This window comes from Carassius gibelio, chromosome B12, assembly GCF_023724105.1.
Source record: "Carassius gibelio isolate Cgi1373 ecotype wild population from Czech Republic chromosome B12, carGib1.2-hapl.c, whole genome shotgun sequence".
Classification (NCBI taxonomy): domain Eukaryota; kingdom Metazoa; phylum Chordata; class Actinopteri; order Cypriniformes; family Cyprinidae; genus Carassius; species Carassius gibelio.
Window position 1 is genome coordinate 23,672,072 of NC_068407.1, and position 215,936 is coordinate 23,888,007.

Sequence of the window (215,936 nt, forward strand, 5' to 3'; positions counted from 1 at the left end):
GGCACTTATACTCTCAGTTCGTATAGAGTTAAATTTATCTTATTTCAGATATATCAGCTTTTGCTGTAGTTAGGGGGACACAGCGATATCGACCTTCTGAATCTCGGTGCCAGTTTCACTGGACACAAACACAAAAGTTTTCCTTCGCTGTTGGTACACAATTAAAATTTACTTGATCAAGCTTTTAAAACACTCCCATTCAAATTACTCTCGGACACATGCAGTGTTACACGAGATTGCATTCACTTTGTGAACAGACACAGACAGGCAAACATTATTTTCTAATGTTTAACTTAGGGGAGTCAAATATCAAATTTGATTCGGCAGTGGAACACGCACTGGCAATAAGACTATATGAAATATGAATACGGGGGCTTTGATAAATTGATTGAGGAACACGCTCAAAACTATTCTTTATTTTTGAAACACTAACAGTTTAGCTCCGTTCAGCAAACAGTGACTGAGATAGCGTTTGAAAGGCACTGGAACACACAGTGAAATCAAATCAGCTATAAAACAAGGCATTACACAAATGAGGAACACGCTCAATTTCTACCTTATTGTACGATCTCATATGTTTACTTTTAAGTTCACTTACTGCTGTTAACAACGGAGATACAGACTCGAGTTCTAGCTGCTTTCATTCATTTGTGGGGGGCGCGCGCTGCTTACGTCAATCGTCACACAAACACACACACGTCTCGCTAGCTATCATCTTTCATTCCTTTAGCAAAATCAAAGATTAAATAACTTGGTTTATGCTCACAATTTAGATTAAACTGCCCGCATTCTCCACCATAATAATGTAAGGGAAACAGGTCAATTTAGCTCAAAGGAAATCATTTAATAATTTAAAGGGAATTTGAACAGAAACACTGTTTCACGGCTGATCACTGCGATTCACTGAACGAGCCGTTTAACATCAAATCTGCGCTTGATACTAATATCCAAACTATAGTGAAAACACTATCAATTAGCACAGTAACAAGATCAGCAGTTTAAGACATTAACTTGTAAGCACAAAACACAAGATACTTCTCTTTTCAATATGAATAAGGCTTTATTAGATAAATCTAAGACATATAAACTAATCTAACATATAAACGCACGCGCACACACACATTCACACAAGTTGCAGGAAGATCGAAAGTTAGGGAAAGATGAATTTAAGAGAATGTAAATATGGAATCCCAGGTTTACAGCAATATGTTAAATTGCATAGACATGAACAACCATCAATCACGTAATTAGCCCTTGCATTGAGTTCCTCAATGTGACTAAAATTATATTAGATACACCAGCACAACAAATATCTGGGGATACGTTGCCTTTGTTTCCTGTGAAAGGGACTCCCGTTGAAAGGGGTATCCCGGTGTCGCTGATTGGCTGGAAGTTCAGTAGTGAAGTGACGTCTTGGGAAGCCCGTGGTTGTTGGGCGTTGGCTGAAAGTGCAGAGTCGTGTGCGCTGGTCGAAGTTGAATGGGCACCCGAGGTCAGGCGTCGGAGACTCGACGTTACAAAACTTAACTCAGAACACGAAACTCTCAAACGGAAAGAAAAGAAATAAAGTTTGACGAGACTAGGTTGTGTTCCTTCTCATCGTGGCATAGTAGGAGCAGGCAGGCACGCTGGAACCGCGCTCAAAGAACAGTGATGACTACACAGCATGGCTAGAAGCTACAAGCTAGCAGAAGCATAGCTAGAGACTAGAAACAGACATGGCTAATAGCAGCAGCATAGCTGGAGACTAAAAACAGACTAAAAGCAAAGATTTTACGATGTCCTAGGTATTTAAAGTGGCCTGTTGGCCACACCTCAAATGTTTTCTTGACCAATCAGATATTGTCTTGGCTCGGGGGTATCATAAATCATTTGTTTATCTTACCAAGCATGTGGTCGAGAATTTTCCTGCCTCGCAGGGTCTAATTTTGGACATGATTCCTATAACACGAATACGATACATGGGACAAATAAATTATTGTCAGAACTAATTCAAGCAAGCAGATTGGATCACAGACATACCAAACACAATTACGAATCGTTAAGCTATGCCATAGTTATAAAAAAAAAAAACATACACAATAAGTGATTATAACATGATAGTCAAATGTGTGGGTTACACATAAATGAATATGGAGTGAAGCGATGGACTGATTCATTTATAAGTCTTTTTGAGTTCATTCTGGTCCATATATCTGTACAAAAGAATTTTCTTTGCCATTCTCTGACAAAAGGATGTTCTGTGAAGACAGAGGTTTAAAGCCCTTCCCCCCTTAGGAATTTCAGTCTGATTCTGCTGGGTGGGGGAAGTCAATGGAAGTATTTAACTTGATCTCCTGGGTTTACATGTGATGTCCAGCGTTACATTTCCATTACGAACAACACATTTGACACCAAATTTCTCTTCTTCGAATTAAAATTGTAAATAATTGTTCTAGTGGTGTTAGTGTTGAAAGCTGTTGTGTGAACAAGTTGGTTGGTCATCTTGCTTGGTTCTTGTGGCACTAGAACTGATTTATGACTTCCTGAGGAATTCAGCTCGTGTTTCAATGCACACAGCTCTGATAGACTCTTTAATTTGTCTGGTTCGACTCATTTCTGCTACAAGGTAATTTTTATTTATTTATACAGTTGATAACTAGGTGGAACCATTAACCCTTTAGATAGGCCTGTGCAAAAAAAGGCTTAGTTTCTGGCTTGTATATGGAGTTATATGGAGTATAACAGCAAATTATAGTGTTTGTGTGCGTGAGAGATTTTTGATTGTTGGTGGTTTTCCCTGTTGGGAAGAGGTAACATTTGTTATTTTTACAGTTGATCACTAGGTGGGACCATTAACCCTTTAGATAGGCCTGTGCAAAAAAAAAGCTTAGTATCTGACTTGTATATGAAGCTATATGGAGTATAACAGCATATTATATTGTGTGTGTATGTATGTGTGTGTGTGTGTGTGTGAGAAAGAGAGAGAGAGGGAGAGAGAGAGAGAGAGAGAGAGTGTGAGAGACCTTTGTGCACTTAACTTGATGTATTTCAGAAATTCACAATGTACACCTCAGCTCTCAGAACTACATGGAGTAAACAATAGTGTATTTATGCACCTGCTGCCTTTTAATGGTGGTGAAAGTATTTGGTTGTTAAGTGATGACGTAAGAAGCGCTGTTTCAGGGTCCAGGCTTCAACTCGCTTCACTTGAGAATTAGTGTTGTCAAAAGACCCGGTACTTCGGTACCAAGTCGGTACTAAAAAACATTTAATGTGACGGTACCAGGTTTCTTTAAGTACCTGTAGTACAGAGGTCCCGGTTCATAAATTTGATGCAAAGTAGATTTTTTTTTACAGGATTTTAAGGTTTTAAACTGGCTTTACCATCAAGAAAAGACGAGCATTTCACATATAGGCCATCTGTACTTTTCACCATCAAAAGACAGCAGGTGCATAAACACACTTCTTTTTTTATTGTTTACTCCGTGTAGTTCTGAGAGCATGAGGTGCATATTTGGATTTTTTCAGATACTGTACATTAAGGTAAGTGCACAAAGGTCTCTCTCACACCCTCTCTCTCTCTCTCACACACACACACACACACACACACACACACACACACACACACATTATAATATGCTATTATACTCCATGTAACTCCATATACAAGCCAGAAACTAAGCCTTTTTTTTTGCACAGGCCTGTCTAAAGGGTTAATGGTCCCACCTAGTGATAATCTAATTGGTAACTGGTTCACTTAACTTTGAAGGTCAAAATTTCCTATTAGACAATTGAAGAGCTATTGCCAATGTAATGCTTAGGGTATTGGTGATTACGATTAGATTTAACTCTAGTTCTGAGTCAATATTCCTTCAAAGGGGAGAGGGAGGTGAAAAATAGTACAACCAGGGATGTAGTGGAGGCTAAACACACGTAAACGCCATTTACGCACCTCCCAAAATTCAGAAATAGCGTTTACCCACCTCCAAAGTGCTGTTATCCATGTGGCGGCTCGTAAAAGAGGAGGAAGCAAATGCAGGCAATTAGAAATGGTTTATTGAAGATGGTAGTAAAACACAGCAATGAGTACGATGAAGCCTGAGTCCAGAATGTAGGCAATGGTGATAGAAGGTCTACGGTGGCGTGAGAAGTGCTGGATGGTGAAGTCGGTGGTGAATGTGAAGACGGTCAATGGATGAACCCAGAAACAGACCGGAACACTCACACGAAGACGACAACACGAACACAATCCAGAACACGAACACGGGAGACGGTAATCCAACTTGTGAGGCTGTAACATGAATGAGGATCTGACAACAGACAGAGAGATGAGTGAGTATAAGTAGCTGAGTGGAGATGAGGATCAGCTGGAGCGAGACAATCAACACCCAGGTGACAACAATCAACCAAACGAGCACATGGAGACTACGTGAGTACAAATACAAACACAAAACATGACACGGAGGAAACAATGGATTTCCTACCGTGACAGTACCCCCTCCCCTAGGACGTCACCTGACGTTCCCAGCCTGCTTTACCTGTAGATTGTAATCATCTATAAGGTGGTGATCCACTATGTCCCGAGCAGGAACCCACCTTCTCTCCTCCGGACCGTAACCTTCCCAATCCACCAAGTACTGAAATCCCCGTCCCCTCCGTCTAGAGTCCAGAATACGATTAACCGAATACGTGGTTTCCCCATTAACGATACGAGGCGGGGGGGGGGAACCGGGGCAGGCGGGTTAAGACGGGAAAAAATCACCGGTTTAATTTTGGACACATGGAACACGGGATGAACCCTCCTGTACGCCGGAGGAAGGCTAAGACGGATTCCGTACTGACAAAATTAGGTGGTTGGTACCCTAAACTACACTTAAATGGAGACATGCCCGTAGATGACACTGGCAAAGAAGCACTCGTCGTACGTGTTGGAAGTGTTCCTGGAGAGACGAAGAAAAAATCTATATGTCATCCAGGTAAACATATGTGAACAGATCGACCATGTCTCGCAACACGTCATTAACGAGTGCTTGGAAGACTGCCAGCGAGTTTGTTAGCCCGAAAGGCATGACGCAGTACTCAAAATGGCCTCTAGGGGTGTTAAAGGCAATCTTCCACTCATCCCCCTCCCTGATGCGGACCAAATGATAAGCATTACGTAAGTCCAATTTAGTGAAAACGGACGCTCCCTGCAACCTCTCAAAAGCTGAAGACATAAGCGGCAAAGGATAGGTATTCTTTACCGTTATGTTGTTCAACCCTCGGTAGTCAATGCAAGGTTGCAAGGATCCGTCCTTCTTTCCCACAAAAAAGAACCCCGCCCCCGCTGGAGAAGAAGAAAGGGCGGATGAACCCCGTTGCTAGAGAACTGGATATATATTTCTCCACGGCCGCCGTCTCTGGAATAGACAAAGAATATAACTTGCCCTTAGGCGGAGAAGTACCTGGCAATAACTCTATCGCACAGTCATAGGGACGATGAGGAGGAAGAGAATCAGCCCGAGACTTACTGAACACCTCCTTCAGGTCGTGGTACTCCGCGGGCACGTTAGCCAAATCCACTGCTTCCCCCTGAAACACAGACTCCGAAACATTAACACCAGCAGACAAAAGACAAGACAAATGACACTCCTCGCTCCAGCTAACCACAGATCCGAGACGCCAATCGATCCTGGGGTTGTGTTTATGGAGCCAGGTGTGACCGAGAACAATGGGAGATAGAGGTGAGTCCGTGATGAAAAATGAAATCTCCTCCGTATGGTTACCAGATGTGATGAGAGAAACAGGTAGAGTGGTCTGTGTGATGACTGGCAGTCTGTGTCCGTTGAGTGCAAAAGGTGCGATGGGGTGTTTGAGGGAGGTGAGAGGAATGTTGAGCTTACTAGCAAACTTGAAGTCCATGAAACTACCCTCGGCCCCAGAATCCAACAAAGCGTGATGATCGAGTGCGTGGGTGGACCACCGTAGACTCACCGAAAGGAGTGTTGATGTAGATGAGGTCTTCCTAGCAGAGATCCCACCCGATAGTAGCCTCAGTTTTACTATCGGGCTTGGTCTTTTACCGGACAGCGCTGGATGTGATGTTCTTGGCTGCCACAGTATAAACACAGTCCCAGGGATCTCCGCCTGATCCTCTCCTCCCGGGAGAGCCGAGCTCACCCCACCTGCATGGGTTCAAGATCTCCAGGTGGGCTGACCGCAACCTCTGAGCGCTGACGCTGAGCCTCCGGTCTGGTCGCGAGAACTGCTCTCCCCCTCCGTCTGTCGGCTTGGTCGAGTCAGTTGTCTACTCTGATGGCGAGGTCAATCAGACCATTGAGAGAAGTGGGGAGTTCAACGGCGCGGATCTCCTGTTGGATGCGGTCAGCCAACCCATGCAGGAAGTGATCCCACTGCTCCTCTTCGTTCCACTTACACTCCGCCGCCAGGGTGCGGAACTCGATAGAATAGTCAGATACGGACCTGTCTTCCTGACGTAGGTCCGTGAGAAGTCTAGCCGCCTCCCTCCCGGCGACGGAGCGGTCGAAGACCCGTCTCATCTCCTCCGAAAGGGCGTGGAACGAGGCACAGCAGCTGTCTTGGTTCTCCGACACTGCCGTCCCCCAGAGGGCAGCCCTCCCCGTCAGTAGTGCAAGACGAATGCCACCTTCATCTCCTCGGTGGTAAACGTGCGGGGCTGCAGGGCGAAGTGCAGAGAACAATGTGACAGAAATGATCGACAAAACTTTGGCTCACCCGCATATTTCTCTGGAATGGGGAGGCGTGGTTCGGACTGGGAAACCCCCCCGGAGACGATCGGCGGTGTGGGTGGCGTGGGAGGCGCAGCGGGTGGCGGTTGTTGTTGTTGTTGAGCCTGGAGAGCGAGCTCGGACACCTTCGTCACCATTGCTTGGAAAGCTCGACCCATCTCATCTATCGCCTTGTCTTGGCGATCCATACGACCAACGGCTCTCTGCAGATATTCCTCCAGATGAGATGGGGAGCGATCGCCTGCTGCTTCCATGATGGTCAGATCCTACTGTGGCGGCTCGTAAAAGAGGAGGAAGCAAATGCAGGCAATCAGAAATGGTTTATTGAAGATGGTAGTAAAACACAGCAATGAGTACGATGAAGCCTGAGTCCAGAATGTAGGCAATGGTGATATAAGGTCTACGGTGGCGTGAGAAGTGCTGGATGGTGAAGTCGGTGGTGAATGTGAAGACGGTCAATGGATGAACCCAGAAACAGACCGGAACACTCACACGAAGACGACAACACGAACACAATCCAGAACACGAACACGGGAGACGGTAATCCAACTTGTGAGGCTGTAACATGAATGAGGATCTGACAACAGACAGAGAGATGAGTGAGTATAAGTAGCTGAGTGGAGATGAGGATCAGCTGGAGCGAGACAACACCCAGGTGACAACAATCAACCAAACGAGCACATGGAGACTACGTGAGTACAAATACAAACACAAAACATGACACGGAGGAAACAATGGATTTCCTACCGTGACAATCCACCTCTAAATTGAGTTTATCCACCTCTAAATAGCCTACAGTTCCTATGACATTTTAAATTAAGCTTATGTCATTGTAGTTTCATATTGTTCATTATTAGTTTCATAGGTTGTTTGTTGTTAAAGATGAAGTCTTTCATAATGCGCTGCAACTTGTCAGTGTTGACCAATTGCTTGCGGTGTTGGCAGTAGTAGTGGGAAGTCCGGATAATTTTACTGACTCTGATCTTTGTCTCGTTCAGCAAAATTAACTAATCTTTTCTCTTCCCATCTCTATGGGACTGACATGAAGAATAAAAGACTCTGACCTCACCTGTCAATTCAGAACCCATTATGTTGTGTAATCCGCATGTGCAGTCTACACAAAATGAACTAATCATTCTCTGAGACAACTCTGTAGTCCTGAGTCATATTAAAGATTCGTTCAAATGAACGACACGTAACAGACTGCATCAAAATTCAAAAATGGATATCAGGCAATTAATAATAATAATAATAATAATAATAATAATAATAACGTTCATTATTTTGAATAGAAATCATCACTAATACAGCAGCCATTCATCTCATATCCGGTTTATTTGTGTTCGTATACATACAATATCCACGATCCGCCAGGGCTATAGTCCAATGGAGATAATAATTTTATGACATGTTTGTAAAATATTTCATCATACAGAATAACATTTCTATTCATTTTACACTGATTTATACGATCTGAAGAACTAAAACAGCTAACAGAGCTATTGATTACTATCCTCTTATTGATTCGCGTGAGCTATGACATCAGTGCAATATCATTAGTTTGTAAAGCTGTCAATCATCTCACGTGAACCACGTGACCAAAAGGATGTCCTTCTGCAATGAAGCTGTCTGTGTCATTGCAGTCTGTGTCATTTATAAAATATATGAAAGACAAAAGTAAAAAAAAATTATTCCAGCTTGTTAATTGTGAATATGTTTACATTTTACATTTACATTAAATCATTTAGCAGACGCTTTTATCCAAAGCGACTTACGAATGAGAACAACAGAAGCAGTCAGGTCAACAAGATAACAACAACAGTTTACCAAAGTGCCATGACAAGTCTCAGTTAGTCTAGTATAGAACGCATAGCCAGTTGTTTTTTTTGTTTTTTTTTTATTTTTTATATAAGTGAAAAGACAAGAAAATGAAAAGTGCTAGTGTTAGTTGGTTAAGTGCAGGCGAAAGAGATGAGTCTTTAGATGTTTCTTGAAAATGAGTAAAGACTCAGCTGTATGAATTGAGATTGGGAGGTCATTCCACCAGCTGGGCACAGTCCAGGAAAAGGTCAGTGAGAGTGATTTTGAACTTCTTTGGGATGGTACCAAAAGGCGTCGTTCACTTGCAGAGCGCAAACTTCTGGAGGGCACATAAGATTTAAACAGTGAGTTTAGGTAAGTTGGTGCCGTGCCAGTGGTCGTCTTGTAGGCTAGCATCAGTACCTTGAATTTGATGCGAGCAGCCACTGGTAGCCAGTGTAACCTGATGAGGAGAGGAGTAACGTGAGCATTTTTTGGCTCATTGAAGACAACCCTCGCTGCTGCATTCTGGATCAATTGGAGAGGCTTTACAGTACATGCAGGAAGGCCCGCCAGGAGAGCATTACAATAGTCCAGTCTGGAGAGAACAAGAGCTTGGACAAGAAGTTGGGTTGCTTGCTCTGACAGGAAGGGTCTAATCTTCCTAATGTTGTATAAGGCAAACCTGCAGGACCGGGTAGTTGTAGCAATGTGGTCTGTGAAGCTTAACTGATGATCCATCACAACTCCTAGGTTTCTGGCTATCCTCGAAGGAGTAATGTTTGATGAGCCCAGCTGTATAGAGAAGTTGTGATGAAGCAATGGGTTAGCTGGAATCACCAGGAGTTCTGTCTTCGTAAGGTTAAGCTGAAGGTGATGGTCATTCATCCAGCTAGAGATGTCACTCAGACAGGCTGAAATGCGAGCAGCTAGCGTCAGGTCATCTGGTTGGAATGAGAAGTAGAGTTGGGTTTCATCAGCGTAGCAGTGATAAGAAGAGCCATGCTTCTGAATGACAGATCCAAATGATGTCATGTAGATGGAGAAGAGAAGTGGTTCAAGTAGTGAGCCTTTAGGAACCCCAGTAGAAAGGTGGTGTGACTTTGAAACATCACCCCTCCAAGACACACTGAAAGATCTCTCAGAGTGGTAGGACTTAACCCACAGGAGTGCACTTCCAGAGATGCCCATCTTTCTGAGGGTGGACAGGATAATCTGGTGATTAACATTGTCAAAAGCAGCAGAAAGGTCCAGTAAGATGAGTACCGAGGATTTTGAAGCTGCTCTTGCTAGTCGCAGCGCTTCAGTAACCGAGAGCAGAGCAGTCTCAGTTGAGTGGCCACTTTTGAAGCCAGATTGGTTGCTGTCCAGGAGGTTGTTCTTTACAAGGAACATAGAAAGCTGGTTGAACACAGCTCGCTCAAGTGTCTCTGCAAAGAATGGAAGAAGGGATACCAGTCTGTAGTTTTCAAGAAGCGCTGGATTTAGAGATGGTTTCTTGAGCAGTGGGCTTACCCGAGCCTGCTTGAATGCTCCAGAAATGTTCCAGAGTGAAGAGAGGAGTTGATAACGTGAGTAAGGGAAGGTATGACTGAAGAAGAGATCGCTTGAAGGACGTTATTGGGGATCAGATCAAGTGGACAAGTAGTAGGATGATTGGACAGGAGAAGTTTGGAGACGTCCATCTCTGAGAGTGGCAAGGAGGAGGAGAAAGAGTGTGCGTAGGTCATTGTGAAGTTGTCCTCAGGTGTGGAGATTTGGTCACTGATGGATCTTGTCTTATTTGTGAAGAAAACTGCAAAGTCATCTGCTGTAAGAGTCGATGGAGGAGGTGGTGGCGGTGGATTAAGAAGAGAAGAAAAAGTCTTGAAGAGTGTCCTAGCATCACAACAGCTGTTAATTTTGTTGTGGTAGTAGGATGTTTTAGCCGTGAAGACATTTGCAGAGAAGGAAGAGAGGAGAGACTGATACACACTGAGGTCGGTAGAGTTTCTTGATTTCTGCCATTTCCTCTCTGCAGCCCTGAGTTTAGAGCTATGTTCACGGAGTACCTCGGAGAGCCAGGGGGCAGATGGGCCGGTGTGTGCTGGTCTAGACAACAATGTTCTAGTGTCTTCTCTCCTCAATGACAGTCAACTGAATATCTTTGAGTTGTGGACAAAATGAGACATTTGAGGACCATTCCTGGGCATTTGGGGAAACACTGATCCACATTTTTCTGACATATTATAGATCAAACAACTAACCAATTAATTGATAAAATGATAAACATATTAATCAACTATGAAAATACTCCAAAATCCCTAATCATTACGTACAAGTGCATTGCATTATAACCCCTGGATATAAGCCTCCCTCTCTATTCCTCTTTTAAAAAAATTGTGCTCTCTGTTTTGTCATTTAGTAGACTTTATAGATTTCAACCTTATTTTTCCTTCTTGAGTCTCTTTAACAAGAACTTAGATTAATGTATGGATTGAATAGTGATTGTGTGACCTATATGAGGGAACAACCAGTGATACCCTTGGTAGTAATATCAAAGGATAGCCTATAGCGATGTCATCAGGATAAACATACACCGGTAGGCAGTGGCCCAGCTTACCGTGACCACGATGTGGTGAGACAGAATTTACATTTCAACACTGCTACAAAACACACTGCATCCAGGTTCAGCGAGCCACACCGATGCTTGCGCTAATGGCTAATGGCTTTAGCATAGACTTCCGTGAACACCTGAGTTGTTTACAACAGTGCGCGCATGCGCACTTTAGGAAAATCTTTTCAGACTTTCGTGTCACAGCTGTTACTATGGTGACGCACAGCAATGCAGTTCAAGAAGCACGTGGGTATGTCTCCGTGCAAAGTTCAAAACATTACATGAAATGGCGGCGCATTTCAGTTTTACAAAAACAATGGGCACTTATTCTTTACGATATACCGCTCAATAAATCTCAGCTCTTTGTGAGAGAGATAAAATATTTTGTGCACTGCAGATGCACTACAGTTTAAACAAAAATGTTATTGTGAACTCTGCAGATTTCCATTCATTCACACAACGCCTTGTTATGCGCTCTTAACGTTACACATCAACAATAAAATACTTGTTTTCATATGTCTCTAATCTATCTTTCCGGACCAACAGATTAGATAAAATCACAAATTACTTGTTTTGTGCTTACAAATTAGTTTAAACTGCCCAAAATTTTCTCCACCATAAAATGTGAGATAAATAAGGGAATTAAGATCAATATAAATCAAAGGGGATTGAATTACAGAGAACAAGAACCGAATTAGTCTGCAAATTATTCAGAATAATAATATATAAGAAGAAGAAGAAGAAGAAATTTTATTTGTAATGCACTTTACGTTTGAAACAAATCTCAAAGTGCTACAATCAAGATCAATTAGAAAGTATAAAATACTAAAAGGTTTAATCAGTTAATAGTCATAAGTTCTCCTAAAAAAAAAATGTTTTTAGTCCTTTTTTAAAAGTCTCAATAGTTTGAGGTGCCCTCAGATGGTTGGGAAGGTCATTCTAAATCTGAGGAGCGCCAGAGCAGAAAGCCCGGTCACCCATGGTGCTGAGCTTTGTCTTGGGGAGAAGGAGGCGGTTTAAATTTGTTAAGTGGAGTGATCGAGAAGTAGTCGAAGGTGTGAGTAGTTCTTTCAGATGTGGGGGGGGGGGCATTTCCATAGATACACTGGTAGGTTAGAAAGGAGATCTTATATTCAATCCTAATGGAAACACGAAGCCAGTGAAGTGAATGGAGAATGGGTGTGATGTGATCATATTTTCGAACTCTCATCAGGATCCTAGCAGCACTATTCTGAACATACTGCAGTCTCTGCAAGCTTTTGTTAGGGATCCCGATGAGAAGTGTGTTACAGTAATCCAGTCTGGAGGAGACAAATGCATGGAGCCGTTTTTCAGCATCTGCTAAGGTTAACATTGGACAGAGTTTTGCAATATTTCTGAGATGGTAGAAAGATGTCTTAAAGAGGTTTTTTATATGGGCTTCGAAGCTGAGTTGTGGATCAAATCTTACACCAAGATTGGTGACAGTTGTGGAGAGGGCAATGACATGATCAGATATAGTTATACCAGTAATAGAGGAAGACTGGGTTTGACGTGGTGTGCCAACAAGAATTGCCTCAGTTTTAGAGCTGTTTAGCTGGAGGAACTTGTGCTTCATCCACACCCTTATCTCCTCCAGACAGGCACTGAGTGTTGAAGATGAAGATGATGTTGGTGATGTTTTCATGTACAGTTGTGTGTCATCAGCATAGCAGTAAAATGAGACTCCATAGTGGCTAATGACATGGCCAAAAGGGATCATGTAAATGATGAAGAGAATGGGGCCAAGGAATGACCGCTGAGGGACCCCACAGGTTGCCTGGACCTTGCACTTCCAAGTGAAATGTACTCTGTTCTGATAGTGAGATATGATTTAACCTGTTAGCCAGCACCCCCCATTATGGGACTCACAGCTGAAAGTGCTCTACCAAACATATAATTGTAAAAGTTTCCTACTTCAGTGTGTTACAAATATAATTTTGGTGTCTTTAGAAAGAAGACCTTTTGGGCTTTACTTTTTATCAACCAGATTTGATAATGCTCAAAAATAGTAAAAGTTATAGACACGGAAGTGCCTTGAATTTTTTTTTACCACACTTAATTTTTTTTTTTTTTAATATGCAAATACAAGAAATGAGTCCTGGAGCAATCTAGAAAAGTAATGGGTTGAAAGCCACATGAGTTTCTATTTTAAATCTGAATAAAATATCATGAAAAATGAGACTCCTGCTAATATTTTTCTGAGACTATGTCTACACCCCACACCCCCCAAATATATGAAAATATATTTCCCAATAGTATTATAGGCTTCTACAAACTAGTGAGTAAACATACCACTGCATAGTTTTTTTCAATTATAAAACACTAGACAGAAACTTAGACATCATATAAGTGATTTATTTGAGCACTAGAAAAATACAATAAGAAACATTTGAGTAAGAAAAATAAGAATATAAGTCAAGTCAAGTCACCTTTATTTATATAGCTGTTTAAACAAAATACATTGAGTCAAAGCAACTGAACAACATTCATTAGGAAAACAGTGGGTCAATAATGCAAAATGATAGTTAAAGGAAGTTCATCATTGAATTCAGTGATGTCATCTCTGTTCAGTTAAATAGTGCCTGTGCATTTATTTGCAATCAAGTCAACGATATGGCTGTAGATGAAGTGACCCCAACTAAGCAAGCCAGAGGCGACAGCGGCAAGGAACCAAAACTCCATTGGTGAAAGAATTGAGAAAAAAACCTTGGGAGAAACCAGGCTCAGTTGGGGGGCCAGTTCTCCTCTGACCAGACGAAACCAGTAGTTCAATTCCAGGCTGCAGCAAAGTCAGATTGTGCAGAAGAATCATCTGTTTCCTGTGGTCTTGTCCTGGTGGTCCTCTGAGACAAGGTCTTTACAGGGGATCTGTATCTGGGGCTCTAGTTGTCCTGGTCTCTGCTGTCTTTCAGGGCTGTAGAGGTCCTTTCTAGGTGCTGATCCACCATCTGGTCTGGATACATACTGGATCCGGGCGACTGCAGTGACTCTCTGATCTGGATACAGACTGGATCTGGTGGCTACGATGACCTCAGAATAAGAGAGAAACAGAAAAATATTAGCGTAGATGCCATTCTTCTAATGATGTAGCAAGTACATAGGGTGTTATGGGAAGTGTTTCCGGTTCCGGTTTACCTAATTAATGCAGCCTAAAAATCCTTTAACGGATTTGGATATTAAAAGCATATTAGTATGTTATGTGTAAGCCAGGTTAAAGAGATGGGTCTTTAATCTAGATTTAAACTGCAAGAGTGTGTCTGCCTCCCGAACAATGTTAGGTAGGTTATTCCAGAGTTTAGGCGCCAAATAGGAAAAGGATCCGCGCCCGCAGTTGATTTTGATATTCTAGGTATTATCAAATTGCCTGAGTTTTGCTTTGATTACTGCTTTGCACGCTCTTGGCATTCTCTTGATGAGCTTCAAGAGGTAGTCACCTGAAATGGTTTTCACTTCATAGGTGTGCCCTGTCAGATTTAATAAGTGTGATTTCTTGCATTATAAATGGGGTTGGGACCATCAGTTGTGTTGTGCAGAAGTCAGATGGATACACAGCTGATAGTCCTACTGAATAGACTGTTAGAATTTGTATTATGGCAAGAAAAAGCAGCTAAGTACAGGAAAATGAGTGGCCATCATTACTTTAAGAAATGAAGGTCAGTCAGTCCGAAAAATTGGGAAAACTTTGAATGTGTCCCCAAGTGCAGTCACAAAAACCATCAAGCGCTACAAAGAAACTGGCTCACATGTGGACTGCCCCAGGAAAGGAAGACCAAGAGTCACTTCTGCTGCGGAGGATAAGTTCATCCGAGTCAGCAGCCTCAGAAATTGCAGGTTAACAGCAGCTCAGATTAGAGACCAGGTCAATGGCACACACAGTTCTAGCAGCAGACACATCTCTAGAACAACTGTTAAAAGGAGACTGTGTGAATCAGGCCTTCATGGTAGAATATCTGCTAGGAAACCACTGCTAAAAAAGGCAACAAGCAGAAGAGACTTGTCTGGGCTAAAGAATACAAGGAATGGACATTAGACCAGTGGAAATCTGTGCTTTGGTCTGATGTAATAATAATAATAATAATAATAATAATAACGTTCATTATTTTGAATAGAAATCATCACTAATACAGCAGCCATTCATCTCATATCCGGTTTATTTGTGTTCGTATACATACAATATCCACGATCCGCCAGGGCTATAGTCCAATGGAGATAATAATTTTATGACATGTTTGTAAAATATTTCATCATACAGAATAACATTTCTATTCATTTTACACTGATTTATACGATCTGAAGAACTAAAACAGCTAACAGAGCTATTGATTACTATCCTCTTATTGATTCGCGTGAGCTATGACATCAGTGCAATATCATTAGTTTGTAAAGCTGTCAATCATCTCACGTGAACCACGTGACCAAAAGGATGTCCTTCTGCAATGAAGCTGTCTGTGTCATTGCAGTCTGTGTCATTTATAAAATATATGAAAGACAAAAGTAAAAAAAAATTATTCCAGCTTGTTAATTGTGAATATGTTTACATTTTACATTTACATTAAATCATTTAGCAGACGCTTTTATCCAAAGCGACTTACGAATGAGAACAACAGAAGCAGTCAGGTCAACAAGATAACAACAACAGTTTACCAAAGTGCCATGACAAGTCTCAGTTAGTCTAGTATAGAACGCATAGCCAGTTGTTTTTTTTGTTTTTTTTTTATTTTTTATATAAGTGAAAAGACAAGAAAATGAAAAGTGCTAGTGTTAGTTGGTTAAGTGCAGGCGAAAGAGATGAGTCTTTAGATGTTTCTTGAAAATGAGTAAAGACTCAGCTGTATGAATTGAGATTGGGAGGTCATTCCACCAGCTGGGCACAGTCCAGGAAAAGGTCAGTGAGAGTGATTTTGAACTTCTTTGGGATGGTACCAAAAGGCGTCGTTCACTTGCAGAGCGCAAACTTCTGGAGGGCACATAAGATTTAAACAGTGAGTTTAGGTAAGTTGGTGCCGTGCCAGTGGTCGTCTTGTAGGCTAGCATCAGTACCTTGAATTTGATGCGAGCAGCCACTGGTAGCCAGTGTAACCTGATGAGGAGAGGAGTAACGTGAGCATTTTTTGGCTCATTGAAGACAACCCTCGCTGCTGCATTCTGGATCAATTGGAGAGGCTTTACAGTACATGCAGGAAGGCCCGCCAGGAGAGCATTACAATAGTCCAGTCTGGAGAGAACAAGAGCTTGGACAAGAAGTTGGGTTGCTTGCTCTGACAGGAAGGGTCTAATCTTCCTAATGTTGTATAAGGCAAACCTGCAGGACCGGGTAGTTGTAGCAATGTGGTCTGTGAAGCTTAACTGATGATCCATCACAACTCCTAGGTTTCTGGCTATCCTCGAAGGAGTAATGTTTGATGAGCCCAGCTGTATAGAGAAGTTGTGATGAAGCAATGGGTTAGCTGGAATCACCAGGAGTTCTGTCTTCGTAAGGTTAAGCTGAAGGTGATGGTCATTCATCCAGCTAGAGATGTCACTCAGACAGGCTGAAATGCGAGCAGCTAGCGTCAGGTCATCTGGTTGGAATGAGAAGTAGAGTTGGGTTTCATCAGCGTAGCAGTGATAAGAAGAGCCATGCTTCTGAATGACAGATCCAAATGATGTCATGTAGATGGAGAAGAGAAGTGGTTCAAGTAGTGAGCCTTTAGGAACCCCAGTAGAAAGGTGGTGTGACTTTGAAACATCACCCCTCCAAGACACACTGAAAGATCTCTCAGAGTGGTAGGACTTAACCCACAGGAGTGCACTTCCAGAGATGCCCATCTTTCTGAGGGTGGACAGGATAATCTGGTGATTAACATTGTCAAAAGCAGCAGAAAGGTCCAGTAAGATGAGTACCGAGGATTTTGAAGCTGCTCTTGCTAGTCGCAGCGCTTCAGTAACCGAGAGCAGAGCAGTCTCAGTTGAGTGGCCACTTTTGAAGCCAGATTGGTTGCTGTCCAGGAGGTTGTTCTTTACAAGGAACATAGAAAGCTGGTTGAACACAGCTCGCTCAAGTGTCTCTGCAAAGAATGGAAGAAGGGATACCAGTCTGTAGTTTTCAAGAAGCGCTGGATTTAGAGATGGTTTCTTGAGCAGTGGGCTTACCCGAGCCTGCTTGAATGCTCCAGAAATGTTCCAGAGTGAAGAGAGGAGTTGATAACGTGAGTAAGGGAAGGTATGACTGAAGAAGAGATCGCTTGAAGGACGTTATTGGGGATCAGATCAAGTGGACAAGTAGTAGGATGATTGGACAGGAGAAGTTTGGAGACGTCCATCTCTGAGAGTGGCAAGGAGGAGGAGAAAGAGTGTGCGTAGGTCATTGTGAAGTTGTCCTCAGGTGTGGAGATTTGGTCACTGATGGATCTTGTCTTATTTGTGAAGAAAACTGCAAAGTCATCTGCTGTAAGAGTCGATGGAGGAGGTGGTGGCGGTGGATTAAGAAGAGAAGAAAAAGTCTTGAAGAGTGTCCTAGCATCACAACAGCTGTTAATTTTGTTGTGGTAGTAGGATGTTTTAGCCGTGAAGACATTTGCAGAGAAGGAAGAGAGGAGAGACTGATACACACTGAGGTCGGTAGAGTTTCTTGATTTCTGCCATTTCCTCTCTGCAGCCCTGAGTTTAGAGCTATGTTCACGGAGTACCTCGGAGAGCCAGGGGGCAGATGGGCCGGTGTGTGCTGGTCTAGACAACAATGTTCTAGTGTCTTCTCTCCTCAATGACAGTCAACTGAATATCTTTGAGTTGTGGACAAAATGAGACATTTGAGGACCATTCCTGGGCATTTGGGGAAACACTGATCCACATTTTTCTGACATATTATAGATCAAACAACTAACCAATTAATTGATAAAATGATAAACATATTAATCAACTATGAAAATACTCCAAAATCCCTAATCATTACGTACAAGTGCATTGCATTATAACCCCTGGATATAAGCCTCCCTCTCTATTCCTCTTTTAAAAAAATTGTGCTCTCTGTTTTGTCATTTAGTAGACTTTATAGATTTCAACCTTATTTTTCCTTCTTGAGTCTCTTTAACAAGAACTTAGATTAATGTATGGATTGAATAGTGATTGTGTGACCTATATGAGGGAACAACCAGTGATACCCTTGGTAGTAATATCAAAGGATAGCCTATAGCGATGTCATCAGGATAAACATACACCGGTAGGCAGTGGCCCAGCTTACCGTGACCACGATGTGGTGAGACAGAATTTACATTTCAACACTGCTACAAAACACACTGCATCCAGGTTCAGCGAGCCACACCGATGCTTGCGCTAATGGCTAATGGCTTTAGCATAGACTTCCGTGAACACCTGAGTTGTTTACAACAGTGCGCGCATGCGCACTTTAGGAAAATCTTTTCAGACTTTCGTGTCACAGCTGTTACTATGGTGACGCACAGCAATGCAGTTCAAGAAGCACGTGGGTATGTCTCCGTGCAAAGTTCAAAACATTACATGAAATGGCGGCGCATTTCAGTTTTACAAAAACAATGGGCACTTATTCTTTACGATATACCGCTCAATAAATCTCAGCTCTTTGTGAGAGAGATAAAATATTTTGTGCACTGCAGATGCACTACAGTTTAAACAAAAATGTAATTGTGAACTCTGCAGATTTCCATTCATTCACACAACGCCTTGTTATGCGCTCTTAACGTTACACATCAACAATAAAATACTTGTTTTCATATGTCTCTAATCTATCTTTCCGGACCAACAGATTAGATAAAATCACAAATTACTTGTTTTGTGCTTACAAATTAGTTTAAACTGCCCAAAATTTTCTCCACCATAAAATGTGAGATAAATAAGGGAATTAAGATCAATATAAATCAAAGGGGATTGAATTACAGAGAACAAGAACCGAATTAGTCTGCAAATTATTCAGAATAATAATATATAAGAAGAAGAAGAAGAAGAAATTTTATTTGTAATGCACTTTACGTTTGAAACAAATCTCAAAGTGCTACAATCAAGATCAATTAGAAAGTATAAAATACTAAAAGGTTTAATCAGTTAATAGTCATAAGTTCTCCTAAAAAAAAATGTTTTTAGTCCTTTTTTAAAAGTCTCAATAGTTTGAGGTGCCCTCAGATGGTTGGGAAGGTCATTCTAAATCTGAGGAGCGCCAGAGCAGAAAGCCCGGTCACCCATGGTGCTGAGCTTTGTCTTGGGGAGAAGGAGGCGGTTTAAATTTGTTAAGTGGAGTGATCGAGAAGTAGTCGAAGGTGTGAGTAGTTCTTTCAGATGTGGGGGGGGGGGGCATTTCCATAGATACACTGGTAGGTTAGAAAGGAGATCTTATATTCAATCCTAATGGAAACACGAAGCCAGTGAAGTGAATGGAGAATGGGTGTGATGTGATCATATTTTCGAACTCTCATCAGGATCCTAGCAGCACTATTCTGAACATACTGCAGTCTCTGCAAGCTTTTGTTAGGGATCCCGATGAGAAGTGTGTTACAGTAATCCAGTCTGGAGGAGACAAATGCATGGAGCCGTTTTTCAGCATCTGCTAAGGTTAACATTGGACAGAGTTTTGCAATATTTCTGAGATGGTAGAAAGATGTCTTAAAGAGGTTTTTTATATGGGCTTCGAAGCTGAGTTGTGGATCAAATCTTACACCAAGATTGGTGACAGTTGTGGAGAGGGCAATGACATGATCAGATATAGTTATACCAGTAATAGAGGAAGACTGGGTTTGACGTGGTGTGCCAACAAGAATTGCCTCAGTTTTAGAGCTGTTTAGCTGGAGGAACTTGTGCTTCATCCACACCCTTATCTCCTCCAGACAGGCACTGAGTGTTGAAGATGAAGATGATGTTGGTGATGTTTTCATGTACAGTTGTGTGTCATCAGCATAGCAGTAAAATGAGACTCCATAGTGGCTAATGACATGGCCAAAAGGGATCATGTAAATGATGAAGAGAATGGGGCCAAGGAATGACCGCTGAGGGACCCCACAGGTTGCCTGGACCTTGCACTTCCAAGTGAAATGTACTCTGTTCTGATAGTGAGATATGATTTAACCTGTTAGCCAGCACCCCCCATTATGGGACTCACAGCTGAAAGTGCTCTACCAAACATATAATTGTAAAAGTTTCCTACTTCAGTGTGTTACAAATATAATTTTGGTGTCTTTAGAAAGAAGACCTTTTGGGCTTTACTTTTTATCAACCAGATTTGATAATGCTCAAAAATAGTAAAAGTTATAGACACGGAAGTGCCTTGAATTTTTTTTTACCACACTTAAATTTTTTTTTTTTTAATATGCAAATACAAGAAATGAGTCCTGGAGCAATCTAGAAAAGTAATGGGTTGAAAGCCACATGAGTTTCTATTTTAAATCTGAATAAAATATCATGAAAAATGAGACTCCTGCTAATATTTTTCTGAGACTATGTCTACACCCCACACCCCCCAAATATATGAAAATATATTTCCCAATAGTATTATAGGCTTCTACAAACTAGTGAGTAAACATACCACTGCATAGTTTTTTTCAATTATAAAACACTAGACAGAAACTTAGACATCATATAAGTGATTTATTTGAGCACTAGAAAAATACAATAAGAAACATTTGAGTAAGAAAAATAAGAATATAAGTCAAGTCAAGTCACCTTTATTTATATAGCTGTTTAAACAAAATACATTGAGTCAAAGCAACTGAACAACATTCATTAGGAAAACAGTGGGTCAATAATGCAAAATGATAGTTAAAGGAAGTTCATCATTGAATTCAGTGATGTCATCTCTGTTCAGTTAAATAGTGCCTGTGCATTTATTTGCAATCAAGTCAACGATATGGCTGTAGATGAAGTGACCCCAACTAAGCAAGCCAGAGGCGACAGCGGCAAGGAACCAAAACTCCATTGGTGAAAGAATTGAGAAAAAAACCTTGGGAGAAACCAGGCTCAGTTGGGGGGCCAGTTCTCCTCTGACCAGACGAAACCAGTAGTTCAATTCCAGGCTGCAGCAAAGTCAGATTGTGCAGAAGAATCATCTGTTTCCTGTGGTCTTGTCCTGGTGGTCCTCTGAGACAAGGTCTTTACAGGGGATCTGTATCTGGGGCTCTAGTTGTCCTGGTCTCTGCTGTCTTTCAGGGCTGTAGAGGTCCTTTCTAGGTGCTGATCCACCATCTGGTCTGGATACATACTGGATCCGGGCGACTGCAGTGACTCTCTGATCTGGATACAGACTGGATCTGGTGGCTACGATGACCTCAGAATAAGAGAGAAACAGAAAAATATTAGCGTAGATGCCATTCTTCTAATGATGTAGCAAGTACATAGGGTGTTATGGGAAGTGTTTCCGGTTCCGGTTTACCTAATTAATGCAGCCTAAAAATCCTTTAACGGATTTGGATATTAAAAGCATATTAGTATGTTATGTGTAAGCCAGGTTAAAGAGATGGGTCTTTAATCTAGATTTAAACTGCAAGAGTGTGTCTGCCTCCCGAACAATGTTAGGTAGGTTATTCCAGAGTTTAGGCGCCAAATAGGAAAAGGATCCGCGCCCGCAGTTGATTTTGATATTCTAGGTATTATCAAATTGCCTGAGTTTTGCTTTGATTACTGCTTTGCACGCTCTTGGCATTCTCTTGATGAGCTTCAAGAGGTAGTCACCTGAAATGGTTTTCACTTCATAGGTGTGCCCTGTCAGATTTAATAAGTGTGATTTCTTGCATTATAAATGGGGTTGGGACCATCAGTTGTGTTGTGCAGAAGTCAGATGGATACACAGCTGATAGTCCTACTGAATAGACTGTTAGAATTTGTATTATGGCAAGAAAAAGCAGCTAAGTACAGGAAAATGAGTGGCCATCATTACTTTAAGAAATGAAGGTCAGTCAGTCCGAAAAATTGGGAAAACTTTGAATGTGTCCCCAAGTGCAGTCACAAAAACCATCAAGCGCTACAAAGAAACTGGCTCACATGTGGACTGCCCCAGGAAAGGAAGACCAAGAGTCACTTCTGCTGCGGAGGATAAGTTCATCCGAGTCAGCAGCCTCAGAAATTGCAGGTTAACAGCAGCTCAGATTAGAGACCAGGTCAATGGCACACACAGTTCTAGCAGCAGACACATCTCTAGAACAACTGTTAAAAGGAGACTGTGTGAATCAGGCCTTCATGGTAGAATATCTGCTAGGAAACCACTGCTAAAAAAGGCAACAAGCAGAAGAGACTTGTCTGGGCTAAAGAATACAAGGAATGGACATTAGACCAGTGGAAATCTGTGCTTTGGTCTGATGTAATAATAATAATAATAATAATAATAACGTTCATTATTTTGAATAGAAATCATCACTAATACAGCAGCCATTCATCTCATATCCGGTTTATTTGTGTTCGTATACATACAATATCCACGATCCGCCAGGGCTATAGTCCAATGGAGATAATAATTTTATGACATGTTTGTAAAATATTTCATCATACAGAATAACATTTCTATTCATTTTACACTGATTTATACGATCTGAAGAACTAAAACAGCTAACAGAGCTATTGATTACTATCCTCTTATTGATTCGCGTGAGCTATGACATCAGTGCAATATCATTAGTTTGTAAAGCTGTCAATCATCTCACGTGAACCACGTGACCAAAAGGATGTCCTTCTGCAATGAAGCTGTCTGTGTCATTGCAGTCTGTGTCATTTATAAAATATATGAAAGACAAAAGTAAAAAAAAATTATTCCAGCTTGTTAATTGTGAATATGTTTACATTTTACATTTACATTAAATCATTTAGCAGACGCTTTTATCCAAAGCGACTTACGAATGAGAACAACAGAAGCAGTCAGGTCAACAAGATAACAACAACAGTTTACCAAAGTGCCATGACAAGTCTCAGTTAGTCTAGTATAGAACGCATAGCCAGTTGTTTTTTTTGTTTTTTTTTTATTTTTTATATAAGTGAAAAGACAAGAAAATGAAAAGTGCTAGTGTTAGTTGGTTAAGTGCAGGCGAAAGAGATGAGTCTTTAGATGTTTCTTGAAAATGAGTAAAGACTCAGCTGTATGAATTGAGATTGGGAGGTCATTCCACCAGCTGGGCACAGTCCAGGAAAAGGTCAGTGAGAGTGATTTTGAACTTCTTTGGGATGGTACCAAAAGGCGTCGTTCACTTGCAGAGCGCAAACTTCTGGAGGGCACATAAGATTTAAACAGTGAGTTTAGGTAAGTTGGTGCCGTGCCAGTGGTCGTCTTGTAGGCTAGCATCAGTACCTTGAATTTGATGCGAGCAGCCACTGGTAGCCAGTGTAACCTGATGAGGAGAGGAGTAACGTGAGCATTTTTTGGCTCATTGAAGACAACCCTCGCTGCTGCATTCTGGATCAATTGGAGAGGCTTTACAGTACATGCAGGAAGGCCCGCCAGGAGAGCATTACAATAGTCCAGTCTGGAGAGAACAAGAGCTTGGACAAGAAGTTGGGTTGCTTGCTCTGACAGGAAGGGTCTAATCTTCCTAATGTTGTATAAGGCAAACCTGCAGGACCGGGTAGTTGTAGCAATGTGGTCTGTGAAGCTTAACTGATGATCCATCACAACTCCTAGGTTTCTGGCTATCCTCGAAGGAGTAATGTTTGATGAGCCCAGCTGTATAGAGAAGTTGTGATGAAGCAATGGGTTAGCTGGAATCACCAGGAGTTCTGTCTTCGTAAGGTTAAGCTGAAGGTGATGGTCATTCATCCAGCTAGAGATGTCACTCAGACAGGCTGAAATGCGAGCAGCTAGCGTCAGGTCATCTGGTTGGAATGAGAAGTAGAGTTGGGTTTCATCAGCGTAGCAGTGATAAGAAGAGCCATGCTTCTGAATGACAGATCCAAATGATGTCATGTAGATGGAGAAGAGAAGTGGTTCAAGTAGTGAGCCTTTAGGAACCCCAGTAGAAAGGTGGTGTGACTTTGAAACATCACCCCTCCAAGACACACTGAAAGATCTCTCAGAGTGGTAGGACTTAACCCACAGGAGTGCACTTCCAGAGATGCCCATCTTTCTGAGGGTGGACAGGATAATCTGGTGATTAACATTGTCAAAAGCAGCAGAAAGGTCCAGTAAGATGAGTACCGAGGATTTTGAAGCTGCTCTTGCTAGTCGCAGCGCTTCAGTAACCGAGAGCAGAGCAGTCTCAGTTGAGTGGCCACTTTTGAAGCCAGATTGGTTGCTGTCCAGGAGGTTGTTCTTTACAAGGAACATAGAAAGCTGGTTGAACACAGCTCGCTCAAGTGTCTCTGCAAAGAATGGAAGAAGGGATACCAGTCTGTAGTTTTCAAGAAGCGCTGGATTTAGAGATGGTTTCTTGAGCAGTGGGCTTACCCGAGCCTGCTTGAATGCTCCAGAAATGTTCCAGAGTGAAGAGAGGAGTTGATAACGTGAGTAAGGGAAGGTATGACTGAAGAAGAGATCGCTTGAAGGACGTTATTGGGGATCAGATCAAGTGGACAAGTAGTAGGATGATTGGACAGGAGAAGTTTGGAGACGTCCATCTCTGAGAGTGGCAAGGAGGAGGAGAAAGAGTGTGCGTAGGTCATTGTGAAGTTGTCCTCAGGTGTGGAGATTTGGTCACTGATGGATCTTGTCTTATTTGTGAAGAAAACTGCAAAGTCATCTGCTGTAAGAGTCGATGGAGGAGGTGGTGGCGGTGGATTAAGAAGAGAAGAAAAAGTCTTGAAGAGTGTCCTAGCATCACAACAGCTGTTAATTTTGTTGTGGTAGTAGGATGTTTTAGCCGTGAAGACATTTGCAGAGAAGGAAGAGAGGAGAGACTGATACACACTGAGGTCGGTAGAGTTTCTTGATTTCTGCCATTTCCTCTCTGCAGCCCTGAGTTTAGAGCTATGTTCACGGAGTACCTCGGAGAGCCAGGGGGCAGATGGGCCGGTGTGTGCTGGTCTAGACAACAATGTTCTAGTGTCTTCTCTCCTCAATGACAGTCAACTGAATATCTTTGAGTTGTGGACAAAATGAGACATTTGAGGACCATTCCTGGGCATTTGGGGAAACACTGATCCACATTTTTCTGACATATTATAGATCAAACAACTAACCAATTAATTGATAAAATGATAAACATATTAATCAACTATGAAAATACTCCAAAATCCCTAATCATTACGTACAAGTGCATTGCATTATAACCCCTGGATATAAGCCTCCCTCTCTATTCCTCTTTTAAAAAAATTGTGCTCTCTGTTTTGTCATTTAGTAGACTTTATAGATTTCAACCTTATTTTTCCTTCTTGAGTCTCTTTAACAAGAACTTAGATTAATGTATGGATTGAATAGTGATTGTGTGACCTATATGAGGGAACAACCAGTGATACCCTTGGTAGTAATATCAAAGGATAGCCTATAGCGATGTCATCAGGATAAACATACACCGGTAGGCAGTGGCCCAGCTTACCGTGACCACGATGTGGTGAGACAGAATTTACATTTCAACACTGCTACAAAACACACTGCATCCAGGTTCAGCGAGCCACACCGATGCTTGCGCTAATGGCTAATGGCTTTAGCATAGACTTCCGTGAACACCTGAGTTGTTTACAACAGTGCGCGCATGCGCACTTTAGGAAAATCTTTTCAGACTTTCGTGTCACAGCTGTTACTATGGTGACGCACAGCAATGCAGTTCAAGAAGCACGTGGGTATGTCTCCGTGCAAAGTTCAAAACATTACATGAAATGGCGGCGCATTTCAGTTTTACAAAAACAATGGGCACTTATTCTTTACGATATACCGCTCAATAAATCTCAGCTCTTTGTGAGAGAGATAAAATATTTTGTGCACTGCAGATGCACTACAGTTTAAACAAAAATGTAATTGTGAACTCTGCAGATTTCCATTCATTCACACAACGCCTTGTTATGCGCTCTTAACGTTACACATCAACAATAAAATACTTGTTTTCATATGTCTCTAATCTATCTTTCCGGACCAACAGATTAGATAAAATCACAAATTACTTGTTTTGTGCTTACAAATTAGTTTAAACTGCCCAAAATTTTCTCCACCATAAAATGTGAGATAAATAAGGGAATTAAGATCAATATAAATCAAAGGGGATTGAATTACAGAGAACAAGAACCGAATTAGTCTGCAAATTATTCAGAATAATAATATATAAGAAGAAGAAGAAGAAGAAATTTTATTTGTAATGCACTTTACGTTTGAAACAAATCTCAAAGTGCTACAATCAAGATCAATTAGAAAGTATAAAATACTAAAAGGTTTAATCAGTTAATAGTCATAAGTTCTCCTAAAAAAAAATGTTTTTAGTCCTTTTTTAAAAGTCTCAATAGTTTGAGGTGCCCTCAGATGGTTGGGAAGGTCATTCTAAATCTGAGGAGCGCCAGAGCAGAAAGCCCGGTCACCCATGGTGCTGAGCTTTGTCTTGGGGAGAAGGAGGCGGTTTAAATTTGTTAAGTGGAGTGATCGAGAAGTAGTCGAAGGTGTGAGTAGTTCTTTCAGATGTGGGGGGGGGGGGCATTTCCATAGATACACTGGTAGGTTAGAAAGGAGATCTTATATTCAATCCTAATGGAAACACGAAGCCAGTGAAGTGAATGGAGAATGGGTGTGATGTGATCATATTTTCGAACTCTCATCAGGATCCTAGCAGCACTATTCTGAACATACTGCAGTCTCTGCAAGCTTTTGTTAGGGATCCCGATGAGAAGTGTGTTACAGTAATCCAGTCTGGAGGAGACAAATGCATGGAGCCGTTTTTCAGCATCTGCTAAGGTTAACATTGGACAGAGTTTTGCAATATTTCTGAGATGGTAGAAAGATGTCTTAAAGAGGTTTTTTATATGGGCTTCGAAGCTGAGTTGTGGATCAAATCTTACACCAAGATTGGTGACAGTTGTGGAGAGGGCAATGACATGATCAGATATAGTTATACCAGTAATAGAGGAAGACTGGGTTTGACGTGGTGTGCCAACAAGAATTGCCTCAGTTTTAGAGCTGTTTAGCTGGAGGAACTTGTGCTTCATCCACACCCTTATCTCCTCCAGACAGGCACTGAGTGTTGAAGATGAAGATGATGTTGGTGATGTTTTCATGTACAGTTGTGTGTCATCAGCATAGCAGTAAAATGAGACTCCATAGTGGCTAATGACATGGCCAAAAGGGATCATGTAAATGATGAAGAGAATGGGGCCAAGGAATGACCGCTGAGGGACCCCACAGGTTGCCTGGACCTTGCACTTCCAAGTGAAATGTACTCTGTTCTGATAGTGAGATATGATTTAACCTGTTAGCCAGCACCCCCCATTATGGGACTCACAGCTGAAAGTGCTCTACCAAACATATAATTGTAAAAGTTTCCTACTTCAGTGTGTTACAAATATAATTTTGGTGTCTTTAGAAAGAAGACCTTTTGGGCTTTACTTTTTATCAACCAGATTTGATAATGCTCAAAAATAGTAAAAGTTATAGACACGGAAGTGCCTTGAATTTTTTTTTACCACACTTAAATTTTTTTTTTTTTAATATGCAAATACAAGAAATGAGTCCTGGAGCAATCTAGAAAAGTAATGGGTTGAAAGCCACATGAGTTTCTATTTTAAATCTGAATAAAATATCATGAAAAATGAGACTCCTGCTAATATTTTTCTGAGACTATGTCTACACCCCACACCCCCCAAATATATGAAAATATATTTCCCAATAGTATTATAGGCTTCTACAAACTAGTGAGTAAACATACCACTGCATAGTTTTTTTCAATTATAAAACACTAGACAGAAACTTAGACATCATATAAGTGATTTATTTGAGCACTAGAAAAATACAATAAGAAACATTTGAGTAAGAAAAATAAGAATATAAGTCAAGTCAAGTCACCTTTATTTATATAGCTGTTTAAACAAAATACATTGAGTCAAAGCAACTGAACAACATTCATTAGGAAAACAGTGGGTCAATAATGCAAAATGATAGTTAAAGGAAGTTCATCATTGAATTCAGTGATGTCATCTCTGTTCAGTTAAATAGTGCCTGTGCATTTATTTGCAATCAAGTCAACGATATGGCTGTAGATGAAGTGACCCCAACTAAGCAAGCCAGAGGCGACAGCGGCAAGGAACCAAAACTCCATTGGTGAAAGAATTGAGAAAAAAACCTTGGGAGAAACCAGGCTCAGTTGGGGGGCCAGTTCTCCTCTGACCAGACGAAACCAGTAGTTCAATTCCAGGCTGCAGCAAAGTCAGATTGTGCAGAAGAATCATCTGTTTCCTGTGGTCTTGTCCTGGTGGTCCTCTGAGACAAGGTCTTTACAGGGGATCTGTATCTGGGGCTCTAGTTGTCCTGGTCTCTGCTGTCTTTCAGGGCTGTAGAGGTCCTTTCTAGGTGCTGATCCACCATCTGGTCTGGATACATACTGGATCCGGGCGACTGCAGTGACTCTCTGATCTGGATACAGACTGGATCTGGTGGCTACGATGACCTCAGAATAAGAGAGAAACAGAAAAATATTAGCGTAGATGCCATTCTTCTAATGATGTAGCAAGTACATAGGGTGTTATGGGAAGTGTTTCCGGTTCCGGTTTACCTAATTAATGCAGCCTAAAAATCCTTTAACGGATTTGGATATTAAAAGCATATTAGTATGTTATGTGTAAGCCAGGTTAAAGAGATGGGTCTTTAATCTAGATTTAAACTGCAAGAGTGTGTCTGCCTCCCGAACAATGTTAGGTAGGTTATTCCAGAGTTTAGGCGCCAAATAGGAAAAGGATCCGCGCCCGCAGTTGATTTTGATATTCTAGGTATTATCAAATTGCCTGAGTTTTGCTTTGATTACTGCTTTGCACGCTCTTGGCATTCTCTTGATGAGCTTCAAGAGGTAGTCACCTGAAATGGTTTTCACTTCATAGGTGTGCCCTGTCAGATTTAATAAGTGTGATTTCTTGCATTATAAATGGGGTTGGGACCATCAGTTGTGTTGTGCAGAAGTCAGATGGATACACAGCTGATAGTCCTACTGAATAGACTGTTAGAATTTGTATTATGGCAAGAAAAAGCAGCTAAGTACAGGAAAATGAGTGGCCATCATTACTTTAAGAAATGAAGGTCAGTCAGTCCGAAAAATTGGGAAAACTTTGAATGTGTCCCCAAGTGCAGTCACAAAAACCATCAAGCGCTACAAAGAAACTGGCTCACATGTGGACTGCCCCAGGAAAGGAAGACCAAGAGTCACTTCTGCTGCGGAGGATAAGTTCATCCGAGTCAGCAGCCTCAGAAATTGCAGGTTAACAGCAGCTCAGATTAGAGACCAGGTCAATGGCACACACAGTTCTAGCAGCAGACACATCTCTAGAACAACTGTTAAAAGGAGACTGTGTGAATCAGGCCTTCATGGTAGAATATCTGCTAGGAAACCACTGCTAAAAAAGGCAACAAGCAGAAGAGACTTGTCTGGGCTAAAGAATACAAGGAATGGACATTAGACCAGTGGAAATCTGTGCTTTGGTCTGATGAGTCCAAATTTGAGATCTTTGGTTCCAACCAACGTGTCTTTGTGCGACGCAGAAAAGGACTCTACATGCCTGGTTCCCACCGTGAAGCATGGAGGAGGAGGTGTGATGGTGTGGGGGTGCTTTGCTGGTTACACTGTTGGGGATTTATTCAAAATTGAAGGCATACTGAACCAGCATGGCTACCACAGCATCTTGCAGCGGCATGCTATTCCATTTGGTTTGCGTTTAGTTGAACCATCATTTATTTTTCAACAGGACAATGACCCCAAACACACCTCTAGGCTGTGTAAGGGCTATTTGACCAAGAAGGAGAGTGATGGGGTGCTGCGCCAGATGACCTGGCCTCCACAGTCACCCGACCTGAACCCAATCGAGATGGTTTGGGGTTAGCTGGACTGCAGAGTGAAGGCAAAAGGGCCAACAAGTGCTAAGCATCTCTGGGAACTCCTTCAAGACTGCTGGAAGACCACTTCAGGTGAATACCTCTTGAAGCTCATCAAGAGAATGCGAAGAGTGTGCAAAGCAGTAATCAAAGCAAAAGGTGGCTACTTTGTAGAACCTAGAATATGACATTTTCAGTTGTTTCACACATTTTTATGTATATAATTCCACATGTTAATTCATAGCTTTGATGCCTTCAGTGTGAATCTACAATTTTCATAGTCATGAAAATAAAGAAAACTCTTTGAATGTGAAGGTGTGTCCAAACTTTTGGTCTGTACTGTGTATATATAAGTTTCACAAATAGGGGTCACAATAAATGAAAGAAGACTCAAATCTTTAGATGAACAGTAGGTGTCATGATTCCTATGTTAAGCTACCTGTCTACATGTTCTGTGTATATAAGATCATGCATTGTTTATATAAGCCCATGTCTTATTTTTATCTGGCCTTGTCGTTACGCCTATTTTGTTGAGGTTCTCAAATCAACTCCCTGATTTTGTTGTGTTAATTTTGGTTGGCTTTGTCTGTTATTGTTATTATGTAAATAAAGTACTCCTGCACACTTATCTATTATATCACACTACATTACAATAGGGAACATTAATAAAATACACAAAATAAGGCTGCATAATAAAAAAAAATATATTCTCTGTGTCCCTGTTTATTAATCACATTAAAAAAAAGTGACAAATGACTTTTGCTCAAATAAAAAAAAAATGTTCCCTTTGTCCAAATGGTATGAAACCTTCTACGGCTCTCAACACTTTCTAGATCTACAAAAAAAAAAAAAAAATTTAATTGGAATGATATCTGTTTTTATGATAGCGTGACAAAAATTGTGACACTCGCAATCAAAATAAGACTAAATTCATCATCAAACTCAGAAACAACGCAGAACACATCGACAGAAACAGAAATGGCACAAATAAAGTGGCACACTTCCACCAATGCAAAAAACATCCACAATGCTAAATTATATTTCTCACAACACGCGTATAAACACACACATATAGAGGAATAAAATTTTGAGACTATAAAAACTGTTCTCTTATCATTTGTAAAATAAAATCATCCAAAATGCAGAACCAACACAAATATAAAGTGGTGACACTGACACGACAATGTGCGCGCACACACACACACACACACACACACTTGTGAGGTTATAAAACAACTGCTCTCTTATAATTATTTAAAAAAAAATATGCAAAATGCAGAATCACCAAAGAGGGAGAGAGAGGGAGATGGCAGGATAAGACAAAACAATTTAGCACGCACACACACAAACCTGCTCCAACACAGTCTACAGTAGTCATGCGGTTTACCATTCTTACTGCTTGCAATGCATTGTAATGTTCCATTATTGAAAAACTGGGGGGGGGGGGTTTCAGTAAAAAAAAAAACTAAACTTTGACAAAAAATATTTTATTTTTGTTATAATTGTGATTTTATAATGTTTAGATATGAATCCAACTTAATCCAACTTGTGAAAAGATATCTTTCAGGTAGTCAAATAGCAAATACCATATAGTGGAGCTCTATAGCCATCTAGTGGTTACAGTGATTTTTTTTTTTTTTAACTGCATTTTCCAAAAAAAAAATAAAAATGGGTATAAATGTTACATTAAGTCATTTAAAATGATCCATGTTATCCCCATGAATGAAAGTTAGAAATCTGGGTCTTTTATAAAGTGAATTTTACATCAAATGGAGTTTTTTTGTAAAAAGCCTATTTAAATAAATATTTATTTATTTATAGAAACTTAAAAGATATCATAAATCCTCCAAAAACTGCACAAATGTTGAGTAAAAACATTAACAAACAGAGTAAAATTACATTTGTAAAAAAAAAATAAAAAAAAACCTATTATCTTGTTACAAAATTAAATGCTATTGTCTGGGGTCTCTGGAGACCCCAAAAAACACGAGTGTATACAGGAAACAAAGACCATCAGAGGGTAAATCAGAATCAGAATCAGAAAGAGCTTTATTGCCAAGTATGCTTGCACATACAAGGAATTTGTTTTAGTGACATAAGCTTCCAGTACACAGAGACAACAACACAGACAAAAAAAAAAAAAAACCCTGCGAGAGGAGATTTACAAATTGGCAAATAAATAAGTGTATAAACAATTGTGCTAAAAATGATAATAGAAACAGGATTGAGATGCAGGAATGTTCTAGGATGGAAGGGTTTACCAATGAATATAAGGATATTGCACGTTTATAAGCATAAGTAGGGAACATTTAACTGTTCATGAGGTAGATTGCCTGGGGGAAGAAACTGTTCTTGTGCCTTGCTGTTCTGGTATTTGTGGCTCTGAGGCGCCGACCAGATGGCAAAAGTTCAAAGATGGGGTGACTTGGATGTGTGGTATCCAGAGTGATTTTCTGAGCCCTTTTCCTCACTCTGGATGTATACAGTTCTTGAAGGGTGTCAGAGGAGTACCAATAATCCTTTCAGCAGTCCGAACAGTTCTCTGTAGCCTTCTGATGTCTGATTTTGTTGCTGAACCAAACCAGACAGTTATTGAAGTACACAGTACAAACTCAATGACGGCTGAGTAGAACTGTTTCAGCAGCTCCTGTGGCAGGTTAAACTTCCTCAGCTGGCAAAGGAAGTACCTTTGCTGGGCCTTTTTACACAATGGAATCAATGTGATTGTCCCACTTCAGGTCCTGAGAGATGGTGGTTCCCAGGAATCTGAATGACTCCACTGCAGCCACAGTGCTGTTCATGATGGTGAGTGGGGAAAGTGCAGGGGGGTTTCTCCTAAAGTCCACGATCATCTCCACTGTTTTGAGCGTGTTAAGCTCCAGGTTGTTAAGACTGCACCAGACAGCCAGATGCTCAACCTCTTCTCTGTAAGCAGACTCATCACCGTCCTGGATGAGGCCGATGACTGTAGTGTCGTCTGCAAACTTCAGGAGCTTGAAAGAGGGGTCTTTAGAGGTGCAGTCGTTGGTGTACAGGGAGAAGAGCAGAGGGGAAAGAACACATCCCTGAGGGGCACCAGTATTGGTGGAGCAGCTGTTTGACATGAATTTCCCCAGTCTCACTAACTGTTGCCTATCTGTCAGAATGCTGGTGATCCACTGACAGATAGAGCTAGGGACAGAGAGCTGGGTCAGTTTGGTCTGGAGGGTTGTTGGGATGATGGTGTTGAAAGCCGAACTAAAGTCCACAAATAGGACCCTCACATAAGTCCCTGTTTTGTCCAGATGTTGCAGGATGAAGTGCAATCCCATGTTGATTGCATCATCCACGGACCTGTTTGCTCAGTAAGCAAACTGGAGGGGGTCCAGTAAGGGTCCAGTGATGTCCTTCAGATAAGCCAGAACCAGTTTTTCAAACGACTTCATGAGACTTCATGACTTCATAAACCCTGTTTACATATTGAAACTGAAATTACAAAAAATATGGCTGTCTGAAGATTAATTGGAATTAATCAAACTTGCTTGTAGTTAATATCCATTAATTATTTTTAATTGACTGAAAGTCCTAATTAATACTAATTTTAAAGAGGCACATTTCAGTAGATTGCTCTTATTTAATGAAATCACATACTGTTATAATTGCTGTATTGGATATAGATTTAATATTAGGCAGAGGTGTCAAGTAACGAAGTACAAATACTTCGTTACTGTACTTAAGTAGAAATTTGTGGTATCTATACTTTACTTGAGTGATTATTTTTCAGCTGACTTTTTACTTCTACTCCTTACATTTTCAGGCAAGTATCTGTACTTTCTACTCCTTACATTTTAAAAATAGCTTCGTTACTGCTATTTCATTTCGGCTTGTTTTCACTCCGGCTTGTCATCATTCAAAAAAAAAAAAAAAAAAACTAATTTGATTGTGGTTGGATGAGAAGTATAAACATATACCATTCCGACACCCTATTGGTCTGCACGCGATCCATCGCACCTGCACGTGACACAAATCACATCACAGTCCAGCCAGGACATAGACAGTTTTGGGTTCGTTTATCAAAAAATATATTTCTTAAAAGTAGGGTTGGGTATGGAACCGGTATCCCGATCGCCTCAGAGTCAGTCTGCTTAAATTTCACATGAAACCAGCGTCAGTCCGGTCTCCTCTCCGTCTTTCAGCGCGCTCTTCAATCTGCAGAGGCGCAGACCGCGAACGGAGCAGCGAATGCGCACTTAAACAAACAGAGGACACAAGGTATGTGTTTATCGATAGATTGTTAGAATATCCATATCTGTGCAGTTCTTTGTCATAAATACAGTTTACAAAAGGTCACGAGGTAGCAGTCGGTTTCTCATCTGTAAAGTTTTCGCTCATCACGCCACAGCCGTTTCCTCCAGCGAAAATCTAGCCCTTAACACATATGAACGAACACATACTTTAATTACACTTACTTAAATATACTTAATTTAATCATACGTACTTTATACATACACTACTGTGCAAAAGTCTTAGACACGTTAGTATTTTCACTTAAAAGAATGGTGTTCGGACAGTTATTTATATATTTTGCTGTAGTGTGTCAATATAAAATATCAGTTTACATTTCCAAACATTCATTTTGCTGTTGTCAGACTGCTTGTGCATTCAAAATCACACTAGATTATTATTAAAATTAATGGCAAACTGATATTTCCTACTGACACACTACAGCAAAATATATAAATAACTGGTTTAAAACCCTTTTTGGGGAGAAAATACTAATTTTTCCATAAGACTTTAGCACAGTACTGTATTTTAAAAACGACATTGTTGCTACTTTATAAAGAATGACCATACAGTAATTCACAGAACTGATTTAAAACAGTGACAGACAGCACTCATGTTAACTTTTATATCAGAGTGAGTGACAGAGATACAGCAGAAACATTATGTGTGGTTTTGTATTAAATAATGACCCAGATTGTGAAATACATTTATTAGCCTTAGATTAAGGGAAGCACAACTTGCACAACAAGCTATGGATTTATTTTAAATATTTGTAATGTTCTTTAAAGTTATCCATAGTTTTTTTGTGATTCTTTTTTTTAAAGTATCGGTTCAGGCACCGTTTAGGAGCTGGTACCATTTTAAAAGTATTGAAAAGGCACTGGACCCTACTTAAAAGTTATTATTTATAAGTAAATTTCTGTGGCATGGCAAACGACCTCGTATTAAGCTCACCACCATGCAGCGAGAAAGGCAGGCCGGTGGCCTGTCTCTCCCAAATTTTAAGTTCTATGAGTGGGCCTTCACACTTAGACCTCTCCTATCCTGGTTTCACCCTGATGCTCAAGTCTCTTGGCGAACTTTAGAGGAACGGATGATAGCTCCATATTCTTTTACTAATATTTTGTATGCAAAAATCTCACCCCATCAATGCCGTTTGAAATTTGGTCCTATGATTTCATATTTACTTTTGGTATGGAGGAGGGTGGAAAAATTGGCTGGTTGTTTTTCTATCTGGGACCCACACTTTCCAATATTTAACAATGAGAGATTGCTGATTGGCAGTTGTCATATTCGATTTCCTGATTGGGAAAAAAAAAAACATTTGTACACTTGGGGATATTTATGGGGAGGCGGGGTTACTTACTTTTCAAAATATTTGCATCAAGCATGGTATACCACGTACCTCCTTTTTCTTTTATTTGCAGTTGAGATCAACTCTAAAAAGCAACAGTGCCCCCTTACAAGCTCCGCTCACATCACATCCAATTCGAAAACTGTTTTACTCTGTCGGGAGCACAAGGGGTTTTGTATCAAGACTCTACTGGCTCTTGCTGCGATATGCTTATAGACCTCTGCCGTTGGACACAGTGTGGAGGAGAGATGTTCCAGATTTGTCACCCACATTTGATTGGGATAAAGTGTGGATCAATATAGGTTTATCATCCAGAAACTCTGATCACCAGCAAATTCATTATAATTTTGTACATAGGGTTTATTTTACCCCTAGAAAGCTTCATTTAATGAAGGTTATTGACGATCCTTCATGTACTTTCTGTTCTGCTAAAGTGATTGGCAGTTACTTTCACATGTTCTGGGAATGTTCCCCAGTGGCTGAATTTTGGAAGATGGTTGCCTTTAACCTCTCTAAGTTGTTTAAGATTAGACTGCCTTGTACGCCTGCTACACTTATTTTGAATGATTTGTCAAAGTTGGGATTGACACTGGACAAGAGAAGGGCATTGTTGGCTGGAATTACAGCTTCTAAAAAACTACTTGCCACACGCTGGAAACCTCCACACTCACTCTGCTTTCGAGCTTGGCTTTTAATGTATTTGGATATTGTTTACTTGGAGTTGTCAATAGCTAGAGTCCACGGTGCCAAAGAGTCAGCAATAGAGGCTTGGCACTCTTTGCTGACCACTCTCCGTGGGCTTTAGATTTAATCTGCGAGTGAGATATGGGGATCGGGATCCAAGGGGCGGGTGGGTTCCACATGGGATTTTATTTATTTTTCTTTTTTTTTTTTCTTTTTTTTTTTTTATGTTAATTATGCTTCATTATATATGCTTATGTATAGACATGTATGTAAATGGATGTATATATACATTTATATTCTATTTCTGTGAAGCATGTCTGTATGTTTTTCCCTAAAGGAAAAAATAAATAAAAATTTGATAAAAAAAAAAAAAAAAAAGTTATTATTTCTCACTGGCTCATTTACCAAATGAGTGCTTTTTCTTTGTCCTCCACAAATTAAGCTACTGTAGGTAGTTCGGTAGCGAGACGTTTGAATAAATTAGCGTTTTCGATTGACGATGCGATTGACAATGTTGTGATAAGAAGGCTATACCAACTTTGTAACTCGTTACCCCCCGAACACTGGACATAGCAGACGTATGTACTGAATACAAGAAGCTATCAATCAAGAAAGTATCAGGATTATGATTTCTTTTTCAGTTTTAGTTTTTGATTAATCACTTGGATTAATCGTTCATTTTGACAGCACTATAATGTTTACTGTAAACAGACCACCATACAAGTGTAATTGTTACTAAGCCTGCACCAATGTTCTTGTCCATTGCCCTCGCAGATTCCTGCAGCTAAGCTTGGATGTACATTTACATTCCATTAAAGGTTATTGATGACATGCCTCTGAAGTTTGACTTTTTGCACCATAACAATACTTATTGGCAACTAGTCATCATATCTCTAGTCCTTTAATGTATTTGCATTGTACTAAAGTGCGTTCATTTTAAATGGGCATATATGCGGCTGATGAAGACCTGAAGGTCGAAACGTTGCTTGATTAAATTCCTCTGGAGCAGTAGCTTTCAGTGTTCAGACTTCACTTCTTTATTTGTCTATAACATTTAGTTGTCTTGCACCTGCGTCCTAATTGGATGTTTGGGATGTGCACACCATTTTTGTATTTTCATATATGCGGCTGAAACAGGAAGCCTAGTGCATCCCAAATTTTTCAACATGAACATTTTAATATAACATTATAGTCATTATGGCCTATGGCCTTTAGAAAAATGTTTTTTTGAGGAGGTGGGGTAGAGCACAATAGGCCCCTGTGGTGCGGCCTAAGCTTTTGTTCTTAATGGCATTTTTTTACCCTTACATTACTTTTACTTTTATACTTTAAGTAGTTTTTTAAACCAGTACTTTTACACTTTTACTTGAGTAAAAAGCTTGAGCTGATACTTCAACTTCTACAAAAGTCTTTTTAAACCCTAGTATCTATACTTCTACTTGAGTAATGAATGCCAGTACTTTTGACACCACTGATATTAGGGTATGTTCCCTAAGATGCTTCTGCTAAATAATGAGTAGCTAATAATTTTAATTTACAAAGTAAATGATACTAAGTTTAGAGAGACATCTTACATTTCTCAAGCCTTGTCTAGCCATTTGTTCTCTTGTGCAATGTAAAATTGCACCCATTTCGTAGTGATTAATTTGGTATGGACGGCCAGCAGTATCCCTGGAAGTGAGGATGGCTCCAATGTATGATTCTATCACCTTCATGAACTTGCCTCGCCTATGAGGAGTTCATCAGGCTTCAAACTCAGAAACTCTCTGTGCCGAAGAGTGAAGTGCACCTTCTGTTCACGCCTTACAACAGCAACTACAATTTCCGTAGGTTGGCATGCCCAAAGGGCATCAACCTACAAGGATATACAGAGAGCAAAATGCAATTGCTTCACACAGTATTTGAAACATCCATATAACTGAAATTGCTATGTAACCCTCTTCTTTAACTTTTTTGGATCTTTACATTGTATCCACTTATTTTTCCCATTAGAACGGGTGCAGGCATTTGTAAATTACATGTGTCTGGCTTCTGGTCTCATCCGTTTCCAGCTATTTTTAGCTATGCAAAATTGCTCATTTTGTTGCTTGACATTGCAAACCAGAGTGTCTTACAAAAATATTTTAATGTATAATGTTAATTCTGAACACACTTATTTATAGTGGAAACCGTTTTACCATTACTTTACTTCGTAGTTCTTCTCGTTATTTCCCTATAGTATCTAATGAAACAGAAAACTTGCATATCGACAGAAAACGGCTTACTTCTCTATAAAATGATAAGGTGGATAGAACAAGTCTTTCTGTCTGTCTTTAATCTGACAATATCTATCTATCTGTCACAGTCCGTTGGAGGGAGACGAGGAGTTGACTTACACAAACTTGACTTTAATTAAAGAAAATAAAGGAGAGGAACACAACATAGGGAGCGCAGGAGTAACAACACGGGATGATGTTTAACAGAAGACAGCAAACAAGAGGCAGAACACACTTTAAATAAACAAATGGGACACACCTGGGAATCTATCTATCTGTCTACCTGTAAAATGCTTAGAGAATACATTTGGGGAATGTATGCGTGGGGAAGTCGTGGCCTAATGGTTAGATAGTCGGACTCGCAATTGAAAGGTTGTGAGTTCGAGTCTTGGCCAGGCAGGAATTGTGGGTGGGGGGAGTGCATGTACAGTGCTCTCTCCACCCTCAATACCATGACTTAGGTGCCCTTGAGCAAGGCATCGAACCCCCAACTGCTCCCGGGTGCCACAGCATAAATGGCTGCCCACTGCTCTGGGTGTTCACAGTGTGCGTGTTCACTGCTCTGTGTGTGTGCACTTTGGATGGGTTAAATGCAGAGCATGAATTCTGAGTATGGGTCACCATACTTGGCTGAATGTCACTTCACTTCACATCACATTTTACAAACCCGATTCGAAAAAAGTTGGGACACTGTACAAATTGTGAGTAAAAAAGGAATGGAATAATTTACAAATCTCATAAACTTATATTTTATTCACAATAGAATATAGATAACATATCAAATGTTGAAAGTTAGACATTATGAAATGTCATGCCAAATATTGGCTCATTTTGGATTTCATGAGAGCTACACATTCCAAAAAAGTTGGGACACGTAGCAATAAGAGGCCAGAAAAGTTAAATATACATATAAGGAACAGCTGGAGGACCAATTTGAAACTTATTAGGTCAATTGGCAACATGATTGGGTATAAAAATAGCCTCTAAGTGTGGCAGTGTCTCTCAGAAGACACACACACTGAAAATAAATGATTATTAAACTAGTATATTAATACTCAATAAGCATGCTTACACACACGTACATGCGCACACTTTTTGTTGCAGATATAGATAATTGAAATAAGTGACACAATACTTAATGCAGATTATCTCTTTTTAGGATTTTATGTCATTTTCAGGTTTCATTGCAATCATCATCAGGCATAATTGTAAAAACAAACACGTCTATAACAACAATATGGTAAACTATGACTAAATGTTTCAATATTTTAACAGTGATTTTATAATCTGTAAGCATGAATCCATCAAACTAGAGGCCTTCACAGTGCACCCGAGACCTGTCGACCTGTACGGGTTCGGGTCTATATTTTAAATGATCAGCCGGGCCCGGGTTGGGTCCATATCTATTACCTCGGGTCCCATGTCTATTTAACATTGTGTTTAATACCAGTGCGATCGGAGTCATCGGACTCGGAGATAGGGCTGCATGATGTGTCGTAGGGCTGGACGATTAATTGAAAAATAATCAAAACCGAAATTCATAACCTCTAACCGAAGTCATTTTCCCATGTTGGTTATTTCGGTTTTTTTAATACTGTTAACACTTCCCCCTTAAAAGCATACTAGCGCCTGTGGCATTGTCAGTGGCATTGATAAAAGTAAAACATAGAGGTGAATGCCGGTTCAACAAATACTGATGGCACGTGAGCGGTGAGCCTTGCGTCTTCACTAAACTTTGTAAATTCAAGCGATTAGATGAACGGAAGTGTATTCTTATATCGAGCTACCATGTTCACGCAGCTGCATTGTGGCATGAACACTAGCTATGAAGATCGCGCGCACAGAGGAACACAGAAACCAGTTGTCAGCGCAAACTAGTCATGTTTGTGTGCAGCACACATGAAGCACAAGCGCGTGTGCATAGAGAGCAGCGGTCGCCGGTTGCACTGCGGGTTCCCAGTTTTTGTCCGTTCTTGGACTGTTATGTGTATTTTAACTGTAGAAAAGGTTGTTCCGAGTCGAAACTACGATACAGAAAACTACATCAGTATATCATCATAAACACAGCCGTTTTTGTCTTACGTGAACGTAAACAGATGAGAAAGAAAACACATGTACAGTATTTTTGCTTAAAGAGACAACAGCCTAATAAACGTGCTGCCTGTCATTAATGTTAATCAAAGAACAAAAGAAAATCATTCAATGATCTTGACTGTGTAAGATACTTGAATAATATGAGGAGACGTTCGTAGTCTTGTGAACTTTTACTGAACAAGGCAACATCGACATACATCTAGCTCGGCCAACTCCAGCTAACACACTGGCCAAAAAACACACATTCCCCAGAACAGCCCCGCCCTCCCCAGCTCTTAGCCTCTTAAAGGAACCTCACTACTGCAATAGTCAGTCAATACATTACACCCCTTTTCCCCAGTCCACAAAGTCTGCAAATCTTCTGAGAGGCTGATGCTCTCTTACAGGATACCTCAGAGAGTGAGGGCAATCAGACATGCATTCAACTCCAGCTTCGGTAAGGTCAACATCAGGGTTTCCCACATCTAATGCAGGCGGCTGTAACTCAAGCATTTCAGTCCCTGGGGACTCAGGCAGATGGACAGTGTAGCCGTCTGGCTCAGACCTTGATTGGTCGGACAAGGGTGCCGTCCTGTCCATCAGTTGATCAACATGTCGTCTGTGCATTTGTCCATCACCCGCTTTGACCTTGTATGACAGGGGACCTGTGATGTCTACAATGATTCCAGGCATCCACTTAGAAACTCTGGTGTAGCTTCTCATGTACACCAAGTCCTTAGGTCTAAACTCTCTGACTGTGCCAGGGCATTTTTCAGCATTCAGCTCCTGTCTGCGAAGCATATCACCATTATGATCAGGATGCAGACGATCCAGGGCAGTGGTGAGTTGCCGATTCATGAGCAACTCGGCAGGACTTTTCCCAGTTGATGAATTTGGTGTGACATGCCGTGACAACAGGAAGCGAGCAAGCCTGGTCTGCCACTCGCCCTTGGTGATGCGAGACAGGGCCTCCTTGGTTGTCTGCACCATGCGTTCAGCTTGACCATTTGAGCTTGGGTGATAAGGTGCTGTAGTCACATGGCGAATGCTGTTGCGCTCGGCAAACGCTTTGAATTCTGCAGAGGTGAACGAAGGACCATTATCTGACACTATGACGTCGGGCAAACCATAGCAAACAGTTCGCAGTTCGTGATTCGCTCAGCATGAATGGGTGCTTCTGGCACCATTTCAAGTAGCAACACTTCCAATGGTGGTGGTGTCACAGCATCAGACGCCGGCAAAGGTAAACGACTCAGGGCATCAGCATTGCCCATTTGTTTGCCTGGTCTGTAGCACAGTTCATAGTCGTAGGCACCAACAATCAAACTCCAACGTAGCATTCGTGGTGAAAAGATGGCATGCATGGGCTTGGCATGGTGCAGGAGTCCCAGCAGGGGTTTGTGGTCTGTAAAAATCATGAAATGGCGGCCTGCGAGATAGATACTTGTAATCAATTCCGTGAGGTAAATACTTGTAATCAATTCCGATTATTGGAAGCAATTTTGAGACCGTTGCTTGTATTCAACCACAAGTGGATTAGATTTCAGTCTGTTGTTTTTGGGAGACAAAGTCTATGGTTTAAGGGTTTTGGTGATCCTGGGCCAAAGGAATGCCTTAGCATCCTTCCTGATTCCTGATAAGGCTGGGGATTTATGCATTAGGGTCACCAAAGGGTTCCTGGTCATTTGGTCTTAAGTTTGGGGAACAAAGAGAAATCTTTTCCTGCTGTCCTGATGTCACTGGTATGAGATTAGACAGACACAAGAAGGAAAAGGGGGGTGACATCTCCTTTAGCCATCTTGGCACCATGAATGTGTTTTATAACACACTAATGGCTCGATGGGGAATTGTTCAGAACTGTGGAATGCGGTGTTGGGTTCCTTTACTGAAATGGACTGTTCAAGGATAATCCTACAATGAATGTCACTTCACTCACTCACTCACTGTGCAAAAACGTGGATTGCAGAGTCCCATGAGCTATGGCAGAGTCCCATGGCACTCTCGCAACTGTTCAAATTACTATAACCATGTAGTTGTCATAGATCCTCCATACCAATGATTTAGCTTTCGATTACCTATCAGGCGACGAATCTCAAACGGAACACGAAAATCTAACATTCTTTTGCATAGACTTGAACACTTTGTTGGCATCAGTGGAAGTGCATTAGCATGGTTTAAATCGTACTTATATGACCGCCATCAGTTCGTAGCAGTGAATGAAGATGTATCATATCGATCACAAGTGCAGTATGGAGTACCTCAAGGCTCAGTACTAGGGCCGCTACTCTTCACGCTTTATATGTTACTCTTGGGAGATATCATCAGGAAACATGGTGTTAGCTTTCACTGTTATGCTGATGATACTCAGCTCTATATTTCCTCGCAGCCCGGTGAAACACACCTATTTGAAAAACTAATGGAATGCATAGTCGATATAAAAAATTGGATGACGAGGAATTTCTTACTGCTAAATTCAGAAAAAACAGAGGTGTTAATCATAGGGCCTAAAAACTCTGCTTGTAATAACCTAGAACACTGTCTAAGACTTGATGGTTGCTCTGTCAATTCTTCGTCATCAGTTAGGAACCTAGGTGTGCTACTTGATCGCAATCTTTCCTTAGAAAGCCACGTTTCTAGCATTTGTAAAACTGCATTTTTCCATCTCAAAAATATATCTAAATTACGGCCTATGCTCTCAATGTCAAATGCAGAAATGTTAATCCATGCATTTATGACTTCAAGGTTAGACTATTGTAATGCTTTATTGGGTGGTTGTTCTGCACGCTTGGTAAACAAACTACAGCTAGTCCAAAATGCAGCAGCAAGAGTTCTTACTAGAACCAGGAAGTATGACCATATTAGCCCGGTCCTGTCCACACTGCACTGGCTCCCTATCAAACATCGTATAGATTTTAAAATATTGCTTATTACTTATAAAGCCCTGAATGGTTTAGCACCTCAGTATTTGAATGAGCTCCTTTTACATTATACTCCTCTACGTCCGCTACGTTCTCAAAACTCATTAGGTATTATCAAAAAAGGCAATTTGATAATACCTAGAATATCAAAATCAACTGCGGGCGGCAGATCCTTTTCCTATTTGGCGCCTAAACTCTGGAATAACCTACCTAACATTGTTCGGGAGGCAGACACACTCTTGCAGTTTAAATCTAGATTAAAGACCCATCTCTTTAACCTGGCATACACATAACATACTAATATGCTTTTAATATCCAAATCCGTTAAAGGATTTTTAGGCTGCATTAATTAGGTAAACTGGAACCGGAAACACTTCACATAACACCGTACTTTCTACATCATTAGAAGAATGGCATCTACGCTAATATTTGTCTGTTTCTGTCTTATTCCGAGGTCACCGTAGCCACCAGATCCAGTCCGTATCCAGATCAGAGGGTCACTGCAGTCGCCTGGATCCAGTACGTATCCAGAACAGATGGTGGATTAGCACGTAGAAAGGACCTCTACTGCCCTGAAAGACAGCAGAGACCAGGACAACTAGAGCCCCAGATACAAATCCCCTGTAAAGACCTTGTCTCAGAGGAGCACCAGGACAAGACCACAGGAAACAGATGATTCTTCTGCACAATCTGACTTTGCTGCAGCCTGGAATTGAACTACTGGTTTCGTCTGGTCAGAGGAGAACTGGCCCCCCAACTGAGCCTGGTTTCTCCCAAGGTTTTTTTCTCCATTCTGTCACCGATGGAGTTTCGGTTCCTTGCCGCTGTCGCCTCTGGCTTGTTTAGTTGGGGTCACTTCATCTACAGCGATATCGTTGACTTGATTGCAAATAAATGCACAGACACTATTTAAACTGAACAGAGATGACATAGCTGAATTCAATGATGAACTGCCTTTAACTATCATTTTGCATTATTGAGACACTGTTTTCCAAATGAATGTTGTTCAGTGCTTTGACGCAATGTATTTTGTTTAAAGCACTATATAAATAAAGGTGATTGATTGATTGAAAATATATAAAACAACACTCCATTACCTTTGATCATGAGTCTAAACAAAGGATCAAGGAGGATGGAACTAGACCAGTGTAATTGAGATTACGCCTTTACCCGTGCATTGCACCACCAAAACCAGGGTAATCAAGAAAGCCACCATCATCATCATAATTGTTAACCTGCCGTGCCATAGGCCCACAATATCCTCAAAAGCAAAATCTTGCACCAGAACCGATCGAAAGGGGGAATATGTAAGATTATCCGTGAACAGTCAATTTCAGTAAAGAAACCAACACCGTCAAACCATCAGTGTGTCATAAAACACAGTCATGGTGCCAAGATGGCTAAAGGAGATGTCACCCCCTCATTGATGACCTAGTAAAGTTAATATAAAGATATAAAGAATATAATTTTAAGGCACACTGATTGAAATTTCTAATAAATGGTTTACTCAACTGGCCTGCCTGTAGATAAATAACAGAATTGACTTAGAATCACTTGTTAGTAATGGTTATACTGCTATAGTTGTTAATATATATAAATATATATATGGGGCTTTATTGGACCTAATAAATGATTCTTAAAGTTCATGAATTTCTTGAGCATTCTTCACAATCAATTAACTGAACTTACCAATTTTCCAAATTAACACACACAAAATTATGTATAATTAAGTAATTATAAAGTAAAGCCAAGTATTTTAGGCCAAGTAGTCAAAGGTTATGTCAGAATTACAAAACATTAACATGACAAATATTTAGCTTATAACAAAAAACAACAACCTTTTAAAACATAAGAGTAAGCCAATTTGCAGTTGTGATTTAAGAATCCAATAATACAGATGTCCATGTGTGTAGATGCAAAGAAAAACAACTTTTTTTGTTCAGTTAAATATTACATCCCATCCAAATTTCTCTATTTCAGCATTCAGCATTGGGGCAGCTGTGGGCTAATGGTTAGAGAGTTGGACTTGTAACCCGATGTTTGCAGGTTTGAGTCTCGGTGCTGGTATGAGTTGTAGGTGGGAGGGGCACTCTCTTCCACCCTCAATACCCATGGCTGAAGTGCCCTTGAGCAAGGCACTGAACCCCCAGTTACTCCCGGGGCACTGGATATATAGCTGCCAACTGCTCCAGGTGTGTTCACAGCTGTGAGTGCACTTGGATGGGTTAAGGCTACATGGATTACCTGTATTGCATTGAAAATACTTTACTTCTAGTTTAAAAGGTTATTGTTTGAAAGAGCTAAACAATGAATATGTAGTTTTATGTTACATTTTCTTATTTAGTCTATACTACTATGATAATGAGAGCTGAATAAGAAAGCCATTAAAGTGAATCCCACTAAATCTTGCTGTTAACTAAACCTTTCACTTAAGCACACAAGTAACTTAAGTCTGCTATGTAATGAAAAGCTAACATGTAATAAAACTGAGTACTCAAATTTTGACTAGAGTTCAAGTCAAAATATCAGTCAAGTCTGGTTTACTGGAAATTTAAATTGTCCTGTTGCTAAGTCACTGACTAAATTTATTTGAAGTTCAACCCATTCTTTACAGATGGCAAATAAAAAGCAAGTATATACAGCCATTCTCCATGGTATGTTTTGACTGATATACATGGACTACCTGGTTCCAAGCTGACTCAAACTCTGAAACTAAAGTTTTTTTTTTTTTTTTTTTTTTTTTTGCAACAATATAATGTCAAGAGAACTTTATAAAAGACTTAACAATTTTGAAGCCACCTGGTGGTACATTACAGATAATGATTTAGTTAAAAGACAAATAGGTATCCATTTTTGCAATTTAATGTTGATTTCCTTGCTAAATTAAATTCAGTAAACGAATAAGAGTATGTTAAGTATTTAATTAAAATTGTAGTACAAACTTTTGTTAGTTCTAAAACTATAGTAAATGGCAAAACAACTAAATTTTATACTAAAATGTTATGCACACTTTAATCAATTTAATTGTGCAAAATATTTATACAAATATTTTTAAAGTGTACTCTTCATAGCACTTTTTGCCACAATCATTTCTAATTGGCCATCAGTTCAGTCCTAATTTCTTGCTTTTGAGATGTCAAATTTGTCAATTTGTCCACGACTGATTTACAAGAAAAAAGCTACCTTTTACACAATGTAATGAAAGCTATTTTTAAATACTATTTTCTTTTACACACCACCCTTTCGGTAACATACCCATATATAAATCTATTTAAAAATACATTCTTATACACGTTCCAGGGAAATTGCATTTTTTTCACATACTGTCACAACCTCACCATCATTACTGAGAGTTGAGTAAACAGAGCGGGGGGTGGGGGGGGGTATATTATTTATATATTATATATTAATATCACCCCAAACCTGATCTGGACAAGTGTTAAAATAGGTTTGTTTTATAACAAAAGTTTTTTTATTGACCTACCTAATCATTTATAAAGTCATTTGACATGTACAGTCCTATGACAAAAATCTGACTGAAGTCGGGACAATATATGCTACAAACATTTGGTGCAATAGTGATCAGAGGAAAACCATATATATAAAAAAACAACAACAACTTCATATCATTCATCAGAAACAAAACGAAAACAAAAACATTTTTAGTGTTTTTGTACATTATTGTAAACAAAGTCTCTCTAGAAATCATATCAAAACACATGGCAAGTAAAAAAAACAAGGGGGAAAAATAGACAAATCATGAAAGTCTAAGTATTATTCTACAATGAAACACTGCTTGGCATCACTGCTTAACAGAAAAAAAAAATAATAAAAAAATTACATCCCGTATTCCAACAAATCAGCTTTATCTGTAAACATGGTTGGCATTATACGATTACACAATAAGCTGACACATACTACAGTATTTCTACTACATGAAACATGTCCCTGGATTTCTCATTTTTACAATGATATGAGGTATATTATGGTCAATTCAATTCTTTACGCCACTCTTTTTTCCTTTTTTTCATTCTATAAAAGTATGGAACGAGTTTGGAGTGCAGCATTCAGACTTTGTTCTTGAAACCATCACAGTAATAGCATTTTTCTGGGACAGGTTTCCATAAAAGGCAAGTGGCAAAAACAGGGCAAGATCACAGAAAGGCCTCACAGCAGACATAGTGTTTCTGCATGGGCCAAAAAACAGGAAGACAAAGCAGCCTACCACTCTTTCCAAGGGCATCAAAAATTGCACTGGGAAGAACACCTCGTCTCAACATTCACTGCTCATTCAATAAAAACACCACAGGATTAGGTCCATTCATTGGGCTCTTCTTCCTACAAAAATGTAAAAGGGAAGCTTGCAATTTTGTCAGGCATTAAATTCAAAGCTACACAATAAGAAGTAAAAGTCCAATTTTTGCTGCAAAAAAGAAAAAAAAAAGAAAAGTGGCATTCATGTTCATTAACAGTGTTTTTATTAATAAAAGGAACAAAATATCACCTATACCCCCAATGTATATTCAAAATGCCCTTTTGTTATGGCAGATTTGCAGTTCCCTCCTCCACTTTTAAAAATCACAGCTTTCATCGTCAAAAATAATAGTTTTATGTGTCCTGAATCTAAATTCTCGCTTTCAGTAGTTTATAAAAGTGCTTATTTGATTCCTTGAGAGATCAAAGTGATGTCAGCTGACAAAGAGTAAGTTTAAAGAAGGGGATAAGAATTACTGCTCACCCTGAGACAATAGTTATGTAGTTCCATGTAGCTACAGATAAATATATACATACACTTGTTTCTATCTGACTACTTAACTACAGTGAGTTTTGTGTGTTTTAAACATGGCCCTTAGGGATGAAAGTGTTTTCACACTGATATTAGAAGCACCATAAACTTTACAAAATGCACAAGAAGTGAAAAAGTCTCCAGTGTCATACAACTGAACACAAACCAACTTGGTTTGTCTATTTCTCAAAGGAATTTCAAAAAACAAGAATCTTCACTGTCATTTCAAAAGTACACAAGTAAAAAAAGAAAAAAAGGTTGCTAGAGCACCTTATTAAAAAAAAAAAAAAAAGTTACTGCTTTTTCCTGAGTAATGCTTTAGATCATTGTAACAGACAATACATATTTTTGCCACTGAATACTGGGCCACTCCCTGACATCTCTTATTATTGTAAATCATCTTTCATTTTTAACGTAAATTTACAATTGGACTATGAATGCTTAGACATACACAATAAAAAAATAATAATAATAATAATAAAAAATAATAATTATAAATCCTCTAACTTGGACATTCTAACACTGGACATTTCATTTAAATCTAGTTTTGTCGCCACTACGCTAATAATAATAAATAAAATAAAAAAGACTAAAATACATTAAAAAGAAGAATGTGAAAAATTGCATTTGAGGTCTTTAAGACCTTGTTAACAACATCTATAATGGCAGTGTATTAAAGTTTTAATTAGCAAGGAGAGGGAATCATCGGAGAAAGTCCTCAACCCACATAACAGGGTCAGGTGTGCTTCCTTAACCTTTACCTATAACTTTGGCTTGTGGGGGTTTTGGATCCTGAGCTAGCTGGCTCGTTAACATCTGCTAACAGATTAGTATACCCTGAGAATTCAGACACGGGAGTCCGCTGTATCCCGTGGTCGACTTCCACGACACCCACTTGTGACCCACCACCACAACCAAGTGGGGTTCGGCAACCAGACTTGAATTGAGACCCGAAGGCTTGGGCGAAAGTCTCTATCTGGTAGGTGGAACGCATGTCCACTTCCTTAGATGGCTCCAGGGCAGTGAGCTCAGAGTAGACAGAACCATTACACGAGCTGCCACCTGTGCCATTCCTGTTGTTTCTGTTGTTGACCGAAGAGCCAATGTTCTTGGACTGCTGGTCTTTCTGGCCACCATTGGTCAGCTCCTGAGTTGAAAGAGGGTATGGCGGTGGGTGCTGCTTCTCCAGCTGTTCGGTGAGCTCTTGAGACGGGGTAAGCTGCTGGTGAGGAGCAGGCTCAAGACTGCTGAGATGAAAGGCCTGTTGAGAGGATGGTGAGACATGGGAAGGCGATGGAGAACCTACCAGCATCCCAAAATGGGACTTGCTTAAGGATGTCGAAGAGGAAGGTGCAAGAAGGGAGGAAACAGGCTTTCCAAATCCACACTCCAGTGGTGAGGTGGTGTAGATGTTTTTGTCTGGGAAGTGTGTGCTAGCAGGGCTGCTGCTAGATGGCAACAAGCTTGGGTAGGGTCCAGATGGGCACAAAATAAAGTTGCTGCTATGGCTGGTTCTCTTCAGGGTCTGAAGCAAGAACTTAGAGTACTCGTTCATCACCCCATTCTTTTCCCCAGAGCCGGGAGATCCCTCATCCTGACCCAGTTCAGAGGTGCCGGAGGCTGGATGCAATTCCACGTGGTGTGAATCTTGCAGATCGAATGTCACATCATGGTGAGAGCCATCAGATTTGTGGCTATAGTGGTCTAGCAGGCTTTGTAGCACCTCATCTGGGATCCCCGATTTGTCATGCTTGTCAATGCTTACCAAAGGCAAGGTGTCAAGCAAAGCCAATGTAGGTTCTCCAATGGCACCCTGGATTACTGTCGGCTGAGAAAAGTGGACAGAGCTGAAGTCTGCTGCGCTGTTGGCAGCATGCAGATACCGTCTCTTTTTCAAAAACTGCATGGCATCATCATAATTGCTGCTATTACCTCCTTGTTTGGGTCCACTGGAGGTTTGGAGGAGGCCAAGATCGTCCATATTTCCAGCTCCAGACATGCTCATAGAGCTTGGCTTCTGCACATTGTTGGCCTCATCCATAGAAACCACATCCTTGTCATTTCCCTTGGGGCCGCCTTTTTTATAGACCAGCTTGGGTGTTCGTCCATGCTGGTTATCCATGCTTGTTTCATCAAGAGACCCTGAAGAAGATGCCCCAGATCCAATGGGGAAGTTCAAGGCATAGTCTTGAGGGCAGAGTCCTTGTGCCACCTCCACTCCTCCTCCCGCAGCCGCTCCTTTCTTTCTTCGTCGCTCTCCTCCATCATTGCTACTTTTGGACTTGCCCCTCTTGTGTGATGGGGCACTAGTGTTTCCCTGAGTGAGTAGGTAGCTGCCTTGACCCATGTCCCCATCATCTCTGAGGTCCAGCATCCCTGGGTCCAGACCTTTCTTTATGGCTTCTCCACAGGTTCTTTTGTGCTTCAGTAATCGATCAGTCCGTGAAAAATTCTATGGGGCAAATAAATAGTGTTACTGATGCTCATTTTGTCCACATTAATAAACTTGTTAAAGAATACATTGGGTGGTTCTCATTACAAAAATTGACGCTTCTTCATTTCCCCACTCTTCCGTCCTCCAGACACTGACTAAAATATATACAAAAGTATACAATTGTACACATTATTTTTAATGTAAGAGTGGGCACAGCCACTTTAACTTGCATGTGCAAGGATCCCTAGTGTCATCCACTTCCAGTCATTTTAGATACACAAATTTTAGATACACACATTTTCACCCGATCGGAAGCAAACCACTGCAGAAATATTCAAAATTATCTGGACACTGAACATCAATAATAATCCAAATTAAAGCTGCAAGCAGCATTTATCGGGGTTCAAGCTCATTAAGGCCTCTGAGGTGGTCTTGGCCAACCTGGATGTATGGATGACAGTTAAACACATCCAAAATGGAGAACAGGCTAACAGATAGACACACACACACACACTGAAAGTAAATTATTAGACTAATATATTAATACTCTAAGCATATGCACACACACACACACACACAAAGACACACATATACATGCACACACATTTTGTTGCAGATATAAATATTTGAAATAAGTGATAGGTGACAAACTTATTGCAAGTCTTCTCTTTTTAAGAGTTTAGATGTCATTTTCAGGTAATCATAATGTGGCAAAATTGTAATAACTGATATAGCTGTATGAACAAAATGGAAAACATTGACTCAATGAGATTTAAAATGTTATAATTCATGAAACCTTTCAACAGTACTGTTTAACTTTGCTGAATGAGCCCATTAGTGGTCTTCCGCTGCCATCTAGTGGTTATAAATTGCATTTACTCAAACAACACTGTTTTTAAACATAACTGTTATAGTGTTATTTTCTTTTTTGCCCAATCTCTCTTAAATTTTGCATGCTTGTTTAGAATGAAATTATGCATTATTTTACATAGTTTTGATAATTTGTGGGCTTTCTGTTTGTATTAATAGGCTTTTGTGTACACAATGAAAAGAACATATTATAAAATTACTGATTTATAGTTGTCCAAATGCAATTGTTCAACATGTTTTTGATAATTATTGACCTTCAGAGTCTAGAGAATGGTACTTCAGTGGTTTTATTGATTTTCAGCTTAAAGCCTTGGACAAGTTTGCCAAAGTAACTTTTTAAAATAATCTTGAATATTTAATTAACAGCTTTATTGACAACATTGGTCCCACAGGCAAAGTTGTTCAGAATGAGGTGATCTATCATATGATGAGAAGATCTAGTGTTTGTGTGACTAAATGAGCATTTTCAAACAATTTGAGGCCATTTACCAAAAGTAGAAAAAGTAGGTTTCGGATATAGCTCGATTTTGCGAGAAAACGGTGCGTCGTAGACCCCAAAAAGGCGCCGTACACTTTTGTTTGGGCTAACCCAAGGATTGCAACGATGCCATGTTTTTGAGTCTATGGCTAACGGTTTACGATTTACGGCCCAAAATGTCAAAAAAATTTGTTTTTTGCGCTGTAGCGCCCCCGTTAGGCCGATTGGCCTGAGACTTTGATAAGTTCTCCCCAAATTGAGCTCTACAATCTGTCCAAATTTCAGCTCTCTAGGCCTTATGGTTTGGGCTGCACGTTCAGTTTTAGGGCAGAATAATAATAATAATAATAAAAATCCTAACAATTACAATAGGGTTTCAGCACTGCGTGCTTGAACCCCTAATAATAATAATAATAATAATAATAATAAAAATCCTAACAAAAACAATAGGGTTTCAGCACTGCGTGCTTGAACCCCTAATAATAATAATAATAATTAATAATAATAAAAATCCTAACAAAAACAATAGGGTTTCAGCACTGCGTGCTTGAACCCCTAATAATAGTAATAATAATAATAATAAAAATCCTAACAAAAACAATAGGGTTTCAGCACTGCGTGCTTGAACCCTTAATAATAATAATAATAAAAATCCTAACAAATATAATAGGGTTTCAGCACTGCGTGCTTGAACCTCTAATAATAATAATAAAAATCCTAACAAAAACAATAGGGTTTCAGCACTGCGTGCTTGAACCCCTAATAATAATAATAATAATAATAATAATAAAAATCCTAACAAAAACAATAGGGTTTCAGCACTGTGTGCTTGAACCCCTAATAATAATAATAATAATAATAATAATAAAAATCCTAACAAATATAATAGGGTTTCAGCACTGCGTGCTTGAACCTCTAATAATAATAATAATAATAAAAATCCTAACAATTACAATAGGGTTTCAGCACTGCGTGCTTAAACCCCTAAATATAGCTGCAAGCAGCAATAACGGGGCCAAGCACTACAGAAGCAAGCTTCAGACGAACGGCAGGAATGGGTAATTAAGACAGTTTTAAGATTATTTTAGGCAAAATGGCTTGAAAACAAAAAACACAACAACTAGTAATAGGATTTATTGGCTTATCACGTGTAACCAATAGGTGGCGCTGTTACCAAATTAGTTTGGAATGGTCAGTGTGAGGTGACGATGACGCATGCAAAGTTTGGTGCAAATATGTCAAAGCTTTGCAGAGATACAGCCTCAAATGCATTTTGGCACCCTTCCAGCAGCTTCGTTGATGCGCTAAATGAGAACCGTTTCGTATATCGACACGAAATCCATAACATTTTGCCAGCATTGTCTGAAGATGATCCATGTCAAATTTGGTTAACCCCTTTACATGCAAACATCGCAGACGCCCCCAGTTTATTATTGTTTCACTTTCACAGCACATTAAACATCACTGTCTTACTTCATCTGGACAAACTGTGCATCAATTGAAAGTTTAAAGACTCTAGCTTCGATTTTTGACCAATATTTTGATAAAACATTGTTGCAGTGACAGATATTTAGTGATTTATGTCAGGAGTGCAAAATAATAAATCTGTATTATGCCACATTTTGAATAGAAATTCACCACTCACTCATATTCGGTCACGTCAGCAGCGGTTTATTTGTGTTCACATAGACTCACTAAACAGCATCAATAAGGATTTATAGACCAAAGATGCATATCTGCGGAGATATATGGATATATTTACTGATGTTTACTTCATATTTCTTCAGACAGAATCGTCATTTCTATTCATTTTCCACGGATTTACGCGATCTGATGATAAACAGCCTCTCCCAGCGATCTGTGTGTGTGTTTGCTGTGCTGTCAGCTCGTGCTGTGTGTCACTCAGACTCCGATTGGGCCTTCCCAATGTCAATCTTACAGTGTCATAACCGGACACTGCCACATCATGTCACATGCTTCCTGCACACTTCCTGGTAGTTATCTGGCCAAAACAACACTGAAACACCTCTGTACACACGAAATATCCGAATAATAAACCTGCGATTACGATAGTAAAGCTTGATATGAGATTTTCTTTAGATCTGGGGCGTTTTTATAAAAAAAATCGAAAATGTACATCGGAAATGCTAACTTGTGCAGCTATGAAAATGGCTACAAATAACATATTTTTACAACAGTAAACGACCAAATTCCACCCCTGATCGCTAAAGGAAGTTATTATAAACACTCGATCGGGGTTTAAAGTGAGTTTTGAGTAAAAGTGTACTAATAATTTCATAAATTGTCTGATGTAGCTTGATGCTAACGTTAGCTCCAATGCTACTAATAGCAGGTGCTTTTCTTCATAATGCATTTTTGTCTCAATAATTCATGTAAGGTCGTAAGAAAATGATTTGTTGTATTTTTATAATAAGACTTTTGATAAATAAGTGCTAAATGCAAAGAGAGACCGAAGTGAGATCGCTGCTTTGTTGCTTTGTAAAGCCTGAAAAACCACAATAAAGGCTAATAAAGGTGGAATAAAAACAAAAGAATAATGATAAAAGAATAATGCGGATAATGTGTCATACCTGGCGGAGGTGTGAAAGACTCGTTTGGTGAGAACAATACAACAATGAATCGGGGAGTTTTGCAAAGCCAACACACATACAAAATACACAGGAGAGTTTACATGTGAGATCTTACAGGGATGACAAGTGCCATAAATCAATCTCATTAGCCTTCTCTAAAAAAACACATGACATGGCCTTAGAAAATATTTCATAAAACAGTTTTACAGTTTTACAGATTCGATTATGAAATTTTTTATGAAGATTTGGAAGACTTGTGGCCTTAGCTACACTGTGTTTTCAAACTCATTTCCTACATCAACAATTTTTAAAATACATTTAAAACATATGTTTTTCATTTTTATTTTTGTTTTTAAGTTTGAGCTTATATATCTATATTATCATAACAGTCTGAGTGATTCTGATTCCTGAACAGTAAACTTTAAAGTGTCAGCTTTGTGAACAAAGGTTGATTATGTATCTAGTCAGAAAGAATCATGAGCAGAAACCTTTTTATTCTGAGTATGTAATTTCGGTCTACATGCCAAAAAAGGGGGGTTACTAGTAATGGGTTAAAATCTGACAAACGGTCTAGGAGGAGTTCGAAAAAGTAGGTTTTCAACATTAATCAAAATGGCGGACAGGAAGTTCAGCCAAATAAGGAAAACTTTGTATCTATGTCATCGGCTTGACCCAAGGAATCTATTAAGACCAGCCTCATGTCAATAGCCAGATTTATTCAAAAGTTACTAGCCTTTATGTAAATTGAGTTATAACTGAATAACTGTAGGGCCAAGCACTACAGAAGCAAGCTTCAGACATACGGCAGGAATGAGCAATTAAGACAGTTTTAAGATTATTTTAGGCAAAATGGCTTGAAAACTAACACAACAACTAGTAATAGGATTTATTGGCTTATCACGTCTAACCAATAGGTGGCGCTGTTACCAAATTAGTTTGGAATGGTCAGTGTGAGGTGACGATGACAATGACAAAGTTTGGTGCAAATATGTCAAAGCTTTGCAGAGATACAGCCTCAAATGAATGTTGGCATCATTCCAGCAAATTTGTTGATGCGTTAAATGAGAACCGTTTCGTATATCGACATGAAATCCATAACATTTTGCCAGCATGGTCTGAAGATGATCCACGTCAAATTTGGTGAAAATCTGACTAACGGTCTAAAAATATTTTGAGTACCTTCAGGGGACGGTGTTGTTGGCACATTCTGAGTTTCGGAATATAACACCAATGCATTTGTTTAGTATAGCCTTTTATTTCACATAAGTTTATTTAAGTCAATGGGAATTTCATGTTTTGTTCTATTATAGCGCCGCCAAGAGGCTCAGTCCCACCATTTTTATGTGTCATCAGAGTGAGCCCATACATATGCGTGTCAATTTTGGTGAAAATATCTCAATTCACTTCAGAGTTATAGACATTTACATGAAAAAACACATAAAAATTGACTGACTCTTGACTTTGATTGAATATTACTACCCCTTACTATCAATATTTTTGCATTTGGGCATTGGTGTATAGCTATCGACCTATGTTTCCGAACATCTGACGGTGGTTTCGTCTCAATCAGACAAGCGGTTTCGAAGATATAGCCAAATGTTTTTTAAGCACTAAATCACAACGCTACACAAACTGTAAGGCTAAACCTAGCATGTTTGGTATCGTAGGACTCGGTAAGGTTTCAGGAGTCTAATTTGATGAGTCTCGTGAAAACACCCAAAGTTATAAGCATTTAAACAAAGATGATCACCACTAGGTGGCGCTGTTTCGAAACTTCTCACACTCCTTCAGGACATTGTGCTTATGACCCATACCAAGTTTCGTAACAATCCTTTGATGCGTTCTTAAAATACAGCATTTTAGCACAAAATTCAAAATGGCCGACAGTCAAAATGGCCGAAATGGTCAAATTGGATATTAGTCGACTCGGCATGTTGCCCTGAATCTAACAAGACCAATGTTATGATTTTTGGACAAACTGTTCAGAAGTTATAAGCAAAAATAGCAGTTTTTCATATCTCCAGACCAGTAGGTGGAGCTGCGCCCAAACACAGCATGTTGCCTCAGGTCATGCTTGTTATGACATGTACCAGGTTTGGTCTGAATACGATAAATCGTTGCAGAGATACAGCCTTACGACTGTTTTTGTAAGCGTTTTGTAAAATTTGTTTGAGCGTTTATCGAAAATGGTTTGACGAATCAACTTGATTTGCATAACTTTTGGTCAGCACTGCCTGAAGATGATCTGGTTCAATTTTCGTGTGAATCGGACAAACCGTCTAGGACGAGTTCGAAAAAGTAGGTTTTTCAAAAAATTCAAAATGGCGGCCATATTTATATGATGGAAAATGACGTCATAGGATGCAATCGAATTGGCATGAGCTCAGAAATCAGAGGAAAAAAGAATTTTGTTGATTGGCCTTACGGTTAAAAATTTATTAACAAAATTAAAGTGAAATTTTGGACAGTTGGTGGCGATAGAGGGAATGTCTTAGACATACCAAAATTGGTGTATTTAATGTTGGCACTGACCTCTATCAGAATGTCAAACCAAAACAACTTTCCCGCATTCGGTTCTATGGGCTGCCATAGACTCCCAGTCGGAAGAATAATAATAATAAATATAGCTGCAAGCAGCAATCACGGGGCCAAGCATTCCAGCGGCAACATCAGGAGCTAAGCATATGTAGCATCAGACCAAATGCAACAATGAATAATGAAATTAATAATTGCATGATTGTAATTGAAATGGCTGAAAATCGTTAATAAAAGTTCCACAGCGAGGAGCTAAGCATGGCATGGAGCATCAGACCAAATGCAACGAGTAAGAAAAGCAATTATTGGAAGAGTGTAATTGAAACAGCCAGTAAAACTCCAGTAAAATGATGCATTATCATTTTTGGAAAATAGGTGGCGCTGTAATCAAATCGCTTTGTTGTGTTCTGTGGGAGGTGACAGTGTTGTGGGCAATTTCTTTCAAAATACTTACAGACCTTTAGGGCAATGAGTCGAACATGCCCACCGAGTTTCGTTCCGATCGACTTCCATTAACCTTGTCAAATAGGTGCTTAAAGTTGTTTGGCCAATGGCGGCCATGTTTTTTAAGATAAGTGAAATTCCTCATAGAGCACTTGTGCCACATTGGGCCATATCAATTTTCAAGTTGATTGGATCAACGGTTGCTTAGTTATAGCCATTAGATTTTTTTTCATCCTGTAGCGCCACCAAGTGGCAGATATGGAAAAAAAATAATAATTTGACTAAAGTTTTTGTTCATGCATATGAGTTCTGAGTTTGGTGAAGATATCTCATTTTGTTCCCGAGTTATAGCCTTTTTCGTAAAATTGGTCCACGAATTTGAATGTTTTGGGTCACCTGGTTTTTTGTTCAGTCTTGATCAAACCACTGCAATAATATTCTCTGGACTCTCTAGATCAATAATTTTCAAAAATATGTTGCATTTTGTCCTTTGGTAAGCTATAAGAGGTCATTTAGGAAAGGGCCGTGGCCACATGTAACCTAAAGCCTATAAAACTGAAACAAAAACTCAAAACTTTATGAAACTTGGTTATAACATGTGAAAGATGACCCACCAAGCATGCAAAGTTTCATTAAGATCAGAAAATAGCTGGTGCTATAACAGTTAAAATGGCCTAAAAAACAAAAGATTTCTGTTGTGAATGGCATTAAACTGCAAAAAAAAAAAAAGGGGTAATATAATCACACATGCATTAGATCTGTATTTTTTCTAAACAATCATGCAAAATTTAACAGAGATTAGGTAAAAAAGAACACTGTAATATTTATAAAGCTTCAAAACCCAGTGTTGAATAAAAAATTGCAATTATAACCACTAGATGTCACCGGAAGACCACTAATGAGCTCACTAAAGACTAAAACATTACAGTTTATGGGCTTGTTGAGGGATTCATCTAGAAAAAATGTATATTACTATTATTTAATATTACTGTTCAAGCATTTCAGATCACATTGAGTCAAAGTTTACCAATTTATTCATACAGATATATCTAATGTTTATAATTATGCCAGATTATGATTGCAATGAAACCTGAAAAATGACATAGAAGCCCATAAAAACAGAAGACTTGCAATAGGTTTTATCACCCATCATTTATTTTAATTATCTATATATATAACAAAATGTGTGCATCTGTGTGTGGGTTTAAGCATGCTTATTGAGTATTAATATACTAGTTTAAACATTTCATGTTTGTGTGTGTCTGTAATTCTGTTCTATTCTTTTACTGTCAGCCATATCTAGGTTATTTAAAATCAGTGCAGTACTATTATCTAGACTGTGAAATTATACATAAATTGCGTATGCTTCTTTGGAATGAAATTAAGACAACATATAACAGTTATAAAGGTTAAAGAGACAGTGTTGTATGATAAATTGCATTTACGACCACTAGATGTCACTGGAAGACCACTAATGGGCTTTGCAGAGATATAGCCTCAGACTCATTTTGTGAAGATGCCTGACATCTGAAGCAGCGCTGTACAAAAACGGTTTCGTCTATTGACACGAAATCCATAACTTTTTGTCAGCACGGTCTGAAGATGATCTGATTCAATTTTGGTGAAAATCAGACAAACGGTTGAGGATGAGTTTAAAAAAAAAGGTTTTCAACATGAATCAAAATGGCGGACAGGAAGTTTTGCTTAATATGACATAATTGGTATGTATGTTGTCGGCATGTCCCAAGGAACATTTTGAGACATGTTTCATGATAATAGGCTAATGCAATCAAAAGTTATTAGCATTATTGGAAATGTAATAATTAGCGGTTATTGATTGGTTTATTACTCTTGACCAATAGGTGGCGCTGTGACCAAAATGATGTGGCGTGGTCAATGTTATGTGACAATGTCACATATTAAGTTTTGTGTAAATATCTCCAACCTTTGCAGAGATACAGCCTCAGATGCAGTTTGGCATCATTCCAGCAAATTCGTTGGTACGCTAATTGAAAACGGTTACGTGTATCGACACAAATTCCATAACTTTTTGCCAGCATGGTCTGAAGATGATCCAAATCAAATTTGGTGAAAATCTGAGCAACGGTCTAGGAGGAGTTCGAAAAAGTAGGTTTTCAACATGAATCAAAATGGCGGACAGGAAATTTTGCCAAAATTGACAAATGGGGTATCGGTGTTCTCGGCATGACCCAAGGAATCTATCAACATCAGCTTTGTTACAATAGGCTAATGTATGCAAAAGTTATTAGCATTTTTCGAAAAAATCGTTATAACTATTGACCACAAGGTGGCGCTGCCCCCAATTTTTTTGTGTACATTCAGGGCATGGAGCCGGACATTTTTGTAATTATTTGCGAAACGATACGGAACTTCATTCTTAAGATACAGCAATTTACAACTAAATCCAAAATGGCCGACGCCCAAAATGGCCGAATTGGGAAAATTCGGTATCATTCGACTCGGAATGATGCACTGAATCTAAAGACACCACTTTTGTGATTTTTGGCAAAACCGTTCAGAAGTTGTGAGCAAAAACATGCATTTTTCATATCTCCTGACCACTAGGGGGCACAGCGCCGAAACACTGCAGGTAGTCCCAGGGAATGGTTGTTATAAGACCCACCAAGATTGGTCTCAATAGGCCAAACCGTTGCGGAGATATAGCCTCACGTTCACGTTTGCGTGCTTTTCGAAGAATTCGTTCATGAGCTATTCGGAAACGGTTTGAGAAATCAACTTGAATTCCATAACTTTTTGCCAGCATGGTCTCAAGATTATCTGATTCAATTTTCGTGACAATCGGTGCAACGGCCTAGGACGAGTTCGAAAAAGTAGGTTTTACGAACAATTGACGATAGCGAAAAAACTAAGCCTTGCGATTTTTGAATTTCGGTGTCCATTCGACTCGGCATGAGCCAAGGAATCACAGGAAAAAAGAATTTTCATTTTGTGGCTTACGGTTCAAGAGTTATTAGCATCAAGTTTTTGAAAGTTTAGACAATTGGTGGCGCTAGAGAGTTTGAGTTAGAGACTTCAAATTTGCTACGGTTAATGTTCAGACAGTCCTCTATTAGTGTGCCAAATTATACAACTTTCCCGCAATCGGTTCTATGGGCTACCATAGACTTGGGGTGGAAGAAGAAGAATAATAAATATAGCTGCAAGCAGCAATCACGGGGCCAAGCATTCCAGCGGCAACATCAGGAGCTAAGCATATGTAGCATCAGACCAAATGCAACGATGAATAATGAAATTAATAATTGCATGATTGTAATTGAAATGGCTGAAAATCGTTAATAAAAGTTCCACAGCGAGGAGCTAAGCATGGCATGGAGCGTCAGACCAAATGCAACGAGTAAGAAAAGCAATTATTGGAAGAGTGTAATTGAAACAGCCAGTAAAACTCCAGTAAAATGATGCATTATCATTTTTGGAAAATAGGTGGCGCTGTAATCAAATCGCTTTGTTGTGTTCTGTGGGAGGTGACAATGTTGTGGGCAATTTCTTTCAAAATACTTACAGACCTTTAGGGCAACGAGTCGTACATGCCCACCGAGTTTCGTTCCGATCGACTTCCATTAACCTTGTCAAATAGGTGCTTAAAGTTGTTTGGCCCATGGCGGCCATGTTTTTTAAGATAAGTGAAATTCCTCATAGAGCACTTGTGCCACATTGGGCCATATCAATTTTCAAGTTGATTGGATCAACGGTTGCTTAGTTATAGCCATTTGATTTTTTTTCATCCTGTAGCGCCACCAAGTGGCAGATATGGAAAAAAAATAATAATTTGACTAAAGTTTTTGTTCATGCATATGAGTTCTGAGTTTGGTGAAGATATCTCATTTTGTTCCCGAGTTATAGCCTTTTTCGTAAAATTGGTCCACGAATTTGAATGTTTTGGGTCACCTGGTTTTTTGTTCAGTCTTGATCAAACCACTGCAATAATATTCTCTGGACTCTCTAGATCAATAATTTTCAAAAATATGTTGCATTTTGTCCTTTGGTTAGCTATAAGAGGTCATTTAGGAAAGGGCCGTGGCCACATGTAACCTAAAGCCTATAAAACTGAAACAAAAACTCAAAACTTTATGAAACTTGGTTATAACATGTGAAAGATGACCCACCAAGCATGCAAAGTTTCATTGAGATCAGAAAATAGCTGGTGCTATAACAGTTAAAATGGCCTAAAAAACAAAAGATTTCTGTTGTGAATGGCATTAAACTGCAAAAAAAAAGGGGTAATATAATCACACATGCATTAGATCTGTTTTTTTTCTAAACAATCATGCAAAATTTAACAGAGATTAGGTAAAAAAGAACACTGTAATATTTATAAAGCTTCAAAACCCAGTGTTGAATAAAAAATTGCAATTATAACCACTAGATGTCACCGGAAGACCACTAATGAGCTCACTAAAGACTAAAACATTACAGTTTATGGGCTTGTTGAGGGATTCATCTAGAAAAAATGTATATTACTATTATTTAATATTACTGTTCAAGCATTTCAGATCACATTGAGTCAAAGTTTACCAATTTATTCATACAGATATATCTAATGTTTATAATTATGCCAGATTATGATTGCAATGAAACCTGAAAAATGACATGGAAGCCCATAAAAACAGAAGACTTGCAATAGGTTTTATCACCCATCATTTATTTTAATTATCTATATATATAACAAAATGTGTGCATCTGTGTGTGGGTTTAAGCATGCTTATTGAGTATTAATATAGTAGTTTAAACATTTCATGTTTGTGTGTGTCTGTAATTCTGTTCTATTCTTTTACTGTCAGCCATATCTAGGTTATTTAAAATCAGTGCAGTACTATTATCTAGACTGTGAAATTATACATAAATTGCGTATGCTTCTTTGGAATGAAATTAAGACAACATATAACAGTTATAAAGGTTAAAGAGACAGTGTTGTATGATAAATTGCATTTACGACCACTAGATGTCACTGGAAGACCACTAATGGGCTTTGCAGAGATATAGCCTCAGACTCATTTTGTGAAGATGCCTGACATCTGAAGCAGCGCTGTACAAAAACGGTTTCGTCTATTGACACGAAATCCATAACTTTTTGTCAGCACGGTCTGAAGATGATCTGATTCAATTTTGGTGAAAATCAGACAAACGGTTGAGGATGAGTTTAAAAAAAAAGGTTTTCAACATGAATCAAAATGGCGGACAGGAAGTTTTGCTTAATATGACATAATTGGTATGTATGTTGTCGGCATGTCCCAAGGAACATTTTGAGACATGTTTCATGATAATAGGCTAATGCAATCAAAAGTTATTAGCATTATTGGAAATGTAATAATTAGCGGTTATTGATTGGTTTATTACTCTTGACCAATAGGTGGCGCTGTGACCAAAATGATGTGGCGTGGTCAATGTGATGTGACAATGTCACATATTAAGTTTTGTGTAAATATCTCCAACCTTTGCAGAGATACAGCCTCAGATGCAGTTTGGCATCTTTCCAGCAAATTCGTTGGTACGCTAATTGAAAACGGTTACGTGTATCGACACAAATTCCATAACTTTTTGCCAGCATGGTCTGAAGATGATCCAAATCAAATTTGGTGAAAATCTGAGCAACGGTCTAGGAGGAGTTCGAAAAAGTAGGTTTTCAACATGAATCAAAATGGCGGACAGGAAATTTTGCCAAAATTGAAAAATGGGGTATCGGTGTTCTCGGCATGACCCAAGGAATCTATCAACATCAGCTTTGTTACAATAGGCTAATGTATGCAAAAGTTATTAGCATTTTTCGAAAAAATCGTTATAACTATTGACCACAAGGTGGCGCTGCCCCCAATTTTTTTGTGTACATTCAGGGCATGGAGCCGGACATTTTTGTAATTATTTGCGAAACGATACGGAACTTCATTCTTAAGATACAGCAATTTACAACTAAATCCAAAATGGCCGACGCCCAAAATGGCCGAATTGGGAAAATTCGGTATCATTCGACTCGGAATGGTGCACTGAATCTAACGACACCACTTTTGTGATTTTTGGCAAAACCTTTCAGAAGTTATGAGCAAAAACATGCATTTTTCATATCTCCTGACCACTAGGGGGCACAGCGCCGAAACACTGCAGGTAGTCCCAGGGAATGGTTGTTATAAGACCCACCAAGATTGGTCTCAATAGGCCAAACCGTTGCGGAGATATAGCCTCACGTTCACGTTTGCGTGCTTTTCGAAGAATTCGTTCATGAGCTATTCGGAAACGGTTTGAGAAATCAACTTGAATTCCATAACTTTTTGCCAGCATGGTCTGAAGATTATCTGATTCAATTTTCGTGACAATCGGTGCAACGGCCTAGGACGAGTTCGAAAAAGTAGGTTTTACGAACAATTGACGATAGCGAAAAAACTAAGCCTTGCGATTTTTGAATTTCGGTGTCCATTCGACTCGGCATGAGCCAAGGAATCACAGGAAAAAATAATTTTCATTTTGTGGCTTACGGTTCAAGAGTTATTAGCATCAAGTTTTTGAAAGTTTAGACAATTGGTGGCGCTAGAGATTTTGAGTTAGAGACTTCAAATTTGCTACGGTTAATGTTCAGACAGTCCTCTATTAGTGTGCCAAATTATACAACTTTCCCGCAATCGGTTCTATGGGCTACCATAGACTTGGGGTGGAAGAAGAAGAGGAAGAATAATAATAACGCCAACAAACACAATAGGTGCCTTCGCACCTTCGGTGCTTGGCCCCTAAATATAGCTGCAAGCAGCAATCACGGGGCCAAGCATTCCAGCGGCAACATCAGGAGCTAAGCATATGTAGCATCAGACCAAATGCAACGAGTAAGAAAAGCAATTATTGGAAGAGTGTAATTGAAACAGCCAGTAAAACTCCAGTAAAATGATGCATTATCATTTTTGGAAAATAGTTGGCGCTGTAATCAAATTGCTTTGTTGTGTTCTGTGGGAGGTGACAATGTTGTGGGCAATTTCTTTCAAAATACTTACAGACCTTTAGGGCAATGAGTCGAACATGCCCGCCGAGTTTCGATCCGATCGACTTCCATTAACCTTGTCAAATAGGTGCTTAAAGTTGTTTGGCCAATGGCGGCCATGTTTTTTAAGATAAGTGAAATTCCTCATAGAGCACTTATGCCACATTGGGCCATACCAATTTTCAAGTTGATTGGATCAGCGGTTGCTTAGTTATAGCCATTTTAGTTTTTTTTTTCATCCTGTAGCGCCACCAAGTGGCAGATATGGAAAAAAATAATAATTTGACTAAAGTTTTTGTTCATGCATATGAGTTCTGAGTTTGGTGAAGATATCTCATTTTGTTCCCGAGTTATAGCCTTTTTCATAAAATTGGTCCACGAATTTGAATGTTTTGGGTCACCTGGTTTTTTGTTCAGTCTTGATCAAACCACTTCAGTAATATTCTCAGGACTCTCTAGATCAATAACTTTGAAAAAATATGTTGTATTTTGTCCTTTGGTTAGATAACATTTAAACAGGCCTAAAACACAAAAGATTTCTGTTGTGAATGGCATTAAACTGCAAAAAAAAAGGGGTAATATAATCACACATGCATTAGATCTGTATTTTTTCTAAACAATCGTGCAAAATTTAACAGAGATTAGGTAAAAAAGAACACTGTAATATTTATAAAGCTTCAAAACCCAGTGTTGAATAAAAAATTGCAATTATAACCACTAGATGTCACCGGAAGACCACTAATGAGCTCACTAAAGACTAAAACATTACAGTTTATGGGCTTGTTGAGGGATTCATCTAGAAAAAATGTATATTACTATTATTTAATATTACTGTTCAAGCATTTCAGATCACATTGAGTCAAAGTTTACCAATTTATTCATACAGATATATCTAATGTTTATAATTATGCCAGATTATGATTGCAATGAAACCTGAAAAATGACATAGAAGCCCATAAAAACAGAAGACTTGCAATAGGTTTTATCACCCATCATTTATTTTAATTATCTATATATATAACAAAATGTGTGCATCTGAGTGTGGGTTTAAGCATGCTTATTGAGTATTAATATAGTAGTTTAAACATTTCATGTTTGTGTGTGTCTGTAATTCTGTTCTATTCTTTTACTGTCAGCCATATCTAGGTTATTTAAAATCAGTGCAGTACTATTATCTAGACTGTGAAATTATACATAAATTGCGTATGCTTCTTTGGAATGAAATTAAGACAACATATAACAGTTATAAAGGTTAAAGAGACAGTGTTGTATGATAAATTGCATTTACGACCACTAGATGTCACTGGAAGACCACTAATGGGCTTTGCAGAGATATAGCCTCAGACTCATTTTGTGAAGATGCCTGACATCTGAAGCAGCGCTGTACAAAAACGGTTTCGTCTATTGACACGAAATCCATAACTTTTTGTCAGCACGGTCTGAAGATGATCTGATTCAATTTTGGTGAAAATCAGACAAACGGTTGAGGATGAGTTTAAAAAAAAAGGTTTTCAACATGAATCAAAATGGCGGACAGGAAGTTTTGCTTAATATGACATAATTGGTATGTATGTTGTCGGCATGTCCCAAGGAACATTTTGAGACATGTTTCATGATAATAGGCTAATGCAATCAAAAGTTATTAGCATTATTGGAAATGTAATAATTAGCGGTTATTGATTGGTTTATTACTCTTGACCAATAGGTGGCGCTGTGACCAAAATGATGTGGCGTGGTCAATGTGATGTGACAATGTCACATATTAAGTTTTGTGTAAATATCTCCAACCTTTGCAGAGATACAGCCTCAGATGCAGTTTGGCATCTTTCCAGCAAATTCGTTGGTACGCTAATTGAAAACGGTTACGTGTATCGACACAAATTCCATAACTTTTTGCCAGCATGGTCTGAAGATGATCCAAATCAAATTTGGTGAAAATCTGAGCAACGGTCTAGGAGGAGTTCGAAAAAGTAGGTTTTCAACATGAATCAAAATGGCGGACAGGAAATTTTGCCAAAATTGACAAATGGGGTATCGGTGTTCTCGGCATGACCCAAGGAATCTATCAACATCAGCTTTGTTACAATAGGCTAATGTATGCAAAAGTTATTAGCATTTTTCGAAAAAATCGTTATAACTATTGACCACAAGGTGGCGCTGCCCCCAATTTTTTTGTGTACATTCAGGGCATGGAGCCGGACATTTTTGTAATTATTTGCGAAACGATACGGAACTTCATTCTTAAGATACAGCAATTTACAACTAAATCCAAAATGGCCGACGCCCAAAATGGCCGAATTGGGAAAATTCGGTATCATTCGACTCGGAATGATGCACTGAATCTAAAGACACCACTTTTGTGATTTTTGGCAAAACCGTTCAGAAGTTATGAGCAAAAACATGCATTTTTCATATCTCCTGACCACTAGGGGGCACAGCGCCGAAACACTGCAGGTAGTCCCAGGGAATGGTTGTTATAAGACCCACCAAGATTGGTCTCAATAGGCCAAACCGTTGCGGAGATATAGCCTCACGTTCACGTTTGCGTGCTTTTCGAAGAATTCGTTCATGAGCTATTCGGAAACGGTTTGAGAAATCAACTTGAATTCCATAACTTTTTGCCAGCATGGTCTCAAGATTATCTGATTCAATTTTCGTGACAATCGGTGCAACGGCCTAGGACGAGTTCGAAAAAGTAGGTTTTACGAACAATTGACGATAGCGAAAAAACTAAGCCTTGCGATTTTTGAATTTCGGTGTCCATTCGACTCGGCATGAGCCAAGGAATCACAGGAAAAAAGAATTTTCATTTTGTGGCTTACGGTTCAAGAGTTATTAGCATCAAGTTTTTGAAAGTTTAGACAATTGGTGGCGCTAGAGAGTTTGAGTTAGAGACTTCAAATTTGCTACGGTTAATGTTCAGACAGTCCTCTATTAGTGTGCCAAATTATACAACTTTCCCGCAATCGGTTCTATGGGCTACCATAGACTTGGGGTGGAAGAAGAAGAGGAAGAATAATAAATATAGCTGCAAGCAGCAATTACGGGGCCAAGCACTCCAACGGCAAATGTAGGAGCTAAGCATCGCATGAAGCATCACACCAAATTCATTAATGAGCAATAACAGCAATTTTGGAATTATTGTAATTGAAATGGCAAAAAAAAAAACATAATACCACCTCTAGTAGCATGATTACTTGGCTTATCAAGCTTGACCAATAGGTGGCACTGTTATAAAATCAATTTGGTGTACTCTGTGTGACTTTTCAATGACACACACAAAGTTTGGTGTCAATATGCCAAAGCATTCCAGGGATACAGCCTCAAGTGTCATTTTCTCATTGTGCCTCAAATTCGTCGATGTGGTATGCGAAAACGGTTTTGTCTATCGACTCAAAAGCCATAACTTTGAGTCAGCATAGTCTGAAGATCATTTGATTCGAATTTGGTGAAAATCGGACCTACGGTTGATGAGGAGTTCGACAAAGTAGGTTTTCAACATAAATCAAAATGGCGGACCGGAAGTTCAGCTTACTATGGTATATTTGGTATCTATGTTATCGGCATAAACCAGGGAATATTTTGAGCCCAGTTCCATTCGAATGGGCTAATGCAATAAAAAGTTATTAGCATTTTTACAAGCGTAATTATTCATGGTTAATGAATGGTTTATTACTCTTGACCAATAGGTGGCGCTGTCACCAAATTTCTGTGGCATGGTCAGTGTGAGGTGGCGATGACACATACAAAATTTGGTGCAAATATGTCAAAGCGTTGCAGAGATACAGCCTCAAATGCATTTTGGCACCCTTCCAGCAAATTCGTTGATGCGCTAAATGAGAACTGTTTCGTATATCGACACGAAATCCATAACTTTTTGCCAACATGGTCTGAAGATGATTCACATCAAATTTGGTGAAAATTGGACTAACGGTCTAGGAGGAGTTCGAAAAAGTAGGTTTTCAACATTAAGCAAAATGGCGGACAGGAAGTATGGCCAATTTTCACATAATTGGTATCAATGCTCTCGGCATGACCCACAGAATATAGCGAGACCATTTTAATTTTAATAGACTAATTTATTCAAAAGTTATTAGCATTTATGTGATATTTCATTATAACTATTGGCCACAAGGTGGCGCTGCCACCAAACTTTTTGAGTACCTTCAGGGCATGGAGCCGAATATTTTTGTAATTATTTGCGAAACGATACGATGCTGCGTTCAAAAAATACAGCATTTTAAATCATAATTCAAAATGGCCGACGCCTAAAATGGCCGACACAGGAAAATTGGATATCATTTGACTCGACATGACTCACTGAATCTAAAGAGACCAGTTGTGTGATTTTTGGCCAAACCATTCAGTAGTTATAAGCCAAAATATGCATTTTTCATATCTCCTGACCACTAGGTGGCGCTGTGTCGAAACACTGCAGGTAGTCTCAGTTCATGCTTGTTATAACACACGCCAAGTTTGGTCTCAATATGACAAACCGTTGCCGGGATATAGCCTCACGTGCATGTTTGCGTGCTTTTCGTCAAATTTGTTTACATGTCATTCGACAACAGTTGGACGAATCAACTTGAATTCCATAACTTTTTGCCAGCATGGTCTGAAGATGATCTGAGCCAATTTTCGTGGCAATCGGACTAACCGTCTAGGACGAGTTCGAAAAAGTAGGTTTTTCGAATAATTGAAAATAGCGAAAAAACTAAACCTTGCGATTTTTGAATTTTGGGGTTCATTCGACTTGGCATGAGCCAAGGATTCAGAGGAAAAAAGAATTTCCATTTTCTGGCTCACGGTTCAAAAGTTATTAGCATACAAACATTAAAAGTTTGGACAAGTGGTGGCGCTAGAGAGTAGGAGATAGAGACTTCAAATTTGCTATAGTTAATGTTGGGACTGTCCTCTATCAGTGTGCCAAATTATACAACTTTCCCGCAATCGGTTCTATGGGCTGCCATAGACTTGCGGCGGAAGAAGAAGAATAATAATAACGCCAACAAACACAATAGGTGCCTTCGCACCTTCGGTGCTTGGCCCCTAAATATAGCTGCAAGCAGCAATCACGGGGCCAAGCATTCCAGCGGCAACATCAGGAGCTAAGCATATGTAGCATCAGACCAAATGCAACAATGAATAATGAAATTAATAATTGCATGATTGTAATTGAAATGGCTGAAAATCGTTAATAAAAGTTCCACAGTGAGGAGCTAAGCATGGCATGGAGCATCAGACCAAATGCAACGAGTAAGAAAAGCAATTATTGGAAGAGTGTAATTGAAACAGCCAGTAAAACTCCAGTAAAATGATGCATTATCATTTTTGGAAAATAGGTGGCGCTGTAATCAAATCGCTTTGTTGTGTTCTGTGGGAGGTGACAATGTTGTGGGCAATTTCTTTCAAAATACTTACAGACCTTTAGGGCAATGAGTCGAACATGCCCACCGAGTTTCGTTCCGATCGACTTCCATTAACCTTGTCAAATAGGTGCTTAAAGTTGTTTGGCCAATGGCGGCCATGTTTTTTAAGATAAGTGAAATTCCTCATAGAGCACTTGTGCCACATTGGGCCATATCAATTTTCAAGTTGATTGGATCAACGGTTGCTTAGTTATAGCCATTTGATTTTTTTTCATCCTGTAGCGCCACCAAGTGGCAGATATGGAAAAAAAATAATAATTTGACTAAAGTTTTTGTTCATGCATATGAGTTCTGAGTTTGGTGAAGATATCTCATTTTGTTCCCGAGTTATAGCCTTTTTCGTAAAATTGGTCCACGAATTTGAATGTTTTGGGTCACCTGGTTTTTTGTTCAGTCTTGATCAAACCACTGCAATAATATTCTCTGGACTCTCTAGATCAATAATTTTCAAAAATATGTTGCATTTTGTCCTTTGGTTAGCTATAAGAGGTCATTTAGGAAAGGGCCGTGGCCACATGTAACCTAAAGCCTATAAAACTGAAACAAAAACTCAAAACTTTATGAAACTTGGTTATAACATGTGAAAGATGACCCACCAAGCATGCAAAGTTTCATTAAGATCAGAAAATAGCTGGTGCTATAAAAGTTAAAATGGCCTAAAAAACAAAAGATTTCTGTTGTGAATGGCATTAAACTGCAAAAAAAAGGGGGTAATATAATCACACATGCATTAGATCTGTATTTTTTCTAAACAATCATGCAAAATTTAACCGAGATTAGGTAAAAAAGAACACTGTAATATTTATAAAGCTTCAAAACCCAGTGTTGAATAAAAAATTGCAATTATAACCACTAGATGTCACCGGAAGACCACTAATGAGCTCACTAAAGACTAAAACGTTACAGTTTATGGGCTTGTTGAGGGATTCATCTAGAAAAAATGTATATTACTATTATTTAATATTACTGTTCAAGCATTTCAGATCACATTGAGTCAAAGTTTACCAATTTATTCATACAGATATATCTAATGTTTATAATTATGCCAGATTATGATTGCAATGAAACCTGAAAAATGACATAGAAGCCCATAAAAACAGAAGACTTGCAATAGGTTTTATCACCCATCATTTATTTTAATTATCTATATATATAACAAAATGTGTGCATCTGTGTGTGGGTTTAAGCATGCTTATTGAGTATTAATATACTAGTTTAAACATTTCATGTTTGTGTGTGTCTGTAATTCTGTTCTATTCTTTTACTGTCAGCCATATCTAGGTTATTTAAAATCAGTGCAGTACTATTATCTAGACTGTGAAATTATACATAAATTGCGTATGCTTCTTTGGAATGAAATTAAGACAACATATAACAGTTATAAAGGTTAAAGAGACAGTGTTGTATGATAAATTGCATTTACGACCACTAGATGTCACTGGAAGACCACTAATGGGCTCACTAAAGACTAAAACATTACAGTTCATTGTCTCGATGATTGATTCATCTAGAAAAATATATATTACTATTATTTAATATTACTGTTCAAGCATTTAAGATCACATTGAGTGAAAGTTCAACAATTTATTCATACATGTATATCAAATGTTTACTATTATGTCAGAATATGAATGCAATGAAACCTGACATAGAAATGTAAGAAAAGAAGTCTTTCTGTGAGTTGTGTGTCACCTATAATTTATTTCAAATATCTACATACAACAAAATGTGTGGGCATGTACTTCTCTCTGTGTGTGTGTGTGTGTGTGTAATCATGCTTATTGATTATTCATATAATAGTTGAACCATTTCATTTCTGTGTGTGAGTGTCTGTGAGCCTATTCTCCATGTTAGACAATGGCACACACAAGTTTGGCTTAATTACAACAAAGCTTTGCAGAGATATAGCCTCAGACTCATTTTGTGAAGATGCCTGACATCTGAAGCAGCGCTGTACAAAAACGGTTTCGTCTATTGACACGAAATCCATAACTGTTTGTCAGCACGGTCTGAAGATGATCTGATTCAATTTTGGTGAAAATCAGACAAACGGTTGAGGATGAGTTTAAAAAAAAAGGTTTTCAACATGAAACAAAATGGCGGACAGGAAGTTTTGCTTAATATGACATAATTGGTATGTATGTTGTCGGCATGTCCCAAGGAACATTTTGAGACATGTTTCATGATAATAGGCTAATGCAATCAAAAGTTATTAGCATTATTGGAAATGTAATAATTAGCGGTTATTGATTGGTTTATTACTCTTGACCAATAGGTGGCGCTGTGACCAAAATGATGTGGCGTGGTCAATGTGATGTGACAATGTCACATATTAAGTTTTGTGTAAATATCTCCAACCTTTGCAGAGATACAGCCTCAGATGCAGTTTGGCATCTTTCCAGCAAATTCGTTGGTACGCTAATTGAAAACGGTTACGTGTATCGACACAAATTCCATAACTTTTTGCCAGCATGGTCTGAAGATGATCCAAATCAAATTTGGTGAAAATCTGAGCAACGGTCTAGGAGGAGTTCGAAAAAGTAGGTTTTCAACATGAATCAAAATGGCGGACAGGAAATTTTGCCAAAATTGACAAATGGGGTATCGGTGTTCTCGGCATGACCCAAGGAATCTATCAACATCAGTTTTGTTACAATAGGCTAATGTATGCAAAAGTTATTAGCATTTTTCGAAAAATCGTTATAACTATTGACCACAAGGTGGCGCTGCCCCCAATTTTTTTGTGTACATTCAGGGCATGGAGCCGGACATTTTTGTAATTATTTGCGAAACGATACGGAACTTCATTCTTAAGATACAGCAATTTACAACTAAATTCAAAATGGCCGACGCCCAAAATGGCCGAATTGGGAAAATTCGGTATCATTCGACTCGGAATGATGCACTGAATCTAAAGACACCACTTTTGTGATTTTTGGCAAAACCGTTCAGAAGTTATGAGCAAAAACATGCATTTTTCATATCTCCTGACCACTAGGGGGCACAGCGCCGAAACACTGCAGGTAGTTCCAGGGAATGGTTGTTATAAGACCCACCAAGATTGGTCTCAATAGGCCAAACCGTTGCGGAGATATAGCCTCACGTTCACGTTTGCGTGCTTTTCGAAGAATTCGTTCATGAGCTATTCGGAATCGGTTTGAGAAATCACCTTGAATTCCATAACTTTTTGCCAGCATGGTCTGAAGATTATCTGATTCAATTTTCGTGACAATCGGTGCAACGGCCTAGGACGAGTTCGAAAAAGTAGGTTTTACGAACAATTGACGATAGCGAAAAAACTAAGCCTTGCGATTTTTGAATTTCGGTGTCCATTCGACTCGGCATGAGCCAAGGAATCACAGGAAAAAAGAATTTTCATTTTGTGGCTTACGGTTCAAGAGTTATTAGCATCAAGTTTTTGAAAGTTTAGACAATTGGTGGCGCTAGAGAGTTTGAGTTAGAGACTTCAAATTTGCTACGGTTAATGTTCAGACAGTCCTCTATTAGTGTGCCAAATTATACAACTTTCCCGCAATCGGTTCTATGGGCTACCATAGACTTGGGGTGGAAGAAGAGGAAGAATAATAATAATAACGCCAACAAACACAATAGGTGCCTTCGCACCTTCGGTGCTTGGCCCCTAATAAATATAGCTGCAAGCAGCAATTACGGGGCCAAGCACTCCAACGGCAAATGTAGTAGCTAAGCATCGCATAAAGCATCACACCAAATACATTAATGAGCAATAACAGCAATTTTGGAATTATTGTATTTGAAATGGCAAAAAAAAAACACCAATACCACCTCTAGTAGCATGATTACTTGGTTTATCAAGCTTGACCAATAGGTGACACTGTTATAAAATCAATTTGGTGTACTCTGTGTGTCTTTTCAATGACACACACAAAGTTTGGTGTCAATATGCCAAAGCATTCCAGGGATACAGCCTCAAGTGTCATTTTCTCATTGTGCCTCAAATTCGTCGATGTGGTATGCGAAAACGGTTTTGTCTATCGACTCAAAATCCATAACTTTGAATCAGTATAGCCTGAAGATCATTTGATTCGAATTTGGTGAAAATCGGACATACGGTTGATCAGGAGTTCGAAAAAGTATGTTTTCAACATAAATCAAAATGGCGGACCGGAAGTTCAGCTTACCGTGGTATATTTGGTATCTATGTTATCGGCATAAGCCAGGGAATATTTTGAGCCCAGTTTCCTTCAAATAGGCTAATGCATTAAAAAGTTATTAGCATTTTAAAAAGTGTAATTACTCATGGTTAATGAATGGTTTATTACTCTTGACCAATAGGTGGCGCTGTTACCAAATTTATGTGGCATGGTCAGTGTGAGGTGGCGATGACACATACAAAGTTTGGTGCAAATATGTCAAAGTGTTGCAGAGATACAGCCTCAAATGCATTTTGGCACCCTTCCAGCAAATTCGTTGATGCGCTAAATGAGAACCGTTACGTATATCGACACAAAATCCATAACTTTTTGCCAGCATGGTCTGAAGATGATGCACGTCAAATTTGGTGAAAATTGGGCTAACGGTCTAGGAGGAGTTCGAAAAAGTAGGTTTTCAACATTAAGCAAAATGGCGGACAGGAAGTAAGGCCAATTTTCACATTATTGGTATCAATACTCTCGGCATGACCCACAGAATATAGCGAGACCATTTTAATTTTAATAGACTAATTTATTCAAAAGTTATTAGCATTTATGTGATATTTCATTATAACTATTGGCCACAAGGTGGCGCTGCCACCAAACTTTTTGAGTACCTTCAGGGCATGGAGCCGAATATTTTTGTAATTATTTGCGAAACGATACGATGCTGCATTCAAAAAATACAGCATTTTAAATCATAATTCAAAATGGCCGACGCCTAAAATGGCCGACACAGGAAAATTGGATATCATTTGACTCGACATGACTCACTGAATCTAAAGAGACCAGTTGTGTGATTTTTGGCCAAACCATTCAGTAGTTATAAGCCAAAATATGCATTTTTCATATCTCCTGACCACTAGGTGGCGCTGTGTCGAAACACTGCAGGTAGTCTCAGTTCATGCTTGTTATAACACACGCCAAGTTTGGTCTCAATATGACAAACCGTTGCCGGGATATAGCCTCACGTGCATGTTTGCGTGCTTTTCGTCAAATTTGTTTACGTGTCATTCGACAACAGTTGGACGAATCAACTTGAATTCCATAACTTTTTGCCAGCATGGTCTGAAGATGATCTGAGACAATTTTCGTGGCAATCGGACTAACCGTCTAGGACGAGTTCGAAAAAGTAGGTTTTTCGAATAATTGAAAATAGCGAAAAAACTAAACCTTGCGATTTTTGAATTTTGGTGTCCATTCGACTCGGCATGAGCCAAGGATTCAGAGGAAAAAAGAATTTCCATTTTCTGGCTTACGGTTCAAAAGTTATTAGCATACAAACATTGAAAGTTTGGACAAGTGGTGGCGCTAGAGAGTAGGAGATAGAGACTTCAAATTTGCTATAGTTAATGTTGGGACTGTCCTCTATCAGTGTGCCAAATTATACAACTTTCCCGAAATCGGTTCTATGGGCTGCCATAGACTTGCGGCGGAAGAAGAAGAAGAAGAAGAATAAATATAGCTGCAAGCAGCAATAACGGGGCCAAGCACTACAGAAGCAAGCTTCAGACGAACGGCAGGAATGAGTAATTAAGACAGTTTTAAGATTATTTTAGGTAAAATGGCTTGAAAACAATAAACACAACAACTAGTAATAGGATTTATTGGCTTATCACGTGTAACCAATAGGTGGCGCTGTTACCAAATTAGTTTGGAATGGTCAGTGTGAGGTGTCGATTACACATACAAAGTTTGGTGCAAATATGTTAAAGCTTTGCAGAGATACAGCCTCAAATGAATTTTGGCACCCTTCCAGCAGATTTGTTGATGCGCTAAATGAGAACCGTTTCTTTAATTTTTAATCGTTAATTTTTGCTAACATGGTCATAAGATGATCCACGTCAAATTTGGTGAAAATCTGACTAACGGTCTAGGAGGAGTTCGAAAAAGTAGGTTTTCAACATTAATCAAAATGGCGGACAGGAAGTTCAGCCAAATAAGGAAAACTTTGTATCTATGTTCTCGGCTTGACCCAAGGAACCTAAAAAGACCACCGTAATGTCAATAGCCAGATTTATTCAAAAGTTATTAGCCTTTATGTAAATTGAGTTATTACTTTTGACCACTAGGTGGCGCTGTTTCAAAATAATTTGAGTACCTTCAGGGGATGGTGTTGTTGGCACATTCTGAGTTTCGGAATATAACACCAATGCATTTGATTAGCATAGCCTTTTATTTCACATAAGTGTATTGAAGTCAATGGGAATTTCATGTTTTGTTCTATTATAGCGCCACCAAGAGGCTCAGTCCCACCATTTTTTTTATGTGTCATCAGAGTGCGCCCATACATATGCGTGTCAATTTTGGTGAAAATATCTCAATTCACTTCAGAGTTATAGACATTTACATGAAAAAACACATAAAAATTGACTGACTCTTGACTTTGATTGAATATTACTACCCCTTACTATCAATATTTTTGCATTAGGGCATTGGTGTATAGCTATCGACCTATGTTTCCTTCTTCTGACGGTGGTTTCGTCTCGATCAGACAAGCGGTTTCGAAGATATAGCCAAATGTTTTTTAAGCACTAAATCACAACGCTACACAAACCGTAAGGTGAATCCTAGCATGTTTGGTATCGTAGGACTCGGTAAGGTTTCAAGAGTCTAATTTGATGAGTCTCGTGAAAATAAGTTGACCACACCCAGAGTTATAAGCGTTTAAACAAAGAAGATCACCACTAGGTGGCGCTGTTTCGAAACTTCTCACACTCCTTCAGGACATTGTGCTGATGACCCATACCAAGATTCGTAACAATCCGTTGCTGCGTTCTTAAAATACAGCATTTTAGCACAAAATTCAAAATGGCCGACAGTCAAAATGGCCGAGATGGTAAAATTGGATATCAGTCGACTCGGCATGTTGCCCTGAATCTAACAAGACCAATTTTATGATTTTTGGACAAACTGTTTAGAAGTTATGAGCAAAAATAGCAATTTTTCATATCTCCGGACCAGTAGGTGGCACTGGGCCGAAACGCAGCAAGTAGCCTCAGGTCATGTTTGTTATGACATGTACCAGGTTTGGTCTGAATACGATAAATCGTTGCAGAGATACAGCCTTGCGACTGTTTTTGTAAGCGTTATGTAAAATTTGTTTGAGCGTTTATCGAAAACAGTTTGACGAATCAATTTGATTTGCATAACTTTTGGTCAGCACTGCCTGAAGATAATCTGGTTCAATTTTCGTGTGAATCGGACAAACCGTCTAGGACGAGTTCGAAAAAGTAGGTTTTTTAAAAAATTCAAAATGGCGGCCATATTTCTATGACAGAAAATGACGTCATAGGATGCAATCGAATCGGCATGAGCTCAGGAATCAGAGGAAAAAAGATTTTTGTTGATTGGCCTTAGGGTTAAAAAGTTATTAACAAAATAAAAGTGAAACTTTGGACAGTTGGTGGCGCTAGAGGCAATGTCTTAGACCCACCAAAATTGGTGTACTTAATGTTGGCACTGTCCTCTATCAGAATGTCAAACCATTACAACTTTCCCGCATTTGGTTCTATGGGCTGCCATAGACTCCCAGTCGGAAGAATAATAATAATAAATATAGCTGCAAGCAGCAATAACGGGGCCAAGCACTACGGAAGCAAGCTTCAGACGAACGGCAGGAATGAGTAATTAAGACAGTTTTAAGATTATTTAAGGCAAAATGGCTTGAAAACAACATACACAACAACTAGTAATAGGATTTATTGGCTTATCACGTGTAACCAATAGTAGGCGCTGTTACCAAATTAGTGTGGAATGGTCAGTGTGAGGTGTCGATGAGACATACAAAGTTTGGTGCAAATATGTCAAAGCTTTGCAGAGATACAGCCTCAAATGCATTTTGGCAAACTTCCAGCAAATTTGTTGATGCGCTTAATGAGAACCGTTTCTTATATCGACACAAAATCCATAACATTTTGCCAGCATGGTCTGAAGATGATCCACATCAAATTTGGTGAAAATCTGACTAACGGTCTAGGAGGAGTTTGAAAAAGTAGGTTTTCAACATTAATCAAAATGGCGGACAGGAAGTTCAGCCAAATAAGGAAAACTTGATATCTATGTTCTCGACTTGACCCAAGGAATCTAAAAAGACCAGTGTCATGTAAACAGCCAGATGTATTCAAAAGTTATTAGCCTTTATGTAAAATGAGTTATAACTTTAAACCACTTGGTGGCGCTGTTTCAAAATATTTTGAGTACCTTCAGGGGATGGTGTTGTTGGCACATTCTGAGTTTCATAATATTACACCAATGCGTTCGTTTAGTATAGCATTTTATTTCACAAAACTGTATTGAAGTCAATGAGAATTTCATGTTTCGTTCTATTATAGCGCCACCAAGAGGCTCAGTCCCACCATTTTTTTTAATGTTTGCTCAGAGTGAGCCCATAAATATGTGTGTCAATTTTGGTGAAAATATCTCAATTCACTTCAGAGTTATGGGCATTTATATGAAAAAGCATGTAAAAATTGACTGACTCTTGACTTTGATTGATTATTACTACCCCTTACTATCAATATTTTGGCATTTGGGCATTGGCGTATAGCTATCGACCTATGTTTCCGAACTTCTGACGGTGGTTTCGTCTCGATCAGACAAGCGGTTTCAAAGATATAGCCAGATGTTTTTTAAGCGCTAAATCACAACGCTACACAAACCGTAAGGCGAAACCTAGAATGTTTGGTATCGTTGGACTCGGTAAGGTTTCAGGAGTCCAATTTGGTGAGTCTCGAGAAAATAAGTCGACCACACCCAAGGTTATAAGCATTTAAATAAGGATGATCACCACTAGGTGGCGCTGTTTCGAAACTTCTCACGCTCCTTCAGGACATTGTACTGATGACCCATACCATGTTTCGTAACAATCCGTTGATGCGTTCTGAAAATACAGCATTTTAGCACAAAATTCAAAATGGCCGACAGTCAAAATGGCCGAGATGGTAAAATTGGATATCAGTCGACTCGGCATGTTGCCCTGAATCTAACAAGACCAATGTTATGATTTTTGGACAAACTGTTTAGAAGTTATAAGCAAAAATAGCAATTTTCCATATCTCCAGGCCAGTAGGTGGCGCTGCGCCGAAACGCAGCAAGTAGCCTCAAGTCATGCTTGTTATGACATGTACCAGGTTTGGTCTGAATACGATAAATCGTTGCAGAGATACAGCCTTACGACTCTTTTTGTAAGCGTTACGTAAAATTTGTTCGAGCGTTTATCGAAAACGGTTTGACGAATCAATTTGATTTGCATAACTTTTGGTCAGCACTGCCTGAAGATGATCTGGTTCAATTTTCGTGTGAATCGGACAAACCGTCTAGGACGAGTTCGAAAAAGTAGGTTTTTAAAAAAATTCTAAATGGCGGCCATATTTCTATGACGGAAAGTGACGGTATAGGGTGCAATCGAATTGGCTTGAGCTCAGAAATCAGAGGAAAAAAGAATTTTGTTGATTGGCCTTACGGTTAAAAAGTTATTAACAAAATTAAAGTGAAATTTCGGACAGTTGGTGGCGCTAGAGGGAATGTCTTAGACACACCAAAATTGGTGTAATTAATGTTGGCACTGTCCTCTATCAGAATGTCAAACCAAAACAACTTTCCCGCATTCGGTTCTATGGGCTGCCATAGACTCCCAGTCGGAAGAATAATAATAATAATAATAATAATAATAAATATAGCTGCAAGCAGCAATAACGGGGCCAAGCACTACAGAAGCAAGCTTCAGACGAACGGCAGGAATGAGTAATTAAGAAAGTTTTAAGATTATTTTAGGCAAAATGGCTTGAAAACAATAAACACAACAACTAGTAATACGATTTATTTGCTTATCACGTGTAACCAATAGGTGGCGTTGTTACCAAATTAGTTTGGAATGGTCAGTGTGAGGTGACGATGACACATACAAAGTTTGGTGCAAATATGTCAAAGCTTTGCTGAGATACATCCTCAAATGCATTTTGGAACCCTTCCAGCAGCTTCGTTGATGCGCTAAATGAGAACAGTTTCGTATATCGAAAAGAAATCCATAACATTTTGCCAGCATGGTCTGAAGATGATCCACGTTCAATTTTTTGAAAATCTGACTAACGGTCTAGGAGGAGTTCGAAAAAGTAAGTTTTCAACATTAATCAAAATGGCGGACAGGAAGTTCAGCCAAATAAGGAAAACTTTGTATCTATGTTCTCGACTTGACCCAAGGAATCTAAAAAGACCAGCGTCATGTCAATAGCCAGATTTATTCAAAAGTTATTAGCCTTTATTTAAATTGAGTTATAACTGTTGACCACTAGGTGGCGGTGTTTCAAAATATTTTGAGTACCTTCAGGGGATGGTGTTGTTTGCACATTCTGAGTTTCGTAATATTACATCAATGCATTTGTTTAGTATTGCATTTTATTTCACAAAACTGTATTGAAGTCAATGATAATTTCATATTTTGTTCTATTATAGCGCCACCAAGAGGCTCAGTCCCACCATTTCTTTTTATGTGTGCTCAGAGTGAGCCCATACATATGTGTGTCAATTTTGGTGAAAATATCTCAATTCACTTCAGAGTTATAGACATTTATATGAAAAAGCACGTAAAAAATGACTGACTCTTGACTTTGATTGAATATTACTACACCTTACCATCAATATTTTGGCATTTGGGCATTGGCGTATAGCTATCGACCTATGTTTCCGAACTTCTGACGGTGGTTTCGTCTCGATCAGACAAGTGGTTTTGAAGATATAGCCAGATGTTTTTTAAGCGCTAAATCACAACGCTACACAAACCGTAAGGCGAAACCTAGCATGTTTGGTATCGTAGGACTCTGTAAGGTTTCAGGAGTCTAATTTGGTGAGTCTCGAGAAAATAAGTCGACCACACCCAAGGTTATAAGCATTTAAAAAAGGATGATCACCACTAGGTGGCGCTGTTTCGAAACTTCTCACACTCCTTCAGGACATTGTGCTGATGACCCATACCATGTTTCGTAACAATCCGTTGATGCGTTCTGAAAATACAGCATTTTAGCACAAAATTCAAAATGGCCGACAGACAAAATGGCCGAAATGGTAAAATTTGATATCAGTCGACTCGGCATGTTGCCCTGAATCTAACAAGACCAATGTTATGATTTTTGGACAAACTGTTTAGAAGTTATAAGCAAAAATAGCAATTTTTCATATCTCCGGACCAGTAGGTGGCGCTGCGCCGAAACGCAGCAAGTAGCCTTAGGTCATGCTTGTTATGACATGTACCAGGGTTGGTCTGAATACGATAAATCGTTGCAGAGATACAGCCTTACGACTGTTTTTCTAAGCGTTTCGTAAAATTTGTTTGAGCGTTTTTCGAAAACGGTTTGACGAATCAATTTGATTTGCATAACTTTTGGTCAGCACTGCCTGAAGATGATCTGGTTCAATTTTCGTGTGAATCAGACAAACCGTCTAGGACGAGTTCGAAAAAGTAGGTTTTTCAAAGAATTCAAAATGGCGGCCATATTTCTATGACGGAAAATGACGGCATAGGGTGTAATCGAATCGGCATGAGCTCAGAAATCAGAGGAAAAAAGAATTTTGTTGATTGGACTTACGGTTAAAAAGTTATTAACAAAATTAAAGTGAAATTTCGGACAGTTGGTGGCGCTAGAGGGAATGTCTTAGACACACCAAAATTGGTGTACTAAATGTTGGCACTGTCCTCTATCAGAATGTCAAACCAAAACAACTTTCCCGCATTCGGTTCTATGGGCTGCCATAGACTCCCAGTCGGAAGAATAATAATAATAATAATAATAATAATAAGAACCGGAACAAAAACAATAGGTGCCTCGCACCTTCGGTGCTTGGCCCCTAATAATAATAAGAACGCCAACAAAAACAATAGGTGCCTCGCACCTTCGGTGCTTGGCCCCTAATAATAATAAATATAGCTGCAAGCAGCAATTACGGGGCCAAGCACTCCAACGGCAAATGTAGGAGATAAGCATGGCATGAAACATCACACCAAATACATTAATAAGCAATAACAGCAATTATAGGATTATTGTAATTGAAATGGCAAAAAAAAAAATCATAATACCACCTCTAGTGGCATGATTACTTGGCTTATCAAGTTTGACCAATAGGTGGCACTGTTATAAAATCAATTTAGTGTATTTTGTGTGACTTTTCAATGAGACACACAAAGTTTGGTGTTAATATGCCAAAGCATTCCAGAGATACAGCCTCGTGTCATTTTGTCATTGTGCCTCAAATTCGTCGCTGTGGTATGCAAAAACGGTTTTGTCTTTCGACACGAAATCCATAACTTTGTGTCAGCATAGTCTGAAGATCATTTGATTCGAATTTGGTGAAAATCGGACCTACGGTTGATGAGGAGTTCGAAAAAGTAGGTTTTCAACATAAATCAAAATGGCGGACCGGAAGTTCAGCTTACTATGGCATATTTGGTATCTATGTTATCGGCATAAACCAGGGAATATTTTGAGCCCAGTTTCATTCGAATGGGCTAATGCAATAAAAAGTTATTAGCATTTTTACAAGTGTAATTATTCATGGTTAATGAATGGTTTATTACTCTTGACCAATAGGTGGCGCTGTTACCAAATTTCTGTGGCATGGTCAGTGTGAGGTTTTGTTGACACATACAAAGTTTGGTGCAAATATGTCAAAGTGTTGCAGAGATACAGCCTCAAATGCATTTTGGCACCCTTCCAGCAAATTCGTTGATGCGCTAAATGAGAACCGTTTTGTATATCGACACGAAATCCATAACTTTTTGCCAGCATGGTCTGAAGATGATTCACGTCAAATTTGGTGAAAATCGGACTAACGGTCTAGGAGGAGTTCGAAAAAGTAGGTTTTCAACATTAATCAAAATGGCGGACAGGAAGTATGGCCAATTTTCGCATAATTGGTATCAATGCTCTCGGCATGATCCAAAGTATATAGTGAGATTATTTTAATTTTAATAGTGTAATTTATTCAAAAGTTATTAGCATTTATGTGATATTTCATTATAACTCTTGGCCACAAGGTGGCGCTGCCACCAAACTTTTTGAGTACCTTCAGGGCATGGAGCCGAATATTTTTGTAATTATTTGCGAAACGATACAATGCTGCGTTGAAAAAATACAGCATTTTAAAACATAATTCAAAATGGCCGACGCCTAAAATGGCCGACACGGGAAAATTGGATATCATTCGACTCGACATGACTCACTGAATCTAAAGAGACCAGTTGTGTGATTTTTGACCAAACCATTCAGAAGTTATAAGCCAAAATATGCATTTTTCATATCTCCTGACCACTAGGTGGCGCTGTGTCGAAACACTGCAGGTAGTCTCAGGTCATGGTTATTATAACACACACCAAGTTTGGTCTCAATATGCCAAACCGTTGCGGAGATATAGCCTCAAGTGCATTTTTGCGTGCTTTTCGTCAAATTTGTTTACGTGTCATTCGACAACGGTTGGACGAATCAACTTGAATTCCATAACTTTTTGCCAGCATGGTCTGAAGATGATCTGAGCCAATTTTCGTGGCAATCGGACAAACCGTCTAGGACGAGTTCGAAAAAGTAGGATTTTCGAAAAATTGAAAATAGCGAAAAAACTAAACCTTGCGATTTTTGAATTTTGGGGTTCATTCGACTTGGCATGAGCAAAGGATTCAGAGGAAAAAAGAATTTCCATTTTCTGGCTTACGGTTCAAAAGTTATTAGCATACAAACATTGAAAGTTTGGACAAGTGGTGGCGCTAGAGAGTAGGAGGTAGAGACTTCAAATTAGCTATAGTTAATGTTGGGACTGTCCTCTATCAGTGTGCCAAATTATACAACTTTCCCGCAATCGGTTCTATGGGCTGCCATAGACTTGCGGCGGAAGAAGAAGAATAATAATAACGCCAACGAAAACAATAGGTGCCTACGCACCTTCGGTGCTTGGCCCCTAATAACGCCAACGAAAACAATAGGTGCCTACGCACCTTCGGTGCTTGGCCCCTAATAACGCCAACGATTACAATAGGTGCCTACGCACCTTCGGTGCTTGGCCCCTAATAATAAGAACCGGAACAAACACAATAGGTGCCTTCGCACCTTCGGTGCTTGGCCCCTAAATATAGCTGCAAGCAGCAATCACGGGACCAAGCATTCCAGCGGCAACATCAGGAGCTAAGCATATGTAGCATCAGACCAAATGCAACAATGAATAATGAAATTAATAATTGCATGATTGTAATTGAAATGGCTGAAAATCGTTAATAAAAGTTCCACAGCGAGGAGCTAAGCATGGCATGGAGCATCAGACCAAATGCAACGAGTAAGAAAAGCAATTATTGGAAGAGTGTAATTGAAACAGCCAGTAAAACTCCAGTAAAATGATGCATTATCATTTTTGGAAAATAGGTGGCGCTGTAATCAAATCGCTTTGTTGTGTTCTGTGGGAGGTGACAATGTTGTGGGCAATTTCTTTCAAAATACTTACAGACCTTTAGGGCAATGAGTCGAACATGCCCACCGAGTTTCGTTCCGATCGACTTCCATTAACCTTGTCAAATAGGTGCTTAAAGTTGTTTGGCCAATGGCGGCCATGTTTTTTAAGATAAGTGAAATTCCTCATAGAGCACTTGTGCCACATTGGGCCATATCAATTTTCAAGTTGATTGGATCAACGGTTGCTTAGTTATAGCCATTTGATTTTTTTTCATCCAGTAGCGCCACCAAGTGGCAGATATGGAAAAAAAAATAATAATTTGACTAAAGTTTTTGTTCATGCATATGAGTTCTGAGTTTGGTGAAGATATCTCATTTTGTTCCCGAGTTATAGCCTTTTTCATTTTATAGCCAACTGAGCCTGGTTTCTCCCAAGGTTTTTTTCTCCATTCTATCACCGATGGAGTTTCGGTTCCTTGCTGCTGTCGCCTCTGGCTTGCTTAGTTGTGGTCACTTCATCTACAGCGATATCATTGACTTGATTGCAAATTAAAACAGACACTATTTCAACTGAACAGAGATGACATAACTAAATTCAATGATGAACTGCCTTTAACTATCATTTTGCATTATTGAGACACTGTTTTCCAAATGAATGTTGTTCAGTGCTTTGGCGCAATGTATTTTGTTTAAAGCACTATATAAATAAAGGTGATTGATTGATTGATTGATTGATTTTTCGTAAAATTGGTCCACGAATTTGAATGTTTTGGGTCACCTGGTTTTTTGTTCAGTCTTGATCAAACCACTGCAATAATATTCTCTGGACTCTCTAGATCAATAATTTTCAAAAATATGTTGCATTTTGTCCTTTGGTTAGCTATAAGAGGTCATTTAGGAAAGGGCCGTGGCCACATGTAACCTAAAGCCTATAAAACTGAAACAAAAACTCAAAACTTTATGAAACTTGGTTATAACATGTGAAAGATGACCCACCAAGCATGCAAAGTTTCATTAAGATCAGAAAATAGCTGGTGCTATAACAGTTAAAATGGCCTAAAAAACAAAAGATTTCTGTTGTGAATGGCATTAAACTGCCAAAAAAAAAGGGGTAATATAATCACACATGCATTAGATCTGTATTTTCTCTAAACAATCATGCAAAATTTAACAGAGATTAGGTAAAAAAGAACACTGTAATATTTATAAAGCTTCAAAACCCAGTGTTGAATAAAAAATTGCAATTATAACCACTAGATGTCACCGGAAGACCACTAATGAGCTCACTAAAGACTAAAACATTACAGTTTATGGGCTTGTTGAGGGATTCATCTAGAAAAAATGTATATTACTATTATTTAATATTACTGTTCAAGCATTTCAGATCACATTGAGTCAAAGTTTACCAATTTATTCAAACAGATATATCTAATGTTTATAATTATGCCAGATTATGATTGCAATGAAACCTGAAAAATGACATAGAAGCCCATAAAAACAGAAGACTTGCAATAGGTTTTATCACCCATCATTTATTTTAATTATCTATATATATAACAAAATGTGTGCATCTGTGTGTGGGTTTAAGCATGCTTATTGAGTATTAATATAGTAGTTTAAACATTTCATGTTTGTGTGTGTCTGTAATTCTGTTCTATTCTTTTACTGTCAGCCATATCTAGGTTATTTAAAATCAGTGCAGTACTATTATCTAGACTGTGAAATTATACATAAATTGCGTATGCTTCTTTGGAATGAAATTAAGACAACATATAACAGTTATAAAGGTTAAAGAGACAGTGTTGTATGATAAATTGCATTTACGACCACTAGATGTCACTGGAAGACCACTAATGGGCTCACTAAAGACTAAAACATTACAGTTCATTGTCTCGATGATTGATTCATCTAGAAAAATATATATTACTATTATTTAATATTACTGTTAAAGCATTTAAAAACACATTGAGTGAAAGTTCAACCATTTATTCATACATGTATATAAAATGTTTACTATTATGTCAGAATATGAATGCAATGAAACCTGACATAGAAATGTAAGAAAATAAGTCTTTCTGTGAGTTGTGTGTCACCTATAATTTATTTCAAATATCTACATACAACAAAATGTGTGGGCATGTACTTCTCTGTTTGTGTGTGTGTGTGTGTGTGTGTGTGTGTGTGTGTGTGTGTGTGTAATCATGCTTATTGATTATTCATATAATAGTTGAACCATTTCATTTCTGTGTGTGAGTGTCTGTGAGCCTATTCTCCATGTTAGACAATGGCACACACAAGTTTGGCTTAATTACAACAAAGCTTTGCAGAGATATAGCCTCAGACTCATTTTGTGAAGATGCCTGACATCTGAAGCAGCGCTGTACAAAAACGGTTTCGTCTATTGACACGAAATCCATAACTTTTTGTCAGCACGGTCTGAAGATGATCTGATTCAATTTTGGTGAAAATCAGACAAACGGTTGAGGATGAGTTTAAAAAAAAAAGGTTTTCAACATGAATCAAAATGGCGGACAGGAAGTTTTGCTTAATATGACATAATTGGTATGTATGTTGTCGGCATGTCCCAAGGAACATTTTGAGACATGTTTCATGATAATAGGCTAATGCAATCAAAAGTTATTAGCATTATTGGAAATGTAATAATTAGCGGTTATTGATTGGTTTATTACTCTTGACCAATAGGTGGCGCTGTGACCAAAATGATGTGGCGTGGTCAATGTGATGTGACAATGTCACATATTAAGTTTTGTGTAAATATCTCCAACCTTTGCAGAGATACAGCCTCAGATGCAGTTTGGCATCTTTCCAGCAAATTCGTTGGTACGCTAATTGAAAACGGTTACGTGTATCGACACAAATTCCATAACTTTTTGCCAGCATGGTCTGAAGATGATCCAAATCAAATTTGGTGAAAATCTGAGCAACGGTCTAGGAGGAGTTCGAAAAAGTAGGTTTTCAACATGAATCAAAATGGCGGACAGGAAATTTTGCCAAAATTGACAAATGGGGTATCGGTGTTCTCGGCATGACCCAAGGAATCTATCAACATCAGTTTTGTTACAATAGGCTAATGTATGCAAAAGTTATTAGCATTTTTCGAAAAATCGTTATAACTATTGACCACAAGGTGGCGCTGCCCCCAATTTTTTTGTGTACATTCAGGGCATGGAGCCGGACATTTTTGTAATTATTTGCGAAACGATACGGAACTTCATTCTTAAGATACAGCAATTTACAACTAAATTCAAAATGGCCGACGCCCAAAATGGCCGAATTGGGAAAATTCGGTATCATTAGACTCGGAATGATGCACTGAATCTAAAGACACCACTTTTTTTTTGGCAAAACCGTTCAGAAGTTATGAGCAAAAACATGCATTTTTCATATCTCCTGACCACTAGGGGGCACAACGCCGAAACACTGCAGGTAGTCCCAGGGAATGGTTGTTATAAGACCCACCAAGATTGGTCTCAATAGGCCAAACCGTTGCGGAGATATAGCCTCACGTTCACGTTTGCGTGCTTTTCGAAGAATTCGTTCATGAGCTATTCGGAAACGGTTTGAGAAATCAACTTGAATTCCATAACTTTTTGCCAGCATGGTCTGAAGATTATCTGATTCAATTTTCGTGACAATCGGTGCAACGGCCTAGGACGAGTTCAAAAAAGTAGGTTTTACGAACAATTGACGATAGCGAAAAAACTAAGCCTTGCGATTTTTGAATTTCGGTATCCATTCGACTCGGCATGAGCCAAGGAATCACAGGAAAAAAGAATTTTCATTTTGTGGCTTACGGTTCAAGGGTTATTAGCATCAAGTTTTTGAAAGTTTAGACAATTGGTGGCGCTAGAGAGTTTGAGTTAGAGACTTCAAATTTGCTACGGTTAATGTTCAGACAGTCCTCTATTAGTGTGCCAAATTATACAACTTTCCCGCAATCGGTTCTATGGGCTACCATAGACTTGGGGTGGAAGAAGAATAATAATAAATATAGCTGCAAGCAGCAATCACGGGGCCAAGCATTCCAGCGGCAACATCAGGAGCTAAGCATATATAGCATCAGACCAAATGCAACAATGAATAATGAAATTAATAATTGCATGATTGTAATTGAAATGGCTGAAAATCGTTAATAAAAGTTCCACAGCGAGGAGCTAAGCATGGCATGGAGCATCAGACCAAATGCAACGAGTAAGAAAAGCAATTATTGGAAGAGTGTAATTGAAACAGCCAGTAAAACTCCAGTAAAATGATGCATTATCATTTTTGGAAAATAGTTGGCGCTGTAATCAAATCGCTTTGTTGTGTTCTGTGGGAGGTGACAATGTTGTGGGCAATTTCTTTCAAAATACTTACAGACCTTTAGGGCAATGAGTCGAACATGCCCACCGAGTTTCGTTCCGATCGACTTCCATTAACCTTGTCAAATAGGTGCTTAAAGTTGTTTGGCCAATGGCGGCCATGTTTTTTAAGATAAGTGAAATTCCTCATAGAGCACTTGTGCCACATTGGGCCATATCAATTTTCAAGTTGATTGGATCAACGGTTGCTTAGTTATAGCCATTTGATTTTTTTTCATCCTGTAGCGCCACCAAGTGGCAGATATGGAAAAAAAATAATAATTTGACTAAAGTTTTTGCTCATGCATACGAGTTCTGAGTTTGGTGAAGATATCTCATTTTGTTCCCGAGTTATAGCCTTTTTCGTAAAATTGGTCCACGAATTTGAATGTTTTGGGTCACCTGGTTTTTTGTTCAGTCTTGATCAAACCACTGCAATAATATTCTCTGGACTCTCTAGATCAATAATTTTCAAAAATATGTTGCATTTTGTCCTTTGGTTAGCTATAAGAGGTCATTTAGGAAAGGGCCGTGGCCACATGTAACCTAAAGCCTATAAAACTGAAACAAAAACTCAAAACTTTATGAAACTTGGTTATAACATGTGAAAGATGACCCACCAAGCATGCAAAGTTTCATTAAGATCAGAAAATAGCTGGTGCTATAACAGTTAAAATGGCCTAAAAAACAAAAGATTTCTGTTGTGAATGGCATTAAACTGCAAAAAAAGGGGTTATATAATCACACATGCATTAGATCTGTATTTTTTCTAAACAATCATGCAAAATTTAACAGAGATTAGGTAAAAAAGAACACTGTAATATTTATAAAGCTTCAAAACCCAGTGTTGAATAAAAAATTGCAATTATAACCACTAGATGTCACCGGAAGACCACTAATGAGCTCACTAAAGACTAAAACATTACAGTTTATGGGCTTGTTGAGGGATTCATCTAGAAAAAATGTATATTACTATTATTTAATATTACTGTTCAAGCATTTCAGATCACATTGAGTCAAAGTTTACCAATTTATTCATACAGATATATCTAATGTTTATAATTATGCCAGATTATGATTGCAATGAAACCTGAAAAATGACATAGAAGCCCATAAAAACAGAAGACTTGCAATAGGTTTTATCACCCATCATTTATTTTAATTATCTATATATATAACAAAATGTGTGCATCTGTGTGTGGGTTTAAGCATGCTTATTGAGTATTAATATACTAGTTTAAACATTTCATGTTTGTGTGTGTCTGTAATTCTGTTCTATTCTTTTACTGTCAGCCATATCTATGTTATTTAAAATCAGTACAGTACTATTATCTAGACTGTGAAATTATACATAAATTGCGTATGCTTCTTTGGAATGAAATTAAGACAACATATAACAGTTATAAAGGTTAAAGAGACAGTGTTGTATGATAAATTGCATTTAAGACCACTAGATGTCACTGGAAGACCACTAATGGGCTCACTAAAGACTAAAACATTACAGTTCATTGTCTCGATGATTGATTCATCTAGAAAAATATATATTACTATTATTTAATATTACTGTCCAAGCATTTAAGATCACATTGAGTGAAAGTTCAACAATTTATTCATACATGTATATCAAATGTTTACTATTATGTCAGAATATGAATGCAATGAAACCTGACATAGAAATGTAAGAAAAGAAGTCTTTCTGTGAGTTGTGTGTCACCTATAATTTATTTCAAATATCTACATACAACAAAATGTGTGGGCATGTACTTCTCTCTGTGTGTGTGTGTGTGTGTGTGTGTGTGTAATCATGCTTATTGATTATTCATATAATAGTTGAACCATTTCATTTCTGTGTGTGAGTGTCTGTGAGCCTATTCTCCATGTTAGACAATGGCACACACAAGTTTGGCTTAATTACAACAAAGCTTTGCAGAGATATAGCCTCAGACTCATTTTGTGAAGATGCCTGACATCTGAAGCAGCGCTGTACAAAAACGGTTTCGTCTATTGACACGAAATCCATAACTTTTTGTCAGCACGGTCTGAAGATGATCTGATTCAATTTTGGTGAAAATCGGACAAACGGTTGAGGATGAGTTTAAAAAAAAAGGTTTTCAACATGAATCAAAATGGCGGACAGGAAGTTTTGCTTAATATGACATAATTGGTATGCATGTTGTCGGCATGTCCCAAGGAACATTTTGAGACATGTTTCATGATAATAGGCTAATGCAATCAAAAGTTATTAGCATTATTGGAAATGTAATAATTAGCGGTTATTGATTGGTTTATTACTCTTGACCAATAGGTGGCGCTGTGACCAAAATGATGTGGCGTGGTCAATGTGATGTGACAATGTCACATATTAAGTTTTGTGTAAATATCTCCAACCTTTGCAGAGATACAGCCTCAGATGCAGTTTGGCATCTTTCCAGCAAATTCGTTGGTACGCTAATTGAAAACGGTTACGTGTATCGACACAAATTCCATAACTTTTTGCCAGCATGGTCTGAAGATGATCCAAATCAAATTTGGTGAAAATCTGAGCAACGGTCTAGGAGGAGTTCGAAAAAGTAGGTTTTCAACATGAATCAAAATGGCGGACAGGAAATTTTGCCAAAATTGACAAATGGGGTATCGGTGTTCTCGGCATGACCCAAGGAATCTATCAACATCAGCTTTGTTACAATAGGCTAATGTATGCAAAAGTTATTAGCATTTTTCGAAAAAATCGTTATAACTATTGACCACAAGGTGGCGCTGCCCCCAATTTTTTTGTGTACATTCAGGGCATGGAGCCGGACATTTTTGTAATTATTTGCGAAATGATACGGAACTCCATTCTTAAGATACAGCAATTTACAACTAAATCCAAAATGGCCGACGCCCAAAATGGCCGAATTGGGAAAATTTGGTATCATTCGACTCGGAATGATACACTGAATCTAAAGACACCACTTTTGTGATTTTTGGCAAAACCGTTCAGAAGTTATGAGCAAAAACATGCATTTTTCATATCTCCTGACCACTAGGGGGCACAGCGCCGAAACACTGCAGGTAGTCCCAGGGAATGGTTGTTATAAGACCCACCAAGATTGGTCTCAATAGGCCAAACCGTTGCGGAGATATAGCCTCACGTTCACGTTTGCGTGCTTTTCGAAGAATTCGTTCATGAGCTATTCGGAAACGGTTTGAGAAATCAACTTGAATTCCATAACTTTTTGCCAGCATTGTCTGAAGATTATCTGATTCAATTTTCGTGACAATCGGTGCAACGGCCTAGGACGAGTTCGAAAAAGTAGGTTTTACGAACAATTGACGATAGCGAAAAAACTAAGCCTTGCGATTTTTGAATTTCGGTGTCCATTCGACTCGGCATGAGCCAAGGAATCACAGGAAAAAAGAATTTTCATTTTGTGGCTTACGGTTCAAGAGTTATTAGCATCAAGTTTTTGAAAGTTTAGACAATTGGTGGCGCTAGAGAGTTTGAGTTAGAGACTTCAAATTTGCTACGGTTAATGTTCAGACAGTCCTCTATTAGTGTGCCAAATTATACAACTTTCCCGCAATCGGTTCTATGGGCTACCATAGACTTGGGGTGGAAGAAGAAGAATAATAATAATAACGCCAACAAACACAATAGGTGCCTTCGCACCTTCGGTGCTTGGCCCCTAATAAATATAGCTGCAAGCAGCAATTACGGGGCCAAGCACTCCAACGGCAAATGTAGGAGCTAAGCATGGCATGAAGCATCACACCAAATACATTAATGAGCAATAACAGTAATTTTGGAATTATTGTAATTGAAATGGCAAAAAAAAAATCATAATACCACCTCTAGTAGCATGATTACTTGGCTTATAAAGTTTGACCAATAGGTGGAACTGTTATGAAATCAATTTGGTGTACTCTGTTTGACTTTTCAATGACACACACAAAGTTTGGTGTTAATATGCCACAGCATTCCAGAGATGCAGCCTCAAGTGTCATTTTGTCATTGTGTTTCAAATTCGTCGCTTTGGTATGCGAAAACGGTTTTGTCTATCGACACAAAATCCATAACTTTGTGTCAACATATTCTGAAGATCATCTGATTCGAATTTGGTGAAAATTGGACATACGGTTCATGAGGAGTTCGAAAAAGTAGGTTTTCCACATAAATCAAAATGGTGGACCGGAACTTCAGTAAACACTGGCATATTTGGTATCTATGTTATCGGCATAAGCCAGGGAATATTTTGAGCCCAGTTTCGTTGCAATAGGCTAATGGACTAAAAAGTTATTAGCATTTAAAAAAGTGTATTTACTCATGGTTAATGACTGGTTTATTACTCTTGACCAATAGGTGGCGCTGTTACCAAATTTATGTGGCATGGTCAGTGTGAGGTGGCGATGACACATACAAAGTTTGGTGCAAATATGTCAAAGTGTTGCAGAGATACAGCCTCAAATGCATTTTGGCACCCTTCCAGCAAATTCGTTGGTGCGCTAAATGAGAACCGTTACGTATATCGACACAAAATCCATAACTTTTTGCCAGCATGGTCTGAAGATGATTCACGTCAAATTTGGTGAAAATTGGGCTAACGGTCTAGGAGGAGTTCGAAAAAGTAGGTTTTCAACATTAAGCACAATGGCGGACAGGAAGTAAGGCTAATTTTCACATTATTGGTATCAATACTCTCGGCATGACCCACAGAATATAGCGAGACCATTTTAATTTTAATAGACTAATTTATTCAAAAGTTATTAGCATTTGTGTGATATTTCATTATAACTATTGGCCACAAGGTGGCGCTGCCACCAAACTTTTTGAGTACCTTCAGGGCATGGAGCCGAATATTTTTGTAATTATTTGCGAAACGATACGATGCTGCGTTCAAAAAATACAGCATTTTGAAACATAATTCAAAATGGCCGACGCCTAAAATGGCCGACACAGGAAAATTGGATATCATTCGACTCGCCATGACTCACTGAATCTAAAGAGACCAGTTGTGTGATTTTTGGCCAAACCATTCAGGAGTTATAAGCCAAAATATGCATTTTTCATATCTCCTGACCACTAGGTGGCGCTGTGTCGAAACACAGCAGGTAGTCTCAGTTCATGCTTGTTATAACACACGCCAAGTTTGGTCTCAATATGACAAACCGTTGCCGGGATATAGCCTCACGTGCATGTTTGCGTGCTTTTCGTCAAATTTGTTTACGTGTCATTCGACAACAGTTGGACGAATCAACTTGAATTCCATAACTTTTTGCCAGCATGCTCTGAAGATGATCTGAGCCAATTTTCGTGGCAATCGGACTAACCGTCTAGGACGAGTTCGAAAAAGTAGGTTTTTCGAATAATTGAAAATAGCGAAAAAACTAAACCTTGCGATTTTTGAATTTTGGGGTTCGTTCGACTTGGCATGAGCCAAGCATTCAGAGGAAAAAAGAATTTCCATTTTCTGGCTTAGGGTTCAAAAGTTATTAGCATACAAACATTGAAAGTTTGGACAAGTGGTGGCGCTAGAGAGTAGGAGATAGAGACTTCAAATTTGCTAGAGTTAATGTTGGGACTGTCCTCTATCAGTGTGCCAAATTATACAACTTTCCCGCAATCGGTTCTATGGGCTGCCATAGACTTGCGGCGGAAGAAGAAGAAGAAGAAGAAGAAGAAGAAGAAGAAGAAGAAGAAGAAGAAGAAGAAGAAGAAGAAGAAGAAGAAGAAGAATAACGCCAACGATTACAATAGGTGCCTACGCACCTTCGGTGCTTGGCCCCTAATAACGCCAACAAACACAATAGGTGCCTTCGCACCTTCGGTGCTTGGCCCCTAATAACGCCAACAAACACAATAGGTGCCTTCGCACCTTCGGTGCTTGGCCCCTAATAATAATAACGCCAACAAACACAATAGGTGCCTTCGAACCTTCGGTGCTTGGCCCCTAATAACGCCAACAAACACAATAGGTGCCTTCGCACCTTTGGTGCTTGGCCCCTAATAATAATAACGCCAACAAACACAATAGGTGCCTTCGCACCTTCGGTGCTTGGCCCCTAATAACGCCAACAAACACAATAGGTGCCTTCGCACCTTCGGTGCTTGGCCCCTAATAATAATAACGCCAACGGAAACAATAGGTGCCTCGCACCTTCGGTGCTTGGCCCCTAATAATAATAACGCCAACGATTACAATAGGTGCCTACGCACCTTCGGTGCTTGGCCGCTAATAACGGCAACAAAAACAATAGGTGCCTACGCACCTTCGGTGCTTGGCTCCTAATAACGCCAACGGAAACAATCGGTGCCTCGCACCTTCGGTGCTTGGCCCCTAATAATAAGAACGCCAAGAAAAACAATAGGTGCCTTAGCATACAAACATTGAAAGTTTGGACAAGTGGTGGCGCTAGAGAGTAGGAGATAGAGACTTCAAATTTGCTATAGTTAATGTTGGGACTGTCCTCTATCAGTGTGCCAAATTATACAACTTTCCCGCAATCGGTTCTATGGGCTGCCATAGACTTGCGGCGGAAGAAGAAGAAGAAGAAGAAGAAGAAGAAGAAGAAGAAGAAGAATAACGCCAACGATTACAATAGGTGCCTACGCACCTTCGGTGCTTGGCCCCTAATAACGCCAACAAACACAATAGGTGCCTTCGCACCTTCGGTGCTTGGCCCCTAATAACGCCAACAAACACAATAGGTGCCTTCGCACCTTCGGTGCTTGGCCCCTAATAATAATAACGCCAACAAACACAATAGGTGCCTTCGCACCTTCGGTGCTTGGCCCCTAATAACGCCAACAAACACAATAGGTGCCTTCGCACCTTTGGTGCTTGGCCCCTAATAATAATAACGCCAACAAACACAATAGGTGCCTTCGCACCTTCGGTGCTTGGCCCCTAATAACGCCAACAAACACAATAGGTGCCTTCGCACCTTCGGTGCTTGGCCCCTAATAATAATAACGCCAACGGAAACAATAGGTGCCTCGCACCTTCGGTGCTTGGCCCCTAATAATAATAACGCCAACGATTACAATAGGTGCCTACGCACCTTCGGTGCTTGGCCGCTAATAACGGCAACAAAAACAATAGGTGCCTACGCACCTTCGGTGCTTGGCTCCTAATAACGCCAACGGAAACAATCGGTGCCTCACACCTTCGGTGCTTGGCCCCTAATAATAAGAACGCCAAGAAAAACAATAGGTGCCTCGCACCTTCGGTGCTTGGCCCCTAAATAACGCCAATGGAAACACCCTTCGTTAAACCGTTCTCGAACCCCTAAAAAAAAATAAAGTGTTGAAATTTCAAATATTGCATGAAACAGTACACCAAAAAAATGTCTATGCTAATGTTAACCAAATGTCATTTTAGCTATAACTCTTGAACGGAATGAGATATCTTCACCAAACTTACTACATGTGTATGAGTTCAAACTTTGGTCGAATAAAAAATAAAAAACAAATTGTGCACCTCTGCCACATGGGGGAGCTATAAGACAGAAAAAAAGTAAATGTCTATAACTAGACAATTGTTGGTCCGATTCACTTGAAAATTGTTATGTAATGTCTTTGTCTGAAGGGGCACAACTATCAGTTGTGTACTAGTCCTAGGTTTTTCACTCAATCTTGATCAAACCACTGCAGCGCAATTCTCTAGACTCTCTAGATCAATAATTATCAAAAATAAAAAGTTTAATTGTGTTCTTTGGTTACATTTAAAGGGACACTGAGCAGGAATTACTCCCATCTAGTGGTGAAATTGTATTTTGCATTCAAACTAATTTTGCTCTCCAGCGCCTCGCTTTTTCAAATGCGCATTGCATCTACGGTAGGCGATATGTACCAAAAAGCTTTGACAGGATGTATTCTAATAGCACTTCGTCGAGTTTTCCTTCAGGTTAACAGGTGTGTTATTTCAAACAAACTGCAACATGACAACTAACAAACGAATGTTACAGTATGAATTACTGACTGTGGAAAACATGAAATATTGTAATTAGTAGTTATGTCTAATTTATTCGTTATATTTTCTGAATTATATGCATTGTTAGATATAAAAAAATATTATAATATAGACTGTAACACTGACTTACCTGTCGAGAAGAAAACTGGCCACTTCAGCGTCTCTTTTGAAATCTTTATCAAGCATTAGCTCTTTCCACCTAGAAAAAGCTTCCCCGACATTAACTCTTGTTTTCTGTAATCTACGGTCACGTTTCCTTTTATGTTCTATTTTTGACTGTTTTGGCGACGATGTTTTCTTCTCCTGTGGCGCGGCATATGTATGGTCCATAATAAGAATGCAATCCAGACTTTTAAACTTGCCCGTGCAGTTTCAAGCGCCTCTCACTGCTCTGCACCTGCGTTTCTGGCTCTGACCGAAAACGCGCTGTGGAAACGCGTTGGCTTAGTACTTTTTGTCCCTCTCTGCTATTATAGTTTTGCAAGATGGCGGAACTACATGGAAGCCTCCGTCAACCTACCCGTCCCATGTATATAAAGATAATAAATTCTTCATTTACAAGGATTAGTTTAAACATTGGCATAGGTATTTGTACACCATTGAGGGCATATTTATGAATAAAAATATTGATTTTAGATAATAAAATACCTAAAAAGTTACTTATTGTCCCTTTAACGGTGTCATTTATAGAAGGGGCATGGCCAAATATACCCAAATGCCTTAAACTTAAAACTTTACAAAACTCTGTGAAAACATGTCCGATGCGTCTTAACAAGCATGCAAAGTTTCAAGAATATCGGACCATAGGTGGCCTCAAATCACAAAAAAATAAAACAAAACAAAAAATTAATATATACACAAACACTATATCTGCATATCTTATGATCTGTCTCCTCCAGGGTATATGCAGGAATCATAGAGATGAATTTACTACCTTTTACTACTACCTCCACAATATTTTTGACTACCAACACGACATCAAGCAGCAGCCCTTTTTTGGGGGGAGGCGCGGGTTGGGATTGCAAAGCACCACTTACTACTTTCTATAAAGGTATAAGTGTAACACCATCACACCCATCATACATATTAGGTACACTAATGTTTAACTGTGATCATTAAGTATCGTCATTGTAAATGATGTTTTTTTTTGCTAACGCTTGTTAAATGGTTCTAAAATATTACAAGGATGACAAAAATTTAAGAGTTAAACTGTCAGAACAAATTCGTCTTGATAATGTCAGATAACTTAATAGAAATGTATGTAATTGATTATAATCAACCAAAACTACAGACAACTGTTATTGACAATATTTACACAACTATCAATACTTTGTTGACCAATGCTTCATTTTGTTCAGACTGTGGTGTGAAAAGGTTGCATTAGCAATTCAGAAAAAAATATAATACATGGTGCTTTATAAGGTTGTAACGACGAGTTGTACAGAATAATTATATAGGGAATTTGAATAATTAATCAGGAATATGATTAATATATATATCTCATATGACAGTTACAATAAATTTTATTGATTATGAAAAATAACAATTATTGTGATATTTCTTACTGTAAATTACTGCAAATCAAACAGTGGTTTGTCCAGCAAACGGCCGTAAGATTGACCTATCAATTTTCAATAAAGTTATCACTTCTTATAATTCGAGGAAAAATATTCTCTGGCCATGAAAACATTATCCTATCATTAAGATAAATTTAGTTTCTAAATTTTAAAGCTTGTAGCTAAAGATCAGACATCTCAGTGACTCGTAATGTGAGTGGGTGGTGGAGACAAGAATCATGAATATATGGGTTTTTAATAATTGACTAATAATACATCGAAACTACAAATCACACAGAGTAAATATGCGTACGACAATACAGACAGTAAACTTTGTACAAGACATAACGGGATCCAAATAAGGGAGAGAGAGAGAGAGAGAGAGAGAGAAAATGAATGAGATCACAGAATGAGCTCAGGTATGGAAATCACAGTCAGTAACTTTTAGAAGCCAACAACGACTCAAATCATAGCAACACTTTAAAGCAGCATTTAAATCTCCATAGAAAAGTGATACTTGCATGGCCCAGCGTGCGTGAGCGTGGTCTTTTTGTGACGCTTTGTGCGCTGGTCCTTTTGAAAACAGCGTGCGTGTTGGAAACCGGCGCGCGCTGGAGCAGCGCTGGATCTTGGCGTGAGCGTGGTGTTTGAAAGGTTCAACAAACAATGTTCCAGAATTCGTCTTCCTTGTGTGGAGAGGTGAATAGTTGAATAAACTTAGTAAAGAAAAGAAAAGAAAACAACGAAAATGAAAGCTTCCGAATCAGGGTATCTTCCGTCCATTCCAAATCCGTTTTAAATTAAAAAAACAGAAAACGAAAGACTCAAGAGGATTCAAGTGAGAGAACATGAATTAAATAACGAGAAATGGAAAAATGGCTCGTTTATTCGTTATTCCATCTAAGTTAACAAATGGAAAATGAGTTTTTGATTTGATTTCTCATTTTGTCGTTTTGGGTTTAAAAAACGGTTTATGGCTTCAATATTTCATTCGCACTTGTGGGCGGAGCTGAAACGCTCCTTTCATCTGATTGGTCGAATCGCTCCGCCTTCAACTCGATCTTACATTCTTTCAGAATAAGAGTCTTATAAGAGTAGTGTCTGAAACCACCGCTCACTGTTAATTAACATAATATTTGAGTCAGATGTTGCTGCGCACATAATTCGTGCTGCTGTGACTTGCAAGTCACCCTTTTAATTTATTTCTAGGTTATAGTATTGTATGAATATTGTCCCACTGTAAATACAGTGCAAATAGTTCTGTCTCCTTGGATAAAAGTGAAGTGGAAATAAAAATCAATAATAGACTGAACAGTTCCATGATAATATGTCTGTAACATTTACCACTCTCATCTTTTAAGTCAAAAGACACTAGGTAGGTGTGTGTGTGACATTAATAATTAATTGGGAAAATTAATATAGTTAAATTTATGAAATAAATTAGTAATATTCGTTTTATTACATACTAAATTGAATGGTTTTTCTTTTAGTCTTCTTTGTTGGCCTTGAGAAAGCCGACATATATTTGAACATTATTATCATTTATTATGAGAGTAATTGACAACGACTAAAATTTTAATGTTTCACCAAATTTCCTTCTCAAAGAATCCTAGTGACTTTCATTATCTGAGCAATGAAGGTCGTACACTTAATGTCCACTAGAGGGGGAGATAGGATTTCTATTTACGTAAAATGGCAAATAAATACATTTAATTTCATGTGTACTACCATGAATATGCCATATCTGTGTACAAGAATAAACTTCACACTTCAAGCTGTACTTTAAAACTTCCCATTCTGGCTTTTTCAACCATACCTCCAAATTAATTTTAAGATATTTTTTATTCACACTGGTTTATGCATTTAACGTTTGTCCATCTGGAACTTTTATTTTTCATGAGCTGTACATTTTAAGATGTACTTAGTGTTGATAAATCACATGCACTGAATGTAAGTGCTAATGTCAGGACTCTCTGTCCTCCTCTTGGACGGCCAGTGTCCTGCAAAGTTTAGCTACCCCAAATAAACACACCTAAGCTAAGCAAGGTCTTCAGGATCAGTAGCAATGTCCAAGCAAGTGTGTTGGAACTGAACTCTGCAGAACATGGTTCTCCCGGTTCAGGACTGGGTTTTAAATCTATAAATGAATTTGTACAGTTGGGTGTCTGTATGCAGAGGTGTACTTCAGTAAGTACAATGTAAACTGTAATCTATAAAGACAAATCTTCAGATAAGCATTAAGGCCACTGCCTTGAGGTCTCCATCCATTGGTCAAAACAGACCTCGCACCCCACCACACTCCTGCTAGCTGTCATCATTAATTGCGGCTGGTGCCAAATAAAAATTATTATGAATCCCTTGTGCATTGTTCAAATTCACTACCCTTCCGTTATGTTCGGGATGAAAACATTCACTCAATTAAACTGCTATAAGCATTAGATAAAAAAATTTTCCCCTAATTTATTGTTGGTGGATGTTTTTTTTTCACTGACTTCCATTATAATTACATTTTTGATTGCAAAGCCATGAAACATAATCATGCATTCTTGATTGTTTGTGGTTTTCCCTGTTGGGAAGAGGTAAAATTTGTTTTTGTTTTTTACAGTTGATCACTAGGTGGGACCATCAACCCTTTAGATAGGCCTGTGCAAAAAAAAGCTTAGTTTCTGACTTGTATATAGAGTTATGTGGAGTATAACAGCAAATTATATTGTGTGTATGTGTGTAGGAGAGAGAGAGAGAGACTTTTGCGCACTTACCTTGATGTATTTGAGAAAATCTAAATGTACACCTCAGCTCTCAGAACTACATGGAGTAAACAAAAGTGTATTTATGCACCTTCTGCCTTTTAATGGTGGTGATAAGTATAGACTAAACAAAAACAGTACATGGATTTAAACACTTGCATGCCATCCTTCTGGTCATTTGATGGTGAGAAGAGCAGCAAGCAATACGAGAAAGGGCTTGACTTGAACCAGAGTTTTAGAAATGATTATGCAGCTTGACCCCTCCAGCGAGTTGCTGCTTATTTGAAGTTGGTATTGCATTTTGGTCCATAATCAATTATGTTCAAAGTAGTTTTTTTTATAAGATTTAAAGGTTTTAAACTGGCTTCACCATCAAGAAAAGACAAGTATTTCACATATAGGCCCTCCGTTCTTTTCACCATCAAAAGTCAGCAGGTGCATAAACACACTTCTTTTTTTTTTATTGTTTAGTCCATGTAGTTCTGAGAGCATGAGGTGCATATTTGGATTTTTTCAGATACATCAAGGTAAGTAAACAAAGGTCTCTCCCACACTCTCTCTCTCTCTCAAACACACACACACACACACACACACTATAATTTGCTGTTAAACTCCATATAACTCTATATACAGGCCAGAAACTAAGCCTTTTTTTGTACAGGCCTAAAGGGTTAATGGTCCCACCTAGTGATCAACTGTAAAAATAACAAATGTTACCTCTTCCCAACAGGGAAAACCACCAACAATCAAGAGTGCATGATTATATGGTGTCATGGCTTTGCAATCAAAAAATGTCGTTATAATGGAAGTCAATGGGACAAAAACAGCCACCAACAATAAATGAGGGAGAAAAAATTAAAATCTAATGCTGCACAAAACTAACAATACATCAAAGCTAATCTACAGTTATTAATCTTTGACATGCCCAAGACTGTCATAAAAGGTAAAAAAAATATCCAGTCCACAATTACTTTTTATATTGAAAATATGTCATTTTGTGTGTGTTTTTTCTTCCCAAATCAGTGACATAATTTATGAACTTGGTAATTAAAGAGTTAAAATCTTTGATTTTTTTTTTAACATTTGGTAGTTTGATCAGGACTGAGGGTGATTAATAGATTTATGCAAAAAAAAAAAAAAAAAAAACTTTATCTGAGACATTTTTACAGCATTTTAATTTAGTGGGTGTTTTCATCCCGAACATAACAAAAGGGTAGTGAATTTACCCACAGTATACTGTTGAGTTTTTGAAATATTTCAAGCATTTTCCCAAAATAAGTGTCAAAATAAGATTTGTCACCAATCATTCCATTAGCTGCAACACAGAGAAAGTTGTGGCCAAAATAAGACTCAACTTTACACCCTTAGATGACGAAAACGTCCCCAACAACGCATATGGGGTATTATGTAACAGCAAGTCATTTGTGCAAGTACATTTGACTTGCAGTTTTTCCAAAACTTAATCATTTTTATTTGGTACCAGCTGCAGTAGTTAATGTTGTTTTATATTATACAGCTATCATTGAGCTAAGGTATACCCCCCTACCACCCCATCTATCATTGAAGAACCTGTGTTACACAGATATGGCATATTCATGGTAGTACACATGAAATTAATGTATTTATCTGTCATTTAAACTTACATAAACAGAAATCCTGTCTCCCCCTCTAGTGGACCTTAAGTGTAAGACCTTCATCGCTCAGATAATGAAAGTCACTAGGATTTTTTGAGAAGGAAAAAGTCTGACCAGTTACAGCAACGAGTCAAACGAGTCTGAAGATCTGAGCTGAATTTGGTGAAACAATAAAATTTTAGTCGTTGTCAAGGCCAACAAAGAAGACTAAAAGAGAAACATCATTCAATTTTGTCTGTAATAAAACTAATAATTCTAATTTATTTAATAAATTTAACTATATTAATTTCCACAATTAATTATTAATGTCACACACACCTACCTAGTGCCATTAGACTTAAAAGATGAGAGTGGTAAATGTTACAGACATATTATCATGGAAATGTTCAGTCTATTATTGATTTTTATTTCCACTTCACTTTTATCCCAGGAGACAGAACTATTTGCACTGTATTTACAGTGGGACAATATTCATACAATACTATAACCTAGAAATAATTTAAAGGGGTGACTTGTAAGTCGCAACAACGCGAATTATGTGTCTACATCTGGTTTCAGATATTACTCTTGTAAGACTCTTATTCTGAAAGACTGAGGAGCCCAAGTAGAAGGCGGAGCGATCCGACCAATCAGATGAAAGAAGCATTTCAGCTCCGCCCACAAGTGCGAATGAAATATTGAAGCCATAAGCCGTTTTTTAAACCCAAAACGACAAAATGAGAAAACAAGTTAAAAACTCATTTTCCGTTTGTTAACCTAGATGGAATAACGAATAAACGAGCCATTTTTCCATTTCTCATTATTTAATTCATGTTCTCTCACTTGAATCCTCGAGTCTTTCGTTTTCTGTTTTTTTAATTTGAAACGGATTTGGAATGGACGGAAGATACCCTGATTCTTCCGGAGGACCCATGAAACTGGCTCCTCTCAGTCCCTGTGCTGAGGGGGACGGCGATATGAGCGCGGCCCAAGGCCGCGCATGGGCACGAGCGGGAGCGACGTTGGTCACACAGGAGAGCAGCGTGTCAGAGAACGAAGAGCGAAGAAGAGAGAGAGGCGGACCTTGTTCGGTCGGTTCTTATGGCTTGGGATGGTTCACGCCTCTTTTCGCGTGAACAACCAATGAACGTCCGTGATCTGAGGCGGGGAAAAGTTCCTTTGTCTCTGTAGAAACACCCACCCTAATGATTTAGGGCTTGTCAGATTTCATCAGGGATATTCTAGCAAGTTCGTAATTCCAGATTAATACATTTTTCATTACTTTGCTTTAGATAAATGGGTCTGTCAAAGCATGACGATTACAAAACACCAAACAGTACATCTATAGCTGATAGAATCACGAAGTTACATTCAAATGCAGAATTACACACATTTAAAGATTAACACACAATAAAATTGTGGATACTCCAATTTTTGATTATGGCAAACATCTAATGTACCAAAAAGAAATGCTTAATACATTTAGAAAACATAAAAACAAAAGGTAATAGTTAAGAATGCATTGAGAAAAAGATGCCAGTGTTTCTTTTTTCCTGTCCGTTGCCCAGTGGGGTCATAAAGCTTTACGACCTGGTCAGGAGTGGGGGTTGCAGACACATGGTTCTTTGAGAAAGTTAAGATGAGGAGAAACATTCCCAATTTATAAGCTAGTAACATTATAATCCTCACATAACAAGGATTAACCATTGTACCCACAAACATATTAAAAATACATATTATTAAGGACTTACATAAAGAGCATACAGAAACAGTTTGTTTGTGTGTGTGTGTTTATGTGTGTGTGTGTGTGTGTGTGTGTGTGTGTGTGTGTGTGTGTGTGTGTGTGTGTGTGTGTGTGTTTGTGTGTGAAATGGGTTTCGTTTCTCCTTTGAGGCTCGCACGGGTCTCTGGACAGTCTCAAATAGGTGTAATAACTGTCACTCAAGGCAGGATGTAACCGACTTCACGGCACCCCAAATGGTGAATTATGTTGTAAAATGAAGGTCCTTGTTTATTCACGTTCTGGTCTTTGAGTGCATAATGTGTTAGAGTCAGGATTCATTAATATGGAACAGATGGCTGAAATACCATCAGCTCATTAGTGTTACAAGGTGCTGAAAATTCTTAGAAATTACTTATTTTCAATATAAAAAGTAATTGTGGCTGGATTTTTTTAAAATCTTTTATCACAGTCTTGGGCAGGTCAAAGATTAGTAACAACATTGGCTTTGATGCATTGTTAGTTTTTTGTGCAGCATTAGATTTTAACTTCTCCCTCATTTATTGTTCGTGGCTGTTTTTGCCTTCCATTATAATGAGATTTTTTGATTGCAAAGCCATGACGCCATATAATCATGCATTCGTGATGGTTGGTGGTTTTCCCTGTTAAGAAGAGGTAAAATTTTTATGGTTGATCACTAGCTGGGGCCATTAACCCTTTAGATAGGCCTGTGCAAAAAAGCTCAGTTTCTTGCTTGTGTATGGAACTATAGGGAGCATATTATATTATATTGTGTGTGTGTGTGTGTGTGTGTGTGTGTGAGAGAGAGAGAGTGTGTGAGAGAGAGAGAGAGAGAGAGAGAGAGAGAATTTTGAATTTTAAATACATCTTTATTATTACAACTTTCTCTTAAAATACACAATTATTCACACTTAATTCAAAAATGCACATTAATTTCATTCTTTTTCACATATATGTTTAAAAAGTCAACACCATTTAATTGTTCTCACATAGAGTACACAATACCCCATTTCTATCAACTTTGGTATACGGTCCACCAATTTTAATAAGCAAACTCTACTTTTAATCTAGCTGCCACAAACCCTAAAAACATAGAAAAACACTTAAAGCATCCTGCCGTAGGAGTTTATTTTTTCTTGTTTTCCAAATTACTAATTTTGCAGTGCCAGATAAAAAAAAAATTAAAACCAAAGTCCTTTTCCTGTGAAATGAATACCTGGGTCCATAAATAAATAATTTGCAAGAAAATACCTCACCCAAAGATGAAAACCAATTACAGTATTTTTCGGACTATAAGTCGCATCAGTCCAAAAATACGTCATGATGAGGAAAAAAAACATAAGTCGCACTGGACTATAAGTCGCATTTATTTAGAAGAGAAAACATTACCGTCTACAGCCGCAAGAGGACGCTCTATGTCTTAAGTGTAGACTACAGGAGCACTGAGGAGCATAGAGCTCCCTCTCGCTGCTGTAGACGGTAATGTTTTCTATTGGTTCACTTCTCACGGTTCATGTCAAATTAATCTCAGATTTAATTTTTTTTAATTCGATTTCCGATTTTTTTCAGATTTTCCCCCCTACTTAAGGAAAGCAATAAGTACAAACAGTTTCGTGTGTGCTATGATGTTGTTGTCACTTGCCATACTGCCATGTGAAACTAACGCTACGGAAGCTCCGGGGAGCCAAAAATGCGCAATTACACAAAAACTTGATTTACTTATTTTTTTAAATCGCCTGTAACAAAAAATTCGAATTCATTAAATCGATTTTTCGCCCAGGTCTACTTAAAAGAGAAAACAGATCCCCTAAATGAGAACACTGCACAAATAAATGAAGCAAAGATTCTACCACCGAACAAAAAGGACAACCCACCCCAACACTAGGATTAAGATGCACCACATGTCTGTTCGTAGCTACTGCTCCATGTACAATTCTCCACTGCAAGTCACCTGTCCGCTTATTGATTGGGTATTTGTACAGAGTGCGCCAGCAGCTTTTAGGGGAAGATTCAAGTCCAAAAAAAGTATCCATTTTGTTGAAAAAACACCAGTCAACAACCTGGCATTTGATACTTTAACACAAATAAAGTACAAGGCCTTCTTCCCAGCTGACTCAAAACATTCCAAAACTGGGGTTTTAAATGTCAACAAACAATGATCATCTTCTTCCCAATTCTCCACAGAAGCTCTAACAATGAGTGAAGGAAAAACATAATCAAACCCCTCTTTCCACTTATGAATCATTTCTGTATTGTCCACAAGATCTCAGTGTTCCTTTCTTAACGTCCCGTGTACTTCTGCAACCAGCTGCTGTATCATTCTTGCAGATTTCACCTTAGTTCTTTGGGTTATAACTTCCACGCTGCTGTTCAGTACATGACCCAACTTTGTATACCCAGCAGCCAGCAGCCGTGAGCGTAAACACGCAGATGATAAAAGTCTTGAAGGAAAGAGAGGGTTAAAAAACAAAGGTTCTTCCAACAGCCAAGTCCCAGCTGATAAATCGGGTGATCTTGACACAGTGAAAACCTTCCAAGCCTCAAGCATAGATTTATAATAGGGAGTAAGATCTACCAAATCAGACTCTTGTAAATACATAAGAAATAGATGTTTATCAAATCCCATTCCCCCTGCCTTCCGCAAAAGGACTGTTGCTGTGTTCATCCAAGCAAAATTAAGCTGTCTGTAGACGAAAAGTCATTATTCTTGCCTTTATATCCACCAGGCCTTGTCCCCCTTCTTGTATAGGAAGATACAGTATGGCAGATCCAACCCAATGGTATCCAGACCAAAAAAAAGTCACCAAGTGCCTTTGAATTACTTGAATTGAACCTGCTGGTGGTTGCAAAACGTTGAATTTATGCCACAGGGTGGATGACACCAAATTGTTGGCCACCAGAACTCTTCCCCTGTAGAACAATTGGGGTAGCAACCATTTCCATCTAGACAATCGGGTGCATACTTTATCCTCTACGCCCTAGAGGAATTAAATTAAATTTAATTTCCGAAAATCAATTGTACCAAAATAAATACCTAGTATCTTAAAACCTTCAAAGCTCCATTTAATGTTCCCAGGCAATTGTGGAGGATTCTCTGAGAAATCTTGACCTGCCCAGAGAACTTCACTTTTATCCCAATTTACCTTGGCAGATGAAGCCTTCTCATACACATCTAGTACATCAGTCAAAAGATTAACATCTTGTGTATTAATAACAAATACTGTGATATCATCTGCATAAGCACTTAAAACTGTTAATGAGTTCTCAATAATACCAGAAGTAATAAAACCAGAGATTGTTTTCACATAATTTACAAAGTAAAGGTTCTATCGCTATACTATATAGTTGCCCTGATAAAAGACACCCCTGTCTTATACCCCTTGTTACAGGGATAGGACGGCTTAAACCACCTCCCACCTTGACAATACAAGAGGCATCTGCATACAACAATTTCACCAATTTTAAAAAACCTTGCACTAAACCAAAAGCTTCCAACACATTGAAAAGATATTTGTGATCTACACGATCAAGCGCCTTTTCTTGATCTAAGGAGATGAGGCCAATTTTTTATTTTAAAAACTTTGCAAATATCTAAAACATCCCGTATAAAAATAAATTATCTGATATCGTTCTTTCTGGAACACAATATGTTTGATCCCGGTGTACTATTAAATGGAGGTAATTTTTTTACCTGTTAGCAAGGCATTTTAATTTTGATTTTTATAATAAGTCGTCAACAATGCAACTGGTCTTCAGTTTTTTTTTTAGGCAACAAAGACAGAACAGCTTGTTTTTCAGGAAACAGGCAGCATACCATCTTTGCTACATTTACAAAAAAACCTCACAAAGATCCTTTCCAATACAGTGCCAAAAATGTTTGTAGAATTCAGGTTGCAAACCATCAATGCCTGGAGACTTTCCTGATTTCAGTTGACCCAATGCAGCAGTTAGTTCTTGGTAGGATATATCTATATCCAAAGCAGTCTTTGAGTCCAAGTCTATTTTTTGGTAAATCATGAAAAAGTTGTGCAGAACAATTTTCATCACAATGCCCAGCAGTATAAAGATTTGAATAAAAATCCACTGCATGACTACGCATTTCTCTGATAATACGTCAACTTAATCTTCCCATCAGGAAGGCCTAAGCAGACCATCCGTTTCTGTTTTGACACCTTACGCTCCAAATTTAAAAAATATGCAGTTGGAGCATCCATGCAACAGAAATAAAGCAGGACCTTACCAAGGCCCCTTTTACTCTCTCATTTAAATAAGATCTCAACTCCACTTTTTTTCTCTGTAGCTTACTACTCAACATAGGATCATATTTACTAATTAAGTCTGCTTCTATAGATGATATCTCATTCTCAACAACCTCAATTGTTTCTGTTAACACTTCAGTAGATTTGGCAGTATACTGCAGGCAAAAAAAAAATTATATTAACTTTTCCTATATCCCACCACTGTCTTAAATTCTCAAAACTACTTTTTTTCATTTTCCACTGTTGCCAAAAAAAACTCTTTATCTTGAAGCAACCTAACCTAATGTTAAAATGCCCAAAATAGGACTTGTTATGTTGGCTTGGCAACAAGCCAACATACTGTTATGCTATTTAAACAACTTCTTTTTCTTATTATTATTTTTCTGACAGAAATTCTGAACGCTACTCCTCCTAGGGCTTTAAAGCCACAAGCCCCAAACTTGGCAGAAACCTGCGGGATAGAGCGGTGGTGTGTGCTATATCTTTTCAGACTGATCAGACTTAAAGTTTTTTTTTTTATTAATTTTTAAATGTCAAAATACATTACCCATAGACTTACATTATCTGAGAAAAATTGCGCCCCTAGTTGCAATACCCGAGATTAAAGGGAGGAGTCGGGTTTCGTTTCACTTTTAAACCGGTTAAAAATACCAAGTAAATAATACAATTTCCCTCAAACTGACAAGCTAAACCAACATATCTTATTATTACAGGGGTCAGGGCTCATTCATAATTGATTTCTCTGCAGAGAGCAGTCAGAAAGATGAGAGAAGAATCACTGCTGCTCAGCTCAGGCTGTCTCCACGGAGCTCACAACGAGCGAATTCATTCTTATTTAAGATCTTTTAAAACGGCGATTGCACGCAATCCACACGTTAGAACACACCAAGAGCTAAATTCAGATGTTTCTGAACTGTTTAAAGTAATAAAATGATATATTTGCGGCAGCGCAACTGCCCGCGAGCTCGAGATGTATTTCTCTGAACACTTGAAGAGAATTTACAGCCTGTCACATTAAAACACTGCAGCGAAACGGCACAAAACAATTAGAAGAATATATTATACACATGAAAATTAGTGTTTATATGTGCTTGTGAGATTTTATCTGTCAGGCTGAACCTCACATCAATTGCTATCCATCGTCACAACATGGTAAAGTCATTTATATATATTTTTTAAGAGCTTCTTAAAATAAATATTCCTGCGAATGCACACAATCCACCCATTAGAACACACTAAGAGAAAAATCCAGGGGTTTTTGAGCCGTGTATGTGTGCAAAATGCAATATTTGACATCGCGAAGGGAAAAAAAAGTCACATGACAGCCGCGTTTGGGGCGAGATCAGACAAATAAATAGGCTACACATTTCATTCACTCTGACAAGCTAAATCAACATATGTTATTATTACCGGGTCAGATATCTCATTAACAAATTATGTCTCTGACCAAAGAACAGAGAGAAAGACGAGAGAGAAATGAGCACTTCATCAGCATTTTTTAAGAGATTCCAAAAATAATATCACCGCACTAATCCACCCATTAGAACACAACAAGAGCAGAATTCAGGGTGTTTTTGAGATGTTTATGTGTGCAAAATGACATAATTTGACAGCGTGATACAGCTTATGAATACTGGAAGGAAAAAAGTCACGACAGCCTTTTAACTCTGGAGTCGATTAACGCATACGCATTTTGAGTCATTTTCTGCTGATAACCCTGACAATTACTTAAATTACATTTTCAGTTTTAATCGTACAGATAAGAGCAAGACATCAATCGAATCTGTAAAGGGTCTACTTTTTTTTTGGATACAAACATAATAACAACAAAACTTTGTGCACTTATAAAATAAAGATAACAAACAAGGTGTGCTGTCTTCAACCTTGTCTGCACTGATCTTCATTTACAAACACATCATTAAAATGAACTGTAACTGAACTGAGTACTCAACGAAGAGACATGAGAGATATATCTATAGAAAGCTTGACATGTCTACTTTTAAACTAAACAAGTGCTGCCGAACAAATATTCTGTGATAAAATACGCGATGTCCTTTTTTCACGTCTCCCTTCATTTTATCTAATGTGTATGGAAGGCCAAGAGGGTCAAATACACGTGAATTTTAATGCGTCAACAACACGTTAAATACGTGTATTTCACGCGTAGACAACACGTATTTAAAGCGTTAAATACATGTTGTTTACTCCTGAAAAATCAGCGTGTATTTAACGTGTATTTCACGTTTTAAATACACGTTAAATACACGTGAAATACACATGAAGTATGCCTTAAAAATCAGTTTGAAGAGATCAATGTGATTGGCTGCTGAGGACTTGGGTCAAACCACTTCTGTGTGCTTAGAGGGGTGTACCATACATAGACAGGCAACCACCATTTAACATGCTATAGATCAGCTATTTCAGCCTTATTATTTAGTCTTTTTCTTTTCTGTTTTGTATAGCCTATAGAAATAATATATTTAAGTTTCAGTTTTATGAAATATAATTTTTTTTAATAAATATTAATTAACATTTTGTGGTGATAGTATAACGTTTATAAAAGTTACAGTATTTTGTAATGAAACAGGACTTTTTGTTTAGCTCTTGACTCACCGAAGTATACTATATATAGTGTGCCTTCTTTAATTTTTCAGTAGTGTGATAACTTAAAATATGTTGTCAGTACTATTAAAATAACATTAAATTGAATGGTATTTAGGAGATTATGGTTTTTGCATGACTTATTTCGCATTCAGATAGACAACCCTGTCGTAGCTGTTATCATAGCCTAGGCTTTTTATTAAAAAAGAAAACCGCAAGGGACCATGGAAAAAGACTGTTGCAGGTGTATTTTTTATGGTATTATTATTTTTTGCAGCGGGGCAACTCAAGAATGTTGGGCACACAAGTACTGTGGCTCTTTTGCCCCATGGCCAAGATGGCAAGCCAACATCAAAGTTAGTTCACTAACTTTTAATTCTAGTTTGAACTGTTAGACTTACTTATTACAACCGACACCAGATTGTGGTCTGTAAAACCCATTGGATTAATAGAGCAATCAATAATTTGACTACTCATCTGTTTAGACACATAAATTCTATCCAGATGAGCAGCAGTAACCCTATTATTGTTAACCTTCACCCATGAATATTGCCTCACATCAGGGCGTTTAATCCTCCATATGTCCAAAAGACCAGTTGCCCTTATTAACTTGGATAAACATGATGACTGAATATGCGGTTCTTCTGTATTTCGATCAACTGTGAAATTTTCTGTACAGTTCCGATCCCCCCCACTATAACATTCCCATCATTAAAACGTTTTTTTTAAACACACTACTTAAAGCTGCAGTAGGCAACTTTTGTAAAAATATATTTTTTACATATTTGTTAAACCTGTCATTATGTCCTGACAGCAGAATATGAGACAGATAATCTGTGGAAAAAAAAATCAAGCTCCTCTGGCTCCTCCCAGTGGTCGTATTGCCATTTGCAGAAATGGACCGAAGCTCTGATTGGTTGTTTCTTACCGGGAGCGGATTACGCTCCCGGTAAGAAACAACCAATCAGAGCTGCAGTCCGTAACTTTGTTTTCAAAATGTAGAAAAATTTATATAATAAGCAAGTACACCATGAATCCATTTTCCAAACCATGTTTTTAGCTTGTCCTGAATCACTAGGGTGCACCTATAATAAGTGTTTATATTCGGACTATTTTAGATTGCTTCGGGGGTACCGCGGCGGAGTAACCCACGAAATATTTTCGTGGCCTACCGCCTCTCCTGTCGCAACAAGCACATCCTCAACCATTACCCCATCAGCAGGTACACACCTGAATCCATTGCGTAAGGATAACGCCTCAACCTGAGACGCCATCCCTCCACGTAAACACTCACTTTGACAACAATAAATAAAAAGACTTACCAAAACATGCAGAAACAAAATGCAAAAACATGAGAAGGAAAAAAAAAAAAACACTGCTCAGTCTTCTCCCCACCACCACTCTCGCACGTGCAAATTCCCAAAATGCCCAGAGAGAGAGAGAGAGAGAGAGAGAGAGAGAGAGAGTGAGAGTAAACTATGTGGAGTAAACAAAAGTAAGTGTATTTATGCATTTATGCCTTTTAATGCTGGTGACAAGTACAGACTAAACAAAAACAAGGTACAACAATTTAAACACTTGCATGCCATCCTGCTGGTCATTTGATGGGGAGAAGAGCAGCAAGCAACACGAGAAAGGGCTTGACTTGTATCGAAGTTTTAGAAATAATGCATCTTGGCCCCTCCAGTAAGCTGCAGTTTATTTGAAGTTGGTGTTGCATTTTGGTTCATAAATTATGTTCATAAATCTGATGCAAAGTTGATTTTTTTACAGAAAAATAAACAAGTGTATCATTGAAGGATTTTAATGTTTTAAACTGGCTTCACCATCAAGAAAAGACACTTCATTTCAAAGCATTTCACACATAGGCGGTCCGTACTTCTCACCATCAAAAGGCAGCAGGTGCATAAATGCACTTACCTTGCTTTTGTTTACTCCATGTAGTTCTGAGAGCTGAGGTGCATATCTGGATTTTTTCAGATACATCAAGATAATTGCGCAAAGGTCTCTCTCACACTCTCTCTTTCTCTCTCTCTCTCTAACACACACACACACACACACACACACAAACACTATAATTTGCTGTTACACTCCAAATAACTCCATATACAAGCCAGAAACTAAGTTTTATTTATTTTATTTTTTTTTGCACAGGCCTATCTAAAGGGTTAATGGACCCACCTAGTGATCAACATAAAAATAAAATTTTTTACCTCTTCCCAACAGGGAAAACCACCAACCATCAAGAATGCATGATTATATGCTGTCATGGCTTTGCAATCAAAAAATTTAATTATAATGGAGGCCAATGGGGCAAAAACAGCCACGGACAATAAGTGAGGGAGAAAAAAGTAAAATCTTATGCTGCACAAAAACTAGCAATGCATCAAAGCCAATGTTGCTACTAATATTTGACATGCCCAAGACTGTGAAGTTAAAGAATGTAAAAAAAAAATAATTCAGTCTACAATCACTTTTTATATGAAAAGAAGTCATTTTGCGCAAATCAGTGACATCATTTATGAACTTCGTAATTAAAGAGATAAAATCTTGGATTTTTGAGAAAAAAAAAATGTTATGCAAAAATGTTAAATCACTTGAATAAGGCCATAAAACACATACATAACATTGGTTCCCGGGATTGTTGAGAACTGGAGCTTGTAGCCTAGAATTTTTATTTCTAAATTATGTGAAAATCATCTTCTTTACTCATTCACAGAAAACAATATATTGATTTAAATTTTCTAAGACACTTTTTGTTGGTAAAAGTTATATGCGAGTAGGTGTCAACTATCATGAATATCATTGTGATTTACACCTGAGAAGACAAAGCCCTGCATAATGAGCTGCATAATGAGTCTCTCATTCAGCTCTTCCACTGAGTGAGGCGTTACAAGAAAGAATGTGAGAACAAAACAAATCTATATAATTTTATCTTTGTAGTTTATTAAGAATATATTTAATTATCCCACAACATAATTTAATATCCACTTGGGGGAGCAGTTAAACAGTTTATTAGGAACAATCAAAAGCCCTATTCGGACGGGACTAGTTTTACAGGGGGTCGTTAGAGAAATCTGCGTTTCACAGACATACTTGGTGATTTTAATCCCGTCCGAATCTGCCACGTCTGTGTTTTTCTCACACAACCTCTGTGATAATTCCAGAGCAAATTACCTACTGTTTTTCAGCAAACTCAGTCTCCTTGTGTATTTTGGCCAACGTGAATTACCGTAGATGCTCTTACCGCGCGCATGTTACTTAATGTTTGAATTACATATGTACCTTTATGAAAATTAAACATACGGAAGGTTTAGCCTAGGCCTACTACACACACAAAAAAAGGAAAACAAGTTAAACTAAAGGAACCACACATTAACATGGTTTTGTTATACTAGCCATTTAGTATTTATTGTGTAATAATACTAAGGCAATCATTCTGAATGAATGCAATGCACGCATACAGAGCGCGTGATCTCTGTGACGCCCAGATGCACAAATCAGACCCTCCCACCTCTGTAATAAACACGGAGATACTAGTCCCGTCCGAATTGGTACATGAAAATCACAGACGTCAGGTGGTAAGAATCGAAACTCAAACGTAGTTTAGAAAACTAGTCCCGTCCGAATAGACAACTTTTTAGTCATCTTTACTCCAGTCACACAATCCTTCAGAAATCCTTTTAACAATCTTATTTTCTACCAAAAAAAAAAAAAAAAACATTTATCATCATCATCATTATTATTATTATTATTAATGTTGAAAAGAGCTGAGAATATTTTTCAGTTTTTTTTAGGGGGAATAAATTGAAAGAACTGCATTGTTTTTACATTTGTTAGAGTTATCTCTATTTGTCACATTTATATTATTTACATCAAGCTTTTGAATGGTATAGTATTGTATATTGGTATTGAAACTTCATAATGTTTCACTTGATTATACATTTAGTCAGGAATTATAGTTTGGAAAAAGTATTTGGAGAAAGTCTAACTAGTTAAATGTTTACACTTTATGTGAAAACTAGTACAAATAAATAAAAAGAGACTTACTCAGGTTTATGATCTTTGCTGAATAAAGTGCTTCATTCTTTTTTCTGAGGAAATCCATTTCTCAAATCCTCAACCACATCACGTCTTTTTGGAGTGATTTATGTCTTATCCCTCTCATCGGGAAGCAAACAGTAAAATAAAATAAAAACTTGAACAGTCTGGCTGCTTTTTCTTCTGTGTGGGCGTATTCAAGCCGTGCGCTTCAGTTTGAATCTGAATAGCACGTTAAGCGCGGGGGCGTGGTCACATTAGATATAATGAAGGGAGACATGCAAAATAGACATCGCGTTGTTTTCATATGGATTACTTTATCTCAGAATATTTGTTTTCGGCAGCACTTGTTTAGTTTAAAATTAGACATTTCAGGCTTTCTATAGATATCTCTCTCATGTCTCTTCTTTGAGTATTCACAGAGTTACAGTTCATTTTAATGACGTGTTTGTAAATGAAAATCAGCGCACACAAAGGCTGCAGACGGCGCACCTTGTTTGTTATCTTTATTTTATAAGTGCACAAAGGTGTTTTGTTATGTCTGTATCCAAAAAAAAGTAGACCCTTTACAGATTCGATTGATGTATTGCTCTTATCTGTACGATTAAAACTGAGAGTGTAATTTGAGTTCTTTTCGGGGTTATCAGGAGAAAATGACTCAAAACGCATACATGTGTTAATCGACTTCAAAGGGTTAATAGATTTATGCAAAAAAAAAAAATCTGATACATTTTTACAGCAGTTTAATTTCATGGATGTTTTCATCCACAAACATAACGAAAGGGTAGTGAATTTGCCCACAGTGTATTGTTATGTTTTAGAAAATGTTCAAAGTATTTTCCCAAAATATGTGTCAAAATAAGATTTGTCACAAAAAATCATTCAATTTGTTGAAACAGAGAAAGTTGTTGCCAAAATAAGACTCAACTTCACCCCTAGTGGAGAAAAACAGCATCACTGACTGGGTCTTCAACCAGTGCCTTCGGGCACATAATTGCAAACCTCATTTTGATGCAGGCTACATAGACCACAAACAAATGAAAATCTTTGTCAAAAACATGTTTATTGCATGAATTTCAGGTGAGAAGAAAAAAAATGAGGTACTGTTATACTGTTTTACTTGCATCCAACGCTAGGTATTATTGTTGTCACGGTACCAAAATTTCAGTATTCGGTACCGATTCCAGTGAAAATCCACGGTTCTCTGTACCAATTTCGGTACCAAAGCAAAACAAAAAAAATATGCTAATTAAAAAAATATATTTTTTATAGTAATATAATAATAATTTTTAGAACTAAAAATAAAACCAATGCCATTCTTCATACTTATTTACAATTGTGTTAAAAGTTTTTCTACAAATTATATAATTATGAAAAATAGTAAACAAGTTTCAGCCAAATTTAACTTGTCTTTTAATTTATGAAATTTAAATATTTTATTTTTGGTAAATAAAGGGGATTTGCTATTAAAATTAAAACATGAAAGAAATATTGTGATTTATTTCTTCAAGAAATAAAGTTGTATAAATTTTTTCAACAGTAGTAGCAGTATCACATACATTTAACTAAATAATAGTAATATTTCTAGCACAATGCCTTTTTGTAAAAATGAACTTTTAGGCCGCATATTTGTCATTTTAACTGAATTTAAGACCGTCCTCATTTTCTGCTTCGCGGAAATCATAGCGATGAACCGGATTTGAACGGGACCTCGGTACTACCGGTACTTAAAGAAACGTAAGCGCTTCTTACGTCATCACTTAACAACCGAATACTTTCACCACCATTAAAAGGCAGCAGGTGCATAAATCCACTTTTGTTTACTCCATGTAGTTCTGAGAGCTGAGGTGTACATTGTGATTTTCTGAAATACATCAAGTTAAGTGCACAAAGGTCTCTCTCACACACTCTCTCTCTTTCTTTCTCTCACACACACACACACACAATATAACATGCTGTTATACTTCATATAGCTTCATATACAAGTAAGATACGAAGATTTTTTTGCACAGGCCTATCTAAAGGGTTAATGGTCGCACCTAGAGATCAACTTAGGCCTGGGCGAAAAATCGATTGAATTCGAATTTTTTGTTACAGGCGATTTAAAAAATAAGTCAATCAAATTTTTGTGTAATGGCGCATTTTTGGCTCCCCGGAGCTTCCGTAGCGTTAGACAACAACAACATCATAGCACACACGAAACAGCAAGCGACAACATGGCTACCAGTGAGAGTTGGAAGTTTGTTCCCAAGAAAGGAATAAAATCATCTGTTGTTTGGAACTGGTATGGGTTTGCTGCGACAGACGTGGAGCAAGAGACCCCAACGCTGCCTAAAGCCCATCGCAGTCAAAAGCAGCAGCACCAGCCGAATATGAAAATGGGGGCTACATTTGTCTTGCTTTTGATTAGGGCTGCTCCGATCACGATCGGCAGATCGTTATGCGCATCTCGTCAGTAAAGCCAGTTTTCTAATCAGCGGTAAATTCCCTCAGGTGCGTGATTTCACATCGAGCAGCTGTTACTACAAGGAGCCATTGTTAACTGAGAAGATGCGCAAATCCACTTCATTTTCAGCGTTTATTTGCGCATTTTCTCAATTTACAAATGGCTCTATGTGAACGGTAACAGCTGCTCTATGTGAAATCACGCACCTGAGGGAATTTACCGCAGATTAGAAAACCGGCTTTTACTGACGAGATGCGCATAACGATCAGCCGATCGTGATCGAAGCAGCCCTACTTTTGATTAAATAAAAGCAAAATTTGCTTTAAGTTGTCTGCTGTTTGTACTTGTTGCTTTCCTTAAGTAGGGGGGAAAAATAGGGAAAAAATCGGAAATCGAATTAAAAAAAATAAAATTTCAAGATCAACTGTAAAAATAACAAATGTTACCTCTTCCCAACAGGGAAAACCACCAACAATCAAGAATCTCACACACACAAACACTATAATTTGCTGTTATACTCCATTTAACTCCATATACAAGCCAGAACTACGACTAGCATTGCTAAGAAAGCGAGACAGTGACTCTCCTTTTTACGTAGGCTTCGAGAGTTTACTCGAAATACTAAGATTCTTTTGAATTTTTACTACTGTGTAATTGAGAGTGTTCTAACTAGTTGTATTACTGTGTGGTTTGGTAATCTCACCTTGAAAGAGAAGGCGGCTTTGAACAAAGTGGTTCGCTCAGCCAGCAGGATCATTGGCTGCACTTTGCCGCTCCTGGAGGTTACATATAAAGCTAGACTCTTGAATCGAGCTTTAAAACTTGTTAACGATGCCTCAGGCCATCCTGCAGGGACCTTCTTTGAGATGCTTCCCTCATGAAAAATTTTAAATCTAATGCTGCACAAAAACTAAAAATGCATCAAATCCAATGTTGCTACTAATCTTTGACATGCCCAAGACTGTTATAAAAAGTAAAAAAAAAAAAAAAAGAAAATCCAGCCACAATTACATTTATATTGAAAATAAGTCATTTTGTGTTTTTTTTTTCCCCCAAATCAGTGACATCATTTATGAACTTGGCAATTAAAGAGTTACGATCTTGGATTTTTAAAAAACTTTTGGTAGTTTTGATCAGGACTGAAGTTGATTAACAGATTTATGCAAAACAAATAGAAAAAAAATATGAATCTGATACATTTTTACAGCAGTTTAATTGAGTGGATGTTTTCATCCCGAACATACCGATAGGGTAGTGAATTTGAACAATCCACAAGGTTTAAGCAACTTAATTAACAATAATTGTTCATAAAATTATTTTAAATATGTTGTTTTTTCACAGTCATGTATTTCCAATGCTTTGAATAAACGTGCAGTAATAATTTGCTCGATTGCGATATCTTGAGGCCTCAGTAGAGAAGCAAAAAGCTTTCGAGACTGCACATATGCGTGCTAGCTGTATCAACCTAAAATATGCTTTAACGCAATTTGAGCATCATAGAAAACATTCATGTTCACTTCAAGGTCACTTCAGATTATGTTGTTGATTTGAAATCACTGAGTCTGTGCGCTCTGCTTCTAAAGGCAGAGAGAGAGAGAGAGAGAGAGAGAGAGAGAGAGATAGAGATAGCTTTTTTTGGCTCACTCTTTTCTTTTCCAAATTTGACAAGTTGCAAGTAACAGAAAAACATAAGCAATGTTTGATCACGGCCGGGTGTTCTCCAAGTAGGGCTGCACGATAAAGGGAAAAAATTACATTGCGATATTTAATTTTCCTGCCATATATATTGCGATATGAAATCGAATCCAATTTTTTCTTACAAACATAAATGGGGTGAGCACACTTACATTCTCATTTTAAATGATTTAAACATCAGAGTATTATTTAAATTAGAGTAAATTATTAGTTTGTTACTTTAGGATATGGTTTGAATTTTTAACATTAACTAACTTGATCTTACCACGAGCAATACTTTTGTTACTATATTTATTAGTCTTTGTTTATCTTAGTTTATAAAAATGCAGCTGTTCATTGTTTGGTAATGTTACTTAAATACTGTACAACTTTTGATTTCAACAATGAAGGCTATAGCCTAAATATTAAAATTAACAATGTTGTAGAAGTGTAGTTTAGGGAATAGTAAGTGTTAAATAATGTAGTTAAATAGTTTAATAAATATAACATTATTGTAAAGTGTTACAGATTTTTTTTATACACTGATTCAGACGTCTCGTGAGTTCAGTGTTGGACTCTGAGTCAGTTGTTTAAACCATTCATTAGATTGAATCGGTTCAAAGGAATCATTAGTTCGCGAATCAGACGTGTATGGCACGCATTGTGTAATTATCTCTGCAGTTAAGGATATCGCACAAGATTTGACAACACAGAAAAACATTTCATCACTGGATAGTTTTTTTGGTGTTGTTGTTCAACACCATCATGTCAAATGATTTTGATTAATTTGCGTGAGGGAGAGAGAGCAAGACCGCTCTTGTGTTGTTTGAAGTCGGTGAAGGTGAGCGTGCGGCCGGGACTCTCTCGGGTGCGCACGCTCTCTTTCTCTCTCCTGTTTAACTGACAGGACTTAAAAACACATGCAAATGATAAACTTTCACTTATGATGGTTAAGCTGTGCAATTAATCCGCGAATCACATTCATCAAGGGCCGGGGAGAAGCTGGCCCCTACGGTTAATGAATAATGGATCAACTACGACAGCCTACATCACACATCCAGCGATGTGACTAACGTGGATTTGTACATCGCGATATTGATGCTTAAACGACACATTAGGGCTGGACGATTATGGCCTAAAATCAAAACCCTGATTAATTGAACATTTTACCTTGATTATGATTAATGAACGACTGATTGACTATCAGCAGTTATTTTATCTATGTTCGTAACATTTCTTACTAGGGTAAGGTATCGTTTGAATTTTATCGATTCCGATTCTTATCAATTCCTAGTTTCGATTCCAATAAGCTAAAAAATCCAATATAAAAAAAAATTAAGTAAAAAATTTAGATGTCAAACATTTTTACAAAGCATTCTGTTGCAGCTGAATAACATGAACAAAAATAAGCAGCCTACAAAACACTGCAAGAGGAATTTTGCCTGTGATTTAAAAAAAAATACTATAGCAAAAACAACTAGATTAATATAAATTTCAAATATTAAAGTGTTAAAGACAAGTAATAAGAAAGGAACAAAAATAAATCAATTAGCAATATCATAAATACAACTAAACTAAATTTCAGGTACAGAAACTGTAATAAGTTTAAAAACACTGCATAGTTTTTATATAAATATTGATCAATCAAGTATAGTTATTAAATATATTCAGTCAAGATCAGTGAATGATTTTCTTTTGTTCTTTGATTAACATTAATGACAGGCAGCACGTTTATTAGGCTGTTGTCTCTTTAAGCAAAAATACAGTACATGTGTTTTCGTTCACGTAACACAAAAACGGCTGTGTTTATGATGATATACTGATGTAGTTTTCTGTATCGTAGTTTCGACTCGGAACAACCTTTTCTACAGTTAAAATACACAGAACAGTCCGAGAACGGCCACAAACCGGGAACCCGCAGCGCAACCGCCGACCGCTGCTCTCTTTGCACGCGCTTGTGCTTCATGTGCGCTGCACACAAACATGACTAGTTTGCTTTGACAACTAGTTTCTGTGTTCCTCTGTGCGCGCGATCTTCATAGCTACTATTTATATGAGTGTTCATGCCACAATGCAGCTGCGCGAACATGGTAGCTCGATATAAGAATACACATCCATTCATCTAAACGCTTGAATGTCCAAAGCATAAAAGAAATACAATTTACAAAGTTTAGTGAAGACTCAAGGCTCACCGCTCACGCGCCATCAGTATGTGTTGAACCGGCATTCACCTCCATGTTTTGCTTTTATGCCACTGACTGGAGAGTCATGTGGCTACACGGGCGCTAGTATGCTTTTAAGGGGGAAGTGTTAACAGGATTAAAAAAACGAAATAACCAACATGGGAAAATGACGTCGCTTAGAGGTTATGAATTTTGGTTTTGATTATTTTTCGATTAATTGTCAAGCCCTACGACACATCATGCAGCCCTATCTCCGAGTCCGATGACTCAGATCACACTGGTATTACACACAATGTTAAACAGACATGGGACCCAAGGTAACAGATTCGGACCCGACCCGGGCCCGGCTGATCATTTAAAATATAGACTCGAACCCGTACAGGTCGACAGGTCTCGGGCATCTAGTTTGATGGATTCATGCTTACAGATTATAAAATCACTGTTAAAATATTTAAAATCACATTTAGTCATAGTTTACCATATTGTTGTTATAGACGTGTTTGTTTTTACAATTATGCCTGATTATGATTGCAATGAAACCTGAAAATTACATAAAATCCTAAAAAGAGATAATCTGCATTAAGTATTGTGTCACTTATTTCAATTATCTATATCTGCAACAAAATGTGTGAGCACATACGTGTGTGTGTGTGTATGTGTGTCTGTCTGTGTGTGTAAGCATGCTTATTGAGTATTAATATACTAGTTTAATAATCATTTATTTTCAGTGTGTGTGTCTGTAAGCATATTCTCCATACATCCAGGTTGGCCTAGACCACCTTAAATGCCTTAATGTGCTTGAACCACGGTAATCGCTGCTTGCAGCTATATTTATATTTAAATTTACTGTTATAAACACCGTCCACTGCACTTATTGTTATTCTTCAAAACTATGTATCTCTAGCAGCTAATGCAATAAGAAGAAATGCTGATTTCTATGTTTTTTCCATTTTTTTACTGTGGGCACTCTTATTTGTCACTGCCCCAGATTTTGTATATTTCAACCAAAATCCATTTTGATTACTACTACTTTCATACTAGATAATAATTATCTGTAAGGACTCACCTGTAGACAGGTGTCACATTTATATGGCTTTTCTCCACTGTGTGTCCTTTTGTGTCTCTCCATATGGTACTTCTGTATAAAGCGCATGTTGCACTCGTCACAGCTAAACGGTTTCTCCCCTGTTAAAAAATAAATAGATAAAAACAAACAAATAATTAAATAAACCTATCAGCACCACCTGTTTATGTCTTGTTAGTCAGGGAGAGAGGTAAGATGACTGTCTTTATTTTTTTCTTTTCTTTTGTTAGGTAATTTATCTGGGTTTAAACTTTAGAAAGCCCCTGTTTTGTTTGTTATTTTGGCCTGGCCCTCTCCTGACGATTTGATTATTTAAACTTGTTTTGTTTGTTTGTTGATCATTTGTTTGCTTTATAAATATTTGGATACTTTTTATCTAAATAAAAGAAACATTAAGTAAGCGTACTTCTGCAGTTTTCTTGTGTTACAAGGTGTAAAGAAAAAGGTGTTGTGTAGCCTTCTGGATCTAACTTGATGAGAGGTATTTAGAGCTGGGATAGACGGAAAGGAGTTTTCTCACATTTATTTATTTATGTTACAACACTTGTTACTCCCCCTTGAAACCCCCTAGACCAAAAAAAGAGGGGAACGTAACAATTGGGGGCTCGTCCATTGCATTGTATTATCTGTCTTTTTTTTTTTTAAGTGCTACTAATTTTTTCCCGTGACAATTGGCTCGCCCTTACTAATATTGTGGATTTGTTACTTGTTTGCAAGCAATTCTACTTTTGTGAGTACTACTTTTCTTGATTGCTGGCTGTTTTCTTCTTTGGGTTAAAGAGGAAAGTGTGTTAGGGGATTATAAAATGGAATTTGATCTGGTCTCGTTTACTCTTGCGCCGTCTATTGAAGTCTTTAATCGCTGTAGAAAGAAAGATCTTATTCAGATAGCAGAATTTTTTAACATCGTCATTATCAAAGAATCTACCAAACAAGTCATTAAAGAAGAGTTGTATGACAAATTGGTAAGCGATGGAATTTTGCCGAGACCTAGTGATAATAGTGAGGTGGTAGAACAACGCGAAGCCACAGCAATTAAAGAGGTGGGTAGTTTAGGTCAACCTGAAACTGAGGCTATTGCTTCTCAAGACCCTAGGTTAACACTGAGGTTAAAGGAGTTAGAGCTGGAAATAAAGAAGCAAGAGTGTGAAGCTCGGATGATTAAATTGAGAACCGTTGAAGCAGAGACTGAAAGGGATATTAAGTTGCAAAAATTGGCTTTAGAAGCTCAGCGTGCTGCTCTACAACCAACCCCTTTTCTGCGTACCAGCACTTCAATTTCCTCTCCTACATTGACAGCAACTAGTCCTTTGTCTCAGGGGGTGAGCCATGTGTCTACTACAGTATCTTTTGACCCCAGTAGATATATTAAACTAGTACCACCGTTCAGAGAAGCGGAAGTAGATTCCTATTTTGTCACATTTGAGCGAGTCGCAGGAAAGTTAGGCTGGCCAAAAGAGATGTGGGCCCTATTATTGCAATGTAGCCTCAGTGGAAAAGCACAGGAAGTTTGTTCTGCTCTTCCAAACGAATTTTCTCTCGACTATGATCTAATTAAGGCAGCGGTTTTACGTGCATATGAACTTGTCCCTGAAGCATACCGGCAAAAGTTTCGGAGACATGGGAAAACAGCCAGGCAGTCTTACGTAGAGTTTGCAAGGGAGAAAAAAAATCCTCTTTGATAAGTGGTGTCTTTCTAGCAAGGTAACAACTCTGTCTTGGCTTGACGAGTTTGTATTAACGCATCGTACTGTTTTTGCTGCAGCACGGCAGCCAAAATGTGCCATGCCATATGCAGTCGATACGCTGAATGCAATGCCTCATGTAACCCGCCCTGCTAGAACTGAAAATTTCATGAAAGGTGCTCGTAAATTTAAACCTGCAAATAGTGAGAGACGAGAATGTTTTTACTGTCTAAGCCCTGAACATTTGATTGCAGACTGTCACCAGTGGAAGCAGAAGGGTTTTAAAACTAAAAGTGTAGCACTTGCTCAGTCCTTACCAAAATTAAGCCCAGCTGACGTAGAAAGTTACCAGCCATTTCTTCTAGAGGGCATGGTTTCTATATTCCCTGATGCTGAGTTTAAGCCAGTGGTTATGATTAGAGATACTGGAGCTTCGCAATCCTTCATTCTCGAGCATAGTTTACCATTTTCTGCTGACACGTACACAGGATGTGATGTGTTGGTGCGAGGTATTGAGATGTGTTGTGCTAATGTACCTTTGCATACGGTTCACTTAAAGTCAGGTCTTGTCAGTGCAGCTGTTAGGCTGGGTGTCCGCAAACAGTTACCGGTAGAAGGTATTGACTTAATCATTGGGAATGAATCCCTTCAATTAGCAGGTGGCGAAGTTTTTCCCTCTCCAATTGTGTCATATACCCCAAGTGTCAAGGAGCAGTCTAATCTTGTTACCTTGTATCCTTCAGCATTCCCTTCATGCGCAGTGACCCGTGCACAAGCACAAAAATTCAAAGAGGTGGTGGATCTTGCTGATTCCTTTCTTGTCCCTGACATTACCCCATGTGAGTATACGCTGACTACAGAGTCTGAGATTACACCTGATCCCAGTTCGGAGTTAAAAATTCCCTTAAAAGTGAGTCGAGAACATTTGATAACAGCACAGAGAGAAGACCCAACGCTGGCTAAGTGTGTTAAAGCTACAGATCTTAGGCGAATGCCTAATTCTGGGGTAATGTATTTCTGGGATCATGAACTACTGATGCGTAGATGGAAACCAGACGAAGATGATGAGAACTGTCAGTTGGTGCAGCAAATAGTTTTGCCTTCTGGCTATCGAACACATGTATTGAAGCTGGCTCATGAACATGTAATGTCCGGTCATCTAGGCGTAACGAAGACCTATTATAGAGTTTCCAGATACTTTTACTGGCCTGGTATAAAGTCTGCTGTATCTACCTTTTGTAAAGCTTGCAAAGTTTGCCAACTTGCAGGAAAACCAAACCAACAAGTTCCTGTTGCTCCTCTTACGCCAATCCCTGTGATGTGTGAGCCATTTGAATGACTGATCATCGATTGTGTGGGCCCATTGCCCAAGTCCAAGGCAGGACATCAATACATGTTGACTATTATGTGTGCTGCAACACGCTTTCCTGAAGCAGTTCCATTACGCAACCTGAAAGCCAAAGCAGTTGTGAAAGAGCTGATCAAGTTCTGTTCCACTTTCGGTCTGCCAAAAGTAATCCAGACAGACCGTGGTACAAATTGTACATCAAGAATGTTTGAACAGATTCTGAAGGAGCTTGACATAAATCATCAATTATCTAGTGCTTACCACCCAGAGTCACAAGGTGCGATTGAGAGGTTTCATCAAACTCTTAAAACAATGCTGCGCAGCTACTGTGTTGAGACGGGAAAAGATTGGGATGAGGGTCTCCCATTTCTTCTGTTCGCCGTGAGAGAGACGGTACAAGAGTCTCTAGGATATAGTCCAGCTGAACTTGTCTTCGGTCATGTGGTGCGTGGACCGTTAAAATTGTTGAACGAGCAGCTGTTGACTGAACACCCAATACCAGTAGCTATCCCTGACTATGTCCAGACTTCAGAGTGTTCGTGAAGTGGCAGTTAAACACCTTGAAACAGCACAAGGCAAGATGAAAGCACGTTTTGACCAGAAGTGTGTTAAAAGATCTTTCCAGCCTGGTGATTCGGTTCTAGCTTTGCTACCCACTCCTGGTTCTGTGTTTCAGGCGAAGTTTAGTGGTCCCTACATTGTCAAGAAGAAAGTGAGTGACACAAATTATGTCATTGATACACCTGACCGTAGATGTAAAAGCCGTTTGTGCCACATCAACATGCTGAAAAGGTATGTGACTGCACAATATGAAAGTGAAATAAAATGTAATAAACCTACAGATGAAATGAACTGTGAGACGGCAAAAGTGTCAACAACCGCTGCCGCTTTGGTTACCAACTATACCATGGAAGAAGACGGATTGTGTAGCAGAGAAGTGCAAATTTCTTCCACACGTAGGGGTGTGCCGGTTTCAGAATTGGTGATGACTGTTATGACGTGAGTCAAATGTGACGGTTTATAACATAACCGTCGGGGGGTGGATGGGGGTTGTTCTTGGAGATAGCGGGTTAACTCTGTGTCAGCGTGCGCTCTGATCGGTAAAGAGGCAGAGATTTCAGACCTCCGTTTATTAAGGAGATCTGTCACAAAACTTCACAAAACACAAATCATCCTCGCCAACGTTTTTTGAGCAAATTTCAAAGCTGCACCCGCCCGCCATCCGATGCAATGCTTTGCTGATGCGAGCTGCAAAAAAAGCCATTGCCATTTGCGCATTAGCTCCGCCCACTACCGGAGAAACTGGTATGTCTTCTGCTTGTTCGAAAATGAATATGAATAATTCTAAATGAACTCCATTATTTTGACAGTAGAAGACAACAAAGAATAGTTTACATATAGCGTGTTGTTTAAGCGTGGTAAGACTCTCGCTCTCTCTCTCTTTGCATGTGTGAGAAACAGCGCTATCAGTAAAGTGACGGTGAGTCGTGCGCCTTCACAAAGAGTTAACAGAGCATCAAATACAGGTGCGCTGTGCGTCCATTGAGATGAACTGAAAAAGTTCAGATCGCTTGAAGGAGAGAGAACTCTGAAGCTCAGATGCTGAAATTAATGCAAGCGTCATGCGCTTCAGTCTATGTAGTAAACAAACCTGCACGTCTCTGCCATTCATTAATTCACACAGAGACGCGCAGAACACGGATTTATATTTTAAACAACTTTTGCGGCTTAACATTTACAAATACTGGTCCATATGGAGATTTGATTTGATTATTTTATGCTAACTTTGGCAAATTCCATGACTGTCCAGATTAAAATGCAACTTTCATTTTCATGACTGGATTTCGAGATTCCGTCCTCGTTTTCTGCTTCGCGGAAATCATAGAGCAAATTTCAAAGCCTCACCCGCCCGCCATCCGCTGCTTGTTTTGCGGTCTATGCCGATGCAATGCTTTGCTGATGCGAGCCGCAAAAAAAAGCCATTGTCTGTTCTAGAAAGGATGCAGCAAATATATTTAACGCTAATGAGGCATAGGCCTACGCTGAGTTTCATTTACGATGAGATGTGCTCTAGTTCACAGTGCAGTGCAAGTGAACGCGGCGCGCTGGTGCTTCCATGTCACGGTTATCATTGTCTGCTATATTAGCTTTTTATTTATTAAAATACATGCAATTGGTTGATGAAACATTTATTAAAATTAAGATAAGATTTGTACAAAACGAAATTCGTTTTTAAGAAAAGTTTTCTACAAAGCAAAATTTTATGAAGTGGTAAATATCATGTCTGACGATTTACAAAACTTCATTAAGTGGAAAAAACCATGTCTCCCAATATATTGCGCATCTTATGATCCTATCTAAAAAATGAAAATAATTTTTGCTAAAAAATGTTTGTAAAAAAATATTTTAATGACACGGTTTTGGCGGTTATAGAGTTCTAATGACGGTGTTCAACTATAACCGCCGGTCTCACGGTTATATACTAACCGTCACACCCCTATCCACACGGTTACAGAACTCTGCCATTCTACATAACCTCAAGAGTTACCATGCTCATCTTGGTGAAAGTCAAGCTAAGGAACTGACTGATTTACTGCATAAATACCCTAGTCTGTTCTCAGATGTACCTGGTAAAACTGCAATGTGTTCCCATGACATTGATGTTGGAAATGCATCCCCGATCAAACAGCATCCTTATCGAGTCAATCCCCAAAAGCGTAACATAATGAAGGCTGAAGTGGAGTATATGCTGCAGAATGGATTCGCTGTGCCCAGTCAAAGTCCCTGGAGTTCGCCCTGCCTCCTTGTGCCAAAACCGGACTCCACCTATCGCTTCTGCACTGACTTCCGTAAAGTCAATACCATAACTAAAGCTGATTCCTTCCCGCTTCCTAGAATGGAAGATTGTGTAGACCGGGTGGGTAATGCAACGTTTGTAACGAAGCTAGACCTCCTGAAAGGATACTGGCAGGTACCTTTAACTCCACGTGCATCAGAAATCTCAGCTTTTGTCACTCCAGACAATTTTCTACAGTATTCAGTCTTAGCTTTTGGGATGCGAAATGCTCCCGCCACATTCCAACGTTTAATGAATAATGTGTTGGCAGGTGTGAAAAATTGTGAAGTGTATTTGGATGACGTGGTTATCCATTCACATACCTGGACGGAACATCTTTCTACCCTTGAGAATGTTTTTCAGCGTTTTGCCGATGCCACATTGACCTTGAACCTTGCCAAATGAGAGTTTGCAAAAGCAATGATTAACTACTTGGGGAAGCAAGTGGGGCAGGGAATGGTGAAGCCTGTTGAGGCTAAAGTTGCAGCTATCCTAGAGTACAAGATTCCCTCTAACAAATGTGAATTGCGCAGGTTCCTTGGGATGTGTGGGTATTATCGTGTTTTTTGCCCAAACTTTTCCTCCATTGTCTCACCACTAACTGATCTGCTAAGTACTACAAAGAGGTTCATCTGGACACCCAGTTGTGAGTATGCTTTTAATGGAGCAAAAGACTTACTCTGTAGTGCTCCGATACTCAAAGCCCCTAAATTTGATGCCCCGTTTATGCTAGAAGTTGATGTCTCTGCTACAGGAGCTGGTGCGGTCCTGTTGCAGGAAGACAGTTTCGGTATAGAGCATCCGGTTTCGTTCTTTTCTAAGAAGTTCTCAAAGTGTCAGCAGAACTATAGTGTTATTGAGAAGGAGGCGCTAGCAATGTTGATGGCACTACAGCACTTTGAAGTGTACCTAGGTGGTAGTGTTGAGCCAATAGTAGTGTACACTGACCATAACCCGTTAATTTTTCTTGAGCGCATGTCCAATGCAAGTCAACAGCTTATGCGATGGTCTCTCACAGTACAAGAGTTTAATCTTGATATCCGTTACAAAAAAGGCTCCGAAAATGTTGTTGCGGATGCGTTGTCTAGGTCATAAATGGTTTAATTTGATTACTTTTTTTTTTTTCTCTCCAGTAATGTGAGTGAATTGGTGTCTTGTTAATTATAAATGACCATTGTTATTTATAATCTTAACGGTGGGGGTGTTACGTCCTGTGACGTAGACTTGCGGTTGTATTGTGCTGGTGAATGTGTTCACTTTTTTTTCTTTTATCTCTTTCTCTCTCTTTCGTGCAGCACTCCAAATCATCCGCAGCTGATCTTAATCAGTAGGAGCGTGGCTTTTCTGCTGACAACCTTTATAAAGCAGCAAAGAGACTGTGATCGACAGGAATCCCTCTCCAGCTATCCCAGACAGAGTTGTGTGAGCTGTTGTTGAAAATAGAACTTATATTATGTGGTGAAACCTGTTGTCTGAGTACAACCATTTAGACTGTGTGAGTTTAAATGTTTAAACCGTGTAGGGAGACGGGTGCCAATTTATGTGGATTATAAATCCCTAAACTTTTCTCCTGTTTATGTCTTGTTAGTCAGGGAGAGAGGTAAGATGACTGTCTTTATTTTTTTCTTTTCTTTTGTTAGGTAATTTATCTGGGTTTAAACTTTAGAAAGCCCCTGTTTTGTTTGTTATTTTGGCCTGGCCCTCTCCTGACGATTTGGTTATTATTTAAACTTGTTTTGTTTGTTTGTTGATCATTTGTTTGCTTTATAAATATTTGGATACTTTTTCTCTAAATAAAAGAAACATTAAGTAAGCGTACTTCTGCAGTTTTCTTGTGTTACAAGGTGTAAAGAAAAAGGTGTTGTGTAGCCTTCTGGATCTAACTTGATGAGAGGTATTTAGAGCTGGGATAGACGGAAAGGAGTTTTCTCACATTTATTTATTTATGTTACAACACTTGTTACTCCCCCTTGAAAACCCCTAGACCAAAAAAAGAGGGGAACGTAACAGACAAAAGTAAACACTCACCGCTGTGGATTTTCTCATGCCGTTGCAGCAGATACTTCTGTATGAAGCTCATATTACACTGACTGCACCTGAAAGGCCTCTCACCTGCACAATAAGAAGTAAATCCATACCAGAAATACTGTTTGAGCCTGAATGTCTCTGCTCTAGTGAAGTTAACAGTAAAAGCTGCTCACCTGTGTGAATGAGCACATGTCTCCGTAGATGATACGAACTGCGGAAGGCTGCATTGCAGTGTTCGCAAATATGTGGTTTAGAGTTGGGAGAGAGGGGCCCAGCATCACCATCCAGCATGAGTGACTAAAACAACAAGTAGAAAAAAAATACATTAAAACACTGGCATCTATTAACTACCAAAATGAATAACTCACTTTTTTTAGCCCATACATACATGTGTGTATATTATTATGTCTCAGGTTAATGTTGAAATAAAAGTTGGTAAATAAATGAACACTTCTGTAGACAATTACATTTCTGCTTTTGACATATGCTGTCATACAAGAGAGTCTAAAAATAATGTGTATGATCCATTTGTAACAGTTACATTACAATGTTTGCATTTCAAAAGTCTACAAACTAGGGCTGTCACTTTTTATTCGATATTCGAATATGCATTCTGAAACAACTCATTGATTTAATCTATTAAAATATATTATTAAAATAGTTGTCAACTAATTTAGTCATCAATTAGTTTCTAAACAACTTTTATTTGCCGTAAGCAGCTCATTTTGTGCATATTTTAAATCTGCGATGACCAAAGTGTGGCAGTAATGAGCCACCGCAGGTTTTATTCAGCCAGTACAGCAGGAGAAGTATTGAATAGCCAATAGCTGGCCTCGTTTTATGTCACGTGCTTCCTGAACTGCGTCTGCAGCAGGCGGTAAGGAAGTCGACCGGAAGTTGAAGTCGGCCGCGTGCCGCCATCTTGTAACAGAACTTCACTTTAGAGTTGTGACGTTCGCGAACGAACCGATTCTTTTGAACGGCTCATAAACATGAACGATGGGAGCCGAGTCGCGGCTGGAGAGGAGCCGTTCTTTCTATCGTTCTTTTTTCCTATGCGTGTTTCACACAGATTCATACAAATGAGCTCCTCCAGGAGACAGAACAGTTATAGGGGGAGGGGCGCACCCAGCGCAGGCCAACCCTTTATAGCGTAATGATATTAGTTATTAGTTGTGCATGGATTTACATTGCATTTTGTGTTCATTTAAAACTTATTTTAAAATCATTAAAAATGTTATTTTGTGATACTCTACTTGTATAGAAATTTTTCACTAAAAGCTGTTTTCCACAGACATTCATTGCAGCCCACTTTGTTATTGTTCATTGACTTGAAGGGGCTGATGTCCTATTTGCAAAGTTTACAGTAGTAATAGTATGTAGTATGTAGACATTTCCATTTTATTTATTCTAATTTTATCTACTTTAAAAAAAAAATAGTTTTCTATCAAAATGTTCTTGTGTGATAACAATGTTCTTGTGTGGAAGTGTTTGTAGTAAAAGCTGTTTTGCACAGAAATTCATTGCAGCCGGCTTTGTTTTTTATGTTTATTTGTGAGTAGGTATTGTATGAATAACATAAGTCAACGTAGTTTTACACACACACACACACACACACACACACACTTTGTACTAAAGGTAAATCAAAATAATGATGTCACTGTCTAAGCAGAGGGATTTGTGCAACCCTATGGAATATAGTCGACACATGAGAAATGAGGTAATAATCAATATTTCAGAATAATTCAAACTCAGATATTGGTGTGTGATATCTGAGCTTTAATTATTTGACTACAAATCTCACCTCATAATACCTCCCAGTGATTATTTCCAGGATAAACTGAGATGCTCCCAAGCTGGCTTCTTAAAACTGACTAAATATTTAAAAAGAGCCAAAAGAGCCGTTCTTTTGAACAGCTCTTTGAAAGGAACGGATCGCGAAGATCCGGATCCCCTCAAAGAGCCATAAATCCCATCACTACTTCACTTGCGTTAGCATCCCATTGACTCCCATTCATTTTGGCGTCACTTTGACAGCGAATAACTTAACATGAGGCGTTTAAAGACTCCATTTGTCCATTAATTATTTCTAAAGAATAACTTTTATAATGTATTAAAGGCTCCATTACCTTGTATCTTACTTTATGTAAGATACAAGGTAATGTATCTTATTTAAAAAAAAAATAGGCTAACGATTGCTTAATAACCAGCGACTCTCTGTCGCACAGTAGAGAAATTACCCTATGGACAGGAGGAGAAGCTCGCAGGCAATCTTTTACTGTCTATGAGGCTATCGGGGGCGACGTGGAGGTATAAAAAAGTCAAAGGAGATAATTAATCAGAATACTGTTTGTATTCTGTTCGCGCCAGAAACGGAAGTGCTAAAAATAGCTAAAAATGGGCTTCACTTGTCTCAATTGAGTTCCAATGGGGTCGCTGTGTCAATTTCTTTTACTGAATATGGTCCGCAGCAGCGAGATGGTGGGGACAGATGGCAGTGGAGTAAGCATGAGAAAGAAAAAGAAAAAAGCGGAAGATAAAACTATTTGAATGAAGTCATCCAAAGTTTGGGAGAACTTTACTTTGAGCCTTCAAAAAAGAAGGGTAACCTGTAAACTCTGTACTACTGAACTAACTGTTTAAGACTTTTATTTGTGCAGATTCTCCAGTACAATGTTGTTTGCAAATGTTTAGTCATTTAAAGCTGATAACATTGCTTTTTAAAGGGGTGGTAAAACACGGTTTTTCGAAGGCTTGATTGTGTTTGTGGGGTGCACTGTAACATATGTTCATGCTTCGTTTTTTAAAAAAATGCATTATTTTTCATATATTTTACCTTTACTCTACACTGCTCTGTCCCTCCTTGTAAAACGGTCTGATGGTTTCCGGGTTCTATGAAGCCAGTCCCACAAAAATAGCAATGGGCTCAGATTGGTTAGCTGCCCCAGTGTGTTGTGATTCGCTAACCGACTAGCGAATCACAACACACTGGGTGTGTTTTTCGGTAACGTCATGCCCCTTACCTTTACCAGTAGTCTGTGCTTTGGGGGTATTCGAAACAATGGCGTCAATAAAACCATACCAATTTGAGCCCGAATCGGACCCAGAAAATTTTGATGAAGATGATCGAGCATTTCCTGTTCAAGAACGGCTGTTAAATGACGTTTCAGAATGTTATGTTTTTTATTGTTGTGATCTAATACTTTTTTAGATACGCTGTTATTTAATTGTACTAATTATAATAGTTGATATTGAATTTATAACAATAATAAGTGTTTGTCTATTAACAAAAGTATTCAAGAACCTTTTTTATTTTAAAAAATATATATATTTTATTAGGTGTACATGTAATAACTGTGCAAAAATGCCAAATGAAGAGGAAAACATCTGCTGCAAAGAAATACAGAAGGTAGTGTAATAAGCTAGTACCAAAATTATGCATAACGTGTTAATAGTTCTGTATAATCCTTTTTTCATATTTAAAAGATGAACATAGGTTAATTGTACAGTATGTTCTCATTGTCTTACATTACTGTTTAGGTTGTAAAACGAATGATGGAGGTTCCAGACCCTCCTAAATATATGGTTGAGCATCCAGGTTTTGAACCAAACTGCTTAAATCCGTATACTTTGCAAAATATCAATAATATTTAGAGCCGACTATGGACCAGTGAGACGCAGAAATGAGGAGGAGTAAGTATTTATTAAATTTAATGAAATTATGTTGTGTAAAATAATATAAATAAAAAACAAATATATATAAATATATATTTACACAAGACATGTTATTCAAAGACAAAAATTAAATCAAAATATCAATTTTTATCAAACATATTTTCACATCACATATACAGGTTTCCAATATACCACTGGTTTTATACACAATATTGAGGTTTTCTGTTCCTGCCATAGGCGCTTCCGTTATCTGGCCTATCGCAGCTTTGTCAGCTGGTGCTGGGGCTACCTAGGACGTAGTGTGAGGGTTGTCATCCCCTCATGTGTTGTTAACCGGATCCGCCTACAGTTTCCTGATCCAGCGGGACAGTATGTTGGGTTCCGGCCACCCCTCGACTGAATCGTGACACATGCTGGGCAATCACCTCTTCTTTGGAAGGTTTTTCATACTGTGATGACAGAGGAGGTGGAATGGGGATTGCATGCAGCTCTTCCGCATATGGCTTGGGGTCCACAAAGACTTTATGTAACAGAAGGCTCATAAGGTCATCGACATAGTCTGTAAAGAACAGAATACTGAGTCCCTCTATGGGTTTATATAATTACTGATAAATAATCTACCTTTGTTTTATAATTAACATTTGTGTAATATTTATAAATATTTTTTGTAAGCTTATATTTATTTCATTATAGCTTTTGTTATATTATTGTTAATAAAACATTTTACAACTTACTGTATGTTGGTTCTATTTTCACTGGCTTTGCTGTGCATTCCCCTTTTTTGGACTTTGGAAAAACGAACTTATACACAGCCTGTCCTTCAGTTGTTGTTGCCTGCTCACGGTTAGCATTTTCATTATAGTGCATTGCTGCAAGATACAGCCTGTAATCAGTGGACAATCCATAACATATGAAAAGATTAGTAAACTGTGTTGTGACAAATAAACAAACAATTCAGAATAAGAGACAAATGTTCAATCAATGATTATAATGGTTTCTTTCTTGCAAGAAAGGCTCACAGTCGCACAGTCAGTCAAGAGAATGTGAGAGTGCTCGCCAAGATGGGAGGCTCTCGATCTCTTTATATCTCTGCTACTCATAACATAGATAACATAGGGCCACAGGCAAGGCTCCTAACCTATTTTACCTGTTTCTTCCTTATTAGGAAAGAACATTATTTATTATAGGGAAAGATTATTAATATTAATAAAATAATGAATAAAAAAAACATTTCCATAAAAATTGTTAGGAACAATGTTTATAAATATTTCTGAACATGTCAAAGATTATTACCTGCACAACATTCCTATGAAAGGGAAAATCACGTTCTTTGGGGCAAAACGCAAAATCAGACTGTGGAAAGCCTCCATTGATGACGTCTGAAAGTTGTGGCTGAGCTTTTCTATATCCTTGAGAACCCTCTTGTTGTATAATAGCTTTTCCACTTTATGGAGCGCTATTGATCCTGTAGCCAAACAGATCAAATATGAAGAAAATCTCAAAATTTTACTATTTTACTGTCATTCTATTGTCATTTGTCTCTCTATACAGTCATACCTGGTTGGAACCATTTTTTTGGATCCCTGGAAACTTTGTCAGGGTGTTCACACTTGGGGAAGAGGTGGTTCTCATGAACATGTACATTTTGTATGTGGTTCTGCAGTGAATTCCACTTCGCCACCTTTTCTGGCCCAGACTCAGAGGAAATCGCACTCCAGTAAACATGGTTTTTGATGCTGTGCAACCACTTTTTCAGCACCTCGCAGTCCTTCATTTTTGAAAGTTTGTCAAGTTTCTTAGATAAACCTGTACAAAGTAAAAGCTTGGTTGTACAATCATTATTTCAAGAAAATCTAATTACCCCAAAAATATAAATGTACAAGTTAGGTTTAACAATTAACTGAATAAGTATCAATTAATAATACAAAGATAAATAATTACCTTTCTCAAAGTGCCACACGTCATAGAACTGAGTGATATTGCGGTCCCTCAGGTATTTCTGAATCTGCGGATGGCGATCGGTGACGATGTAGTCAACAGCTAAACCATGAGACTCCAGCTTATCGAGACAACGCTTCAATCCCTCCTTTTCCATATGATAACTTCCACCAACCTCATTGCTCTGTTGTTGGGTACACAACATTTCAAATGTATAAACAGAGTAAAGTATAAACAATAACAGATAAAAGAAAATGTAACCTTTTTTTAAATGCTTAATTACTAACCTGAACTAGTTGAAGATCCAGAATTTTGTTGGTTTCCATGTGCATAATGGTGTAGCTGCCAAATTTTGCTGAGTGTCCTATTGTAAACATCATAATCAGATATAGAACATTACTGAGAACATCAGTATCATAATATTTTAGGAGAACTCAAAGACTATAAAATAAACGGTGTGATTTTTTAAAATATACTCTAAATGTACCTGGCGTGTCAGCACGCATATCTCCAGCCACAGCAACATTTCCTCCCTCTTGCAGCTGTCTTATAAGATTCAGTTGATCTTGGTTCCACTTGTGTATTATGGTAGGCTCAATGAAATTCCTGGCATGAATCCTAAAAGTTACGAAATGCATCATCTGGAGCTTCATGGCTTTGAAAATCTATTAACATAGAAATCATACAGTACATACATACAGAAACAACACAGTATTTTTTTGTGAATTTTATTGTAAATTGTAATACCTTCTCTAGTTGTTTAAAAGATCCACCGGTAAAATACGTTGCAGCAGACAATAGCAGGTTTCCAAGTGGGGTACTCCCAACAATGGGCTGGCTCTGCCACTGTCTGTAGTAGTTACACTTTTCACAAAGCTGGGTGAATGCAACAAAAGTCCCCCTTCGTCTGCTCTGGACAACACACTTTGTCTTACAAATTGGACAGGACACAAACAGCTCTCGAAGACAGCTTTCAAAAACAATGTATTTGTTATCGCTGTGGTCGGGCTGTGGATCTATCCTAAGGCAATATAAAAAGAATAAATATTAGGAAGTTGCTTTCATGTTTTATATATATTTTTAAACACAAATGTATTAGTAAAAAAGTGCGTAAATATGTATTTATATCTTACGCCAATTCTGATTCTTCAGTGACAACAGAATCTGGGTTATATGTGGAATCAGTGGGTTCAACATTTAATTCTGATTCTTCTTCCTCATCTAACACCAGACGAGGTCTCTTACTGGGCCTGAAGACTGAGCCCCTTACTGGTGTTGAAGACAGCTGCACATCAGGAAACATGTCAGTTGTTTGGGTGCCCACATCATGACCATAATATGTTGCCTGAATGCCTACAAGTACAAAAAACAAAGTAAAAATACAATTACTCATAACCATCGGTCATGCTATTACAATTTTTTTTACAGTGATAAACATAAGCCACTTTCTAATACACATACGTTTCAGTAGCCGGTATGACAATTATAATAAAAAAAAGACAATATGTACTAGAACTGCATATGATAAAGTAACACAAACACATTTAATGTCTGTATTTCATACCTTTGCTCCTTAAGTGGAAACTGCTCAATGTACCCATTGAAAGTTGTGTGCCCACTGATCGCATCTTCGGCTTTATCTCTGTGGCTACAGTTTCGGTCTCTATAGGGTCTGACTGACATCCAACTTCATGAAGTGTAGATGTAGTGGGGAGCTCTTGGGAACTCGCACCCTGCTGAGATGTTGTCTGTAAGAAATAATGACAATATGTAATCAATGATCAAATTACAGCTTAAAACATACATTTGACATGTAAAAATAGTAAGAAAAAATTACTGGATAATAATCATTGGACCACAAAAAATAAGCTTCATAAGCAAGATTTTCATATAATTGTTCTGACAAATTGTATTAGTCCTCAAAGGGATTTTTTTGATTAAAGAGTGAAGATCTATAGTAATCGGTACTGAATGGAATCGTTACTTTTGTATTTTTAGAACGCTTATAACCAAATATCTGTCGCTATAACTATTAACCAAAAACATTGGCTTTAATATAGTAGCCAAATCAAACACAGAACCATGTTTAGCATGCCTGCAGATAAACAAACATGTAGATAAACAATACATAAACGCTCTAATCAAAGAATAATATACACTAATTCCAAGTTCGTTGTTGAGATTAAGAAAAAAAGTTCGTAACGTTAGGGTGTTTGTCGCATTAAGTATGAATAAGCATTTAACTAACTGGTTTGCAGAGCCAAACAGCGTTGTTATTTGTTCACTTCCTTGATACAACGCACAATTAGCAATACAGCCAATAGCAATACAAACCAATACAGTAAAACACATCGACGAAAAATAAGTCATACTTACAGCTTGTGGCCCGTAAACAGCTTCTGTTTTTAAAGTTGGAACTGCTCCATCTTTCAGGACAAGCCTTTGGGCGAATCCTGCATTGTACTCGCGAAGATTGTGGAAGCTTTCCTCCGTAAAATGTGCAGCACAGAGAGCGAGATTTGGGTAATAATTTTGAGGGACCGAGTTAAAAATAAATTTTAACCATTGATCCCTAACTTCCCCGTCCCTAGGAAGGCTGAACAAAGTGGACCTGCAATCCGGATGAAAATAACAGCGTTTCGTCGGCATCGCGGCAAAAATACTCCAGCATACAACAACTCTTCTCAATCTCCACAGCAATATAAAATGGCCTCGCCCCCCACCTAATCTATTATTCTCGGAGGAGGGGTTTATGTAAATATTGGGCTTAGTGACGTCAGCAACCCTGAAGGAATGTCGTGTAGTCCCTACCGGCCGTTTGCTGTAGTCCTTAGAAATGGATTTCTTTAAAAGCAAATATCTCCCTTTGCTTAAAACTTTGAACGTTGTAACTTTGCAGATGTTGTTTATGCTCAAACAGGAAAATTACACACTAGCTAAAGTTAGAAAAGTGAAATCATGTTTTATCACCCCTTTAACAGTTAACATTTAAAGATTTACAAACATGTTCTGTGATCAGTTTACCAGTTCATAATTCAGTCTTGCAGCCTAATTATGACTGAATGAGAGAGGTATTTCACACAGCAGATTTTTTGTGTGTCAATTTTTTATTTTTTATTTTTTCTGGATGACCTTCTGATGGATTTTACTTTAAAATGTGAGTTCCATTCAGGTTTCATGCCACTGGCACTTTATTCGAAGGATTATTTACAATTTCACAGCATAAGCTATAAAGCTGTTTCCAAGGTATAAGTTGTGTGTTTACAGGAAAAAAATAATAAAATGCAATGTACTGCAAATTTATTGTGTTTTATTCTTATTCTTCGCGAAAATATTTTCTGAAAGATTCCTTAATAAGCTTTGTTCGGGATGTTAAACTACTCTAGGAGCCCTAAAGACTGCCATGGTGAAAACATTATTTGAAATCTCCTTGTGAAATTTCCTAGAGTATGGGTCAGTGTTTGCCAAAGGATTACTAACACAAAATAAAACAAAACTCCAGGTATATTTTTGATGAGGATATGACAATGCAAAATGGTTTAAATCTCTAAAAGTCTATGTTGAATGATAAAGACCCTTTGTTAATAATTTAATTGGAAAAAAATGGGCAAAACTAAAATATCTCTAAAATACAGTCGTGGCCAAAAGTTTTGAGAATTACATAAATATTGGAAATTGGAAAAGTTGCTGCTTAAGCTTTTATAATAGCAATTTGCATATACTCCAGAATGTTATGAAGAGTGAACAGATGAATTGCATAGTCCTTCTTTGCCATGAAAATTAACTTAATCCCAAAAAAAACTTTCCATTGCATTTCATTGCTGTCATTTCAGTAATCGTCTTGTTAACTCAGGTGAGAATGTTGACGAGCACAAGGCTGGAGATCATTATGTCAGGCTTATTGGGTTATAATGGCAGACTTGACATGTTAAAAAGAGGGTGATGCTTGAAATCATTGTTCTTCCACTGTTAACCATGGTGACCTGCAAAGAAACGTGTGCAGCCATCATTGCGTTGCATAAAAATGGCTTCACCGGCAAGGATATTGTGGCTACTAAGATTGCACCTAAATCAACAATTTATAGGATCATCAAGAACTTCAAGGAAAGAGGTTAAATTCTTGTAAAGAAGGCTTCAGGGCATTCAAGAAAGTCCAGCAAGCGCCAGGATCGTCTCCTAAAGAGGATTCAGCTGCGGGATCGGAGTGCGACAGTGCAGAGCTTGCTCAGGAATGGCAGCAGGCAGGTGTAACAGCATCTGCACGCACAGTGAGGCGAAGACTTTTGGAAGATGGCCTGGTGTCAAGAAGGGCAGCAAAGAAGCCATTCTCTCCAAAAAAAACATCAGGGACAGATTGATCTTCTGCAGAAAGTATAGTGAATGGACTGCTGAGGACTGGGGCAAAGTCATATTCTCAGATGAAGCCCCTTTCCGATTGTTTGGGGCTTCTGGAAAAAGGCTTGTCCGGAGAAGAAAAGGTGAGCGCTACCATCAGTCCTGTGTCATACCAACAGTAAAGCATCCTGACACCATCCATGTGTGGGGTTGCTTTTCATCCAAGGGAGTGGGCTCACTCACAATTCTGCCCAAAAACACAGCCATGAATAAAGAATGGTACCAAAACAACCTCCAACAGCAACTTCTTCCAACAATCCAACAACAGTTTGGTGAAGAACAATGCATTTTCCAGCACGATGGAGAACCGTGCAATAAGGCAAAAGTGATAACTAAATGGCTCAGGGACCAGAATGTTGAAATTTTGGGTCCATGGCCTGGAAACTCCCCAGATCTTAATCCCATTGAGAACTTGTGGTCAATCCTCAAGAAGCAGGTGGACAAAGAAAAACCCACTAATTCTGACAAACTCCAAGAAGTGATTATGAAAGAATGGGTTGCTATCAGTCAGGATTTGGCCCAGAAGTTGATTGAGAGCATGCCCAGTCGAATTGCAGAGGTCCTGAAAAAGAAGGGTCAACACTGCAAATACTGACTCTTTGCATAAATGTCATGTAATTGTCGATAAAAGCCTTTGAAACGTATGAAGTGCTTGTAATTATATATCAGTACATCACAGAAACAACTGAAACAAAGATATAAAAGCAGTTTAGCAGCAAACTTTTTTGAAAACTAATATTTATGTAATTCTCAAAACTTTTGGCCACGACTGTACATAAAAATTAATCGATAAATCGAAAAAATAATCAACAGATTACTCGATTATCAAAATAATCGTTTGTTGCAGCCCTAAATCGAACACAATGTGAAATATCCGTAATCGAACTATAAATAAAATATCTGGTTTTTAAAATTCCATGTGTAGCGCATTTTTTACAGTCTATGATTAGACCATTTGTTTTTTATTTTATTCTTTGCCATCTTATCCAGTAAAGGGCACTCCAGATGTATTGTAGCGTAGGCCCATGACCAAATCAAGCGAATAATAGCTAGTAGCCAGGCACGTCTGTGCGCTCCGAACACGTGTTCTCCACCACGGGGAACATTGTAAATAAAAAGAGAGCCACAGTGTGCCATTGAGACAATTTCTAGAATCACGCATGACTTACAGCGCTCTTCTCCAGATGCGCTGGTTATTGTGAACGGGGATTTTAATCACTGCACTCTCTCCACCACCTTACCATCTTTTAAACAAATGGTGACGTGTCCTACGAGGGGTGATAATATTATTGACTTGTTCTATACAAATGCTGAGGATGGATATGTTGCTAAATTGCTTCCTCCGCTGGGTAAAACAGACCATAATTTGATAAATTTGACTTTAAAATATTCAACTGTGATACGCAAACAGCCGATTACGTCAAAGACTGTGCGCATCTGGTCAGATGATGCTTGTGAAACACTAAAGGGGTGTTTTGAATGCACCGACTGGTCTGTGTTTTTTGATGGAGACAGTGATTTGGACAGTATCTCTGACAAAGTGACTCGTTATATTAATTATTGTGTCGATGCTGTAATTCCGTGTAAACAAATCAAAATCTTTCCCAATAATAAACCATGGGTCACCAGAGAAGTTAAAGCTGCTATTAATAATAAGAAAGCAGCCTTTTATAGTGGTGATAAAGAAAGGATTAAAGTTGCCCAAAGAGAGTTGAAAGTCATCATCAGACAGGGCAAACAAAAATATAAGGACAGTGTTGAAGGTAAAATGTCCATTAGCAACACACAAGGTCTATGGAATGGTATGAAGTGTATTACTGGATATGGGACTAGTAATCCCAGTTTATGTAAATTGGGTATACAGGCTAATGATGCCAATACTTTTTTTGCCAGGTTTGATGAATGTGATTTCTCTTCTGTACATGAGAATGTCCTCTCTGATCTTATGCAGAGCAGTTCTGAGGACTGTAGTTCAGCTATTAATCTTAGTATGGAAGAGGTTCGTCAGCAGTTAAGGCGTTTTAAACCAAACAAGGCAGAAGGCCCCGATGGTGTACATCCACGTACTTTAACCCTTTCGAGTCGATTAACGCATATATGCGTTTTGAGTCATTTTCTCCTGATAACCCCGAAAAGAACTTAAATTACACTCTCAGTTTTAATCGTACAGATAAGAGCAATACATCAATCGAATCTGTAAAGGGTCTAGTTTTTTTTGGATACAGACATAATAACAAAAAACCTTTGTGCACTAATAAAATAAAGATAACAAACAAGGTGCGCTGTTTACAGTCTTTGTTTCCGCTGATTGTCATGTACAAACATTTCATTAAAATGAACTGTAACTCCGTGAATACTCAACGAAGAGACATGAGAGAGATATCTATAGAAAGCCTGGAATGTCTACTTTTAAACTAAACAAGTGCTGCCGAAAACTATTATAATATTCTATAAAACTATATAAAATATTCTGAGATAAAGTAATCCATATGAAAACAACGCAATGTCTGTTTTTCATATCTCCCTTCATTATATTTAATGTGACCACGCCCCCGTGCTGAACGCGCTGTTCAGATTCAAACTGAAGCGCGCGGCTTGAATACGCCCACACAGAAGAAGAGGCAGCGAGACTGTTCTACAAGTTTTTATTTTATTTTACTGTTTGCTTCACGATGAGAGGACTAAGACATAATGGTGGTTGAGGATTTGAGAAATAGATTTCCTCAGAAAAAAGAATTAAGCACTTTATTCAGCAGAGATCATAAACATGAGTAAGTCTCTTTTTATTTATTTGTACTAGTTTTCACATAATGTGTAAACATTTTACTAGTTAGACTTTTTCCAAATACTTTTTCCAAATTATAATTCCTGACTAAATATATAATCAAGTGAAACATTATGAAGTTTCAATAACAATATACAATACTATACCATTCAAAAGCTTGATGTAAATAATATAAATGTGACAAATAGAGATAACTCTAACAAATGTAAAAACAATGCAGTTCTTTCGATTTATTCCCCCTAAAAAAAACCTGACAAATACTATCAGCTCTTTTCCACATTAATAATAATAATGATGATGATGATGATAATAAATGGGGTTTATTTGGTAAAAAATAAAATTGTTAAAAGGATTTCTGAAGGATTGTGTGACTGAAGGATGCCAAAAAATGTGTTTGAAAGTCAGCTTTGATTGTTCCTAATAAACTGTTTAACTGCTCCCCCAAGTGGATATTAAATTATGTTGTGGGATAATTAAATATATTCTTAATAAACTACAAACATAAAGTTATATACTTTTATTTTGTTCTCACATTCTTTCTTGTAAGTCCTCCCTCAGTGGCACAGTTGAATGAGAAGCTCATTATGCAGCTCATTATGCAGGCCTTTGTCTTCTCAGGTGTAAATCACAATGATATTCATGGTAGTTGACGCCTACTCGCATATGACTTTTACCAACAAAAAGTGTTTTAGAAAATTTAAATCAATATATTATTTTCTGTGAGTGAGTAAACAAGATGATTTTCACATCATTCAGAAAGAAAAATTCTAGGCTACAAGCTCCAGTTCTCAACTTTTCCGGCAACCAATTTTATGTATGTGTTTTATTGCCTTATTCAAGTGATTTAACATTTTTAGTTTTTCACTAAACCATGCATAACATTTTTTTTCTCAAAAATACAATCATGTACATGCATGCATTTTACATATTATTATAGCCCAGTTTGTGCTGATTACAGTGATATTAGACTTTACCCATTTAGATATTTATAAGAAACTGAAAAAAGCACAAATGTCAGGGCATGACAAAACTTCTCAAGGCCCCAAAAATACCCTTAGACTAAAGAGGGTTAAAAGTGTGTGATGATCAGCTATGCTCTGTCCTTTCACTGTTTTCTTTGTCTCTGTCCTCTGCTAAAATACCGGTTATGTGGAAAACATCTTGCCTTATTCCTATTCCTAAAAAAGCAAAGGTGTCAAATAGTCTTGCTAATCTGAGGCCTATAGCTCTGACATCACACATTATGAAATGTTTTGAGAGGGCTGTACTTGATTATCTGACTAGGCAGGTGTCTGCTTTTCAGGATCCCTTGCAATTTGCATATAGGAAGGATGTGGGGGTAGATGATGCACTAATATTTATGTTACATAATATTTAGTCATCTCGAAACTACTGGTAGTTCTGTTAGAATCATGTTTTTTGATTTTTCGAGTGCTTTTAATACTATACAGCCACATATTTTAGCTAACAAATTAATTAATTTTAAATTGCATAATACAGCTATTGCCTGGATTTTAGATTATCTGTTATTACGACCACAGTTTGTTAGGTTTTGTAACAAACAGTCTGACATTATTTTAACTCAGTGGTTTTCAACCTGTGGTCCGCGGCCAGGTGGGCCGCCAATTATTTTCTGTTCATTTCCAGTCCATTCTAGGGCTGTGCGATTAAAGAAAACGTCCTAAAATCAGACTGGGCATTTGCCTAACTCCTGGTTCACACACTGTCTGTGATGCGCCTTTTTTCTGAGCCAATGTTGACGGATCAGAGCGTTCTCACTGCGGTAAAAGGCTAGAAATAAAAACGTGCGAAAATAATTCATGTCTAACACATGAGCATAGAGTGAATTTGTTAGTGAACAGGATGCAGTTTAAGTGAGAGGAGACACGTTTTAAGTGTGCACACTCTCTCCTCGCAAAGCAGCGTGTACCTGAGCAAGCACGACTGGTTTTGTGACAGAGCAAAGGAAATCTGCTGCGAACAGAGAGATTCGCACTTGTGCATTATTTTAATGTGCTTTCGCGTTATATTTATGCGCTCTCACTGCTGACCGCATACACATACTGTATACACACTGCAAACACCTGAGGCACCGCTACAATTAATGAGCTCAATGAACAATGCATGGCAAAAAAAAAAAAAAAAAGTCCCTGTATACAGGATTTTTTTTTTTTTGCCACAAGTCTATAAATTTTTTTACATCTTCACTATAGTGATAATTTTGACTTATGTCTGTTCTAGAGATGTTACAACTTTTTGATAAAGCTCTGATTGGTTTTTTTTTGGAAATATGTTTCAAATTAATCCTGAATGCATTTATGACTGTATGACACATTTATTGTGTGTGTCACAATTGCAAAATTGATAAAAAAAAAAAAATTGCGATAGTTTTTTTTTTTCTCCATATCGCACAGCCCTAGTTTATTCAATAAATATAGTTTAAAATCTAGCTTCTGAGTATTAAGTTATTAACCCAACAATAGCGGGGTCAGTAAATTTTTTTGAAGTGGGCCGCGCAAACATATGTGTTTGGTTGTGTGGGCAGCGAGTTGAAAAAGGTTGGGAACCACTGTTTTAACTAATACTGGAGCACCTCAGGGCACAGTTCTATCTCCCTTTCTATTTACACTTTACACTGCGGACTATAGGCATAGTCAGTCATCCTGTCTGGTACAAAAATTCTCTGACGACACTGCTTTAGTAGGTCTACTCAATCAGGGGGATGACCTTGCTTATAGAAGGGAGGTTCAGTCGTTTTCTAGCTGGTGTGAGTCAAACTTTCTAAAACTAAATATAGGGAAGACTAAAGAACTTGTGATTGATTTTAGAAAGAAAAAGGAGAAGGTCCTCCCAGTCACAATTAATGGACAGCCGATTGAAATTGTTCAGTCATATAAATTTCTAGGTGTCCATTTGGATGAAAAATTAAATTGGAAAGAGAATACTAATGTTTTAATAAAGAAGGCTCAGTCAAGACTTTTCTTTTTGAGAAAACTGAGATCTTTTAACATTAGTATAAAGCTTTTAGATGTTTTCTATCAGGGGATCTTGGCTAGTGTTCTTTTTTATGCTGTTCTTTGCTGGGGGGCAGCTTATCTGTTGATGATAAAAAAAGGATAAATAAGCTGATCAAGAGAGCTGGTTCAGTTATTGGTCTTATCCCAGACTCACTTGAGGTCATTGTGGAGTAGAGGATGAGGTCAAAATTAAAAATTATGTTTTTTGAAGGCCATCCACTATATAGTGTTTTTAATGGACTCAGAAGCTCTTTCAGTGAGCGTTTAATTATGCCTCGGTGCTCCAGTGAGCGACTGAGAAGGACTTTTGTTCCTGCAGCGGTCAGATATTTTAATGAACTCTGTTGACTGTCAAACTGTTGAACTGTTTGTTCTTTGCCCTGCATTCCTGAATTGTGCAATTGTATCTTGTTATAATCATGTCTCTTAGGTCTCTTAATCATGTTTTTCATAGGTTTTAAATGTTGAATTATTTATTTATGTGTGTTAGCTATGTGGTGTGCTTGTTGGCTGTATGTTTTAAGTTGGTGGCAAACCAGTTTCCCTTTCGGGATTAATAAAGTTTTCTCTCTCTCTCTCTCTCTCTTAATCCAGATCAAGTTGATAGACTGGTGTTTCTTGCAAACAATATTAAGAAATGAATTAGGCTAGGCTACATGCCTTACTCCTGCGGCTGTTTAAGTTGTCACGTTATTGTTTGTGCCTGTTCTGAATCGTTTTTTATTTTATTTTTTCATTTAGCCTAATGTTGTGGTATATGCAAAGTGGCACTTCATATAAATTTATATTCTAAGTTGATAGCCTGCTGTTTCAAACATTAAGTAAAAATGTTTGTTATTTCCAATGTAGGCACGCAGTATGCGCGCTCATAATGGAAGCGATGTGGTCGCTAAAGTTAAAAACATCTCAACTTTTCAGAGAGCTGCAAGCGCTCCGCAGGTCATGTGACAACTAACCAATTAGTTTCATCCTTTCCCATAACAACGTTTCAAAGCTCAGCCAAGATGAAGGAACAGCTGATCATAGCTATATATGGATTGCCATTTTGAAATAAATTTAGTAGCAGAGCAACTGCAAGAGATTTTCAGTGCTGCAAATCCATTTATCCTTTCCGAAATTTCTGCGTCTTCATGGAGAGAGCAGGTCATGGTTGCTAAGCAACAGCAGACGCCTCAACTGCCCAAGCGCTTTGAAGGAGAAAGCAGTACGCCTAGCGTTTTCCACACGTTTTTAGACGCAATATGCCTCTTAGGCCACTGTGTTTTTTTTATGCGCGGGAGAGGGGGGCTCTACATAGATATTCGAATATATTCGAATACATTGCATGATATTTGATATCAGTTTGAATTTGATTCAATATATACATACCTTTGTGGAATCTCCTTGTTGCCTTCTGGATTTGCTATCTGGTGCTTCTCCATTTGCTCTCCTCCCTCTTCTAGGCCCAGATTCTTTTGGGTCTTTCCCCTGTCTTCCGGAGAACTGCTAAGGAAGGACAGAATAATGGCATGAAATAAAAAAACAAAAGAAAGTATAGTATAACATGTAGAACACAGTGTTTTAATAACATCTCATTTATCATCTAGACTTACGTTGCTAAGGCTTTGGTCATGCAAAATCATATTCTGGTGGTTGCCAAGCGACATGTCCAGCATATCAGTGCTTTTTCCTCCTGCTGTTCTGGTTCCTGTTGCATACATTGGAAGGCGGTAATCCAACTCACTGAGCTTCTCCTGTTTTATACCCATACTGTGGAGAAAGCCACCACTGTGGTCAGGAGAGTCACGCTCCTTCTTCAGGATCATCTCTTGGGGCAGATCCGACATGGAGGCTTGCGGAGTCAGGCGCGTGAAGCTGGTTACTGGCGGTAAATGGCTGAACATGATCATGTTGGGGGGGAAGTTGGGGTCCATCCCTCCATTCCGTAAAAACTCATTGCCTAGCTTGTCTTGGATAATACTCATACTTGGGTCTTTAATCGGCCAAAATTCATTGACGAAATATGCTATGAAGACATGGAAATATGAGACTTATGAATTGATCTGGTACATCAATGTCATATACAATCGAGAAACAAATAATTTGTAATTTATAGAACTAAATATATTCTGTTCTTTTAGCGTACATCTATTAGAATAATAATATACAGTGGTTTTTTTATTATTCCAGATCTATAAACACAACTGATTTCATTAACAAGATCGCTATACTAGCTGATGATCCAGGGAATTGTGCATATTGTGTGATATGCCATCATATGATTAAGCTTAAAATAACTAGGCCAATTATAATTATAATGCAGCTTTCATGACAAAACAAAATCAGAGAATTTGTCCACTACTGCTGCATTGGTTTTCCAAGATGCAATGTGATAATTCCACCAGAAGTTATCAGATATCTCTAAAATCAAGGTAATAATTGCTGTGCTAGGTAAAAGCAACTAAAGACCTCACCACAGTCAGAAGGATTCTATTGATTCGCCTTATTACTGAAGCAGCTCACATATTAAAGCACCAATTATATGAACTTCAGAACTATATTATTTCAAAATCATAAAATAGACCAAGTGTTGTGTTTTTCTTTAATGTTGTTATTAAAGTGTCACAAATATTTATAATATACAAGGTCTAACTGGGGAAATGTGAATTTTGAATCCTTTTAAAATATTAACACATTGCAATTATTGAGTGTTGAGATCATTTCAACCAAATTCAGGCCAATGACACCAGTTTTATTTACGATTTATTAGGGGTTCAAGCACGCAGTGCTGAAACCCTATTGTAATTGTTAGGATTTTTAGGGGTTCAAGCACGAAGTGCTGAAACCCTATTGTTTTTGTTAGGATTTTTATTATTATTAGGGGTTCAAGCACGCAGTGCTGAAACCCTATTGTAATTGTTAAGATTTTTATTATTATTATTATTCTTCCGCCTTAAAACTGAACGTGCAGCCCAAACCGTAAGGCCTAGAGAGCTGAAACTTGGTCAGATGGTAGTAGTCCTGCTCGCTACTCAGATACAAAAAACCGGCCCAATCGGCCTAACGGGGGCGCTACTGCGCAAAAAACTAAAATTTTAGACATTTTTGGCCGCAGGTCGTAAACCGTTAGCCATAGACTCAAAAACATGGCATCGTTGCAATCCTTGGGTTAGCCCGAACAAAAGTGCACAGCTGCTTTTTTAGCTCTACGACGCACCGTTTTCGCGCAAAATCGAGCTATATCCGAAACCTACTTTTGAGAACTAGTCCTAGGATTTCTCAACCAATCGGAACCAAACCACTGCAGAAATATTCCCTGGACACTCAATATCAATAATTATCAAAAAAAAGTTGAAATTTCGATTCTTACGCGAAACAGTACGTCAAAAAGCGTCTATGCTAACATTAGCCAAGTGTTATTTTGACTATAACTCTTGAACGGAATGAGATATCTTCACCAAACTTGGTACACGTATGTATGAGCTCAATCTTTGGTCAAATCAAAAAAATTGCACATCTTTGCCACTTGGGGGCGCTATAAGATAGAAAAAACACATAAATGGCTATAACTAGGCAATCGTTGGCTCGATTGACTTGAAAATTGGTATGCAATGTCTTGGTCTGAAGGGGCACAAGTACCTATGAGGACATTTGCATATCTCAAAAAACATGGCCGCCATTGGCCAAACAAATTTAAGCACCTATTTGAAAGGGTTAACGGAAGTTGATCGGAACGAAACTCACTGGGTACGTTCGACTCATGAACCTTAAGGGCTGTAAGAATTTTGAAAGAAATCGGCCACTAGTTGGCGCTAACGAGTTTTATGGCTCTGTAACCACGTGGTGTTTCACATATCAACACAATATGCATATCATTTGATAGATCTCCTCATAATGCACAACTTTGCCTCAAGAACCATTGCTGTCAATCAAATCGTTCAATTGTTATTCACAAATATGTTAAAAACCTACTTTTGCGAACTAGTCCTAGGTTTTTTGTCCGATCGGAACCAAACCACTGCAGTAATATTCTGTGGACTCTCTAGATCAATAATTATCAAAAAAATGTTGAATTTTGTACTTTGGTTAGCTTTAAATGGGTAATTTAGAAAAGGGGGATGGCCAAACATACCCCAAAGCCTATAAAACCTAAACGAAAACTCAAAACTTTATGAACCTTGGTGAAAACATGTAACACGTGACTCTTAACAAGCATGCAAAGTTTCATGGAGATCGGATCATAGGTGGCGCTTTAACAGTTGAAAAAGCCTCAATAACACACATTTTCAATAGAAAATGATCACAATTTGTAGAACATGTTCATACATTCACACAAACACTAGATCTTCATATCATATGATATATCTCCTCTTTGTGAACAACTTTGCCTCAAGGAGCGAAGATGTCAATCAAATCGTTCAATTGTTATTCACAAATATATTAAAAACTTACTTTTGCGAACTAGTCCTAGGTTTTTTACCTGATCGAAACCAAACCACTGCAGTAATTTTCTCTGGACACTCTAGATCAATAATTATCAAAAAAATATTGAATTTTGTCTTTTGGTTAGCTATAACTGGCTAAATTAGAAAAGGGGCGTGACCAAAATACCCAAGAGCATATAAAACCTTAACGAAAACTCAAAACTTTATGAAACTTGTTGAAAACATGTAACAGGTGACTCTTAACAAGCATGCAAAGTTTCATGGAGATCGGACCATAGGTGGCGCTATAACAGTAAAAAAGGTCTCAAAACATAAGATTTATATGGTAAATGGCTTCAAATTGTCTGAAAATGCTCATTTATTCACATAAACACTAGATCTTCATATCATATGATAGATCTCCTCATTCTGAACAACTTCTGGGACCAATGTTGTCAATAAAGCTGTTAATGAAATATTCAAGGTTATTTAAAAAAGTTACTTTGGCAAAGTAGTCCAAGGCTTTAAGCTGAAAATCAATAAAACCACTGAAGTACAATTCTCTAGACTCTGAAGGTCAATAATTATCAAAAACATGTTGAACAATTGCATTTGGACAACTATAAACCAGTGATGTATAGTATGTTCTTGTCACAGTGTACACAAAGGCCTATCAATACAAACAGAAAGCCCACAAATGATCAAAACTGTGTAAAATAATGCCTAATTTCATTCTAAACAAGCATGCAACATTTAAGAGGGATTAGGCAAAAAAACACTAAGAGTTATAAAGGATTAACACATTGATGTATGAGATATTGCCATTTATAACCACTTGATGGCAGCGGAAACCACTAATGGGCTCATTCAGCTAACTTAAACAGTACAGTTGAAAGGATGTATGAATTAATGCCTAAACAATAAAAAAACACTGTTACAACATTTCAAATCTCACCGAGTTAAAGTTTTCCATTTTGTTCATACAGACATATCAGTTTTTAAAATTTTACCACATTATGATTACAGTGAAACCTGAAAATGACATCTAAAATCTTAAAAACGAGTTTAATCATTTAATTTCAGTGTGTGTGTCTGTCTGTTAGCCTATTCTCCATTTTGGATGTCTTTAACGGTCATCCATACGTCCAGGTTGGCTCTGACCACCTAAGATGCCTTAAATGCTTGAACCCCGTAAATGCTGCTTGCAGCTTTAATTAGGGGCCAAGCACCGAAGGTGCGTAGGCACCTATTGTAATCGTTGGCGTTATTAGGGGCCAAGCACCGAAGGTGCGAGGCACCTATTGTTTCCGTTGGCGTTATTATTATTCTGCTTCTTCTTCTTCTTCCGCCGCAAGTCTATGGCAGCCCATAGAACCGATTGCGGGAAAGTTGTATAATTTGGCACACTGATAGAGGACAGTCCCAACATTAACTATAGCAAATTTGAAGTCTCTATCTCCTACTCTCTAGCGCCACCACTTGTCCAAACTTTCAATGTTTGTATGCTAATAACTTTTGAACCGTAAGCCAGAAAGTGTTTCGACACAGCGCCACCTAGTGGTCAGGAGATATGAAAAATGCATATTTTGGCTTATAACTTCTGAATGGTTTGGCCAAAAATCACACAACTGGTCTCTTTAGATTCAGTGAGTCATGTCGAGTCGAATGATATCCAATTTTCCTGTGTCGGCCATTTTAGGCGTCGGCCATTTTGAATTATATTTTAAAATGCTGTATTTTTTGAACGCAGCATCGTATCGTTTCGCAAATAATTACAAAAATATTCGGCTCCATGCCCTGAAGGTACTCAAAAAGTTTGGTGGCAGCGCCACCTTGTGGCCAATAGTTATAATGAAATATCACATAAATGCTAATAACTTTTGAATAAATTAGTCTATTAAAATTAAAATGGTCTCACTATATTCTGTGGGTCATGCCGAGAGTATTAATACCAATAATGTGAAAATTGGCCATACTTCCTGTCCGCCATTTTGCTTAATGTTGAAAACCTACTTTTTCGAACTCCTCCTAGACCGTTAGCCCAATTTTCACCAAATTTGACGTGAATCATCTTCAAACCATGCTGGCAAAAAGTTATGGATTTCGTGTCGATATACGTAACGGTTCTCATTTAGCGCATCAACGAATTTGCTGGAAGGGTGCCAAAATGCATTTGAGGCTGTATCTCTGCAACACTTTGACATATTTGCACCAAACTTTGTATGTGTCATCGCCACCTCACACTGACCATGCCACATAAATTTGGTAACAGCGCCACCTATTGGTCAAGAGTAATAAACCATTCATAAACCATGAGTAATTACACTTTTTAAAATGCTAATAACTTTTTATTGCATTAGCCTATTTGAAGGAAACTGGGCTCAAAATATTCCCTGGCTTATGCCGATAACATAGATACCAAATATACCACAGTAAGCTGAACTTCCGGTCCGCCATTTTGATTTATGTTGAAAACATACTTTTTCGAACTCCTCATCAACCGTATGTCCGATTTTCACCAAATTCGAATCAAATGATCTTCAGACTATACTGATTCAAAGTTATGGATTTTGAGTCGATAGACAAAACCGTTTTCGCATACCACATCGACGAATTTGAGGCACAATGAGAAAATGACACTTGAGGCTGTATCCCTGGAATGCTTTGGCATATTGACACCAAACTTTGTGTGTGTCATTGAAAAGTCACACAGAGTACACCAAATTGATTTTATAACAGTGCCACCTATTGGTCAAGCTTGATAAGCCAAGTAATCATGCTACTAGAGGTGGTATTGGTTTTTTTTTTTTTTTTTTGCCATTTCAAATACAATAATTCCAAAATTTTTTGGCATTTGCCGTTGGAGTGCTTGGCCCCGTAATTGCTGCTTGCAGCTATATTTAGGGGCCAAGCACCGAAGGTGCGAAGGCACCTATTGTGTTTGTTGGCGTTATTATTCTTCCTCTTCTTCTTCCACCCCAAGTCTATGGTAGCCCATAGAACCGATTGCGGGAAAGTTGTATAATTTGGCACACTAATAGAGGACTGTCTGAACATTAACCGTAGCAAATTTGAAGTCTCTAACTCAAACTGTCTAGCGCCACCAATTGTCTAAACTTTCAAAAACTTGATGCTAATAACTCTTGAACCGTAAGCCACAAAATGAAAATTATTTTTTCCTGTGATTCCTTGGCTCATGCCGAGTCGAATGGACACCGAAATTCAAAAATCGCAAGGTTTAGTTTTTTCGCTATCGTCAATTGTTCGTAAAACCTACTTTTTCGAACTCGTCCTAGGCCGTTGCACCGATTGTCACGAAAATTGAATCAGATAATCTTCAGACCATGCTGGCAAAAAGTTATGGAATTCAAGTTGATTTCTCAAACTGTTTCCGAATAGCTCATGAACGAATTCTTCGAAAAGCACGCAAACGTGAACGTGAGGCTATATCTCCGCAACGGTTTGGCCTATTGAGACCAATCTTGGTGGGTCTTATAACAACCATTCCCTGGGACTACCTGCAGTGTTTCGGCGCTGTGCCCCCTAGTGGTCAGGAGATATGAAAAATGCATGTTTTTGCTCATAACTTCTGAACGGTTTTGCCAAAAATCACAAAAGTGGTGTCTTTAGATTCAGTGCATCCTTCCGAGTCGAATGATACCGAATTTTCCCAATTCGGCCATTTTGGGCGTCGGCCATTTTGAATTTAGTTGTAAATTGCTGTATCTTAAGAATGAAGTTCCGTATCGTTTCGCAAATAATTACAAAAATGTCCGGCTCCATGCCCTGAATGTACACAAAAAAATTGGGGGCAGCGCCACCTTGTGGTCAATAGTTATAACGATTTTTCGAAAAATGCTAATAACTTTTGCATACATTAGCCTATTGTAACAAAACTGATGTTGATAGATTCCTTGGGTCATGCCGAGAACACCGATACCCCATTTGTCAATTTTGGCAAAATTTCCTGTCCGCCATTTTGATTCATGTTGAAAACCTACTTTTTCGAACTCCTCCTAGACCGTTGCTCAGATTTTCACCAAATTTGATTTGGATCATCTTCAGACCATGCTGGCAAAAAGTTATGGAATTTGTGTCGATACACGTAACCGTTTTCAATTAGCGTACCAACGAATTTGCTGGAAAGATGCCAAACTGCATCTGAGGCTGTATCTCTGCAAAGGTTGGAGATATTTACACAAAACTTAATATGTGACATTGTCACATCACATTGACCACGCCACATCATTTTGGTCACAGCGCCACCTATTGGTCAAGAGTAATAAACCAATCAATAACCGCTAATTATTACATTTCAAATAATGCTAATAACTTTTGATTGCATTAGCCTATTATCATGAAACATGTCTCAAAATGTTCCTTGGGACATGCCGACAACATACATACCAATTATGTCATATTAAGCAAAACTTCCTGTCCGCCATTTTGATTCATGTTGAAAACCTTTTTTTTTAAACTCATCCTCAACCGTTTGTCTGATTTTCACCAAAATTGAATCAGATCATCTTCAGACCGTGCTGACAAAAAGTTATGGATTTCGTGTCAATAGACGAAACCGTTTTTGTACAGCGCTGCTTCAGATGTCAGGCATCTTAACAAAATGAGCCTGAGGCTATATCTCTGCAAAGCTTTGTTGTAATTAAGCCAAACTTGTGTGTGCCATTGTCTAACATGGAGAATAGGCTCACAGACACTCACACACAGAAATGAAATGGTTCAACTATTATATGAATAATCAATAAGCATGATTACACACACACACACACAGAGAGAAGTACATGCCCACACATTTTGTTGTATGTAGATATTTGAAATAAATTATAGGTGACACACAACTCACAGAAAGACTTCTTTTCTTACATTTCTATGTCAGGTTTCATTGCATTCATATTCTGACATAATAGTAAACATTTGATATACATGTATGAATAAATTGTTGAACTTTCACTCAATGTGATCTTAAATGCTTGAACAGTAATATTAAATAATAGTAATATATATTTTTCTAGATGAATCAATCATCGAGACAATGAACTGTAATGTTTTAGTCTTTAGTGAGCCCATTAGTGGTCTTCCAGTGACATCTAGTGGTCGTAAATGCAATTTATCATACAACACTGTCTCTTTAACCTTTATAACTGTTATATGTTGTCTTAATTTCATTCCAAAGAAGCATACGCAATTTATGTATAATTTCACAGTCTGGATAATAGTACTGCACTGATTTTAAATAACCTAGATATGGCTGACAGTAAAAGAATAGAACAGAATTACAGACACACACAAACATGAAATGTTTAAACTACTATATTAATACTCAATAAGCATGCTTAAACCCACACACAGATGCACACATTTTGTTATATATATAGATAATTAAAATAAATGATGGGTGATAAAACCTATTGCAAGTCTTCTGTTTTTATGGGCTTCTATGTTCTATTTTTCAGGTTTCATTGCAATCATAATCTGGCATAATTATAAACATTAGATATATCTGTATGAAAAAATTGGTAAACTTTGACTCAATGTGATCTGAAATGCTTGAACAGTAATATTAAATAATAGTAATATACATTTTTTCTAGATGAATCCCTCAACAAGCCCATAAACTGTAATGTTTTAGTCTTTAGTGAGCTCATTAGTGGTCTTCCGGTGACATCTAGTGGTTATAATTGCAATTTTTTATTCAACACTGGGTTTTGAAGCTTTATAAATATTACAGTGTTCTTTTTTACCTAATCTCTGTTAAATTTTGCATGATTGTTTAGAAAAAATACAGATCTAATGCATGTGTGATTATATTACCCCCTTTTTTTTTGCAGTTTAATGCCATTCACAACAGAAATCTTTTGTTTTTTAGGCCTGTTTAAATGATATCTAACCAAAGGACAAAATACAACATATTTTTGAAAATTATTGATCTAGAGAGTCCAGAGAATATTATTGCAGTGGTTTGATCAAGACTGAACAAAAAACCAGGTGACCCAAAACATTCAAATTCGTGGACCAATTTTACGAAAAAGGCTATAACTCGGGAACAAAATGAGATATCTTCACCAAACTCAGGACTCATATGCATGAACAAAAACTTTAGTCAAATTATTATTTTTTTTCCATATCTGCCACTTGGTGGCGCTACAGGATGAAAAAAAATCAAATGGCTATAACTAAGCAACCGTTGATCCAATCAACTTGAAAATTGATATGGCCCAATGTGGCACAAGTGCTCTATGAGGAATTTCACTTATCTTAAAAAACATGGCCGCCATTGGCCAAACAACTTTAAGCACCTATTTGACAAGGTTAATGGAAGTCGATCGGAACGAAACTCGGTGGGCATGTTCGACTCATTGCCCTAAAGGTCTGTAAGTATTTTGAAAGAAATTGCCCACAACATTGTCACCTCCCACAGAACACAACAAAGCGATTTGATTACAGCGCCACCTATTTTCCAAAAATGATAATGCATCATTTTACTGGAGTTTTACTGGCTGTTTCAATTACACTCTTCCAATAATTGCTTTTCTTACTCGTTGCATTTGGTCTGATGCTCCATGCCATGCTTAGCTCCTCGCTGTGGAACTTTTATTAACGATTTTCAGCCATTTCAATTACAATCATGCAATTATTAATTTCATTATTCATCGTTGCATTTGGTCTGATGCTACATATGCTTAGCTCCTGATGTTGCCGCTGGAATGCTTGGCCCCGTGATTGCTGCTTGCAGCTATATTTAGGGGCCAAGCACCGAAGGTGCGTAGGCACCTATTGTTTTCGTTGGCGTTATTATTCTTCTTCTTCTTCTTCCGCCGCAAGTCTATGGCAGCCCATAGAACCGATTGCGGGAAAGTTGTATAATTTGGCACACTGATAGAGGACAGTCCCAACATTAACTATAGCTAATTTGAAGTCTCTAACTCCTACTCTCTAGCGCCACCACTTGTCCAAACTTTCAATGTTTGTATGCTAATAACTTTTGAACCGTAAGCCAGAAAATGGAAATTCTTTTTTCCTCTGAATCCTTGGCTCATGCCAAGTCGAATGAACCCCAAAATTCAAAAATCGCAAGGTTTAGTTTTTCAGCTATTTTCGATTGTTAGAAAAACATACTTTTTCGAACTCGTCCTAGACGGTTTGTCCGATTTTCACGAAAATTGGCTCAGATCATCTACAGACCATGTTGGCTAAAAGTTATGGAATTCAAGTTGATTCCTCCAACCGTTCTCGAATGACACGTGAAAAAATATGATGAAAAGCACGCAAAAATACACGTGAGGCTATATCTCAGCAACGGTTTGGCATATTGAGACCAAACTTGGTGTGTGTTATAATAAGCATGACCTGAGACTACCTGCAGTGTTTCAACACAGCGCCACCTAGTGGTCAGGAGATATGAAAAATGCATATTTTGGCTTATAACTTCTGATTGGTTTGGCAAAAAAATCACACAACTGGTCTCTTTAGATTCAGTGAGTCATGGCGAGTCGAATGATATCCAATTTTCCTGTGTCGGCCATTTTAAGCGTCGGCCATTTTGAATTATGTTTTAAAATGCTGTATTTTTTGAACGCAGCATCGTATCGTTTCGCAAATAATTACATAAATATTCGGCTCCATGCCCTGAAGGTACTCAAAAAGTTTGGTGGCAGCGCCACCTTGTGGCCAATAGTTATAATGAAATATCACATAAATGCTAATAACTTTTGAATAAATTAGACTATTAAAATTAAAATGATCTCGCTATATTCTGTGGGTCATGCCGAGAGCATTGATACGAATTATGTGAAAATTGGCCTTACTTCCTGTCCGCCATTTTGCTTAATGTTGAAAACCTACTTTTTCAAACTCCTCCTAGACCGTTAGTCCAATTTTCACCAAATTAGACGTGAATCATCTTCAGACCATGCTGGCAAAAAGTTATGGATTTTGTGTTGATATACGAAACGGTTCTCATTTAGCGCATCAACGAATTTGCTGGAAGGGTGCCAAAATGCATTTGAGGCTGTATCTCTGCAACACTTTGACATATTTGCACCAAATTTTGTATGTGTCATCGCCACCTCACACTGACCATGCCACATAAATTTGGTAACAGCGCCACCTATTGGTCAAGAGTAATAAACCATTCATTAACCATGAGTAATTACACTTTTTAAAATGCTAATAACTTTTTATTGCATTAGCCTATTTGAATGAAACTGGGCTCGAAATATTCCCTGGCTTATGCCGATAACATAGATACCAAATATACCATAGTAAGCTGAACTTCCGGTCCGCCATTTTGATTTATGTTGAAAACATACTTTTTCGAACTCCTCATCAACCGTATGTCCGATTTTCACCAAATTCGAATCAATCTTGATCTTCTGACTATGCTGACTCAAAGTTATGGATTTTGTGTCGATAGACAAAACCGTTTTCGCATACCACATCGACGAATTTGAGGCACAATGAGAAAATGACACTTGAGGCTTTATCCATGGAATGCTTTCGCATATTGACACCAAACTTTGTGTGTGTCATTGAAAAGTCACACAGAGTACACCAAATTGATTTTATAACAGTGCCACCTATTGGTCAAATTTGATAAGCCAAGTAATCATGCTACTAGAGGTGGTATTATGATTGTTTTGCCATTTCAATTACAATAATCCTATAATTGCTGTTATTGCTTATAAATGTATTTGGTGTGATGCTTCATGCCATGCTTATCTCCTACATTTGCCGTTGGAGTGCTTGGCCCCGTAATTGCTGCTTGCAGCTATATTTAGGGGTTCAAGCACGCAGTGCTGAAACCCTCTTGTAATTGTTAGGATTTTTAGGGGTTCAAGCACGCAGTGCTGAAACCCTATTGTATTTGTTAGGATTTTTATTATTATTATTATTATTATTATTAGGGGTTCAAGCACGCAGTGCTGAAACCCTATTGTAATTGTAAGGATTTTTTTTATTATTATTATTTTTCTCCGCTAAAACTGATCGTGCAGACCAAACCGTAAGGCCTAGAGAGCTGAAACTTGGCCAGATTGTAGAGCTCCCCGAGGGGACATTCTGACAAAGTCTCACCCCAATCGGCCAAACGGGGGCGCTACAGTGCAAAAAACAAAAATTTTGGACATTTTTGGCCGTAAATCGTAAACCGTTACCCATAAACTCAAAAACATGGCATTGTTGCAATCCTTGGGTTAGACCGAACAAAAGTGTATGGCGCCTTTTTGGGGTCTACGACGAACCGTTTTCTCGCAAATTCGAGCTATATCTGAAACCTACTTTTGCGAACTAGTCCTAGGATTTTCAACCAATCGGAATCAAACCACTGCAGAAATATCCCCTGTCCACTCAATATCAAAAATTATCAAAAAAAAGTTGAAATTTCGATCCTTACGCGAAACAGTACGCCGAAAAGCGTCTAGGGTAACGTTAGCCAAATGCTATTTTGACTATAACTCTTGAACGGAATGAGATATCTTCACCAAACTCGGTATACAGATGTATGAGCTCAATCTTTGGTCAAATAAAAAAAATTGCGCATCTCTGCCACTTGGGGGCGCTATAAGATAGAAAAAACACATAAATTAATATAACTAGGCAACCGTTGGCTCGATCGACTTGAAAATTGGTATGCAGTGTCTTGGTCTGAAGGGGCACAAGTACATATGAGGACATTAGCATATCTCAAAAAAACATGGCCGCCATTGGCCAAACAAATTTAAGCACCTATTTGAAAGGGTTAACGGATGTTGATCGGAACAAAACTCGCTGGGTACGTTCGACTCATGAACCTTAAGGTCTGTAAGAATTTTGAAAGAAATCGGCCACTAGTTGGCGCTAACGAGTTTTATGGCTCTGTAATCACGTGGTGTTTCACATATCAACACAATATGCATATCATTTGATAGATCTCCTCATAATGCACAACTTTGCCTCTAGAACCATTGCTGTCAATCAAATCGTTCAATTGTTATTCACAAATATGTTAAAAACCTACTTTTGCGAACTAGTCCTAGGTTTTTTGTCCGATCGGAACCAAACCACTGCAGTAATATTCTGTAGACTCTCTAGATCAATAATTATCAAAAAAATGTTGAATTTTGTCCTTTGGTTAGCTGTAAAGGGGTAATTTAGAAAAAGGGGTGTGGCCAAACATACCCCAAAGCCTATAAAACCTAAGCAAAAACTCAAAACTTTATCAAACTCGGTGAAATCATGTAACAAGTGACTCTTAACAAGCATGCAAAGTTTCATGGAGATCGGACCATAGGTGGCGCTATAACAGTAGAAAAGGTCTCAAAACACAAGATTTATATGGTAAATGGCCTCAAATTGTTTGTAAATGCTCATATATTCACTCAAAAACACTAGATCTTCATATAATTTGATAAATATTCTCATTCTGAACAACTTTGCCTCTGGGACCAACGTTGTCAATAAAGCTGTTAATTAAATATTCAAGATTATTTTAAAAAGTTACTTTGGCAAAGTATTCCAAGGCTTTAAGCTGAAAATCAATAAAACCACTGAAGTACAATTCTGTAGACTCTGAAGGTCAATAATTATCAAAAACATGTTGAACAATTGCATTTGGACCACTATAAACCAGTGGTTTTATAATATGTTATTTTACATAGTGTACACAAAGGCCTATTAATACAAACAGAAAGCCCACAAATTATCAAAACTGTGTAAAATAATGTATAATTTCATTCTAAGCAAGCATGCAAAATTTAAGAGAGATTGGGCAAAAAAATAACACTATACCAGTTATGTTTAAAAACACTGTTGTTTGAGTAAATACAATTTATAACCTCTAGATGGCAGCGGAAGACCACTAATGTGTTCATTCAGCTAAGTTAAACAGCACTGTTTTCATGAATTTAAACTAAACATTAATAAATTAACTGTTATAACATTTTAAATCTCATTGAATTGATGTTTTCCATTTTGTTCATACAGATGTATCAGTTTTTCCAATTTTGCCACATTATGATTACAGTTTAATCTGAAAATGACATCTAAACTCTTAAAAAGAGAAGACTTGCAATAAGTTTGTCACCTATCACTTATTTCAGATACCTATATCTGCAACAAAATGTTTGTGCATATATATGTGTGTGTGTGTGTGTGTGCATATGCTTATAGAGTATTAATATATTAGTTTAATCATTGAATTTCAGTGTGTGTGTTTCTGTTAGCCTGTTCTCCATTTTGGATGTGTTTAACTGTCATCCATGCATCCAGGTTGGCTCAGACCACCTCAGATGCCTTAAATGCTTGAACCCCGTAAATGCTGCTTGCAGCTTTAATTATTATTATTATTATTATTATTATTATTATTATTATTCTCCACTCAAACTGTTCGTGCAGCCCAAACCGTAAGGCCTAGAAAGCTGAAATTTGGTCAGAATGTAGTAGTCCGGCCTTCTTGTCAGATACCGAGTCTCGACCCAATCGGCCTAACGGGGGCGCTACAGCGCAAAAAGCAAAAATTTTGGACATTTTTGGCCGTAAATCGTATACCGTTAGCCGTAGACTCAAAAACATGGCATTGTTGCAATCCTTGGGTTAGCCCGAACAAAAGTGCACGGCGCCTTTTTGGGGTCTACGACGCACCGTTTTCTCGCAAAATCGAGCTATATCCGAAACCTACTTTTGCGAACTAGTCCTAGGATTTTCAACCAATCAGAACCAAACCACTTCATAAATATTCCCTGGACACTCAATATCAATAATTATCAAAAAAAAGTTGAAATTTCAATTCTTACACGAAACAGTACGCCAAAAAGCGTCTATTCTAACGTTAGCCAAATGCTATTTTGACTATAACTCTTGAACGGAATGAGATATCTTCACCAAACTCGGTATACGTATGTATGAGCTCAATCTTTGGTCAAATCAAAAAAATTGCGCATCTCTGCCACTTGGGGGCGCTATAAGATAGAAAAAACACATAAATTGCTATAACTAGGCAACCGTTGGCTCGATCGACTTGAAAATCGGTATGCAGTGTCTTGGTCTGAAGGGGCACAAGTACCTATGAGGACATTTGCATATCTCAAAAAACATGGCCGCCATTGGCCAAACAAATTTAAGCACCTATTTGAAAGGGTTAACGGATGTTGATCGGAACGAAACTCGCTGGGTACGTTCGACTCATGAACCTTAAGGTCTGTAAGAATTTTGAAAGAAATCGGCCACTAGTTGGCGCTAACGAGTTTTATGGCTCTGTAATCAAGTGGTGTTTCACATATCAACACAATATCCATATCATTTGATAGATCTCCTCGTAATGCACAACTTTGCCTCAAGAACCATTGCTGTCAATCAAATCGTTCAATTGTTATTCACAAATATGTTAAAAACCTACTTTTGCGAACTAGTCCTAGGTTTTTTGCCCGATCGGAACCAAACCACTGCAGTAATATTCTCTGGACTCTCTAGATCAATAATTATTAAAAAAATGTTGAATTTTGTCCTTTGGTTAGCTATAACGGGGTAATTTAGAAAAAGGGGTGTGGCAAAACATACCCCAAAGCCTATAAAACCTAAAGGAAAACTCAAAACTTTATGAAACTCAGTGAAATCATGTATCAGGTGACTCTTAACAAGCATGCAAAGTTTCATGGAGATCAGACCATAGGTGGCGCTATAACAGTAGAAAAGGTCTCAAAACACAAGATTTAGATGGTAAATGGCCTCAAATTGTTTGAAAATGTTCATATATTCACTCAAAAACACTTAATCTTCATATCATATGATAAAACTCCTCATTCTGAACAACTTTGCCTCTGAGACCAATGTTGTCAATAAAGCTGTTAATTAAATATTCAAGATTATTTAAAAAAGTTACTTTGGCATACTTGTGATACGGTTTAAGATGAAAATCAATAAAACCACTGAAGTACAATTCTCTAGACTCTGAAGGTCAATAATTATCAAAAACATGTTGAACAATTGCATTTGGGCAACTATAAACCAATAATTTTATAATATGTTATTTGCATAGTGTACACAAAGGCCTATTTATACAAACAGAAAGCCCACAAATTATCAAAACTGTGTAAAATAATGCATAAATTCATTCTAAACAAGCATGCAAAATTTAAGAGGGATTGGGCAAAAAAACACTAAGAGTTATAAAGGATTAACACATTGATGTATGAGAAATTGCCATTTATAACCACTAGATGGCAGCGGAAACCACTAATGGGCTCATTCAGCTAACTTAAACAGTACAGTTGAAAGGATGTATGAATTAATGCCTAAACAATAAAAAAACACTGTTACAACATTTCAAATCTCATTGAGTTAAAGTTTTCCATTTTGTTCATACAGACATATCAGTTTTTAAAATTTTCCACATTATGATTACAGTGAAACCTGACAATGACATCTAAAATCTTAAAAACGAGTTTAATCATTTAATTTCAGTGTGTGTGTCTGTCTGTCAGACTATTCTCCATTTTGGATGTGTTTAACGGTCATCCGTACGTCCAGGTTGGCTCTGACCACCTAAGATGCCTTAAATGCTTGAACCCCGTAAATGCTGCTTGCAGCTTTAATTAGGGGTTCAAGCACGCAGTGCTGAAACCCTATTGTAATTGTTAGGATTTTTATTATTATTATTATTATTCTTCTGCCCTAGAACTGAACGTGCAGCCCAAACCGTAAGGCCTAGAGACTTGAAACTTGGTCAGATGATAGAGCTCAATTTGGGGAGAACCTATCAAAGTCTCAGCCCAATTGGCCAATAGGGGGCGCTACAGTGATCGAAAATGCGTTTTTGCTAATAGCTCCTAAACCGCTTGTGATAGAGCCAAAAATTTTACATTTCTGGAATCCGTGGTTCATGCGAAATTAAAAACGGTCACTCTGAATTTGGGTCTAGGAGGCCTCGTTTTTTCGCAAACTTGACGTATGTCCAAAACCTACTTTTGCGAACTAGTCCTAGGTTTTTCACCCAATCTGAACCAAACCACTGCAGAAATGTTCTCTGTCCAGTGAATATCAATAATTATCAAAAAAAAGTAGAAATTTCGACTCACTGTCGTAATGGGATGCCAAAATGTTCGAAAGTCGAGGACCAATTTTACGCAACAGGCTATAACTCATGAATGAAATGAGATATCTTAACCAAACTCGGTATACATATCTATGAGCACAATCTTCGGTCAAATAAAAAAAATTGCACACCTCTGCCACTTGGGGGCGCTATAAAAAGAAAAAACACATAAATGGCTATAACTAGGCAACCGTTGACTCGATCGACTTGAAAATTGGTATGCAGTGTCTTGGTCTGAAGGGGCACAAGCACCTATGAGGACATTTGCATATCTCAAAAAACATGGCTGCCATTGGCCAAACAATTTTAAGCACCTATTTGAAAGGGTTAACGGATGTTCATCGGAACGAAACTCGCTGGGTACGTTCGACTCATGAACCTTAAGGTCTGTAAGAATTTTGAAAGAAATCGGCCACTAGTTGGCGCTAACGAGTTTTATGGCTCTGTAATCACGTGGTGTTTCACATATCAACACAATATGCATATCATTTGATAGATCTCCTCATAATGCACAACTTTGCCTCAAGAACCATTGCTGTCAATCAAATCCTTCAATTGTTATTCACAAATATGTTAAAAACCTACTTTTGCGAACTAGTCCTAGGTTTTTTGTCCAATCGGAACCAAACCATTGCAGAAATATTCTGTGGACTCTCTAGATCAATAATTATTAAAACAATGTTGAATTTTGTCCTTTGGTTAGCTGTAACAGGGTAATTTAGAAAAAGGGGTGTGGCCAAACATACCCCAAAGCCTATAAAACCTAAAGGAAAACTCAAAACTTTATGAAACTAAGTGAAATCATGTAACAGGTGACTCTTAACAAGCATGCAAAGTTTCATGGAGATCAGACCATAGGTGGCGCTATAACAGTAGAAAAGGTCTCAAAACACAAGATTTATATGGTAAATGGCCTCAAATTGTTTGAAAATGTTCATATATTCACTCAAAAACACTAAATCTTCATATCATATGATAAATCTCCTCATTCTGAACAACTTTGCCTCTGGGACCAATGTTGTCAATAAAGCTGTTAATTAAATATTCAAGATTATTTTAAAAAGTTACTTTGGCATACTTGTGATACGGTTTAAGCTGAAAATCAATAAAACCACTGAAGTACAATTCTCTAGACTCTGAAGGTCAATAATTATCAAAAACATGTTGAACAATTGCATTTGGGCAACTATAAACCAGTCATTTTATAATATGTTCTTTTCATAGTGCACACAAAGGCCTATTAATACAAACAGAAGCCCACAAATTATCAAAACTGTGTAAAATAATGCATAATTTCATTCTAAACAAGCATGCAAAATTTAAGAGAGATTGGGCAAAAAAAAATAACAACACTATAACAGTTATGTTTAAAAACACAGTGTTGTTGGAGTAAATGCAATTTATAACCACTAGATGGCAGCGGAAGACCACTAATGGGCTCATTCAGTAAAGTTGAACAGTACTGTTGAAAGGATTCATGAATTCATGCCAAAACATTAAAAAATGAACTGTTATAACATTTTAAATCTCATTGAGTCAATGTTTTCCATTTTGATCATACAGATATATCAGTTTTTAAAATTTTGCCACATTATGATTACAGTTTAACCTGAAAATGACATCTAAACTCTTAAAAAGAAAAGACTTGCAATAAGTTTATTATCACCTATCACTTATTTCAAGTACCTATATCTGCAACAAAATGTTTGTGCATGTATATGTGTGTCTTTGTTTGTGTGTGTGTGTGTGTGTGTGTGTGAGAGAGCATATGCTTATAGAGTATACATATATTAGTCTAATCATTTACTTTCAGTGTGTGTGTCTGTCTGTTAGCCTGTTCTCCATTTTGGATGTGTTTAACTGTCATCCATGCATCCAGGTTGGCTCAGACCACCTCAGAGGCCTTAATGTGCTTGAACCCCGGTAAATGCTGCTTGCAGCTTTAATTATTATTATTATTATTCTTCCGCCCTAGAACTGAACGTGCAGCCCAAACCGTAAGGCCTAGAGAGCTGAAATTTGGACAGATCGTAGAGCTCATTTTGGGGAGAACTTATCAAAGTCTTAGCCCAATCGGCCTAACGGGGGCGCTACAGCGCAAAAAACTAAAATTTTGGACATTTTTGGCCGCAGATCGTAAACCGTTAGCCGTAGACTCAAAAACAAGGCATCGTTGCAATCCTTGGGTTAGCCCGAACAAAAGTGCACAGCTGCATTTTTTGCTCTACGACGCACCGTTTTCTCGCAAAATCGAGCTATATCCGAAACATACTTTTGCGAACTAGTCTTAGGATTTTTAACCAATCGGAATCAAACCACTTCAGAAATATTCCCTGGACACTCAATATCAATAATTATCAAAAAAAAGTTGAAATTTCAATTCTTACGCGAAACAGTACACCAAAAAGCGTCTATGCTAACGTTAGCCAAATGCTATTTTATTTATAACTCTTGAACGGAATGAGATATCTTCACCAAACTTGGTACACATATGTATGAGCTCAATCTTTGGTCAAACAAAAAAAAAATGCGCATCTCTGCCACTTGGGGGCGCTATAAGATCGAAAAAACACATAAATGGCTATAACTAGGCAACCGTTGGCTCGATCGACTTGAAAATTGGTATGCAGTGTCTTGGTCTGAAGGGGCACAAGTACCTATGAGGACATTTGCATATCTCAAAAAAACATGGTCGCCATTGGCCAAACAATTTTAAGCACCTATTTGAAAGGGTTAACGGATGTTGATCGGAACAAAACTCGCTGGGTACGTTCAACTCATGAACCTTAAGGTCTGTAAGAATTTTGAAAGAAATCGGCCACTAGTTGGCGCTAACGAGTTTTATGGCTCTGTAATCACGTGGTGTTTCACATATCAACGAAATATGCATATCATTTGATAGATCTCCTCATAATGCACAACTTTGCCTCAAGAACCATTGCTGTCAATCAAATCATTCAATTGTTATTCACAACTATGTTTAAAACCTACTTTTGCGAACTAGTCCTAGGTTTTTTGTCCGATCGGAACCAAACCACTGCAGTAATATTCTGTGGACTCTCTAGATCAATAATTATTAAAAAAATGTTGAATTTTGTCCTTTGGTCAGCTGTAAAGGGGTAATTTAGAAAAAGGGGTGTGGCCAAACATACCCCAAAGCCTATAAAACCTTAACGAAAACTCAAAACTTTATGAAACTCGGTGAAATCATCTAACTTGTGACTCTTAACAAGCATCCAAAGTTTCATGGAAATCAGACCATAGGTGGCGCTATAACAGTAGAAAAGGTCTCAAAACACAAGATTTATATGGTAAATGGCCTCAAATTGTTTGTAAATGCTCATATATTCACTCAAAAACACTAAATCTTTATATCATTTGATAAATATCCTCATTCTGAACAACTTTGCCTCTGGGACCAACGTTGTCAATAAAGCTGTTAATTAAACATTCAAGATTATTTTAAAAAGGTACTTTGGCAAACTAGTGATCGGGTATAAGATGAAAATCAATAAAACCACTGAAGTACAATTCTCTAGACTCTGAAGGTCAATAATTATCAAAAACATGTTGAACAATTGCATTTAGACAACTATAAACCAGTAATTTTATATTATGTTATTTGCATAGTGTACACAAAGGCCTATTAATACAAACAGAAATCCCACAAATGATCAAAACTGTGTAAAATAATGCATGATTTCATTCTAAACAAGCATGCAAAATTTAAGAGAGATTGGGCAAAAAAAAAAAAAAATAACAACACTATAACAGTTATGTTTAGAAACACAGTGTTGTTTCAGTAAATGCAATTTATAACCACTAGATGGCAGCGGAAGACCACTAATGGGCTCATTCAGTTAAAATGAACAGTACTGTAGAAAGGATTCATGAATTCATGCCAAAACATTAATAAATTAACTGTTATAACATGTTACATCTTATTGAATCAATGTTTTCCATTTTGTTCATACAGACACATCATTTTTTACAATTTTGCCACATTGTGATTACAGTGAAACCTGAATGACATCTAAACTCTTAAAAACTAGTTTAATCATTTAATTTCAGTGTGTGTGTGTCTGTCTTTTGGATGTATTTAAATGTCATCCATACATCCTGGTTGGCCGAGACCACCCCAGAGGCACAAAGACCTATTAATACAAACAGAAATCCCACAAATTATCAAAACTGTGTAAAGTAATGCATAATTTCATTCTAAACAAGCATGCAACATTTAAGAGAGATAGGGCAAAAAAACCCAACAACAACACTTTAACAGTTATGTTTAAAAACACAGTGTTGTTTGAGTAAATGCAATTTATAACCACTAGATGGCAGCGGAAGACCACTAATGGGCTCTTTCAGCTAGTACTGTTTTTATGAATTCATGCCAAAACATTAATAAATTAACTGTTATAACATTTTGTATCTCATTGAATTGATGTTTTCCATTTTGTTCATACAGATGTATCAGTTTTAACAATTTTGCCACATTATGATTACAGTTTAATCTGAAAATGACATCTAAACTCTAAAAAAAGAGAAGACTTGCAATAAGCTTATTGTCACCTATCACTTTTTATCAAACACCTATATCTGCCACAAAATGTTTGTGCATGTATATGTGTATCTTTGTGTGTCTTTGTGTGTGTGTGTGTGTGTGTGTGTGTGTTTGTGCATATGCTTATAGAGTATACATATATTAGTCTAATCATTTACTTTCAGTGTGCGTGTCTGTCTGTTAGCCTGTTCTCCATTTTGGATGTGTTTAACTGTCATCCATACATCCAGGTTGGCTCTGACCACCTCAGAGGCCTTAATGTGCTTGAACCCCGGTAAAATGCTGCTTGCAGCTTTAATTATTATTATTATTATTTTTCCGCCTTAAAACTGAACGGGCAGCCCAAACCGTAAGGCCTAGAGAGCTGAAACTTGGTCAAAAGGTAGTAGTCTTGCTCGCTACTCAGGCGCAAAGATCCGGCCCAATCGGCCAGTGGGGGGCGCTACAGTGATCAAAAATGCGTTTTTGCTAATAGCTCCTAAACCGCTTGTGATAGAGCCAAAAATTTAACATTTCTGGAATCCGTGGGTCATGCGAAATTATAAACGGTCACTCTGATTTTGGGTCTAGGAGGCCTCATTTTTTCGCAAATCTGACGTATGTCCAAAACCTACTTTTGCGAACTAGTCCTAGGTTTTTCACCCAATCTGAACCAAACCACTGCAGAAATGTTCTCTGTCCAGTGAATATCAATAATTATCAAAAAAAAGTAGAAATTTCGACTCACTGTCGTAATGGGATGCCAAAACATTCGAAAGTCGAGGACCAATTTTACGCAACAGGCTATAACTCATTAATGAAATGAGATATCTTCACCAAACATGGTACACATATGTATGAGCTCAATCTTTGGTCAAATAAAAAAAATTGCGCATCTCTGCCACTTGGGGGCTCAATAAGATAGAAAAAACACATAGATGTCTATAACTAGGCAACCGTTGGCTCGATCGACTTGAAAATTGGTATGCAGTGTCTTGGTCTGAAGGGGCACAAGTACCTATGAGGACATTTGCATATCTCAAAAAACATGGCCGCCATTGGCCAAACAATTTTAAGCACCTATTTGAAAGGGTTAACGGATGTTGATCGGAACGAAACTCACTGGGTACGTTCGACTCATGAACCTTAAGGTCTGTAAGAATTTTGAAAGAAATCGGACACTAGTTGGCGCTAACGAGTTTTATGGCTTTGTAATCACGTGGTGTTTCACATATCAACACAATATCCATATCATTTGATAGATCTCCTCATAATGCACAACTTTGCCTCAAGAACCATTGCTGTCAATCAAATCGTTCATTAATTATTCACAAATATGTTAAAAACCTACTTTTGCGAACTAGTCATAGGATTTTTGTCCGATCGGAACCAAACCACTGCAGTAATAATCTGTGGACTCTCTAGATCAATAATTATCAAAAAAATTTTGAATTTTGTACTTTGGTTAGCGTTAAAGGGGTAATTAAGAAAAGGGGTGTGGCCAAACATACCCCAAAGCCTATAAAACCTAAAGGAAAACTCAAAACTTTATGAAACTTGGTGAAAACATGTAACAGGTGACTCTTAACAAGCATGCAATGTTTCATGGAGATCGGACCATAGATGGCGCTATAACAGTTGAAAAAGCCTCAAAAACACACATTTTCAATAGAAAATGATCACAATTTGTAGGACATGTTCATACATTCAAACAAACACTAGATCTTAATATCATATGATAGATCTCCTCATAATGCACAACTTCGCCTCAAGAACCATTGCTGTCAATCAAATCGTTCAATTGTTATTCACAAATATGTTAAAAAGCTACTTTTGCGAACTAGTCCTAGGTTTTTTGTCTGATCGGAACCAAACTACTGCAGTAATATTCTGTGGACTCTCTAGATCAATAATTATCAAAAAAATGTTGAATTTTGTACTTTGGTTAGCTGTAAAGGGGTAATTAAGAAAAGGGGTGTGGCCAAACATACCCCAAAGCCTATAAAACGTAAACGAAAACTCTAAACTTTATGAAAATTGGTGAAATCATGTAAAAGGTGACTCTTAACAAGCATGCAAAGTTTCATGGAGATCGGACTATAGGTGGCGCTATAACAGTAGAAAAGGTCTCAAAAGACAAGATTTATATGGTAAATGGCCTCAAATTGTTTGAAAATGCTCATATATTCACTCAAAAACACTAAATCTTCATATCATATGATAGATCTCCTCATTCTGAAAAACTTTGCCTCTGGGACCAATTTTGTCAATAAATCTGTTAATTAAATATTCAAGATTATTTTAAAAAGTTACTTTGGCAAAGTATTCCAAGGCTTTAAGCTGAAAATCAATAAAACCACTGAAGTACAATTCTGTAGACTCTGAAGGTCAATAATTATCAAAAACGTTGAACAATTGCATTTGGACAACTATAAACCACTGATTTTATAATATGTTATTTGCATAGTGTACACAAAGGCCTATTAATACAAACAGAAAGCCCACAAATTATCAAAACTGTGTAAAATAATGCATAATTTCATTCTTAACAAGCATGCAAAATTTAAGAGAGATTGGGCAAAAAAAATAACACTATAACAGTTATGTTTAAAAACACTGTTGTTTGAGTAAATGCAATTTATAACCTCTAGATGGCAGCGGAAGACCACTAATGGGCTCATTCAGTTAAGTTAAACAGTACTGTTTTCATAAATTCAAGCAAAACATTAATAAATTAACTGTTATAACATTTTAAATCTCATTGAATTGATGTTTTCCATTTGGTTCATACAGATGTATCAGTTTTTACAATTTTTCCACATTATGATTACAGTTTAACCTGAAAATGACATCTAAACTCTTAAAAAGAGAAGACTTGCAATAAGTTTATTGTCACCTATCACTTATTTCAGATACCTATATCTGCAACAACATGTTTGTGCATGTATATGTGTGTGTGTGTGTGTGTGTGTGTGTGTGTGCATATGCTTATAGAGTATTAATATATTAGTTTAATCAGTGAATTTCAGTGTGTGTGTCTGTCTGTTAGCCTGTTCTCCATTTTGGATGTGTTTAACTGTCATCCATGCATCCAGCTTGGCTCAGACCACCTCAGATGCCTTAAATGCTTGAACCCCGTAAATGCTGCTTGCAGCTTTAATTATTATTATTAGGGGTTCAAGCACGCAGTGCTGAAACCCTATTGTAATTGTTAGGATTTTTAGGGGTTCAAGCACGCAGTGCTGAAACCCTATTGTAATTGTTAGGATTTTTTAGGGGTTCAAGCACGCAGTGCTGAAACCCTATTGTATTTGTTAGGATTTTTATTATTATTATTATTATTATTATTATTATTATTCTCCACTCAAACTGTTCGTGCAGCCCAAACCGTAAGGCCTAGAAAGCTGAAATTTGGTCAGAATGTAGTAGTCCGGCCTTCTTGTCAGATACCGAGTCTCGACCCAATCGGCCTAACGGGGGCGCTACAGCGCAAAAAACTAAAATTTTTGACATTTTTGGCCGTAAATCGTAAACCGTTAGCCGTAGACTCAAAAACATGGCATTGTTACAATCCTTGGGTTAGCCCGAACAAAAGTGCACAGCTGCATTTTTTGCTCTACGACGCACCGTTTTCTTGCAAAATCGAGCTATATGCGAAACCTACTTTTGCGAACTAGTCCTAGGATTTTCAACCAATCAGAACCAAACCAATTCATAAATATTCCCTGGACACTCAATATCAATAATTATCAAAAAAAAGTTGAAATTTCAATTCTTACGCGAAACAGTACGCCAAAAAGCGTCTATGCTAACGTTAGCCAAATACTATTTTGACTATAACTCTTGAACGGAATGAGATATCTTCACCAAACTCGGTACACATATGTATGAGCTCAATCTTTGGTAAAATAAAAAAAATTGCGCATCTCTGCCACTTGGGGGCGCTATAAGATAGAAAAAACACATAAATTGCTATAACTAGGCAACCGTTGGCTCGATCAACTTGAAAATCGGTATGCAGTGTCTTGGTCTGAAGGGGCACAAGTACTTATGAGGACATTTGCATATCTCAAAAAACATGGCCGTCATTGGCCAAACAAATTTAAGCACCTATTTGAAAGGGTTAACGGATGTTGATCGGAACGAAACTCGCTGGGTACGTTCGACTCATGAACCTTAAGGTCTGTAAGAATTTTGAAAGAAATCGGCCACTAGTTGGCGCTAACGAGTTTTATGGCTCTGTAATCACGTGGTGTTTCACATATCAACACAATATGCATATCATTTGATAGATCTCCTCGTAATGCACAACTTTGCCTCAAGAACCATTGCTGTCAATCAAATCGTTCAATTGTTATTCACAAATATGTTAAAAACCTACTTTTGCGAACTAGTCCTAGGTTTTTTGCCCGATCGGAACCAAACCACTGCAGTAATATTCTGTGGACTCTCTAGATCAATAATTATTAAAAAAATGTTGAATTTTGTCCTTTGGTTAGCTGTAACCGGGTAATTTAGAAAAAGGGGTGTGGCCAAACATACCCCAAAGCCTATAAAACCTAAAGGAAAACTCAAAACTGTATGAAACTCAGTGAAATCATGTATCAGGTGACTCTTAACAAGCATGCAAAGTTTCATGGAGATCAGACCATAGGTGGCGCTATAACAGTAGAAAAGGTCTCAAAACACAAGATTTATATGGTAAATGGCCCCAAATTGTTTGAAAATGCTCATATATTCACTCAAAAACACTAAATCTTCATATCATATGATAAATCTCCTCATTCTGAACAGCTTTGCCTCTGGGACCAATGTTGTCAATAAAGCTGTTAATTAAATATTCAAGATTATTTAAAAAAGTTACTTTGGCATACTTGTGATACGGTTTAAGATGAAAATCAATAAAACCACTGAAGTACAATTCTCTAGACTCTGAAGGTCAATAATTATCAAAAACATGTTGAACAATTGCATTTGGGCAACTATAAACCAGTCATTTCATAATATGTTCTTTTCATAGTGCACACAAAGGCCTATTAATACAATCAGAAAGCCCACAAATAATTAAAACTGTGTAAAATAATGCATAATTTCATTCTAAACAAGCATGCAAAATTTAAGAGAGATTGGGCAAAAAAAAAAAAATAACACTATAACAGTTATGTTTAAAAACACAGTGTTCTTGGAGTAAATGCAATTTATAACCACTAGATGGCAGCGGAAGACCACTAATGGGCTCATTCAGTAAAGTTGAACAGTACTGTTGAAAGGATTTATGAATTCATGCCAAAACATTAAAAAATGAACTGTTATAACATTTTAAATCTCATTGAGTCAATGTTTTCCATTTTGTTCATGCAGATATATCAGTTTTTTAAATTTTGCCACATTATGATTACAGTTTAACCTCAAAATGACATCTAAACTCTTAAAAAGAGAAGACTTGCAATAAGTTTATTATCACCTATCACTTATTTCAAATACCTATATCTGCAACAAAATGTTTGTGCATGTATATGTGTGTCTTTGTGTGTGTGTGTGTGTGTGTGCATATGCTTATAGAGTATGAATATATTAGTCTAATAATTTACTTTCAGTGTGTGTGTCTGTTTGTTAGCCTATTCTCCATTTTGGATGTGTTTAGCGGTCATCCATACGTCCAGGTTGGCTCTGACCACCTCAGATGCCTTAAATGCTTGAACCCCGGTAAAATGCTGCTTGCAGATTTAATATTATTATTAGGGGTTCAAGCACGCAGTGCTGAAACCCTATTGTAATTGTTAGGATTTTTATTAGGGGTTCAAGCACGCAGTGCTGAAACCCTATTGTAATTGTTAGGATTTTTATTAGGGGTTCAAGCACGCAGTGCTGAAACCCTATTGTAATTGTTAAGATTTTTATTATTATTATTATTTTTCCGCCTTAAAACTGAACGTGCAGCCCAAACCGTAAGGCCTAGAGAGCTGAAACTTGGTCAGATGGTAGTAGTCTTGCTCGCTACTCAGATACAAAGAACCGGCCCAATCGGCCTAACGGGGGCGCTACAGCGCAAAAAACTAAAATTTTTGACATTTTTGGCCGCAGGTCGTAAACCGTTAGCCGTAGACTCAAAAACAAGGCATCGTTGCAATCCTTGGGTTAGCCCGAACAAAAGTGCACAACTGCATTTTTTGCTCTACGACGCACCGTTTTCTCGCAAAATCGAGCTATATCCGAAACCTACTTTTGCGAACTAGTCCTAGGATTTTCAACCAATCGGAACGAAACCACTGCAGAAATATTCCCTGGACACTCAATATAAATAATTATCAAAAAAAAGTTGAAATTTCGATTCTTACGCGAAACAGTACGCCAAAAAGCGTCTATGCTAACGTTAGCCAAATGTTATTTTGACTATAACTCTTGAACGGAATGAGATATCTTGACCAAACTTGGTACACATATGTATGAGCTCAATCTTTGGTCAAATAAAAAAAAATTGCGCATCTCTGCCACTTGGGGGCGCAATAAGATTTAAAAAACACATAAATGGCTATAACTAGGCAACCGTTGGCTCGATCGACTTGAAAATTGGTATGCAGTGTCTTGGTCTGAAGGGGCACAAGTACCTATGAGGACATTTGCATATCTCAAAAAACATGGCTGCCATTGGCCAAACAATTTTAAGCACCTATTTGAAAGGGTTAACGGATGTTGTTCGGAACGAAACTCCCTGGGTACGTTCGACTCATGAACCTTAAGGTCTGTAAGAATTTTGAAAGAAATCGGCCACTAGTTGGCGCTAACGAGTTTTATGGCTCTGTAATCACGTGGTGTTTCACATATCAACACAATATGCATATCATTTGATAGATCTCCTCATAATGCACAACTTTGCCTCAAGAACCATTGCTGTCAATCAAATCGTTCAATTGTTATTCACAAATATGTTAAAAAACTACTTTTGCGAACTAGTCCTAGGTTTTTTGTCCGATCGGAACCAAACCACTGCAGTAATATTCTGTGGACTGTCTAGATCAATAATTATCAAAAAAATGTTCAATTTTGTACTTTGGTTAGCGTTAAATGGGTAATTAAGAAAAGGGGTGTGGCCAAACATACCCCAAAGCCTATAAAACCTAAACGAAAACTCAAAACTTTATGAAACGTGGTGAGAACATGTAACAGGTAACTCTTAACAAGCATGCAAAGTTTCATGGAGATCGCACCATAGGTGGCGCTATAACAGTAGAAAAGGTCTCAAAACACAAGATTTATATGGTAAATGGCCTCAAATTGTTTGAAAATGCTCATATATTCACTCAAAAACACTAGATCTTCATATCATATGATAGATCTCCTCATTCTGAACAACTTTGCCTCTGGGACCAATGTTGTCAATAAAGCTGTTAATTAAATATTCAAGATTATTTCAAAAAGTTACTTTGGCAAACTAGTGATAGGGTATAAGCTGAAAATCAATAAAACCACTGAAGTACAATTCTCTAGACTCTGAAGGTCAATAATTATCAAAAACATGTTGAACAGTTGCATTTGGACAACTATAAACCAGTAATTTTATAATATGTTATTTGCATAGTGTACACTAAGGCCTGTTAATACAAACAGAAAGCCCACAAATTATCAAAACTGTGTAAAATAATGCATAATTTCATTCTAAACAAGCATGCAAAATTTAAGAGAGATTGGTCAAAAAAAATAACAACACTATAACAGTTATATTTAAAAACACAGTGTTGCTTGAGTAAATGCAATTTAGAACCACTAGATGGCAGCGGGAGACCACTAATGGGCTCATTCAGCAAAGTTGAACAGTACTGTTGAAAGGATTCATTAATTCATGCCAAAACATAAAAAAAATTAACTGTTATAACATTTTAAATCTCATTGAGTCAATGTTTTCCATTTTGTTCATACAGATATATCAGTTTTTACAATTTTGCCACATTGTGATTACAGTTTAACCTGAAAATGACATCTAAACTGTTAAAAACTAGTTTAATCATTTAATTTCAGTGTTTGTGTCTGTCTGCCAGCCTATTCTTCATTTTGGATGTCTTTAACTGTCATCCATGCATCCAGGTTAGCCAAGACCACCTCAGAGGCCTTAAATGCTTGAACCCCGTAAAATGCTGCTTGCAGCTTTAATTATTATTATTATTCTTCTGCCCTAGAACTGAACGTGCAGCCCAAACCGTAAGGCCTAGAGAGCTGAAATTTGGACAGATCGTAGAGCTCATTTTGGGGAGAACTTATCAAAGTCTCAGCCCAATCGGCCTAACGGGGGCGCTACAGCGCAAAAAACAAAAATTTTGGACATTTTTGGCCGCAGATCGTAAACCGTTAGCCGTAGACTCAAAAACAAGGCATCGTTCCAATCCTTGGGTTAGCCCGAACAAAAGTGCACGGCGCCTTTTTGGGGTCTACGACACACCGTTTTCTCGCAAAATCGAGCTATATCCGAAACCTACTTTTGCGAACTAGTCCTAGGATTTTCAACCAATCAGAACCAAACCACTTCAGAAATATTCCCTGGACACTCAATATCAATAATTATCAAAAAAAAGTTGAAATTTCAATTTTTACGCGAAACAGTATGCCAAAAAGCGTCTATAGTAACGTTGGCCAAATGCTATTTTAACTATAACTCTTGAACGGAATGAGATAACTTCACCAAACTTGGTACACATATGTACGAGCTCAATTTTGGGTAAAATAAAAAAAATTGCGCATCTCTGCCACTTGGGGGCGCAATAAGATAGAAAAAACACATAAATGGCTATAACTAGGCAACCGTTGGCTCGATCGACTTGAAAATTGGTATGCAGTGTCTTGGTCTGAAGGGGCACAAGTACCTATGAGGACATTTGCATATCTCAAAAAACATAGCCGCCATTGGCCAAACAATTTTAAGCACCTATTTGAAAGGGTTAACGGATGTTGATCGGAACGAAACTCGCTGGGTACGTTCGACTCATGAACCTTAAGGTCTGTAAGAATTTTGAAAGAAATCGGCCACTAGTTGGCGCTAACGAGTTGTATGGCTCTGTAATCACGTGGTGTTTCACATATCAACACAATATGCATATCATTTGATAGATCTCCTCATAATGCACAACTTTGCCTCAAGAACCATTGCTGTCAATCAAATCGTTCAATTGTTATTCACAAATATGTTAAAAACTTACTTTTGCGAACTAGTCCTAGATTTTTTGCCCGATCAGAACCAAACCACTGCAGTAATATTCTGTGGACTCTCTAGATCAATAATTATCAAAAAAATGTTGAATTTTGTCCTTTGGTTAGCTGTAAAGGGGTAATTTAGAAAAAGGGGTGTGGCCAAACATACCCCAAAGCCTATAAAACCTAAACGAAAACTCAAAACTTTATGAAACTAGGTGAAATCATGTAACAGGTGACTCTCAACAAGGCTGCAAAGTTTCATGGAGATTGATCCATAGGTGGCGCTATAACAGTAGAAAAGGTCTCATAACACAAGATTTAGATGGTAAATGGCCTCAAACTGTTTGAAAATGCACATATATTCACTCAAAAACACAAAATCTTCATATCATATGATAGATCTCCTCATTCTGAAAAACGTTGCCTCTGGGACCAATTTTGTCAATAAATCTGTTAATTAAATATTCAAGATTATTTGAAAAAGTTACTTTGGCAAAGTATTCCAAGGCTTTAAGCTGAAAATCAATAAAACCACTGAAGTACAATTCTCTAGACTCAGAAGGTCAATAATTATCAAAAACATGTTGAACAATTGCATTTGGACAACTATAAACCAGTAATTTTATAATATGTTATTTGCATAGTGTACACAAAGGCCTATTAATACAAACAGAAAGCCCACAAATTATCAAAACTGTGTAAAATAATGCATAATTTCATTCTAAACGAGCATGCCATATTTAAGAGATATTGGGCAAAAAACACTAAGAGTTAAAAGGATTAACACATTGATGTATGAGAAATTGCCATTTATAACCACTAGATGGCAGCGGAAAACCACTAATGGGCTCAATCAGCTAACTTAAACTGTACAGTTGAAAGGATGTAATGCCTAAACAATACAAAAAACACTCTTACAACATTTCAAATCTCATTGAGTTAAAGTTTTCCATTTTGTTCATTCAGACATATCAGTTTTTAAAATTTTACCACATTATGATTACAGTGAAACCTGAAAATGACATCTAAAATCTTAAAAACGAGTTTAATCATTTAATTTCAGTGTGTGTGTCTGTCTGTTAGCCTATTCTCCATTTTGGATGTGTTTAACGGCCATCCATATATGTCCAGGTTGGCTCTGACCACCTAAGATCCCTTAAGTGCTTGAACCCCGTAAATGCTGCTTGCAGCTTTAATTATTATTATTATTCTTCCGCCCTAGAACTGAACGTGCAGCCCAAACCGTAAGGCCTAGAGAGCTGAAATTTGGACAGATCGTAGAGCTCAATTTGGGGAGAACTTATCAAAGTCTCAGCCCAATCGGCCAAACGGGGGCGCTACAGCGCAAAAAACAAAAATTTTGGACATTTTTGGCCGTGAATCGTAAACCGTTAGCCATAAACTCAAAAACATGGCATCGTAGCAATCCTTGGGTTAGCCCGAACAAAAGTGCACGGCGCCTTTTTGGGGTCTGCGACGCACCGTTTTCTCGCAAAATCGAGCTATATCCGAAACCTACTTTTGCGAACTAGTCCTAGGATTTTCAACCAATCAGAACCAAACCACTTCAGAAATATTCCCTGGACACTCAATATCAATAATTATCAAAAAAAAGTTGAAATTTCAATTCTTACGCGAAACAGTACGCCAAAAAGTGTCTATGCTAACGTTGGCCAAATGCTATTTTAACTATAACTCTTGAACAGAATGAGATAACTTCACCAAACTTGGTACACATATGTATGAGCTCAATTTTGGGTCAAATAAAAAAAATTGCGCATCTCTGCCACTTGGGGGCGCAATAAGATAGAAAAAACACATAAATGGCTATAACTAGGCAACCGTTGGCTCGATCGACTTGAAAATTGGTATGCAGTGTCTTGGTCTGATGGGGCACAAGTACCTATGAGGACATTTGCATATCTAAAAAAAACATGGCCGCCATTGGCCAAACAAATTTAAGCACCTATTTGAAAGGGTTAACGGATGTTGATCGGAACGAAACTCGCTGGGTACGTTCGACTCATGAACCTTAAGGTCTGTAAGAATTTTGAAAGAAATCGGCCACTAGTTGGCGCTAACGAGTTTTATGGCTCTGTAATCACGTGGTGTTTTACCTATCAACACAATATGCATATCATTTGATAGATCTCCTCATAATGCACAACTTTGCCTCAAGAACCATTGCTGTCAATCAAATCGTTCAATTGTTATTAACAAATTTGTTAAAAACCTACTTTTGCGAACTAGTCCTAGGTTTTTTGTCCGATCAGAACCAAACCACTGCAGTAATATTCTGTGGACTCTCTAGATCAATAATTATTAAAAAAATGTTGAATTTTGTCCTTTGGTTAGCTGTTAAGGGATAATTTAGAAAAAGGGGTGTGGCCAAACATACTCCAAAGTCTATAAAACCTAAACGAAAACTCAAAACTTTATGAAACTCGGTGAGAACATGTAACAGGTGACTCTTAACAAGCTTGCAAAGTTTCATGGAGATCGAAGCATAGGTGGCGCTAAAACAGTACAACAGGTCTCAAAACACAATATTTAGATGGTAAATGGCCTCAAATTGTTTGAAAATGATCATATATTCACTCAAAAACACTAGATATTCATATCATATGATAGATCTCCTCATTCTGAACAACTTTGCCTTTGGGACCAATGTTGTCAATAAAGCTGTTAATTAAATATTCAAGATTATTTTAAAAAGTTACTTTGGCATACTAGTGAAAGGGTTTAAGATGAAAATCAATAAAACCACTGAAGTACAATTCTCTAGACTCTGAAGGTCAATAATTATCAAAAACATGTTGAACAATTGCATTTAGACAACTATAAACCAGTAATTTTATAATATGTTATTTGCATAGTGTACACAAAGGCCTATTAATACAAACAGAAAGCCCACAAATTATCAAAACTGTGTAAAATAACGCATGATTTCATTCTAAACAAGCATGCAAAATTTAAGAGAGATTGGGCAAAAAAAAAAAATAACAACACTATAACATTTATGTTTAAAACACAGTGTTGTTTGAGTAAATACAATTTATAACCACTAGATGGCAGCGGAAGAACACTAATGGGCTCATTCAGTAAAGTTGAACAGTACTGTTGAAAGGATTCATGAATTCATGCCAACACATTAAAAAATGAACTTTTATAACATTTTAAATCTCATTGAGTCAATGTTTTCCATTTTGTTCATACAGATGTATCAGTTTTTACAATTTTGCCACATTATGATTACAGTTTAACCTGAAAATGACATCTAAACTCTAAAAAAGAGAAGACTTGCAATAAGTTTATTGTCACCTATCACTTATGTCAAATACCTATATCTGCAACAAAATGTGTGTCCATGTATATGTGTGTCTTTGTGTGTGTGTTTGTGTGTGCATATGCTTATAGAGTATACATATATTAGTCTAATCATTTGCTGTCAGTGTGTGTGTCTGTCTGTTAGCCTGTTCTCCATTTTGGATGTGTTTAAATGTCATCCAAACATCCAGGTTGGCTCTGACCACCTCAGAGGCCTTAATGTGCTTGAACCCCGGTAAAATGCTGCTTGCAGCTTTAATTAGGGGTTCAAGCACGCAGTGCTGAAACCCTATTGTAATTGTTAGGATTTTTAGGGGTTCAAGCACGCAGTGCTGAAACCCTCTTGTAATTGTTAGGATTTTTATTATTAGGGGTTCAAGCACGCAGTGCTGAAACCCTATTGTAATTGTTAGGATTTTTATTATTATTATTATTATTATTATTCTTCTGCCCTAGAACTGAACGTGCAGCCCAAACCGTAAGGCCTAGAGAGCTGAAATTTGGACAGATCGTAGAGCTCAATTTGGGGAGAACTTATCAAAGTCTCAGCCCAATCGGCCTAACGGGGGCGCTACAGCGCAAAAAACAAAAATTTTGGACATTTTTGGCCGTAAATCGTATACCGTTAGCCGTAGACTCAAAAACATGGCATTGTTGCAATCCTTGGGTTAGCCCGAACAAAAGTGCACGGCGCCTTTTTGGGGTCTACGACGCACCGTTTTCTCGCAAAATCAAGCTATATCCGAAACCTACTTTTGCGAACTAGTCCTAGGATTTTCAACCAATCAGAACCAAACCACTTCAGAAATATTCCCTGGACACTCAATATCAATAATTATCAAAAAAAAGTTGAAATTTCAATTCATACGCGAAAAGGTACACCAAAAAGCGTCTATGCTAACGTTAGCCAAATGCTATTTTAACTATAACTCTTGAACGGAATGAGATATCTTCACCAAACTCGGTACACATATGTATGAGCTCAATCTTTGGTCAAATAAAAAAAATTGCGCATCTCTGCCACTTGGGGGCGCTATAAGATAGAAAAAACACATAAATGGCTATAACTAGGCAACCGTTGGCTCGATCGACTTGAAAATTGGTATGCAAAGTCTTGGTCTGAAGGGGCACAAGTACCTATGAGGACATTTGCATATCTCAAAAAAACATGGCCGCCATTGGCCAAACAACTTTAAGCACCTATTTGAAAGGGTTAACGGATGTTGATCGGAACGAAACTCGCTGGGTACGTTCGACTCATGAACCTTAAGGTCTGTAAGAATTTTGAAAGAAATCGGCCACTAGTTGGCGCTAACGAGTTTTATGGCTCTGTTATCACGTGGTGTTTCACATATCAACACAATATGCATATCATTTGATTGATCTCCTCATAATGCACAACTTTGCCTCAAGAACCATTGCTGTCAATCAAATTGTTCAATTGTTATTCACAAATATGTTAAAAACCTACTTTTGCGAACTAGTCCTAGGTTTTTTGCCCGATCGGAACCAAACCACTTCAGTAATATTCTGTGGACTCTCTAGATCAATAATTATTAAAAAAATGTTGAATTTTGTCCTTTGGTTAGCTGTAAAGGGATAATTTAGAAAAAGGGGTGTGGCCAAACATACCCCAAAGCCTATAAAACCTAAACGAAAACTCAAAACGTTATGAACCTTTGTAAAATCATGTAACAGATGACTTTTAACAAGCATGCAAAGTTTCATGGAGATCAGACCATAGGTGGCGCTATAACAGTACAACAGGTCTCAAAACATAAGATTTATATGGTAAATGGCCTCAAATTGTTTGAAAATGTTCATATATTCACTCAAAAACACTAAATCTTCATATCATATGATAGATCTCCTCATTCTGAACAACTTTGCCTCTGGGACCAATGTTGTCAATAAAGCTGTTAATTAAATATTCAAGATTATTTAAAAAAGTTACTTTGGCATACTTGTGATAGGGTTTAAGATGAAAATCAATAAAACCACTGAAGTACAATTCTCTAGACTCTGAAGGTCAATAATTATCAAAAACATGTTGAACAATTGCATTTGGACAACTATAAACCAGTAATTTTATAATATGTTATTTGCATAGTGTACACAAAGGCCTATTAATACAAACAGAAAGCCCACAAATTATCAAAACTGTGTAAAATAATGCATAATTTCATTCTAAACAAGCATGCAAAATTTAAGAGAGATTGGTCAAAAAAAATAACAACACTATAACAGTTATATTTAACAACACAGTGTTGCTTTAGTAAATGCAATTTATAACCACTAGATGGCAGCGGGAGACCACTAATGGGCTCATTCAGCTAAGGTGAACAGTACTGTTGAAAGAATTCATGAATTCATGCCAAAACATTAAAAAATTAACTGTTATAACATTTTAAATCTCATTGAGTCAATATTTTCCATTTTGTTCATACAGATATATCAGTTTTTACAATTTTGCCACATTATGATTACAGTTTAACCTGAAAATGACATCTAAACTCTTAAAAAGAGAAGACTTGCAATACTTGTATTGTCACCTATCCCTTATTTGAAATACCTATATCTGCAACAAAATGTTTTGTGCATTTATATGTGTCTTAGTGTGTGTGTGTGTTTGTGTGTGTGTGTGTGTGCATATGCTTATAGAGTATACATATATTAGTCTAATTATTTACTTTCAGTGTGTGTGTCTGTCTGTTAGCCTGTTCTCCATTTTTGATGTGTTTAAATGTCATCCAAACATCCAGGTTGGCTCTGACCACCTCAGATGCCTTAAATGCTTGAACCCCGGTAAAATGCTGCTTGCAGCTTTAATTATTATTATTCTTCCGCCCTAGAACTGAACGTGCAGCCCAAACCATAAGGCCTAGAGAGCTGAAATTTGGACAGATCGTAGAGCTCATTTTGGGGAGAACTTATCAAAGTCTCAGCCCAATCGGCCTAACGGGGGCGCTACAGCGCAAAAAACTAAAATTTTTGACATTTTTGGCCGCAGGTCGTAAACCGTTAGCCGTAGACTCAAAAACATGGCATCGTTGCAATCCTTGGGTTAGCCCGAACAAAAGTGCACAGCTGCTTTTTTTGCTCTACGACGCACCGTTTTCTCGCAAAATCGAGCTATATCCGAAACCTACTTTTGCGAACTAGTCCTAGGATTTTCAACCAATCAGAACCAAACCACTTCTGAAATATTCCCTGGACACTCAATATCAATAATTATCAAAAAAAAGTTGAAATTTCGTTTCTTACGCGAAACAGTACGCCAAAAAGCATCTATCCTAACGTTAGCAAAATGTTATTTTAACTATAACTCTTGAACAGAATGAGATATCTTCACCAAACTTGGTACACATATGTATGAGCTCAATCTTTGGTCAAATAAAAAAAATTGCGCATCTCTGCCACTTGGGGGCGCTATAAGATAGAAAAAACACATAAATGGCTATAACTAGGCAACCGTTGGCTCGATGGAGTTGAAAATTGGTATGTAGTGTCTTGGTCTGAAGGGGCACAAGTACCTATGAGGACATTTGCATATCTAAAAAAACATGGCCGCCATTGGCCAAACAATTTTAAGCACCTATTTGAAAGGGTTAACGGATGTTGATCGGAACAAAACTCACTGGGTACGTTCGACTCATGAACCTTAAGGTCTGTAAGAATTTTGAAAGAAATCGGCCACTAGTTGGCGCTAACGAGTTTTATGGCTCTGTAATCACGTGGTGTTTCACATATCAACACAATATGCATATCATTTGATAGATCTCCTCATAGTGCACAACTTTGCCTCAAGAACCATTGCTGTCAATCAAATTGTTCAAATGTTATTCACAAATATGTTAAAAACCTACTTTTACGAACTAGTCCTAGGTTTTTTGTCCGATCGGAACCAAACCACTGCAGTAATATTCTGTGGACTCTCTAGATCAATAATTATCAAAAAAATGTTGAATTTTGTCCTTTGGTTAGCTGTAAAGGGGTAATTTAGTAAAAGGGGTGTGGCCAAACATACCCCAAAGCCTATAAAACCTAAACGAAAACTCAAAACTTTATGAAACTTCGTGGAATCATGTATCAGGTGACTCTTAACAAGCATGCAAAGTTTCATGGAGATCGGATCATAGGTGGCGCTATAACAGTTGAAAAAGCCTCAAAAACAAACATTTTCAATAGAAAATGATCACAATTTGTAGGACATGTTCATACATTCACACAAACACTAGATCTTCATATCATATGATAGATCTCCTCTTTGTGAACAACTTTGCCTCAAGGAGCGAAGATGTCAATCAAATCGTTCAATTGTTATTCACAAATATGTTAAAAACTTACTTTTGCGAACTAGTCCCAGATTTTTTACCCGATCGAAACCAAACCACTGCAGTAATTTTCTCTGGACTCTCTAGATCAATAATTATCAAAAAAATGTTGAATTTTGTCCTTTGGTTAGCTTTAACTGGCTAAATTAGAAAAGGGGCGTGACCAAAATACCCAAAAGCATATAAAACCTAAACGAAAACTCAAAACTTTATGAAACTTGGTGAAAACATGTAACAGGTGACTCTTAACAAGCATGCAAATTTTCATGGAGATCGGACCACAGGTGGCGCTATGACAGTAGAAAAGGTCTCAAAACATAAGATTGATATGGTAAATGGCCTCAAATTGTCTGAAAATGCTCATATATTCACATAAACACTAGATCTTCATATCATATGATAGATCTCCTCATTCTGAACAACTTTTGGGACCAATGTTGTCAATAAAGCTGTTAATTAAATATTGAAGATTATTTAAAAAAGTTACTTTGGCAAAGTAGTCCAAGGCTTTAAGCTGAAAATCAATAAAACCACTGAAGTACAATTCTCTAGACTCTGAAGGTCAATAATAATGAAAAACATGTTGAAAAATTGCATTTGGACAACTATAAACCAGTGATTGTATAATATGTTATTTTCACAGTGTACACAAAGGCCTATTTATACAAACAGAAAGCCCACAAACTATCAAAACTGTGTAAAATAAAGCCTAATTTCATTCTAAACAAGCATGCAAAATTTAAGAGAGATTGGGCAAAAAACTTTACACTATAACAGTTATGTTTAAAAACAGTGTTGTTTGAGTAAATGCAACCACTAGATGGCAGCGGAAGACCACTAATGGGCTCATTCAGCAAATTGAAACAGTACTTTTGAGAAGATTTATGAATTCATGCCTAAACAATAAAAAAAAACATTTTAAATCTCACTGAGTTAAAGTTTTCCATTTTGTTCATACAGACTTACCAGTTTTTAAAATTTTGCCACATTATGATTACAGTGAAACCTGAAAATGACATCCAAACTCTTAAAACTAGTTTAATCATTTAATTTCAGTGCGTGTGTCTGTCTGTCAGCCTATTCTCCGTTTTGGATGTGTTTAACTGTCATCCGTACATCCAGGTTGGCTCAGACCACCTCAGAGGCCTTAATGTGCTTGAACCCCGTAAATGCTGCTTGCAGCTTTAATTATTAGGGGTTCAAGCACGCAGTGCTGAAACCCTATTGTAATTGTTAAGATTTTTATTATTATTATTATTTTTCCGCCTTAAAACTGAACGTGCAGCCCAAACCGTAAGGCCTAGAGAGCTGAAACTTGGTCAGATGGTAGTAGTCTTGCTCGCTACTCAGATACAAAGAACCGGCCCAATCGGCCTAACGGGGGCGCTACAGCGCAAAAAACTAAAATTTTTGACATTTTTGGCCGCAGGTCGTAAACCGTTAGCCGTAGACTCAAAAACAAGGCATCGTTGCAATCCTTGGGTTAGCCCGAACAAAAGTGCACAGCTGCATTTTTTGCTCTACGACGCACCGTTTTCTCGCAAAATCGAGCTATATCTGAAACCTACTTTTGCGAACTAGTCCTAGGATTTTCAACCAATCGGAACGAAACCACTGCAGAAATATTCCCTGGACACTCAATATAAATAATTATCAAAAAAAAGTTGAAATTTCGATTCTTACGCGAAACAGTACGCCAAAAAGCGTCTATGCTAACGTTAGCCAAATGTTATTTTGACTATAACTCTTGAACGGAATGAGATATCTTGACCAAACTTGGTACACATATGTATGAGCTCAATCTTTGGTCAAATAAAAAACAAATTGCGCATCTCTGCCACTTGGGGGCGCAATAAGATTTAAAAAACACATAAATGGCTATAACTAGGCAACCGTTGGCTCGATCGACTTGAAAATTGGTATGCAGTGTCTTGGTCTGAAGGGGCACAAGTACCTATGAGGACATTTGCATATCTCAAAAAACATGGCTGCCATTGGCCAAACAATTTTAAGCACCTATTTGAAAGGGTTAACGGATGTTGTTCGGAACGAAACTCGCTGGGTACGTTCGACTCATGAACCTTAAGGTCTGTAAGAATTTTGAAAGAAATCGGCCACTAGTTGGCGCTAACGAGTTTTATGGCTCTGTAATCACGTGGTGTTTCACATATCAACACAATATGCATATCATTTGATAGATCTCCTCATAATGCACAACTTTGCCTCAAGAACCATTGCTGTCAATCAAATCGTTCAATTGTTATTCACAAATATGTTAAAAAACTACTTTTGCGAACTAGTCCTAGGTTTTTTGTCCGATCGGAACCAAACCACTGCAGTAATATTCTGTGGACTGTCTAGATCAATAATTATCAAAAAATGTTCAATTTTGTACTTTGGTTAGCGTTAAATGGGTAATTAAGAAAAGGGGTGTGGCCAAACATACCCCAAAGCCTATAAAACCTAAACGAAAACTCAAAACTTTATGAAACGTGGTGAGAACATGTAACAGGTAACTCTTAACAAGCATGCAAAGTTTCATGGAGATCGCACCATAGGTGGCGCTATAACAGTAGAAAAGGTCTCAAAACACAAGATTTATATGGTAAATGGCCTCAAATTGTTTGAAAATGTTCATATATTCACTCAAAAACACTAAATCTTCATATCATAGGATAGATCTCCTCATTCTGAACAACTTTGCCTCTGGGACCAATGTTGTCAATAAAGCTGTTAATTAAATATTCAAGATTATTTAAAAAAGTTACTCTGGTAAACTAGTGATTGGGTATAAGCTGAAAATAAATAAAACCACTGAAGTACAATTCTCTAGACTCTGAAGGTCAATAATTATCAAAAACATGTTGAACAATTGCATTTAGACAACTATAAACCAGTAATTTTATAATATGTTCTTTTCATAGTGTACACAAAGGCCTATTAATACAAACAGAAAGCCCACATATTATCAAAACTGTGTAAAATAATGCATAATTTCATTCTAAACAAGCATGCAAAATTTAAGAGAGATTGGGCAAAAAAAAAAAAACCCCACTATAACAGTTATGTTTAAAAACAGTGTTGCTTGAGTAAATGCAATTTTTTAACCTCTAGATGGCAGCGGAAGACCACTAATGGGCTCATTCAGTTAAGTTGAACAGTACTGTTGAAAGGATTCATGAATTCATCCCAAAACATTAAAAATTTAACTGTTGTAACATTTTAAATCTCATTGAGTCAATGTTTTCCATTTTGTTCTTACAGATATATCAGTTTTTACTATTTTGCCACATTGTGATTACAGTTTAACCTGAAAATGACATCTAAACTCTTAAAAAGAGAAGACTTGCAATAAGTTTATTGTCACCTATCACTTATTTCAAATACCTATATCTGCAACAAAATGTTTGTGCATGTATATGTGTGTCTTTCTGTGTGTGTGTGTGTGTGTGCATATGCTTATAGAGTATACATATATTAGTCTAATCATTTACTTTCAGTGTGTGTGTCTGTCTGTTAGCCTGTTCTCCATGTTGGATGTGTTTAAATGTCATCCATGCATCCAGGTTGGCTCAGACCACCTCAGAGGCCTTAATGTGCTTGAACCCCGGTAAATGCTGCTTGCAGCTTTAATTATTAGGGGTTCAAGCACGCAGTGCTGAAACCCTATTGTAATTGTTAGGATTTTTATTAGGGGTTCAAGCACGCAGTGCTGAAACCCTATTGTATTTGTTAGGATTTTTATTATTATTATTAGGGGTTCAAGCACGCAGTGCTGAAACCCTATTGTAATTGTTAGGATTTTTATTATTATTATTATTATTTTTCCGCCTTAAAACTGAACGGGCAGCCTAAACCGTAAGGCCTAGAGAGCTGAAACTTGGTCAAAAGGTAGTAGTCTTGCTCGCTACTCAGGCGCAAAGATCCGGCCCAATCGGCCAGTGGGGGGCGCTACAGCGATCAAAAATGCGTTTTTGCTAATAGCTCCTAAACCGCTTGTGATAGAGCCAAAAATTTAACATTTCTGGAATCCGTGGGTCATGCGAAATTAAAATCGGTCACTCTGATTTTGGGTCTAGGAGGCCTCGTTTTTTCGCAAATTTGACGTATGTCCAAAACCTACTTTTGCGAACTAGTCCTAGGTTTTTCGCCCAATCTGAACCAAACCACTGCAGAAATGTTCTCTGTCCAGTGAATATCAATAATTATCAAAAAAAAGTAGAAATTTCGACTCACTGTCGTAATGGGATGCCAAAATGTTCGAAAGTCGAGGACCAATTTTACGCAACAGGCTATAACTCATGAATGAAATGAGATATCTTAACCAAACTCGCTGAACATTTGTAGGAGCTAAAACTTTGGTCAAATAAAAAAAATTGCACACCTCTGCCACTTGGGGGCGCTATAAAAAGAAAAAAACACATAAATGGCTATAACTAGGCAACCGTTGGCTCGATCGACTTGAAAATTGGTATGCAGTGTCTTGGTCTGAAGGGGCACAAGTACCTATGAGGACATTTGCATATCTCAAAAAACATGGCCGCCATTGGCCAAACAATTTTAAGCACATATTTGAAAGGGTTAACGGAGGTTGATCGGAACGAAACTCGCTGGGTACGTTCGACTCATGAACCTTAAGGTCTGTAAGAATTTTGAAAGAAATCGGACACTAGTTGGCGCTAACGAGTTTTATGGCTCTGTAATCACATGGTGTTTCACATATCAACACAATATGCATATCATTTGATAGATCTCCTCATAATGCACAACTTTGCCTCAAGAACCATTGCTGTCAATCAAATCGTTCATTAATTATTCACAAATATGTTAAAAACCTACTTTTGCGAACTAGTCCTAGGTTTTTTGTCCCATCGAAACCAAACCACTGCAGTAATAATCTGTGGACTCTCTAGATCAATAATTATCAAAAAAATGTTGCATTTTGTACTTTGGTTAGCGTTAAAGGGGTAATTAAGAAAAGGGGTGTGGCCAAACATACCCCAAAGCCTATAAAGCCTAAAAGAAAACTCAAAACTTTATGAAACTTGGTGAAAACATGTACCAGGTGACTCTTAACAAGCATGCAATGTTTCATGGAGATCGGACCATAGGTGGCGCTATAACAGTTGAAAAAGCCTCAAAAACACACATTTTCAATAGAAAATTATCACAATTTGTAGAACATGTTCATACATTCACACAAACACTAGATCTTCATATCATATGATAGATCTCCTCTTTGTGAACAACTTTGCCTCAAGGAGCAAAGATGTCAATCAAATCGTTCAATTGTTATTCACAAATATGTTAAAAACGTACTTTTGCGAACTAGTTCCAGGTTTTTTACCCGATCGAAACCAAACCACTGCAGTAATTTTCTCTGGACTCTCTAGATCAATAATTATCAAAAAAATGTTGAATTTTGTCCTTTGGTTAGCTATAACTGGCTAAATTAGAAAAGGGGCGTGACCAAAATACCCAAAAGCATATAAAACCTAAACGAAAACTCAAAACTTTATGAAAATTGGTGAAATCATGTAACAGGTGACTCTTAACAAGCATGCAAAGTTTCATGGAGATCGGACCATAGGTGGCGCTATAACAGTAGAAAAGGTCTCAAAACACAAGATGTATATGGTAAATGGCCTCAAATTGATTGAAAATGCTCATATTTTCACTCAAAAACACTAGATCTTCATATCATATGATAGATCTCCTCATTCTGAACAACTTTGCCTCTGGGACCAATGTTGTCAATAAAGCTGTTAATTAAATATTCAAGATTATTGCAAAAAGTTACTTTGGCAAACTAGTGATAGGGTATAAGCTGAAAATCAATAAAACCACTGAAGTACAATTCTCTAGAATCTGAAGGTCAATAATTATCAAAAACATGTTGAACAGTTGCATTTGGACAACTATAAACCAGTATTTTTTGTCCATACAGATATATCAGTTTTTACAATTTTGCCACATTGTGATTACAGTTTAACCTGAAAATGACATCTAAACTGTTAAAAACTAGTTTAATAATTTAATTTCAGTGTTTGTGTCTGTCTGCCAGCCTATTCTTCATTATGGATGTGTTTAACTGTCATCCATGCATCCAGGTTAGCCGAAACCACCTCAGAGGCCTTAAATGCTTGAACCCCGTAAAATGCTGCTTGCAGCTTTAATTATTATTATTATTATTATTCTTCCGCCTTAAAACTGAACGTGCAGCCCAAACCGTAAGGCCTAGAGAGCTGAAACTTGGTCAGATGGTCGTAGTCTTGCTCGCTACTCAGATACAAAGAACCGGCCCAATCGGCCTAACGGGGGCGCTACAGCGCAAAAAACCAAAATTTTGGACAATTATGGCCGTAAAGTGTAAACCGTTAGCCATAGACTCAAAAACATGGCATTGTTGCAATCCTTGGGTTAGCCCGAACAAAAGTGCACGGCGCCTTTTTGGGGTCTACGACGCACCGTTTTCTCGCAAAATCGAGCTAAATCCGAAACCTACTTTTGCGAACTAGTCCTAGGATTTTCAACCAATCAGAACCAAACCACTTCATAAATATTCCCTGGACACTCAATATCAATAATTATCAAAAAAAAGTTGACATTTCAATTCTTACGCGAAACAGTACACCAAAAAGCGTCTATGCTAACGTTAGCCAAATGCTATTTTAACTATAACTCTTGAACGGAATGAGATATCTTCACCAAACTCGGTATACATATGTATAAGCTCAATCTTTGGTCAAATCAAAAATATTGCGCATCTCTGCCACTTGGGGGCGCTATAAGATAGAAAAAACACATAAATGGCTATAACTAGGCAACTGTTGCCTCGATCGACTTGAAAATTGGTATGCAATGTCTCGGTCTGAAGGGGCACAAGTACATATGAGGACATTTGCATATCTAAAAAAAACATGGCAGCCATTGGCCAAACAATTTTAAGCACCTATTTGAAAGGGTTAACGGATGTTGATCGGAACGAAACTCGCTGGGTACGTTCGACTCATGAACCTTAAGGTCTGTAAGAATTTTGAAAGAAATCGGCCACTAGTTGGCGCTAACGAGTTTTATGGCTCTGTAATCACGTGGTGTTTCACATATCAACACAGTATGCATATCATTTGATAGATCTCCTCATAATGCACAACTTTGCCTCAAGAACCATTGCTGTCAATCAAATCATTCAATTGTTATTCACAAATATGTTAAAAACCTACTTTTGCGAACTAGTCCTAGGTTTTTTGTCCGATCGGAACCAAACCACTGCAGTAATATTCTGTGGACTCTCTAGATCAATAATTATTAATAAAATGTTGCATTTTGTCCTTTGGTCAGCTGTAAAGGGGTAATTTAGAAAAAGGGGTGTGGCCAAACATACCCCAAAGCCTATAAAACCTTAACGAAAACTCAAAACTTTATGAAACTCGGTGAAATCATCTAACTTGTGACTCTTAACAAGCATGCAAAGTTTCATGGAGATCAGACCATAGGTGGCGCTATAACAGTAGAAAAGGTCTCAAAACACAAGATTTATATGGTAAATGGCCTCAAATTGTTTGTAAATGCTCATATATTCACTCAAAAACACTAAATCTTTATATCATTTGATAAATATCCTCATTCTGAACAACTTTGCCTCTGGGACCAACGTTGTCAATAAAGCTGTTAATTAAACATTCAAGATTATTTTAAAAAGGTACTTTGGCAAACTAGTGATCGGGTATAAGATGAAAATCAATAAAACCACTGAAGTACAATTCTCTAGACTCTGAAGGTCAATAATTATCAAAAACATGTTGAACAATTGCATTTAGACAACTATAAACCAGTAATTTTATATTATGTTATTTGCATAGTGTACACAAAGGCCTATTAATACAAACAGAAATCCCACAAATGATCAAAACTGTGTAAAATAATGCATGATTTCATTCTAAACAAGCATGCAAAATTTAAGAGAGATTGGGCAAAAATAAAAAAAATAACAACACTATAACAGTTATGTTTAGAAACACAGTGTTGTTTCAGTAAATGCAATTTATAACCACTAGATGGCAGCGGAAGACCACTAATGGGCTCATTCAGTTAAAATGAACAGTACTGTAGAAAGGATTCATGAATTCATGCCAAAACATTAATAAATTAACTGTTATAACATGTTACATCTTATTGAATCAATGTTTTCCATTTTGTTCATACAGACACATCATTTTTTACAATTTTGCCACATTGTGATTACAGTGAAACCTGAATGACATCTAAACTCTTAAAAACTAGTTTAATCATTTAATTTCAGTGTGTGTGTGTCTGTCTTTTGGATGTATTTAAATGTCATCCATACATCCTGGTTGGCCGAGACCACCCCAGAGGCACAAAGACCTATTAATACAAACAGAAATCCCACAAATTATCAAAACTGTGTAAAGTAATGCATAATTTCATTCTAAACAAGCATGCAACATTTTAGAGAGATAGGGCAAAAAAAACCAACAACAACACTTTAACAGTTATGTTTAAAAACACAGTGTTGTTTGAGTAAATGCAATTTATAACCACTAGATGGCAGCGGAAGACCACTAATGGGCTCTTTCAGCTAGTACTGTTTTTATGAATTCATGCCAAAACATTAATAAATTAACTGTTATAACATTTTGTATCTCATTGAATTGATGTTTTCCATTTTGTTCATACAGATGTATCAGTTTTAACAATTTTGCCACATTATGATTACAGTTTAATCTGAAAATGACATCTAAACTCTAAAAAAAGAGAAGACTTGCAATAAGCTTATTGTCACCTATCACTTTTTATCAAATACCTATATCTGCCACAAAATGTTTGTGCATGTATATGTGTATCTTTGTGTGTCTTTGTGTGTGTGTGTGTGTGTGTGTGTGTGTGTGTGTGTGTGTGCATATGCTTATAGAGTATACATATATTAGTCTAATCATTTACTTTCAGTGTGCGTGTCTGTCTGTTAGCCTGTTCTCCATTTTGGATGTGTTTAACTGTCATCCATACATCCAGGTTGGCTCTGACCACCTCAGAGGCCTTAATGTGCTTGAACCCCGGTAAAATGCTGCTTGCAGCTTTAATTATTATTATTATTATTATTCTTCCGCCTTAAAACTGAACGTGCAGCCCAAACCGTAAGGCCTAGAGAGCTGAAACTTGGTCAGATGGTAGTAGTCTTGCTCGCTACTCAGATACAAAGAACCGGCCCAATCGGCCTAACGGGGGCGCTACAGCGCAAAAAACAAAAATTTTGGACAATTTTGGCCATAAAGTGTAAACCGTTAGCCATAGACTCAAAAACATGGCATTGTTGCAATCCTTGGGTTAGCCCGAACAAAAGTGCACGGCGCCTTTTTGGGGTCTACGACGCACCGTTTTCTCGCAAAATCGAGCTATATCCAAAACCTACTTTTGCGAACTAGTCCTAGGATTTTCAACCAATCAGAACCAAACCACTTCATAAATATTCCCTGGACACTCAATATCAATAATTATCAAAAAAATGTTGAAATTTCAATTCTTACGCGAAACAGTACGCCAAAAAGCGTCTATGCTAACATTAGACAAATGCTCTTTTGACTATAACTCTTGAACGGAATGAGATATCTTCACCAAACTCGGTATACATATGTATGAGCTCAATCTTTGATCAAATTAAAAAAATTGCGCATCTCTGCCACTTGGGGGTGCTGTAAGATAGAAAAAACAAATAAATGGCTATAACTAGGCAACCGTTGGCTCGATCGACTTGAAAATTGGTATGCAGTGTCTTGGTCTGAAGGGGCACAAGTACTTATGAGGACATTTGCATATCTCAAAAAAACATGGCCGCCATTGGCCAAACAATTTTAAGCACCTATTTGAAAGGGTTAACGGATGTTGATCGGAACGAAACTCGCTGGGTACGTTCGACTCATGAACCTTAAGGTCTGTAAGAATTTTGAAAGAAATCGGCCACTAGTTGGCGCTAACGAGTTTTATGGCTCTGTAATCACGTGGTGTTTCACATATCAACACAATATGCATATCATTTGATAGATCTCCTCGTAATGCACAACTTTGCCTCAAGAACCATTGCTGTCAATCAAATCGTTCAATTGTTATTCACAAATATGTTAAAAACCTACTTTTGCAAACTAGTCCTAGGTTTTTTGTCCGATCGGAACCAAACCACTGCAGTAATATTCTGTGGACTCTGTAGATCAATAATTATTAAAAAAATGTTGAATTTTGTCCTTTGGTTAGCTGTAAAGCGGTAATATTTAAAAAGGGGTGTGGCCAAACATACCCCAAAGCCTATAAAACCTAAACGAAAACTAAAAACTTTATGAAACTCAGTGAAATCATGTAACAGGTTACTCTTAACAAGCATGCAAAGTTTCATGGAGATCAGACCATAGGTGGCGCTATAACAGTAGAAAAGGTCTCAAAACACAAGATTTCTATGGTAAATGGCCTCAAATTGTTTGAAAATGCTCATATATTCACTCAAAAACACCAAATCTTCATATCATATGATATATCTCCTCATTCTGAACAACTTTGCCTCTGGGACCAATGTTGTCAATAAAGCTGTTAATTAAATATTCAAGATTGTTTAAAAAAGTTACTTTGGCATACTTGTGATACAGTTTAAGATGAAAATCAATAAAACCACTGAAATACAATTCTCTAGAATCTGAAGGTCAATAATTATCAAAAACATGTTGAACAATTGCATTTGGGCAACTATAACCCAATAATTTTATAATATGTTATTTTCATAGTGTACACAAAGGCCTATTAATACTAACAGAAAACCCACAAATTATCAAAACTGTGTAAAATAATGCATCATTTCATTCTAAACAAGCATGCAAAATTTAAGAGAGATTGGGCAAAAAAAAATAACAACACTATAACAGTTATGTTTAAAACCAGGGTTGTTTGAGTAAATGCAATTTATAACCACTAGATGGCAGCGGAAGACCACTAATGGGCTCATTCAGCTAATTTGAACAGCACTGTTTTCATGAATTCTTGCCAAAACATTAATAAATTAACTGTTATAACATTTTAAATCTTACTGAATCAATGTTTTCCATTTTGTTCATACAGATGTATCAGTTTTTACAATTTTGCCACATTATGATTACAGTTTAACCTGAAAATGACATCTAAACTCTAAAAAAGAGAAGACTTGCAATAAGTTTATTGTCACCTATCACTTATTTCAAATACCTATATCTGCAACAAAATGTGTGTCCATGTGTATGTGTGTCTTTGTGTGTGTGTGTGTGTGTGTGTGTGTGTGCATATGCTTATAGAGTATACATATATTAGTCTAATCATTTGCTGTCAGTGTGTGTGTCTGTCTGTTAGCCTGTTCTCCATTTTGGATGTGTTTAAATGTCATCCAAACATCCAGGTTGGCTCTGACCACCTCAGAGGCCTTAATGTGCTTGAACCCCGGTAAAATGCTGCTTGCAGCTTTAATTAGGGGTTCAAGCACGCAGTGCTGAAACCCTATTGTAATTGTTAGGATTTTTAGGGGTTCAAGCACGCAGTGCTGAAACCCTATTGTATTTGTTAGGATTTTTATTATTATTATTATTATTATTATTATTATTATTATTATTATTATTCTTCCGCCGTAAAACTGAACGTGCAGCCCAAACCGTAAGGCCTAGAGAGCTGAAATTTGGACAGATCGTAGAGCTCAATTTGGGGAGAACTTATCAAAGTCTCAGCCCAATCGGCCTAACGGGGGCGCTACAGCGCAAAAAACAAAAATTTTGGACATTTTTGGCCGTAAATCGTATACCGTTAGCCGTAGACTCAAAAACATGGCATTGTTGCAATCCTTGGGTTAGCCCGAACAAAAGTGCACGGCGCCTTTTTGGGGTCTACGACGCACCGTTTTCTCGCAAAATCGAGCTATATCCGAAACCTACTTTTGCGAACTAGTCCTAGGATTTTCAACCAATCAGAACCAAACCACTTCATAAATATTCCCTGGACACTCAATATCAATAATTATTAAAAAAAAGTTGAAATTTCAATTCTTACGCGAAACAGTACGCCAAAAAGCGTCTATGCTAACGTTAGCCAAATACTATTTTGACTATAACTCTTGAACGGAATGAGATATCTTCACCAAACTCGGTACACATATGTATGAGCTCAATCTTTGGTCAAATCAAAAAAATTGCGCATCTCTGCCACTTGGGGGCGCTATAAGATAGAAAAAACACATAAATTGCTATAACTAGGCAACCGTTGGCTCGATCAACTTGAAAATCGGTATGCAGTGTCTTGGTCTGAAGGGGCACAAGTACCTATGAGGACATTTGCATATCTCAAAAAACATGGCCGTCATTGGCCAAACAAATTTAAGCACCTATTTGAAAGGGTTAACGGATGTTGATCGGAACGAAACTCGCTGGGTACGTTCGACTCATGAACCTTAAGGTCTGTAAGAATTTTGAAAGAAATCGGCCACTAGTTGGCGCTAACGAGTTTTATGGCTCTGTAATCACGTGGTGTTTCACATATCAACACAATATGCATATCATTTGATAGATCTCCTCGTAATGCACAACTTTGCCTCAAGAACCATTGCTGTCAATCAAATCGTTCAATTGTTATTCACAAATATGTTAAAAACCTACTTTTGCGAACTAGTCCTAGGTTTTTTGCCCGATCGGAACCAAACCACTGCAGTAATATTCTGTGGACTCTCTAGATCAATAATTATTAAAAAAATGTTGAATTTTGTCCTTTGGTTAGTTGTAACCGGGTAATTTAGAAAAAGGGGTGTGGCCAAACATACCCCAAAGCCTATAAAACCTAAAGGAAAACTCAAAACTGTATGAAACTCAGTGAAATCATGTATCAGGTGACTCTTAACAAGCATGCAAAGTTTCATGGAGATCAGACCATAGGTGGCGCTATAACAGTAGAAAAGGTCTCAAAACACAAGATTTATATGGTAAATGGCCCCAAATTGTTTGAAAATGCTCATATATTCACTCAAAAACACTAAATCTTCATATCATATGATAGATCTCCTCATTCTGAACAACTTTGCCTCTGGGACCAATGTTGTCAATAAAGCTGTTAATTAAATATTCAAGATTATTTTAAAAAGTTACTTTGGCATACTTGTGATACGGTTTAAGATGAAAATCAATAAAACCACTGAAGTACAATTCTGTAGACTCTGAAGGTCAATAATTATCAAAAACATGTTGAACAATTGCATTTGGACAACTATAAACCAGTAATTTTATAATATGTTCTTTTCATAGTGTACACAAAGGCCTATTAATACAAACAGAAAGCCCACAAATTATCAAAACTGTGTAAAACAATGCATAATTTCATTCTAAACAAGCATGCAAAATTTAAGAGAGATTGGGCAAAAAAAAACACTATAACAGTTATGTTTAAAAACAGTGTTGCTTGAGTAAATGCAATTTATAACCTCTAGATGGCAGTGGAAGACCACTAATGGGCTCATTCAGTAAAGTTGAACAGTACTGTTGAAAGGATTCATGAATTCATCCCAAAACATTAAAAATGTAACTGTTATAACATTTTAAATCTCATTGAGTCAATGTTTTCCATTTTGTTCTTACAGATATATCAGTTTTTACTATTTTGCCACATTGTGATTACAGTTTAACCTGAAAATGACATCTAAACTCTTAAAAAGAGAAGACTTGCAATAAGTTTATTGTCACCTATCACTTATTTCAAATACCTATATCTGCAACAAAATGTTTGTGCATGTATATGTGTGTCTTTCTGTGTGTGTGTGTGTGTGTGTGTGCATATGCTTATAGAGTATACATATATTAGTCTAATCATTTACTTTCAGTGTGTGTGTCTGTCTGTTAGCCTGTTCTCCATTTTGGATGTGTTTAAATGTCATCCATGCATCCAGGTTGGCTCAGACCACCTCAGAGGCCTTAATGTGCTTGAACCCCGGTAAATGCTGCTTGCAGCTTTAATTATTATTATTAGGGGTTCAAGCACGCAGTGCTGAAACCCTATTGTAATTGTTAGGATTTTTATTATTATTATTATTATTCTTCTGCCCTAGAACTGAACGTGCAGCCCAAACCGTAAGGCCTAGAGACTTGAAACTTGGTCAGATGATAGAGCTCAATTTGGGGAGAACCTATCAAAGTCTCAGCCCAATTGGCCAATAGGGGGCGCTACAGTGATCGAAAATGCGTTTTTGCTAATAGCTCCTAAACCGCTTGTGATAGAGCCAAAAATTTTACATTTCTGGAATCCGTGGTTCATGCGAAATTAAAAACGGTCACTCTGAATTTGGGTCTAGGAGGCCTCGTTTTTTCGCAAACTTGACGTATGTCCAAAACCTACTTTTGCGAACTAGTCCTAGGTTTTTCACCCAATCTGAACCAAACCACTGCAGAAATGTTCTCTGTCCAGTGAATATCAATAATTATCAAAAAAAAGTAGAAATTTCGACTCACTGTCGTAATGGGATGCCAAAATGTTCGAAAGTCGAGGACCAATTTTACGCAACAGGCTATAACTCATGAATGAAATGAGATATCTTAACCAAACTCGGTATACATATCTATGAGCACAATCTTCGGTCAAATAAAAAAAATTGCACACCTCTGCCACTTGGGGGCGCTATAAAAAGAAAAAACACATAAATGGCTATAACTAGGCAACCGTTGACTCGATCGACTTGAAAATTGGTATGCAGTGTCTTGGTCTGAAGGGGCACAAGCACCTATGAGGACATTTGCATATCTCAAAAAACATGGCTGCCATTGGCCAAACAATTTTAAGCACCTATTTGAAAGGGTTAACGGATGTTCATCGGAACGAAACTCGCTGGGTACGTTCGACTCATGAACCTTAAGGTCTGTAAGAATTTTGAAAGAAATCGGCCACTAGTTGGCGCTAACGAGTTTTATGGCTCTGTAATCACGTGGTGTTTCACATATCAACACAATATGCATATCATTTGATAGATCTCCTCATAATGCACAACTTTGCCTCAAGAACCATTGCTGTCAATCAAATCCTTCAATTGTTATTCACAAATATGTTAAAAACCTACTTTTGCGAACTAGTCCTAGGTTTTTTGTCCAATCGGAACCAAACCATTGCAGAAATATTCTGTGGACTCTCTAGATCAATAATTATTAAAACAATGTTGAATTTTGTCCTTTGGTTAGCTGTAACAGGGTAATTTAGAAAAAGGGGTGTGGCCAAACATACCCCAAAGCCTATAAAACCTAAAGGAAAACTCAAAACTTTATGAAACTAAGTGAAATCATGTAACAGGTGACTCTTAACAAGCATGCAAAGTTTCATGGAGATCAGACCATAGGTGGCGCTATAACAGTAGAAAAGGTCTCAAAACACAAGATTTATATGGTAAATGGCCTCAAATTGTTTGAAAATGTTCATATATTCACTCAAAAACACTAAATCTTCATATCATATGATAAATCTCCTCATTCTGAACAACTTTGCCTCTGGGACCAATGTTGTCAATAAAGCTGTTAATTAAATATTCAAGATTATTTTAAAAAGTTACTTTGGCATACTTGTGATACGGTTTAAGCTGAAAATCAATAAAACCACTGAAGTACAATTCTCTAGACTCTGAAGGTCAATAATTATCAAAAACATGTTGAACAATTGCATTTGGGCAACTATAAACCAGTCATTTTATAATATGTTCTTTTCATAGTGCACACAAAGGCCTATTAATACAAACAGAAGCCCACAAATTATCAAAACTGTGTAAAATAATGCATAATTTCATTCTAAACAAGCATGCAAAATTTAAGAGAGATTGGGCAAAAAAAAATAACAACACTATAACAGTTATGTTTAAAAACACAGTGTTGTTGGAGTAAATGCAATTTATAACCACTAGATGGCAGCGGAAGACCACTAATGGGCTCATTCAGTAAAGTTGAACAGTACTGTTGAAAGGATTCATGAATTCATGCCAAAACATTAAAAAATGAACTGTTATAACATTTTAAATCTCATTGAGTCAATGTTTTCCATTTTGATCATACAGATATATCAGTTTTTAAAATTTTGCCACATTATGATTACAGTTTAACCTGAAAATGACATCTAAACTCTTAAAAAGAAAAGACTTGCAATAAGTTTATTATCACCTATCACTTATTTCAAGTACCTATATCTGCAACAAAATGTTTGTGCATGTATATGTGTGTCTTTGTTTGTGTGTGTGTGTGTGTGTGTGTGTGAGAGAGCATATGCTTATAGAGTATACATATATTAGTCTAATCATTTACTTTCAGTGTGTGTGTCTGTCTGTTAGCCTGTTCTCCATTTTGGATGTGTTTAACTGTCATCCATGCATCCAGGTTGGCTCAGACCACCTCAGAGGCCTTAATGTGCTTGAACCCCGGTAAATGCTGCTTGCAGCTTTAATTATTATTATTATTATTCTTCCGCCCTAGAACTGAACGTGCAGCCCAAACCGTAAGGCCTAGAGAGCTGAAATTTGGACAGATCGTAGAGCTCATTTTGGGGAGAACTTATCAAAGTCTTAGCCCAATCGGCCTAACGGGGGCGCTACAGCGCAAAAAACTAAAATTTTGGACATTTTTGGCCGCAGATCGTAAACCGTTAGCCGTAGACTCAAAAACAAGGCATCGTTGCAATCCTTGGGTTAGCCCGAACAAAAGTGCACAGCTGCATTTTTTGCTCTACGACGCACCGTTTTCTCGCAAAATCGAGCTATATCCGAAACATACTTTTGCGAACTAGTCTTAGGATTTTTAACCAATCGGAATCAAACCACTTCAGAAATATTCCCTGGACACTCAATATCAATAATTATCAAAAAAAAGTTGAAATTTCAATTCTTACGCGAAACAGTACACCAAAAAGCGTCTATGCTAACGTTAGCCAAATGCTATTTTATTTATAACTCTTGAACGGAATGAGATATCTTCACCAAACTTGGTACACATATGTATGAGCTCAATCTTTGGTCAAACAAAAAAAAAATGCGCATCTCTGCCACTTGGGGGCGCTATAAGATCGAAAAAACACATAAATGGCTATAACTAGGCAACCGTTGGCTCGATCGACTTGAAAATTGGTATGCAGTGTCTTGGTCTGAAGCGGCACAAGTACCTATGAGGACATTTGCATATCTCAAAAAAACATGGTCGCCATTGGCCAAACAATTTTAAGCACCTATTTGAAAGGGTTAACGGATGTTGATCGGAACAAAACTCGCTGGGTACGTTCAACTCATGAACCTTAAGGTCTGTAAGAATTTTGAAAGAAATCGGCCACTAGTTGGCGCTAACGAGTTTTATGGCTCTGTAATCACGTGGTGTTTCACATATCAACGAAATATGCATATCATTTGATAGATCTCCTCATAATGCACAACTTTGCCTCAAGAACCATTGCTGTCAATCAAATCATTCAATTGTTATTCACAACTATGTTTAAAACCTACTTTTGCGAACTAGTCCTAGGTTTTTTGTCCGATCGGAACCAAACCACTGCAGTAATATTCTGTGGACTCTCTAGATCAATAATTATTAAAAAAATGTTGAATTTTGTCCTTTGGTCAGCTGTAAAGGGGTAATTTAGAAAAAGGGGTGTGGCCAAACATACCCCAAAGCCTATAAAACCTTAACGAAAACTCAAAACTTTATGAAACTCGGTGAAATCATCTAACTTGTGACTCTTAACAAGCATCCAAAGTTTCATGGAAATCAGACCATAGGTGGCGCTATAACAGTAGAAAAGGTCTCAAAACACAAGATTTATATGGTAAATGGCCTCAAATTGTTTGTAAATGCTCATATATTCACTCAAAAACACTAAATCTTTATATCATTTGATAAATATCCTCATTCTGAACAACTTTGCCTCTGGGACCAACGTTGTCAATAAAGCTGTTAATTAAACATTCAAGATTATTTTAAAAAGGTACTTTGGCAAACTAGTGATCGGGTATAAGATGAAAATCAATAAAACCACTGAAGTACAATTCTCTAGACTCTGAAGGTCAATAATTATCAAAAACATGTTGAACAATTGCATTTAGACAACTATAAACCAGTAATTTTATATTATGTTATTTGCATAGTGTACACAAAGGCCTATTAATACAAACAGAAATCCCACAAATGATCAAAACTGTGTAAAATAATGCATGATTTCATTCTAAACAAGCATGCAAAATTTAAGAGAGATTGGGCAAAAAAAAAAAAAAATAACAACACTATAACAGTTATGTTTAGAAACACAGTGTTGTTTCAGTAAATGCAATTTATAACCACTAGATGGCAGCGGAAGACCACTAATGGGCTCATTCAGTTAAAATGAACAGTACTGTAGAAAGGATTCATGAATTCATGCCAAAACATTAATAAATTAACTGTTATAACATGTTACATCTTATTGAATCAATGTTTTCCATTTTGTTCATACAGACACATCATTTTTTACAATTTTGCCACATTGTGATTACAGTGAAACCTGAATGACATCTAAACTCTTAAAAACTAGTTTAATCATTTAATTTCAGTGTGTGTGTGTCTGTCTTTTGGATGTATTTAAATGTCATCCATACATCCTGGTTGGCCGAGACCACCCCAGAGGCACAAAGACCTATTAATACAAACAGAAATCCCACAAATTATCAAAACTGTGTAAAGTAATGCATAATTTCATTCTAAACAAGCATGCAACATTTAAGAGAGATAGGGCAAAAAAACCCAACAACAACACTTTAACAGTTATGTTTAAAAACACAGTGTTGTTTGAGTAAATGCAATTTATAACCACTAGATGGCAGCGGAAGACCACTAATGGGCTCTTTCAGCTAGTACTGTTTTTATGAATTCATGCCAAAACATTAATAAATTAACTGTTATAACATTTTGTATCTCATTGAATTGATGTTTTCCATTTTGTTCATACAGATGTATCAGTTTTAACAATTTTGCCACATTATGATTACAGTTTAATCTGAAAATGACATCTAAACTCTAAAAAAAGAGAAGACTTGCAATAAGCTTATTGTCACCTATCACTTTTTATCAAACACCTATATCTGCCACAAAATGTTTGTGCATGTATATGTGTATCTTTGTGTGTCTTTGTGTGTGTGTGTGTGTGTGTGTGTGTGTTTGTGCATATGCTTATAGAGTATACATATATTAGTCTAATCATTTACTTTCAGTGTGCGTGTCTGTCTGTTAGCCTGTTCTCCATTTTGGATGTGTTTAACTGTCATCCATACATCCAGGTTGGCTCTGACCACCTCAGAGGCCTTAATGTGCTTGAACCCCGGTAAAATGCTGCTTGCAGCTTTAATTATTATTATTATTATTTTTCCGCCTTAAAACTGAACGGGCAGCCCAAACCGTAAGGCCTAGAGAGCTGAAACTTGGTCAAAAGGTAGTAGTCTTGCTCGCTACTCAGGCGCAAAGATCCGGCCCAATCGGCCAGTGGGGGGCGCTACAGTGATCAAAAATGCGTTTTTGCTAATAGCTCCTAAACCGCTTGTGATAGAGCCAAAAATTTAACATTTCTGGAATCCGTGGGTCATGCGAAATTATAAACGGTCACTCTGATTTTGGGTCTAGGAGGCCTCATTTTTTCGCAAATCTGACGTATGTCCAAAACCTACTTTTGCGAACTAGTCCTAGGTTTTTCACCCAATCTGAACCAAACCACTGCAGAAATGTTCTCTGTCCAGTGAATATCAATAATTATCAAAAAAAAGTAGAAATTTCGACTCACTGTCGTAATGGGATGCCAAAACATTCGAAAGTCGAGGACCAATTTTACGCAACAGGCTATAACTCATTAATGAAATGAGATATCTTCACCAAACATGGTACACATATGTATGAGCTCAATCTTTGGTCAAATAAAAAAAATTGCGCATCTCTGCCACTTGGGGGCGCAATAAGATAGAAAAAACACATAGATGTCTATAACTAGGCAACCGTTGGCTCGATCGACTTGAAAATTGGTATGCAGTGTCTTGGTCTGAAGGGGCACAAGTACCTATGAGGACATTTGCATATCTCAAAAAACATGGCCGCCATTGGCCAAACAATTTTAAGCACCTATTTGAAAGGGTTAACGGATGTTGATCGGAACGAAACTCACTGGGTACGTTCGACTCATGAACCTTAAGGTCTGTAAGAATTTTGAAAGAAATCGGACACTAGTTGGCGCTAACGAGTTTTATGGCTTTGTAATCACGTGGTGTTTCACATATCAACACAATATCCATATCATTTGATAGATCTCCTCATAATGCACAACTTTGCCTCAAGAACCATTGCTGTCAATCAAATCGTTCATTAATTATTCACAAATATGTTAAAAACCTACTTTTGCGAACTAGTCATAGGATTTTTGTCCGATCGGAACCAAACCACTGCAGTAATAATCTGTGGACTCTCTAGATCAATAATTATCAAAAAAATTTTGAATTTTGTACTTTGGTTAGCGTTAAAGGGGTAATTAAGAAAAGGGGTGTGGCCAAACATACCCCAAAGCCTATAAAACCTAAAGGAAAACTCAAAACTTTATGAAACTTGGTGAAAACATGTAACAGGTGACTCTTAACAAGCATGCAATGTTTCATGGAGATCGGACCATAGATGGCGCTATAACAGTTGAAAAAGCCTCAAAAACACACATTTTCAATAGAAAATGATCACAATTTGTAGGACATGTTCATACATTCAAACAAACACTAGATCTTAATATCATATGATAGATCTCCTCATAATGCACAACTTCGCCTCAAGAACCATTGCTGTCAATCAAATCGTTCAATTGTTATTCACAAATATGTTAAAAAGCTACTTTTGCGAACTAGTCCTAGGTTTTTTGTCTGATCGGAACCAAACTACTGCAGTAATATTCTGTGGACTCTCTAGATCAATAATTATCAAAAAAATGTTGAATTTTGTACTTTGGTTAGCTGTAAAGGGGTAATTAAGAAAAGGGGTGTGGCCAAACATACCCCAAAGCCTATAAAACGTAAACGAAAACTCTAAACTTTATGAAAATTGGTGAAATCATGTAAAAGGTGACTCTTAACAAGCATGCAAAGTTTCATGGAGATCGGACTATAGGTGGCGCTATAACAGTAGAAAAGGTCTCAAAAGACAAGATTTATATGGTAAATGGCCTCAAATTGTTTGAAAATGCTCATATATTCACTCAAAAACACTAAATCTTCATATCATATGATAGATCTCCTCATTCTGAAAAACTTTGCCTCTGGGACCAATTTTGTCAATAAATCTGTTAATTAAATATTCAAGATTATTTTAAAAAGTTACTTTGGCAAAGTATTCCAAGGCTTTAAGCTGAAAATCAATAAAACCACTGAAGTACAATTCTGTAGACTCTGAAGGTCAATAATTATCAAAAACGTTGAACAATTGCATTTGGACAACTATAAACCACTGATTTTATAATATGTTATTTGCATAGTGTACACAAAGGCCTATTAATACAAACAGAAAGCCCACAAATTATCAAAACTGTGTAAAATAATGCATAATTTCATTCTTAACAAGCATGCAAAATTTAAGAGAGATTGGGCAAAAAAAATAACACTATAACAGTTATGTTTAAAAACACTGTTGTTTGAGTAAATGCAATTTATAACCTCTAGATGGCAGCGGAAGACCACTAATGGGCTCATTCAGTTAAGTTAAACAGTACTGTTTTCATAAATTCAAGCAAAACATTAATAAATTAACTGTTATAACATTTTAAATCTCATTGAATTGATGTTTTCCATTTGGTTCATACAGATGTATCAGTTTTTACAATTTTTCCACATTATGATTACAGTTTAACCTGAAAATGACATCTAAACTCTTAAAAAGAGAAGACTTGCAATAAGTTTATTGTCACCTATCACTTATTTCAGATACCTATATCTGCAACAACATGTTTGTGCATGTATATGTGTGTGTGTGTGTGTGTGTGTGTGTGTGTGCATATGCTTATAGAGTATTAATATATTAGTTTAATCAGTGAATTTCAGTGTGTGTGTCTGTCTGTTAGCCTGTTCTCCATTTTGGATGTGTTTAACTGTCATCCATGCATCCAGCTTGGCTCAGACCACCTCAGATGCCTTAAATGCTTGAACCCCGTAAATGCTGCTTGCAGCTTTAATTATTATTATTAGGGGTTCAAGCACGCAGTGCTGAAACCCTATTGTAATTGTTAGGATTTTTAGGGGTTCAAGCACGCAGTGCTGAAACCCTATTGTAATTGTTAGGATTTTTTAGGGGTTCAAGCACGCAGTGCTGAAACCCTATTGTATTTGTTAGGATTTTTATTATTATTATTATTATTATTAGGGGTTCAAGCACGCAGTGCTGAAACCCTATTGTATTTGTTAGGATTTTTATTATTATTATTATTATTATTATTATTATTATTATTATTATTATTATTCTTCCGCCGTAAAACTGAACGTGCAGCCCAAACCGTAAGGCCTAGAGAGCTGAAATTTGGACAGATCGTAGAGCTCAATTTGGGGAGAACTTATCAAAGTCTCAGCCCAATCGGCCTAACGGGGGCGCTACAGCGCAAAAAACAAAAATTTTGGACATTTTTGGCCGTAAATCGTATACCGTTAGCCATAAACTCAAAAACATGGCATTGTTGCAATCCTTGGGTTAGCCCGAACAAAAGTGCACGGCGCCTTTTTGGGGTCTACGACGCACCGTTTTCTCGCAAAATCGAGCTATATCCGAAACCTACTTTTGCAAACTAGTCCTAGGATTTTCAACCAATCAGAACCAAACCACTTCAGAAATATTCCCTGGACACTCAATATCAATAATTATTAAAAAAAAGTTGAAATTTCAATTCTTACGCGAAACAGTACACCAAAAAGCGTCTATGCTAACGTTAGCCAAATGCTATTTTAACTATAACTCTTGAACGAAATGAGATATCTTCACCAAAATTGGTACACATATGTATGAGCTCAATCTTTGGTCAAATCAAAAAAATTGCGCATCTCTGCCACCTGGGGGCGCTATAAGATAGAAAAAACACATAAATTGCTATAACTAGGCAACCGTTCGCTCGATCGACTTGAAAATCGGTATGCAGTGTCTTGGTCTGAAGGGGCACAAGTACCTATGAGGACATTTGCATATCTCCAAAAACATGGCCGCCATTGGCCAAACAAATTTAAGCACCTATTTGAAAGGGTTAACGGATGTTGATCAGAACGAAACTCGCTGGGTACGTTCGACTCATGAACCTTAAGGTCTGTAAGAATTTTGAAAGAATTCGGCCACTAGTTGGCGCTAACGAGTTTTATGGCTCTGTAATCACGTAGTGTTTCGCATATCAACACAATATGCATATCATTTGATAGATCTCCTCGTAGTGCACAACTTTGCCTCAAGAACCATTGCTGTCAATCAAATCGTTCAATTGTTATTCACAAATATGTTAAAAACCTACTTTTGCGAACTAGTCCTAGGTTTTTTGCCCGATCGGAACCAAACCACTGCAGTAATATTCTGTGGACTCTCTAAATCAATAATTATTAAAAAAATGTTGAATCTTGTCCTTTGGTTAGCTGTAACGTGGTAATTTAGAAAAAGCGGTGTGGCCAAACATACCCCAAAGCCTATAAAACCTAAAGGAAAACTCAAAACTTTATGAAACTCAGTGAAATCATGTATCAGGTGACTCTTAACAAGCATGCAAAGTTTCATGGAGATCAGACCATAGGTGGCGCTATAACAGTAGAAAAGGTCTCAAAACACAAGATTTATATGGTAAATGGCCTCAAATTGTTTGAAAATGTTCATATATTCACTCAAAAACACTAAATCTTCATATCATATGATAAATCTCCTCATTCTGAACAACTTTGCCTCTGGGACCAATGTTGTCAATAAAGCTGTTAATTAAATATTCAAGATTATTTTAAAAAGTTACTTTGGCATACTTGTGATACGGTTTAAGATGAAAATCAATAAAACCACTGAAGTACAATTCTCTAGACTCTGAAGGTCAATAATTATCAAAAACATGTTGAACAATTGCACTTGGGCAACTATAAACCAATAATTTTATAATATGTTATTTGCATAGTGTACACAAAGGCCTATTTATACAAACAGAAAGCCCACAAATTATCAAAACTGTGTAAAATAATGCATGATTTCATTCTAAACAAGCATGCAAAATTTAAGAGAGATTGGGCAAAAAAAAAATTACAACACTATAACAGTTATGTTTTAAAACACAGTGTTGTTTGAGTAAATGCAATTTATAACCACTAGATGGCAGCGGAAGACCACTAATGTGCTCATTCAGCTAGTTAAACAGTACTGTTTTCATGAATTCATGCCAAAACATTAATAAATTAATTGTTATAACATTTTAAATCTCATTAAATTGATGTTTTCCATTTTGTTTATACAGATGTATCAGTTTTTCAATTTTGCCACATTATGATTACAGTTTAACCTGAAAATGACATCTAAACTCTGAAAAAGAGAAGACTTGCAATAAGTTTATGTCACCTATCACTTATTTCAAATACCTATATCTGCAACAAAATGTGTGTGCGTGTATACGTGTGTCTTTGTCTTTGTGTGCGTGTGTGTGTATGTGTGTGTGTGTGTGTGTGTGTGTGTGTGCACATGCTTATAGAGAATTAATATATTAGTCTAATCATTTACTTTCAGTGTGTGTGTCTGTCTGTTAGCCTGTTCTCCATTTTGGATGTGTTTAAATGTCATCCAAACATCCAGGTTGGCTCTGACCACCTCAGATGCCTTAAATGCTTGAACCCCGGTAAAATGCTGCTTGCAGCTTTAATTATTATTATTCTTCCGCCCTAGAACTGAACGTGCAGCCCAAACCGTAAGGCCTAGAGAGCTGAAATTTGGACAGATCGTAGAGCTCATTTTGGGGAGAACTTATCAAAGTCTTAGCCCAATCGGCCTAACGGGGGCGCTACAGCGCAAAAAACTAAAATTTTGGACATTTTTGGCCGCAGATCGTAAACCGTTAGCCGTAGACTCAAAAACAAGGCATCGTTGCAATCCTTGGGTTAGTCCGAACAAAAGTGCACAGCTGCATTTTTTGCTCTACGACGCACCGTTTTCTCGCAAAATCGAGCTATATCCGAAACCTACTTTTGCGAACTAGTCTTAGGATTTTTAACCAATCGGAATCAAACCACTTCAGAAATATTCCCTGGACACTCAATATCAATAATTATCAAAAAAAAGTTGAAATTTCAATTCTTACGCGAAACAGTACACCAAAAAGCGTCTATGCTAACGTTAGCCAAATGCTATTTTATCTATAACTCTTGAACGGAATGAGATATCTTCACCAAACTTGGTACACATATGTATGAGCTCAATCTTTGGTCAAACAAAAAAAATTGCGCATCTCTGCCACTTGGGGGCGCTATAAGATAGAAAAAACACATAAATGGCTATAACTAGGCAACCGTTGGCTCGATCGACTTGAAAATTGGTATGCAGTGTCTTGGTCTGAAGGGGCACAAGTACCTATGAGGACATTTGCATATCTCCAAAAACATGGCCGCCATTGGCCAAAAAATTTTAAGCACCTATTTGAAAGGGTTAACGGATGTTGATCGGAACGAAACTCGCTGGGTACGTTCGACTCATGAACCTTAAGGTCTGTAAGAATTTTTAAAGAAATCGGCCACTAGTTGGCGCTAACGAGTTTTATGGCTCTGTAATCACGTGGTGTTTCACATATCAACACAATATGCATATCATTTGATAGATCTCCTCGTAATGCACAACTTTGCCTCAAGAACCATTGCTGTCAATCAAATCGTTCAATTGTTATTCACAAATATGTTAAAAACCTACTTTTGCGAACTAGTCCTAGGTTTTTTGCCCGATCTGAACCAAACTACTGCAGTAATATTCTGTGGACTCTCTAGATCAATAATTATCAAAAAAATGTTACATTTTGTACTTTGGTTAGCGTTAAAGGGGTAATTAAGAAAAGGGGTGTGGCCAAACATACCCCAAAGCCTATAAAACCTAAACAAAAACTCTAAACTTTATGAAACTAGGGAAAAACATGTAACAGGTGACTCTTAACAAGCATGCAAAGTTTCATGGAGATCGGACCATAGGTGGCGCTATAACAGTAGAAAAGGTCTCAAAACACAAGATTTATATGGTAAATGGCCTCAAATTGTTTGAAAATGCTAATATATTCTCTCAAAAACACTAGATCTTCACATCAAATGATAGATCTCCTCATTCTGAACAACTTTGCCTCTGGGACCAATGTTGTCAATAAAGCTGTTAATTAAATATTCAAGATTATTTAAAAAAGTTACTTTGCCAAAGTAGTCCAAGGCTTTAAGCTGAAAATCAATAAAACCACTGAAGTACAATTCTCTAGACTCTGAAGGTCAATAATTATCAAAAACATGTTGAACAATTGCATTTGGACAACTATAAACCAGTAATTTTATAATATGTTATTTTCACAGTGTACACAAAGGCCTATTAATACAAACAGAAAGCCCACAAATTATCAAAACTGTGTAAAATAATGCCTAATTTCATTCTAAACAAGCATTCAAAATTTAAGAGAGATTGGGCAAAAAACATTACACTATAACAGTTATGTTTAAAAACAGTGTTGTTTGAGTAAATGCAATTTATAACCACTAGATGGCAGCGGAAGACCACTAATGGGCTCATTAAGCAAATTGAAACAGTACTTTTGAGAAGATTTATGAATTCATGCCTAAACAATAAATAAAAAAACACTGTTACAACATTTTAAATCTCACTGAGTTAAAGTTTTCCATTTTGTTCATACAGACTTATCAGTTTTAAAAATTTTGCCACATTATGATTACAGTGAAACCTGAAAATGACATCCAAACTCTTAAAAACTAGTTTAATCATTTAATTTCAGTGCGTGTGTCTGTCTGTCAGCCTATTCTCCGTTTTGGATGTGTTTAACTGTCATCCATACGTCCAGGTTGGCTCAGACCACCTCAGAGGCCTTAATGTGCTTGAACCCCGTAAATGCTGCTTGCAGCTTTAATTATTATTATTATTCTCCACTCAAACTGTTCGTGCAGCCCAAACCGTAAGGCCTAGAAAGCTGAAATTTGGTCAGAATGTAGTAGTCCGGCCTTCTTGTCAGATACCGAGTCTCGACCCAATCGGCCTAACGGGGGCGCTACAGCGCAAAAAACTAAAATTTTTGACATTTTTGGCCGTAAATCGTAAACCGTTAGCCGTAGACTCAAAAACATGGCATTGTTACAATCCTTGGGTTAGCCCGAACAAAAGTGCACAGCTGCATTTTTTGCTCTACGACGCACCGTTTTCTTGCAAAATCGAGCTATATGCGAAACCTACTTTTGCGAACTAGTCCTAGGATTTTCAACCAATCAGAACCAAACCAATTCATAAATATTCCCTGGACACTCAATATCAATAATTATCAAAAAAAAGTTGAAATTTCAATTCTTACGCGAAACAGTACGCCAAAAAGCGTCTATGCTAACGTTAGCCAAATACTATTTTGACTATAACTCTTGAACGGAATGAGATATCTTCACCAAACTCGGTACACATATGTATGAGCTCAATCTTTGGTAAAATAAAAAAAATTGCGCATCTCTGCCACTTGGGGGCGCTATAAGATAGAAAAAACACATAAATTGCTATAACTAGGCAACCGTTGGCTCGATCAACTTGAAAATCGGTATGCAGTGTCTTGGTCTGAAGGGGCACAAGTACTTATGAGGACATTTGCATATCTCAAAAAACATGGCCGTCATTGGCCAAACAAATTTAAGCACCTATTTGAAAGGGTTAACGGATGTTGATCGGAACGAAACTCGCTGGGTACGTTCGACTCATGAACCTTAAGGTCTGTAAGAATTTTGAAAGAAATCGGCCACTAGTTGGCGCTAACGAGTTTTATGGCTCTGTAATCACGTGGTGTTTCACATATCAACACAATATGCATATCATTTGATAGATCTCCTCGTAATGCACAACTTTGCCTCAAGAACCATTGCTGTCAATCAAATCGTTCAATTGTTATTCACAAATATGTTAAAAACCTACTTTTGCGAACTAGTCCTAGGTTTTTTGCCCGATCGGAACCAAACCACTGCAGTAATATTCTGTGGACTCTCTAGATCAATAATTATTAAAAAAATGTTGAATTTTGTCCTTTGGTTAGCTGTAACCGGGTAATTTAGAAAAAGGGGTGTGGCCAAACATACCCCAAAGCCTATAAAACCTAAAGGAAAACTCAAAACTGTATGAAACTCAGTGAAATCATGTATCAGGTGACTCTTAACAAGCATGCAAAGTTTCATGGAGATCAGACCATAGGTGGCGCTATAACAGTAGAAAAGGTCTCAAAACACAAGATTTATATGGTAAATGGCCCCAAATTGTTTGAAAATGCTCATATATTCACTCAAAAACACTAAATCTTCATATCATATGATAAATCTCCTCATTCTGAACAGCTTTGCCTCTGGGACCAATGTTGTCAATAAAGCTGTTAATTAAATATTCAAGATTATTTAAAAAAGTTACTTTGGCATACTTGTGATACGGTTTAAGATGAAAATCAATAAAACCACTGAAGTACAATTCTCTAGACTCTGAAGGTCAATAATTATCAAAAACATGTTGAACAATAGCATTTGGGCAACTATAAACCAGTCATTTCATAATATGTTCTTTTCATAGTGCACACAAAGGCCTATTAATACAATCAGAAAGCCCACAAATAATTAAAACTGTGTAAAATAATGCATAATTTCATTCTAAACAAGCATGCAAAATTTAAGAGAGATTGGGCAAAAAAAAAAAAATAACACTATAACAGTTATGTTTAAAAACACAGTGTTCTTGGAGTAAATGCAATTTATAACCACTAGATGGCAGCGGAAGACCACTAATGGGCTCATTCAGTAAAGTTGAACAGTACTGTTGAAAGGATTTATGAATTCATGCCAAAACATTAAAAAATGAACTGTTATAACATTTTAAATCTCATTGAGTCAATGTTTTCCATTTTGTTCATGCAGATATATCAGTTTTTAAAATTTTGCCACATTATGATTACAGTTTAACCTCAAAATGACATCTAAACTCTTAAAAAGAGAAGACTTGCAATAAGTTTATTATCACCTATCACTTATTTCAAATACCTATATCTGCAACAAAATGTTTGTGCATGTATATGTGTGT

At 37.7% G+C, this 215,936-nt stretch overlaps 1 protein-coding gene and 2 long non-coding RNA genes across 10 annotated transcripts; 1 reads left to right on the forward strand and 2 right to left on the reverse strand.

Annotated features, from left to right (window-relative positions):
• Positions 1–47,041: 47,041 nt before the first annotated feature.
• Positions 47,042–191,958, reverse strand: LOC127969346 (zinc finger protein 281). Of its 8 annotated transcripts, none has more exons than XM_052571228.1 (13): positions 148,326–148,492; positions 148,102–148,215; positions 138,913–139,147; positions 138,101–138,284; positions 137,670–137,889; positions 137,284–137,557; positions 137,024–137,201; positions 136,824–136,900; positions 136,540–136,720; positions 136,156–136,404; positions 135,892–136,063; positions 135,333–135,481; positions 134,618–135,157 (listed from the first exon to the last, which is right to left on the reverse strand). In XM_052571228.1, the coding sequence occupies exons 1-13, from the start codon at positions 148,343–148,345 to the stop codon at positions 134,928–134,930; spliced, it is 2,283 nt and encodes a 760-aa protein (XP_052427188.1). In that variant the 5' UTR covers positions 148,346–148,492; the 3' UTR covers positions 134,618–134,927. The 8 variants fall into 8 exon arrangements, 7 of the variants coding, with proteins under 7 accessions (XP_052427183.1, XP_052427188.1, XP_052427187.1 ...); XM_052571227.1 differs by having other exon boundaries at positions 148,102–148,218; XR_008156249.1 differs by lacking the exon at positions 138,913–139,147 and adding an exon at positions 191,442–191,958 and having other exon boundaries at positions 135,061–135,157; positions 135,333–135,467; positions 148,102–148,218; positions 148,326–150,680.
• LOC127969348 (uncharacterized) lies at positions 132,937–135,331 on the forward strand. Its single transcript, XR_008156250.1, has 2 exons — positions 132,937–134,616; positions 134,836–135,331. It is a non-coding gene; the product is annotated as an uncharacterized LOC127969348 (long non-coding RNA).
• A 2,477-nt stretch (positions 191,959–194,435) lies between the features above and the next one.
• LOC127969350 (uncharacterized) lies at positions 194,436–203,581 on the reverse strand. Its single transcript, XR_008156253.1, has 2 exons — positions 203,025–203,581; positions 194,436–195,654 (listed from the first exon to the last, which is right to left on the reverse strand). It is a non-coding gene; the product is annotated as an uncharacterized LOC127969350 (long non-coding RNA).
• Positions 203,582–215,936: the final 12,355 nt, after the last annotated feature.

Excerpts from the sequence above, each read along its gene's own strand:
- LOC127969346 (XM_052571223.1), bottom strand. The coding sequence starts at position 148,697 with ATGAGTATTATCCAAGACAAGCTAGGCAATGAGTTTTTACGGAATGGA. Across the intron at positions 148,219-148,325 it reads ATGACCAAAGCCTTAGCAAC|CAGTTCTCCGGAAGACAGGG; the intron begins GTAAGTCTAGAT and ends GTCCTTCCTTAG. Across the intron at positions 131,008-131,096 it reads ACATGTGCTCATTCACACAG|GTGAGAGGCCTTTCAGGTGC; the intron begins GTGAGCAGCTTT and ends CTTATTGTGCAG.